At 42.3% G+C, this 288,358-nt stretch overlaps 3 protein-coding genes across 4 annotated transcripts in view; 1 reads left to right on the top strand and 2 right to left on the bottom strand.

Moving 5' to 3' along the window:
• Nucleotides 1-10,479, bottom strand: part of ttll4 (tubulin tyrosine ligase-like family, member 4) — a 41,334-nt gene extending 30,855 nt beyond the window's left edge. For both annotated transcript variants that reach the window (XM_061793264.1, XM_061793266.1), the window contains exons 1-3: nucleotides 10,321-10,479; nucleotides 2,517-3,410; nucleotides 11-431 (exon numbers count right to left, since the gene is read on the bottom strand). In XM_061793264.1, coding sequence (XP_061649248.1) covers nucleotides 11-431; nucleotides 2,517-2,858 — 763 coding nt within the window. In that variant the 5' untranslated portion in view covers nucleotides 2,859-3,410; nucleotides 10,321-10,479. The remainder of the gene's footprint in view (nucleotides 1-10; nucleotides 432-2,516; nucleotides 3,411-10,320) is intronic.
• Nucleotides 10,480-12,270: 1,791 nt separating this feature from the next.
• si:ch211-67e16.11 (uncharacterized) lies at nucleotides 12,271-26,152 on the top strand. The gene is made up of 8 exons (XM_061793183.1): nucleotides 12,271-13,180; nucleotides 17,259-17,537; nucleotides 19,763-19,993; nucleotides 20,078-20,248; nucleotides 20,389-20,520; nucleotides 20,606-20,772; nucleotides 20,875-21,147; nucleotides 21,802-26,152. The coding sequence occupies exons 1-8, from the start codon at nucleotides 12,940-12,942 to the stop codon at nucleotides 21,976-21,978; spliced, it is 1,671 nt and encodes a 556-aa protein (XP_061649167.1). The 5' UTR covers nucleotides 12,271-12,939; the 3' UTR covers nucleotides 21,979-26,152.
• Nucleotides 26,153-53,721: 27,569 nt separating this feature from the next.
• Nucleotides 53,722-272,178, bottom strand: LOC133486406 (kalirin-like). The gene is given in 69 exon segments (XM_061791478.1): nucleotides 53,722-61,868; nucleotides 61,974-62,112; nucleotides 70,155-70,303; nucleotides 73,482-73,533; nucleotides 75,626-75,704; nucleotides 76,897-76,995; nucleotides 76,998-77,057; nucleotides 77,119-77,250; nucleotides 79,262-79,383; nucleotides 79,459-79,621; nucleotides 80,768-80,795; nucleotides 80,983-81,045; nucleotides 85,166-85,331; nucleotides 90,924-91,210; nucleotides 92,064-92,272; nucleotides 92,365-92,536; nucleotides 92,766-92,951; nucleotides 93,281-93,358; nucleotides 93,449-93,499; nucleotides 93,572-93,664; nucleotides 95,094-95,180; nucleotides 95,264-95,333; nucleotides 95,410-95,513; nucleotides 95,903-95,969; nucleotides 96,031-96,149; nucleotides 98,469-98,564; nucleotides 99,798-99,944; nucleotides 100,061-100,134; nucleotides 103,001-103,207; nucleotides 116,808-116,975; nucleotides 117,058-117,136; nucleotides 138,859-138,961; nucleotides 140,568-140,716; nucleotides 140,786-140,887; nucleotides 143,224-143,414; nucleotides 147,846-147,957; nucleotides 148,048-148,140; nucleotides 151,511-151,600; nucleotides 151,687-151,756; nucleotides 153,730-153,839; nucleotides 154,459-154,525; nucleotides 155,486-155,607; nucleotides 155,701-155,883; nucleotides 157,411-157,533; nucleotides 157,759-157,874; nucleotides 160,354-160,468; nucleotides 163,153-163,302; nucleotides 163,367-163,516; nucleotides 164,714-164,782; nucleotides 165,133-165,252; nucleotides 168,456-168,622; nucleotides 170,804-171,065; nucleotides 172,358-172,532; nucleotides 173,594-173,763; nucleotides 174,984-175,175; nucleotides 184,417-184,539; nucleotides 193,270-193,401; nucleotides 196,792-196,890; nucleotides 199,534-199,665; nucleotides 201,105-201,296; nucleotides 201,384-201,506; nucleotides 207,179-207,301; nucleotides 211,045-211,176; nucleotides 211,343-211,426; nucleotides 213,776-213,949; nucleotides 214,034-214,226; nucleotides 215,436-215,550; nucleotides 223,126-223,200; nucleotides 271,873-272,178. Coding segments are annotated over 69 exon segments (9,087 nt in total). The 5' UTR covers nucleotides 271,940-272,178; the 3' UTR covers nucleotides 53,722-61,292.
• Nucleotides 272,179-288,358: the final 16,180 nt, after the last annotated feature.

The following is a 288,358-nucleotide window of genomic DNA, read 5'->3' as shown; positions in this document are numbered from 1 at the left end:
TTGTGATTACCTGGGAGGTTCTTCGTCACCCCAAGCTTCTCCTTTTGTGTGGCAATGACATTGAGGCCATTTGGCATGTGACCATTGAGCTTCCCACATACAGTTCCATTTCTGTCCAGCACACTTTGTGGGAATTTGTTTGCATCCAAGGCTGTCGCCGTTTGAAGCTTACCACTAACTAGCAGTGGACAAACACCTATGACTTGAAGAGGATTGTTAACTGCAGCTGATTTAACATGACCATGTTGTGTCTGGCAGAACTTTGCTGCTGCGTTCCGCTGGTTGGAATTAGGCACCGGAAGGCTCTTGCTCATTTCCACTTTGGCGTCAAGGCTGGGGGCATCCTTTCTCATCTTTGCCCCTTGGAGTTCAAAAGGAGCAAGGCATACGGGAGGCACTGAAGGTGTTAAGGAAAGTTTTGTAGTTTCAAGCTAAGGAGACAAAATGACCAAAATGAGCTGTTGAACCAGAAGTATCTCTTCCATCCATCCATTTTCTAGTCATTACTAGGGCCACACAATGTTTCAGTACTTTTTGCACAACTTGCTGTTCTCTAGCAAGGAGCTGAACCACAAAACTCACAACAGGTGTTTGAGCCATGAATCAACCAAAACATTTCCAAAGAAATTCACGTCTATACCGTTGCTGTGACACTTCCAGTCTCTCTGTATGACACTCCACGCTCAGTGGCAACTTCCATCTGAGAACATCCTGTTTAAAGTCCCACAATGGTACTGTTGATGAACTGTTTGGTGACGTCTTGGTTTCATGATGTCAAAATGTGAACAGCATTAGAAACAGGACTGTTCTATATGTGTTATAAATAGGAAATGTATTGGTTGATTCATGGATCAAACAACTGTGAGTCTGAGTTTGTTGTCACATTTCTGTCGGGCCAATTATATACTACTCGTGCACTCACTGTAGTAGTCTCGACACGCTGCATTATTTGCATATCTGTTGTTGACCAATACTGGCCACTCATGCCAGAGTAGCATCTGGCCCATTTGCACACCGACTGAGGAGTATCTGCAACATTTGCACAATCAACATTGTCCCAAATTATCGCACTACTCGTCACTTTAAACTGCATACTCTCCTTGAAGTCTCGGCGCCCTTTGCACAATGGTCATTGCACTGGACTATTGCAGGATTAGTCATTCGAACTGCTCTAAGTGGTAGAGTCTGGGCTCTGCATCTTTTTGCACAATTGTCAAAAAAAATAAAAATACATTTGTACCGGCATTACCAGATAACTAGCAACCCTTTATTGCTCAGTGACTGTTTTTCTCAATGTCTTTATGTCTCAAAAGTGTTCTCTGTCAATTGACTGTCTGTTGTCGTACTAGAGCAGCTCCAACTACCGGAGACAAATTCCTTGTGTGTTTTTTGGACATACTTGGCAAATAAAGATGATTCTGATTCTGATGAATTTGATGTTCAGCATCTTGTAAGAAAACAGTTGAGTTGTGCAAAAAGTACTAAAACATTGAACTTACTATAAGCTCACATGTAAAGGTTACAGAACATTTTCGGTTCATCCTGACATTTTACCCAAATGCTGAAAGTTTTTTTACCCCCCCGTGGGGTCATTTATACAAGTTCTATCACATATGCATGCAATGTAAATTATTATTTTAATGTGTAAACAAAAAATAATAATAATCTTTTTAGACCCACATTTCCAAATTGTTTATTTCTGTAAATTCCAACTTGGATATGATTATAGACACACTGGACACATCTAATGAGATTCAATTAGCATGTATTGTATAAATTCTGCCTTTACAACGATAATGCTCACTTTTGATTTGACTGTCATAGAGGAATTCATTTACAATGTTTGTGATTGTTGTTTTCCAATTTCAAAGTTATTTCATTTCACAACATAGGAGGGTCAATATATTAGAAACATGTCAAACAGTAAAGTTTTACACAACTACAAACTACAACCACAATAATAAGCATGTTGTTACAGTAATGCTCCACACATTCACAGGTCACTATTTACAAATTTGCATTTTTTTCCCCTCTCTGGATATTTGCTGAAAAACCCGCCTGTTTTTTGTGCTCTTTCCAATGCCACGAGACTTCGCCAAAGCAGTCTAAATAGGAATCGATGTCAAGAAAATATACTTAGGTGATACATCTCGATTGAGAGACAGGGTTTTTTTGTATCTCAGGGAGGAGCTACCTTTAGCATGGGTTGTGAGTGGAAGTTACGGAGAGTCTTCGTTGCATGTAGATGTGCATTTCCAGTGCAATTCTTTAAACTCAAATTATATGTCAGCCATTTACTCACAAGGGTAACACAATTTGGGGAGGCATCAATTACTCACTTTTTTATTGCTATTCGCAGCAGGTCCTATGCCCAACGAAAAGCGGGGAATTACTGTAAATGAATAACTCTCTGACTGTCAATTAAAATTGAACATTATTATCTCTGTCAAGGCAGAATTCTATTGTATAAATTGTGCACGTGTACCAAATGAGTTGCTGCTAAATGTATTGTGTACCTCGGACTTATTCATTTGGATAGAGGGAGGTCTTTGGACTGGTTCCAAGTTGTCACCGCTCAGGCCGTTCAGGATTTCCCTTTTGAGGGCGGAAGCAGAATGGTCGCCTGTGTCCATGGCGCTGCTGCCAATGGGCTTCGCCCCCGCTGACTTGATTGCACTTGGAATGCCATTAAACTTTGGTGGCTGTCTTGGCATGGCTGCGGATTGGCTCTTGGTTAAGTCCGCTTGCTCCTGAGCAGATGAGGAGGCCGGAAGTTTGGTGCGTTCTTGGTTAGAAAAAGGCACTTGAACAGTCGCAACAGTCTTTGGGTCGATGTTGACCGACACAGCGAGAGGCATGGCCGCGTCGCAGCAAGCCTGTGGGCTCCCTCGGTCCCAGGGTGGGGATTTGTTGGGTCTAACACTCCAAAACAAGACAAATTATTTTCCTTTGAAAAGACACGAGGTTTTGGAGACGTCAGCTTGAATTGGACGAGCCTGGGAATTTCCCAAACAGTTTTGGACAGGAAGTTCTTGCTAACTGCTCTTGCCGCTGAGCAACAGCAATCATCACTGCGAGCCAAGCTCAAATATCAGCAAGGAGAACGATGGCAAGCCACTCTTGGAGGAGACGAGGCATCGAATGCTTTCTGGACAGGCTCACAAAAGGTAGGCATGTATATTTCCTGTATTGTTTTTGTTTTCCTGAAGCGGTTCAGAGTCAGATACAAGACCAAGTCCAGCCTGGGAACATGAGTTTAACAAGCCAGATGATCTTTAATCCTTTGCGCTCATAATTCAAGTCTAGGCTTAACATGAGTTTAAAGTTGCACAAAATCTTGTAAGACGGGCTCCGAATGTGTCCTCATGTAATTGTTGTTCCTGGATCACTTCTCAGGTCAGTACAGGACACTGTAACAATAAAACACTGGGGATTATGATCAGTCAAAAATCAAAATATATATATATATATATATATATATACACATATACATAAAATATATGTTTAGCGAGTAGCATAAGTTAGCTAACTGTGTGCCTTTGTTAAGACGGGTAAATGATAATGATGGCGAAACGATCTGGCGGTGATACATCCACTCACCAAGCCAATGCTAAAGACAAATGCAGTTCTTTTCAAATGGAAGAGCTATGTTTGAACAGAAGAACAAGGTGAAATTGGGAGATATTTTTATTATTATTATTATTATTTTTTTTTTTTTTTTAAGCAAGAAGGCTGGGCTGCTCTGTAAAACATGCTGCAAAGCCAAAATACAAAGCAAGTTTTCGAAGGAAAAGGTGTGGACTGAATGGAAGTTGGACTATCTCTAGCGTTATATTCCCCATAAAACTAACTTGAAGGCTGTTGGAATCATATGAACACGCAAGATGGAAATGGGGATCTGTACATTATTGAAAGAGAGCGCTGAAGATCAAGAGAAAAGGAACGAGCTTGCACACAAAAAGAAATCCGACCTTGACCAACTTAAAGCTCTTATCGACAATATTCTACTCGCCATCAAAATGAATGCATTAATGCAAGCAAGCAAGAAGCCGATGGGGCCATCAACCTAGACAAACTCTATTACCACTGGAGAAATGAGAAATAATGACCGGAAAAATAAGGTGAAACTCAAGTCCTCAATTAGATTTGTGCTTATTATAGTCTCATTGATTAATCATTTTTATTTATGCATTAAAGAAAATCCCTGAAATCATTTCTTTATCTTTGGAAAATAAACACCTCTCATTTGTTCAAAACACTTTTTTAATAGCTGTTCATTCTCGTACAGGAACTGATCAGATCAATACAAAAGTGTGGATGCCTTTAATACTTACAGAACAGGACCGTCAACCCAATATACAAGATGCTACACAGCTCACAAAAAACACAATTTGTCATTTTCATTTTAAGTGGCCCAAATCATTTATATTAGAAGTAAACTAATGGAAATTACTTCTGTATTGAGATTATTTTAAATAAACCATGTAAATTGTTAAGATCTAAGGTTTTGTTCAGGCGTGATATGGGTGTGGCCGTAGTGTGGATGCCTGATGTTGGTCCCAGTGGCCAAGGAATGCACAGGGAGTTTGTGTGTATGCTCAGGCACATGAAAAATTCAAGGGAACAGTGCTGACGACCACTTACCACTTAAATGACATTGATGCACTTATGAGGACTAAAAGATGCCAAGTTTCAGGAGCAACGTAAACCTATTTCATTTAAAATGCAGTGCTCCCTTTGCACTACAATTCTGTGAAAATCAATAACTCCCATAGAAACATTTTAAGAAATTGAATATTGTAAGGGCGGCACGGTGGACGACTGGTTAGAGCGTCAACCTCACAGTTCTGAGGACCCGGGTTCAATCCCCGGCCCCACCTGTGTGGAGTTTGCATGTTCTCCCCGTGCCTGCGTGGGTTTTTGTTAAATATATTGTAGAAGTTATCATTTATTTGCTTAGCTTGCATTAGTATTATGGACGATTTTAGATGTCTCGCCTTCAAAAAGATGACTCAGCATCATCCGATGGAAGGGCGCCTGGACCAAGGACGTGATCGGATGTGGTCGGGGACGTGACAGGTGTTGGTCCAATGTTTTGTGTTGTGTCTTATTGCTTAGAACATTATGTCTGGGAAAACCCCTCCTATTTTCAAATATCCTTAGTGTGTTGTGTCTTGTAGCTTAGTACGTTATGTCTTTTAAACTTAGAAACCTCCCTATTTTCAAATAAATGCAGGAGCGACGGGAGAGATTGTTTAGAGCGTGTTGAGAGGCTGTGATCTGAACAATCTCCCATACGCACTCCTCATGAGAAAAAGAAACCAGCGTCTTCATTCCTTTTGTGTCTATTTTTTATAATGTTGGGTAAGATAAATCCAACAGTTTTCTCCGGGCACATCCCAAAAACATGCATTAATTGAAGACTCTAAATTTCCCGTAGGTCTGATTGTGCGTGCGAATGGTTGTTTGTTTGTTTGTATGTATGTGCCCTGCGATTGGCTGGCAACCAGTTCACGGTGTACCCCGCCTCCTGCCCGATTATAGTTGGGATAGGCTCCAGCACGCCTGCGACCCTAGTGAGGAGAAGCGGCTCAGAAAATGGATGGATGATGAATATTGTAAAATGTCAGTCAACAGTTTTAGTCAAAAAAGAGATTGTTTTGGTGGAACCCTTTTGAGTTTTTTCATACACTGACACAACATGTAACAGTATTTTTATGTATACATTGATTTACAAGGTAGGCGGATAACTGAACACTTTCTGAATAGTTACACTTTGGTTTGTATGGTGCGATGAGTCCGTTGAGGTTATCAAGATTTCCAGATGGAGGCATACATTTCCGTAAATTTTAAATGATTGGTGTTGTTTTATAAAAAATACCAAGATGGCGCCTACCTGTGTGGTCGCCTCGGTTACAAGCTCTCTAGTATTGTTTTTGTGTTTTTCGTTCGTCTTTGGAGACATTACACGACTCACTTGCACAAGGGGAGACTTGCTAACCATTAAGGAGGCTACTCTTTCACCAACTTTCGCAAATCCGCTCAGTTTTTTCCCCGAGTTACTCAACGGAGCGCCATCCACGGTCTTCGGCGCATGGAGGCGGAGCCAGCGCCACAGAGGGAAGCGAGCCGGCATCCAGGTGAAACTCCGCAAGAGAGGATACAGATTGGCGTTCCCGTCGATCCACCTCGCGAATGTACGCTCCCAACAAAATGGACGAGCTTTATCTTCTGATAAAGACCAGTAAAGACACCATGTGCTTTACGGAGACTTGGCTTTGTGACGCTGTACCCGATGTCATGCTTCCCGGCTTACATCTTGACCGGGCAGACCGCGACATGGAATCATCGGGGAAAACAAAAGGCGGCGGAATATGCTTCTATATCAACGAAAAATGGTGTACGGACATCACGGAGGTCAGCACACACTGCAGCCCGCATTTGGAGTTGCTGTTTTTTAACTGTAAGCCATTCTACTCGCCGCATGAGTTCGCATCATTCATTCTCGCTGGCGCCTATATTCCGCCTCAAGCTAACACGAACGCCGCACTGCTAATGCTCGCCGAAAAAGTCAACGAAATTGGAAACAAAAAACACCCGTACTCGCCCCTCATTATTCTCGGGGACTTTAACAAGATAAACTCAACCACGAACTCCCTAAATACAAGCAGCACATCGACTTTCCTACCAGGGAAAATAACATTTTGGACCACTGCTATACTATGCTAAAAAACACATACCGTGCCAAACCTCGTGCAGCACTAAGCTTGTCTGATCACTCCTTAATTCACTGAATACCGACATACAGGAAAGAAATGCGTGACGCCTACAGTGAAAACAGTGAAAAAGTGGACCATTGAGGCAAAGATGGAACTTCACAGCTGTTTAGACTGCACAGACTGGAGTGTCTTTGAAAATTCAGCTGGCAGCCTGGATGAATATACGGACACTGTCACATCCTATATCAGTTTCTGAAGAGGTGTGTGTACCAACAAAGTCATTTCGCACATTCAACAACAACAAGCCGTGGTTCACTGCCAAACTTAAGCAGTTTCGCCAAGCCAAGGAAGACGCATATCAAAGCGGGGACAGGGCACTGTATAATCGAGCTAGAAACCAGCTGACTAAAGAAATTAACATTGTAAAGAGGAACTATGCAGCAAAGTTGGAAAAATAGTTTAGCGCTAACGACTCTAAATCAGTCTGGCATGCATTCCAATCGCTGACAAATTACAAGCGACAATCCCCCCAAGTTGAGAACAATAGCACACTTGCCAACGACTTGAATACCTTCTACTGCAGATTTGAAAAGGACACTTTCACACCCCACACCCACCCAGCCGCACCACCGACCACTATCACACCACCGACTTCTACGTTAACCATCCGCGAACAGGATGTGAGACGCATCTTCAAACAACAAAAGATTAACAAAGCGGCAGGCCCAGACCATGTGTCCCCATCCTGCCTCAAAGTCTGCGCGGACCAGCTCGCTCCAGTCTTCACTCAGATGTTCAATAGATCTCTGGAACTGTGCGAAGTACCATCCTGTTTCAAACGCTCCACCATCATTCCAGTCCCCAAGAAACCTGCAATCTCGGGTCGAAATGACTACAGGCCTGTCGCCTTGACATCTGTGGTCATAAAGTCCTGTGAACGTCTCATGCTGGACCACCTCAAGAGCGTCTCAGGCCCTCTGCTGGACCCCCTGCAGTTTGCCTACCGAGCGAACAGGTCTGCGGATGATGCCATCAACATGGGACTGCACTTCATCCTAGAACACCTCGACAGTGCAGGGACCTACGCGAGGATCCTGTTCCTGGACTTCAGCTCAGCGTTCAACACCATCATCCCTGAACTCCTTTCCTCCAAGCTTCTCCAGCTCAGCGTCTCACCTGCCATCTGCCAGTAGATTTACAGCTTCCTGACGGGCAGGAGACAGCAGGTGTGGCTGGGGGAGGCCATCTGCCAGTAGATTTACAGCTTCCTGACGGGCAGGACACAGCAGGTAAGTCTGGGGGAGGCAACCTCATTCACACGCAGCATCAGCACTGGGGCGCCCCAAGGTTGTGTCCTCTCTCCCCTGCTCTTCTCTCTCTACACGAACGACTGCACCTCAACACACCCGGCTGTTAAACTCCTTTAGTTTGCAGATGACACCACTGTCTTCGGCCTCATCAAGGACAGTGACGAGTCTGCATATCGACAGGAAGTGGAGCGGCTGGAGTTGTGGTGCGGCCGACACAACCTGGAGCTGAACACGCTCAAGACTGTAGAGATGATCGTGGACTTCAGGAGGCATCCTTCGCCACAGCTGCCCCTCACGCTGTCCAGCTGCCTTGTGTCAACCGTCGAGACCTTCAAGTTCCTGGGAATTACAGTCTCTCAGGACTTGAAGTGGGCGATCAACATCAACTCCGTCCTCAAAAAGGCCCAGCAGAGGATGTACTTCCTGTGGCTTCTGAGAAAGCACAGCCTGCCACAGGAGCTGCTGAGGCAGTTCTACACAGCGATCATCGAATCAGTCCTGTGTTCTTCTTTACCAGTTTGGTTTGGTGCTGCTACAAAAAAGGACAAACTCCGACTGCAACGGACAATCAAAACTGCTTAAAGGATTGTCGGTACCCCCCTACCCACCCTTGAGGACTTGCACGCCGCCAGAACTAAGACAAGAGCGTGCAAAATCCTCTCGGACCCTCCACATCCCGGTCACCGGCTCTTCCGGCTCCTTCCCTCAGGTAGACGCTACCGATCAATGCAAACTAGAACTAGCAGACATTCCAACAGCTTCTTCCCTCTTGCAATCACCTTCTTAAACACCTAACCTCCAATTCCATTGCAACATTTTGGCAATTTTTTTTCTTGAGTTTGTTGTCACATTTCTGTCGGGCCAATTATATATTACTCGTGCACTCACTGTAGTAGTCTCACCACGCTGCACTATTTGCATATCTGTTGTTGACCAATACTGGCCACTCATGCCAGAGTAGCATCTGCTCCGTTTGCACACTGACTGAGGAGTATCTGCAACATTTGCACAATCAACATTGTCCCAGACTATCGTACTACTCGACGTCTCGGCGCCCTTTGCACAATGGTCTTTGCACCGGACTATTGTAATATTAGTCATTCGAACTGCTCTAAGTGCTAGAGGGCTCTGCATCTTTTTGCACAATTGTCAAAAATTTTTTTTACCGGTATTACCAGATAACTAGCAACCCTTTATTGCTCAGTGACTGTTTTTCTCAATGTCTTTATGTCTCAAACGTGTTCTCTGTCAATTGATTGTCTGTTGTCATACTAGCAGCTCCAATTAACAGAGACAAATTCCTTGTGTGTTTTTGGACATACCTGGCAAATAAAGATGCTTCTGATTCTGATAAACAGTACATACAGTAGGCAGAACCACTTTGGTCTGTAAATTCCAAATGTGAAAATGAAAAAAACATTCATTTTACTGTTGAAATTGCAATTGTTTTGGGTCAGAAATTGCAGATTGTGCATAAGATTTCCAAGAACATTTGCAACAAGATAGTCAATAAATTAACATTTTCTGAATATACTTGAATAATATTTGAACCAACACAATTGGACATTTTTGAAAATGTATAGCTTATTAAGCCACGAATATACTGGTCCGGCAGACTTGAGATCAAACTGGAGTGAATGTGGCCTACAAACTAAAAGGTGTTTGACACCCGTGAACATCAACATCACATTACAATACTGTTTGTTGTACACTGTATGTCTTTATTTTTTTTATTTTTTTTTTTTGGGGGGGGGGGAGATTTCTTTTTTTTGCCTTATTTTATACAAGTCGGCATTGCACAAGAAAATCACCCATGTTGTATCGGGTCATCATTTGCGATTACTCAAACGCACTAAATTACTAAGAGTGGGTTCTATCAAAATAAACAAGTGGGATGCGATAATAGCAATAAACACCGGATTAACTCATCCGAAATATGAAAGTGATGTCAAGATTGTAGATGGAGACCAACAAGTTCAAATGACAAGTTTGAACATGAGTGACGAGGTGTTAGCCCTCTGTTCAAGTCTCTTGATTTGTGGAATATACATATTTATTTATGCCACACAAATAGGCTTGGGGAGAGAAAAAAAAATTAAAGTATCGCTTTATCGGACACCTGTGACTCAAGATTTTGGGGGAGCGGAATCAGCCGCTAGCGTTATGCTAGCTTTCAATCGTGTGTTGATCACCGCTACGCCATGGCAACAAGGGCCACGGCGCTCCCAAAAAAATTCAACGATAAAACACTTGCTTTTGGTATAAGTTGGGTAAAATAATATCAAACTTACCTGCTCGTACTGAAAGAGGCCAGCACGTTGTTTGGCAGTTCCTCTCAGAGACTGGCTCCACTCTCACATGGCACAGACAAGAGTCTGGCTGCAGTGGCTGGAGGCTGACCAGACCGGGAGGGTAGTGACGCATCACGGCCATAGATCGTCTATTCAGTTACGGATTTGCTCCCGACTTCCGGCTCACGAGTTGCTTGGCGCGCCCTCAGCCGGTCTCTAACGTCAACGCACGTCACAACCTCATCAAAACGACTGGATAGTCATCTATTTTACATGTATATATTTTTTAGCTTTTAGGAAAAACAGTGCAACACCAAATTTGGGTGGACCAAAATATATATTTTTTCCAATTACATGAATATAATTTGTGATAGCTGTAGATTAAAAATAAATAAATAAACATTCCCAACAAGTAGGACAATAATTTGGAAGCAGGTGTCTTTCTTGAAAGTACTAAAAATCAATATCATTATTATAATACCGTTGACAAACGTGTTGTTTTTATGACGTAAAAGTTTATTTGTTATTTTATTGTACAGCAAAGATATTTGCCGGGCAAATACGGTAGGAGAACCAAGTTTTTCATTTTCTTTTTTTCATTTTTTATTCGCTGAAACCTCGCCGATTCGCTGTTTTAGTGCTCTTTCTGAAATTGCCCTAAGATGCCACAAGATGTGTAGTTAAAATGTTTTATTGCCAATTTAATAAGTATGTTAAATTGCGGGGAGGAGCTAAGTGTTGCAGTACAGTAATGTTCACAATTGAGGGTGCTGTTACTCCAAGATATTTGTTTGTGACGCCATCAAAGACGAAAGCAAAAAAGCAACATTCCAACTTGAACGTTGACTCGAATGATGAGAAGTGAGTGGGCGTGCGTTGCGGCCAATGGCAACTTTTGAGCATTTCAGTAAAAGCTCACATTCACGTTCAGTACTAAGTTTAACCTCGGAGGCGCAATAAGTTACTGTATGGGCATGTGTATAATATACACCCTATATTTATATATAAAACGTGTCCAGTGGCCCCTTTGTGTATACTAAAAATATTTTTCTTACATTTTAATTTTTTCTTTTTACCAATTATTATTCTCTTTTTTCTTGTCCTCTTTACATGGCCTAAAAAAGTATTAGTAATGAAAACACTTTAAAAAAAAAAATAATAATAATAATAATTATTATTATTATTATTATTCCTTGAGTGCCACTTTCCTTCATTACAGTACCACAATTTACATCCAGCTATCTCCAATCTTTAAGTCCATATTTCTCCATGAACTGTGGGGTCCTGATTCCAGCAGTAGTATACAAACTTCAAAGCAGTGTATAACACAATTCAGTTTACATTTTCCACACCATTTTCACTAACTTAACCTCATTAGGCTTAGCTGGAGCCTATCCCATCTGATTTTGGGGCGAGAGGTGGGGTACACACTGGACTGGTCGCCAGCCAATCACAGGGTAGACAAACAACCATTAACAATTGGCTCTTTAATCAACCAACCTATTTTTGAAACGTGTGAGGAAGCGGAGGAAGAGAACATGCAAACTCCGCACAAGAAAGGCCGCAGCCCACTTTTGAACCCTGAACCTCAGAATTGTGAGGCAGGCATGCTATCCATGGTCTCTATTCTATTCTATTCTATTCTATTCTATTCTATTCCATTCTATTCTATTCTATTCTATTCTATTCTCAACAGTGTTGAGTCTTTTTACTTCCCTTCTTCCCACAACTTCTCTGTCCTCTGCTCCATCCTTCATCCCATCTGGTCTACCTCCCACTTGCCTTTCTTCCCTCTTTTCCCTCTCACCTTTCGCCATCAGCCTTCCCTTCCTTCCCCCTCTTTCTGTTATCTCCTCCCCTCTTTCTCTTTCCCAGCATGCCCAACCTTGCAAGAGAGAGAGCGAGAAATAAAGAGGCGGTTGAAGAGCCGCTACAGTCCAGTCACTGAGAGCCAAGAGTGAGCAGGACGAGAAAGAGGAGAAGATGAAAAATTGAATTGTCTTCCTCCTGGATGATCTTTTAACTTATGAGCCTGACAGGAATATCACTGAAAAGGGAACATCTTTTCATTTAAGGCAAAAAAAAAGCACTTTTTGTCCTGTGCTGGGATGACTATTGAACACAATTTTGTCTTCAACATCCAGGAGAAAAGAAGAATAAAGACAAAGATATAAAGGAAGCTAAAGGAAGAAAAACATTTTTGTTTGTGGTTTCTCAAAGAAGAAAAAGACACTAAAAACTATCCAAATATCTTGTATGAAATATATCTGAATCAATTTTTACACCTATAGATGGGAAAAAGGAAAGTTGAAGACAAAAAGGAGATTTCAAAGGCTCAAAAGGGATGCAGGAATCCCACTTTGGAAAACAGCAAAAGTAAGGAACTTGTATTCGGAGAAAAATTAGTCACACTGAGGATCTAGTAACCAAGGTGAAATCCCAAGGAACCAGTTTTAAAATGGATGAGTAAAAACACAAAATGATTATTTAAAGGGAAAAGGAGAGGGAATAACAAAGTTAAAGTGAGAAAGGGGTGACAAAAGAGGAGAGCAACAATAGAAAGTGATCTGAAAAAAGACAACATAAGAAATCAAGAACCAGAAGAAGCTGACTGGGAAAATGAAACATCCTCTTCTCATCTTCATCCTCCACTTGGCAGCAGTGGCGTTGATGGCAAAAGGCGTGCCCCAGCTGCAGCTGGAGCGCTGGGTGCGCTCGGGCCTGCAGTCCCTGCAGTGGGACCAGCTGGACCGCTGCCTCCGCTCCGCCTCTCACGCCGAGACCGAGTGCCGGCGTCTCGCACACCTGCCTCCCTCCACTGTGGCGGTCTATGCCTCTGAACTGCACACTGCCACTGCAGGTGAGAGATCAAAGGTCACACCTTTGATATACAGTGGGTACGAAAGGTATTCAGACCCCGTTACATTTTTCACTCTTTGTTATATTGCAGCCATTTGCTAAAATCATTTAAGTTCATTTTTTCCCTCATTAATGTACACACAGCACCCCATATTGACAGAAAAAAACTGAATTGTTGAAATGTTTGCAGATTTATTAAAAAAAGACTGACATATCACACAGCCATAAGTATTCAGACCCTTTGCTGTGACACTCATATATTTAACTCGGGTGCTGTCCATTTCTTCTGATCATCCTTGAGATGGTTCCACACCTTCATTGGAGTCCAGCTGTGTTTGATTATACTGATTGGACTTAGCCACACACCTGTCTCTATAAGACCTTACAGCTCACAGTGCATGTCAGAGCAAATGAGAATCATGAGGTCAAAGGAACTGCCTGAAGAGCTCAGAGACAGAATTGTGGCAATGCACAGATCTGGCCAAGGTTACAAAAAAAAAAATCTGCTGCACTTAAGGTTCCTACGAGCACAGTGGACTGCATAATCCTGAAATGGAAGATGTTTGGGACGACCAGAACCCTTCCAAGGGCTGGCCAAACTGAGCAATCGGGGGAGAAGAGCCTTGGTGAGAGAGGTAAAGAAGAATCCAAAGACCACTGGCTGAGCTCCAGAGATGCAGTCGGGAGATGGGAGAAAGTTCTAGAAAGTTAACCATCACTGCAGCCCTCCACCAGTCGGGGCTTTATGGCAGAGTGGCCCGATGGAAGCCTCTCCTCAGTCCAAGACAGATGAAAGCCCGCATGGAATTTGCTGAAAAAACAAACACCTGAAGGACTCCAAGATGGTGAGAAATTAGATTCTCTGGTCTGATGAGACCAAGATGGAACCTTTTGGCTTTAATTCTAAGCGGTATGTGTGGAGAAAGCCAGCCACTGTTCATCACCTGTCCAATACAGTCCCAACAATGAAGCATGGTGGTGGCAGCAGCATGCTGTGGGGGTGTTTTTTAGCTGCAGGGACAGGACGACTGGTTGCAATCGAAGGAAAGATGAATGCGGCCAAGTACAGGGATATCCTGGATGAAAACCTTCTCCACAGTGGTCAGGACTTCAGACTGGGCTGAAGGTTCACCTTCCAACAAGACTATGACCCGAAGCACAAAGCAAAATAACAAAGAAGTGGCTTCAGAACAACTCCATGACTTTTCTTGAAAGGCCCAGCCAGAGCCCTGACTTAAACCCAAATGAGCATCTCTGGAGAGACCTGAAAATGGCTTTCCACCAACGTTCACCATCCAACGTGATAGAACTAGAGAGGATCTGCAAGGAGGAATGGCAGACGATCCCCACATCCAGGTGTGAAAAACTTCCCGTTGCATCATTCCCAAAAAGACTCATGGCTGTATTAGCTCAAAAGGGTGCTTCTACTAAATACTCAGCATCCATCCAGCCATCCATTATCTGAGCTGCTTATCCCCACAAGGCTCGCGGGAGTGCTGGAGCCCATCCCAGCTATCATCGGGCAGGAGGCGGGGTACACCCTGAACTGGCTGCCAGCCAATCCCAGGGCACATATAAACAAACAACCATTAGCACTCATAGTCACACCTACAGGCAATTTAGTCTTCAATCAACCTACCACGCATGTTTATGGGATGTGGGAGGAAACCGGAGTGCCTGGAGAAAACCCAAGTAGTCACGGGGAGAACATGCAAACTCCACACAGGCGGGGCCAGAACCCCGATCCTCAGAACTTTGAGGCAGACACTCTAACCAGTCGAACACCGTTCCGCCAATACTGAGCAAAAGGTCTGAATACTTATGGGTGTGGAATATTTCTTTTTTTTTTTTAATAAATCTGAACAAATTTCAACAATTCAGTTTTTTTCTGTCTATATGGGGTGATGTGTGTACATTAATGACGGGAAAAAAAATAACTTAAATTATTTTAGCAAATGGCTGCAATATAACAAAGAGTGAACATTATAAGGGGGTCTGAATACTTTTCTTCATAGAAACAATTACAACCTTTTGATGGATAACAAAAGTGAATAATTCAAATACTCACATCAGTAAAATAAATTGACTTTCAAAAGGAAATTCAGTGGTCCATGTATTTACCATAATTGATCAAATTATATGAAAATGACACATACATAATTGATAACTTCATGAGAAAAACTAATCAGGTATTTGACAGGGGTTGCCAGCATACAGCCTGCGAGCCATGTATGGCATGCCATCCAGTCCTAAAAACAAATAAAACCTCAGAGAAACTCTTATAAAAAGCTCCCGAACATCCATCCATCCATCATCCGTACCGCTTAGCCTCACTAGGTGCCTGCATGGGTTTTCTCCGGGTACTCCGGTTTCCTCCCACATCCCAAAAACATGCGTGGTAGCTTAATTGAAGACTCTAAATTGCCCGTAGGTGTGAATGTGAGTGTGAATGGTTGTTTGTCTATATGTGCCCTGCGATTGGCTGGCAACCAGTTCAGGGTGTACCCCGCCTCTCTTCCAGAGTCAGCTGGGATAGGCTCCAGAACGCCTGCGACCTTAGTGAGGGTAAGCGGAAACAATTAACCAATGAATTCTCACAATATGTGATAATACAATTTTTTTGGATTGTAGCACCACATTTTTTTCATAAATTTAGTATAACAACTATCAGGGTTAGGGATTCAAGTTGGCAAGCTGAGGTTTCACTCATCGGTTAGGGTTTCAAACAAGGATTTGCATTTCAAATCAGTGTTTGAAGATGGGGTCAGTGTTTCAAATTACGCCCTCAAGCCGGGGGTAGGTTTATAAACTAGGTTTAGGGTTTCAAATTAGTGTCTCAAACCAGGGTTAGGGTGTGAAGGTAGAGTTACAAAGTAGAGTTTTTAAGGTGGGTTTGGTTTTCAACAAAGGATTAGGATTTCAATTTAGGGTTTTAAAACAGAGTTAGGTTTTATATCCAGGGTTTCAAGACAAGGATTGGGGTTCCAGATTAAGGTTAGGGTGTTAAACTAAAATTAGGCTTTCAAAGTAGGGTTTCAAGCTGGTGTAAAAAATTCAAATGGGGGTTTAAAGCCTGGGTTGGGGTTCCCAAATACAGCTTTTAAAACAGGGTTAGGGTTTCAATGTTAGGGATACAAATCAGGGTTTCAGGACTGGAGTTAGTGTCTGGGTTAGTGTTTTTTTTAGGGTAACACCAGAGTTAGGGTTTCAGATTTAGGTTAGTTTTAAACTACGATTAGGGTTTCAAAGTAGGGTTTCAAAACAAGGTGAATGTTTCAAATTAGGGTTTCAAGACCAGGATAGGGTTTCCAAGTAGGGTTTCAATGTTAGGGATCCAAATTATGGTTTTAAGACAGGGGTTACGCTTTGAGTTTGTATTTTGGTTAGGGTTTGAAAGTAGGGTTTCAAGATAGGGTAAACAGGTTTCAAATTAGAGTTTCAAGTTAGGGAATCAAATTAGGGTTTCATGACAGTGTTTTTGTTTCAAAATAAGGTTTAAAATGCTTTAGTGGTTGATTCGGGCTTAGGCTAACGTTAGGGTTAGGGTTTTCTTCCACACCATTTATTTATTCATGTACTAGAATCTTAAAGTGAATGTTAAATAAATAAACTGTTAATACACTGTTTTTGGTTGGAATAACAGTTTTAAAGTAAATCCTTTCAGATTTTTTTCTTCCGAGAGGCCTGAAATTAGGTCATTCGAATTGCTCAACCTTATCTACGTCACTAGTAAAGATCTCCACCTACCTCTCTGCTCCCGAATCAAAGAAAAGGGGGCATACATAGCCAAATATGGACAAAGCGGTGACAAAACTGGGTCAAACAGAAGTAGTTGTCAGAGGGGCATTTTCTGGACACCCACTTGTATGACAAAAATGTTTTTGGAATTTTGAACGGATTTTTGTGCATGGGACACACTCAGGTCATGTTCAAATTTCGCATTAAAACACCTCTGGTATGTATACAGTATTTCAAACAACTGGCAGATCCCAGTAGGCTCCAGCTCCCTGTGACTCTGTACAAGAGAAGCTGCATAGAAAATGGATGGATGAACATGATTGATTTACTTTGTGATCCAGGTGCCTCTGACAAAGTTGTGGCCATCCTCCCGGACTCTTACTCCTCCAATGGGATGATCAGCTCCAAATTCCGGGGTGCTTTCAGCATCAACCCAATGGTGAACGGGAGGGAGAGCCGCCACAGGTACCAACCGCCTTTACCTGCCTCCATGACCCACGACGCGGTGCTGGTGCTGGACCCGAGTCCAGGCGAGAACTTTGGACACCCGGTTGGCCTTTTCTACGTGGACCTCAATGTGACAAAGAAGAGATGCTCCCACCTGGATGGCATTTACCTGGGTGAGTCTAGTTGATTGCGTTTCAGCTCCATCTAGTTTGGATTAAACACAAATTAGAATGGCACTCAGTAAAGTGCAGATCTCCACCAAAGCCAGATCTTTCAGAGATACCGAATGGCTGCATATATATAGCTCCAAAAGTAAAAATCTCGGCTCCTCATCTTTTTCTTTGGTCCGAGTCACACCCTTCCACAAAAGTGGTTTTCTTGTTCTTTTGCTTTTTGTGCTACAGTAGAAGGGTACAAATAAAAAAATTTACTTAGTGCAACATAAGAAAGGCTCTGCCTCTGGGTGTACAGTAAAATGTGAGTGATGCAATTCATTGAATATGACGAAGCTTTTTTTAATCGCAGCGATTTTGATGAAATTCCACTGGTGTGACTGTGAGTGCAAATGGTTGTTTGTTTATATGTGCCCTGCGATTGCCTGGCGACCAGTTCATGGTGTACCCCGCAGATAGCTGGGATAGGCTCCAGCACGCCCGTGACCCTAGTGAGGATAAGCGGTACAGAAAATGAATGGATGGATGGATATTTAGTTTATTTTTATACTTGTATAACAGTTTGACATGGCAAAATGTTACTTATTGTCTGCACTGTCGGGGTTAGGGTTAAGATGAGGGTTAGGTTTTATGATGTGACAGCATAACCCTGAAACTTGACCATACTTCCGATTTGAAATGAGATTTGGAAGTCAACCAGCATCATGGAATAGTTAGAATGTGTTCACCATCATAATTAATCACACACACTTAAAATCTTTGAAATAATAATATTTACTGTTAAAATGGTACAATTTCTTAATAATGTTAGCCTCCTGTACGGTCTTGTAAATGGCAAGTTGTTGCAATAGTTAGAGTAGTAGTGGTATTCCAAAGGTGGCCGAGCCTGCGAGTGTTTTATTTAGTGCGTTCGAGAAAGAAATTCTGTCTTTAACTGAAGCAGAAGAGACAGTGAAAGTTGGGGATGCTTAAAGCACCCTTTTTTAGCTCATTGCTTTCTGCAAGACATTTTCTTCACTGGGGCGGTTATATACATTCAGTACATATTTATACACTCAACTACTGCAACGTTGTGTACAACTGTATCTAATCAGATGCACAACAAGAGCTTTATCACAAATGCCGTCTTAAAAAGGTATTAATTTAATGTGATTTTAGTTGTGGTTGTAGTTTGCAGCATTGTACAATGCTGTGGCCCCACTTATAGTACAGCTAAATAAGGTAACCACTTGTATTATTAATAAATATTATTATCAGCAGCGTTATCATTGTCAAAGTTGTTTTTTTCATATGAATCTTATATTGAGTCTCAAATTTTGCAGCGTCGTTGTCCATTTGAGGCATGCAAGTCAAAAGTTGCTAATGAGTTGACAGCATGCAAACTTGTGCTTTTTGGTGGTTTGAATAAATGCACATCACAACAGATATGAGGCCATCAGGGTGAGCGAACAAAGTGCTTCACAGGATAAAATAGTCAGTCTTTCCTGAATAGGAAAATTCAGTCCAAAAAGTCTTTGAGGGAAAGAAATCCAAAAAGGAGGAAACAAACATGCCAAGCATCACTTCCATCATAATGCAACAAAAACTCCGATAGACAGACGCAAAGCGCCAATACTGAAAGGACAGACAGGAAAAGACTCCACAGCCACCCACTACTTCAACCTTCCCATACCCACCCTGCAGCAATATACGTAGATCAAGGATTGGCCTCCACAGCCACCTTAGGATCCACAAATGGGACAATCCTACTGCGAAAGGAACCTCTTACTCAAACCTGAGAGACTGTAATGAAGAGTAGTTCACATAGCTGTTCACAATCACTCTGCCTGGCAATCTGGTCTACCTTTCCCCTTTTCAAGTCATCTGGGATAAGCTCCAGCTCCTCCTGTGACCCGAAGGATAAGCAGCATAGGAAATGGGTGAGTGGATGGAGGGTTGGATAGATGGAAGGATGGATGGATGGACCGATAGTACTATTTTTGTCACAAACAAGAAATGTAGGGTTTTGTGTAAAGCAATTTCTGATAACACTTCCTGAATGCAAATTGGCCTGAATGAACAAGAAATGCTCTGTCACCCTTGACTTCAGCCATAACCTGCATGACCTTGACTTGAAAGTCACAGGTCCTTAGAAATGGTTCTTACAAAGCAACTATGCTCATCATCCAATTACAAAAGTTTCAAGAACTTTTTGAAAAATCTGTGCTCTGTGTCTGCACCTTCAGGAGAGGAGTGCTTGACTCAGGCCTTGAAAGGTCGCTGTCAGAACCAGCTGAAGCGTCAGCAGGCCGGGCCTGAGAGGCTTATGGGTCATGGGCACAGCTGGCTGCTGGGCGGAGCTCCACGCGGGGGTACTATTAGCAGTCCGGTCAGTGGACGACTCTGTGAGGTCCACTTTCTCCCATTGGTAGTCGGAGTTGGAGATGGCAACCGGACCCAGAGGCTCAGATGTGTAGGTGAGTTTCAACGCGCTAGAGCCTGAGGTCAGGAATATGTTCATGTGTCATTTTGAAGACATCTCATATCCTTGTTTTCAACAGATCATGCAGAATTTTCCAGGTGCCCTCAATCGGTACCAATGGGGTCCCCCAGTTTGCCCATCTCCAGCTGTGAGCTGAACAAAAACACCAGACGTTGTCACCAGCAGCCATTGGCCACTCACCTCTCCTGCCGCCTTTACCAGACATGCGACCATGCTGTGCTTATCTCTGGTATGGGTTAACAATGTGCAAACAAATCTGTGGACCGTTGCCAAGTTAACCACATGGTTTTCGCCTCAGTGCCTAACAGAAAGTTGTTGAAAGCACAATTCTTTGATAGATCAGGTGACAGTTTTGTTTGTTTGTGTCAGGGGGCTGGCGGGAACAGATGACATTCCAGCGACATTTGCAGAATCTTCAGAGGTTTTACAGAATGCTCCGGATCAACGGTTTCCACAAAGACCATATCAAGACCTTCTTTGCCAGCAGTGGTCACATTCCAGGTAAGACTTCAAAGAGACATTAATATTATTTCATTCTAAATGTGACAGTGTAGGTAACTTCTTTGTCCATGTTCTTCCGCTGCAGAAGACCTGGAGGGTGCCCACCCAGCCACGGAGAAGGCGGTGATCCGTAACCATGTGTCATATGTCTGTAGGAAACAGCACTGCGCCGACTCACTGGTGCTTTACCTGAACTCGCCCACGCGCAACGACGGCACCATGCTACTGTGGGACGCCAACCTCAATGGCATTGTAAGATAGAGGGAGACACAAAACCAGATACAGTTGTTGATCAGATTGCGGCAGAACACTGTGCAACTAAAGTAAAGACTTTAACCTGTTTCTCCTTTCAAGGGTGATCTGAAGGAGCGCTACTCAGTCAGCGAGCTGTTGACCGATCTGGCCGGCTGCAGGGCAACTCGTGTTTTGTTGTTCGTGGATCAGAGCTACAGCGGCGTTCTGTTCAAAAGGCTGCGAGGCTCCCAGAAACATCTCAATGTAGTTCTGATCCAGAGCCAGAAAATGCAGACGCAAAACTACCAGAGCCAGAGGGTGAGTCCAGGCTGGGAGGACGGCAGCTGGGCTCACATCGGACCGTCAACCTGCTTGCTGGACCACCTGGAGAAGGTATTTTATTGAGACAAGCTATACACCTCTCAACAGATTCAAAGTTAGTCAAAGAAAGCTTACGTGGAACACTTTTTCCTTTTTTTTCATCAGACGTTTTCTGAATGATCAGAAAAAGAAAAGTAATGATGCGGCAGTAACATCATTGGATTAGAACATTGGTTCTCAACTGTTGTCACCCTGGGACATGCATTTTTCTATTGTTGCCAAGTCGCGAACCACTATTACAGATTGTAGGAAAAATTAAGGACATACATTGTTCAAAAATAGCCTTTGAAAACATATGAATATCATATTTTCAACATCAACATCAATATTGTGGCCTCTTTTTTAGGAAGGCTGCAGACTAAAGCAACTAACAGTTTTTACAGTCTAAATTATGTCTCTCTACTACCTGTCTGAGACTCACCCACAATTGCTTCTTGACTCACCAGCTGAGAATAACTTGTTTACTATTACTACTACTACTTTAAGTTTTTTTTTTTTTTTTTTTTTTAAACATGCTTTGATATGTCAACAAATATTACAGTCCTCAATTCGTTATATATTTGGTGTTATGGCTCTCAACATTCGTACACTATTTTCAAGGAAACCTTAATCAATTTCAAGCCCACCGAAATTGTCCTTATAACAATACTAACAACCTGATTGCAGAGTGCGGGTGCTTCCCACCTGCTGGACCAGTGGGCCGGCCTCTTAAACATCACCATGGCAGGAGCTCCATGCAACGCCACACCACCACTGACAGACAGCGAGATGCGGCGATGGTACCAGGGATGCCAGAACCTGCCGACCGCACTCTGGCACAGGAAGTACCGAAGAATCAACTAAAAAAGGGACAGATTCCCTAAGAGACTGACCGGAAACAGAAAGAAATAGTGGGCAAGACCTCACGTGCACAGAAATGACATGTTAGCGTTTATCACAGGCATGTGTAGTTGGACAGTAGATGCAATGCGTGTGGGTTTAGTGTGTGTTAGTTTGTGTGTGTGTGTTTGTATGTGTTTTCTGCCCTAACGCTGAACTCAGACTGTAACCATGGCGATGACAGCTCATCCCAAGGGGGTGTCCTGAACCTGAACGCCATTTGTGTTGATATGTATGTGTGTGGAGGTTCAGCAAAAGGACAGCCACTTGGGTCAGTATGTGCGTGTGTGTGTGTGTGTGTGTGTGTGTGTGTGTGTGTGTGCGCGTGCATGTCTTTAACATTTCACAACCGATCACTTGTCTCCTTTTTTTGTCCACAGAATTTTTTTTCTTTGCTTCCTCTTTTTGTCCATCATTCACCACTCACTCACACCTACTCACCTTTTTTTCTCTCTCTAATATGACCTCATATACTTACCCTTTTGTCCAGCGCTCCCTTTATTCTATTGCTCTTCCGGCTGTACTTTGACTCTGTTCTCAACTTGATTGGCTGCACACTATTGTTATCATTTTGCAAAGAAGTTGAGATTTTAACCCACAACATTTTTACATTCACTATTTGAACCGTATTTCCACAAATAGTGGCTGGAGATTTTGAGGCAGATGTTGGGTGTCCTTTATTTGTAAATAAATAAATAAAAAGGTGGTTTGGGAAATACAGGGAGTGCTGTTCATACGACACCGAACTAACTCGAGTCAGATCACACAAAGTCTCTACAACTAACCTAGTGTATATGCGCATGAATAGTTACAGAAAATATTTGTATGGAAAGCGCATGCCAAAAATAAAAAAAATTATCAAATGAAAAACAGTTAGAAAACCAGAACAATCCCATACCTTTACTCCTATGGTTGGATTGTGCACTAGTTCATATTGAACAAAATGACCAGTATTTAACAATTAATGTTAGGAGGAATAACAAGCAGCACGGTGGTAAAGTGGTGAGCAAGTCTGCCTCAGAGTCGAGGGTTCAACTATTGGCCTGTGGGTTTTTTCCAGTTATTCCGGCTTCCTCCCACATTCCAGAAACATGCATGTTAGGTTAATTGAAGACTCTAGATCATATATGTCAAACTCAGGCCCAGGGGTCAAATTTGGCCCATGATGTAATTATATTGGGCCCGCAAGACCATATCAAATGTGTATTAGAGCTGGCCTGCCACTATATAGCACAGCGCCACTAATATTACAAATTCCAGAATGCTTTGCTAGTGTGTTGGCCCATCAGTCTAGCACCTTCCCTTTCTGTTGCAGTCGTTAGCAACTATGCTACCAGTCTCCTGGAGCAAATTTACACTTCCCCTACCCAAAAATGGCCAAACGAAAGATGGAAAACGGTTAACTTCCAAGTGGGAGGCTGATTATCTGTTCACTAAAGTAAAAGACAGACCTGTTTGTCATGTGTGGAGCAACATGGCTGTAACAAAGAATATAACATAATTGAATTGTTGTTGTTTTTTTAATGCCCTTTATCAACTCCTAAGCAGGGACTGTTAATAGTTTGAAGTTTGGATTTTTATTGAACGACATTCATATTTTTTTTGGGTTGTTTTGTTGTTGACCTTTTTTCATTTTGGCCCACCGTGAATTTGAGTTTGACACCCCTGCGTCTAGATCATCCGTAAGTGTGAATGTGACTGTCGATGCTTGTTTGTCTGCGTGTCTTGTTTGTTTGTGTATCCCGGCTCCAGCTCACCTGTGACCCAAATGAGGAAAAGCACTCGAAAATAGATGGGTTGTATGAAAAGGGATGACTATTATTACGGAGCAACCACAGGTTGGAGTCTACTAGGAATGCAAATAAGACAATAACATAAGATCATCTTTAATATTGTGCAGGGAACTTATTTACAACATGAGTTGGTTTTCACTCTTTCACTTACATCATTCATTTGATGGAAGTGAAATAGATCTAGTAGATTCTGCTGCTTTGGTTAGCAGCAGAGTTAAAATGGGCTTCGATATGGAAGTTAACTCTTCAATGAGCAGAGATAATTATGAGGTGTGTCAGAAAGGTTTCAAGACTGGTGTCACAAAAGATATACAGTACAGGTATTTCAAACCCAAGCTACAAACTATGAGTTTTCCCCTTCAATGTAATTGCCCTGGAGTGTGTAATTGTGTGCTCAGCTCTCTGCAGCCATAGAACTTTTTTCCACATGGATATCCTCTGTCAGGTTGTCAAGCAATCAGCGGTGTGAGTTATGACGAGAACAATGAGACCGGACTTGCTATGGATCTTCGAGTACGACACAGAGACCAAATGGTATAGCCTTTAGTGGAAGAGTCTGACGTCGCAAACGCAGAAGAAAGCTAGACAGTCAAAGCTCAAAGTCACGTTGATCACATTTTTGATGTGAAGGACATGGTCTACTGAGAGTTCTCGGCACGGGGCCAGGCTATCAACCGGTACGTCTACGAAAATATCCTGCGGCGTTTGCTTCGTTGAGTGTGCGAGAGAGGCGAGAGTTGTGGCAGGACAACTTAGGGGTGCTTCATGATGATGCCTACTCACAATGCCCTGGGCATCCGACAGTTCCTTGCCGAGAAGAATGTCACCGTGCTGCAGTTACTTCTCACCCTAACCTGACCTGACTTTGTGCGTTTTTTGTTTTTTTTTACTCTTTACTTTAAGAGGGTTTTTAAGGGGACCTGTTTTGAAGACGGAGATGACATGAAGAAGAATCCCAGAAGAATCCTTGCTGGAGTGCATGAAGGCTTGGCAAAGAAGGCTGCGAAAGTGCATGGGACTCAAGGGGAATTACATTGAACGGGAAAACTCATAATTTGGGTTTGAAATACTGGATATTTTTTGTCCTGGAACCTTTCTGACACACCTTGTTAGTCAGCTACCATACATTTGTATTCTGAAATGGAAAAAGAAGCCAAATAAATAGGGAGGCTTTTATATGTTTTATTTTGAGGGACAACCACTACTTGAGGAATTAGGGTGCAGGTAGACTGAGTCTTTACGCTGCAATTAGCCGGTGCACCCCACCTCTTATCCAAAAGCAGCTGGGATTGGCTCCAGTTTTCTCTATTGAGTACAAGTGGTATAGAAAATGGACTGATTGATGGATTTGTCCTCAGAAAAAAATGTTTTACTTGGCTTTCAATGACTTCCCTAAAAGCAGAAAAACAACGGTGAGAAGACAAAACAAGATCTAGTTGTTCTTATTTGACATACCAAAATGATGCCAGATTTGAAAACGCAGAGGTGTCTTCATGTGCCGAATAGAGGAAGAAGAGTGAGGGGGACGCTGAGGACATGGAAGCAGAAGCTGAGATTGGCCCGCTACGATCATGATTAAGATATGAAGCACTGAGACTGCCCTCACTGCTACACCGGCTGCCCATGGCTTTTTAATAAGGGCACTGCTCCTGTGTGTGTATGCGTGTGCGTGAATGCTGAATCACTTGAACTAGTGCAGACACTCTGGTAGGAACTCATCACTGACAACATGTCGTGTACCTTTTAATCGCTGTTGTGCTGTACATGACCTCCTGCTATGTTTGTTTTTTTTACCCCAACTAACCAGAGACACTACATGGACAAAAGCAATGGGACACATTCCACATTACAAGAAGTGAAAAGTGAAGAAAATGGGAATTGGGCAAACTTTTCCTTGTATAACTGTACTTTTTGCGTGTTTATTTGATTATTATTTTTTTGGTTGTTCATCCCAATCATGATTGACGGCCTTGTTCTTCCAGACCCAACTAACAGGGAACAGAGATGGGCCTTCCCCAAACAAACTTCTTACTGGTTATTTAACTGGTTAAGTTGTGTCTGGTTAAGTTTGAATCCTTTTGTCCACATAGTGCATCACATAGTTGATGCTTGTTCACATAATCTACAGTAAAAGATGGAAGCTAAGGAAACATTACCAAATGTGTTGTTTGACAGTTTGGACCAACCACCCATCTTGTGTCCAAAAAGTAGCTGTGTGTGTATATTCACAAGATGTGTACAGATTATAAAATGACAATTAAGCAGAAATGTTTCTAGTGGCATAGAGTATTTCACAGAATGTAGTCAATAAAGAGCTTACAGAAATCTATACTGTATGTCTGTGCTCCACTTGTGCAGTGTTTATTCTTTTCATCAGTCCTTATAACTGTAAATTAATGGAATGACCCCATTTGGACGCTCATAATTGCTTGCTTCCGTTTGGTCCCTCTCGTTTGAGTGCTCCTATTTGGGCGCTCTTGATTGGGAACCCCCGTTCGGGCAGTCGTGTTTCGGCGCTCCTGATTGGGTGCTCCCGACCGCATGCTTGGCAGCGTGGCAGTGTATAGCCAGCAGTTCATGGGATGCTAACAAAAAAGAAAGCATGAATATAATCTTTGATCACATTGGAAGGGTGTCTGAAAGTGGTACGCTAAAGATCAGTTGTCAAAACCTCAAACTGCAAACTAATTGTGCACCAGAACTGCCAGAAACTATTATATATTACTAACAGCCTCTAGCTTGGATACCTTATTAGAAATGGATTGTTGGTGCATTGTCATGTATCAGTTTAACACTACAGGAAAAATGAGTCATTATGTGGTTTGTTGTGTTTTTCTAGCGGGGTCCTTTGAGATACTGTTCTCACAGCAACCAGCCATCTGTCTCTGTCCAAGTCACCCTCAGGCCGCTCATATAGTTTTACTCCAAACACTGACCTTTGACACCGGCACTCATGAACCATCCAGGATGTTTTTACCAAAACAAGACCAGTAACACAACCAGCTCAGCGAAAAACGAGCAGCTTGACTCTTTGAAACAATGGTACCAAACGCAGCGGGTCAAGTAAATGCACAATTTAGAGAGCAAAAAAGGATACAGGATTTCTGATGAGATTTGTATTGGAATTACCAACATCGGTTTTAAACTGTTCCAAATGTGTAGGTAAGGTACGATTACACTCAAATAGTTCACATCCGTCAATGACACGAGGTGCGTCAACCACTTAAGACAAATAAACACCTTCATATGGACGCCTCATTTTACCCATCAGACGGATAAATAAAAACAGGTAGCTAAGTGTTTATTATCTCAATTCATAGATGCAATTGTTCACACATGAACATTAACTGCTGAGCCCATTTGAAGGTGTTTGCTAACCAAAACAGCAGCACCCAGCGTGCTTCTAATCTGCTTGCATTTCCACATCATAGTCCTTTTTTATTTTTGCTTTACTTTCACTTGACATGAATTTATATTATTCTTAATACTAACTGTATATGTGTGGACAAATAAAGGCCTGCCCCCTAATGACGCCTTTCACTATCTACAGCTGTGTCCCCAGTAGATAAGTGCATTTTGGATCTTGCTATTTTTTTGTATTTCAGTGTTCATTTTTTTTTTGTTTTGTACTGTGTTACATCGAACAAGAAATGACGGCTGAAGGGAAACAAGCTGGCAAAGGCCCTCGGCTTTATGCTTTAAAAAAAAAACACACAAAATAAACGCACAATCTAAAATGCTCATGCAGACTTGAAGCGACTTTACTATGAATTAATAAAAACACAAGTCTGCCACTGTCTGGCCTGCCAGACGAAACGAAGGAGAGTGAGAAGTTTTGAAATGGATGATGCAAAGAACCAGAGAATGGGGGAGGCAAGCAGAAAGTACTTATCTACCTATTAAAAAAAAAAAAAAGTTCACAGCATTTGTTTTTCTACATTTGGTGATTAAAAAATAAAAACAATTTTTTGACTAGTTTTCTCAGTGTTGCCGGTGATCTTTAGCAATGATTAAAAGAGTTAAGGGTTGGGCGCTCTTTGAAAAGGCCACTAAACTCAGCTCAGGGATGGGATGAACATTTCCTTCCCGTCTATCATTCGCTGGTGTGTGGGAGTGGCAGCTGGTGTATTCGGACACCAGATGTGAAATGGGCTCGTCTTATGTTTACCGCACAGGCCAATCAAAAAGATAAATGTTTTTTCACATGCACGCACATACTTGTCAAAAGGGACTGAGTAATGCACAGAGGACCAGTGATGTTTTGCAGGAATATTAAGTAAGGCATTACTGGGAACATCTAATTAACATGGATGCTTATCAGTACCAATATTAGAACATATGAGCATATATATTCAGGTCTGCAGTGACAAATAAGTCATGTATTCATGACCAACTGATATTGTGCAGCATTCTTAAAGCAATACTGGTGACATTCAATTAACCTGGATACTAGTTATCAGTACAGTACCAATATGAGAACATCGAGATAAAGACATTTAGGACTGATGGGTCTGCTCTTCATGACCCACTGATGTTTTCACGATACTTTGCAGTAATACACTGTATATTTACTGTAGTTTTATCTGTAAAAAGCCTGATCACTTTATCGAACTTGGTTGTGAAGGTCCTAATTATTGACATCAACTTTACAGTCACCATTTGGTCCAAAAAAATAATAATAATAATAATTTAAAAAAGGACTTTTGTGTGTGACCCCTGTGTGTGAGAAAGGAAGTCTTCCTACTCATCTCTTATATCAAAGGACTGTACGCCTCAGCAGTTAAAGTGGCCCTTCAACTGTGTGCGCGTGTGCATGTGTGTGTGGGGGGCCTCTGGGGCTGAAAAAGACACCAGTAGTTTTAAGGGTACACATACAAACACGTACAGAGACATTGATTTGCAGATCAATCAGCAAGAATATTCACAGGCCTAATCAGCAAGCACAAGTCGTCAAGCATGTCACACAAACACGCAATGTTGACAAATAAACACATTTTACACAATATCGCTTCACATGACAGCCCAGATACTGTAAGTGAATGTTTTTTAAAAAGTTCAAATTTTAAAGATAAAACTGTTCAAAAGAGTCTGAACCTTTCAAAATCTCAGACAAAGTAATAGATTGCACCACAAGGTGGCACGTCAAAGTCATATTGGGCAAAAATATGTCATGTTTGACCAGTTGGCAGAATGGCACATGACATAAGAGAGCCAATCACAAGTGTTGGCATTAGAAGGAGGAAGTGATATGAATAAAAAAATCTGAGCTTTTGTGGCTATTTTCAAATCCATCCATTCTCAATACCGCTTATCCTGTTCAGGGTCACGGGGTGAAGGAGCCTATCCCAGCTGACTGCGGGCAAAAGGCAGACCACACCCTGAACTGCTCGCCAGTCAGTCGCAGGGCACATTTAGACATGGACAACCATTCACACTGTCACTGAGTGGGAACTGAACCCACACCGCCTGCACTGAAGTCAAGGAAATGTACCACTACACCATCAGGACCTTTAAAACAAACCAATACAAATAAGAATTAAAGCTGTGAACAGGCCCTCGCGCCCTCGGAGAAAAGACACGATACAGGTATAGAGTTTAAAGGAGCGTCAGGATGAGTCCATTACAAGTGGACCTTCTCACCGCAAGCTTATTTTTTTGGCTATAAATCGACTTTGTTTCGACTTTCTTTAGGGTGAGGCTATGTGCCAGCTCTGGCAGGGTCAGCAACGACTGAGGTCCACGGGATTCTGCAACAACATGCTAATCTCAACAATGGTAACCTGGGCTAAGTTACAGTATTAATAATATTCAAAGATGTAATTTCTGGTTTCAATGCTGATTGTGCTGTTTGGGTGCTATTTTCTGGGCTTGTCACTTCACTTGTTTGCCAACATTGTGATCAAAAAGGCCCAGCTGAAAATTAGCGAGCTGGCTAACACTTCAAGCGTGTCTTGGCCACAAGAAAGAAAAATGTTTTCGGCTTTGACAGGTCATTAAAATAACAAACACATGTTGGACTAGTAATAACAAATGTGTATGAGATGTCTGGAGGCCGTTTTGCTCTGTTAGCATAGCAAAAGCTTATGGAGGCTAATGATAGAGGTGTGAGAACATTATGTTCACGTGCACAATCTAATGAGGTCCAATACAAAAATACATTGAAAAAAGGCACGGGTTTGCTTGACACTAAATTGACAATATGTTTACAATTGTGGTTGTAATATGCCGTGGTGTACAAATGCACTGCATTCTACCAAGAGCTGTTTCTACGAACTTGTGTATAAATGATTAAACTCAATACTCATCTGAATTAAAGCCACCGTGAGCAATTTAAATCCTCTTGATGCAACCCAGCCAAGAATCAGATGCTCTATTAACTTTTGCATAACTTTTAGGTTGTTTCTCCTCAAGATTGTAATGAAGTTCTGTGCCATTGTGACATGTACCATAAAATAGACCATTGAAAAGTGTTCTCACATGTACGAATGCAAAGGTGGAGTTTCTAAAAGGATTTTCTAAAAGGCTGAATGTCACTTTAAGATGCCATCTGTCGCCGCTCTGCTTGCATGACAGTGAGGCTATCTTTGGATGGCCAAACTCAATATTTCATAGAAAACCTGGGTCACAGGTAAAAATATGTCTCAACCCACAGAGACTGCAGACTGCTGCGGCTCTGTGCTGCATCTTTTCAGGTTATGTTGATGGGTATCTTTTACTATACTAAACTACATTAATATATACATATGAAATCCAAGGGTATATAAAAACATGAAAATACATTTTCAGGCTGTTAAATGTGTGCCAAAGCAAAAACTGTACCTTTAATTTGGCAATAACAATAACGGGAATCATTAATGTTTACTTATAGGGAAGTGGATGTACTGTAGCTAGATAGGGAATCTCTGATAGGCAGTTTGAGCTAACTTTAGGTCAATTGGCCAACCAACTTTGACATTCCGTTCAAGTACTACTTAATTTTCATTTGAACTTGATTAAAATGTGGTAAACGGATGTAATTTCCGCCTTCATTCCTCAAACGTAATACATAACAGCAGCTGAAATAAGTATTTAGCAATTCACCATTTTTTTCACTAAATATATTTCCAAAGGTGATATTGAAATGAATTTTTCACCAGCTGTTGGGAACAACCCAAGTAACCCATACATATAAAAAAAAAGTAGAACAAATAAGCTCAGAAATTAAGTTGTGTGTAATAATGTGAAATGACACAGGGAAAAAGTATTGAACACATGGAAAAAAGGCAAGGTGCAAAAAGGCATGGAAATCCAAGACACAACCGAAAATCTAACAATAACCATACAGCAATCCAGCCCCTTGTCAGTGCAAATGAATATCAGCTGGTTCAGTCCTAATTGATGGCCTACAAATAGGTCTCATTGCCAAGGTGTGAGTCAAGACACATCTCAAGACCATTGCAAACAAATTGTTGCAAAACATAACAATGGCACTGGTTACAGGCGCATATCTAAGCTTCTGAATGTTCCAGTGAGCACGGTTGGGGCCATAATATGTGGAAAGCCAATCATACCACCATAAATTTCCCTCGATCAGGTGTTCTGTGCAAGATTTCTGACAGAGGAGTGGAAAGAATAATCAGAAGAGCTGTACAAGAGCCAAGGACCACCTGTGGAGAGCTTAAAAAAGACCTGGAATTAGCAGGTACTGTTGTCAAAAGGAACACAGTGAGTAATGCACTCCGCCAAAATGGCCTGTATGAAAGCTCACCACGTAAGACCCCATTGCTGAAAAAAAAGCATGTCAAAGCTTGTTTAAAGTTTGCTGAACAACATTTGGGAGAATATAGTCTGGTCGGATTAGAGCAAAATTGAACTGTTTGGATGCCATAATGCACACCACGTTTGGAGTAGAAATGGCACTGCACATCACCCTAAAAAAACACCATACCAACAGCGAAGTTCGGAGGTGGGAGCTTGATGGTGTGGGGCTGCTTTTCAGCAAATGGTACTGGTAAACTTCACATTATTAAAGGAAGCATGAATGGGCAAATGTACCAAGACATTCTTGACAAAAATCTGCTGCCATTTATGAGGATGATGAAAATTAAACGAGGGTGGACATTTCAGCCGCATAATGATCCAAACATACTGCCAAGGAAGCTCTTTATTGGCTTCAGAGAAAAAAAAATAAAGCTGCTAGAATGGCCCAGCCAATCACCTGACTTGAATCCAATCGAAAATCTATGGAAAGAACTGAAACTCAAGGTCCATAAAAGAAGCCCATGGAACCTGAATGCATGCGACTATTTTCTCCATACCGGAGACGTCTTTGAACCAGTCATTGCAAACAAAGGCTTTTGTACAAAGTATTAAATAAATACCAGTTGGCATGTTCAACACTTTTTCTCTGTGTCATTTCACATTATTACACAGCTTAATATCTGAGTTTATTTGTTCTCCTTTCTTTGTATGTATGGATTACTTGGGTTGTTCTCAACATCTGGTGAAATTTCACCAGATTTCATACAGATCAATTTCAATCAATAGTGCCTTTGGAAATACTATATATAATGAGAAAAATGGTGACGTTTTTAATACTTATTTCACCCGCTGTATGTAATATATGTTAGTTAATCAGATTTTAATCATTGGCAACCGATGTTCAAATTAAGTAAAGTCAAAGTACTTTTTTTATTATTTATTATTATTTATTATATTATTTATTAATATACTTGCAAAGGAATGCTATGAGTGAACCGAGAGTCAATACTTCTGAAGACCCTTTTTTTGTTTTAAAAGCTTGTTTATTTTTTAAATATATATTCAGAGGTGGGTAGAGTAGCCCAATATTGTACTCAAGTAAAAGTAATGTTACTTTAGAATAATATGACTCAAGTAAAAGTAAAAACTAGTCATCCAAATATTTACTTGAGTAAAAGTAAGAAAACACTCAATGAAAAAACTACTCAAGTAAAGAGTAACTTGTGAGTAACTTCTGATTTTTTTTAAAATCTGAACATGAACATCAAATAAAATAAAATAAAAAATAATATGTTGGAGTTGGCGGCACAGTAGCCGACTGGTTAGAGCTTCACAGTTCTGAGGACCCGGGTTCAATCCCCGGCCCCGCCTGTGTGGAGTTTGCATGTTCTCCCCATGCCTGCGTGGGTATTTTCCGGGCACTCCGGTTTCCTCCCACATCCCAAAAACATGCATTAATTGGAGACTCTAAATTGCCCGTACGTGTGACTGTGAGTGCGAATGGTTGTTTGTTTGTATGTGCCCTGTGATTGGCTGGCAACCAGTTCAGGGTGTACCCCGCCTCCTGCCCGATGACAGCTGGGATAGGCTCCAGCACGCCCGTGACCCTAGTGAGGAGAAGCGGCTCAGAAAATGGATGGATGGATGGATGTTGGAGTTGACACACACCTGCCACCATTTAATTTTCCGACAGAAACATTATTTGCTTTATTCACTTAAATGACTTCATGACAGAGGGTCACTGATGGTGTAGTGGTACACTCCCCTGACTTTGGTGCAGACAATGTGGGTTCAGTTCCCACTTGGTGACAATGTAAATGTAAATGTGAATGGTTGTCTTTATCTATATGTGCCTGACGACCAGTTCAGGGTGTAGTCAGCCTTTTGTCTGATGATGGCTGGGATAGGCTTTGCACAGGTTCACAGTCTGGATGACCTCCATCCCAGTTTTTCTCATGAATTTTATGGGAGACGGAACAAAGCAGTCACATGAGTTCCTTTCATTCCGCATGTTAGAAGGACTAGGAAAATAGATTATTTTCCAAACTTATGAAGTGTGTGTCAGCACGGTTTTGAGGGTTTTCTTGTTCATGCTGTTATTCTTATCATATCTACCGAATTTTGTGTTGATTGGTGAAAATGGTTGTGTAAGGGGCACAAGCTATTCAGGATATGTACATTTCAGCAGGGATAATACTACAAGCAGATAATCATAATTTCAAGAGGACCTTTTTCTAGAGCCTTAATAAAACTAATTCTCCTACATTGCACTTATTTTTGAAAAAATAATTAAAAAGAAAATAATATAGTAAAAATACAGTTACAAAGACAATCTCATTACGGTATCAATTAATATTATTGGTCTTTCCATCGATTTGCCTGCCACTATTTCATGATTTCGAATAGCACACTTGCAAGGTTTGACGACACAAGATCACACCCTTCTCTTTTGTCCAGGTCTTTTTTATTAGGTTTAGGGCTGAATTTTAGCAACAGACAGCTGGCAGAAACAGACAAAGCATTCCCTCAATCCAATATCAGATATGGCTAGAGCCTTGATCCAAACACAAGAGTCCATCTGGTGCTGCCACTGAAGGATTAGCCAGCAAATAGGCCTCATGAAACATATGATGTTATGATGACACCACTTATCTCCAAAGTAGAGGCTTTCATTGAAAACCAAACAATTAACTAAAAACACCAGATAGAATCAACCATCAATGTGAAATATTTTCTGTGACAATGCATTAAATAAAAACAATAAATTACCTAATTGGATGGTTTGATTCAGAAATTGCTGTTGATGATGATGACGTTTCACCTTTATTACAAAAGTCCTCTTCAGTTATAAATCTCAAGTGTTGACTTCCGATGTGTCTGGTGAGTGTGTCCCCTGGGGGGGGGCGATCACTTGGGAGTTGAATTTGTCTGGAAAGAATTGTTTTTATTGGTTCTTAAGTGATGGTTTCAGCGATACCCTCCAATGAGGGTACAGCCATATTATGCAGGATGGTGGGATTTTTAGGGGCACTGGGAGCCAAGTGGGAGAGTCACATCTTTGTTATTTATTCAATACTTTCATTTCCTTTTCAGTAAACTTTCTTTTTTTTGATAAACAGGTGCAGATTGACATTGAGTAATCCCCGAAAATGCTAGTTTTAGTTCTCTCAATCTATAAATCTGATAACGCTATTGAGTTATTGTTGTATCGCTCAGTTATAATCTTTTGGTCTTTAATTAGAATAGCAACTACCATTGTAACAGGCTGCTTCATGTGATCAGGTCGTAATGTATTTGTCTTTGATATAGTGAAGTACCACGTGGTTCATTGTCCTTTTATTTTTATTTTTTTACAGCCTGTTCCAAGTAGCTGTCTAATAAAAAAAATATTACTTTGGCCCCATTCTGTGCCATGTTGGGGCCAAGGCACTATGTTGAAGTGAAGGGAGACGCTTCATTTATGTCAGGCCATAACCTTGTCAAAAAAAATAATGAAATAAATAAAATAAAAAGTGCTTTGTTTACAGTACTATACTGTAAGTGTGACAGTAGCTACCATTTGAGCCACGAGATCTGCATATCATGCATCTGCACAATGTAATTTCTCTGCTTTTTTTGCCCAAAATAATCTAAAAAGACAACCCTTGGTGTTTTCCAGTGTTTATTAAATCCATCCATTTTCTATACAGTGGTTTTCTATGGTCGCCAGCCAATTGCAGGGTATATATAGACAGACAATTCACACTCACATGCACACAATTGAGAGTCTTCAATTAACCTTGCATGTTTTTGGAATGTGGGAAACTTGGAAACTTCACGCGGGAGGGCCTGAGTCGGGATTTGAACCCAGAATCTTTCGACTGTGAGGCAGGCTGCTAAATAATAAATATTCATAAATTTGACTTTGTCCTTTTGTTATTCTTGTGTTTGCATCTTGGCAAATACGGGCAGTGGAAGAAACTTTAGGAAGCGGTTATCTGATCATCTTCAAACTGTCAGGGGTTATTGTTCAATATCAGAGCAAGAACAATACTCATTTGATAGCCTGTGGATTCAAATGCTTGCGCAAACTAGGATATAGTGTCAACTTCGGCGCATGGTGGATTTACGGAATACATCCTTCTGCTGAGCAATGGGACATCTGTTTCCGTTTTTGTCGAACTGTCATCTTGTCATCTAATCTCTGCATATATCTCTTTTGTGTGCTGTAATCCATCTTTCTGACAACACAATTGCAGTCTTGCTTTTATCCCGCCGGCTTTGTATCAATATTACTGTCATCATGTCGTACCAGGCCACAATTACTACAGTGTCAAACATATTCTCTCAACGCAGACTGTCACCATCATAAAACCTTTATTACCAGTCTTTTAAATAACATTTGACATTATTAACGGTCATATACTGTATAAAAAAATGAAGCAAAACTTCAATAAAGTAAAACTAGTCACCATTTGTAGAGAGAACAGAAAGGTTTGCCAAGCGAAGTCACCACTGTCACCTAGCGGCGTTTGTGTGTGTCAGTTGTTGTGTGTCTGTTGTACTATTAAAGTACAGGGGACCCTCTGTCAGCGAACTTCAATCCATGATGCTGTTCAAAAACCAAACTGTTCAGCAACTGAAGCAATGCCTCTCATTGAAATGAATACAAATTGAATTAATCCGTTATAGCTCCAGAACAAAGTTGTTTTTACCTTTTTTTTTAAATCTCTGAGTAATAGGCTCCAGCGCCCCGCGACCCTAACCAGGATAAGCGGTGTTGAAAATGAATGGTTGGATTATCTCGGAGTAGTTAAAAAGTTTTTAATCTGATTTGCACCCTATTTCCAGTATTTTGGGTGTGATAATTTTTGGCTTGTTGTTTTTGTGTGCACCTGTGACCAAGTAACCTGGCACAATAGCTCAGTAAGCTCTCTCCTGTGTTTGTTTTCCCCCGCTCTTTTAACTTTTGTATTAGTTTTGTGTCACGCTAAACCATTTGCAACATTACAGCTTTTTAGCTGTCATATTTTTGGAGTGGGAAATACCTGCATTATTGGACTTGTTTTTTCATTGGTGAGCCATCCATATGGAAAATATTGTTACCACTGTATAGTATATGTTGTTAGATTAAGGATGAGTGTTGATGTTACCTGAATTTCTTTTTCCCTTTTGTTTGCAATGTTTCACCAACAACTGTGAAGAGCCGCACCCCTAACATGGAGCCGGCCTGCACCCCGAAGGAAATATGGAGAGGGTAGAGAGCTGGCACCAAAGTGAAGGAAAGTGAAGCAAAAGAGAGGATGAAATGGGATAGGAGATTTGAACTGTTCCTTCTATTGATCATTTTAGCGAATGTGAGGTTACTCGCTAATTAACTAATGGCTGTTAGAAAACTACAATCGTTTGTTTACATTTAACCAGGGGCGGTCCAAGGTTGAATGCCACCCTGTGCAAAACCCCACTTTTGATACATATTTTACAGAGATGTAAGGTCAAAACACAATAAGAAACCATTTTTCATAGCATTTTTTTTGTTTTGTTTTTGGGCATGTTGCCGCCCCACCAGCCATGCCGCCTTTGTCCTGCAGCACATATTACATATGCCAGAAACTGTCCCCGCATTCAACCTTCAGTTGCTAGCACTGCAGCTACCATTAGTGATGTCATGCACGCTGTGATTGCGATATGACAACTTCACCATCTTTGCGCCCTCAAACTAATCAGTAGTCAGTAGTCAGTAGAGACTTCAATCATGTTCCTGTCTATCATATACTAATAACTTCTCTTCGTTCCTCCTCTGTGGCGTCCACAACTGCATATACCTAAAGAACACTAACAGGCCACTAGCAGAACAGCAGGCGGCCAACATAATATGTAAAGCACTTTGTTACTGTTAAGGATGCAACACTGCACGAAAACTGTTGAACAATAGGGTATATGCAACAAACTTCCGCATTCAGCAAAACAGAAGAAAGTACTTCTTTCTGATTCAGGTAAATGCGAAGCCCTATTGCAGGAGACCAGGACAAAGCACCTGTCGGAGCTTTAAACATCTACACTGGCTTTTGTTTAACACGTCTTCAAGAGCCACCAAAGATGATGATATTCAATGTTTAGGCTTCATTCATGTTTAATGCAGCCCTATGGGGGGCACAAGCCAATGCAAACTATAGGCCAGTCTCAAGCCCGGATAAATGCAGAGGGTTGCGTCAGGAAGCAAATCCGACTTAAAACTTTGCCAAACAGATGAGCGCTCATCTAAAGAATTCCATATCGGATCGGTTGTGGTCCAGGTTAACAATGTCCACCATCGGCGGCGTTAACCTACAGGGCGCCGGTAACCTACAGGGTGCCGGTTTAAATTCAGCTACTGTGGGTTGAAGACGAAGGAGCAGTGGAAGGCGGGTCCTTAGGCAGAAGAGAAGAGGAAAGCACAGAGCCTAGAATTTAATGTGGCGACTTTGAATGTTGGGACAATGACAGGAAAAGCTCAGGAGTTGGTTGACATGATGATTAGGAGAAAGTTTGATATATTGTGTGTCCAGGAGAGCAGGTGGAAAGGCAGTAAGGCTAGAAGTTTAGGGGCAGGGTTTAAATTATTTTACCATGGTGTCAATGGTAATGGAGTAGGGGTTATTTTAAAGGAAGTGTGAGCTAAGAATGTGGATTACATCTTGTGCAGACGATGTATTCTGAAGGAGGTTACTGACTGTGAGGTTGTGGTAGGGGACAGTGTGGCTAGACAGCATAGGATGGTGATGTGTAAGATGCCTCTAGTGGTGGGGAGGATGATTAAGAAGACAAAGGCAGGTGAAAGAACCATGTGGTGGAAGCTGAGAAAGGAAGATTGTTGTGCGGCTTTTTGAGAAGAGGTGAAACAAGATCTCGGTGGAAAGGAGGAGCTTCCAGAAGACTAGACCACTACAGCCAAGGTGCTCAAAGAGACAGACAGGAGAATACTTGGTGTATCTTTTGGTCGGAAAGGGAAGAAGGAGACATGGTTGGTGGAACCTCACAGTACAGGAAATCATAAAAGGAAAAAGGTTAGCTAAAAAGAAGTGGGACACTGAGAGGACCGAGGAGAGGAGAAAGGAACAGACGGAGGTGCAACGTAGGGAGAAGGTAGAGGTGGCAAAGGTCAAACAAGAGGCATATGATGACATGTATGCCAGGTATCAATTAAATTTGTTTATTAAAAACTGCATTTTCCACATTTATTTTTTTATTAAAAGGGAAGGTATTTTTTGTCTTCCAAGAAAGTAAAGTACAATAAAACCTTACTGAGAGAGGAAACATTCCTGTACCCCAGTTTATATACTTTTGGTCTTGAATGAATCACTTAAAACACAAAACAAAAATAATGATAAACTGTTATTTCTAAATAAGCACTTTCAAAATCCTCTGCCCTCTTAAGCCTATGTCATTTTCCCAAAGTGACAGAAAAACATGATACAACCTGAAATACCAGTGATGAGGAACATTTTAAGCACAGAGAATATGTTCAAAAATTATATATTTTGCACATTATGTTGGAAAATTACTTGGTCAAACATTGTTTTATAATACATAGTCATTCACAAGAGCCAAAAAGATGCAAAAATGCAACGCAGCACATACTGTATGTGGTAAAGATACAGCTGGCTGTGATTATGCACATGGCCAGCAGGTGGTTCATCAAGAAATTAACCATTACTCGAACCAATGGCTGAAGTGTTACGATGCTTCATGAAGCTTCATCTTGTGCCCCAGAACAAGGGTGAAGTGTAGAGCTGTGGGAACAACAGAGGATTAAAGTTGATGAGCCACACAATTAAGTTATGGGAAAGAGTATTGGAGGCTAGACTCAAGACAGAAGTGAGTATTTGCGAGCCACAGTATGGTTTCATGCCTAGAAAGAGTACCACAGATGCATTATTTGCCTTCAGGATGGAAAAGTTGATGGAAAAGTAGAGAGAAGGTCAGAAGGAGATACATTGTTTTTCTTTTTAGATCTAGAGAAAGCCTATGACAGAGTACCCAGAGAGGAACTGTGGTACTGCATGCAGAAGTCTGAAGTTGCAGAGAAATATGTTAGAAAAAGCAAAAGCATTTAAAAAAATTTTGATACAGTGCGTGTGTTGGGGACATGCGCGTGCACACACACACACACAAAACACACACACACACACACACACACACACACACACACACGGTATACAGTATACCCGTGATTAATGTGATTAATTAGAAGTTAATTTTCTATGCAAGCTAGTTTGAAATTCAGTTCACCATTCCAAAAATGAACTGGTTCATACTGTAGTTATTTTCTGTTTTTTCTCAATATGTTGCTGATGGGCTATTCCCCTTAAAAACTGGTATTTTATTTTCCAATTGTTGCCACCCATTCAGTCCACACGTAGCCAGTTGCATCCATCCATCTCCTCACTAGGGTCGCGGGCGTGCTGGAGCCTATCCCAGCTGTCATCGGGCAGGGGGCGGGGTACACCCTGAACTGGTTGCCAGCCAATCGCAGGACACATAGAAACAAACAACCATTCACACTCACAGTCATGCCTACGGGCAATTTAGAGTCTCCAATTAATGCATGTTTTTGGGATGTGGGAGGAAACCGGAGTGCCCGGAGAAAACCCACACAGGCACGGGGAGAACATGCAAACTCCACACAGGCGGGGACGGGGATTGAACCCCGCACCTCAGAACTGTGAGGCTCACGCTCTAACCAGTCGTCCACCGTGCCGCCTAGCCAGTTGCAGCTTTTCTCAAATCTCAAAACATGAGGAAAAAAAATTGTTGCCTTAATGGTCTTTTTTTAAAATGAGGAATTAAAACAAAAACAGGACTTTTGTCCCTAATGTGCAAATAAAAACACGCAGCACAGTATGGCAGGAACGATGGTGGAAGGACATTGATAACTTTGCATTCCTCGCAGCTCTGGCTGACTATCCATTCATTCATCCATTTTCCATTCCTCTTCTCCTCACTAGGGTCGCTGGCGTGTTAGAGCCTATCCCAGCTGACTCTGGGCGAGAGGCGGGGTACACGCTGAATTGATTGCCAGCCAATCACAGGACACATATAAACAAACAACTATTCACACTCACATTCACACCTACGGGCCATTTAGAGTCGCCAATTAACCTACCAATCATGTTTTTGGGATGTGGGAGGAAACAGGAGTAGAAAACCACACAGGCGAGGCCGGATTTGAACCTGGGTCCTCAGAACTGTGAGGCAGATGTGCTAACCAGTCGGTCACCGTGCCGCCCTGGCTGATTATACAAACAAAATATTATAAGATATAAAATTATTGTATCTGTTATATTACAAAACTAAATGAATTCCATATCATGACAGTGTGACCATACAGAGTTTTAACTAAAGCATTATGATACTTTTATTTTTTTTTCCCCTAGTAATACATTTTTACAATTATGGACTGTATTATTCAAGTGGTGTTGAAAATGGATGGATGGATGGATGAAGTCGTTCAGGTACAACACTGCCAGCGATTCTTAACTGGTGTCACCCTGGGACCCGCATTTTCCTATTGTTGCAAAGTCGCAACCCACTTTTATAGAAGTTAAGAACAATGAAGCATTTTTTTGTTAAAAAAAAAATAGCCTCAGAAAACATGTACGGTATGTTATATTTTTAAAATGCCATTTAATTTGACATACCGCCAAAAGCCTATTTCTATCAATCAATCAATCAAACTTTATTTATATAGGACTTTTCATACATGCAATGCAACCCAAAGTGCTTTACATGAATTAAAATACATTAAAAGCAACCTCCAGAAACACTTGTCCACAGGGACACAGACACGCACACACATACAGGTGAAAATAACTTGTAATGACCTGAAACATACATGCTCACAGACATACTAGTAAAAACACAATACCTACTTTAAATGACCTAATAAACCTGAGACTGGGCACGAAGCATCCAGGTGAGGAAGCACCATCTCAAAGGCTATTACGAGCCATGTTCCCCATTAGCCAGAGGCTGAGTTTTCCTCTATTTGTCCATCCAACCATCCATCCTTCTCCGGGGGAACCACGACAGAGTCTCTCCAGGGTGTCCTGCGTTGTCCCCGGGGTCTCCTCCTGGTGGGACATGCCCGGAACACCTCACCAGGGTGGCATCCATGAGGCATCCCAATCAAATGCCCGAGCCACCTCATCTGGCTCATACATTGCGGAAGAGCAGCGGTTCTACTCTGAGCCCTTCCCGGACGACCAAGCTTCTCACCCGTTCTCCAAGGCTGAGCCGGGAAACCCTGCAAAGGAAACTCATTTCTTGTTCTTTCGGTCACGACCCACAGCTCGTGACCATAGGTGAGGGTGGGAACATAGATCGACCAGTAAATAGAGAGCTTCGCCTTTCGGCTTAGCTCCTTCTTCACCACAACGGACTGATATAAAGTCCGCAACACTGCAGACGCTGCACCGATCCGCCTGTTGATCTCCCGTTTCATTCGTCCCTCACTCGTGAACAAGACCCCAAGACACTTGAACTCCTCCTCTGGGGGCAGGATCTCATCCCTGACCTGGAGATTTCCCAAGGGACAAAGTCGAATGCCTTCTCCAAGTCCACAAAACACATGTAGACTGGTTGGGCGAACTCCCATGCATCCTCGAGGACCCTGCTGAGGGTGTAGCGCTGGTCCACTGTTCCACGGCCAGGACGAAAACCACACTGCTCCTCCTGAATCTGAGATTCAACTTCCCGATGAACCATCCCCTCCAGCACCCCTGAATAGACCTTACCAGGGAGGCTGAGGAGTGTGATCCCCCTGTGGTTGGAACACACCCTCCGGTCCCCCTTCTTGAAAAGGGGGACCACCACCCCGGTCTGCCAATCCAGAGGCATTATCCCCTATGTCCACTCGATGTTGCAGAGGCGTGTCAACTGAACTGAGGAGGTCTTCGAAGTATTCTCCCCAATGACTCACAACATCTCAAGTCGAGGTCAGCACCTATCCCCACTATACACAGTGTTGATGGTGCACTGCTAACCCCCTCCCGAGACGGCGGATGGTGGACCAGAATTTCTTCGAAGCTGTCCGGAAGTCGTTTACCATGGCAACCACCAAAGTTGCATTCCACTTGACCAGCCAGCACCCATCAGCTGCCTCAGGAGTCCCACAGGCCAAAAATGCCCGATAGGGCTCCTTCTTCAGCTTGACGGCATCCCTCACCGCCGGTGTCCAACAATGGGTTTGGGGACACCAACCACCTTACGGCCACAGCTCCGGTCGGCCGCCTGAACAATGGAGGCATAGAAGATGGCCCACCCAGTCTCAATGTTCCCCCTCCCCCAGGATGTGAGTATAGTTCTGCCGGAGGTGAGAGTTGAAACTCCTTCTGACAGTGGACTCTGCCAGACGTTCCCAGCAGACCCTCACAATACGTTTGGGCCTGCCAGGTTGGGCCGGCATCTTCTCCCACCATCTGAGCCAACACACCGCCGGGTGGTGATCAGTTGACAGCTATGCCCCTCTCATCACCCGAGGGTCCAAGACATGCGGTCAGTGACACCACCACAAAGTCAATCATCAAACTGCGGCCGAGTGTTTCCTGGTGCCAAGTGCACATATGGGTAGCCTTATGCTTGGACATGGTGTTCATTATAGGCAATCTGTGATGAGCACAGAAGTCCAATAACAGAACTCCACTCTGGTTCTGATCACGCCACTGTCATTGCCCATGTGAGCATTGAACTGGTGTTTTTTGCATAGGCATAAACAACAGTCCCAAAGGAGGCGGGTGTACCCCAATGTACAAGCATCGAGTTGGGGGGCAATAAGTATACCCACACCTGCTCGGTGCCTCTCACTGTGGGCAACTCCAAAGTGGAAGAGAGTCCAACCCCTCTCGAGAGGACTGGTATGAGAGCCCAATCTGTGTGTGGAGGTGAGACCTACTATATCTAGTCGGAACTTCTCGACCTCACGCATCAGCTTGGGATCTTTCCCTGCCAGAGAGGTGATGTTCCACATCCATAGAGCCAGCTTCTGTCGCCGGGGATTGGACCACCAAGGTCCCTGCCTTCGGCCACCACCCAGCTCACACTGCACTCGATCCCTATGGCCCCTCCCACAGGCGGTGAGCCCATGGGAAGGGGGACGCTCGTTACCCTTTCGGCTTTGCCCGGCCGGGCCCAATGGGCCACCAGGCACTTGTATTCGAGCCCTATCTCCAGGCCTGGCTCCAGAGGAGGGCCCTGGTGACCTGTGTCCGGGCAAGGGAACCTAGATCCGTTTATTTTATTCATCATAGGGAGTCTTTTAGCCATGCTTTGTCTGGTCCCACACCTAGGACCTGTTTGGCATGGGTGACCCTGCCAGGGGCATATAGCCCCAGAGAACTTAGCAGCAAGGATCACTGGGACACACAAACCCCTCCACCACGATAAGGTGACGGCTCAAGGAGGGGCCTGTATTTGTTTACATAGTAAAATAGTGACTAGGGCACAATAGAGTAACATTTCCTGTCACTTATCGATGTTCTATGTTCCTCTATACTGGTAATGCAAAAAACATCACAATACGAATACGGCCAATGTATTCTTTTTTTACTGGCTGACCCACCCAAAATGGGTCCACGGCGCACTTTTGGGTCCCAACCCACCAGTTGAGAATCACTGGTATATACTGCATTTGCATGAATGTTGCATGGCTCATTCCATTCTGTACTACATAATGCATGTTGCCTGGGTCACATGTCCGACACTGATTCTTCCACCCCCTACTTACTTTTGACATTTGTGCATCGTTGCACTTTAAATTTTCTCCTTGCGTGTCACACACACACAAACACACACACACACATGCGCGCACGCATGAGTCTTTGGCTTGCTGGCAGTTTTCTTGACTTGTTGCTTCCATGGAGTGATTGTGAATGTTGTCCATCATTCACTACGATGTGCAATGATGTACGACCCAGAGTTACAATCCTCAATTTATTGCTTTCATTGTGAGTTCGACCCTATACTTCGCTGTCATTGACATGTTTGGATTCTTAAAACCGCAATGGTTTCAGGAAAGAAAAGATCAGGAGAGAAAGCTGGAGAGAAACATTTTACTTCATGTTCATCAATTACACAAGCGATTGAAACTCCATCAACAAAGACCAAAGGTGAGACGATAGGCAGAGCCTCAAATGTCTTAATGGTTCTGCCTCACCTCTGTGAGCTGCTCCATCAATAAATGCCAGCCTTAAGTCTCAGCCAAAGCTCAGAGCTGTTTCTATTGCTGGTCCAAGATCCCTCACTGTCCATTTTTAAAACCTGCCTTAAAACCAATTTTTATTCCTTGGTTATCAACTTAGCACAAATCAGACTAATTTCCCTTTTTTCATTGAGCTTTACTGATGTTTTGATGACAGAAATTTCCTGTTTGGGTTTCATAATGACAGTTTTCTTTTAATCAAGAAAAACATAGGCTTGCTTTTTGCTGCTAATCACTTGCATTTGTGTCAATTTGATCCATGCTGTTTTTGTTTGTTTGTTGTTGTCAAGTTTGACCGCATTGAGTCCACAACATCTGCTTCTGATTCCTCCATCCATTTTCCATAGTGCTTATCCTCACTAGGGTCACTAGGGCGTGCTGGAGTTTAAGGAAAAAGGCGGGGTACACCCTGAACTGGTCGCCAGCCAATCGCAGGGCACATATAAACAAACAACCATTCACACTCACATTGACACCTACAGGCAATTGAGAGTCTTAACCTACCCTGCATGTTTTTGGGATGTGGGGGGAAACCGGAGTGCCTGGAGAAAACCCACGCAGGCACGGGGAGAACATGCAAACTCCACACAGGCGATGCCGGGATTTGAACCGCTTTCCTCAGAACTGTGAGGCAGACGTGCTAACCAGTCGTACACCGTGCCGCCTGATTGGCGTTTCCATTGCACTAATTAGTTCAGGGTAGCTTAAGCAAATGAGGCTTATGTGTGCATTACCGACACCTACGGGATCTAAAAAAATGCTGGTCTTTCAACCTTTCAATGTCTTATTTAATATCTTGATCTAAATTTCAAATATTTTTGATACCTTCAAAACCAAACCCTTTATCCAAGTGAGGCAATTAGAACTGATTCACATTTGCAATGCCAACCTGACTGCAGACAGTCTTTGAGGTAAATCTACAGGTATATTTAAATAAATTAGAATATCCATCCATGATCCGAGCCACTTATCCTCATGGAGCCTATCCCAGCTATCATCGGGCAGGAGGCAGGGTACGCCCTCAACTGGTTGCCAGCCAATCACAGGGCACATATAAACAAACAACCATCCGCACTCACATTCACACCTACGGGCAATTTAGATTAGAATATATTCATTCTATTTTATTGAGATGACATACCGAAATAGACAACAGAAGGTTGCAGATGACTACCGATGTGATTTATCAGCTGGAAAACGCAATAGGGACATGAGCCTGACTCATTACCCAGTTCCACTACAAATTTGAGAACAATAAATAACATCGTCATCGCGGGCTACTACATTTATTTATATATTTATTTATTCACAAAGACAAAGTCAGCGGCACGGTGGACGGCTGGTTAGCACGTCTGCAAGTGCTGGGTCATATAGATATAATAAATTCAAATTTGGGAGGGTTGTTAAGAACACTCTTCTCGCTGGTGTGTCAAATGCACAAGACATTTATTCTTACTTTAGAGGTAATTCTAACTTGAGGCATTTGTTTTTTTCAGAATTTTTTTTGCTGAACTCCAAATTGTTCGACTTTCAGATCATTTGACTTGACGAGAGGTCCCACTGTATTGCAGTGAATGCGGCACAGCACGACAGCACTACACACGGACACGCACGCTGACCTGATATATTGCCACTTCCCAAGCCTGCTGCGTCTTTAAGGTGCTTTCGGCGCTTTTGTCGACATTCATGTGGCTGTTTACCATATCAAGGGCCAGTGAATGTGTCAGCCTTTGGGGAGGCTTTTTCCCATCGACACACACGCACACGCACGCACGCACGCACACAGTTTTAGCATGCCATGTGCACAGTCTCACCAAAAAAATACTTCAAGCCATGGCCAACATCAATATATATATACATCTATCTATCTATCTATCTATCTATCTATCTATCTATCTATCTATCTATCTATCTATCTATCTATCTATCTATCTATCTATCTATCTATCTATCTATCTATCTATCTATCTATCTATCTATATATCTATTGTAGAAGGATGGTATCTCTCTGCCAGTCCTTCGCGTGTTCGTTGAATTTCGGAGGATGAGAATGTTGGGGTCCGAATCAGAGACTGGAAATGAACTTCTTTAAGATCTTTTATTGCAGAATATTCTGGGTACAAATGTTCTACAGGCAAAGGCTGCAGCTGAACAAAATGTGCTCAAATGTGCGCTTTCTCAGCGTTCAGTGCGAGATTATATACAGTGTTCAGGGCGGTGTTTAAAGCTTGAGCAGGGTGGATCCAAGGTCACAGCATTATCTCTTCTTGGGACAAAACATCCTGTTTTGCGGCTGACATGTAGTTTTCACACTTACGTGATTATCAGAACATTTTAATACTGAGGTTAGGTTACACAACATAACAGTGCACAAATAAGTCTATGTATGATCATGACATCAGTATATCACGTGCGAGGGCCTTCACTATCTATCTATCTATGTATCTATCTATCTATCTATCTATCTATCTATCTATCTATCTATCTATCTATCTATCTATCTATCTATCTATCTATCTATCTATCTATCTATCTATCTATCTATCTATCTATCTATCTTTCTATGGAACTACTGTAGCTGGAGAGAGAGACAAGTTGAGGGTGAGCTTCAGGAAAAAAAAAGTACGAAGTGCCTCGATGAAGGAATTTTGTATATTGCTTTGAAGAAAGAAGTAGGACAACAAACATGTTAAGACATAAAATGAACTGACATACTCACCTAAACATCTGTTAAATTTTTGCAGGAGGTCGTAAATACTTTTGATGAGTGAAAACCTGTAGGTTTTTAAAGCTGAAGTTTCTCTGTGTTCGATGCCCTCCCTGTACAGCATCTGTTCCTTGTTGTTACTCCTTGTCACTCCATTTCAAATATGCTTTTGTTTTACAGCTAATTTGGAAATGTTTGCTAATACTGGGCCCTTCGCTGGACTGTCTCTTTTGAAAACCAGGACCAGTCAGTGTGTCAAGTCAATGCAACATGTTGTGATTTGATGTTAGTATCGCATGAAGGCTATTAGCACAAGAGACAGAGAGCATGTTGACTATTTTATGTTTTCAATCAGAAGCAAGGGTGACATGGTGACCAACTGGTTAGCACGTCTGCCTCACAGTTCTGAGGACCGGGGTTCAAATCTCGTCCCCGCCTGTGTGGAGTTTGCATGTTCTCCCAGTGCTTGCGTGGGTTTTCTCCAGGGACTCCGATTTCCTCCCACATCCCAAAAACATGTTTGGTATGTTGATTGATGACTCTAAATTGCTGTTAGGTGTGAATGTGTGCGCAAATGGTTGTTTGTTTCTATGTGCCCTGCGATTGGCTGGAGAGCAGTTCGGGGTGTACCCCGCCTCTCGCCCGAAGATAGCTGGGATAAGCTCCAGCACACCCGTGACCCTGGTGAGGATAAAGCGGTACAGAAAGTGGATGGAAGGATGGAAACACAAACCACATAGTTTGCCACTGTTATGCCATCTGACCTTTCCACTGCGCTGCCCTGCGCTGCTTGGCTTTGGTCGAACTAGCAGCACTCAAGGCATGAAGCCCCGGCGGAGGAGGCTTCGGCCCGGCCTCCCACCTCCACCTTTTAAAAAACATATTTTGCAATAAGAACAACTCGTCGTGGATTGTGTTCCACGGAGATTCCGTTGTACTTGTACCACTCCTGTAATTGGACTAGAAGAACTCCTAATATGATGCAGTACAGTGAAACCTGCTGTTTGTGGGAGATAGGGACCTGTCGCCAACAGCGAAAATCCGCAAGACATGGCTTTGGCCTGAGGACAAACACAGGAAATAGTTGAATTTTTTAGCAAATAGGGTCCCCCAAAAATCTGCCAATAGGCAAATGCCGAACCACAAATGTGCAGGGGTTGCTGTTGTACATGAACTACCACCACATTAATGAAAAAGCCACGTGCGACATCGCTTAATCTCGTCAATGTCGGATCGGAGAGTCCATCGAAGACACACTGAGTTGTCGCTCTCACTTCCCTGTGACCTTTCACTTCTTGGATTCATGAGTCTGTGTTGTCATCCCTCCTCGCCTTTATTGCCGTCTGCTCTTTCCGCACGCAGCTTGTCTTTACACACACGCACACGCACACGCACACCCCCCCCCACACACACACCAGTCATACTGTGAATAAATCATAGTAAAAGGTTCCTGAATAATGCATTGAGTCCAGATGCGAGATGTGTGTATGAGCGCATGCCTTTGAGATGTAAGATCTCAATAAAAAGAAAACAAGGCATTTATAACACACACACACACCTGTTCCAGGATGACAAACAAGGAAGGTCTGGGAAAGATCCGTTTCAATGAATATTCCACCTGTTTTTCCTTTTGAGTCGAGTAACAGTGAGTGATAAAAGTCTGTTTTCTCAGTGCTGTTTTCAATTCTGATGTATTACACATGACGTTTGTGTATGTTTCCGGTGTTAATAATCTAAAACCCCGTAAAAAGTGTCGATGAAGCGGCAGCAAACATGGACTGAGGCTTTTTCTGCATCACAGCACATCATAGCAATACCATGCGACTATATCCCCCTTGTGGCTGTAAAAAGTATAGGCAATAATGTCATTGCAATCTGATCGGATACCGAGTATGAACTTTGAGGCTATGACTTTTCTCTTATGCCTGGATGAGACTACAAGATTTTAGTTATTGGCCTGATTTAATCTGACGAAAAAGTTCAATACAGTGTTCCCCGGCTTTTAAAAAAACAAAACAACAACAAACAACATCCTGGTAGAACATTTAAAGCATTCTTGGAAACCTAGCCGATGAAACATCACGGCATCAGAAGGCAGTGACGCACAGTCGCACACAAATTCTCATTCATTACTGTCAAAGAGACGCGATGGGAATCGGGATGAAATGAATAAATGAACAGATGAAGGGAGGAAGAGGAGGAAATAGAATAACAAAATAGTGGAAAAAAGTTGAAGACTTGAATTTGCGTATCTCTTTTACGTTTTTCTGAAGGGGGTATTTTCAACTCATTGGCACTTTGGGCTATGAAAGAGGGGGTCAGGCTCTTAGGGACAAAACATCCGTTGTAGCGGTGTGTTCCCGCCAGCAAAAGGCATCCAATGCCGCCCTAAGCATGAGTGGCAGGAGCGGCGACCTTCCAAAAAAAGCTTCGACTTCTAGTCCTCGCGACACAAAGCGGACTGCCGCCTCCTCCTCCTCGTCACACTGGCTTACGCTTTCATGTCTCTCCAAAAGCTAAACGCACGCTTTTCCGAAAAGACAAACTGAACACTGACTTTGTTGAAAGTGGAGGCCTGTGCCAACCTGTTTGCTATAGAACAACGGAAAACCACAACAATGATGACAAGCTTTCCAACTGAAATTCTTACTTCAAACGCCAATTTTTACTGTGAAAGGAAAGTTCTTGTTCAGGTTCAGCGTGAGGTTTATGTGCCTACCCACTCGAGAGTTTGAAATCAAACAACAACATAAATATTTGACCTGCCTATTTTGGAAAATGTGTGAGTCTGAGCGAGGCTCTTACATAACATAATACCTGCCCCTCCACTGAGTTTCTCCACCCATGACTTGTTTAGCTAGGCTGGGGCAAAGATCCAGAGCCACTTTCAAGAAACAGCCGCCGAACTGCATTGAAACACTCACAGGGACTATCATGCAGAAGCACCTACCTCTACCAGTGTAGTGGCTTGCAAAGGTGTGTCGCTGCCCTTGGAACACAACGCTGGGGATGCCCTCGCCGAAAGCAAATCGTCAAAGTTTTCGTGCTCACAGGCGGAGGGGCACTCTGTTGCCAGACATTTTTCCTGATGGATATAAAATCATCACCGGTGTGTGGGTGTGTGTGTGTGGGGGGGGGGGGGGCAGGGAGGGTACTTGTGATCGCAATAAATTCGTCAATGCAGTGTGCGAGTTGGGCTTGGCAATGCTGACAAATGTTTCCTGATAAAAAATATCTTTGTCGACAGGGGAGGGGTTATTTAACTTACCGTGGTGATGGTGGTGGTGGTGTTTTAACGCTCCCCCAAAACCCATTTAGATGCCCCCCTTTGAGTTGGATGCCCGGGGCCACTTCCCACCCTTGCACACCATTGCCACAGGTGCAACACCCCTGCTAAAAAGTCAAGTTTTGAGGGAGTGTAGTCAGAAGACCATAACTATAGTTAAGCTAATTTGATATAAAAGCATGGATGAGCTTATCCCAGCCTGCTTGCCACATCAAACCTTCACTCTGGATATGTTCTTCAGATTGATTGATTTAATTTAACTGCGGCACGGTGGACGACTGGTGAGAGCGTCTGCCTCACAGTTCTGAGGACCGGGGTTCAATCTGTGTGAAGTTTGCATGTTTTGCCCGTGCCTGCGTGGGTTTTCTCCGGGCACTCACTTTGGTTCATCCAGTTATTTATGTTTTAGACCGTGACACACCACCTCAATTGAACTGTGGTCATCTGGAGACACTGCTCTTTATAACTGTGTGTCGTCTGCATATGTGATAGTCAATATTATGGTTCTGAAGAATTTGACCAAAGGGTAGCATATACAGGGTTAACAGAAGGGGTCCAAGAACTTACACTTGAGGGACCCCATGTGTCATTGGCATTTGATTACATTGAAAACTGGGTAGATGGGTAGATGGGTCAATAGTTTTCTAACATGGAACCATCCAGCGTTCTCTTTTTTAGAAGTGCCTTTATGGCAGCTGCTTTAAGAGGTTTAGGAAACTCGCCTGACTGAAATGAGCAATTGATTAATTGCTGCAAATCAGCTAGCACAGATTTCACAATAGCTTTGAAAAAGGCAGCTGGTATTTAGTCAAGACAGCGTGTTGATGGTTTCAGCTGCTGAACTATTTTCGCTAAGTTTTTTTTTTTTTTGGTAGTCATAAAGTTCCAAAAAATAAAGAGTTAAAACATAGAATTAAGGGTTTCTGAGGCTGTTTAAACAATATATGTACAATTACGAGAAAAATAATCATTAAATTGGGAGGGAAGAAATGTTTTTTTTTAATGTTTCGAGAAAAGAGTTATTGTTATACAAAAACCTACTATTTTTTGTCAAATATTGAATCCGACACTAAAGTATGATTCTCTTTTGCAAAATTTTTTTTTATAGTACAAGAATAAAAGGGGATTATTTATCCATCCATCCATCCATTTTCTACAGTGCTTATTCTCACTAGGGTCGCAGGTATGCTGGAGCCTCTCCCAGCTAACTGCGGGCAGGAGGGGGGGGTGTACACCTTGAACTGGTTGCCAGTCAATCTCAGGGCACATATAAATAAACAACCATTCACACTCACATTCACACCTACAGGCAATTTAGTCTTCAATCAACCTACCGCGCATGTTTTTGGGATGCGGAAGGAAACCGGAGTACCTGGAGAAAACCCACGCAAGCGCGGGGGGAACATGCAAACTGGAGAGGCCGGATTTGAACCCGGGTCCTCAGAACTGCGAGGCGGATGTGATAAGCCATTTTTCCACCGTGCCGCCAGGGGGATTATTTAATTTACAGTAAATCTTATGAAAATTGTGCTCTTTTTGTGGAAAAGCAGTATTAAGAGAAAGTAGTAGTCTTTCAAGAATAAAGTCATAATTCTGATGAGTAAATATCTAAATTCCCACACCACAAATCTTAGTACAACAGTCTGAGTCCAGCAGCCATAATCTTCATTGCGACATGCCATTTAAATTACAGACTTGAAATTTTACAAAGGCCCTAAAATGACTTTTTAAATCATTATTAAAATGACAATTTTAGTTGAGCTGTATTTTTTGCCCATAAACATTAAATGATCCTAAAAGTATCCCGCAATTCAAGTGTAACTGGGTTGGGAGTAAAATAACATTACAAAAATAATGTTTACCCCAGAATGGAATTTGTTTCACTGTAAATGTTGTAAAGATGTAATTAAAACAAACATTCTAATGACTAAATTGACACAACAATATAACGGAACGTGTACTTATTTGTACATGGATGCACATAAAAGACCAGAATGAAACAGGACAGCTTTTGTTCTATTCCAGTTCTGTACTGTACATAAGTGTGTGCTGCCATCTAGAGATCAACCAGTACAAAAACAGATGGAGCCCAGGGACTCACTGACAAACCACAACATTAGGTACATTGGGGCAGTGTGCCGTGAGCCATCATTGGTGTGCTGCGGGACATTTTCGTTGTTCATCTAGCTATGCTAGCCACATATCTAAATGCTGTTTTATTAGCTGTCCGAGGCTATAATAATCCTGTGTAGGCTCTACCTGTTGCCATAGAACATAATAAGTCATGGTTTTTTTGCAAGTACCGAAATGTTACTGCTCGCCTCTTAACTGGAGCACGTAGGAGGGAGTACATAACTCCTGTCCTGGCCTCCCTCCCCTGGCTGCCTGTACACTTTAGAGTCCATGTTAAGATTTTGCTATTTGTCCTCAAATCTTTAAATGGTCTCACCCCGCCTTGCCTCACTGAGCTGCTCCAACCCTTTGCCTCTTCCAGGTCCCTCAGGTCAGCTGACCAGCTGCTCCTGGGGGTACCAAAGCTACCATTGATGGTCCTAAACTGTGGAACAACCTCCCAGTGCACATCAGAGAAGCCCCTTCACTGCATATTTTTAAAAATATGCCTCAAACCCTATTTATATTTCTTAGCTTTTAACACAGCTTGAGACTCTGCCCTTGTTTTGGTGTCTTATACATTTATTTTTTTTTTTAACTTTGTTATTCAGTTGTGGTTGTTCTTAGAGCACTATATAAATAAAATTGGGTTGAATTGAGAATCATCTTTGTTGTCTTTCACACTGAGGAAGTCAGCTTGTGAGTAAATTGACATGAGATCATCACTAGTTCAGTATTTTTGTTCTGTGGTGTGCGGTGAAATTGTATGTACAATGTGTGCCATGGCTCAATAAAGGTTGGAAAACACTGCATTAGCGGTATGTGTAGTATAAATAAAAATCACAGGCACAGATTCAAATATAAATAAAAAGATTTTTATTAGTAAAGAGTACCAAACCAGCTGGTTTGACGATTGGTTAAAGATGCACAGACATGGGTCGCTTCATTCGGCAACATGACGAACAGCGTTGATGACTATATGCATGAACATCATCAGAATTTACAGTTCAGATGAGCAGGTTTTTGATGAGAAGAGAAGTTGAGTTTTAGACTTTGTGGCAGTTCAACAACTCTTTAGAACTTTGATGCAAAACACAATTGTTTTAAGGCCAACAAAGGCGCCCCCTGCTATGAAGTAAATGCTTACGATTGTGTATAAAATACTTATATATCTGTATAACCTGTTCTGTTCCTAAGGAGGGCACAAGCCAGTGCAAACTGTAGGCTGGTCCCAAGCCTGGTTACATGCAGAGGGTTGCGTCAGGAAGGGTATCTTCTAACTAAACAAACAAATATGAGCGTTAATCAAAGAATTCCATTCCGGATCGGTAGTGGACCAGGTCAACAACATCTGCCACCAGCGCCGTTAACCTACAGGGCGCCGGTGGAAACTCAGCTACTGTGGATCGAAGAAGAAGGAGAGGTGGAAAGCGGGTTCTTAGGCAGAAAGAGAAGAGGAAAGCACAGAGCCTAGAAGTGAATGTGGGGACTTTGAATGTTGAGAGGAAAATCTCGGGAGCTGGTTAGCATGATTAAGAGGTTGACATACTGTATTGTGAGTCCAGGAGAGCAGGTGGAAATGCAGTAAGGCTAGAAGCTTAGTTCAATTTATTTTACTGTGGTGGGATGGGAAGAGAAATGGAATAGGGGTTATTTTAAAGGAAGAACTAGCTAAGAATGTCATGGAAGTGAAATAAGTGTCAGATCAAGTGATGAGGCTGAAACTGGAAATTGACAGTGTTTTGTAATGTATAATGTGATTAGTGGCTATGCTTCACAGGTAGGATGTGACCTAGAGGTGAAAGAGAAATTCTGGAAGGAGATGGACAAAGTAGTTCTGAGCATCCCAGATAGAGAGAGAGTTGTGATTGGTGCAGATTGTAATGGACATGTTGGTGAAGGAAACAGGGGTGATGAAGAAGTGATGGGTAAGTTTGGCATCCAGGAAAGGAACTTGGAGGGACAGATGGTGGTAGACTTTGCAACAAGGATGGAAATGGGTTAGTGAGTATATTGGTAGAAGTGTGATGAGGATGGACCTGCCAGCCAAGAGAGCTAGAGGAAGACCAAAGAGAAGGTTGATAGATGTAGTGAGGGAAGACATGAGGGCAGTTGGTGTTAGAGAGGAGGATGCAAGAGATAGGCTTACATGGAGTCGGATGACGCGCTGTGGCGACCCCTAAAGGGACAACCCGAAAGGAAAAGAAGATCTGTTTTACCTGCTCTCCAATGTTGCTGACTTGGCGCTAAAAGCTGATAACCCTGGATGGATCGCAAGTCAATCACAGGACCATTCCGAATGGTGCATTGTCACATAACAGAGCCTCGGCCATCTGTGAGAACCACTAAATTACCAACGGAATTACATTCAGACGGTAAATACATACAAGCCTCTGGACGCTGGTAGATAAAAAGCACAAAGTTACAGTGTGGGAAGTAATTTTCCATCATTGAGATGTTCTACATTCAGATTTTTCAAACATCGTCTGTGATTTGACATGCAGTGCCCCTGATTCTACATTTCGGTAAACTACATACTGTAAAACACCACACATTTTAGTCGTTGTAAACATTGAACATAAAAACTAACGTATCCATAGTGGCATACTAGTGTTCACATTAGGTCAAGGACTCATTTTCCTGTCTGGATCAGGGAATCTCTCAACCTCCGTCTGGCGATGGGTCCACTTAATCCCAAAGTTCAAAGTGAAGCTCAGTTCTGTCCGTCTCTGTGAACCAGCTTTTGCTTATTTCGAACCAGTCATGTTATAGGATCCAAGATTGGACGGGTCAAAATCATGATTGAAAACCTGACACCAACCCCAACACCAATGTAAATAAACATACAGAAAACCGTAGACACCAGCAACATTCAGTGCTCATAGAGTGCATTCAGTCGATCATAATCATAGAAACCAAAAGCTTAAATATGGCCATAACAGATGTGTTGAAAAACAAATGGTGGAATTACTGATCAAATGCATCCAAACTTTGGACATACATGGAGGAAAAATTGTAAGCGCCTCAAAATCCCATCAGAGCCAAAACCATAACAAGCTAAGCATTATATTCTCTTTACGATTTGATTTCACAAATGAATGAGCCTTATTATAACATTCTTTATGCATGGTTAGACAAATATATGAATTTTCTCATGCATTGAGATTTTCATCCACAAGTGGATGAAACCCCAACAATGTCAAATTACTCTGCCACGTGGGAAAGGTGGTCAACTTATTTGACTTTTGCCCCCCCCCCCAAAAAAATGTCATTTATTGTTTGTAATTATAGAAGGAAGGAGAGAAACACTTGGCCGAAGCTGCGATCTTAAGTAAAATGTGAGCAATGCGGCCTGTATTATGCACACATAAAAATCAAAAGAATAAATCTATGAAAATGGTAACAGCTTTGACATGGAGAAAACACTCAGGATGATTTCACACCTGTATTTCATGTTCAATGTTGATGGGTTTATAAACAATGTCTCTGTGTCAATGTCTAAATCTATAAGCTGAGGGATGCACCACGGTGGCCCAGAAGTGCAGAACACAACAGCAAATAACTAAACACAATGACAAATAACGAAACACAACAGGAAATACTGTAATTAATCACAGCAACAAATAACTAAACACAATAGCAAAATCAAAAAACACAACAGGAAATGGGGGGAAAAAAAAGAAAAGAAATTACAATCTACTGGAAAAGGTACAGTAGGTACTGGTGGGGGAGATAAGACTCATCGCTGATTGGATGAGAGGGACGACTTCATTGGACGACACCGTCTGTGCAGCCCAACCTCTTTTAAATGAATTGTCAACTGTGCGAATACTGATTTGAATGTCATGATTAGCCCTGAGCATATCTCTCCATTACCACCTCATACAGTATGTATGTGTAACGGGAGTAAGCTAAGCTGTGCGGATGTACTTTCAACAAACCCCACTCCCCAATCCTTAAAAGAAGGTGTTGGCCATTGAATTAGTCGCCGGGGCACACGTCTCTCAATACCTGACACCGTAGCAATGTGTGGTCGACCACGCAGGAAGTGTTACTGTAGTTTTGTAACCCAGAACACAACGCAGAGGCACAAAATAAGACGGGTTAGATACTGTATATCCAGACTAAAAATATTCTTTGATAACAGCAGCTACGCTTATTTCAAAAACCACGGCATATGCTGAATAACTTCCTGGTCAAAGCGTCCAATCAAGTTCTCCATCTCGTCCAGTCAGCGATGAGTCTTATCCCCCCCAAGTGCCTACTGCTTTCGGTAGCTTAATTTCATTTTGATTTTTCATTTACTGTTGTGTTTTTTTCATTTACTGTTCTGATTTTTCATTTGCTGTTGTGATTTTTCATTTCATTTCATTTAGCTATTAGCTGTTGTGATTAGTTATCTGCTGTTGTGTTTTTTTTTCATTTGCTGTTGTGATTAGTTATTTGCTGTTGTATTTTTTTAAATTTGCTGTGTTTAGTAGTGTTGCACCTGAACGAGTTCAATGAACGAAAGTTCACAAACTGGTTCATATTTTGGGCGAACGTGAACTGAACTTTCTGCCTGATGACCGTTATTGAGAACGCCCTCATTGTGGCGTCTGTGAAAGGTTTTGGAACTAAAGTTAATTTTAATTAAAGAGTGTCAGGTTTTGTTAGGGACTTCCAGGAGAGAAGCCGGCTGAACACACAATATAAAAGCCTTCATATGGCGGGGTAAAAACGCCCTATTGGCAAGCCATTCAGTGTGGCTGCGGCTGGCTTTCATGTTTACATCGCAACTGCGTGAGTGCGCAAGGTGCGTTCGGGGACACTGCATAAATAGGAGCAAATGTGTTTTTTGGTACAAAATTGTAAAAATTTATTACTAGGAAAATTATTACCGGTATTTGTATCAGAATGCTTAGTTAAACACTGTATGATCATTAGGGCTGGGCATCGTTTGAATTTGAGCAATTATGGTCCCGATTCCTCATTTCGATTCCGGTTCCAAACGATTCTCGATTCCGGTTCTTTTAGGTCAGGGGTGCTCAATGTGTTGATCGCAATCGACCAGTCGACGGCGAAGGTAGTATTGGTAGATCGCATGACATCACGTGACATTAAAAAAAAAAAAACACGTCAGCCTAGCATCCATCCCGTCGCTTGATTAATATACATATATAATCGATGACATCTGAATTTTTCTGACACTTAGGTCACGCACATGCGCAAACAACGTTGCTAAAAGGTAACTAACTGGAGATGCGAAAACAACGGCGCTACGTGTGTCAAAACTAAAAAGTTAGTCAGTGAGTTACCTCTAATTTATATCTCTCCGTGTTTTCTCTTAAACTTAAGAAAGGGTATAAAAATGAGTGGGGCAGCTGGACCAAGTAAGAAGGCAAAAACTTACCACTTTCATACGGAATGGTAGGGGGAGTATTTTTTCACAATGACATTTTTCGAAATGCCTATGCCTCACCTGGTAGTCTGCCATCGCATTACCAAAGAAGGGAAATGTGGAGCGGCAATTTAGGACTGTTCATGGAAAATACGACACTGACTTCCCGCCAAAAAGCGAGCTGAGAAAGAGAAAGGTGAAGGAACTAAAATCCCAGTTGCCCGGACAGCTGTTATTTTTCACACAACATACTTCAAAAGCGAAAGCCGCCACCGGAGCATCGCTCCGAGTGAGTCACGTCGTCGTTAAGAACAAGAAGTCCTTCCAAGAAAGAGAGATGGTAAAAGAGGCTATCGTTGAAGCAGCTGACGCATTGTTCCGGGACTTTAAAAATAAGGCAGAAATATTATCTTTGATCAAAGCTCTCCAGCTGTCAAGAAGTACAGCTACACGGCGCTGGGAAGCCATGGCTGAGGATTTAACCCAGCAAATGTGGAAGGACATCGGAGATGGCTGAGTGCGACCACTTTGAGTTGTTGCTACACACTCACGTGATATGGCTTAGTCGAGGGAAATTCCTGCAAAGATTTTGAGAGCTCTGTCCGGAGATTAAGGAGTTTTTCCGTGTAGCTGGACATGCAGAATACAAGCAACTAAATGACCGTCAGTGGCGGGTAGACTTGGCATTTGTAACCGATCTGACAAACATGTTGAATGACCTTAATCTAGAGCTGCAAGGAAAAGACAAAACAGTAATCAATATGATCAGCTCAGTTAATGCTTTCAAACTAAAGATGCAACATCTCCCCTCAAAGCTGCAGCATCATGATTTGGCAAATTTCCAGAACCTGGCGTCAGAGCTGGAGATGCAACTTGACCTGTGTGCAACTTGACAGTGCACGCTACACAGAGCTGATTGACAATTGTCTGTCAGAGTTTGACAAACGCTTTCAAGACTTTTCTTTGCTCGAACCAGTCGCTACATTCTCGTGCCACCCTTTTTGGGAAGATGCTGCGGTTGATTCCCTCGCATCAAAAATTGCAACACTGTTTCACCTGAACTCTTCTGGAGTGGAAGATGAGATTTTGACACTACAAGCCGACATTGAGCTGTAGTCCAGAGCTCATGGACAGTTTTGGAACTTACTCACAAAGCTAAAGTACCCCAACATCAGGAAATGTGCTACCTTTTTGACCACATTATTCGGCTCCACTTATTTATGTGAGTCAGCCTTTTTATGCAGTATCGCACACCACTAATTCGTGATCGTTTTCGCCACTTTCTTCTTCGGGGTCGGCAGACTGTAGGCATCGAAACTGGGAACCAACATTTTTTAATTTGAACGATCGGAATGTTAGTCCAAGTTCCAATCGGTTCTCGATTCTCGATGCCCAACCCCAAGAATCACACTGACATAACATTAATTGATTTTTTTTTGAATTATAAGAATTGATAAGATAAAATATTTTGTTAATATAGTCGGCCAGAGGTACGAGAAATGCAGTTATCGTTGCCCTTTGACCATCATTCCTGTCACACAATGTTGCTTTGTCTTTCTTTATGCATTAAGGACAAAAGTCCTGTTTTTGTTTTATTTCATTAAAAAAAAAAAAAAAGACTACTCAAGCAATATGTTTTTCCTCATATTTTTGAGATAGTAGGGTGAAAGCTGCAGCTGGCAACTGGTGTGGACTAAATGGGTGGCAACAATGAGAAAATAAAATTCCAGTACATTGAGGGAAATAGCCCGTCAGCAACATCCATCCATCCATCCATCCATTTTCTGTACCGCTTATCCTCATGAGCAACATATTGGGGGGGGGGGGAAGAACTATGAACTAGTTCATTTTGGAATGGTGAATTGAACTTTGAAATCATTCCTATAGAAAAGAAACTTTCCCAACACAGTTTATTTATTTGTTGTTGTGTTTTTTGATCAGGTGTTGTTTAATTATTTGTCATTGTGATTAGTTATTTGTTGAGGTGTTTTTTTATTTGATGTTTTGTTTAGTTTTTGTGTTTTTTGAATTACTGTGTTTAGTTATTTGTCGTTGATTAGTTATTTGGTGGTGTGTTTTTTTTAACTTGCCATTGTTTTTAGTTATATGCTGTTGTGTGTTGAACTTTAAGGCCAGCTCAATGCACCATATTTCTTCTTTAAGCTTAAGTCCCTGGTTAGCAGCCAAAGCTAATGTTAGCATTGCTAAAGCTAGCAAAATAATTAACACGATTAGCACTGTACTTCATTTATGAAGCCTCAGATTCCACTATGGGGAAACAGTGTTTCTTCACTGGCTCTCACTTGAATGGCTGAAGATTGTTCACCTCAGATAGTGACAATTGCACTGGTCAGGGGACTACCGAAGTTGCTGATCCAAGTTCCAGCCGCGTGTACCTAAGCACCACAGGTTGTCCAGAGGTGAAAATAACTTCAAGGACACAAAGATCTCCTCCTCCCTCTCGTCCTCGAGTGTGGATTATTTCTCTGTCCAGGAGACGATAAAAGCAGTCTCAATTCTGATCCACGTATGGTCCGAGTGTCCCTGACCAACAAAATGTTGTCCTTGGGCAAAACAACTGTAGTCAGGTTTAAAGACCTGGGACGAAGATCATCTCCTTTTGTCCTAGAATGGCAACACACACCAGATGGCCACGATTTCTCTGGAAAAAAAAAAATACTGGAGCAACCTTGGTGCTGATCTTTTTTTCTGAGTGTTGGTAAGCAACAGAACGTTGTCCTTAGGTGAAATCATTCAGCAGGTTCAAGGACCAGAGGCAAACACAACTTTTGTCCAAAAGCATTCACAGTGTCTTTGAAAACAAAGGCAAACATCTTTGGGGACCAGGCAGCTCTCGTACCAGCTTCAAGGTTAAAACAATGTATCAACATAACAGAAGAAAGGAAAGGCGACATTTTCATTGAGTACTGAGGTGTCGGAAAGGCCAGTAATAGCCAACACATCCATGATTTAGGCACCCCATATATTAATAAAGAAATTCGATAGTTCGATCCAGAAAATATGTTTCCGATCTTGTGGCAGGTTCAAACACTCGTCTTCGTCACAGCGAGTTTCCCCATACTGTTGCTAACCAGTCCCTTGATGTTAGTGATGGGACGCACATCATGAAGTTGTCTTCTTCGATCAATAAACGTGGCCAATCGCGTTGTGTCCAGAGGTGTCTTGGAGTACTCCCCGCCGTGAATGCCTCCACGGCCCACCCACGGGTGCTGCAAACAGGAGGTAGCGGTTGGCCTCTTCCTCGGATCCTGTTGGAGCGCAGAGGACGCGAAATCCCTTGCCGCTTGGCTCACATCCCTGAAGTAATCGTCCGGGAAGCAAAAGTCAAGACGGCAGATGTTGACGCAAGTTTCCTCAGGAGACTCGTCGAGAAAGGGTGACACACCGCTGAGCATGACGTAAGCCATGATACCGACACTCCAAACGTCGGTGGCGACAGAGACCGGGGTGCCGCAGATGAGCTCGGGTGCAGCGAACTCTGGGTTTCCCAGCAACAAATGGACGTACTGACGGTGTGCCGACAGCTGGACAGCATCTCCAAGATCAATGAGCTTGATGCACGGTATGGGAGAGTGAAGATCCACCATGATGTTCTCAGGCTTGGAGAGAGAAAAAAAATCCTGAGGATCAGGCATATGTTCGAGCACGTACAATCTGACATGATCTTCCTGAAACACATTGGGTCAAATACAATGTGTTCTCACCTTCAGGTCCAGGTGCGCAACTCGGCAGGTGTGAAGGTGCTGCAGGGCTTCCAGTATTTCTCGGATAAAGAAGGCCACCTTCTCCTCCATCAACTCATCGTGGGCGACCAGGTAGTCAAGGAGACGACCATCCTCCAGCCTGACAACCACACGCAAATATTCATGTGAAACATGATTCAGTTTATCTATCCATCCGTTTTCTATTGCGGTTTTCCTTTAAAGGATCACAGGTGAGCTTGAGCCTATCCCAGATTACTTTGGGTGAGAGGTGGTGTGCACCCGAGACTGGTCACTTTTATTCGCAGTTAATTTAACCTATTCTTCTACAGTATTTGGAACAATCTATTATAAGCTACATGTGTAGTAGTTTCCTGGGGATGTAATGATATCTACTGTATATCTCACGGTTCGGTTTAATCACGATATTAATCTCACGGTATGATAATTATTGCGATATCGTGGGAAAGCTTGTGGTATGGCAGGAAGACTCACGGTACAGGTGGGGTGGAGAGACCCACGCAGCAAAACCGAAATACCTTTCTTTTTCTTGCTGGCCAAGTCCTTCTCGATAGGCTTTACTAGTTTCTATGCGTTTTCCCACGTTTTTGTGAAAAAGACATCATCAAATCATCTATTATCGTGCAATTTAATCACAGTCCATTCAATGCTTATAGCAGTACACCTCCAAATCACTATTATTGCTACAGCAATAATCATGCTACGCTCATAATAAAAAAACTGTCCATCCATCCATCCAATTTCCTCTGCTTATCCGAGGTCGGGTTGCAGAGGTAGCAGCTGAAGTAGGGAAGCCCAGACTTCCCTCACACCAGCCACTTCATTCAGCTCTTTTGGGGGGGATCCCGAGGCGTTCCCAAGCCAGCCGAGAGACATAGTCTCTCCAGCGTGTCCTGGGTCATTCCCGGGGCCTCCTCCCGGTGGGACGTGCCCGGAACAGCTCACCAGGGAGGCGTCCGGGAGGTATCCTAACCAGATGCCCGAGCCACCCATCTGGCTCCTCTTGATGCGGAGGAGCAGCGGCTCGACTCTGAGCCCCTCCCGGATGACCGAGGGAGAGTCCGGACACCATGCGGAGGAAACACATTTTGGCTGCTTGTATCCTTTGTGGCGGCACGGCGGCCGACTGGTTAGAGCGTCTGCCTCACAGTTCTGAGGAGTTTCTCAGAACTGGAAAATGGAAATCAATCCAACTTACTGCCGGCAATGCGGACCAAACTCTGACATTGGTCGTACAGGGATCGAACAGCCTGTATCAGGGAGTCTCCCCCTACAGGACTCCCTGAGGGACACGGTCGACACCTTCTCCCAGTCCCCAAAACACATGTAGACTGGTTGGGCGAACTCCCATGTACCCTCTGAGACTGTAGAGCTGGTCCACTGGTCCACTGTTCCACGGCCAGGACGAAAACCACACTCCTCCTTTTGAGATTCAACTTCCTGATGGACCCTCCTCTCCAGAACCCCTGAACAGACCTTACCAGGGAGGCTGACTAGTGTGATCCCCCTGTAGTTGGAACACACCCTCCGTTCCCCTTTCTTAAAAAGGGGGACCACCACTCGTCTACCAATCCAGAGGCACTTTCCCCGATGTCTATGCAAGCTTGTAGAGGCGGGTCAACCAGGCCAGCCGCACAACATCCAATAAATGATAAATAAAATCTAAAATAAGGTCCGCCCTCGAGCTGCTGGACTGTGAGACCACCTGTCAATCAAATGACGCTAAAAATGAGTTCGCTGAAGTCAACTGCTGCCTGAATATTGACGTATGCCGCTATGGTAATGTGTGTGTGAGTGTTATGTGGGGAACGCAAACACAACTCCGAGCGCTGATGTTTTAACGATGTCGCTAGGATCAAGTGAGCTGTTAGTTCTTTAGCTTGCTAGCTCGTTAGCTTGCAGGCTAGCGAATGTAATAACGATTTAACTGTCGCTAAAGTTCCCCAGTTGTGTGCATCAACGGAGCAAACACCATTCTGCAAGTGGTTTGCTACGTCGTGAGTGGCGCGCCCTAGTCTGCTTTTGATAGGCTAGCACCAAGACAGGAGTTGTACTTTTGATTCGTTGTGTGTTGAAGCTCTTCTCCAATACACACACACACACACACAAATGGGCACACACACACACACACACACACACACACACATACACACACACACACACGTAGGGTGGGTTTTAAGCGTTGCGTCTACGTACGTAGATTGAAATCACATCATGCATCTCTGCCAATTTTTGTGCATCTCAGAAGCAGGAAACGCATCAAACGAGATTCCTGATATTTTTTAATGTACACGTGCCCAAGTATACCCAAAACATTGTTATTAGGCTTTACACGATCAGGATTTTTGGGGCCGATCAGTGAGTTTAAAAAAACGATCACCAATCCAATCACAAGATGGAGCAATGTGTCTCTTTAAATGACTTTTTAAATTACTGTATATACTTGTGTACTGTAGTACTGAGTATCTTCTCTAGTTCAGTGATTCCCAACCAGTGTGCCGTGGCACATTAGTGTGCCATGAGAAATCTTCAGGTGTGTCGTGGGAAATTATTAAATTTTACTTAACTGCTCAAAAAAGTATTCATTTACAATAAATAATGTATCTTTGTTTTCCTCTATTTATGCCAGTGAGGCATAGTGACAGACAGAACAAATAAATACTCTTCTATTAGATGGCAGGAAGTATATACAGCAATTACTGTGTATCCACTCTTTGTTACATTTTTGTTTGTTGGTGTGCCGTGAGATTTTCCAATTGTAAAATATGTGCTTTCGCTCCATAAAGGTTGGAAATCACTGCTCTAGCGAGGTCATGTATTCCAATCAGTCAGGTCAAACCAACATGACAACATGACAGAAATAATGGGAGCTAACTTATTGTTGTTGAATTATTTTATTGTAATTAAATTACTTCAGGCGGCACGGTGGCCGACTGGTTAGAGCGTCAGCCTCACAGTTCTGAGGACCCGCGTTCTATCCCCGGCCCCGCCTGTGTGGAGTTTGCATGTTCTCCCCGTGCCTGCGTGGGTTTTCTCCGGGCACTCCGGTTTCCTCCCACATCCCAAAAACATGCATTAATTGGAGACTCTAAATTGCCCGTAGGCGTGACTGTGAGTGCGAATGGTTGTTTGTTTCGATGTGCCCTGCGATTGGCTGGCAACCAGTTCAGGGTGTACCCCGCCTCCTGCCCGATGACAGCTGGGATAGGCTCCAGCACGCCCGCGACCCTAGTGAGGAGAAGCGGTTCAGAAAATGGATGGATATATGGATAAATTACTTCACACATACCAAAACTTCAGCGCATGATTTAACAGAATTCCAGCATGTTTACGCACAACCGTTAGCACTAGCTTGCTAGGCTACATAACGTTTTGTTGCCTGCTTGCGAACGGTATCGGATTAAAAGTACGTGAACATACCTCAAACAAGCCTTAAGTGAATGTAATTTCCCGACCACGGGTGACCACGAACACACATTTTTCCCCATTTTGTTTTTATAATCCACGCGTCGCGATGTCGTCGCCATGATAACGAGTGCATCCGGTCGCGTTTGAGTTGACAAGATAAAGCCCAGTGATCGTAAAACACGGGATGCGGTGGTATCGGAATCTTCTTCTTCTTTCGGCTTGTCCCTTTGGGGCTCGCCACAGCGCGTCATCCTTTTCCATGTAAGCCGATCTCCTGCATCCTCCTCTCGAACACCAACTACCCTCATGTCTTCCCTCACGACATACATCAACCTTCTCTTTGGTCTTCCTCTAGCTCTCTTGCCTGGCAGCTCCATCCTCATCATCCTTCTACCAATATATTCACTATTTCTCCTCTGGACGTGTCCAAACCATCGAAGTCCACTCTCTCTAACTTTGTCTCCAAAACGTCGAACCTCGGCTGTCCCTCTGATGAGCTCATTTCTAATTTTATCCAACCTGGTCACTCCGAGAGCGAACCTCAACATCTTCATTTCCGCCACCTCCAGCTATGCTACCTGTTGTCTCTTCAGTGCGACTGTCTCTAATCCGTTCGTCATGGCTGGCCTCACCACTGTTTTATAAACTTTGCCCTTCATCCTAGCAGAGACTCTCTGTCACATAACACACCTGACACCTTCCTCCACCCGTTCCAACCATGACCCGTTGCTTAACTTCCTGACCACACTCACCATTGATCTGGACGGTTGACCCCAAGTATCTAAAGTCCTCCACCCTTGCTATCTCTTCTCCCTGAAGCCTCACTCTTCCCTCACCACCCCTCTCATTCATGCACATATATTCTGTTTTACTTTGGCTAATCTTCATTCCTCTGCTTTCCAGTGCATGCCTCCATCTTTCTAACTGTTCCTCTACCTGCTCCCTGCTTTCACTGCAGATCACAATGTCATCTGCAAACATCATGGTCCAAGGGGATTCCAGTCTAACCTCATCTGTCAGCCTATGCATCACCACTGCAAACACGAAGGGGCTCAGGGCACACCTCACCGCTGTTCTGCTGCCCTCGTACATGTCCTGTATTATTCTAACATACTTCTCTGCCACTCCAGACTTCCGCATGCAGTACCACAGTTCCTCTCTGGGTACTCTGTCATAGGCTTTCTCTACAAATACACAATGTAGCTCCTTCTGACCTTCTCTGTACTTTTCCATCAACATCCTCAAGGCAAATAATGCATCTGTGGTACTCTTTCTCGGCATGAAACCATACTTTTGCTCGCAAATACTCACTTCTGTCCTGAGTCTCACCTCCACTACTCTTTCCCATAACTTCATTGTGTGCCACATCAACTTTATTCCTCTATAGTTCCCACAGCTTTGCACATCACCCTTGTTCTTAAAAATGGGCACCAGCACATTTCCTCCATTCCTCAGGCATCTTCTCGCACGCTAGAATTCTGTTGAACAAGCTGGTCAAAAAATCCACAGCCCCTTCTCCTAGATGCTTCCATACCTCCACAGGAATGTCATCAGGACCAAATGCCTTTCCATTTTTCATCCTCTTTAATGCCTTTCCACTTCCCCCTTACTAATCATTGCCACTTCCTGGTCCACCACACTTGCCTCTTCTACTCTCCCTTCTCTCTCATTTTCCTCATTCATCAACTCCTCGAAATATTCTTTCCATCTAGCTAGCACATTGCTGGCAACAGTCAACATATTTCCATCTCTGTTCTTAATCACCCTAACCTGCTGCACATCCTTCCCATCTCTATCACTCTGTCTGGCCAGCCTGTATAGATCCTTTTCTCCTTCTTTAGTGTTCAACCTGCCATACATGTCATCATATGCCTCTTGTTTGGCCTTTGCCACCTCTACCTTTGCCCTGTGTCGCATCTCAATGTATTCCTTTCACCTCTCCTCAGTCCTCTCAGTGTCCCTCTTCTTCTTAGCCAACCTTTTTCCTTGTATGATTTCCTGTACTGTGAGTTTCCACCACCAAGTTTTCTTCTCTCCTTTCCTGCCAGAAGATACACAAAGTACTCTCCTGCCTGCCTCGCTGATCACCTTGGCTGCAGTGGTCCAGTCTTCTGGAAGCTCCTCCCGTCCACCGAGAGCCTGTCTCACCTCTTCCCGAAAAGCTGCAAAACACTCGTCCTGTCTCAGCTTCCACCACATGGTTCTCTTCTCTGCCTTTGTCTTCCTAATCTTCCTCCCCACCACCAGAGTCATCTTACACACCACCATCCTATGCTGTCTAGCCACACTCTCCCCTGGCCCTACCTTACAGTCGGTAACCTCCTTCAGATTACATCGTCTGCACAAGATGTAATCCACCTGCGTGCTTCTACCTCCGCTCTTGTTGGTCACCCTATGTTCGTGCCTCTTCTGGAAAAAAGTGTTCACTACAGCCATTTGCATCCTTGTTGCAAAGTCTACCACCATCTGTCTATCCAAGTTCCTTTCCTGGGTCCCGTTCTTACCCATCACTTCTTCATCACCCCTATTACCTTCACCAACATGTCCATTACAATCTGCACCAATCACGACTCTCTCTCTGTCTGGGATGCTCAGAACTACTTCGTCTAGCTCCTTCCAGAATTTCTCTTCACCTCTAGGTCACATCCTACCTGTGGGGCATAGCCACTAATCACATTATACACAACACCCTCAATTTCAAGTTTCAGCCTCATAACTCGATCTGATACTCTTTTCACCTTCAAGACATTCTTAGCCAACTCTTCTTTTAAAATAACCCCGACTCCATTTCTCTTCCCATCCACACCATGGTAAAATAATTTAAACCCTGCCCCTAAACTTCTAGCCTTACCGCCTTTCCACCTGGTCTCCTGGACACACAATATATCAACCTTTTTCCGAATCATCATGTCAACCAACTCCTGAGATTTTCCTGTCATAGTCCCAACATTCAAAGTCCCCACATTCAGTTCTAGACTCTGTGCTTTCCTCTTCTCTTTCTTCCGAAGAACCCGCTTTCCACATCTTCTTCTTTGACTTCAACTTCGACCCACAGTAGCTGAATTTCCACCGGCGCCCTGCAAGTTGACGGCGCCGGTGGCGGACGTTGTTCACCCGGGTCACGACCGATCCGGTATGGAATTCTTTGGATGGACGCTCATATTTGTTTGGCAAAGTTTTAAGCCAGATGCCCTTCCTGACGCAACCCTCTGCATTTATCCGGGCTTGGGAACGGCCTACAGTTTGCACTGGCTTGTGCCCCCCATAGGGCTGCATTGCGGTGGTATCGGAATACAAGATTTTATTGCAGTAGTCTGACATAGTGCAATCGTGAAAGACTAAATTTGTCTTGTCCCACACCGCCAACATGTTTTTTAAAAAATAACTTTATTGGTTGTCAAATATTTACAGTCCTACATCAAAAGACACGCGACAAGGCTAAAAATAAACGAGCCTTTGGATTCAAATATATTGTATACGATGGCGACGCGGAGTAAATGTCTTTTGCGAAGCCAATCAAGGACGTCATTGATCGGATCGGCGAATTATGACATCAAAGTCAATCAGCCGATCAGCATAAAATGCTAATTATTGGCCGATACCGATCAGATCGGTGTAAAGTCTAATTGTTATTATTATCCATCCATCCATCCATTTTCTGAGACGCTTATTCTCACAAGGGTCGCGGGTGTCCTGGAGCCTATCCCAGCTATTATATTAGCAATTTAGAGTCTTCAATCAAACTACAATGCATGTTTTTGGGATGTGGGAGGAAACCGGAGTGCCAGGAGAAAACCCACGCAGGCATGAGGAAAACATGCAAACTCCACACAGGCAGGGCCGGGATTTTAACCCCTGTCTTCAGAACTGTGAGGCAGATGTGCTAACCAGTTGTCACCGTGCCACCTATTAATATTCATTCATCTTCCGTTCCGCTTATCCTCACTAGAGTCGCGGGCGTGCTCAAGCCTATCCCAGCTACCTCAGGGCGAGAGGCAGGGTACACCCTGAACTGGTCCCCAGCCAATCGCTGGGAACATATAAACAAACAACCATTCGCACTCACATTCACACCTGCGGGCAATTTAGAGTCTCCAATCAAATCATGTTTCTGGGATGTGGGAGGAAACCAGAGTTCCCGGAGAAAACCTATGCACGGACAAGGAGAACATGCAAACTCCACACAGGCGGGACCGGGATTTGAACCCAGTAACTCAGAACTGTGAGGCAGATGTGCTAACCAGTCGAACACCGTGCTGCCGCCTATTATTATTATCCATCCATCCATTTTCTGTACCGCTTTATCCTCACATGGGTCGCGGGCATGCTGGAGCCTATCCCAGCTATCTTCAGGGGGGAAGCCGGGTACACCCTGAACCGGTCGCCAGCCAATCGCAGGGCACATAGAAACAAATAACCATTTGCACTCACATTCACACCTACGGGCAATTTAGAGTCTCCAATCAAATCGTGTTTTTGGGATGTGGGAGGAAACTGGAGTACCCGGAGAAACCCCACCCAGGCACGGAGAGAACATGCAAACTCATCACAGGCCGGGCCAGAATTTAAACACTGGTCCCCAGAACTGTGAGGCAGATGTGCTAACCAATCGCCCACTGTGCCGGCCTATTATTATTATTATTAATAAGAATTATTCCATACAGAGACAAGACCACGACGATATGGAGGCACTTTTAATACCGCAACATGGTGAATATGAATATGAATGACATCCGTTGTATAGTGGTCACTTACAGCTCCAGGATCAGCATCAGTGATGTGGGGGACTCATAGGTGTCCAACAGTGACACCAGCTGGTGGTTATGCACATGTTGGAGGATGTCGGCCTCATGAGCCACCCGCTCCTTCTTTTGCATTTTCTTGCTCACAAACTTCACCGCCACCTGACCAGTGACACAGGCAGCGACACAACATGACATTAATCTAGATCTTAAAATTAATGTTATTGTCATTGTAAAAAAAAAAAAAAAAAATAAAAAAGTCTTTCACCACATTTTCCAGCTCCTTCCCTCAGGTAGGCGCTATTGAACAATGCACATAAAAACCAGCAGACATTCCATTCCAATAGCTTCCTCCCTCTTTCCAGTAACTTCTTGAACAGTTGACTTATAATTCCATAGTGACATGTTGCCAATTTTTGCTAATTTTTCCCATCTCTGTTGTGACATTTTTACTGTACCCATGTTGTAGCTTCGTCACTCTGTATTATTTGCATAACTGTTGTTGATCACTACTGGCCACTTACATGCTTGAGGACATTCTGCACCATTTGGACAATAATGTATGTTGTATCATAATTATTGCATTACAAATTACTTGACAACTCCCTGCATCATTTGCACAATTGTCATTGTATCAGTATTACCACATTACTCGTACCCTTACATTGCCCAGTGACTCTCTGTACTTGTCTCTATGTCCTAAATGTATATATTGCCATAGTGGCTTTTGTACTGTAGTACTAGAGTGGCTCCAACTGCCACTGAAAAAAATCAATCAAATCAAACATTTTGGATTCATCACTCCTGGAGGATAATCATTTAAATGTTTAATTTTGGAGAGAAAAGGAAAATCACGGATGTTCCACAAAACAATTTATACTCAAAATACCACCCTTCTGGCTTAAAGAAACAAATAAACAAAAAAGTCGGTCACATCTTTTTTTGAGAGCAAATAAAGGGAAAAAAAACATGGACTCGCCCCATTCTGAGGAATTAGCTTGTAATTTTCACTTCCAAAACAAACTTTTACAGTACATCAGATTGAATCTCCCAATTAGTCAGCAGTTAAACAAGGGTGCCCACAGCTTGGAGAGCTGTTCCACCAAGTGGATTGAAATAAATCATGGCGCCAACATGAGAAATGTCAGCTGAAACAAAGGACAGAATTATAAAACCTCTTCAAGAAGGTAAAAGAGCACGGATTGTTGCAAAAGATGTTGGTTGCTCCCAATCAGCACTGTCTAAAAGCTCGATCAAGTACAAACAAAACGGTAATGTTGTAAAAGGGAAGCGTCCTGGTAGACCAAGGAAGACCTCAAACCATCAAGATAGAAAACATAGAAAATGCACATCAAAACAAAAGAGGTACAAATGGGCGGAAACTGGAGTCAACGTTTGTGACCGAACTGTCTGAAACCACCTAAAGGAAATGGGATTTGCACACAGAAAAGCCAAACGAAAGCCATCCTAACACCCAAACAGAAACAGCTACGGAAAAGCAATCATGGACTATCGATGACTGGAGGAAAGTTATATTCAGTGATGAATAGCGAATCCGCATTGGTCAACGTGATGATACTGGAAGTTTTGTTTGGTGCAGTTCCACTGCGATTTATGAAGATGTCTGCCTGAAGAAAACATGCCAAATTCCACAGTCACTGATGATAAGGCATGTCAGGTAAAGGCACAGGGGAGATGCCAGGCATTACATCTTCAATAAACTAAACTTTACATAGAGATTTTGGACACTTTTGTGATTCAATCTATGAAGGGATGTTTGGCAATGAGATAATTTTTCAAGATGATAATAGAGCAAACTCGTAAAAACCTTCCTGCAAAAAAGAAAATGTCAGTGTCATCATAGCCTGCAAATAGTCCAGATCTCAATTCAATCGAAAATCTGTGGTGGAAATTCAAGAAAATGGTCAAGGACATGGCTCCAACCTGCAAAGATGAGCTGGTAACAGCAATCAGAGGAAGTTGGAGCCAGATTGTTGAAAATACTGTTTGTCGCTGGTTAAGTCCATACCTCAGAGACTGCAAGCTGTTATAAAAGCAAGAGGTGGTGCAACAAAGTACTAGTGGTGTAGTGTTGCAGTCTTTTTTTGTTTGTTTGTTTGTTTGTTTGTTTTTCGTGATTCCTTTTTTTTTCTCTACTTGGTAAAAAAAAATAAAAAATTTGACAGACTACAATTTGTTTCTTGCTTTTTTTATTGTTTAAAGCCAGAAGGGTGGTATTTTGAATAGAAATTATTTTGTGCAACAGCCGTGATTTGCCCTTTTTTGTCAAAAATTTAAATGATCATCCTCCGTCCTAATTTTTGCCAGGGGTAAACCCTAAATAACTAAAATGACAAAACCAAAATACAACTACAATAACTGTAGTAACCAAAATAAAGCACAAAAATGTTTTTTAAATGCAGCAAAAACCTAGACAAAATTAACTTTTGAGATTCCATTCCATTGTCACTGGTGGAGGCAGTATTTCGTCACCAAACTCCTGAATTACAGTTGTCAATTAATGTAGCGGCATGACGCATGACATTGCCAAACACAAATACCTGGCACTCACACATCGACAACTTAGCCGAACTATATTATCAGAAGGTAAACCAAGTGAGGATAAGCTGCATACGAGATGGTTGGAAGGTAATGCTGGCAACACTTTTATCTTACGCTAATCTGTGGTAACACTGCAGCTCTGTTTACCTTTTGGCTATGACATGATTGTGCTTTGCCTGCAGAATCAAAGTGGTTCTTTGTCCACCCTCGCTGCTAAGTGATTGGCTGTGAAACTCAGTGTGGGGATGGTTATCATGTTGATTAGCCTCGCTGTTTCGTAACAGTGGTGCGGAAGTGCCGAACGGCTTGTTAACAAACACATTTTCAAAAATTGTTAGATAATTAAAGATTTACTCTCTTGCTTAATTTCACACTTGATGGGAGAGGCAGGCACTGGAGAGATTGTTTGTGTACAAACAATTTTTTTAAAAGTACATTTTTCATGATATATTACCTTTAAATGCAACATGGTTACCTTGAGTAACACATTTTAAAAATGTCATGAAATAAAAATGTAAAACGTAATAAATGGACAGCATTTACACTCGTAGGCCACAACATTTGGTATAGCTAATATTTTGGCTACCTTAAGTTCCATGAGTAGGTCAAAATATTAGAAACAGCTCTTGGCATAATGCCAAGTTGCTTTACACCAACCATAGTAATATACATTGTTATTGTTAAATGAATACCTATGTCAGTGTTTGTAAAAAATAAGTTAAAAAAAGTGATCCATGTATACCTAAAGTTGTGACCTGCGAATGACTTGAAGTCTCACCTCTTTCTTTGTGGATTTGTTGAGACATTTTCGCACCACTGAGAAACGTCCCCTGGTGAAAACAGCAAAAGGAATATATTTCACATAAACTATCTCCAACCCCAATTCCAATGAAGTTGGGACATTGTGTTAAACATAAATAAAAACAGAATACAATGGTTTGCAAATCATGTTCGGCCTATATTTAACTGAATACACTACAATGACAAGATATGTAATGTTCAAACTGATCAACTTTATTGTTTTTAGCAAATAATCATTAACTTAGAATTTTATGGCTGCAACACATTCCAAAAAAGCTGGGACAGGGTGATGTTTACCAATGTGTTACATCACCTTTTCTTTTAACAACATTCAATAAACATTTGGGAACTGAGGAAGCTTTGTAGGTGGAATTCTTTCTCCCATTCTTGCTTGATGTTCAGCTTCAGCTGTTCAACAGACCGGGGTCTCCGTTGTCGTATTTTACGCTTCATAATGCGCCACACATTTTCAATGGGAGACAGGTCTGGACTGCAGGCAGGCCAGTCTGGTACCCGCACTCTTTTACTACGAAGCCACGCTGTTGTAACACGTGCAGAATGTGGTTTGGCATTGTCTTGCTGAAATAAGCAGGGGCGTCCATGAAAAAGACATTGCTTGGATGGCAGCATATGTTTCTCTAAAACCTCTATGTACCTTTCAGCATTAATGGGGCCTTCACAGATGTGTAAGTTACCCATGCCATTGGCACTAACACAGCCCCATACCATCACAGATGCTGGCTTTAGAACTTTGCGTCCATAACAGTCCGGATGGTTCTTTTTCTCTTTGGCCCGGAGGACACGACGTCCACAATTTCCAAAAACAATTTGAAATGTGGACTCGTCGGACCACAGAACACTTTTCCACTTTGCATCAGTCCGTCTTAGATGAGCTCGGGCCCAGAGAAGCCGGCGGTGTTTCTAGGTGTTGTCGATAAATGGCTTTTGCTTTGCATAGTAGAGTTTCAATTTGCACTTATGGATGTAGCACTGAACTGCATTTACTGACACTGGTTTTCTGAAGTGTTCCTGAGCCCATGTGGTGATATCCTATACATATTGATGTCGGTTTTTGATGCAGTGCTGCCCGCCTGAGGGATTCGAAGGTCACGGGCATTCAATGTTTGGTTTTCGGCCTTGCTGCTTACATGTAGTGATTTCTCCATATTCTCTGAACCTTTTGATGATATTGTGGACCGCAGATGATGAAATCCCTAAATTCCTTGCAATTGTAGGTTGAGGAACATTATTCTTAAACTGACTATTATTATATTATATACTATTAATAACTAACATTATTCTTAAACTGACTATTTTCTCACGCACTTGTTCACAAAGAGGTGAACCTCGCCACATCTTTGCTTGTGAATGACTGAGCAATTCAGGGAAGCTCCTTTTATACCCAATCATGGCACGTACCTGTTCCCAATTAGCCTGTTCACCTGTGGGATGTTCCAAACAGGTGTTTGATGAGCATTGCTCAACTTTCTCAGTTTTTTTTGCCATCTGTCCCAGCTTTTTTGGGACGTGTTGCAGCCATAAAATCCTTAGTTAATGATTATTTGCTAAAAATAATTAAGTTTATCAGTTTGAACATGAAATATCTTGTCTTCGTAGTAAAAGAGTTCGGGTACTAGACTGGCCTGCCTGCAGTCCAGACCTGTCTCCCATTGAAAATGTGTGGCGCATTATGAAGCGTAAAATACGACAACGGAGACCCCGGTCTGTTGAACAGCTGAAGCTGAACATCAAGCAAGAATGGGAGAAATAATTCCACCTACAAAGCTTCAACAATTAGTGTCCTCAGTTCCCAAACGGTTATTGAATGTTGTTAAAAGAAAAGGTGATGTAACACAATGGTAAACATGACCCTGTCCCAGCTTTTTTGGAACGTGTTGCAGCCATAAAATTCTAGGTTAATGATTATTTGCTAAAAACAATCAAGTTTATCAGTTTGAACATTAAATATCTTGTATTCAATTAAATATAGGTTGAACATGATTTGCAAATCATTGTATTGTTTTTATTTATGTTTAACACAATGTCCAACTTCATTGGAATCGGGTTGTACTTTTCAACTCAAATGTTAACAATGATGTTTATATTGTGTCCATATTTTACCTTCCAATCTCACAAATCTCAGAGAATGTCGACTCAAAGTTTTCTTTCCACTGGATTCCTGTTCCGTCATAAGCAGAGTCTAAACAAGGAAGTGTCTGGATTAAAGGAATAATCGTCTTATAACCATCATTTATCATCAATAAACAGTCAAACTCCATGGAGCAGCCTTCAAACTTCCTTTCAACTTTACTCAACATTCATTGTGTGCAACTCTCTGCCACAGCAAATGCTCTTACTTTTCCTTCTTTCAATATGTACTGTATTTTGTATCGAGTAACCACTTATTCTTTTCAGGGTCACGGTTGAGCTGACTAGCCTCTCTCAGCTGACTTTTTGTGAAAGGCGAGGTACACCCTGGACTGATCGCTGGTCAATTATAGGATATTTGCTGTCATGAGCTGTGGCCTGCACTTCTTTTGTTGGAGCTTGGGTGGCGCTTTGCGCCCCTCTCGCACTCTCTCTCTCTCTCTCTCTCCGTCCCTCTCTCTCTTCCCAGTAATCAGCACTGCCGGTCATAAAAGCCTGCCAGATCAAGACTTCACTGCCAGAGTATTAATGTTCTCCTGTGGTACAACGGGAGCTACAACACGTAAGCTACACCAGTCCTTGCTATCCTTCTGACCTCCTTGTTTTTCCTTATCCTCTGTGCTCCTTCCGTGTTCCCCGCCGAGTGACTTCTTCCATCACGCCACGGCCTGCCACACATTCCCTGCCTCGACAACCCACCAGTAGGTCTCAAGGATCATCTCCATACCCTCTTTCAATAAACCGTTCATCACAAACCTCTCAGCCTCAGCCTGCTTCTGGGTCCAGTCAAAATTGAATCGTGACATTTGTGAGTGAATGTGGAAGTAAACGTCTCCAAAACCTTCACGTCCGCTGTGGGCGTGGCGGGTACTGAATATGTTAATTTCTTCATTGGGCAAGAGGGCAATTACCCAAGAGCCGGATTAACTCTGTTTAGCAAGAAATAGCAAACGCAGCCAGGAAGAGGAATCCGAGTAATTCCTTCAAATAACAAGTGTTATAGTAAACTGTAAATCATGAATGTGTTTTTTTGGTTTGTTTGTTAAATTTAGCTTTGGTTGGAGAAGTTTGAATTAAAAACAGAGTAGTAGACAGTATCCTTCCTTATCCAGGTTCATTTTTACATACAGACCACCAATAATTTCGATCCAAGATTAATAACATGACAAGCATTCTTATTACAGTCAAATATTTGTTTTTTGTTTGCTTGTGTGTGTGTATGCATGTGTGTGTTATGTTCTTACTACTGCTGGACAGTGAAACCATATTGGAGGGCTCAGATGGCGGACCGAGCCCCCAGCGGTTGGAAGCTCTCACTCTGAACTGGTAGTGACCGCCAGGATGAGGGTGTCGATCTGAACACACTCCTCCATGCTGCTGGACACTTGCTGCCATAGCAGCGAGTCTGGACAAAAGAGGAGAGGTCAGCCTCAGTCATTCGACGTCAAAAACCAAAAAGGTCGTACCTTCCTGGCGATACTCCACCGTGTAGCTGCTGACTGCGCAGTGAACAGAAGAAGCCGGAGGCGGCCAGTGGAGCATCACGGCTGTACTGCTGGCCTCCTGAGCCACGGGTCTCCCAGGGGCTGCTGGGATACCTAGACGGCAACAAAAATATACATGACCGACACAGGCGGTGGTTGCATGACAAGTTGCCAACCAATGAACCAGACCTGTTCAATCAAAATAAATCTTAAATACAACATGTCTGACAAAATGGAGTCAGCCAAAAGATCTCAAAAAGCTGCAACAGAATGCCACGCGACAAAGAAATTTAAGAACAGATAAGAAATAAAGTAATTGACATCGATCAGTCTGTAAAGGGTTACAAAGCCATTTCTAAAGCTTTAGGACTCCGGCGAACCATTATGAAAGACACTATCCACAAAGGAAGAAAACGTGCGACCGTGGTGAACCTTCCCAGGAGTAGCCAGCCTACAAAAAATTACACAAAGAGTTCAACCGAGACTCATCCAGTTCACAAAGGAACCTAGGGAAACCTTTAAAGAACTGCAGGCCTGCCTTGCCTCAGTTAAGGTCAGTGGTCATGACGCACCAATAAGGAAGAGACTGGGCAAAAATGGCTTCCATGGCAGAGTTCCAAGGTAAAAACCACTGCTGACCAAAAAGAACAAAGGCGTGTCTTACGTTTGAAAAAAATAAATTAAATACAATTCTAAATGATTCCCAAAACTGAATATTCTATGGACTGACGAGATAAAAGTTTTACTTTTTGGAAGGTGTGTCTCATTACATCTGGTGTAAATGTAATACTGCATTTCAGAAAGAGAACATCATACAAACAGTCAAACATGGTGGTGGTTGTGTGATGGTCTAGTTATTAGATTTAGGGGGCCATTACTTTTTCCACACAGGGCCAGGTAGCTTAGAAAAGTTATTTTCTTGAATAAATGAAAGCACCATATAAAAACTGCATTTTATGTATACTTGGGTTATCTTTGTGTGATATTTTCATTTGTTTGCTGGTTTTATACATTAAAGTGGGCAAATACTTTTTCACGACACGATATTTCCATGGCTCAAACGTCTAGTTACATGTAGGCATAAGAAAGATGCGTCCAGCTTATAGACAATTGACAGTATGACAGTTGAGCTGTCGTGATTGCCCCTGACACCCCCACAGTGTTCGAGAATGGACATAATGGCTTGATTTTCCACACTTGTGAAGCCTCATTTCATATACTTGCTGATTTTTTTTTTTTAATATCGGAAATTTGGCCAGGTTGTTAATCACAATCTTCTCTGTTGTATGTCGAGCTGTAATCCACAACTATTTTGTGTTTAAAAAAATAAATAAATCGTTTTCACCCAAGCCACGACAAGAGCCACTAGAAGAGTCACTCAGTGACGGTGTGAATGTGAGTGCGAATGGTCGTCCGTGTCTATATGTGCCCTGCGACTGACTGGCGACCAGTTCAGGGTGTAGTCCGCCTTTCGCCCGAAGTCAGCTGGGATAGGCTCCAGCGTCCCGTGACCCTAACCAGGATAAGCGGTGTTGAAAATGGATGGATGGATGGATTATCCTGTACATTCCCGCGCTGGATCAATCTGTGGCGCTCTAAAATGATGTAGTGGTAATTTCCTATTTTACCTACGAACGGACTGGCCCATATATGGACAGCGTGCAGGTTGACTGAGCTACAGAGAAAGGAGAAAGCATGCCAGGTTGGAAGGTGCAGGAGGAGGCCGGACAAGCATTTAGCCTACGTCATAATGAAGCGACAAAGGATTTGTTGTAATGCTGAATTCCAGCGTTAGGGGGCGCCAGAAATCGCTTCTGATTATAGCTTCTGATTCTGAAGACCTTTGGCAAATTAGATTGATATGGCAGCTCATAGAAGCTGTGCAATCTGATTGGACAAAAAAAAAAAAAATAATCGAAAATCCACAACAGCAAAGAGAAAAACTACAGAATGAAGAGAATTGAGTGTTGGTAATAAATAAATAAAAGTTCATAGACCAAAAATTAGAGTTTAGCTGTAAATGTAGGTCAGTGCTACTGACCTTGTTAAGGCTAGCAGAAAAGGCCTTGCCGGCCTTGACTCTTCACAACTGGTGTCCTCATAGCCTTGACCCAAGTTACATTACCTTGCACTTTGATGGAGGCGGATGAGGAGGCCGAGCCGTGGTCGTTGATGGCGACACAAGTGTAGATGCCAGTGTCCTGCGGCATCAGGTTACATATCTTCAACAAGATGTCGCCAGTGTCCCTGAAGATGAAGAACGGATTAGAAAAGAGCACATGCGACAGGAAGAAGCTACAAAGACGAGAGTGTCACCGGCACCTGATGTCTATGGTGAAACGGCTGTTGCTGGTCACCAGGTTCTGGTCGGGGCCCTTCAGTGTGACGGCGGGTTTGGGTCGTCCACACACTTTGCAGCAGAGGACCACCGTCTCCCCGAACGCACACGCCACGTCCGAGAGCGGCACCAGGAACTCTGGAGCCACTGGGCACAGGAGCCAAATGGAATCAAAGACAGAGAACATGTGGCGTGTCCAGATAACAAGGCATTGTGCCAATGCTGAGAAACAAACCTTTACTGCAAACTACAGCCCCTGGGGCCATTTGTGGCGCCACTGTTAATTTTTAGCTGCCCGCGGTATATGAGAAAAAGAACATTTGATACAGCCCGCAATGCTATTAAAAAAAAAAAAAAGAGGGTTCAGCGTAAATAATTGGGTGTTGAAAGAGTGTGGTGGTTGCCATAACAACTCCCCTGACAACAACAACTACTACAGTACTATAAAATTGTTTTTTTTATGGCTATTTCCTAGATATGAAAAAACTAAAATTATTTACCTACTACAACAAAGGCAGTAAGAACATTTCTCTTCATAACGGTGACTAAAGATGATTCCATTTCTGAATGGTTTGGTCCACTTTCTGTATATCACAGTCATGATCCTCAAGTAAACACTCCTTTACAAATTATCACATTACTACAGATTGCTCTTATTTTAGTTGTGAATGTTGAGATCTGATCAGTGCAGGGGTGGCTCTATTCTAATGGTAAACAGGGCCACGGGCCACCCCAAAATCCTGAAACATCCTTAACTATTTGTCTTACCAACTTCAACAGAAAGCTTATTAAGTATTTCTGTGCACTGGTAGAATGACTAGAAGCAAAACTGTGCACTAGTTGAAAGCTGCATGCCATACTCCCAGTGACAGAAAATTCTACAAGATCCAAACGGGTTTGGGTTGGCATTAACCCCCTCGGCCAAATGTATTTTGATCAGGGAGAAAAATTACCGTCAGCCCCCCCGGCTCCATCCAGGAATGGATTTCAGGAAAGATTTCCAGCAGCATCACCATTTGTGGAAGATCCTTGCACTCACTCACACTCAGCACCTAATATAATGTCTGGAGTGTCATCCCCAGCCATGAGGTGGCATATGTTTATAGTCATGGTATCTGGGCTTGCTATGATAGCATGTGATGTATTGACCAATACTGTCTTTTTTTCTAAATCGCATTTTGGTTCAGTGAGATTACAATCTCTCAGAAATTTCAGTGTGAATTTGTGTTTCTAACTAAGTATTTTCAGTATTATTTTATTGTATCATATATTTTTCGGGAGTCATTTTCTTACCTTCCTGGATGAAGTTTGGGTTGAGAAGCTGGAAAACAGACATTAAAACAAGCATTTATTTCATTTGAGCAATTTCCCCCGTATTTCATTCAAAATTTCTATTATAGCTTTCAGCTAAAACACAGATTTTCTGAAGAACAAACACTGGGAGATGCTACAGTATATGTTTTGTAATGTATCGTGACAATGTGCATCTTTATTTTTTTTCGAAGTACCTCCATGCCAGTCTTTGGGTCGAGGTCGTCGTCACAGTCGGATTCATCCGAGGTGTGAACCTCCTGGTAAGGGAAGAAGGCGAAGGAGTGGAAAAGAGAATTATGCAATACTGGAAATGAGTGGTTGGAAGAAGGGACAGGCCAACAGGGGAAAAAAGTTAAAGGAACAGTGCAGGGGGTAGAGAGGACATGTGCAACAAGAACAAGTAGGAATACTACAGAGAAAAATAATACAGGAGGAAACAAAGAAGTGAAGATTGGTAGGATTTGCTTTGGATTTAGTGTCCATCAGCACTGGAGAATCTGTTTGTTTGACCCAGAAAAGCCGCTGATACTTACCTTTTTAATGCCTTTTAAAGGTTGTGCTAAAACCATGACCATTGTGTTCAGTGTCAGGGAGTAACTGATTACATGTAATTAGATGACAAAATGTATGTTATCGTAATCCATTACATTACTGGAAGAAAATGTGTAATTAAATTACAGTAGTTGCTTCTGGAAATTTATAAATTTTTAGTATTTATTCAGATTTAACAAAGTTTTTTTTTTTTTTTTTTTTTCTTCATAACAACATCCACCTTCTGAAACTGATGCTTGTGATTGGCTCTCTCTGGTCATGTGCCATTTTGCTTTCGTCTCAAACATGACTTATTTTATCTAAATATGACTTTTGAAGCACCACCTTATGGTGCAACCAGTATTGGGAAGATTACTTTGGAAATACAATTGGCCACAGTTACAAGTTACCCTGTTGAAAATGTAATAGTAGCGTAACTACTTCAATTATCTTTGAACATTTCCAAAGTAATCTTCTCAACACTGATTGTTTTCACGTGATATTTAAATGCTTGCAAATGAGTACTTGTTAGGCTACAGGGTGATGTTTTACATTTTAAAAAAGCACAATTGTACTCACTATTGTTAGCTCAAAAATAGTTGGACCAAAACCAAACCTTAATGAATCAGCCAATCATAAAAATCCTAGTAACCATGCACGATGAAATATCAAACGAGACAGAAATAGAACTTTATTGGGGGGAAAAGAGAACAAAAAAAAAAAGTGTATTCAAGGCTTTTTAAAAAAAAATAATAATAAAATGAATTCAAGGATTTTTCGAGGGGATCAAATTGGTAAGATTAAAAAGAAACCATTTTTGTGGTTCTCATCAGTCACACATCTTGGTCTTCATATGGTTAATTTTAACAATTAACACAACAAAGCGGTGCTTGTTTTACCCTCTTAATCAGTGAACAACTAGCTAAGCTTTTAAGAATAATTGCTAGACCGGTTAAACCAGGAAACCTTAGTTTACAGGTCAGCTTGCTTGATTAATGCGGGCTCACTAGCAGCCAGCTAGCATCAAGGGGAAAATAGCGGGTGGGGGGAAATAGACTAGTTAAAATAAGTTGAAATAATGACATTCAAACTGTCTTTGTTTTCTCGATCAAATGTTATAGTCAACAGTCAAACCGTTTTCCTTGACTTTCTCAACCATTTAACAACGAACAATGAATGAAGTTTAGCCTAGGAAATTCAAGCTAGTTTGGTTAATCTGGGCTGGCTAGCGGCTAACTAGCTATCCAATTATAGACATATGAGGACTCACTGAGCAGGTTTGCCCACTACTGCGATATGTCAGCACGTCCGCCATATTGTATGTGGCTGATCTGCCCTGGAAACAAATATGCAAGTAAATTAACTGAACATCATCAAGTCCTTTCTATTAAGTGAACCAAGACGCTCATTCACTCGAAGCCAATCGGCATAAAAAAAGAATATTTTATTCTGATGAGTATAAATGTTTACTCTTTATATGTTTAGGATATACGTAAGCACCAAACCAATGTAACTATTTTTATTTCATGAGTGTTTACATGCAGCTATCAATGCATGTAACACTGTTACGGTGATTATAAATATTAAAGTAATATTAAACATTTAATCTGTGTCTGATAATAACCATATCCTGAAATGTAGCTGTGATTTCGGTTTTGTGAATAAAGACTGACCGATTTTAATTCACTTTTTTTTTTTTTTTTATTATAATTTTTTTAATTCAGGGCTTTATGTCAATTCAACTATGAATAAAAGGAACAAATGGAGATGGATTAGTAGAAAAACCTTACTGTGATTATTTCAGGGCAATCGAGTTAAAATGAAAAGACTTCGTAGTTGTTTGGAGGCTGGTTTCACCTTGGTAATTCACAATATTGTGCACATACAGGACTTCATATTATTAGCCACAAAGTCAGCAAATACGATTCACAAAATAAAGTAATAATGGCCATCCATCCATCCATTTTCTGAGCCGCTTATCCTCACAAGGGTCGCAGGCGTGCTGGAGCCTATCTCAGCTATCTTCGGGCAGGAGGCGGGGTACACCCTGAACTGGTTGCCAACCAATCGCAGGGCTCACATAAACAAACAACCATTTGCACTCACATTCACTCCTAAGGGCAATTTAGAGTCTTCAATTAACCTACCACGCATGTTTTTGGGATGTGGGAGGTGCCCAGAGAAAACCCACGCAGGCACGGGGAGAACATGCAAACTCCACACAGGCGGGGCCGGGATTTGAATCCTGGTCCTCAGAACTGTGAGGCAAATGCTCTAACCAGTCATCCACTGTGCCGCTAATAATGGCCAAATACAGTATAATCAAAAATCATTGTTCAATCTTTTTTTTTTTTCTCTTTTTTTTTTATTATTATTACTATTATTTTAAATAATCCTAATCCCATGAGATCTGTTTTTGGCTGTGAAACGCTTGGTACCTCTCCAAGCAGCAAATGAATGAAGCATCTTCACCAGTCTCTCCACTTTACCACATCCAATGTGGAGTTGACGTCGATGTATGATGATGAATTAAAAGCAAAATTTAGCGTAGATGGGTGAGCTTGCTTGGTTGTTTTGGGATCACAAGTAGCTGACTAGCTAGCCAACAAGCACATAGAGCATTTTGTCGAGCGACTCCAAACAGGTGCTATAGCAACATAAATCAAGAAAATGCAAAATAATCCACATTGCTAATTTGCAATTCCAGAAAGCCATGTCAAATCCGATAACTTTATTTTTCAAAAAATAAAAAAATAATAATTACAGATTCAGTGGTCCTCAACTGTTGACCATCTTTGTCTTCATATGATGTCATAATAATAATAAATATAATAAATAAAACAATAAAACGGAATGAATGAGCAGCAACATTAAATTCAGCATAGACAAGCCAGCTAGCTATGTTTCTCTTGGCTCGCTGACTAGTTTTTCGACTAAGCAACACATTTGGCGAATCCCACCAGGTATAAGGATTAACAAAGCCGACAAAACGACACCTAACGACACTGTTAATTTTCAATTCACAAAAGCAAAGTCGTCACAAGAGCTATATTAATGTTAACTAGCTGGTTGAGAACCATTGTAATGGGGTTGTGCACAAAAGTCACACCATGTCATTGTGGGGACACACCACACAAACATGCACACACACACACACACACACACACACACGTTAGCAAAAAACTACATTATTCACAAAAAGAGATAATCGGCTTTTGGGTGAAATTTCAGGATGAACCTAAAATGCACTATATCCTCTTTTTTTGGGTGAACTTAATTTGCCCAATGTTTCAGTACTTTTTGCAAAATTTCCTGTTCTCTGACAAGGAGCTGAATTGCTATTTAAACAGTCATCTTCAGTGTGCTGTTCATTTTGACAACATGAGACCAAGACAACACCTTACAATGGACCATATGCGCGGCAACACATTAAGCATTTTCGGTGGAAAAGTATAAGACAGTGGCCACTGAGCTGAGAGTGTCACAGGGTGTTATTAGCAAGTTGCAACACAGATACAAGGAGATTACTGTGTAAGAGCAACATAAAGGCATCAAAGTGGATGTCCTTGGAAATGTAATAGTCAATTAATGGATCAAACATCTGTTGCAAATGTTGCCATTCAGCTCCTTGTTAGAGAACCGCAAGTTCTGCAAAATGTATTGAACATTGAAGAGTTGGACAATCTTTAAGTTTAGCGGTCAAATTAAATTGACCTCTATTGGTTATAGTGCATTTTAGTTTCATCTTGAAATTTCACCGGTATGCGCCATACCCCTAACTTTTTGTGAACAGTGTAAGCGTGGCGAGGGGCAGGCAGGAGACAGGCGCGCATCGCCATTACTCACTTTGCCCTTCGCCCTGGCAACAGGGGAGGCGAGCAGCGGGGGAGGGGGCGTGGTTTCTTTTGTCTTACGCAGCAGGCCATTCTCCTGACCTCTGACCCCCAATGCCGAGACCTCCTTGGCTTCGGCGCGCTTCCTGGCGCGCAGCGTGTTCCACGATAGAGACTTCCTGTACGGTACAGGAACAAGACATGTCAACGGAGGATCACAGGGCAGTCTGGACGTGACTAGCTGGTTCTGGCTGCGCAGGCAACATCATCTTTTAAACACAAAAACACATTGTAGCCTACTCTAAACTTATACGTAACATTGTTTATTAATAAGTGTTTGGGCCATAAGCGAGTGGAGATGATGTACGATATGTACTAATTACTGTATAGGGGATAGACTGTAACCACAGCCGTGTTGTTTTGTCACATTTAATAATTGCTATCATTTGTCATACTGTAGCAGCTTGCTAGCAGAGCATCTATCTATCTATCTATCTATCTATCTATCTATCTATCTATCTATCTATCTATCTATCTATCTATCTATCTATCTATCTATCTACATATCAGTGTGTGTAGGCCTGTCAGGATAATTACTATATCGACTTATCGTTCGATAAATTAAATGAGACACACTAGTTTTTCCAGACTCGATAAATTGTCGTTGTTGTGGTGGGCCGGCACTCGGCTCACGGCGAATTGGACAGCTGGTTAATTAGCCGCTAGTGGACTCGTGGAATGTCAGCGGACCGGTCACCGCAGCGCGCTCCACCGCAACGACGTCGTTTAAAACGTCAGCGCCTGGCTCTACGTTATTGCGTGTGTCAGTCCCCAATTAACACAAACACGGGAAAGTTATCTGTTTATTAAACATAACCTCAGCGGCAGCCAGTAGTTGACAACAGCGTACGTTAACGTATATTTGATTGACAGGTGAAGGGCTTGTCTCCAGCACCTTCAGCGGACCAACCACATAGTCTTGCAGCTCGAGAGCGGGCCTTATTTTTCATGATTTCAGATGGATAAAAAATATATATATTATCGTTTATCGTGATAGTTTTTGGGAAAATATATCGTCTTAAAAAAATTTATCGTGACAGGCCTATATACAATGGAGGAAATAATTTTTGGATCCCTCACTGATTTTTTTTAAGTTTACCCGCAGACAAAGACAATGACCGGTCTATAATCCTATCATAATTATAATAATAATAAATGTTATTTTTTTATTTTATTTTAACTTGGAGAGATAGAATATCAAAAAGAAAGTCTAGAAAGTCACATAAAAGATTCAAAGTATTTTGCAATTCATTGAAGGAAATAACTATTTGACCTCCTATCAAAACATTACTCGGTACTTGGTGGAGAACTTTTTTTGTTGGCCAGACATTTCTTGTAGTTGATCATCAGGTTTGCACATATCTCGGGAGGAATTTTGGGCCATTCCTCTTTGCAGAGCCTCTCCAAATCCTCGAACCGGCAACTCGAACCTTTAGCTCCCTCCACAGATTTTCTATGGGATTTAAGTCTGGAGACTGGCTAGGCCACTCCATGAACCTTAATGTGCTTCTTCTTTAGTCACTTTTACGGTACAAAGCTCCATCCATATTTCCCTCGATGCGCTGAAGTTGGCAGAGAAACACCCCCAAAGCTTAATGCTTCCATCTCCATGCTTGACGGTGGGGATGGTGTTCTTGGGGTCATAGTCTGAATTCCTCTTCCTCCAAACACGGCGAGTCAAATTGATCCCAAACAGCTCGATTTTTGTCTCATCTGACCACATCACCTTCTCCTAATCATACAGGTGTTCATTGGCAAACTTTGGACGGGCCTGTACATGTGCCTTCTTGAGCAGGGGGCACTGCAGGATTTTAATCCATTACAGTGTAGTGTGTTACCAATGTTTTTCTTGGGACTGTGGTCCCAGCTGCCTTGAGATCATTAACAAGCTACTCTCGTGTAGTTCTGGGCTGATGCCTGACCTATTCTCATGATCACTGATACCCCACGAGGTGAAATCTTGCGAGGAGCCCCTGACCGAGGGAGATTGACGGTCATTTTGTTTCTTGCCTTTTATAACAATTGCCCCAACAGTGGTCTCCTTCTCACCCACCTCTTGCCAATGGTCTTGTAGCCTATTCCTGCCTTGTGCATGTCTACATTCTTGCCCTTGATGTCCTTAGAAAGTTCTTTGGCCTTGCCCATGATGGAGAGGCTGGTGTCTGATTGAATGATTGATTCTGTGGATAGGTGTCTTTATACAGGTAACAAGTTGAGATAGGTGTCTTTCATACAGCTAACGAGTTTAGATTAGGAGTACTTTCATAAAGTTGGAGGACGAGTCTGTGGGAGCCAGAATTCTTTATTGTTGGTAGGGGATCAAATATTTTTTTTCACTCAATGAAATGCAAATCTATCTTTTTTTAAATGTGATTTTCTTGTAGATATTTTGTCTCACTGTTAACATAAACTTACTATTGAAATTATAGACCTCTCGTCTTTGTCAGTGGGTGAACTTAAAAAATTCAGTGAGGCATCATATAATTATTTCTTCCAATGTATATACAGTATGTATACAGAGGAACCTTGATATAATGGACCCCGATATAACTCATATCAGATAAAACAGTCCGTCAGGACCGAACAATGTGTCCATAAACAGTTTCTATTTCTCACTTAATCTGCCGTTGACAAAGTCTGTTAGTTCCAGAATCAGCCGCTGTTGTTTACTGGCAGAGAATGACATATTTCCGGGTCACAGATATACAATTTGACTACATCCATCCGTGCCTACGTGGTGCCCATGTTGAATGTGGTGCATTGACGTGGCGGCCATGGTGATGACGGTTATATCTATTGTCTGTTGTGCATAGTGGCATGGCGGTGATGTTACCTCTGAGGAATACAAAACAAGTCTCTGGAGTCTGGAACATGGTATTTTATCCACTCTATGGCAACGGATTTGGAACTAGGATACAGTAATTCCTCTCGGCTCATGAAAGCGACTCGCGTATGATGAGTTTTGTACGTCAACAATGTCACCATGACCAAGCACACCAGCGTGGTACAATTTCAAGATATTTTATATGTCTTTACAATAATTCTGTCGTGTACGGGGCATTTTAGGCCACTAAAAAAAAACCTACAGAACAATAATTTTGTAATCTACAGTAATATGAGTGCATATGGCCACAAAACAAACAAACAAAAAAAAAAAAAACAACAACAACAAAAAAAGTGCTTCAATGGAACCGGCTGGAACGGATGACCCCCTGCCCCTATTAATCCGTTATATCGAGGTTCCACTGTATATGTAGCTGCTAGCTAAATATTTTGCAAATGCAATGCTATCGTCATTGTCCAACAAGAAGCATGTACAGTGAAACCTGGATTTAACGGACTTTGGATTTAACAGATGTTTAACAAAATGCACCAGTGAGGTAAGTTTGGATAAACTTTAAAACATTTGAAACCTTTTTTGTATTTATTTACAATAATTTTGTACTTAATTGGGTATTTTTGGGCCACAAAAAGGACAAAACAATAATTTTGCACTGTATTGCTGTTTTTAGGTAACAAAAAAGTGCTTCAATTTAACATACAATCAGATGACCCCCCCATTAGTCCGTTAAATCGAGGTTCCACTGTATCTCCAAATGTTTTTACCTGAAACACACAGTTTGATGGACAGATCATTATGTTTAAATGAAACAATTCCTCATTTAATTACTTTTTTGTTTGTTTCTAAGCCCAGTTTTTGCAGTGCAGTATATTGTAAACTGTAAATGTCAGCAGGCTGCGCGAGCTAGCCGCAATAGCCATTTACTGTGACTTGACCAAAATATGAATCAATAAATATATAAAAATAAAATAAAAACAATAGCAACAAATATTAATTATAAAAAGAAAAAACATTTGTGTAAAGTCATTAACAAAATAGATTAAACTAAACAAATACAAAACAATAGTAATACATAAATAATACAATTACATAAAAATAAAGTTGGAACAAATAAATTACAATTTAATAATTGACAACGTCAATTGAAAATAAAAATGTAAATAGGACTTAAATTAAAGGCACCTGTTTGACAACTGAGAGTACATTAGGGAAAAGATGTGGTGCAAATATGCTTCTGTGTGTAATAAAACGATTTGTTCATATTATCAACTTTGATGACATCGTTGTTAATCCCACAGCTTTATTTCCAGCAGTAGTTCTATCCTTCATGTGACTTCAGTGTGGTCTAAATGTGTGTGATCATCGAAGATTCCTGATGCTGTAGCCAGACTGTACTGGTGCACGAGAAAAGGGGGAGGGACAGTTGTTGGTTGCTCTTTATCAGTGTCAATGATACACTGATAAAATATAATTATTGGGGAGGAAGAGAGGCAAGATGTTAAAAGCGACATTTACCTTTTCACTCAAGATGGCACCAAAGTATCACACGTATTTTTTGCTATGAATGACACTTGGCTTATCCAGAATTTATATCATTATCGCTGTCGAGAAAAAAAAAAAGCTCATCATTTTTTGTTAATCATAAAGCAACAGTGTATTTTATATTCCGCCGTGCGGTAAACATTTTCAATTTATTTCGTGGTACAATATTTCCATTAATTAAAAACCTTTATGAGCTGTTTATAGTCTGTTTCTAAATAAAATAAAATTAAATAATGGTCCACAGCTCCTCCTTCTATGTACTTCTATGTATACTGACACAATAAACAATCTGTGGAGTTGCAAACCGTTGATGTTAGTAAAAACTTAAAATACTTGAAAATAAATAAAGGGTGACAATAAGGGTATAAAGGTCTTCTATAGATTTGTAGAGATACCATTTTTTGAAGTCAACACACCTGCATGACTTGCATTGAAATAAAAAAAAAGTATCAGACTTGTCATGTTTGCTGCATGTTAGCTGTTGTAGTTTATTTACAAATTGTTAAAAACTACAAACTGTCCATCGTCTCCATCTTTGTGACGCACAGAAAACAAACTTCTCCCACCACGTTTGCTCATTTCGCTACCACATGCTCACCATCCATCCAAAATAATTTTACAAATTTAAAATACATTTAAAATTATTATTCTTAAAGAATAGCAACAGTACACTGCTGACCGTGGCCATTTTGATGAAAAACATATTGCACAGCTTGTCTTCATATTTTTCTTAAATAGTGCAAAAAGGATTTTCTGTCTTTGTTTTAATATAAACAGGAATGCTCTAGAGCCTCAGTCGAGACATATTGGTACAGTGAACTACCGAGAAAATAAACAACAAAAATCAACATGGAGGAGGAAAAGGATCCAACTTTGTCCATCAAATAAAAATAATAATTAATAATCATAACAAGGCAAGAAGAGGGATGAACAGAAAAAGCTTAAAGATTGCCACAGACAACGACAGAAATCTCCACTGCGGAGAACCCAGTTCTTTTTTTTTTTTCTTGGAAAAAAAAAACAGGAGAAAAAAAAGCTACAACAATAACAACAGAAAAAAAAGGAGGAAAAGCAGGGTGTTAGGAACTGAAATAAGTCCGGTTTTTAAGCTCCACATTCCAGATCAGCTACAAGATTCTATCCAGTCTAGCTCTAGAGTTTGTTGGCAGCCAGTGACTCAAAAGGCGTCACTGAGGGCAACATGACGCCAGTGTGGAGATTTGTTAAACGGAGGCCATCCGATCCCATCCAAATGCTGCGGGTAAACAAGTGCTGTGGTGGTGGTTGGGGGGGGGGGGGGGGGGGGGGGCAGGAGGGAGGGACTTACTTGATGTTGTTGGTGTCGGCCACTGCCGCAGAGAAGGACGTGGCCGAGGAGGAGTCTTTTAAGGGCTTGTGGGCCGGGCCCAGGACGTGCCCCGGCACCCAGCCCTCAGCGGCGGGCGACTGGCTGTCTGCTGGTTGGTAAACGAGGTACATGTTCTGCTGATTGGTCGCCAGGATCTGCACAGTCTCGCCCTGACTGACGCATATCTCATTCTCCTTGAGCGCCGAGTAGTCCTGAGTGACGCGCATGGTGGACAAAGCGCCGTTGCAGCAGCCGCCGCTGCTCTCCTGAGGAAGACGGGGATGGCGACAAGGATGGGAAGCACGTGGAGAAAAAGAGGAGGAAGAGGAGGACAAGGTTATAGGGTGCATCTACGAGGGCTGAACGACGGTGCGACCGGCTGGGATGCCGTCCTGAGGGGGGTTAGGGTGGAGGTCGGGATCAAGGAAAAGGAGGAGGAGGAGAAAGAGCAGCAAAAATTGTCAACCATCATTTACACTCCTGGTCTTTGTGCCCAATACTGTATAATACTATTTACATGTATTTTCAAGTAATCCATATCCAATGTCAGTGTGTTTTACATTTGCTGAACACCGAAAGCTGTGAGACGGGATAAGGACGGAGCCCTGCCACGAATAGCGAAAATCCACAAATACTAGAAGTGACGCTACCCTAAAAAGTTGCATAATTGCCGATAAATTCCAAAGCTTTGCGGCCAAGTACTCTTTCTGTTTTAATAAAACTCCTCCACATAGTTAATTAGCACATAAAAGCCACAAGATGGTGACAAAGCAGTACCATTGCAATAATCAACCTCCTTAATTCACTTCAACATAGTTCCTCTGCACCAAGATAAGTTTTGTTCGTTTTGGCCTGACATTAAATAGATGAGTTACAGCCAATAATGGATGATAGGTTTGAAAAAATATAAATGCCCAACTGCGGATATGCAGGGGTTCGCTGTACTAAAAATAGTATCTGGTTTTCCGAATGGAAATAGCAAGAAGCGGCATAGGCAAAACAGGTACATTGCAGTAGAAAAGTTCATTCTAAATCGTTCAAATGAACTAACTCGTGATGAAAACAATGTCCCTGGAGGAGGTAAAACTATTGTTCGTCGAGAGCGTCAAGCGGACTCACCCTAGAGTCGAAGCACGATGTGCCGCCGTTGGAGGTGGACGTGGTCAACTGACTCCGCCCTCTCTCGCTTTCCTTTTCGCCGAGGCCGACCGCCGACGAGGGCCGGCTGTGAGAGGGTGTGTTTGAGCGATTGCTGGCGGTTGAGCGGTTTCTGGTCAGCGACGAGCTGCCGCCTCGTTTCTGCTGGTACTCGATGGGAGACACGAGTGCTGTGTTGAAGGACACAAAACATTAGCAAGAATTAATGGCCACTAGGTATAAAACTTTAGTGATAATCTGAATGTGAGCTTTCTAGTCTCACCGGACAAGAAGTTGTTTTGAGCATCCAGCAGTGCCTGGATTTGTCCGATCCAGACCTGCTTGATGTCAACATTGGCCGCCTGTAGGGTGAACCGCTCCGACGAGCCGCGACACGACAAGACGAACTTACACAGGTCGTTGTCCACGCTCTCCTCCAGACCCAAGTAAGACACCTGAAGTGAAGAGCATCATTCGAGTTAGAAACCCCCTCGTACATTGAAATTCTGAGAGCTACTGTTGACAAGCCAAAATACGAATATAAAAACTATCACAACCTATTATTTCATCCTCAGGTACCCTGCAAACATGCCCGAGTGCGGTAATATTTTATCATTACATACAATTTTTCCAACAGTACAATACAATTGCTGTGGTTTGTGGCAGGAGCGCTGCGTCGAATACCTTGATGCTCTTTTTGAACTGGTATCCGGGCGTGGACGAGCCTTTCCTGAGCAGCTCACTGAAGATGACGATCTGCTCGAAGAGGAACACCCGCCGTTCTTTTGAGCGCGACAAGACGCCGGCGTCCTGCTCGGTCACAAAGAAAGTCTCCTGCTGCAGCAGCTTGCCCTGACTGGTTAGCTTGCCCTGGGCAGAAACGCCATTGGTCAACACTCCGTCACTACTTCCTGGTGATAACGTGCTCGTTATTGATCAGTAAAGCTGGCACAGAATAATTGTCTGAAGGTTTCAAGCACAGTTTGAAATGTCGTGAACACATACCGAAATGTAAAGTAAATTTCTGTCAAGCTACTTGTCAATAGGGAGTTGCGAGCCTTCAGTGTTACACCACCCCAAAGTTTTTATTTATGATCTCTAATTCGCAGACTTTCCCCTATTGTGAGTGTGTCCAGAACTTATCCCCCCAAATTAACTAGGGTGCACTGTATATCCGGGTTCACGCATAACAAACGTACCTCGTATCCTTGTAGGCGACCTAAGTTCATCATATCGTTACATAGTTTGGGAACCTGAGACATCAGATCCACTGCTTGCTGTGAGAGAAAGACGCAGTGATTGGATGTCAAGGGGGCAGTGTGACAACTGCATTAACACAAAGCTATGTTTTGTTTGTTTGTTTTTACCTCTATTTGTTCACAGTCCATTCCCGCCTTAGAACTGTACTTCAGGAAATCCTACGGAGAATTACAGCATGACATCAAAATACAAAGTCTCCACTGGTAGTAAATACAGAGCCGATCACATACCTTCAGTAGCAGCTGGTATTTGGTGATTCTTTGGATTGGTTTGATAAGGAAGTCGCTAATGGTCAACCGGGACTGAATGTCCTGCTGGACCCCCTGCATGGAGAAACAAAAAGGACATCTAAGTCAACTCTAAACAGTGACGTAATACCTCCAGTTATTAGAGCAAACATAGACGGGAGAATAAAGTAAACATTTTAGGATATGTGTACTTCCTTGATGTTCTTGCACAAGGGCAATGACAGTTCATAGAAAATGAGTTGACCTCAAATATTTCCCCAATTGTAGAAAAGGCTACAGTCATTTTTTCATTAAGGGTAGTATGTTAATCTTCATTTAAGTTCCTTAGACAGTGACTAATTTGCATACATTTGTATCATGTTCTTGTGTGAGAAGTGAGTTCACGTGATTTGCGCATGCGCAGTGCCACTTGTTGTTCAGGGAAGCGGAGTCGGCGACACAGCAGGAAGTCTGAGGGTGGCGTGTGCACAATGTGCATCTAGGACCACTAAATTGTGTCACTCTCATTTATGTGCATGTTTAGGATGAACCATAGTCTGTTTCGCTAAAATGTTTCGTGCTTTATGTGACGTTTTTCCATTGTCCCTTGTGCCGCTGGGCGATGGTAAAGTTAGCGTCAGTTCGCTAAGCAGTGCACCAGAAGCGGTGTGAGTACAGTTTCACAATAAGGGCACTAACCGGAAGTGCTGCTGAAATGTTGCTATTTTCACAGCCAATTGTTCATCCATCCATCCATTTTCTGTACCGCTTATCCTCGCTCGGGTCGCGGGCGTGCTGGAGCCTGTCCCAGCTATCTTTGGGCAAGCGGCGGGGTACACCCTGAACTGGTCGCCAGCCAATCACAGGGCACATATAAACAAACAAGCATTCACACTTACAGGCAATTTAGTCTTCAACCTACCATGCATGTTTTTGGGATGAACGAGGAAACCGAAGCATTGTTTTATATGCCTTGCTAAGTGAAAGTGTCTTATCCTATGTTATGTACACTTGCTTATTGGTGTAATTCAGGTCTTTCTTTAGCAAACCACACACACACAACCCCTCACATAGCCCACAATACTGGACCAATTTTGACAATAGACAATGACAATGACAATTGAAGGAAGACAAGACAAACACTCGCCCCCGTGCAATGTTCTGACCCCTTCTCTGAGTCGGCCTCAAGTGGTGTTTGGCCAACACGGTGATGTGAAGATAGCGCAATTACCTAAATCAGTGATAAAGTAGAATAATTTCCCAACATTAAGGAACGGCACTCAGAATTGTGTCTGTTACTTTGGATGGACGGAGGGTAACGTGTCAAATCTATTCATAATAGTGCGAAAAGTATAGGTCGTGAAAAGTGAAGAACTTTGCAGCTATCACAGCTTTCACTCTTCTGAGAGTTCCTACAAAATTTGTGTGTGTCTGTGGTCATTTGTGTCCAACCGTGAGGTGAGAGGTGTGTCCTAATACTTTTAAACAGCAAATATTGTAAACCAGAGTCTAAAAAGTAACTCACATCAAAATAATTGTCATATTCTGCTACAATGAACTCAGACTTGGGTTTGTTCTGACAGTAGACCACGTACATGTGTAGTCGTCTCTCCTGGAAAACAACAACAGAAACAGAAAACGGTCAGCAGGCGAATGCTCACAGAGGACATTGGCGTTCTCATCTTCGTCACTCACATGTTTGATGAAGAGCTCAGCAAGGTGCTCGTGGTCATCCAGACATTTTTCAAGCTCTCCCACAAAGAAGCTGCCAGCACAGAGCAGCATGGATATCTATTAGCTAAAAGAAAAAATGTTGCATTCCGAGATTCCCAGTGACTCACTCTCTGTGCCAGTCAAAGATTTGATGGATGTTCCCGAAGACGATCTTCTCTTTTCCTTTCATGTCATCCAGAACGCCTTTTTCCTCTATCCTCTTCATGAAACCCTGCAAGGAAGTTGACTTCAGAAATCATGCCATACTTTTTTATTTGTATTTTATTTGTATTTTTTTTAAATCGCCCAACTGTTAACCTTCCAGGATTACATCCATGCATCTTAAGTAGCACTTGTTGATCGACACTTTTTTGTATTTGTTTATATTTGCAATTCTATTTAATATAACGCAACACTACACAGCTAGTTACTCCCGTCAAAATCATAACCTTAAAATAAACACCACCACTTTCACAAAGTTTTTAAGCCACACTTCAGTTTTCTCGATGCCCCCCCCAGTCCCCCACAACAAAGCCTGTTCATAGAGAATACAGGAATCATGTTCACTCATGTAAACGTGATCAAATGATGTTAAAAATGACTGAGGTCTATCTAACTCACCTCAACCACGATGCCCAAGTCTTTGACATAGTCCTTCTCTGTCTGTATCAACTCGTCAAGAACAAACCTGAGCAGAAACACAAAAGGTCACCTTGGAAATAGATCAAGAGCATGTGTGGTGGACTCACATGCGCCCCTTCATGGCTTTGGCTCTCTCTTCCAGCTCGGGGACCTGGGGCAGGACTGGAGTGCTTTGTTCCGGGGGAGAGAGTGAGGAGAAGACCGGGTGGGCTCCTGGTTCTAAGGTCTGTTGAAAAAAGATATTGATTTAGCTTTCAGGAACAGTTCATTAGTCTTTAACTCTGCCAAGGAGCCAATGTATTTGGTCTAGATTAGATTATGTGTAGTGTGAGGAAGAACCCATTCAATTCTTAGGTTCAGGATGGTGACGTTCCAGCAATGTTGATTTTAATCCTCACTGTTTGGACTTGAATGCGGTCTGTGTTCTCTTGTTACTGTTCTCGGTTATGTTAGTTGACTTCCAGTCATAATGATGATGGCAGCACTCAGGTCTACCGGAAAAGCAGTTCCGGATCCTTCTTGGGAAAGGGATGTAACTTAAAAAGTTGTGAATGGATGTGGATGAAATTTGGAGTATAGCTTTGGCAAGGACTAATGTATGAAGCTTTGATAATGATCTGGGGCTGCAATGCACTGTGGAAAACGTACATTTGTAAGAAAAGCTATGAACAAACAAGAAGAGCTGGATACTGTATCCAGATCTGTATTCTAATCAAGGTCATTTTCATTTTCACAACACAAACATCAATAAAAAGATTCGGACAAAATTTTGTTGTGTTGCCCGGATATATATAACCAATAAAAGATTTTACAAACCCCAATTCCAATGAAGTTGTGCCATTGTGCAAAACATAAATAAAAACAATACAATGCATAGATCATTTTACACTTGACACTATGTGAGTCCCAGTATGCCCATGTCTGGAAACAATGAGTCCCAGCAACTAATCATCACGGAGTACAGATACAGTCATCCTCCGCTATATGACGGTTGTTGCTTTGCGGTCCCGCTATACTGCAGATTTTTACTTGTACAATTTGTACAATATTTTTATGTTATCCATTGCTTTTGCTCTCTTTCAATATATTATGTTTCAGCCTGCCATCCCTTTTCAGGGACATCCATGCTTCTTTCAGCAAGACAATGCCAAACCACATTCTGCACGTGTTATAACAGCATGGCTTCGTAGTAAAAGAGTGTGAGTACTAGACTGGCCTGTCTCCCATTGAAAATGTGTGGTGCATTATCCATCCATCCATTTTCAACACCGCTTATCCTGGTTAGGGTCACAGGGTGCTGGAGCCTATCCCAGCTGACTTCAGGCGAAAGGCGGACTACACCCTGAACTGGTCACGAGTCAGCCCCAGGGCACATATAGACACGGACAACCATTTGCACTCACATTGTCACTGAGTGGGAACTGAACCCACGCTCCCCGCAACAAAGTCAGGCGAGTGTACCACTACACCATCAGTGACGTTGTGGTGTATTATGAAGGACAAAATACAACAACAGAGACCCCGGACTGTTGAGCAAAATGTTGTACATCAAGAATGGCAAAGAATTCCAACTACAAAGCTTCAACAATTATTGTCCTTAGTTCCCAAACGCTGTGACAGTGGTAAAAATGCCCTTGTCCTACTTTTTTGGAACGTGTTGCAGGCATCAAATTCAAAATGAGTAAATATTTGCAAAAACAAACCAAAAAAATATCTTGCCTTCGTAGTGTATTCAATTAAATATAGGTTGAAAATGATTTGTAAATCATTGTATTCTGTTTTACTTACATTTTACACAATGTCTCAACTTCATTGGAATTGGGGTTTCCATGGCGAGTTCGATAATTTTTGCAACAAAAACAAAGTTGGGAAGTGAAATTTGATGTGGAACTTTGCTATGACACAAAGACTATTGTATTAACCCTTATCATGACCTGGTCCTGATCCTAAATCTTGATCATTTTTGAAACAAACATAAGTTCCTGCAGATTTTTGATATGTAACATTTTGTATGACCCAAAGATGACTTGATTAAGCTTTAGGAATGATCTTGATCTGTAACACAGATCATTTTTGCAACGCAATCTGAATTGAAGAAGTTGTTTACAGATTCAGAGTGAAACTAAGCTAGCGTTGGTAAGCCACAATACTTCATGATTACGCCTTTGATAATGATCTGGAACCAGATACATAATCTAAATCTGGATTAACAACAAAAAAAGGTGCACGGTTTCTATGTGCCATGGACAAATCAACTATCATTAGTTAATGAGCTGAATCCGGATGCAGCATTGTAGAATAGTTGGTCTAAATATGTGAAATATCACTACATATTTATTGGAGGAGGTCTGTGGTCCATCAAATTGTTTTTCACGTTTTGAGTGGTAGAACAAGGGAGGTTCTACCGGCCACCATCACAACATGACATTGCATACTAAACAGCAAGGTAAAAAAAAAATAAAAAAAAATCACAACCAGCCGGATGAAAGACAGACAGACAGACAGATAGATAGATAGACAGACATGCATGCATACACACACTCACCATCTTGGTTTTAACCAGTTTTTCTATGGCGCTAACCAGCTCGGCGGCGCAGGGCACCTCAGAGGACAACTGCAGAGACGTTAGCAAGGACGACGACTGAGAGAGGAAGCCGCCAAGGGGGAAACAATAACAAAAGCGCGTTAGGAAGGACGGCGGGAGACAGTCAAGGTAGAAATAAGTTTGAAAAGGAAAAGTGGATTGGTAAGGTGAAACCTGACTGGAGAGTACTCAGAAAAAAAAGAAAAACATTGCCGCCAGAATAATTCTGCACTAAGGTCATTGTGTGAATGCTGAGAAATGACCACTGGTAATATGCTATTTTTCAACCAAAATTAAAAAAAATTAAAAAAATAAGCAAAGTGCTAAATCTAAATAGCATGTAATACCATCACAATTTCAATGAGAGTGCTGCTTATTTGGGGCGGTTGTGTTCTTATTTTTCTCAACCAGCACTCTTATTGGTTCTGAAAATATCAAATTCTTTTGCCAGGAGATAAGAGGTGGAATTGTGGCCCGAAAAGCCTGAAGATCATGGCACTCTCCAAGCTTTCAATTAGATTAGTCTGGGGGATACATTCCAGACCCTCCTGCAATACGTGAAAATCTGCAATATAGATAGACCATATAAATTTTTTTGTTACATAGTTTTACTCCTCCCTCACACTTCAAACTTATTAAAACACACATAAAGTTAATAAAACACCTTTCAATGTATTCATTAGCGTCTGTGCTCGCAGTTTTTCCGATAAGAGGCAAAGTGTGCTTGCTTCGAGCTGTTTAGTTGTCAATCTCAGTTGAAGTTTACCATAAAACTGACACATACAGTAAAACTATGTAACTGTACATTCAAAATGTAACTGTACATTCAAACACCAAAATGTTCAACCATTTAATAATTCTAAATTTTTCAAACAACTGCACTTAACACACACACAGCAACATAAAAATAGACCATACAACAACTCTCACAAGCGTATATTCTATCCGCTCTGCGGGAGCAATGACTATTTCTCGAGCTTGGGGAACTTTTCTGCCTTTTTTCTTGCTTCTTAATTATGCTGCCTGTCTTCCAGTAGACTTCAGTGCTGCCACAGAGTTGCACAACGTGCTACGACAATGACGTTGTGCAACTCTAAATAAAACGTGCCTGTATACTGTAGAAACAAAAACAAATAAATAAAAAAAATCACGCCAAAATATGTAATAAACAGGGACTTGAACCATCAACCACGATAATGAGATATATTTTATCTCAGCTACATCTCAGCATTCACATGTTGTTTCGAAAGGGAAGTTCAGATTATAGTTATGATTTTTTTTATGAGTCACCTTGTCATCCTGGGCCGATGGGTCCTTGATGATCTCCATGGGCGGAGGCAGGGGTGTGTGCGCCTCCTCATCCTGCTCCTCCTCGCCGCCGCTCTGCATGCCGGACGGCGTCTTGGAGAGGAGGTTACTATCCTTGCCAAGGATGTGCTGAAGTGCAATAATAGGAGGCATTTATTAAATATTCTTCCATTAAATAACGATGAAATGCACAAGAGCGCTACGAACGAAGGGGTCACCAGTCAAGTTAATTCTCGATTGCGTACCTCATCGATGATGTCATCCTGCGGGTTAAGGTCAAGCTGTCCCTTCCGGCTGTCATCTCTTCCTCCCACAGGACCTGTCAATCAATCATTATATACATTAACTCATGACTCAGCATTAATTGAATTTAAGTGATTTTTTGAAATTAAGATAGCCCATTTGTGTGTTAAGCTGAAGTATACATGGTCAGGAGATAACACTGGCACCTCTGTGTGCATCTTGTATTGTCTTTATTAGCAAAGAGTAAAAGTTAATGACCGTCCAAATCATCTGAGCTGGGCCAAAGCAGTCATGTAGTGCGGCAAACACTTTGTGATAGTCAGCTGACATGAATGGACCTCCACATGTGACAGCAGCATGAGACAACAGTTTGATGTCCTAATTGCTTTTCGAGTACAGTCGTGTGTCCCTAAAGAGTTGAGGGCGAGCTTGTTGGAATAGGGAGGGCAAAGTCGACCCAGCCATATTCCATCTGCTTCACACTTCTCAGGTTGGGGGTTTAAATCCAGGCTCCGCCTTCCTACATAGAGTTACCATTTTCTTTCCGTACTTGTGTGGGTTTTCTAAGGACGTCAATTGCGATTTTTAACGGGGATGGGCGGGGGAGGTTGTCATGTAGCTGGGGTGTGAAAATCTGGCTTGTGGAAGAACTGCACTGACAAGCTGCCGCCTGCAGAGGGCAGCGATGCTTTACAATTAACAGCTCAGGCAACAGCATTAGGAGGAGAAGGGGAGATTAGAGATAAAGACAGAAAAAGAACATTGAGAAATCGGACTACAAGCAGTTTACACTCGAAGGATGTTCAAGGGCTCCTTTACTAAAGCCCACCATCAAGAAGGCGAGACCAGGAAGGAGGTGGAAGATCTGCACATGAAAAGGCCAGCGAAATGAGACGAAATTGTAGTGCAAATCCTGTCGTAAATATTTAATATATAAAAACATCCATCCATTTTCTTGACCGCTTATCCTCACTAGGGTCGCGGCCTGCTGGAGCCTATCCCAGCTATCTTCATAATACATTATTTTGATATTAAAAAGCCGTCTCGCAGTGTTGTTTTATGTTCAGAAGTTGTCCTGAAAAAAAAAAAAATATTGGTATCAAAGTCATTATGATTCTTGATTTAACTCTTCACAAAGCCTTTTCTCAGTTTTTTCATCAGGGTGAAACTAGCCTATATTTGGCTGCTGAATACTAAAGAATGGGAAAAGCTCGAAACAAACTTTTTTTCCCTATGAAGGAAGAGAGTCTAATTTTTTTATTTTGGTGGTTTTGGTGTTTACATAGGCATAGTACACAATATTTTGTGGGGCTTGAAAAAGCTGTGAATTTGCTCTGGAAACGGCTGGCAGTGAATGAGTAAAACTGCAATTTTTCAATAAAGGTAACTTTTGCTAATTTTGTCCACTAGAGGGCGCACTGATGACCAATTAAATGAGCACCTTTGCACTGTGAAGCACACACAGTTCTGTAAAGATTAATACCTGCTATAGAATTATTTTGAGACTCAATGTGGCAGAATATCAGTCAACATCAGTTCAAAAGAGTTTTTTTTTTTTTTGGTTTTTTTTGATGCACTGCCCCAACAGGGTGACAACTGCACCCTAATTTTCTTTTCACACTTCGGTTTGTATGGTGTGAAGAGTCAGTTGAGAGGTTGTCAAGATTTCTCGACGGATGTTGAAATTTATGTAAATTTCAAATGATTTCTGTGCTCTGTAAATTGGACGTGTAAATAAAAAAAATATTGTTGACATTGCATTCATTTTTGTTAAGAAATTTCAGATTGCTCATCTGAGTTGAAACAAGATTTACAACAGGACAAGCAATAAATGTGACTATATTTCAAATGTACTTGCAATTACTTGCACCCGAAAACGGGAAACGTTTGGAATAGTTATTTATAGCTTATTAGACCACGGATATACTGGACCGGCCCATTTGAGATCAAATTGGGGTGAATGTGGCCTGTGAACTATAATGAGTTTGACACACCTGTGTCTAAATTGTCCTTATGTACAACCCCAATTCCAATGAAGTTGCGACGTTGTTTTAAACATAAAAAATTGTACGTTGAGGAACATTGTCCTTAAACTGTTCGACTATTTTCTCACGCACTTGTTCACAAAGAGGTGAACCTCGCCCCATCTTTGCTTGTGAATGACTGCGCAATTCAGAGAAGCTCCTTTTATACGTAATCACGGCACCCACCTGTTCCCAATTAGCCTGTTCACCTGTGGGATGTTCCAAACAGGTGTTTGATGAGCATTCCTCAACTTTCTCCGTCTTTTTTGCCACCTGTCCCAGCTTTTTTGGAACGTATTGCAGCCATAAAATTCTTAAGTTAATGATTATTTGCTAAAAACAATAAAGTTGATCAGTTTGAACATTAAATATCTTGTCTTTGTTGTGTATTTAATTAACTATAGGTTGAACATGATTTGCAAATCATCGTATTCTGTTTTTATTTATGTTTAACACAACTTCCCAACTTCATTGGAATTGGGGTTGTAGGAATGGTTCGCTGTCTATATGTGCCATGCGATTGGCTGCCAACCAGTCCGGGGTGTACCCCACATTTCCAGTAAAGTCAGCTAGGATAAGCTCTAACTCAGCCGCGACCCTAATGAAGATCTGCAGCATAGAAAATAGATGGATGAATGGATCTTCTGTATAATCAGCACTGACCTTGGCTTTTTTTCCCCATGTTTCTGTTCTGTATAAAATGGCACTCACGCAATCGGAGGAGGTGTCGACCCAAGCCCGATCCATCTTACTTTTTCATGGTCCATGTACCTCTGAGTTTTCACCAAAGTTTTCATACATTTGAGTGTGTTATTTGGGTACACGTGCGTATGCTGTACATCATCATTGGTCATACATATTCTGATTCACGGCTACCTCTGTGACGTATAATAGGTATCGGAATCGTGCCATTCTTACCCGTCTTCTTCTGTTTGTTATTGGGGAGTTTCTTAACCGAGCTGCCGTGACTGAGGCGTCGCACGGGATTGGTCAGCCATTTCCGGAGCGTGTTTCCAGAGCGTTTGGGTCCTGGCGAGTTGGACTGCAGTGAGCTGAGGGACGGCTGCGGCTGGAGGTTCGCCACCGACTCTGTTTTCCCATCGGAGCCGCTGACAGGATAGTTTTCTGAGGGAGAAACACAAACAAACCAGTGAACATTTAAAGGTGCATTTCCACCTAAAGTTCCAAGGAAATTTTAGTTCCTGGTACTTGTAGTAGAGCTTGAACTAAAATGTTCCAAATAAATATGGTTCCAGTGGTTGCTGAACCCAAAGTACTACCCTTGTAGCCCTACTAGCGCTGCTGTTACTCAATGGATTAAAAGTCCACAAATTTGGAGAGACACTTTTCATTGGTTGGCAATCTTGTGTACATTTACTTGTTATCAAAGCAGGAGTGTTTTATTGTTTTTTACCACTGTATAAGCAGTGATGAGCTTCTTTCAAAACTTTACTTTTAGAGGACATTTTAAGCTACATTTTCAATTTAAGTTCCAGAAACCTTTTGTTATACAGCAGTAGGTTACTTGTTGTTTTTTTTTTGGCCTTGCTCAATGTGGCCACATGATTTGCACATTCATTCAAGCGTCAACACAAAAAGGCAAGATGACATCCAAAGTTAATCAATATTGAGTAATCTCACTTTTTAAGACCAGTTGTCAATCATCTGAGTGTACCGGATGTGCAGAACAACGCAGAAGAAAAAAATGCTTTTTGCCCTGGAGTCAATGTGTGCGTGTGTGTGTAGTCATGTGTCAGGGGTGCGGTGGATCAGCTGCGCTCACACGCAGCTGGGAGCGAAGGGCTGTGGCCATGCGTACAGTGCAAGTGTGTCTCGGACAGAAAATGAAAGTTCAAAGGTCAGTGGGATCTCCTGAGGTGTTCTTCGCAGAACAATAATCTATTCCCCCACCCCAGAAGCTTCATGTTTTTCACTGGTTCGTACAGTATGTCCTCCCTCCTCTTTTTCAGTTTGCTCTCTGCTTTGCGAAACGCACAAAAAAAACAAAAAAAACAATGTCATTGTTGGAAGTTCTGAGGAACCCCGGTCCTCAGAACTGTGAGGCAGATGCTCTAACCAGTCGTCCACCGTGCTGCCTGGAAGTTCACCAATTATCGGAATGTGTACCATTTCAAGCTATTCATTGGGGTTGAACTACTTGACTAACAATTTAAAAACAAACTGGATGTGTTCTAAAACGTTTGACCGGTCAAAAGGCACAGTCTCCAAACTTTAACTTTAAACTGGAGAAAAGCGTGAAAGCAACACAGCCTACAAGTGCCACACAGTTATGGGAACTTCTACAATAGAGTTGGGAAGAACTTTCAGAAGAATATTTCATTTCCATTTTAGCAATAATGCCATGAGTCAAAATAATGAGTCAAAAGTTTAGAATACACTTTTGTTTGCAGATTGATTCCATGATTTCTTCTGCAACTTGTATAGTTATTTGTACTGTGCTTTCATTTCAGAGTCAAATGGGTAAAACTTCTGACGGGTAGTGTGTGTGTGTATTAAAAATGATGAGACAACAACTGTGCAAATGAAGGAGCGAACGGGAAAGAACCTCTCTTTTCCAATTCACATTCAGCCAAGGGAAGAAAATCCGCCACGCTGACATTTTGTATGTGTGTGTGTGTGTGTGTGTGTGTATGTCACCTTGGAGTCGGTTGTGACCGCCCAAAATATGTTTTGGTTTCCCAAAAAACAATGCGCATCATTTTCCAGTTAAGCCTGAGTGAAACTGTGATTATATGACACCAGGACAAAGTGAGAGACTGCAACAACAAGTGTTGTGTGGTGGAGAAACTCCTTTTTAAGCTGTTGCAAACAGTCATATATGTACATACAGACATACTTACTGTACATAGATAACTTACCTACCTACCTACACACATAGGCAGATAAACGTGCAGCTACAGTATATGCTAATTGCGGTACGTTACAATCAGCTTCATTCAAATTAATTTGTGTATGTAATTGCTAATTCATTACTGGTATTTTCTGTTATTGAATTAAGCAACCAGACCCTTTCCAATGTCGCAGGAAGTTCCATTTTAATATAATAATTTATGTCCTACATAATAATAAGAAGAAGAAGAATAATTACTTGTCCTTAGACTGGCTCTACGCTTCACTAGTTACTTACTGAAGTGCTGTTGTGCAAATGCAGTGTCGTGTGACTTGTGCGTATTCAGCAAAAGCCATGTTAGCTCTTCAATGTCCTTGACAGCATGCTTGACAACACAAAACACACACAGAACACACACACACACACACACACACACACAGCTGAGCTGACTAATAACATTCCACTCCCTAAGAATGAAAGCACAAAACTCCTCCAAGGCCCAAAAACAAAACTAAGTGGTATACCTTCTGAAATGCATGCAAATAGTGGTTTGGGACAATTACGCACTTAACTGCAGGTGGGAGGTGGGCAGAAAGCCTTTTCTTTGTAGAAGCACCATTTTGGCAGAACATTGAACATTAGTAGCATAATTTTACCATCTATGGAGAAATGTGTGGAAACATCAAGAACTGAGTAGGACCTGGTGGAACGAATAAGTTGCGTATCTCCCAGAAACATAAACACGGATGTCGTGTTGTGCTCAAGACCACATTATACAAAACCAAAACTTACCCAAGACCAGAACTCACAGAGACCAAGACTTGTAGGAATCAAGACCAATACAGATACAAGCCGAGAACATGACAAGACCAAGACCAAAAAAAAAATAATAATAATAATTTAAAAACCCTGACAAGGTTGAACAGTTAAAGAGCATTCACATTAATGAAACTGAAAAATAGAATACCACTGCTGGTCTTGACGGGAAAATCGCAAGTCCTGCCGGTCCAAGACCAAACATTTGGGCTTTGAGTCCAAAAAAAACACCAAGACTCTCAAAATTTGGTCTCGAGAGTGGTCTCCAGACTAAGACCGGTCTGGAGTGTTAAAACACTACTTGGACGCACAAGTATCCATATTTTAATTCATTTCAGAGACTATTTTGTGGCTTTTAGGTGCTAGTGATTTGGTTAGCAAGTAGCAGTTAACGTTTTGTCGTGTGAATGATAGCATCTATGAACTTTTTCTTTTTTTTTCATCTGAAGGGATAATTGAGGGCAGTTTGTTCAACTTAAGTTGCTAAGTTGGGGAATGGGAACTTTTAGAGGAGAAGAATGGCCACTCTTTTTAGAAAATATGGCGATACAAATTTTATACACACACACACACACACACACACATATATATATATATATATATATATATACATAAATTCACATGTATATATATATATAAAAACCCAATTCCAATGACGTTAAACAAATAAAAACAGAATACAATGATTTGCAAATCATGTTCGACCTATATCTAATTGAATACACTACAAAGACAAGATATTTAATGTTGAAACTATTTTACGCTTCATAATGCGCCACACATTTTCAATGGGAGACAGGTCTGGACTGCAGGCCGGCCAGTCTCGTACCTGCACTCTTTTACTACGAAGCCACGCTGTTGTAACACGTGCAGAATGTGGTTTGGCATTGTCTTGCTGAAATAAGCAGGGGCGTTGCTTGGATGGCAGCATATGTTTTTCCAAAACCTGTATGTACCTTTCAGGATTAATGGTGCCTTCACAGATGTGTAAGCTACCCATGCCATTGGCACTAACACAGCCCCATAACATCACAGATGCTGGCTTTTGAACTTTGCGTCCATAACAGTCTGGATGGTTCTTTTCCTCCTTGACGACGTCCAGAATTTCCCAAAACAATTTGAACTCGTCGGACCACAGAACACTTTTCCACTTAGCATCATTCCATCTTAGAGGAGCTTGAGCCCAGAGAAGCCGGCGGCATTTCAGGGTGTTGCTGATAAATGGCTTTTGCTTTGCATCGTAGAGTTTCAAGTTGCACTTACGGATGTAGTGCCAAACTGTATTTACTGACATTGGTTTTCTGAAGTGTTACTGAGCCCATGTGGTGATATTCTTTACACATTGATGTCGGTTTTTGATGCAGTGCCGCCTGAGGGATTGAAGATCATGGGCATTCAATGTTGGTTTTCGGCCTCGCCGCTTACATGCAGTTATTTCTCCAGAATCTCTGAACCTTTTGATGGACCGTAGATGATGAAATCCTTAAATTCCTTGCAATTGAACATTGAGGAACATTGTCCTTAAACTGTTCGACTATTTTCGTACGCACTTGTTCACAAAGAGTTGAACCTCGCCCCATCTTTGCTTGTGAATGACTGAGCAATTCAGGGAAGCTCCTTTTATACCCAATCATGGCATCCACCTGTTCCCAATTAGCCTGTTCACCTGTGGGATGTTCCAAACATGAGTTTGATGAGCATTTCTCAACTTTTTCAGCCTTTTTTGCCACCTGTCCCAGCTTTTTGGAACGTGTTGCAGCCATAAAATTCAAAGTTAATAATTATTTGCTAAAAACAATAAAGTATATCAGTTTGAACATTAAATATCTTGTCTTTGAAGTGTATTCAATTACATATAGGTTGAACATTACTTGCAAATCATTGATTCTGTTTTTATTTATGTTTAACACAACGTCCCAACTTCATTGGAATTGGGTTTGTGTGTATATATATATATATATATATATATATATATATATATATACATATAGTGTGAAGGGTGAGGAGCGTACCCTGCTGCTAAAAGTCAGGTGAGATCGGACAACGGAGCTACTGTTGCGAGCCAACACAAAAGACAGACCGTGGACTGCCGCATTGGCCGCCACTCACTCTCCTCGAACAGAACAGCCCTCTTTGTCTTGTCAGCCCGCTTTCTATCATCGTCACACTACCCCTCCAGACACAGCCTGTTTCATTCTGTAATTACACCAAAAACACCTCGACAACCCCCCCCCCCACCGCCACCCCCACCACATCTGTGAATAGCGCCGGATATTTAACCATTTGCTTTGCTTTGCAAACACTTAAAAGTTGTGCACTACACTTAATTACTAAATTACTTCAATCCGACAAGGAGATCATGTTTTACATTGGCATGGTTATTATTATTTTCTATTTATTTATTATTTTTTTTAAATCTATCCAGATTTTATACAATAGGATGCCACTGAATTTGGCAGAGAAAGGATCAAGTCACATGCAAGTCTTCAGTAAGGCCTGGTATACACAAACACACACGAGGATTTTTTAAAATCTTAAAAGAAAAAAAAAAAAACACCCTAGTATTTTGGTCATATTGTGTGTAGTGTGCTCTGACAATCTCGACACAGGACCCTAGGCTTGAGTCTCAAACAAGGCCCAAGTCATTTTGTTTTTTTCAAAGTCACATTACTGATGCAGTCTTCAGATCAGTACACACAAAGATAATCGGGGTGTTTTTGTCCCGATTCTGCCCGTTCCCAACCAAGCACGTCAAACGCTAGACAATTTTAAATCTTAGAAGATTATCCTATAGGATTGTCTTTAGCTCTGAGGTGTTCAGAGTGTATTTGTCCCAATTTTAGGCTCTGAAACAACTCGGGGGCTACAATCTTAAATATTGAATGCGTTCAATATTTACGGCCAAAACACTTCATTTGTGTGGGTCATGATGCCAAGAATTGTGATGTGAGACAGAATGGAGCCAATCAAAGAAGCACCCAAGACTGACGAACACGGAAATGACCGTAAATGAAAACCGATGTCGTTTTATATATAAAAGTGGGTTCCCCAGAATATTTTTTTTCCAGTCTTTTTATTGATCAGAATCCTCTTTATTGCCAAGTATGTCAAAAACACACAAGGAATTTGTCACCGGTAGTTGGAGCCCCTCTTGTGTGACAATAGAAAGCCATTTTGACAAAAAAATACTTTTGAGACATAAAAACACACAACGGAAAGTCACTTAGCCTCTCGCAATTTAATGGCAAGAGGGAGGAAGGTGTTGGAATGTCTGCTGGTTTTAGTTTGCAATCCACAGCACTCCCATTCCCTTCAGCATCACTCCGTCAAGATTGACGCATACCCGGAAAGGTCTGCCCGTCTTTGTCTTTGTGAGATAAGGTGTGATTACACGTGATTTCGAGATCGGCGGTAGAAATGTGTGATGTGTGATGTTACGTGTTGAAATTACAGGAGCACACCACATACATTAGGACCAAAACTGTTAAATGAACCAAAACTTGATTAGGAAAGCCACACACCTGTCTATATAAGACCTTACAGCTCACAGTGCACGTCAGCGCAAATGAGAATCATGAGGTCAAAGGAACTGCCTGAAGAGTTCAGAGACAGAATTGTGGCAAGGCACAGATCTGGGCAAGGTTACAAAAGACATTTCTGCTCCACTTAAGGTTCCTAAAACCACAGTGGCCTCCATAATCCTGAAATGGAAGACGATCAGAACACTTCCTAGAGCTGGATTAAATGACTCATAAAAATCATGTAGAAGAAACAAGAAGTCTATTATTATTGCTGACTTGTGCAAAACGAGAATTTCTTGTCATGTGATTCTCTGCTCGTAAACTATTTTTTTTCACTTTGACTGCTCACTTTAGTGAGATCAAATACAGCTATAGTTTATTGTCTGTAAAATCTCAGGTTAAATGTTTTATGGGACTGGGATTGTCCCCATTCGATGCTGATGACCGCCCGCCGCATAGCCACAAACGTGTCCTAGTTTTGACAGTATGCAACCAGTACAACCAGTTTGGCCACATACAGTAGCAATCCTGCAGTCACAATGTAGAGCAACCATGAGCCAAAGTCTGCTGAGGTTGTGCGCTCAAAGCCACAAAGTTAACGTTTAGCTTGCACGCTGACCCGCATGGTAAACAATGTGCATACCTGGGCATGTTTTAGTGGACAGACAAATCTAAGAATCAAAATAAATTTGGTAGAAAGTCCATTCAAAAATGGGCAAAAGACTGTTTTTCTCCTGCTCTGCTACCTCAGTTGGGGACACTTGATTTTTCACATTCAAAGGATTGCGTGAAATGGTGAGATCCATGCAGCATTGACCTCATAACTCAAATGAGCTAAAAAACAACAACAATGCGCGAGACATTAATTTGCGTAATGTATTAATGCAGACACACAGGCTTAATAACAGGTTGCAATTCAGATGAAACCGTTTACACTTTTAACGTTACGGGCTGGCCAATTAATAAGATTTTAATTTATTTCAATTTTGGCTTCTCACAATTCGAAAACGAGCAATGTGCAGCAAGTGCGGCTTATTGTGTACAGGGATAGCATTTCAGAGTTATATTCTATAACTCTGAAATGGGCAATGTCCCAAAATGTTGTCGGCAGCCCTCCGCACTCAGCTGCCAGAGCTGGACACCGGAACATTCCTCTGTAATGAGGAAAACGCTTTGAAGTCCATAAAATACAAAATATTGGAGCGATCATTCTGTTATTTTCAGATGTTGAAGTGGGCATAAGTAGAGATGTCACATAAATTTTGGTGCCCATTGATCGCAGTTTTGTTACAGTAAGCTTCTTCTCTATCGGGAGCACATGGAGAGGAGTCTCCAAAAAGTCTCAGATAAAACAGAACATGTTTAAATTTAAAGTGGGGACTGTGGCGTACAATACTGCAGTGACCACCACACACAAACAAGCTAAGCTGAATTTATAATGTGTCTTTCTTTGGCCATTTCTAACCTTGTTGGATCAAATGTTACATTCTTCTTTCCCTTTTCAGCTAAACCCTATTGGGGTCGCCACAGCGAATCATCCTCTTCCATCTCTTCCTGCCTTCTGTATCTTTTGCTCGAACTCCAGCTATCAAAAAAGTATTCCCTAAAACTCTTTAGTCTCTTTGACTCATAGCTGGTAGCTCAGTTTTCAGTATCCTTAGCGTTTTTCTTGTGTGGTCCAATACAAATTTTCTGATCATAAATGGTTCGGTGTCAAAGGGTTGGTCAGACAAAAGTGGAAAGACAAGAACACACACATTCACAGTCACGAATGCATACATACAGTCTAAAAAGGTGAAACCTGGAATTTTCCTTTTGTGGAGACAAATTAAAGTTGAGACGTCAAAGATCGAAAGACAAGCCAACACAATACTTACCTGCCTCTCCACGCCCGTGTCACACATTCCACAAAGTCGTCTCTGTTACTATTGTAGTTTTGGTTTCGTCTCCTTTACACACGTGCAGACACACAAAGACACATATGCCCAAACAACCAGAGTTTGGCCCACCTGTGCAGCAGCAGCAGCAGCGGTCTAAGATCCATCGACGGCATTGCCAGCCCCGCTTCATTCTCATACACACAACTGAGGCTACATTTACACACCTGTCTATCTCATACACGCAAAACAAACACTATACAAGTTCAGGCAGCCTGAGTGAGAGTGGACTGAGATTGATAAAAGGAGGAGGAGCATGAGGAGGAGGAGGAGGAGGAGGAGAGGGAAGAGGAGGAGTTGTAGTTAAGTCTCCCTGCCTCAATCTGCACACATCTACAGTACAGTAGAGTTTCAGTTTCAGCGACTTTTCATCTGTACTGAAAGAGGCTCAATAGCCCTTCACAATACAATAGACGTCGCACGTTTTAACATTCGGATGCTGTGAGATGACATCAGTCTTGCTGTGACTCACCATGTAAACGTTGAAAAAAAAGTGACTACAGTAAAGTACGTACGTTCCAGATCCCCCCCCACCAATGAACCACCTATAGATACATACAGTGTATACCTTCACATACATTCATCTTTCACGACCTCGCTAAATTGTGGTATTTTAAGCAACGATGTATTATATCTTTTTTTTTTTACCATGCAGGTGAGTCAAAATTTAGAGTTGCACCCCTTCATCGTAGTACCACAACGTGCCTGGCAGCACTGAGCATGTCGATGCACCGTAATTAAGAGCATGAAGTAGAGGCAGAGACGGTCCCCTACTAAGCTGCAGTAGTGGTCAATGGCCCCACAGAGCAGAGAGAATATGTTTGTGAAAATTGATTGTATGCTCTGTTTGCATAGTATGTGTTGCTGCTCCGTGTGTCTGTTAAAGTAGCTAGTATTTGTAGGTTTGTAATTAGTGTAACATCTACGCTAACTTCTGTTAGCCTGTCTACGGCTTTTCTCATTATTTGTTAGTGGATATCGTTAGATGAAATTATGTGACTTGTTTGAACATTTTGGTGTTTAAATGTACACTGTTTAATTATCTTGTTTTATGTGTCAGTTTTACAGCAAACGTCAACTGGGCTTTGCCTCTTATTTGGAGCACTGTAGGAGTAATGAGAGTCTTCTTTTGCTTCCTCAAAGTGATGTTATACAACCCCAGTTCCAATGAAGTTGCGATGTTGTGTTAAACAAATATAAACAGAATACAATGATTTGCAAATCATGTTCAACCTATATTTAATTGAATACACTACAAAGACAATATATTTAATGTTCAAACTGATAAACTTGATTGTTTTTAGTATAAAATCATTAACTTAGAATTTTATGGCTGCAGCACGTTCCAAAAAAGCTGGGACAGGTGGCAAAAAAGACGGAGAAAGTTGAGGAATGCTCATCAAACACCTGTTTGGAACATCCCACAGGTGAACAGGCTAATGGGGAACAGGTGGGTGCAATGATTGGGTATAAAAGGAGCTTCCCTGAATTGATCAGTCATTCACAAGCAAAGATGGGGCGAGGTTCACCTATTTGTGAACAAGTGCGTGAGAAAATAGTCGAACATTTTAAGGATAATGTTCCTCAACGTACAATTGCAAGGAATTTAAGGATTTCATGATCTATCATCACTGTAGTAGTCTCGCCACGCTGCACTATTTGCATATCTGTTGTTGACCAATGCTGGCCACTCATGCCAGAGTATCATCTGGACCACTTACACACTGACTGAGGAGTATCTGCAACATTTGCACAATCAATATTGTCCCAGATTATCGCACTACAAGTCACTTTAAACTGCATACATTCCTTGAAGTCTCGGCGCCCTTTGCACAATGGTCATTGCACCGGACTATTGCGAGATTAGTCATTCAAACTGCTCTAAGTGCTAGAGGACTCTGCAGATTTTTGCACAATTGTAAAAAAACAAAACAAATAAAAAACATTTGTACCGGCATTACTAGATATCTAGCAACCTTTTATTGCTCAGTGACTGTTTTTCTCAATGTCTTTATGTCTCAAAAGTGTTCTCTGTCAATTGACTGTCTGTTGTCGTACTAGAGCAGCTCCAACTACCGGAGACAAATTCCTTGGGTGTTTTTTGGACATACTTGGCAAATAAAGATGATTCTGATTCTGATCTACGGTCCATAATATCATTAAAACATTCAGAGAATCTGGAGAAATTACTGCATGTAAGCGGCAAGGCCGAAAATCAACATTGAAGGCCCGTGACCTTCGATCCCTCAGGCGGCACTGCATCAAAAACCGACATCAATGTGTAAAGGATATCACCACATGGGCTCAGGAACACTTCAGAAAACCAATGCCAGTAAATACATTTCGGCGCTACATCCGTAAGTGCAACTTGAAACTCTACTATGCAAAGCAAAAGCCATTTATCGACAACACCTAGAAACACCGCCGGCTTCTCTGGACCCGAGCTCATCTAAGATGAACTGACGCAAAGTGAAAAAGTGTTCTGTGGTCCGACGAGTCCACATTTCAAATTGTTTTGGGAAATTCTGGACGCCGTGTCCTCCAGGCCAAGGAGGAAAAGAACCATCTGGACTTTTATGGACGCAAAGTTCAAAAGCCAGCATCTGTGATGGTATGGGCATGTGTTAGTGCCAATGGCATGGGTTACTTACACATCTGTGTAGGCACCATTAATGCTGAAAGGTACATACAAGTTTTGGAGAAACATATGCTGCCATCCAAGCAACGCCCCTGCTTATTTCAGCAAAAGAAATAAGCAAACCACATTCTGCACGTGTTACAACAGCGTGGCTTCGTAGTAAAAGAGTGCGGATACTCGACTGGCCTGTCTGCAGTCCAGACCTGTCTCCCATTGAAATGTGTGGCGCATTATGAAGCGTAAAATACGACAACGGAGACCCTGGACTGTTGAACAGCTGAAGCTGTACATCAAGCAAGAATGGGAAAGAATTCCACCTACAAAGCTTCGACAATTAGTGCCCTCAATTCCCAAACGTTTATTGGATGTTGTTAAAAGAATAGTGACATAACACAGTGGTAAACATGACCCTGTCCCAGCTTTTTTGGAACGTGTTGCAGCCATAAAATTCTAAGTTAATGATTGTTTTCTAAAAACAATCAAGTTGATCAGTTTGAACATTAAATATCTTGTCTTTGTAGTGTATTCAATTAAATATAGGTCGAACATGATTTGCAAATCATTGTATTCTGTTTTTAACACAACGTCCCAACTTCATTGGAATTGGGGTTGTACAACAGTCTCCCATGACAGTGAGAGAATGAGAACAGGAGTTAAGAAAAACTAAAAAGTAGACTTTTATAAGTTTAAATGTACTTAATGTGTGTTTTATATATGGTTGTTTGGCTTTTCCAGTTTTGATAACCTTCCAAGATTTGTTTTCATTATTATTTTATTATGTACTTGTTTTTATTTTACTTCCCTCAAATCAGTGAATCCTGCAACTACTTAAAAGGGAAAAGCCCATTCCACTAATTTACATAATACCGCCTCCACATAGGGTTTCTCTGCCCATGACTTGGCAGCTGGGCAAAGATTCCCAGCCACTGCCACAGTCTGGCCGGCTGCCAGACGGCACTCCCTGACACACTACAAAGTCAAAGCCAATAGATAAGCAGCCCTGCATTTAGTTTAGGTGGATGCACAGATTAGCATTAGACAAATGTTAGCTTCTGACATTACGAAACTTAGCACATTATTTGAAGTGTAAATTCAGTGGCTTCATGATAAAGTAGTCACTCCACGAGGGGAAATACAATCTGTATGCCTCAAACTTGCAGTCTTCACACTCATCACACACGCACTAAGTCATGAGACACAGCATGCACAAAACACACACACAGACCTCCTTTGTCATTAGCAGACTCCTCAGGGTTAATTACAGTTTGAACTTGTTCATTTTAAAAGAAAAGCTCATTAATCACTGAGTCAGTACAATTACAGATGTTGCCATAGTGAGGGGAAAGTGTGTATTTGTGCCTGTGACTGAGATGCCCTCATTCTTGTCTCTAAGGCATGATAGAGCGCGAAAAAGACATCTCTCACAGAGTAAAAATGCGACAAAACTAATGTTCATTTATATTTAATTTAGTAAACAAAGCAACAACAGGATTTCCCCACAATTAAATTTGGGATTTTGCTGCGCGGAAATTGTGGAAACCTTTTATATTCAAATCAGCCAATCAATTGTTTCATCCCTTAATCCAAACCCCACATGTATGCTGATATTAAGTTAAAGTTATGCTGCTGTTACATTCATTTAAGTACATCATTTATGAAAAGTACAAAAAAAAAAAAAAAACAGAATACAGAGAATGCATGTAAACACATGCATGCCTTTTGTTATGCTTTGCTTTTATTTGAACACGCATATGTTTCCAATGTCTTTTACAATTATATAAAAGAAATGACCTGTTTAGTCCTGTGCGACTGCTTGTTGCAGACAAGCCGGATACCCGCCACAACAAATACATTTCCGGTCCTGTGGGAAACACTGAACAACATTTTCTCAGTGTGTAAAGGTGGCAACTCTATTTCTTTCGCACGCATGCATGACAGACATAAAAATTTTGTAATGTCCCATGTGCAACAACAGGAGTCAGTATAGGTAAACTTACCTGGAAGTTACCTGTAGTTATGAAAAAAAAGCAAGGCACGCCCGCACTTATATACATGCACACTATAGCTTTATTTTTTTCTTCAGAAGTCATATTTTTCATGAAAAAAGGAGTAGTCGTACAATAAGTCTTTTTTTATATTATATTTTATATTAATAATACAAGAATAAAGTCAAATATTTTTAAAAAGGTGGAATATTACAAGAATAATGTAAGCAAGTTTAAAATCACTAATCTTGTAACTGTAAGGCTATTGTCAGATTTAGACTTCCTGAAATAAATACCACGCTATTCCCATAAAGTTACAATTTTATTTTGAAAAATACAATTTTATTCAGGACAACATACTTTTTTTTGTCATAAGAATTTGTAATTTATACATTTTCTTTTCAGTGTGTCCTTAATACACCTTCATAATGTCATACACTAGAATATACTTATTACACATATTCTATTAATCTATTACTAATTAATTATTATATAACTATATATTGACACATGCTCCGGGTTGTCAAGCACATGCAAACTATGTGTCAACTTGCAGTTGACACAAGCCTGGAGTTTGTTTGCTCGAGGTGTGAAAATATATTCACATGAAATATAATTTGGGAGAATCTTGTTGAACAGTCCAATAACACTTGTCAAGGACACAAGAAGTTTTATTGTTTTTATGTTTTGCCGTGCTTCACTTTGCTTTACACTTGCGTGAAAATGAAGAATGTTACAAAATGAGATGAGCATCTGCGACGTCACACCTTCGCCACACACATTTTGTTCGTTTACATTAATTCCATTATTGATTTCCGATGGGGGGAAAACATTGTTGGAGCCTAGAAGTTAAAATGCTAAAAAATATTCAATTCATATTTACTATCTTTGACTCATCCTGTAAATGCAACATATGAAGTCACACAATTGCAACACCTAAAACAGGCTCAAGTGCTTGCTGTACTTATTATGCCTACCTTTCCCTGAGTTGAAGAAGCAGTCCATCTCCACACTGGAGCGCGAGTGGGACACACACAGTGTAGAACTGGGGACAAGACCCTCCTGAGGCGGGCTGCGTTCGGTGGTCCGGACCAGACACCAGCCAGGCCGCTCGCTGGGCCTCTCCAGCAGCTCCACCGTCTGGCCTGGAACGACAGAGACAGACATAAATAGTCGTCCAGAAGAAAACAGACAATCACAATTTGGCGAGGACGTGGGCACGCTTACCAGTGCTGACGGATATCTCGCTGCTACATCCTGCCGTGAAGTCCTGCAGGACCACCGTCAACTCGCAACCACCAGAGAGCTGCAGACACAAAGAAAACAGAACATTGCAGAAAAAAAAGATGAACTGGTTTTGAGTTGTGTAGCTAATTCACAAAGCGGACAATAACAATCAGCCTGCTATAGAGTGGTGACCAGTACAGTCGGCTTCCCCCCCCCCACAGAGAGCTGAAACATGAAAATGTCATTATTGTAGTGATTTACAGAGCTCAGTGAGGGATTGAATCTATCTCAATGCCCCAGTCACAATCTCACTGTGATTATCTAGCGGCTAATGAATGGTGTCAGATGGGATTGAATATGTCACTGATAATGTCGTAAATCACATAGCCAACTTGGTGAGAGGTTGATTCCCACATTAAACTCCATTCACAAGTGCGATTGGCTGGCATCCAGTACCGTCTATAGTCCACCTAGAAAATGGCATTGGTAGTAGTTGTTAAAATAGCTGACTTAAGAGGTGCAATAATTAATCGATTCATCGACTAAACTATTTTGATTATCGATTAATCATTGAGATCTTAACTTAAAATTGTCCAAATCCTCAGAAATTCAGCATTACAACTGTAAATATTCTCAGATTTCTGTTGTCCTCCATGAAAGCAGGCTGATTCTATTTATGTTTAATCAAAATAAGAAGACACTGGCAAAATGTTAAGTACCAAACCAAAAACTGAATCATAATCAATTTATGTCAGCTTGAAATATCTTTTTTTGAATAAAAGGATGTAAATTTAAAAAACATTCGTTATCCATGTCATTAATCGAAAAAATAATCGACAAATTAATTATTTTTATTTATTTTCAAGCAGTTATGTAACCCCCCCCAAATCAACAACAACAACAAAACAATTACCCTCCAATCCACCTTTCGCCCACAGTCAGTAGAAATAGAAAATCACATCTGCAAGGAAGTGGTCCACATAGCCGACTTGGCATGTGATTGATTGCCCCTCAATGTGCAATCACCCTGTGGTTGACGGGCGACCAGTCCAGGGTACTACTAAGTTTGTTGGTCCGTGAAAGAAAAGAAAAACTCACAATGGTTGAAATAATGTGAAACTGCCCACCAGTGTGGTAGTGTAGGGTACCTAACAATTTTGTCCTCGTGTGAGTGAGTCCTTTTCACCATTGTTGCAATCAACTATATCTGGAATGCCACGTGACCAAAACCGGGAAAGCAGCGGGTTTTGTTGTATGCTGTGCTCACGGGCATGACTACGATTTAATGACATGATTGTATGAAGCCTAACTTTCTAAAATAATTTTTTTCTTTATGGCTGATGTCTAACCGTCGGCTATGCCATCTTTGGTTGGTCTGTGGTGACATCTTGTGTTTAAAAAAAACAAAAACAAAAAAACGTAAATATTTAAAGTTCCTATGGGTGCTATGTGACGGTCCCCTTAGCCATTCATCCGAGCCGGGAGGAAGTGCTTTCACCTGTTTTGCCAAATGCGAAAGTAGGTTGCGCATATACTGAATTGTGACTTGTGTGGCAAGGAATTTAGTCAGGCATCTGAATGGCTGAAATGGTCTTACATTTCAATATTACAGCTCTCCCTGATGTTTTGGCATGCAATTCAGACACACATTTTATGACCCAGGAGCAGGGGAAATATGCTGCTGCTGCTACCGATGTTCATGTGTCTGTCACCTTAACGCCTTAAGTCATGATTAGCATCAATGTTTACACAGGAAATGAGTCCGCCGTGTTCAAGCAACACAGCCAAACAAATGTGCTTCTCGAAAAATAAGAAAACAAGAAGCTCTGCAGCGTCTTTGGAGTGCTTGCAAAGTCACGTGGTGCACGCAGACACTTGCCTAATTGCAAACACAGCTAACAAGATGAAAAGTTAATGATTACTTCTCAGAGAGTGTGTGAAAACACAGTAAGGATTGTAATCATTTGCGTCTCCTTTAAAAATTTTACATTGAGTGTGTATATATGTGCACTTCTTAATGCGTGCATGCAGGCACTCTTTGCCGGGCTTAAGGTCGCATAGCAACAGCCAGCCTAGCTATTCTACAGCTTCAGGTTACTTTATACCTGACAACAACAAGACTAAGTGAGTGTCTTGTACTTATTTTGGCTGGCTGAAGCAACCTCTACATGTTCTTATATGTTAAATCCTAAAACCTATTGTACAAACACTACAAACTAATCTGTGGATTTATACTAACTTTGCATAATGCATATTAAGCCTTAAATATACAATTCGTGAATCTATTTTCCATACAACTTGGCCTCATTAGGGTCAAAAAGTGAAAGCTAATCTCATGTAACTGTGTGAGAGGCAGGGCACACCCTGGACTGGCCGCCAGTCTATCACAGTGTAATATAAACAAAAAAACACTCGCATGGACAATTGAAGAGTCTTCAATGAACCTAAGAAGAGGGTTTTTGAAATGTGGGAGGAAGTTGGAGTAGCCAGAGCAAAACCCACGCAAGCACGGAGAGGGCACACTAATCACTACAATGCTGTGCTGCCCATGATACATATTTATGAAGTAAATTAGGAAGAGGAAACATGTTGGTGAGGCTCTGGAAAAAGGTCTACATGCAGTCATTTATTTTATCGTTTGATTCGGTGTGCGACTGGTTAGAGCGTCTGCCTGACAGTTCTGAGGACCCGGGTTCAATCCCCGGCCCCGCCTGTGTGGAGTTTGCATGTTCTCCCCGTGCCTGCGTGGGTTTTCTCCGGGCACTCCGGTTTCCTCCCACATCCCAAAAACATGCGTGGTAGGTTAATTGACAACTCTAAATTGCCCGTCGGTGTGGATGTGAGTGCGAATGGTTGTTTGCGACCCTAGTGAGGAGAAGCGGCTCAGAAAATGGATGGATGGATTCTGTCCGGTCCTTTTTTACACTGCATGGCAAAGTCAGCCTTTTCTACACTACAAACTGTTTTAAAATATATCCAAAAACGTTAAAAAGCAATTTCCGAGCCTTCGTTAACTGTTTGTGAAATTTTGTGCTCCCACGCTACATTCACTCACATCCTGTGACTCTCCTGGCGGCTAAGGCCCCCCCTTGCCATAAAACCTAGTGTACGCTTCTGCTTGACACAAAGGAAAAAAGGAAAATTGTCAAAAAACAAGTTACTTTTTAAGGTGATGAGTCTTATTTTAAGGTAATCAGGTTAGATTTGACTAGAAATAAGATTTTGAGTTTTTGCAGTGGAGTCGCATTCTGTGAGAAAAGCACTGCAAGGCAATGCAGGAAGGCCGGGACACAGGTGTGAAGTTAAACAAGCGCCATTCATTTGCTGTCTGGATGCGGCGGGGTGAAGAGCTCCTGCTTTGAAGGGAGTCTCAGAGTCTCCAAAAAGTCTCCAATAACATCACAAAAAGTTAATCGTTTTGTAGTCAAGACCAAGAGAGCATCAACTTTCAAGAATTATCGTCTATTTTTTTTTCCAGCTTCAAGTCTGATCAAACACTTTGTGTTTGCTCTCGGTAGGCGTTGGTTGTTGTTAGCTGTCATGTGATTGTGTACAACAGGAAGCACATGTCCGCGCGCCACCAGCGTGTGAGGGTCATATGCTTCGAGGGTGCAGCGTGACAGCAGCACAGTGAATGAAATTGCTCGCTGCACAATCACACCATTGATTTTACTTATTGGAATTGTGGCTTTATGGACAGCAAGCCTTTGAACTAGCACCACACATGCTTGGGTTATTCCTTGATGCAGTAAGTTTGCTGCTAAATTAGTTTTTGTTTATCAGCAAAAGCAACAAGCATATCAATGAATAAATGAGCTCTCGTGACAGATTGGAGGGGAGATTTCCGAAAAGCTTGGGACGGTCTGGGTTAGCTGCGCCAACCATGACGTGTTTTTCCCCACTATGACCTCACAGTGTGGGACAATCCCATGTTGCCCATCGCCACAGCTGCCGCAAGACAGTCACGTGACCAGATGCGGTGGCGCATGGATCTCGTTTGCACTCCTCAAGTATCACATTATTGCTGACACGGCATGTCTTTCACTTTTTTGAGAGTTTTAGTGTGAAGAAAAAAATTTGACAAAGTTAGCGCAGCAACGGTAGCATGTCAATGAGGACAAGAAGGAAGTAACCGTGTGATCTACACTCCTTTTTTACATCAATGTTAATAGGCTATTTTCGTCCATGAAAAAATATATTTGTATTAATATTTTCTTTTAATATACTTTCGCCAGCTCGCAAACTGTATTTCAGGTCACTAAATAGTGACTTTTTCACAAAACCAGGTTCCTATTTAAGACGTTACAGTGCATTGTAGTGCTTTCTTTTTCTGGTTGGTTAAAAAGGCCTAATGGTTTGGGGTCACAATGCCACGTTGGTATGGGATGCATATTGCAACCTAAAATGCTACATTTGGAATGTTTTCCAAACCTTAACTCCAATATTAACCATCAATATTTGTAACCCTAACCACAATGTCTAACGTTATTACGGGTTCACAAACCTCCGCTTGCCCGGGGGGACTAGCACTGGGCAGGAATTGTTCTAACCCTAACCCCTCATAACCTCAGTCAGTGGTGTACAATTTTAAGCCATGTTCCAACAAAGAAACACTGGAGACATTTGCCACTTGTGTCTATCATAACCTTCTAAAAGTGCTCAACGTGAAAGAACTAGAAAAGCAGTAGCAATGATAACTGAAGGAGCCATTGAGAGCAGTTACGACACATGACGTATCAAACCTCAGCCTTTCCAACTCACTAAAATTGCACGGATGGAAAAAAGTATAAAAAAGAAAAAAAAAAAGAAAAAGAAAACCAGTGTGCCCGAAATTGGCTGCATGTCGCAACTCCAACGCGATTGCATCAGAAGAAAACTAAAATGAGGCTTTAGAAACCACAGAGGCAACAATGTCTTGAAAACAGCTCAACAGGAAGTCTGTTTTGTCTGGACTGACAACACATTTTCATCAACATTTATTTTTATACATTTGTATGTGCCACAGCTTAAATTAGGACTGTGCACATGTTTTATGCCACCTTCAGATTGAACAAGTTAGGGATAACGTGTGCGCACACACACACACACACACACACAGGCTGAAATAAGTATTTAACACATCACCAATTTTCTCACTACATATATTTCCAAAGGTGCTATTGACATGAAAATTTTGCCAGATGTTGGGAAAAACCCAAGTAACCCATACATATTAAAAAAAGTAGACCAAATTAGCTCAGTGTGTAAAAATGTGAAATGACACAGGGAAAAAGTATTGAACATACCAACTGGTATTCATTTAATACTTTGTACAAAAGCCTTTGTTTGCAAAGACAGCTTCAAGACGCGTCCTGTATGGAGAAACTAGTCGCATACATTGCTCTGGTGTGATTTTTGGCCCATTCCTCCGCACAAGAAGTCTTAAAATATTGAGGATTCCATAAGCTTTTTTTTATGGATCTTGCGTTTCAGTTCTTTCCATATATTTTCCAATTGGATTAAAGTCAGGTGATTGGCTGGGCCATTCTAGCAGCTTTATTTTTTTTCTTTGAACCCAATTGAGAGTTTCCTTGGCAGTATGTTTTGGATCATTATCCTGATGAAATTTCCACACTCGTTTCATTTTCATCATCCTCATAGATGGCAGCAGATTTTTGTCAAGAATGTCTCGGTACGTTTGACTATTTATCCTTCCTTCAATGATGTGAAGTTTACCAGTACCATTTGTTGAAAAGCGGCCCCACAACATCACGTTCCCACCTCCGAACTTCACTGTTGGTATGGTGTTGTTAGGGTGATGTGCAGTGCCATTTCTCCTCCAAATGTGGTGTGCATTATGGCACCCAAACAGTTCATTTTTGCTCTCATCCGACGAGACTATATTCTCCCAGTATTTAACTGGCTTGTCCAAATGTTGTTCAACAAACTTTAAACGAGCTTTGACGTGCTTTTTTTCCAGCAATGGGGTCTTGAGTGGTGAGGGCGCATACAGGCCATGGCAGCGGAGTGCATTACTCACTGTTTTCCTTGTGACAGCAGTACCTGCTAATTCCAGGTATTTGAAGTTCTCCACAGGTGGTCCTTGGCTCTTGGACAACTCTTCTGATTATTCTTTGCACTCTTCTGTCAGAAATCTTTCAAGGAGCACCTGATTGAGGCAAATTTATGGTGGTATGATTGGCTTTCCACTTACGTATTATGGCCCGTGCTCACTGGAACATTCAGAAGCTTAGATATGCGCCTGTAACCAATGCCATCGTTATGTTTTGCAGCAATTAGTTTTCTGTGATCTTGAGACGGCTCTTTGGTCTTACCCATCATGCAATGTGTCTTGACGCAGACCTTGGCACTGAGACCTTTTGTAGGCCAGGCAGAACAATTTAATGCTCTTCCATTGGATGGCAAAAGGTACAATATACTGTATGTGTATCCTGTTGTCATTCATACAAGAGAACAAGGGATGGCTCCCTGCAAATACATCAGCTTTGTGTTCAACAAAACAAGCCCAGATGTCACACTGAGTTAGTACATTTGTGACTAAATTTAGACAAGATTTCTGTATTGATACGTTATGATATCTTTGTTTGATACACCAGAGACATCACAGACAAGCGCTGTTTGGCGCTGCAGCATGATGATGAATCCCACTCAAGTATAGTACTGTACAGGGCAGGAGGACACGCCGGAAGAGAATGACGCAAAAGATGGGTGATTTCGGAAACAAGGGGGTGAAGGTGGCCCATGAACTAAAATGAGTTTGACATCCCTTGAAAACGTACACCTGCTCAGACCACATCCAATTCCTGGCACAAGGTAGATCTCTGGTCTGATGTGATTTTGGTGAATTTGATCGGGGCACAGGCAGATAGATAGTGAGCTCCATGGGCATATTTGAGTTATCAGCAGTTATCACCAGCTCATTCTGTATTTAATAAGGGTACCCGCTCACCTTATCTGTTGCCATACCATGGCCAGAACAGTGATAATTCTCCACTCACACACTGATCGCTGCAATTACAGACTGTCCTCTTACACATAGAGAATGGTACCACGTCTCCATTGGGACTGTCAGTTGCGCCCCATTTAAAGGCAATGAGAGGAGCCGCTTTGATTGGTGGTGACTGAAGCCGGGTGTAAACACCCACAGTGGCGCAGCCCGCCCACTCTCAGATCCACCGGCCTGCCCTCGTCTACGAAATTACCAACATTGGTCTAACCTGCCTCTGGCGCAGAGTTGCACTGGCGGCCACGCAGGATTTATGCTGTATACATTTTTTTTTTTTATGTAGCTTATTTATTGTTATTTAATACTTTCCAGTGAAGCTAACCCCTTACATGAGCTGATTTTGTGTTGAGAGACTGCTGACGGATGAGTGAGGACTTTAAATGTCCCCTTTCATTAGAATATTTTTTTTCCCCACAGTTTGACATCTATGCAGTTTTTCGATTGAATGCAATTGCCTTTGAACACCAAAACTGTTTGCCAACAACAGGACTTGAAATCGCTAAAGTTGTGACGTTGTTTCGTAGTACCTGCCCACTTCATGGTTGGTACCAACCCGCTCAATTTAGCTTAACAGCAACACAGCATTTCCAACTTTTAAGCATGCAAGTCTCAAAATGAGTGATCCAACTAGAGCAAAGCTTATTCACATCGCATATTAATAACAAATCCGCCCATCTCAAATGCCAGCGGAAAAGATCAACTAGAATAATTTGGGCATTTCCAACATAAATTATCTTGCAAACATGATAAAGGGAATCAAAGATAATAAAAATAAAATAATTGATGGAAGGAAACCTTTAAACATAAGAGGATGTTTAACGTTAACATGAAACACATGGATAGATGGATAAAACAGTAACTTGACTTACGAGTTTAATTTGCTCTGTGAACAAGCCCATAACTCAGTTTACTTATATGTCAAATCAACATTCTGGGTTGAAATGAATAGAAATACCAATAATCCTTTCCAGGTCCGAACCCCTCTCCAAAAAAAAAATTTGTTTCACGTTTATTAAAGAAAAATCGCAAAGATAATGAAATAGAATGCAGAGAAATAAATTGGTTTTATAAAGTGTAATTACTGTGTGTTGAGTCAAACCGAAAGTCACAACTACAACTTTTGTGTTCAATATGTGCCTTTAAGGGGCGTTGTCTAGTAAGTGACATGAATAACGTAGCTGGTTAGTGTGCTTCTGAGCATCTGGACGTGAGTTTTGGCCTACCGTAGTTGCTCGTGTGTGTTCTCATTTTGCATTTGGGTGTTTGACAGTCAAACACCCAAATGTACACACACATACATGTATTGTAGCTGCACTTTTATCTGGATTCCCACCAAAACATTGCAAACTTTCTCTCTTAACTTTATGTATTTGACCATTTACTGTTACCATGTCAAAAAGACTGCTGCGAAAAAGGGCAAACCCCAAGGCAAAACCATCTGGATGCTCAGATTTCACTCAGGACGTCTTGCAGCGGCTGTGGCTAATGGCTCGCTTCCTGTCTCTGCGCCTGTCCTGCCAGGCGCGTACACACACGCCCTGTTTAACCATTAATCTCCCTCTCAATCACACACACAAACACACACGCATGCATGACGCCGTCCCACCAGCCGTGCACTTTTACGACACACTAAGTGAATGTCAACAGGGTGCTATGATCCACGTTAGTCGACGTAAATCAATGATTAAACTTTTTATTTTTTTTCCAATACGACTTAAAACACTTGCCCTGGCAACTTTGTACGCAAAATGCAAACAAGTGTGGAAATTTGAGTGCAAAAAAAGCCTTTTTCCCCCCCACTCATTTTAATGATGCAAATATATGAAAACTCAAAGTTGCACACAGCATATTTACAAATGATGGAAAATGTGTCTTTGATGATTCCACACTAAATGTATATGACTAAAAGATGATCACAGAAACGTTTTAAATGCTCATTTAGTATACCAAATTATATAACTGTTTATTTTTTGTCACAAGCTATTCAAAGTGAGATTTTCCCCCCAAAAAAATCCCAAATTCATTCATCAATAACTATCACTTCCAGCACAGGAAAGTCTAATGCAGTAAAAGTATAAGAGTAACAGTACGGCATTGCCTACCGGTCTAACCAGCGAACATAAGTTGCACCAGCGCATGTACTCACTCTGCTGCTCTCTTTGAACAGTTTAAATCTCATCCACTTTGGCATGTCCTGCGCTCTGTGTCGTTTCTCGCCTATGACCAGCAACCACTTTTGGCTGCACAAACACGCCCTCATGCTCACTCGCTCACTCGCTTGCTTGATGAACAAACAGCTGGAGTGTGTGACGGAAGCAGCATTCTGCTACTGTGTGTGTGAAAGATACAACAGTCATAAGTCCAACAGATGGTTGCTGCGATACACTGAATGCATTTGATTCATGAGAACACGTGCAAGCCATTTCAAGGAAGACCATAACACAAGGTGGACTTCGTGCACTGAGACAAAACCAACTCTACTGGCCATACTCCAACTTCCTACTACTTCCTTACAGTTTGCACGAAGTTTGGATGACTTTATGTTGACTTTATGTTCCGCAATGTGGCCTTTCGACCCTATCAAAGCAAAACCCGTATCAATTTTGACCAGAGATGGCAAAACAGATTACAGGCCAAATCGTTTTATGCGCATGTTGTCCAATAACAATCACATAGGTCAGATTTGGTGGGTTCCCCCCCTCGGTCGTTAAAATTACATTTTTTTTTTTCCAAAAGGCTTTTGTTAGCTTTTGTCAGAAAATAATTACTAAATGTGTGTGTGTGCGTGTGTGCGTGTGCGTGTGCGTGTGTGTGTGTGTGTGTCGGCATGGTGGACGACTGGTTAGAGCGTCTGCCTCACAGTTCTGAGGACCGGGGTTCAATCCCTGGCCCCACCTGTGTGGAGTTTGCATGTTCTCCCCGTGCCTGTGTGGGTTTTCTCCAGGCACTCCGGTTTCCTCGCACATCCCAAAAACATGCGTCGTAGGTTAATTGAAGTCTCTAAATTGCCCGTAGGTGTGAACGTGAGTGTGAATGGTTGTCTGTATGTGCCCTGCGATTGGCTGGCAACCAATTCAGGGTGTACCCCGCCTCTTGCCCAAAGATAGCTGGGATGGGCCCCAACACTCCTGCGACCCTTGTGAGGATAAGCGGCTCAGAAAATGGATGGATGGATGTGTGTGTATTGGGGTATGTGGGGGGAGGGACAAAATATAAATAAAACAGCCTTTTCTTTGTTTTAGCAAGATAATAAAACACAAATCCTGGGTAGGGGCAGCAAAAATAATAATATTAAGGCTAATCTGGGTTGGGGGGGGTTAAAATTAATATAAGGCTTTTCTTTGATTTTGCTGGAAAACAAAATAAATTTAAAACTTTGGAAAACACAACAAGTGATTTGGTATTTAATAGAGTCATGTTATTTGAGATTTATTGCTAACTCTTAACCAGGCGCACCCAGGATTGTATCTGCCACATTGACACGTAATAAATTTTGCGTGTTAAGGGAGGAGTATATGAAAATAAAAATAACTATATCAATTTAGCTTTAGAAATGGCTTTTGTAACCATTTCCAGACCGATAGAAGTCAGTTTATTTCTCGACTGTTCTGGAATTTATTTGAATCGTGTCGTTTTGTTGCAGCTTTTTTAGATCTTTTGTCCAACTTCATTTTGTCGGGACAGATTCTGTTTAAGTGATTTCTTGATTGAACAGGTCTGGAGGTAATCAGGCTTGGGTGTGATCAGTGAAAATTAACCAAAAATTGTGATTAGCCACAATTAATTCATGATTTAACAAAGGGGGTAATTACTTTTTCACACAGGTTCAAGTAACTTTGAATCATTTTTTTTGTCCTTAATAGATGAAACCAGCATTTTAAGTTCACTTGGTTTATATTTGTCTGATATTTCCATTTGTTTGATGATCTTAAATGTTAAAGTGGGGATGCAAAAAATATAGGAATTTGAGAAGGGGGACAATACGTTTTCACAGCACTTTACACTGTAAGTGTCCTGTGACTGACCCGCAACCACTCAAGGGTTCCCCTGCCTCTCACCCATAGCAAGGCTCGAAATAATTTTTTTTCCCTTTGAGAATCAGTTTTGCTAATCATTTGAGGACCAACTTTCTAATTTTGAGGAGCAATTTTTTTTTTAACATTTATCACACAGGGTCCCAAAGCAGGGACCCTGTGTGATAAACAGGGTCCCTGTTTAAACAATAAGAATATGACAATATAATGCGGGGGGGGGGGGGGGGGGGGGGGGAATTGAATGTAGGACTGCAGCTATTGAATATTTTAGTACTGTACTCAAGTATCCCCCTGCGCAGTACCGTGAGAATGCCCGATCTAGTCCAATCTCAGAAGCTAAGCATGGCTGGTCCTGGTTAGTACTTGAATGGGAGACCACTGAGGAATGCCAGGTGCTGGGGTTGCGCAGTGGGTCTATCACCTGCTCCCGTAAAAACATACAGATTACAGAAACAGCAATTGCAACCTATGTGTGCCTCATGGCACTGAGAGCTCTAACTAACTAACTCGAGTATCCTCCAAAACCCTCATTTGTTTGGTTACGTAACCCATTTTACCCATGAGTCCTTTCTGACCACATTTGTTTTCCACCTACATGACTCAAAGTTTACCCACTTACAGATCAGATGGTAGTATGCTGGCCATATGTCACACAGTGACTTTACTGAGCAAAACTTTTAAGCACCCTGTATGCAAGTAACATCAGTGTTGGGAAAAGTCTTTTTCTACGTGAACTAGTTAAAAAAAAAAAAAGTTCAGTTCACTGTTCCAAAAATGAACCACTTATTTTTTTTTTGTCTCTCTCAATATATTGATGACGGGCTATTACCCTCAAAATACTGGCATTTCATTTTCCCATTGTTTTGCCACCCATTCAGTCCACACTAGTAGCCAGCTGCAGCTTTCACCCTACAATCTCAAAAACATGAGGAAAAATCTTGAATGGTCTTTTTTTAACGAGTAATTAAAACAAAAAAGGGGCATTTTTTCTTAATTTGCAAACAAAAACACAGCACAGTATGACAGGAACGATGGTGAAAGAAAATTTATAACTTTGCATTCCTCGCAGCGCTTGCTGACTGTATTAAGAAAATATTTGATCTGATCTATTCTTATATTACAAAACAAAAATTCCATTTTACGACAGTATGATCATACAGTGTTTTAACTAAAGCATTCTAATAATAAAAATAATGACTTTTAAATGTTTTAAATAAATTTTTACAAAACAACACATTCAGTCTCATTTGCGTAGTGTCCCTGAACGCACCTCGTGCACTCACCAGCTGCGATGTAAACATGAATGGCGGAAGCGGCAGCAATGAATCAGTTGCCAAATACAGTGTTTATGATAAACGAAGACGTTGAGTATGACGGCTGAACAGACTATATATGAGCTTTCATGTATCGGGGGAAAAACAGTTTATCTTAAAAACGTAAAATTAGCTGGAAACACTACTTTGAAAGGTGAACCCTGGCTTGAAAACCTCAATTGAGACCCAAACCCTCATTTGAAATTCATACACTGACCTGATACCTTACTTGGACACCCTAACAATGGCTTAAAACTATTAAAACGTTGCTTGAAACATCATCTGTAAAGCTTTTATGATGGCCAGAGTGGAACAGATTGTTTCTATAGACATTATTTGAAATTTAAAATTGCATCTTAATCTGGAACAGATTGTGTTTTACTTTAAAATGTTCCCTGTTATGGAGCAACTCTCCACTCAAACAAAGAAGAAATAGTTTTCCAACAACTACCAGAAACAGTAGCTTCCCACCCTGCACACACACACACAATGGAACATTTGACTATGCCAGCGTGGTGCTGCTATCATTCAGTTTGGAGTCTTGCGGTGTCTTGCGGTGTTACGTGATCTTTAAAAACCCTTCATAAGATCCAGCAACAGTTTTTAGCTTTTCCTCTGACAAAGCCTCCAAGTACACTCCATTTTCAGGGATTATGAAATCAAGTCTGTCTTAAACTATTATTTTTCCCGATTTAATTTTAAGCCTATTTACTGTAATAGACAGCTAAATAGAAAACATTATATATAACTACATTATAAAAAAGGCGTGATGAAATGAGGTGGCCTAGCACTCGAGTTGTGCTGCTTTGCAGATGTCCTGAGATAACCTCGTCTGAAATGTTATTTAAATGAATAGAATTACATTTGGATCTGGATTTCTTTTTTTTCCACTTCTTCAATCCTTTTATGAAGACAACAGAGGAGGTTTTCTAATGACTGTAAAATGAGCCATCACAATTCCAAGAAAGACGCTCTCATTGCCAGAGGGCCACTGAACACACAGAACTCGTGAAGGAATTAACTCGATATGCATGAATGGTAATAGACAAGTTAGGCAATATGTCACTGTCACACATGATGTGCAACGTCAGACAAACTGGTAAAAAGCCTCCAAAAAATTGAACCCAGAAAGTCATAATATATAAATAATAAACATTTGTTTGTTTCTATTTCTTCCCTAATTTTAGGATGGAAGGAGGACTAAAATCCTTTCATTTATTTTCAATTTATAAAAACAATCCATCCGACTATTTTCTATACAGCTTATCTTGTTAAGGCTCTCTGGGAGCTGGAGCTTAACCAAGCTGACTTTGGGCAAAAGCCAGACAACACCCTGGAAAGGTCGTCAGTCAATCACAAGCCACATAAAGAGACAGACAAGCATTTAGAGTCAAATTCACACTGTCAGTGATTGGGAACCTAACCCTCGCTGCCTGCACGGACGCCATGCAAGTTATAAATGCCATGCAAGTAATTAATGATGGATGATGATAGATAAAGATTTTTTTCAAGTTTTCTTTGTTTTTTATTTTGAAACCCATCCATTTTCTGTACTTATCCTAATTAGGGTCATGGGTGAGCTGGAGCCTATCACAGCTGACTTGAGACGAGAGGTGGGGTACATCTTGAACTGCTCGGCAGCCAATCGCCTCACAGTTCAGAGGTCATGAGTTTGAATGCAGGCTCCGGCCTTTCTGTATGGAGTTTGCATGTTCTCCCTGTGCCTGTGTGGGTTTTCTCCAGGTACTCCAAATTCCATAAATTGAAAACTCCAAATTGCCCGTAGGTGTGAATGTGAGTGTGAATGGTTTTGTTTTGTCTACACAGGTATGTGCACTAATTTGACTGGCGACCAATTAGGGCTTTCGCCCGCCTCTCTCACAAAGTTAGCTGGGATAGGCTCCAACTCACCCGCGACCCAAGTGATGGGAAGCGGCACAGAGAACCAGGTGTACAATTAAATGCAGGGTACAAATAAATGTACCAGGGTATATTTATTTTGAGTTTAATCGAAAATAAATAGACAAAAATTTGAAGAAAATCCAACCATTATACAGTATATATTTAAAATAAATTCTGAACATAAATAAAACCTCAGAAGAACTGTTATAAAAAGCGCCATAACATTTAACCCACAAATGCTCACAATGTAAAAGAATGAACATTATTTCTTTCCCCCATAAAGTTCGGAGAACTTTTTTTTACTTAAAAACTGAAATGATCCCTGATGGCAAAATGATTCCTCACCCCTGACTTAATGAAAGACAGGACTAAAATGCATCAGGACACAGGACAAGACATGCGTCACAAAATGTGTGTGCATGAGTGTTTACGGCACTGACATTTAAGGGCCAAGCAGTGTGTGGGCGTGGGGTTGCACAATGAAAAGGCCACACTGTGTAATACTACAGAGGGTGGCCATGGTTGACATCAGTATGTGTGTGTGTGTGCTTGTCTGTGCATGTGTGTGTGTGTGTGCGTGAGTCCGCGCACGCATGTGTCAATTTGCAGAGTTAAGATTAAAACTTCCAGACAAAGATTTTTATGCAAATAATGACGTTTAATATACAACCCCGATTCCAATGAAGTTGGGACATTGTGTTAAACATAAATAAAAACAGAATACATCCATCCATCCATCCATTTTCTGAGCCGCTTCTCCTCACTAGTGTCGCGCGTGTGCTGGAGCCTATCCCAGCTATCTTCGGGCAGGAGGTGGGGTACACCCTGAACTGGTTGCCAGCCAATCGCAGGGCACATAGAAACAAACAACCATTTGCACACACATTCACATCTACGGGCAATTTAGAGTTGTCAATTAACCTATCCTGCATGTTTTTGGGATGTGGGAGGAAACCAGAGTGCCCGGAGAAAACCCACGCAGGCACGGGGAGAACATGCAAACTCCACACAGGCGGGACCACGGATTGAACCCCGGTCCCCAGAACTGTGAGGCAGACGCTCTAACCAGTCGGCACCGTGCCGCCAAAAAGAATACAATGATTTGCAAATCTTGTTCAACCTATATTTAATTGAATACACAACAAAGACAAGATATTTAATGTTCAAACTGATAAACTTTATTGTTTTTAGCAAATAATCATCCATCCATCCATCCATTTTCTGAGCCGCTTCTCCTCACTAGGGTCGCGGGCGTGCTGGAACCTATCCCAGCTGTCATCGGGCAGGAGGCGGGGTACACCCTGAACTGGTTGCCAGCCCATCGCAGGGCACACAAACAAACAACCATTTGCACTCACAGTCACACCTACGGGCAATTTAGAGTCTCCAATTAATGCATGTTTTTGGGATGTGGGAGGAAACCGGAGTGCCCAGAGAAAACCCACGCAGGCACGGGGAGAACATGCAAACGCCACACAGGCGGGGCCGGGGATTGAACCCGGGTCCTCAGAACTGTGAGGCTGACGCTCTAACCAGTCGGCCACCGTGCCGCCAGCAAATAATCATTAACTTTGAATTTTTATGGCTACAACACGTTCCAAAAAAGCTGGGACAGGTGGCAAAAAAGACGGAGAAAGTTGAGGAATGCTCATCCAACACCTGTTTGGAACATCCCACAGGTGAACATGCTAATTGGGAACAGGTGGGTGCCATGACTGGGTATAAAAGGAGCTTCCCTGAATTGCTCAGCCATTCACAAGCAAAGGTGGGGCGAGGTACACCTCTTTGTGAGCAAGTGCGTGAGAAAATAGTCGAACAGTTTAAGGACAATGTTCCTCAACGTACAATTGCAATGAATTGTACGTTGAAACCAATGTCAGTAAATACAGTTCGGCACTACATCCGTAAGTGCAGCTTGAAACTCTATTATGCAAAGCAAAAAACATTTATCAACAACACCCAGAAACGCCGCCAGCTTCTCTGGGCCCGAGCTCATCTAAGATGGACTGATGCAAAGTGGAAAAGTGTTCTGTGGTCCGACGAGTCCATATTTCAAATTGTTTTTGGAAATTGTGGAAAATCGTGTTCTCCGGGTCAGAGAGGAAAGAACCATCCGTCCCTGTTATGGACGCAATGTTCAAAAGCCAGCATCTGTGATGGTATGGGGCTGTGTTAGTGCCAATGTTCATGGGTAACTTACACATCTGTGAAGGCACCATTAATGCTGAAAGGTACATACAGGTTTTGGAGAAACATATGCTGCCATCCAAGCAATGTCTTTTTCATGGACACCTCTGCTTATTTCAGCAAGACAATGCCAAACCACATTCTGCACATGTTACAACAGCGTGGCTTTGTAGTAAAAGAGTGCGGGTACTAGACTACTAGACTGGCCCTCCTGCAGTCCCATTGAAAATGTGTGGCGCATTATGAAGCGTAAAATATGACGGAGACTCTGGACTGTTGAACAGCTGAAGCTGTACATCAAGCAAGAATGGGAAAGAATTCCACCTACAAAGCTTCAACAATTAGTCTCCTCAGTTCCCAAACGTTTATTGAATGTTGTTAAAAGAAAAGGTGATGTAACACAATGGTAAACATGACCCTGTCCCAGCTTTTTTGGAACGTGTTGAAGCCATAATATTCAAAGTTAATGATTATTTGCTAAAAACAATAAAGTTGATCAGTTTGAACATTAAATATCTGTTGTGTAATAAATAGCTTGTCTTTGTAGTGTATTAAATTAAATATAGGTCGAACATGATTTGCACATCATTGTATTGTGTTTTTATTTAACACAACGTCCCAACGTCATTGGAATTGGGGTTGTACCATACAGTATGTATTTGTCAAACAGTAGATGAGAATACAGGGCTGCATGATATTGCAAAAAAAATATTATTTTTTTTAAACCTGTACTATATATTATGATGTGAAATAATCAAGCATCAGTGTTGGTAAAGTTTTTTTTTGTTTTTTTGTTTTTTTTTAAACGCAATGTAGTTCAAAGTTCAGTTCATCGTTCCAAAAATGAACTACAGAGAACCCTTGCTACTTCGCGGTGCGACTATCGCGGAGTCATGACTTCGCAGATTTTTTTACAGTGCAATTTTGCATGCTGTTTTTTACAGTGTACGAACCCACATTGTGTCCTAGTTGACTTCGCATATTTTTTACAGTGCAATTCTGCGTGCAGTTTTTTACAGCATACAAACCCGCATTGTATTCTGCGTCCTGATTGGCTACGAAACTGTAGCTCAATTTGAATCCATGTCCTCCGTGCCATGTTTCCTGTACCGCACAGAATGGGTTCGGCTTGCTAAATTTAAATTAGTGTTCGATTGCTAGCAGTGTGACTAAAGTGCCTCCTGTTTGCAAGTTTTCTCCCAGACATAACCAACAATGTAGACAAAACGTGCTGCACCTGCGGTCGCACCCAAAAGGCAAAGGAAGGTGCTAACTATCGAAGGTGGCAGGTCTGTTTATAAGAATCTTCTCGCCCAGAAGAAAAAATTGCGGCAACAACTACCTATAACTGTTCTTCTATATAATTCACGGAAATCTATTTTGAGTTCAAAACAGCGAATTTCGCTGAAAGGCGACTGATTTGCATTTGCATTGACATTGTAATGTAGAATAATAAATAAAATATCTTTGATAAATAAAAAATATGAAGAAATCAGACTCCGGCTCCGTATGCAAAAATTGCACTTAAGCAAATATTAAACAATTGGCACATACATATAGTCATTAACCCACTAAAGCGGCCCAAAATAATTTCTTAAAGTCTGCCAAATTTGACTGAATTAAAAAAAAAAAAAAATACACCATGTATGTACTCCAAAGTATTTGGGCTTTGTCACTATTTTGAAATCAGATGCCATACATTTTAATATCGCTGTCATTGTTACTGTCTTTATTTTTATTTGTTGTATGAATGATGCCGTGTTATGTACTGTATAATTTGTGCTGCCGCTTGGATTTTGAAAAAGAGATTTTATCTCTCAATTTGCTTTTACCTGGTTAAATAAAGGATAAATAAAATGTCAAATAAGGCCCGCCCTTGAGCTGCTGGACTGTGATGTGAGACATTTACCTGGCAATCCAATGACACTGAAAATGAGTTCGTTCAAGTCAACTAATGCCTGAATATTGATAACGTGTGTCGCTGTGCTTATGGTTTATAAACAGTTAACTTTCCCGTGTGGTGTGTGCGTGTTATGTGGGGAACACACACACAACTCTGAGCGGGGAACACACACACAACTAATTTTAACGATACCCCCGGGGTCGCGTGAGCTTTCAAGGTCTAGCTTGCTCATTAGCTTGCTGGCTAGCAAATGTAATAAACAGTTAATTTTCCCGTAAGTGTCCCAGTTGTATGCATCTACGAAGCAAACGCCGTTCTGCTAGCAGCTTGTTGCATCGCGAGCAGCACGCCGGGTGTTACCACAACAATGAAAATGTATCGAGTTCAGAAAAAACTCCCACGTCAGTTTTATGGAACGATAACTCGCCCTACTCAGCCTTTGATTGGCTAGCACCAAGACAGGATTCATATTCTGTGTGTGGAAGCTCCTCACCAACACACACCCATACAAAAGTAGGGCGGGTTTAAACAATGCGTCTAAAGACGCAGAATGAATATGCTTCATACGTCCCTGCTAATTTTTGTGCGTCTCAGACGTTGGACACATCAAATGAGATCCCTGTATTGTATATGACATGGTGAACTGTCATGTTGCATAGATCTGGGAGGACTACAGTACCTTAAAGGATGCAAAAACAAAAAGTGGAATCAGAGCGAATGAAACACTGCCTCACTCACGTCCACTTTGAAACTGTCTGTTTTTGTTTACTGTTTGCTGCTTGTGTGCAATTAAATCAAAACATGACTGCTTCAAACACCTCATTGCGAATTACTCTAGATATGCTTGCACATACCAAGATTCCCTTACTGAGTGGAACCGAACCAAATAAAAAACTACAACACCAAATTACATCGCAAAACTGTCCATTGAGTTCCATGATTTCAAATTATTACGAGCTACATGCATCGAATTCTAAACTGAGGAATCAGAGTGCATAAATTCCTGCCACATCAAACGCTGTTGAAAAACTGACACTTAATTTTTGCCACATGGTTGCAATTAAAGCGGATCAACAAAAACACACGTGACATGATGACTTGTGCCATGTTGCACAGTTCTAATTTTAGTAAAAGCTGTCACAGTACATTAAAATACGACTCCCAACCAGTGTGCTGTGACTTAAAAAATAAATAAATAAACAGTGCAGAATCAGAATCACACCAAACCCCTTTGAAAATCTATCCATTTTAGGGTTTGCTGAATGTTCACAAGTAAAGCTTGCCAGACAAAAAATGACTGCTGACCTTTCAATGCATCACTGTGAGCAACTCTCAACTTCCGCATGCCTAGATCTGATTCAAAGTTTCACCCATCACTCAACTGCACTGACAAAATGTACGGGGGACTCACAAATGGACAAATGCATTAAATTTGTTACTTTAAACTGCAAAATGAAACAATAAACTAGAAACATGCTTCATGAGCTACTGTACACCCAAATAACCAATTGCTTCATGGCGCTCTTACTTGAACATGAGAGGCTGCTTGATAGGAAGCCTCCTGACAGACGGCGGTACACAACCAACACGTTTTTCATGGCAAGCGGCGTCTTTCTGCGCTCATATAGACATAACTGTTAAACAACAGTTACTACACCATCACTACAGTCATTCCTGCCTCTCAATGAACATAAACACTCCCTGCTGTTGCCCTTCGTAGCTGCCTGGGAGACCCTGTAGTGTGGCCAGGCAGCAATTAGTAGGTACATTTTTTTTTTTTTTTTTTTTACATGCACAGCACCAACTTTGACTTTCACATTGAAGTTCCAAATCATTCACTCATTTAATACAACCTAATTCTATATTGGGATTTTTATATTGTGGACTATATAGTTTATTCACTCGGGTGAGCGACTAATTAGTCATCGCTGTTGCAGAATTACATCCGCTGGTGGACCTTCCGTAATAAATATCAAACAAAAAAAAAACATTATATTGTTTTGAGACTAATGTAATTTACACAATTAATACAAAGCCCATTATGTCCATCTGTGTTGTTGATGTTTTGTTCTACTTACACTACTCACAAAAGCTGATGCGAACTGGGCTTGAGGGTGAAATTTCAGGATGAAGCTATAATGTACTATAATCTTTACATGTGAACTTAATTTGACCCTATCTAAACTTTTTAATGCATGTCTAACAGTTCTGTGTTTCAGTAATTTTAGTAGTAGTAGTAGCTGAACTAGTTAAGAGGACCTGGGTTCAAATCTGGCCTCGCCTGTGTGGCCACATCCCAAAAACATGCATGGTAGGTTAATTGACAACTCTAAATTGCCCGTAGGTGTGAATGTGAGTGCGAATGGTTGTTTGTTTGTGTGTGCCCTGCGATTGGCAGTTCAGGGTGTACCCTGCCTCCCGCCCGCAGTTAGATGGGATAGGCTCCAACATACCCGCGACCCTAGTGGGGATAAGTCGTACAGAAAATGGATAGATAGTAGCTGAACTACAGAATTCACAACAGGATTTGATCCATGAACATTTTCAAGTTCGTCCTCTTCTTTGCCTCACTGACTCTTCCGGTCTCTCTCTATTTCTATTTTAACCTGAATATGACACACGTGACCCTCTAAGCCAGGGGTGTCAAAATAATTTTTCTCACGGGCCACATCGTAGTTATTATGACTGTGAACCCATATAAATGAAATATTACCTCATTTACTGTACATATTGACGAATAACCAGTTTTGAAATCAGAAGTCAATAAAAACATATTTTCCAGCGATTACATTTCCTTTCAAAGGGGGATTGGTTAAAAAATAAATAAATACAAAATTTCAATGGTATTACACCAGAACACAATTAGCAGTTTTGATCTGCTTTCGCGGGCCACATAAAATGCCGTATCTGCCCCTCGGGCCACCAGTTTGACACCCGTGCTCTAAGCTCACTGGCCTCTTCCCTTTTTAGAACCTCCTGTTTGAAGATTCACAATGGTGAGGTATCAATGATCAATTTTTAGGAGTCTTCTTGGTCTTGGGTTGTAGGTACATTTTAGGTTCATGCTGAAATTTCACCGGAAAGCCCAATATCCCTAACTTTTGAATCGCGTGAAATGAGCATCTATAAGATATTTTCATGGCACCACAACTCATGACTTTGTGTCGTGTCAAAAATCAAACAATGCCACGGAAACAGAAAATACATTTTCTGTATCGGTGCAATGGACCATGGGACATATTACTTTTGTAGCGACCATCAATTGTTCACTGCTTTTCTAGATGCATTGTGGGATCCACTGAGGGCACTTTATAATGAATAACCAATACTCACTACACATTCGAACAGCATTTCACCAAAATGGCAAACTGACTATATAGGGCACTGACTGTAGAGTGGATAGGGAGTTATTCCGAACACAGCCTGTGACTCAAATGTGTGAATTTGCTTCCTTACCTTGTCACTGTCCACTGTGTTCTGCGAGGTTCTGGATGCAATGGAGATTGTGTCCGGTTGGCTGCTGCCGTCTCCCTGACTATCACCGTCCTCGCCTCCATCCCTGATCATAAACACACATGCGCAAAGGAAAAGAACAACTTTTGTAACGGTCTTAAACTGCATGTAAGGGAATGCTGAGAGATTCTATCAACCAGCTGTAACATCAAAGCAAGAAATTCACTGAGGATATCCAGTACAGAAAAAGAAAAGTGGATAGTGACGCTGCTTGCTGTGTAGTCCTAAATTTGATTATATACCGTAACTTCTCATTCAATCACTTGGGAAAGGTGTGTCAAAACTTTTGACTGCTAATTTAAATCACTACACAGTGAAACCTAGCTATATCACGGATCGTCTTTTGTGCCCCTGCTGCTGTATATCCCAGAATTTTAAGCTATAGGTTTTTTTTAATCAGTTTTTACAGTGTACAGCCAAGTCAGCCTTCACTATAGTATCATGTGGTCCCGGAACATGCCGGGCAGCACTGAGATCTACTCCAACCTAATTAAGAGCAAGAAAAAGAGGCATAGAAGGTCCCCTACTAAACTGCAGTAACAGTCATTCCCACAGTGCAGAGAGAATACAGTATGCCTGTGAGTAATGTTGTATGATCTGTTTGTATGTGTTTCTGATTTGTGTGTTAAAGTTGCAGTTATTTGAAGGTTGATAAGTCACGTAACATCTATAGTATGGTAATTTCTACTAGCCCTTGTATAACTATATGTTAGCATTAAGCTAGCAGACTTTGGTCAAATGAAACTACATGGTTGAACATTTTGGTGTACAATGTTTAATTCTGTTTGGTTTTTACGTGTCAATCTTTGAGTTAACTTCAAAGGAGTGACAAATTAAACCGTTTAAAGCAAGGATAATTTGACTTTAAGGAGGCTTCTTCTTTTTGTTTCCTCAAAGTGATGTTATACGATAGTTTCCCATTTCTTGACTGCAGGAGAGTGAGAATAGTCTCTAAGGAATACTTTAAAAAGTGTGTTTTATTAAGTTCAAGTGTGTTTAAAATGTGTGGGAGGAGTAAAACTACATTAAAAAAAATTATACATTCTCTCTATATCACAGATTTTTCACCTGTCGCGGGTGGGTCTGCAACGTATCTCTCACGATAAATAGTTATTCAATAAGATGCATTTCTCTTGTAGATTAAATCATTTACCAACATCTGATCGGCGGCACGGTGGCCGACTGGTTAGAGCGTCAGCCTCACAGTTCTGAGGTGCGGGGTTCAAGCCCCGTCCCCGCCTGTGTGGAGTTTGCATGTTCTCCCCGTGCCTGCGTGGGTTTTCTCCGGGTACTCCGGTTTCCTCCCACATCCCAAAAACATGCAAGAATTGGAGACTCTAAATAGCCCGTAGGCATGACTGTGAGTGCGAATGGTTGTTTGTTCCTATGTGCCCTGCGATTGGCTGGCAACCAGTTCAGGGTGTACCCCGCCTCCTGCCCGATGACAGCTGGGATAGGCTCCAGCACGCCCGCGACCCTAGTGAGGAGAAGCGGCTCAGAAAATGGATGGATGGACCAACATCTGATCAGACGTTATCGATATGCTACTTGCAGCCACTATTTGAAGGCCATCAGGGGATTGCTGTGGTATTTTGTGATGAACTGACAAGCATTCAAATTGAATTCAAGGTTATTGTATTTTTTTAAGTCACCTTTTGGCATTATTGCGAGGTTTGGTGAGTGTTGCCGTTTTGGGTAGCTGAACTGGCTCCTTTAGGGCCCCTTTCAGATGAGTCATTCTCTCCTGGATCACCTCCCTGATGTTCTTTATCCACTCCTGTTTGGCTTCTACACTGGAAGCCTGCATGAGAACCATGAAATTTACCCGACATTGTTTACTATACATGTTGTGTGTGCGTTGTCTACTTGCCTTCAGTACGGTTTTATTGTCCGAGGAGGGGGTTCGCCCGGCCCAGAGCGCAAATTTACATGGGTCGCCTTCTATATGCTCCGTCACCCCCAACTCTGATGTCTGCAGTAAAAATGAAGACAGTGATGTTACCACTTAAGCAGTGACAACATATACATTGCAGATCACATATAGACTAACAACCATTTATACTCACATTCACGCCAAAGGAGAATTTAGAGTCTAACCTAACATGCATGTTTTTGGAATGTGGGAGGAAACCGGGGAAAAAAACATGCAAGTACAGGGAGAACATACAAACTCCACAAGAGAGGTTGATTTGCAAGCTCTGGATGTTGTATCAGAGCCCTAACTGCATCTGTGTGTCCCCAATGTCGGGACAGGTGTGTGAAGTTTAACACCTAATACTTTCTGCCCAGAAATATTTTATATGTCACACCACACACTGGCACTGACATCATCTAATTATTTGAGATGTGAAATAGGCCTGTCACGATACATTTTTTAGGATGATATATTTTACTGAAAACTATCACAATAAACAATAATATTGTTGTTGTTTTTTTTATGTCTGTAAAATCATGAAAAATAAGGCCCGCCCTCAACCTGCAAGACTGTGTAAGGCCCGCCCTCGACCTGCACGACTGTGTGGTTTGTCCGCTGATGGCACTGGAGACAAGCCCGTCACCTGTCAATCCAATACTTTCGTTGTAGTCAACTACTGGCTGAATAACGTGTGCCGCTGAAGTTAGGGTTAATAAACTTTCTACTCATCTTCATGTGGTCTGTAATCATCAGTGGTCTGTTGCTATAAATATTGCTGCCACAAAAGGTTGTAGGTAATATAGCTCCCTTCCTTTCGTAAAGGTTGCTCAGGAGTAGGCCTGGGCATTGTTAAGAACCTCATGATTCGATTCGATTTTGATTCTTTAGGTTGTGATTCGATATTGATTCTTTAGGATTGCAATTCGATTCGATATTCATTTAAATACTCCGATATCGATTCAGTAAGAAGTAGAAATAAAAAAATTAAATAAAAAATAAAAACGACAAAAAATCACAACACAAGGATCTGCACTAACTTTTCCATTGGTTGCGGTGGACCGTGCATGGCATTCTGTACTTTTGGATGAAATAAACGTTGATAGTGACTCAAGGTATATCTGCAAAATATTTTATTGTGAATATGAAGTTTGTTTGCAACGAACAGTGGCTGACTAAACAGGTCATATTTATTTTATATAACTAAAAAGACATAATGGAAACATGTTCAAGTAAAACAACAGACATGTTTTTACGTGTATTCTGTTTTTTTACTTTTTGCTGTAAAAATGCTGTACCTAAATGAATGTAACACTAGCATAACTTTAACTTAATATCAGCATACATGGGGGGGCTCGGTTAAGTAAAAAAAAAAAAAAACAAGGTGTGATTTGAATATAAAACACTTTTTAGTTACGAAACGAGCAGAACCTGATTTTAGTTAAAGATGTAGCTGCTTTCAAAACATGCAATACATGAAATTACACCTAAATACAGTACTTTAATTGGACCCTTACACAACTTTAACTGTATAATTGGAGACAAAGTAGATAATGGAGTTAAGTTACGCACATTTTAGGGACTGTATTTACAGTATCGTATCAGAAAGGAAATCGGTGGTATCGCTCATTAGCAGACGCACAGAAGGAGTAAATAGCGCCACAATCTCAGCACAGCAAATGCCGTACAACGCGAATCACAGGCAAAGCGTCAGGAGGTGACTCGATTCTGAGAATTTTCTGAGTCGATATTGAGAATTGCAGAGAGTTGCATGCAATGCATTATCCATCCATCCATCCATTTTCTGAGCCGCTTCTCCTCACTAGGGTCGCGGGCGTGCTGGAACCTATCCCAGCTGTCATCGGGCAGGAGGCGGGGTACACCCTGAACTGGTTGCCAGCCAATCGCAGGGCACATAGGAACAAACAACCATTCGCACTCACAGTCATACCTACGGGTAATTTAGAGTCTCCAATTCATGCATGTTTTTGGGATGTGGGAGGAAACCGGAGTACCCGGAGAAAACCCATGGGACCGCATGGGGGACCGCATGGGAACCGCATGGGATTGAACCCATGCGGGTTCAATCCCTGGCGGGGCCGGGGATTGAACCCGGGTCCTCAGAACTGTGAGGCTGACGCTCTAACCAGTCGGCCACCGTGCCGCTGCAATGCATTGATGAATCAATATTTTTACCTACCCCTACTCGGGAGTAACCTATGCTAATGGAAGCTTACAGGTTGCATTGAGGTACTGTACCTTTGCTAAGCATTTTTTAGAAATCAAACGACCTATCCTTCAAGTACTGCCGGTTCATCTCGTGCAGATAGGATAGGAAAGGAATGTTCCGAAGTGAAAACGACAATCCGAAGAGGGCCAAGGTAGACTAAACTCACTAGTAGTCTGTGTTTGTACTGGTACTTGGTCCTGCCTGCCGAGTCCTTGAATTCCTTGCTAAAGACCAGCGAGAACTCAAACAGGAAGAGGTGTCTGTCACGTCCCTTTCGGATCAGTGAGCGTGGATCCCAAACCTGGAAACTGTCTTGCAGGATCAGCTCGCCTTGCACCTCCAAGTTCTCCTCAAAACCTGAAGGGGAAGAAGATGAAGTTCATATCAACTTGAGCCTTATTAGAGATCAGGGATTACTTGAAAGGAGAGACCCGCCCAAGATTTTTGTTTATGCAGTTGGGCCAAGGTCAAAAGATGAAATACTGTATTTTCTCTAATGGTCTCTCTCCTGCAGAGAAGCTTTTTAGAAATAAGGTGTTTATCAGAGAGAGACTAATCATTTTTAAATAAATAATATTTATAAAAAAATATTCTTGAATGAAAAATAACCTTTATTATGATTTAATATGTACCGGTACTGTAATTTGGGCTCTCGCTATCGAACATTTGTTTTAATCAATTATTCTATAAACTATTCCATTGATTACAGGTAATCAAACATTTGGATATAAAAATATATTCTGCATACATTTTTTTTTGCAGTATATTCTTCCCCGATTAACATTAGTTAACCAATTATTGTTCTTTATTTGGTATTCTTTTAATGATTAAACAAAACCAAATAAACAACAATTACCGTAATTTATTGTGTATAACATAATAATAATATAATTTCTTTCCCCCAAAAAATTGGCAAAAGTCAATAGTGCGCATTATACATGGGTATAGGAGAAAAGACTTTCACATCTTTTAAATGTATGCTGCCATCTAGAGGTTATGAAAAAGGTGTAGAATACACTTTCATTCCAATATGACAGGGGTACATATGACTGCATATATGTACAATTGTGTTCATAAGTTTACATACACTGGCAGAATTTGTGAAATATTGTTGTTTTTTTAAATATAACTGATGACTGAACAAGAACTATCATAAATTTCTTTATGGTTATCTTTTGTTTAATGATAATGCTTTTCTGAAATGGTTGACAGTTCAATTTAAATCCCATTAAAATAAAATTAAATGTGTTTCGCCTGGTGCTTCATGTTTTCTTTAAAGAACTGTACACATCTTACGAATTAATCAAACATATGAGCACAACTGTGTGTTTTCTCATTTACTAAATAAAAGTAAGGCTGTGAATTTCAAAACAAGAGCAAGTACATAAAAAGAAAGTATTCTGTGTTCAGAATAATTATTTGAAAAAACTAACAAAATACAGATAATACTTCATGTTTTGATCATATGGGTAGAAGCAAACTCATTCATTGTAAAAATGCATTATACATAGGGTGAAGGGTTTTCCAGAGTTTTGAGGTCAACTTTGGGGTTGCGTATTATACATGGGTGCGCATTATACACGATAAATTCCGGTAAGCAAAATCACACGAGACATAGTGATGTTGGATTCACCAACCTTTTTTGGTGAATCCTTTTTATTTATTGGATACAGATTTTTTTCCATAAATTGATTATGATTCAGTTACTGGTTTGGTCCGTAAAATATCAGAAAATAGGAAAAGTGTTAATCAGTTTTCCAAAGTAAAAGCAGAGGTTTGCAAATGTCTTATTTTGATTAAACTTTAAAAAAGGAGTCTGCATTCAGGGAGGACTACAGAAATCAAAGAACATGCCTGTACTGTACATGCCACAGGCACTCATACAAGTGCGTGATTGGATCCCAGTGCGACATCGACCATTGAGAGCACGAGTGAATTTATCCCGTGAGCTGATTGGCTGCGCATCATCGCAGCCTCACCCACCGTCTTCCCTTGTGGTGTCTCGCCAGTCTCGTCCACGCTGTTGACTGTCTCGCATACTGTATCTTAGTGTTGTGTTCGTGATTCAATTATTTTGTTTAAGCGATAACTTTTTTTGATTAGTTAAGCCTTTACCGCCTAAGCACTGTGCCCCTGCGAATGTTAATTACTGTATAAGGTTTTATAAGATTTAAGATTTAAATAAATACGTGTACGGTAGTAATCTTTGTCTCAAATATGTAAAGTATAAATACTGTTTACATATTTTAAACATTCTGGTACCCACATACACATATTCCTGGGGGGGGGGGAGGGGGCAAATCGAGGGATCACTGTACAATCTAATCTATATTATAATGATCAGAACTACGGATGTCCCAATCAGAAAAAAAACACGTGATTTTTAACTGATCGAGATGGTACAAACATCTTGCCAAATGAAACAGTTATAGCTTCGTTTTATATTACACAATGTACGTAACTTTTTTAGTATGTGAAAGAGACGCAGACTCCGTTTGTGTGTACAGTATGTGTGTGCGTCACACAGACAGTCTGCCTTGATTCTGTTGGCCCGTTGCACCACGCTCGTTTGGAACAAGGAGACACGACAAGGACTGCCCACCCTGGGAGCAAGCTGAAAGATAGTGTACTTGTAAATAAGTCTGCAAACGAGCGAGTTAACAAATCGAGAGAACGTCAAATAGGTTAGCAATTGTGACGCATTCAAACTATCCATCCATTCATCCATTTTCTTTTACCGCTTATCCTCACTAGGGTCGCGGGCATGCTGGAGCCTATCCCAGCTATCTTCGGGCGGGAGGCGGGGTACACCCTCAACTGGTCGCTAGCCAATCGCAGGGCACATAGAAAGAAACAACCATTCGCGCTCACATTCACACCTACGAGCAATTTAGTCTTCAATTAACCTACCACGCATGTTTTTGGGATGTGGAAGGAAACCGGAGTACCCGGAGAAAACCCACGCAGGCACGGGGAGAACATGCAAACTCCGCACAGGTGGGGCCGGGATTTGAACCCCGGTCACCAGAACTGTGAGGCAGATGTGCTAACCGGTCAGTCACCGTGCCGGCATTCAAACAATTTAACAACACAAAAAACACACAAGCATATTAGAAAAACGCTGCAAAATAATGGAAAAAAAATGCTGCAATCACAGAAAACAACACCAAAAGAAAAACGCTGCAAGATAAAAATGCTGCAATCACAAAAACAACTGCAAAACAAAAATGCTGCAAACACAACAAAACACATACTAATTAATACTGCGAGAGAAATGCTGTAAGTTCACGCCACACAACGGAGGTCCGCCAGGCCACTAGGGTGCGCACCCTCCGGGATGGATCAGTCCTGTAAGACCAGAGGTATCACAGGTATGTATAGGTAGTAGGTCGATACGACACGCCTGTAGATACAACACGCCAACGGTGACGCTAAATTAGGGAGGTCAGCGCATTGTTGACGGCGAGAAAACCAAAAGTCCAATGATACCGGCACATTGTGCTGCAGACAGTCGAACGCCATAAAATTACGACAAGGGAACTGGGAGTCTGTTTCACATATATTTAGATTTTTTTTTTGCGTTCAATCAAAATGTTGCGTTTTGAAAGCATAACGCTTTGGTGTTGACACAACAGTAACCCTCATGAAAATCTGTTGAGAAATGAGCACGTTACGACTAATTTCACCATCCATGCATTGCTTTCTCTGGGAACAACCTCCCCAACATGGCCGCCACATAGCCACATCAGTTAGTTGGGCTACTCCAGGCTGCTTGCGTATCTAGTATCTATGAAAGTAATAGTAAAGGACTGGCCTGTTCCAGAGGTCGCGCCCCATAGTTGCCTGGCAGACTTACGATGTGTAGCGTGAACGTGCAGCATTTCTCTCGCAGTTGTTTTGGGATTTCTATGTGTTGTTGTTTTTTTTTGTTTGTTTGTTTGGAGAATTTTCCCTTTGCAGTTGTTTTTTGTGATTGCAGCCTTTTCATCTTTCAGCATTTTTCTTTTCCTGTTGTTTTCTGTGATTGCTGCATTTTTCTTGTGCTGTTGTTTTATGTGCTTGTGTGTTTTCTGTTTTGTGTCATTGCTGCATTTGCAGCACACAGCCGTTTGCAGCGCATTTACGCCCTAACTATTTAAATGTATTGTTTAATACGTTTACACAGAGAAATCCCCCATACCATGATAATGCTTTTATGGGCCATTTGCGTGCCCAGGGAGAAAAAAATTTACAACTGCAACATACAATTTCATTACTTATTAAAATAAAATATTATTAATTGTCCTACACATTTTTTTAGGGTAATGTGCTTCATGTTAACATTCTATTTGCATAAATGTCATGGCTATATTTCATTTATTTGCTAATATTATTAACTGTTACTTTCCGTTCCATTACTCAAATGAGGAGTTTCAGTACAAAAAAATAAATTACTTAATTTCTTTTATTAATCAACTAATTAAAATCATTTTTTGAGTTGAGCCAATACACATTTTGAGTAGTGCAATAAAGTATGTGTATCATCAAATTTAGAGCAAAAAAAGATGGAACTTTAAAGTCTGGATGTGCACTTTTTTTCTTTATGCAATGCCGAAGTATCAGATCAGGACTCGGTATCGGAATTTCAAACTTCAAATCAAAGACTCGAACTTGAGTGCATTTATTGAGGTGAGGCGTTTATCAATTGTTATGATGCAAACCGATGATGAATTAAGTCATGACATCTTTTCGTGCAGAGGCCACTATTATTGTAAAACTGTATTGTTGATGTGGTTAGGCTAGTAGTACCTTCCAACATGGCGAGGTGCATGGCGTCATTGGCTCTCTTGGGGACACTGAGCATGACCTCCAGACCATCTTTAATCTCACCTTTGCCCTCCTCGCAACATGACAGCAACTCCTGCAGCACACCAATTTACATGCAGTATTAATCATCTCCAAGGTGGAAATATTATTCCGATTATTATTACTATTCTGACACGTGTCCCACCTTGAGCAGTAGCTGGTACTTGGTGATTCTTTGCACTGGTTTGATGAGGTAAGACGAGATGGAGTTAGCCAGGCCACGTCGCTGCTGGATGTCCTGCTCACGCAATTCACACAGAGGATGACAAATTATGACTGTCCTCATCTGGCAAAACATTTGGTACAACAGGTACAATCTAATAATTCAGACTTTACAAACAATAATGCTCACTTTGACACTGTCAGAAAAGTATTCATTTAACAATATGGTCATTATTGCAGTTGTAGTTTGCAGTGCTACACTGCATTATACTGAGATCAGTTTCTAATATTTTCACCCTTTCATGAAGAACCAAAAAAACAGTGGACCCTAGCTATTCGTGGGGGATAGGAGCCGAGTCAGTCCACGATTAGTGAATTTCCGCGTATAATTGCCTAAAAATAATATCATTTTTGATAAGTCATAAAGTTAAACTACCTATATTAATAGTTTAGACCACAACTACAACACCAACTATGACGATTAAATACTTTAATGGCATTTCATACGCTTACAAATATCTTTAAACATTGCTGTACTGTAGTACAGGAAACAGCTTTCTCATGGTGGTGTCTGCTTTGCTTGCTCCGTGTAGTCAAGTCGCAGCCTCCAACTTTCCACTTCCATAATAACAGTGTATGGGTGAATTGCCAGTTTCCAAACCACCTTCCTCTCCGCTCTCCTGGCGCCCTCACCCGTCATTTCTCACAACGGACATGGGCTCGCTTTTGGCAGTCGGTGACCTTTTTCAGGTGGCATCTGGCTCCTGCATCGGGCCGTGTTGGAGGCTGGGGCCCCCATGCTCTCCGGGGGGCGGTGGGGCGCGCTGGGTAAAGGGTGGGAGGGATTGGCAGTGTTTCGGTACCCGTGCCCCTCCCTTTGGGACTGGTCGGGGCGATTCAGTTGGGCTACGGGACCGTCCTTGGTCCTGGGGAGTTGGTGGCATCCCCCTGGCTTGGCCCCCAACTTGCGTGTGGAGGAGGCCGAGCCCACCCTTGTGTGCCGCCTCAGCAACTCCATACACCAGTTGACTAACATGCTTGTGATATGGTGTTCATTCATAGGCTTTAATTGCTTGGGCTGTGGCCACTAATAAAAACAAAGGTTATATATTATATATCACTTTTGTTCTGCTGTCGTTCGCAGCCCTATTCCGCTTGTCCATTCTGTCCCTCCGTCTGTCCCCTAAAATCCTTTTTCTGTCCGGCTGCATTTTCAATAAACATCAGAATAATTAAACAGGAGAGGATTTTTGTTTAAGGCTTGCTTGAGGTATGTTCCCATACTTTTAATATAATACGGATCGCAAGCAGGCAACAAAACGTTATGTAGCCTAGCAAGCTAGTGCTAGCGCTAACAGTTGTGCGTAAACATGCCACCTTTCTGTCGAATCCTGGTCTAAAGCGTCGGTGTGGGTGAAGTAATTGAATTACAGTAAGTTAGCACCCATTATTTCTGTCATGTTGTAATGTTGGTTTGACCTGACCGATTCAAATACATGATCTGACTAGAGCAGTGACTTCTGACCGTTATGGAGCCAAGAAACATATTTTACAATTGAAAAATCTCACAGCACACCAACAAACAAAAATGTCACAAAAAGTGGATACATTAATTACTGTATTTATTTCCTGCCATCTAATAGAAGACCATTTATTATTTGTTCTGTGTCACTATGCCTCACTGGCATAAATAGATGAACATCCATCCATCCATTTTCTGTACCGTTTATCCTCACTAGGGTCGCGGGCGTGCTGGAGCCTATCCCAGCTATCTTCGGGCGGGAGGCGGGGTACACCCTGAACCGGTTGCCAGCCAATCGCAGGGCACATGGAAACAAACAACCATTCGCACTCACATTCACACCTACAGGTAATTTAGAGTCTTCAATCAACCTACCACAAATGTTTTTGGGATGTGGGAGCAAATCAGAGTGCCCCGAGAAAACCCACCCAGGCACGGGGAGAATACGCAAACTCCACACATATATAATTTAATTTAATTTATATAATAATGTTTTTTTGAGCAATTAAGTACACAAGTATATACAGTAAATGAACAGGTTATTTAAATAAACACATTGCTCCATCTTGTGATCGGATCGGTGATCGATTACTGTTTTTTTTTAACTCGCTGATTGGCCCCAAAAATCCTGATCGTGCAAAGCCTATTTGAAACCCAAACCTCAGAACTTTGTGCCCTAAAGTTGAATTAATAAATTTAAAAAATCACATATTATTATTATTATTATCATAAAATGATGGATGGATTATTATTATCAAACTTTTATTTTATTGTCGTTTTGTATCATTTTACAGGAGACTGTGATTATCATGGGTATCAATTGTTTAAAATTACAATAGTACCCTCTGCTGAAAATTCAAGGTACTACAAATGTATCACTGTCCCACGAAACGTTTTTTTTTTTCCATTCTTTCCTGATAATAATTTTCTATTGCGCTTGTCCTTGATAGGGTCACAGGTGACCAGAAGCTTATCCCAGCTGAGTAGGTGAGAGGGAGGGTACACCTTGGACTGATCGCCAGTTACTCTTATACTTTCAGACAAACAACCATTCATGTTCCCATCTAAGGACAATTTAGAGCAGTGGCTCTCCAACGTTTTACACGAAATGCCACCTAAAAAAGTACTCAGTTCCCCAAGTGGCACCATGATGAACACCATTAAAATCCAGCAGAGTTGTAGGCCTAAGCGTTGATCGAAAATGAGACAGATTTATTTTACCCCTAAAAAGTATGTGTAATATTATTCGAAGCCATAATAACATCTTGCAGTTTGAAAACTCCACATAAATATCAATCCATCCATGCATTTTTTGAACCACTTATCCTCAATAGGGTCATAGAAGCTTACGTAAAATATATATATTTTTTAAAAACTGTACTTAAATAATGATTAAATTAAAATGTACATCATACAAACGTTAAGTCATTTGTATATTAATAAATGTTTTAAAACAAAGAGTTCTTAAAGATTAAATGCAAATGCTTGAACTTCAAAGTTAAATACAACTGAACTGTACTTAGGCAGTGATTTTTTTTCGACTACCACTAGAGAGAGCCCACGGACCACTAGTGGTACTTGTACCACACTTTGAGAATCACTGATTTAGAATCTTCAATGGAACTAACATGCATGTTTTGAAATGTGACAGGAAGCCGGAGCACCCCGAGAAAACCCACGGAAGCACGGGCAAACTTCACACAGAGCCTGTGTGAAAGTCGAACTGAGAGTCGAACCTAGAACCTCTCGACTGTGAGGCAGAAGTGCAAACTACAATCTCACAGTGTAGCCCCCTGACATTAATATTCCTTTTTATATATTCAATTGTGTTTCTTCCATCCATTTTCTATCATGCTTGTTCTCCTTAGGGTCACGTGAGCTGACCCCATAGGTTGAAGTGCAATCAATAGAATAAAATACTTACATCAAAAAAGGTGCCGGCGTGCTCTAGGATGAGTTGGCTAGAGTCCGGTTTGTTCTTGCAGTAATCCACATAAATGTGGAATTTATCAGCCTGCATCAGATCAGAGGGAACGTGACAATGCTCATTTGTGGCGTGAGACTAGTTTTAACATTAATCAAATAAAAATAAAGTCGTACCCAGGTGACAAAGCAGTGGCCCACATCCTCTGGAAGCTGCTCATAGTTGACAAGCTCCTTCAGAAAAATACTGCAAGTGCGCACAGAACAAACATAGCACTCATATGTTCTCAATGAACACACTGGGCCCCAATTCAGCACTCTTTTTAGAAGCTTATTCTCCAACAAAAACAAGAATCTCAGACTCAAGCTTGATGTCTTGACAAATCGCCCAAAAGAGAAAAATCGCCAGTGAAGCCCAGAAAAGTTGGGACATAATAGATTTAAAGAAAAGATTTAACAGATGAAAGAGCCGATAGTTCACTTTAAGTTCATGTTGAACAGCTACTGAGTTTCCACATCACACCAGCAAAACCAAATTTGCTTTGTAATGAGATGTCATGTCCCTAATGTGATGTTTTAGATGGATTTCAGCTTAATACCTCATAACCTCATCGAAACAAGCCTTCTTGGTGACATTTACATACAACATCTGGGGACTTGTAGTACTTCCTCAATAAGTGAACCAATCACACTGCAAAAACTCAAAACCTTACCAAGAATATTTGTCTGATTTCTAGCAAAAAGGAATCTGCTTACACTTAAAATAAGACTTATCACCTTAAAAGTAACATGTTTTTAATTTTTTTTTTACCTGTATCATGATATTTTTACTTCAAATAAGTAGAAGTTAATTCTTAGTGGAGTACAGTTTTTTTTTTTACTACAGTGGCAAATGTCTCCACTTATATGAAATGAAATTTTGCTTGAAACAAGTGAAAATTGTCTAAAAATAAGTTACGTTTTAGCTGACGAGTCTTATTTTAAGTGTAATCACATTAGTTTTGACTAGAAATAGGCTAAATAGTCTAGGTAAGATTTGGGGTTTCCGCAGTACAAAGGTTTGTCTAGACAGTTTTCATTCTTATTTGTTTATCTTGCCAAGACACGTGGATAATCGTATGCTTCCCACTGTGAATAGTTTGTGGAAGTTCTTTTTGTCTTGCCAGTGCACAAAGCAAGGAGCAGAAAAGTAAGTTTGGATGACTTTCGAGTGCCTTAATAAGCCAACAAAAACACCCTTTGGGACGAACTAGAAGTCAGTCGTCAGGCAGTCTTCCAACAATGCTATACTTTGACCCCAAAATGATGCATTTAATTAGAAAAGTGAAGTGAATATTTTGCCATTAAATACAAAACAATAAACAGCGTTAGTAAAAGGAAACATGTTGTGTTTTGCCTTAAAATAAAATAAAATAAAAATTTGGCCATTTCTTTAGCAAAAGTGATAGTGATGATAATATTTAGCCTCAAAAGACCTAAACAAAACAAAAACAAAAAAAACATTTTGCTATTAAAATGATACATTTTTGCTCAAACAATTTTCCCATGGAAATGTGATATTTTTCCATTCAAAAACTATATTTAGTCGGAAAAAAGCCGAACAAGATCACTATATTTCGTCTCAAATTTGAATATTTTGCTATTACCAATTATCAGTGACAGGACAAATTGGCAAACATCACCATAGAAACACTCAAAACTGACATGAATGTACTTGGGCAGGGAAGTGGCCGTTTCCCACGGAAATGCCTATTTTGCCATCCAAAATTATTTATCAGAAAAAAACTAATTATCCTATGATTTTTATTGGTTTGTTTCACCCCTAAAACACTTTATTTAAACCATTATATTTAAAGCCTATCCTGTATTCGACAGAAAATATTGATATATGACTTTTGTGCCATTACCAAAATCTTTGACACTCTCAGAAATATTGTGAAGAATCCTTCAAGAAATGTGATTACAGCTCCCAACCTTTATACTTTTTATAGTGTGTCACATACTACACGATCCTGTACAACAGTGATCCAAAATTCACACAATTTTGAGAGGAGTTGCTCATGGAAATGTTTAGGGTCCACTAATGTTCTTACAAGTTTGAATACGCCTTTGTTTTTCCTTCTAGAAACAACAACACGTAATAAAAGGTATTCCATTCTCAAACAGTAATAATACTGGATGTGTAAATGAACAAAAAAATAATTCTTAAAAGTCCCTCACTTGTTGTGGAAGTCGTAGATCTCCTGCATGTTGCCGAAGATGATGTGCTCCTTGTTGGCAATGGCAGGCGGGATCTCGTCCGCGCCCCTCGTCATCTCACACAAGTATGTCTGGGAAAAACAGGTATGAACATCAGCTAACACTTGCTGCTACAAAAACGCTTCCAGCAAAAAACAGAGGACCTCCGCCAAGACTTAATTATTTGTCACTTGATGGCTAAGAGGAGGAAAAAAGATCCTACATAAACATAACAAATTACAATCAGAAATATGCTACATAGGATTCTCTAAATTGCTGGCAAATGTGCAATCTGGATCAGATGTGGGTAATATGCGAGTGACCAATAGCCAAATTACATTAAAACCTGAGAAGATGTGACATAGGAATGTTGTTTTTAAAATGGTAAACAGGAAGCTGACACACATAAATCAGGATTTGTCCTACATGACTGGTGTCTGGCAGAAATCTTATGTCCAAATTTAGTACATTTAATTCTTTTTTCACAAATCTATACTATTTCTCAGTCCCGCGCATGTCTGCATGTGTGTTAACCAATCTAAAGCGTTGAACATGTCTTGCTCCCTTTGACGATGTAACGTTTATGACTCAAAAAACATGCTGTTTTTTTGGTTTCCTGAAAAGTGATGGTTTTGGAGAAAGGAGGATTTCACCCAACATTTGTTAAAATTTGAAGGCCACAGGTGGAAATAGTAGGGCGGGTTTTCTCACCTCCAGACATTCCTGGAGATCTCTGACGTAGGACTTCTCTGTCTGCAGCAGCTCGGCCATGATGAACCTAAAGAAAAGGGAAAAAAGGGAACTTATCCCCGAAAGTGGTACTCCTAAGGTTTGTCACACATTTTCACGATTTTTAAGTTTTACTAACAGTTACATGACTTCGTTTTGCAGTTACAGTAGATGTCAATGATGTCAAAAAGACTTCTGCTGCTAAATGTTCCAGCCTGGAACAGGTTCATTCAAGTACATTGTGAGTTCAGTTAAAACAGGAACCAGTTGTCATGAGCGATGCCCTGCAGTCCTTTCTGTTGGAGCCTGGTGGCGCTTTGCGCTCCACTCTCCCTGCCTCTCTCTCTTCACAGTAATCAGCATCAATCAGCCCTCATCATCACCTGTATAAAAGCCTGCCAGACCCCGGAAACCTGCTCTTGCGGTACCACGGCTCCTTGGTCTCCACGTAAGCCTACTCAATTCCTCGTGTCCTTTCTGACTTCTGTGTCTCTCCTTGTCCTCAGTGTTCCCGGCGTGTTCCTTGCATCCACGCCGCCAAGCCAGCCGCCTGCCCTCGCCACTGCCTGCCACACGTTCCATGCCTCCACAACCCACCAGCATATCTCAAGGACCATCTCCATTCCCCTTTTTCAATAAACTTTTCATCACAAGCTCTCTGCACCAGTTCTCTTTCTAGTCCCCTGATTGGGCTTCCATTAATAGAATGGTAATACCAGACACACCAGAAAATGGACCACTTTATGTTCAATTGCAAGCTCAGTTAAGAGGATCAAGTTCTCTTTACTGAGCCTTCGATTGGGTCTAAGTTAATACAATGACAATACAATGGCGGAGTGAACCTAGAACATTTAGTCAAAACAGGAAGCGGTTCTTATTCTGATCCACTGATTGGTCCCCATTAATACAATGGTAATACAGTATAAGGCAGAGCGAACCTGGACCAATTTGTATTCACATTGCGAGTTCAGTTAAAGCAATGGTTTGTTTGGCTTGTAGTTGTACTAACTCTTTTTTCCTCGCTGACTTCCTCTTCTCCTCGTTGACCTCATCGTTAGGCTCCCGCAGTTTGATCTCGGGGTCGTCCGATAAACTGGCGGGAATAATATCCAACTCTAAGTCCTTGTTGTCCTGAGAATGACGAGGAAAACGTAAGTATCCGTGACTAAAAGTTAATCTATACAAGTACAGTATGATGAGCATAACCTTGGAAATATTTCCCACCTCGGAGGAGACGCCCAGGCTCCTCTCCAGGCTTTCCTGGTACTTGGCCATTCGCAAGGAGAAGTCACGATAGCAGCGGTCTACAGTGCTCACCCAGCGCTTCAGCTCCAAAATATGGACATGGCCTTTCTCCACCAGGTTGTCGGCCAACTGGATGAGGAGCTTCACCTTCTCCTTTGTTTGCTGTTGATATAAACCACGTAATGGTTAGCTCAATATTTTGTTTGATAGGTACTGAGCACTCAAAATGAGCTAAAAATTGTATCTCCTTCCATTTTGACGAATTATGACATTTTTCTACTTTATCATTAGGTAGAGAAACTACACTCTAATGCAAGGACTCCCAAACTGAGTGCCCAATGTTAAAAGCCACAAATGACTTTTAGGCCCACACTGAAGAAGGAAAGAAGTTGGATTAAACTGGAATTGTAGAAGTTGGAAAAGTTGAATTTGACGTGAGAATCATGCTTCCCTCTTCAGTTCCTTTTGTAAAATAGTTTTTTTATTTTTGTAATATTATTCATTATTATTATTATTATTATTATTTTCTCATAAAAATACAACTTTATTCTTGTTCTAAAAACAAATGCCATTTTTCTTGTAAGTGTACAAGACGTTTTGGAAGTAAATTATTATTTTTTTTCAGTGTCGCCCTAAATAGTGTGATGGTGTCACTTACTGCAATTACAGTTTTACACAGTGCGCCCTAGTGTAATTTGTACTCCTCGTTATTATGCTTGCGTGATTAAAACTGATGCCTTTGTTGGCTCTAAATCCAGCTATGTTTTGACTCTGTTTTTTTTTTTTTTGTTTTTTTTTTTGAGGATGTGTATAGAGAAGAGGGCATTCGCCAACTCTGTCACTTTGTAGGGTGAGTGCATTGTTGGATACCTGCCTGAAAAGGTTTTGGAAAGACTATTATAATTGTGCTTTCATCCGCTTGTGTACTCTGCACTGTGTATGAGAAATACCCAAAACATGGCCTTTATATAGATTGAGGTCATCTATCACCGTTACTTTCAAGTTCAACAACATGTTTATTGTTTTGTTAGGGGCACAACTGCACTGCATCACACCGAGCAGTGAGCACTGTTTGTAATATTTGACGCACACTAAATAAGGGTAACCAAAATATGAGAAACAGGCCCCAGTACGACATAGCACAGTTGTACTTCAATGACAAGAATCACATACTGTATGCTGGCAGACAACCACAATGTATGCCATCTGGCGTCCTCTGCTGTTTGACAATTAATATACCTATGTGACAGTGTCAATCGAAAATGGGCATTATCTTTTGACTAGACTTTACACCGATCTGATCGGCGTTATCGGTATCGGCCGATAATTAGCATTATATGCCGATCTTTTCTTTTGAAACTTGCTGATCGGTGATCGGCCCCAAAAATCCTGATCGTGTAGAGCCTACTTTTAACATGGAAATGTTTCTTTTTTATTGGATCTCATTAGATCAGATGTGGCCTTCGATTGGCTGGCAACCAGTTCACGGTGTCCCTGCCTCTCGCCCAAAGATAGCTGGGATAGGCTCCAGCACGCCTGCAACCCTAATGAGGATAAGTGGTATGGAAAATGGATGGATGGATAGAGCAGATGAGCAGGTGTACCTAATGAAGTGGCTAGGTAAGGCAATGGCAACAGACACATACACGCTCACACACACACACACAAACACACACACACACGATGTACCTTGGCAGTGAATCTAAAGTGATGATGGTCATTGAGGAGCTGCTGTGTTTCCTTGCTGCTGTCACCAGATGACACGTGCGTGGCCAGGTAAACCTCTCCCGTCTCCTGGATCCATTCTAGAGCCTGCGAGCACACGCGCGCGCAAACACACACACACACACACACACACACACACAAAGACAGACACAGACACAATATTTATTATATGATAGTTGCTCTGAAAAAACTTTTCCCATCATAAAATACGCCAGATGTCCCTTTAGTGCTGCACTTTAGTTGAAAGTTTGCATGCGGACACATGCGAGCGCTCGCACGCAGACACACACACGCACACAGACACACACACACCTGCTTGGCGCTGCGTTCAAAGACAAGGTACTGCTGACATTGGTCCAGTCTTCTCTTCTTCAGAGTCCAGAAATGCAGGACTCTGTTCTCTCTCTGCAGCAGCTCATTCAGAATAGCTGAACAAAAAACATAGGTCTTTTCTTGATTGATTTTTTGCTTTGGGTTGCGAGACAAAATTGTAGTTTCGGGCCAGCTTCATATACGCCGCCGTATCCTCACTAGTGTAGCGGGTGTGCTGGCGCCTATCCCAGCTGACTCTGGGCATGGAGGCAGGGTACACCCTGAACTGGTCGCCAGCCAATCGCAGGGCACACATTCAACATCTGTGAGGCAGATGTGTTAACCAGTCGTCCACCGTGCCACCAAGATACCATATACCATTTGTATTAATTTCGTTCCCTCACCCTATGACACAATCAATAATTGAATCGATAAAGAATCGGGTCAAAAAGCAGTATCGCTCCTGGGACCAAAATCCCTAAATTATTTTAAATTCCCATCCCTATTCCTGGATGGGCATGGATTGGCAAAGCCTCCTGCACACACATGCTTACAGTGATAATGAGTTATTGTATTACTTATTATTACATTTGCCAATATCATTTCTATTGTTGCTTTTGTGCTTCCTCACTTCTGTATCCGGCCGGTGGTGGTACTTACCGTGTTTGTGTCCGGATTGACATGAGTCGTCTTCTTGGTTTTTGCCATTTGTAAATTCTAGACTTGTTTTGTCAGATTTAGTTTTGATCGTTCCTTTGTTGGTGTCTTCTTTATGGTGGGGCTCCGTCCATCTTTTAGTTTAGTTTCGTACAATTTTACCTATTTATTTGCACCAACCGTTTTGCGTTTTTTAACTTTGTGTTCATTTCTCGCGTTGTCATGCTTGGTTACTAAAATCTGTTATTTTGTTCAGCTTGTTTTGTTCACTTCAGGTCGGGGACTTGGTATGTATGCCCCATTAGATTAATAGAATTTCAATTAATTTCAATTGGGAGAATTGATTGGCGATACTAGAAATTTAAATGACGGACTGAATTAAACGTTTAAGTCAAGGTACCACTCGGGATGGGAATTGATAAGATTTTTCTGATACCGATTCCATTTTTGATACTGCTTAACGATTCGATTCTTTATCAATTCTCATCAATTCTCAACTGCGACTGGCTGGCGACCAGTTCAGGGTGTACCCCGCCTCCTGCCTGATGATAGCTGGGATAGGCTCCAGCACGCCCGCGACCCTAGTGAGGAGAAGCGGCTCAGAAAATGGATGGATCAATTCTCAAATTTGTAGTTTGTGGGAGAAAAAATATCCAGAGAACTTTAAATAGATTTAAAAAAATAATTAAATGAGTAAAATAAAGTTAAAAATACGCCGGCTGGATATTATATACAGGCTTCTCACGATCAGAACGTTTCACACATTATGTTGGTGTCATGGTCTGTGTTTTGGTTTGGGTTGTGTTTAGTTTTGTTCCATGTTTTCCTGTGTTTCATGTTTGTCGTGTGCTCATTTGGTTGTTGTGTCCACCTGTTCTCGTCAAGCTTCTACCTTGTGTCGACCAATCAGCTCTCTCCAGCCACTCGTGTCTTGTCCAGGTGTTCCTCGTTGTCTCGCCAATCTGTTTGTATTTAGTTCCCTAGTTTCTTTAAGTTCTTGTCGGTTCATTGTCATTGTCAGGTGTCTTTGCAGTATGTCATTGTCAGGCGCCAGTGTCACTGTCTGTGTCATGTCATAGTTGCCAGTTGTGTCGTTCAGTTATTTCACCAGTCATTTCTTGTTTCTTGTTTTGGGTTTATTCAAGCGTTTCTTTGTTACTTTGAGTTTAGATTTTGGACTTTGTTAATTTAGCATTTAGACTTTTCCATTATCCTTGTTTTCCTTTGTTTTTGGAATTAAATATAATTGTTCATATACTCCTGCACTACTGCGTTGCCTCCCTGCTTCCCTGCACTTGGGTCCTCCATGTTTCTGCCTTGCCTTCCTCGCCTTCGACCACCCCAAAACGTGACAGTTGGAAGAAAAACAATTAATGTGCCACGGTTGTAAGTTCCTGAACGCACCGTGTATCTCAACCGAAGTTTAGTGTAAAACTAAACGTACAACAAAAGGAATTACGCACGTTGTATATTTTAAATATAAGACACACATCGTTTTGGAGCTCGCCAGCTTAATGCTAACACTCAATGCAAAAGCCTATTGACGGGCTGGGTAAAATTACCATTAGATCACAGGATGGATTTACGGTACCTTCAAATAACGAATATTCACACACAAATCTTGTAACACATACAGACAGGTAATATAACAATACTCTCAGGCATATATTCTTCCTAATCTGTGAAAAAGAGTATTATGGTATTAAAGTTTCTTCTTCTACCCCTTTTTAGCTTACAGAAACGTGTAGTTAAAATTTTAGATGGTCCACATTGGTCATTGTCTACTGCTTGTATCGATAAGGTAACCAAATGGAAATTTGGCAAACGGTTCAGAATCGTTAACTTTAGAACCGGTTGTCGACAGGATCCGGTTTTCAATTCCTATCCCTTGGTACAAGTTTTTCTGGTTGACTAAATAAATATGTGTCGTCATTCTACCTTTGACCTGCTGCTCAGGCCCTCTGGCATGACTCGCAGCTCCTGGGATGCTCACGTTGTTTCTGTGGATGTACTTGAGGAAAACCTCTGCATTCCTCCGGGCCAGTGTGCACGCCTAAGGACCAATAACATGGTAATTAAAAAAACGAACATACCGTAAATTCTCGTGTATAATGTGCATTCTTTTCCCCACAAAATTGTCAACAGTCAATAGTGCGCATTATACATAGGTATAGGGTAAACTGGAAACAACCTTCACATTTTATAAATGTATGCCGCCATCTTATGCACATCATACTTGACATCCTTATATTATCATAGCTAAGATAATTTATCTGTTTGAAAAAGTAAACCTTGTTTAAATATATAGACTGTATATTTGTATTCAGGGTTTATTTCAATTATACCTACCCATGATTAAGTTTTTTGTAACAATATAATAACAATATCATCATTACCTTATTGTGTATCATATCTAATTGTGTAAAATTTTAGCTTATTTAATGTGACACATCATCGTTGTATTGTACCACACAGTAGGTAATTGTATCATACCGACATTATTTCAGAATTTACAAGAGCATATCTTGCTTACATTATTGCATATCTTGTATCATATCTTATTAATTGTATGGTAGTGTATGAATTCATGCTGCATACCACCATATAATATATCTTACATATATTATTGCATTTTTAATCGTAGCTTATATACAGTAACAGTAATTAATTATATGGTCACGACATATTATTATGTAATATTTTATCATATGGTTTGGTATAGTACAGTATGCATAGTATCATAATGTCACTTATCTTTCGCTATTTATTATATTGTTTCGTATCATATATTACCTATTACCTATTATATCATATATTAGGGCCAAGGCTTCATTCTGTCATGTCATTTGATAGCACAATACATACCAATATATGACATCATACGATCTTACCTTATCTTACATACAATATTTCATTTTTAATTTTTGATATCACATAGTGATTGAGATGTATGCAGGCTTGGAAACTGTGATGTAAACCCATTTGAATCCCAAATGTATCCAGATTGGGCAACCCCAATTTGGGACATTGTTTTACACAAATAAAAACAGGATACAATGATTTGCAAAGACAAAGACAAGATATTTAATGTTCAAACTGATAAACTTTATTGTTTTTAGCAAATAATCATTAACTTCAAATTTTATGGCTGTAACACGTTCCCAAAAAGCTGGGACAGGTGGCAAAAAAGACTGAGAAAGTTGAGGAATGCTCATCAAACACCTGTTTGGAACATCCCACAGGTGAACAGGCTAATTGGGAACAGGTGGGTGCCATGGTTGGGTATAAAAGGAGCTTCCCTGAATTGCTCAGTCATTCACAAGCAAAGGTGGGGCAAGGTTCACCTCTTTGTGAACAAGTGCGTGAGGAAAATAGTCGAACAGTCTAAGGACAATGTTCCTCAACATACAATTGCAAGGAATTTAGGGATTTCGTCATCTACGGTCCATAATATCATCAAAAGGTTCAGAGAATCTGGAGAAATCACAGCATGTAAGCGGCAAGGCCAAAAACCAACATTGAATGCCCGTGACCATCGATCCCTCAGGCGGCACTGCATCAAAAACCGACATCAATGTGTAAAGGATATCACCACATGGGCTCAGGAACACTTCAGAAAACCAATGTCAGTAAATACAGTTCGGCGCTACATCCGTAAGTGCAACTTGAAACTCTACTATGCAAAGCAAAAGCCATTTATCAACAACACCCAGAAACGCCGCCAGCATCTCTGGGCCCGAGCTCATCTAAGATGGACTGATGCAAAGTGGAAAAGTGTTCTGTGGGCCGACGAGTCCACATTTCAAATTGTTTTTGGAAATTGTGGACGTCGTGTCCTCCGGGCCAAAGAGGAAAAGAACCATCCGGACTGTTATGGACACAAAGTTCAAAAGCCAGCATCTGTGATGTTATGGGGATGTGTTAGTGCCAGTGGCATGGGTAACTTACACATCGGTGAAGGCACCATTAATGGTGAAAGGTACATACAGGTTTTGGAGAAACATATAGTGCCATCCAAGCAACGTCTTTTTCATGGACACCCCTGCTTATTTCAGCAAGAAAATGCCTTCTGCACGTGTTACAACAGCGTGGCTTCGTAGTAAAAGAGTGCGGGTAATAGACTGGCCTGCCTACAGTCCAGACCTGTCTCCCATTTAAAATGTGTGGTGCATTATGAAGCCTAAAATACGACAACAGAGACCCCGGACTGTTGAAACGCTAAAGCTGTAAATCAAGCAAGAATGGGAAAGAATTCCACCTACAAAGCTTCAACAATTAGTGTCCTCAGTTCCCAAACGTTTAATGAATGTTGTTAAAAGAAAAGGTGATGTAACACAGTGGCACACATGACCCTGTCCCAGCTTTTTTGGAACGCGTTGCAGCCATAAAATTCTAAGTTAATGATTATTTGCTAAAAACAATCAAGTTTATCAGTTGAACATTAAATATCTTGTCTTTGTAGTGTATTCCATTAAATATAGGTTGAACATCATTTGAAAATCATTGTATTCTGTTTTTATTTATGTTTAACACAACGTCCCAACTTCATTGGAATTGGGGTTGTAGTTACCTAAATAAACACATTTAACATGTTCAGACACTAATATCACAAATTTTGTAATTTGTCACATTCGTTTAGGATATTATTACATTATGTTTCCCAGGATGCTAAAGGTGAAAATATCATATAGAGGTCATGTTATCTCGTCTACAGTGAAATCTGAGGAGCGGACTGACCTTGAGGAAGGCTTCTTTCTGTTCCAGGTGTTTGCTGATAAGAGGCATGAGGTGGTCACAGTCGGCCGGCGTTCCCACTTTTTCGTGAGTTCCGCACCAATCCTCGTCCCTTCGGTATTCCTGCTCTAGGCTTTCCAAAACGCTGCAAACCTGGATGTAGTCACAGCACCCAGATTAGCGATGCTCTAAGTGAGTCAGACACCTGTAAGTGTACCTGTTCGGAGGTCTTGTAGAAGGCCACCGAGGCGTTAACGAGCTTCAGGCGGTCCTCCATCTTCAGCATCAGTTGCTGCCAGTGGACTGCCACCTTCTCAGCGCAGCTGCGAATGGCCTCTGGGTCATAGTGGCCGGCCTGAAGCATCATCTGCAAGGGTAGCCCAATAGATACGTTCGCTGAATTTTGTAGAACACACTGAGCTGAACTTGTGAGAAATTTCAAGTCAATCGGCAGGGGAAAAAAGTGCATTATGAACAGCGAGGATGTACGTTATGCTAAATTTGAGCGAATCTGCAATTATTGGTTCAAGAAGCGTATCAGGGTCCGAAAAAGACAGGAAAAGTCAATGGGATGTGGCCTGCGGTCATATTTTGTAATAACAGCACCGCCAATCGATAGACTGCAGAGAAAAGTAATACCACACTACAAACGCACGATGGTAAATTTTTGTATTTCGGCATGTATCGCTTGAAAAGGGGCAGCAATGACAAAAAAGAGGCAGGGAAAGTCAGTTGGATTGATGGGGTGAGGCATGTGGTCTGCTGTCTAACGCGAAGTAAAGCATAGATGCAAGGTTTTTGCGCTTTTGCATTCATTGGTTCAGGAGGAGTAGCAGTGACAGTCACAGGAAAAGTCAAGTCTTAGTTAAGGGGTGAGGGACATGGCCATCTGTCACAATTTTGAGAGTAAAACAAGCGGCACCATGCATCAAATGGCTTAGGAAATGAATTGCATGCTCTGTACAATGGGAATGAACCTTATGCTTATTAATCTAAAAACATATAGTAAAGATGCAAAAACACACATTTGAAGATACATGCTTTTCATTGTACAATGACTATATGCAGCAAAGATGCATTTTCCAATGAAAAGCATGAATCCCATGAATTGTGTATTTATTTTTTTCTCATGTTCTCCAGAGACAAGATGAACATTTCTACCGGTGATGCTTTTAATTTTAAATAGTTGATTAAAAGCTGGTGGCACGGTGGCCGACTGGTTAGAGCGTCAGCCTCACAGTTCTGAGGACCCGGGTTCATCCCCGGCCCCGCCTGTGTGGAGTTTGCATGTTCTCCCCGTGCCTGCGTGGGTTTTCTCCCGGCACTCCGGTTTCCTCCCACATCCCATAAACATGCATAAATTGGAGACTCTAAATTGCCCGTAGGCATGACTGTGAGTGCGAATGGTTGTTTGTTTCTATGTGCCCTGCGATTGGCTGTTCAACCAGTTCAGGGTGTACCCCGCCTCCTGCCCGATGACAGCTGGGATAGGCTCCAGCACGCCCGCGACCCTAGTGAGGAGAAGCGGCTCAGAAAATGGATGGATGGATGATTAAAAGCTTACCTCTGCTTTCTGCTGGACTTGCAGAGCACTCTGATGGGTCTTCTGGAGGGAGTTAGCATGGAAAAGAGACTAAAAGGAGAGGAAAAGAGGGGAAATAATGGGAAATAACTAGTTAATGAATTGACTGAAATGGGACAACATTGTTATTTGATTCAATGTGTACCTCATATTGTGGTTGATATGTATGCCAGTGTGTGTGTGTGTGTGTGTGTCTGGGTGTGTGTGTGCGTGCACACGCGTGTGTTTTAAGTTCAAAAGAGTGTGTGGGTGTATAACAGATTTCACATCTGCTACTGTTGAAAACATGCAGAAACAATTATTGCTCAAAGTACAGTTAGATTGGCAGCAGCCTTCATTTTATGCGTGTGGGTGTTGCGTGTTTATTGTGTGTGAGTGAGTGTGTATGCATGTGCACACACCTCAATTGCCATCTGGAACTGTTCGTGCTCCCTCTGCAGCTGCTCTGCCTCAGACAACGAGCTGGCATTCACCATGCTGGCGTTCAACATGGACTCGCCATTACGGATCCATCCGAGCACCTCCAGGGTACAAAGGAGAGATGATGAGTGATGTCATCAGCAAGACCACTCTGTTCACTATTAAAATGCTAAATGCTCAATCTTAGGCTTAATGGTTCGGCTTGGCAGTGCCACAGTGATCGCTGGCCGTCTTGGGCTCACTTACGCTTAAATCCCGGAAATGTCAAATCAGTGGCCAATGGTCGGCCACTTATGAAAACTAGTTGCCAAACCCCGCACATTGCGCGACAGTTCAGTCAGTTTTGGCCATGTCCCGTGCGGCAGGCAAAAAAGGACATTGGATGAACACAAAGAAATTTTGGGCAGGTTTTCCATCCATTGTATTTATGCAGCTCCAACTCAAAATTAGCAAATTCTGTGTTGTATGATACAATTGAGTTAGTGAGCATTTCTCCTTTGTCAAGATAATCCATCCCACCTCACAGGTGTGGCATATCAAGATGCCTATCAGACAGCAGGATTATTGCACAGGTGTGCCTTTGGGTGGCCACAATAAAAGGCCACTCTGAAATGTGCAGTTTTTCTATGTTGTTGGTGTCTGGGGGGTCAGTATCTGGTGTTTGCCTCACGCAGTGCAACACTTCTCCTTCGCTCCTTGGCTGGCAACCAGTTCAGGGTGTACCCCGCCTCCTGCCCGATGATAGCTGGGATAGGCTCCAGCACGCCCGCGACCCTAGTGAGGAGAAGCGGCTCAGAAAATGGATGGATGGATGGATAATTTGAACCGGCATTACCAGATTACTAGCAACCTTTTATTACTCAGTTTTCTCAATGTCTTTATGTCTCAAAAGTGTTCTCTGTCAATTGTTGTCGTACTAGAGCGGCTCCAACTACCGGAGACAAATTCCTTGTGTGTTTTTTGGACATACTTGGCAAATAAAGATGATTCTGATTCTGATATTTGAGGGAAATGGCCTTTTGTGTATGTAGAAAAAGTTTTAGGTCTTGGAGTCCAGGGGCCTCATGTAGAAAAGGTGCGTACGCGCAAAAACGTGGCGTCCGTTCTTTTTCAGATGGCAAAGTTCAGATGTATCAAGAGTGACATGACCGTGGAAATGTGCAGTGCCTCACGCCAACTGCGTGGCTGGCGTACGTACGTTTCTGCAACTTTTGGTGCTTTGGCGACACTTAGAGGTGATGCTGGAAAACTGTTCTCATAAATCTGCACACCAGAAATACATGAATAATTAGCACTGATGAACAATTCATGCCCAGCAACATTTGATTTCAACAATGCATTTGAGGCAAGGACTGAGAATTCATTTGTTAACCAGTGTATTTAATAAACCACTGATATTTGGGAGGACACCTATTAATTGATCAAGCCGATCATTTATGCCGCCAATTGCCCTCACAATCGCTTTGTGACTCCAGCACATACACTGAAAAAACGTCCTTTGAATTTACTTAATTTGAACATATACATCGGTTGCATGATTAAAATGTTTAAATTGACATATTTTACCCCTCTTCTCCTAAAAAAAAAGGAGAGTGTGCGTATCCTCTCCTGTGTATTAAAATAATAAATTGAGTAATCAAAAAGGAGTCAAAGTTTTTGATATCCTCTTTCTATTTATTACAAATACCACACATACAACATTTATGCATGAACCTTTATCGCATTGGGCTGAGTGTAGGTTAGTGTATGAACACATTTGTTGAGTTCTAAAAAATACATGATATTAACCTTGTGGGGTGATCATAGTCAGCCACGTCCTCCCATCACCCCTGAGAGAGCAGCGTCACCCATGATCGCAGCGATTCTCTCCTCGAACGGGGTGAGGCCCTCCGCGGCGGTTCTTGCGCCTTTTTTTGGCCACACTTTGGCGGTGGGCAGCTGTCCTCCGCTTCACATCCACCTTAATGTCTGACCACTTCTTTTTTAGTTCAGCGTGCGCGCTATTCTGTCTCCACAGCATTGACAGCCGCACACGCGCTGTCACATTCACTCCTCTTTTGCGTGTTGTTAAGCGCCGTAGGACAGCGTGCCAAAGAGGATTTTCTTGCGTGCCTCCACTTCATTGAGTAACTTCACATTCAGAAAAAAAAATTTTCTTCATTACCTTGCTCATTTTCCTTTTTTTCTGATTATGCAGAGATCGGCATCTCAGGTGCAGGGTTCATTTAAATATGATTTGCATATTCAGATATGGGCGTGGACAGGGAGGAGTCGGCTACTCCAACACGTGCGCTCATTTCCACGTTGATTGCAATGTACGAAGGAAATGTGCTTGGATTCATGAGTACGCAGAGTTTCATACATCTGAATATTTTTGTGCGTACGACGTTTTCTTAATTTGAGCGTACGCCATGTTTAGGAGGAAATCCATGCAAGTCTTTGTACATGAGCCCCCTGCTCACGAAAAATGGGAGCGTTTATATTTTTGTTCAGTGTAAAAACACCATGCATGTTTTGGCAATGTGGGAGGAAACTGGAGTACCTGGAGAAACAGTGAGAACATGCAAACTGCACACAGAAGGCCAGAGCCCAGATTTGAACCCACAATCTCTGAACTGTCAGGCAGATGTGCTAACCAGTCATCCACTGTGCCAGAACCACAGCCTGGGCCTCTCTATGAGTGGTCCCAGAGTTTTGGGAGCCCTCATTCAAAATGTATTAAGTTCATGAATGTCAAATTAAAACTATTAGCTATTATTCAGCTATTCAATTTATCAAGAAGTACATGCAAAGAGTAAGTTATTGTTAGATTTGTTTTAGAAAATTCAACAACAACTAAATTGCATTAAAGAAAGGCTTGAGTCATTTTTTTGAGTGCTGGAGAATAAAGCCGAACACATCACTGAGAGAATATGCAAAACCCGCACTGGAAGGGAGCGAAGATTCCAAAACTCAGAAGTGCGATGTGCAAAAATGCTCAATTAAAATTAGGATTGTCGGCTTTGGTTTAAGGTTACTTTATACTCGCACGGCGGTGACCGCGCTGACGTCACTGCGGCTGTCCTGCGCGTAGTTTGCCTTTATACTCGAGCGCAACCCACGCGCGTAGTTTTTGAAAATGTACTGCAGTTCGCCTCCAAGTCAGGGGTGTCGCTACGGCTGGTAATGGCTAGGACACCACAGGGTGGAGTTTCCTCTGCATTTTTTTGGGCCATTTCCGGTAGCGCTTTTTACTTTCCTTTCAGTAACGAGGAACAAGAGCAAGTGCCATTTAATTGTGCTTCCATACAAAAGATCCGTGTACCTGTTTGACCTCGGCCTGCAAGTGACGCAGTTGCAGGCTTTGCTCCAGTCGAGTATGCGTGTGCTGGGCACTGAGCTCCACTTCCTGCTGCTTCTCGTGCAGGAACTCCAGCAGTTCCTGGACCTGAGAGGCCAAGTCCATGTCCTTCTCCCCCGTCAGCTCGATGCCTGGCAGACACAATTGTCAAAATCACTCAAGGTGATTTGTTGTGAGCACCGCTATGACCCTAACGAGGAAAAGCCATATAGAAAATGGATGGATGGATTATTTTGCCATTCCATCCATCCATTTTCTGAACCGCTTATCCTCACTAGGGTCGTGGGTGTGCTGGCACCTAACCCAGCCGAATTCAGTCGAGTGGCGGGGTACACCCTGAACTGGTCGCCAGCCAAATCAAAGGGCACAAATAGACAAACAACCATCCACACTCACATTCATACCTACGGACAATTTAGAGTCTTCAATTAACCTGAGAACATGTTTTTGGAATGTGGGAGAAAACCGGAGTACCCAGAGAATACCCAAGCAGGCACGGAGTGAACATGCAAACTCCACACAGGGAGGTCGAATTTGAACGCAGGACCTAAGAACTGTGAGGCAGATGTGTTACCAGTCGGTCACCGGGACGCCTGATTTTGTTATCATTATCCTTATGTTATTATTTATTTTGCTTTATATTCCATCTTTATCTACAGCACTTTGTTACAGCTGCAGTTGTCTTTTTTTAAGAGCTTTATTATTAAAGTTGAAATCTCAGACGAGAAAACAGACATTGCAAATTCATTCATTGATCATTAAGAATACTGTTCATCATTCATATCAGCAGTTTCATTGCCTCGTCACTATTTCTTTACCAGCAGAAGGTGCAACTCATTCAGTAGTTGGCTGCCAAAACTGACTCTCAGAAATCTAAACAATAAGTAAACATTCATTCATTCGTGCATCTTCCGTACCACATATGTTCACGAGGGTCGCGGGCGTGTTGGAGCCTATCCCAGCTGACTCTGGGCGAGAGGCGGGGTACACCCTGAACTGGTCGCCAGCCAATTGCAGGGGACATATAAACAAACAACCATTCGCACTCACATTCACACCTATGGACAATTTAGAGTCTTCAATTAGCCTACCGTGCATGTTTTTGGGATGTGGGAGGAAACCGGAGTACCCGGAGAAAACCCACGCAGGCACGGGGAGAACATGCAAATTCCACACAGGCGAAGCCGGATTTGAACCCAGGTCCTCAGAACTGTGTGGCAGACGTTCTAGCCAGTCGTCCACCATGCCGCCGCATTAATATTTATTTGCACAATAACACACTTTTATCTACTGCCATCAGAGTACAGATTCAAGTGTCTGTTTGCTGCCTAATTGAGCTGCTGTATGAATTGTTTTGAAATCAACAAAAAAAATAAATGAGAGTGGGGAAAAGACAAAAAGAAATAAAATACTCAATAATTTTCAGTAAGAAAATCAATTAACAAAAATCTGAAAACCTTTGAAAAAGGGAACAGGAAAATTAATAAATGTGTTTATTACTATTGCATAATTACATTTATTAATAAATATAATATTTGTGAAATTTTAGGAAAATTATTCATGAGAATATGACTTTGGAAACAGGAATGAACAATCAAATTGTATGTGCATCATAACCTTACCAAATTGATCATATCATTATAAAACATTATTAATTCATTTTCCATACCGCCTATCCTCACTAGGGTGGCGGGCGAGTTGGAGCCTATCCCGGCTATCTTTGGGCGAGAGGGGGGTACACCCTGAACTGGTCGCCAGCCAATCGCAGAGCACACATAAACAAACAACCATTCGCACCCACATTTACATCTACGGGCAATTTAGAGTCTTCAATTAAGCTACCACGCATGTTTTTGGGATGTGGGAGGAAACCTGTAGAAAACCCCACGCCGGCACGGGGAGAACCAGATGTGAACCCGGGTCCTCGGAAATGTGAGGCAGATGTTCTTTCCAGTCGCCCACCGTGCCGCCCATTGTAAAACAGTGGTACAAAAAAAAATCATTAAAAAAAATGCTACAACTTACCTACCAGGTGATATTAACTAAGCCCACAATTTCCGTGTTATTCAAAGCAAACTAGCTCTTAATCGGATTACAAAGAAGACTATGGGAAAATGTAGAATACTGAAATACTACAAAAAGAAACTGTGAGAAAATGATGGTAAAAGATAGAGAGGGATGGGGGATGTCAAACCTGTAAGAGGTTCTGCCTATTGTGTCCATTTAACTGTCTAAAATCAATTAATAATCAATGATCAAAGCATTTTGTTGCCTTCAAAAAAGAGCCATGCCAAGTGGGTGAAGACTCTTACCTGAGGCCTGCACCTCCATGATGTACTGGTGCAAGTCCTGGCCCTGCTGCATCACTTCATAGGTCATGTTGTTCATGGCCGCCTTTCTCTCAGCGTGCCTCTTCAGCCTCTGTTCAGCCAGGCCAATGTCCTCCGCCCCGCCAGAGGGGGCGCTACTGCTTCCGCCGCTACCACCGCTACTGGCGCTGCTGCTGCTTGAGCGACCCACGTCGTTCAGCTGACGAGACAGGTCCTCGTTCCAGGCGTCTAACTCGGCCGTCACCTGAGCAAACGGATCATTCTAATATTCCATACTTGTTTGTACAATGGAAGCATAATGACAGCAACCAGCAGAGTTAAATGCTTTGTTGCCTATAGAGGCATTTATAGATGAAAAATACAGTAAAATGAACACAAAAATAATAACAGGAGAGAACAGGCAGTGAGAGGAGTATTGTACACTGTTAAGAAAATATTCATACATTCATTTTTACAAAAATGTGATTAAAAGAAATCTTGTTAACTAACAAGGCATTTAATGTTGAAAAAATTGGGGGAAAAGTTAACAGTAACTTGAATAATGTAACATTGCTTAACTTCTTTTTACAATTAAATAACAATTAAAAATGTTGCATTTTTTTTTTTCTGTGAGGCACGTCTTTGCAGTTAGGCAACCGCGGATTTATTATGTTTTGTGGGGGGGTACTGATCCCTGTTTTTCATGTAAAACGCTGATTAGCGGTATGTCCCTGCTTCTTCAAGATTTTTTGTGGGTTTAATTTCTTTTTTTTTCTAATGCAATTATCATTGGCCGTCAATTTTTGTGGATATACTCTATTTGTGGTGGGGTCCCTGTACTCCATGAATAACGGGGATCCACAGTAGTTCGGTCTGAATTGCTGGTTCTTAATTTCAAGGAAAATCTAAAAACGATTCAAATCTGAATTAAAAAGTGGATAAAAAACAGATAATAATCCTAATCCTTGAATGATATCCTGAGGGGAAATGCAGGTGTTACAGCAACACAAAGCAGATTGTTCAAAAATAAAAAATAAAGAAATCCAATAAAAATACTTAGTAAGGATATAAATTACTATAAAATGACTTTTTTAAGCATTAAGAGGAATAAAAAAAATTTTTTAACCGAAGACAAAAACAGAGCAGCAGATAAAATGTTTTGATTCTCTAATTGGTTAAAATTATGTTTTTGGATTGCTTCATATATTCAGTTTACTTCCTGGTTTGATTATTACACCAGCCCATTTAGGCAACAAATTAGTCTGCTCTGAACTGTTGATAGTGATTAATTGTTCATTTAATATTAGTTTGGATAACAGTCAATACATTGAATCACAATTAATTTTTATAATTATTGGATTTTATTAAAATATGTCATGGGATAAATTTTTGTACTATGCTGCCAAAATGAACTACTGCAGATTTGACATACAGTATCCAAGAAAGGTACAAAACTTAGTACCTTAACACATTTACACACATTACACACAACCCTAACCCTAACCTACACAACCTAAAGTTTGTACATGAATTCAAGAGAAAGGATGGGATGGATACCTCTATGGTGTACTGCTCGAAGACACGTAGCTGGAGGAAGATGTCGAGTTTGATTTTTCGTTCGTGGAACAGCTCTTCCATCTGGCCCTGGGCCTCATCCAACTGCTGCAGCACACCCTGGATGTGAGCAATGGAACTGCAATGCGGCGTCTTGTTAGTGGACATGGCTGCATCTCTGCAGGACAGCGAGACGGACGGAGACATCAAACAAAAAATATGGCATTCTGAAGGCTAATACAGTGAACTCCTGGTATATTGCGATTCATCATTCACAGATATCACAGATTTCTGAGCAATCGTTTTCTTTATGAGATTTTACAGTCTACAGGAAAGTCTGACTTTAGAATTGCAGTGTAGTGCCGGGTTGTGCCGCAACACACCGGGTAGCATTGAGGTCTTTGGAAGAGAGGCAGGGTAATTGTAACTGTAAGCTCCAGTAATTGTCGTTCTGACAGAGCAGAGATGCCGGTGAGTATTGTTGGATGCTCTGTTTGTATGTGTTGCAGTTCTGTATGCGCTAAAGTACACTGGAAAAAAACATCCCTTGAATTTACTTAATCGAACATGTACGTTGGTCGGTCGCACATGATTAAAATGTGTTAAAGTAATGTATATTATGTTATTATTATTTTTAGGAAAAGAAGGGAAAAACTATGTCACTTTACTGCATTGTGTGGTGGAAAATGAATTTTTTTCAGTGCAGCAAAGTTTTGAAGGGTTTTATTGTATTGTAACATATATTATTGTAACATCTATGCTAATTTTCATTAGGGTGTTTTTCATTATCTGTTAGCATTAAGCTAGCAGACTTTCATTTGACTTAAATGGTTTGGTTAAACATTTTTGTGTTTCAATACACAATGTTTAAGTCTCTTGTTTTTTGTTAGTTTTACAGTGAACTTCAACTTCAAGAGTGACAAATTAACAGGTTGACGCAAGCACGATTTGCCTCTTATCTGGAGAACTGTGTGAGCGAATCTTGTTTTCGTTTCCTTAATTACTGTATGTTATACGATATTCTATTTCTTGACAGTGAGCGATTGAGAACAGGCACTAAGGAATACTTTAAAAAGTGTGTTTTAATAACTTTAAATGTGTTTCAAGCGTGTGGTATTGGTTGGTTTTTTTTTTTATATGGTTTCTCTATATGGTGGATTTTCCCCTATTGTAGGTGGGTCTGGAACGTACGATAAACGGGTTCACTGTATGCTATGCTGTATGTATCTATTATATTACCTGAGCTGCTGCATAAGTTCCTCGCCCTCCTTGATGACATTGAGCGTGGCCTCCAGCGTGGCTGTCTGCTGCTGCTGGAACTGCTGGATTAGTGTCTGCACAGAATCTACAGAGTCGCAGCTCACATCATCCAACAGCTGCTTCTGGAGCTCCTCCATCCATGACCACAGCTAGACCAGAATACAAGGCAGAGAGGAACATGCAAATGTTGCGTGAATATCTCAGCAGCAAGGAAACCGAGCAAGAGATTTTATTTTCCTCTGGCTGTAAATACCATCATGCAGCACCTGCCAAGGCTTCATCCACCCGACGTCTTTTCTATTGTGTTGTAACGTGTAAGTTCCTGGTAAATACGGTGTACAAACTGTCCATTGTCAGCGCATGTAGATTATTACAAAGCATTCCCTCCTCGTGTGATTTTCATTTTTAATTCTAATACTGCACTGAAAAAAAATATTAATGACATCATCAGTGACTAGTCCATGTCGACTCGACTTGAGTGAGTGTTGACTTAAAAATATGGGAAGTCACAATAGCCACACATTTGGTCTGTAAACATCTCAGCTTCTGGCTAGCAGACGCCATGGCTAGGAATAGGTTAAAAAAAACTACGCGCAGTACAAATTCAACTTCCATCAACATTTAAACGGTACAGGCTCTTCAGATGCAGCTAAAGCAATAAAAAAAAAAGCCATTATTATTATTTTTTTTATTCTTATAGAATAATAATTCACTCTGTTCTAACTATTACTGTTGCACTAGTCTCCATCCTTCATTTCCCAAAAAGAAGACACACTATTGATGTTGGACTCCCTAAAAAGAAAAGCTAATCTTAGCTAAAAGTTAAGATGTTGATATTTAATTTAAATGTCATTAAATCGCTACCTAGTTACACATGAGTGCCTTCTCTGCCGACAAGTTAGGGAAATGCCTTTCAGGGTGGATGGAGGGTTCCTTGTGTCTCAGAGTGTGTGTGTATGCCTGTGTGTGTGTGTGTGTGTGTGTGTGTGTGTGCCTGCGCAACTATCCCCAAGCCGGCGGGAGGAGCAAACTGCTGAGCTGCTGCAGAGTGCAGACTCCACTATTCACTACTACTCGCTTTTAGCGGTGTGCTAATCAGTTTGCTCCAAGCATCAGCATGCGCAAGCACACGATAGCACATATTACCATTAGCATGCCTTAGTATTAGCACACATTAACACGCGTTAGCAGACCAATCTTGAAATTTGGGGAGTTGGAGAAGAACAAAAATCCACCCCAATTGCAAAAGGGTAAACCACTTAATATCCAAGTGGAGCAAAGAGGTCCCCTCTTTGAATGTCATGGCTCCGTACGCAATGAACAACAGCCACAGCAGCCACTGAGTGGGCGCAAATGTATTGTTTCTCACCTCTTTGGTGTGCGTGTGGAAGGACACGGACATGTCAAGCAGCAGCTTCCTGTGCTCAACGCGGCGTACAAAGTCTTGTATTCGAACCTCCAGGTGGCGCGCCGCCTTGTAGATCTCCTCCGGGTCGCACTCGCCCGTCTGGGCCAGCTGCTCGGCCGCCTCCAGCAGCTTGTCTGCATTAGTATATGTGTTCTGGAAGGGAAACATAAAATAATTTCTTTGATTGACGTTTATTTTGATAAAGATGTTGCATTTTAGGGACCTCTCTCCATCCATCCATCCATTTTCTGAGCCGCTTATCCTCACTTGGGTCGCGGGAGTGCTGGAGCCTATCCCAGCTATCTTCGGGCAGGAGGCGGGGTACACCCTGAACTGGTTGCCAGCCAATCGCAGGGCACACATAAACTAACAACCATTCGCACTCACATTCACTCCTACGGGCAATTTAGAGTATTCAAACAACCTACCACGCATGTTTTTGGGATCTGGGAGGAAACCGGAGTACCCGGAGAAAACCCACGCAGGCACGGGGAGAACATGCAAACTCCACACAGGCGGGGCCGGGGATTGAACCCCAGTCCACAGAACTGCAAGGCAGACGCTCTAACCAGTCATCCACCGTGCCACGGGACCTCTCTCTTTAACCTAAAATCAACAACATGCTGCCCATAACAGTCTACCTACAATTTTCTTTAAGTGTTTTTAATTACATTGCATTAGATGTAGTGCAGATAATAAATAATGATCAGTCAGTGCAGTTTCCTCATGCCTTGAAAACCATTTGTGATCAAACCTCTTAAAAAATTAATTTGGATGCCTGCGATTGGCTGGTAACCAGTCCAGGGTGTACCCCGCCTCTCGCCCGCAGTTAGCTGGTATAGGCTCCAGCATACCCGCGACCCTAGTGAGGGTATGTAATTACATTACATTACATACCCATAAGTAATTACAGATCCATATCAAATCTTCCATTTCTGGAAAAGATCACTGAAAAAGTTGTCTTTCAACAGATTCATGCCTTTCTCGTTCAAATCCATCTCATTATTGAATTTCAGTCTGGTTTTCGACCACACATCACTGAGACTGCACTTATAAAATTGTTAAATGGCATCCATTTGAACAATGATGCATCTACAATCAACGTCCTGTTATTACTGGACATTTGATACAGTTGATCACATCATACTGCTTGATAGACTGGAAAAGTGGTTATGACTTACGAGCACTTCATTCAATTGGTTTAAATCTTACTTACAAGATAGGGACTACTTTGTCTCAATTGGTAGTCAGAGCAAACAAAGATCACATGCGGGGTTCCTCAGGGGTCCATTCTTGGGCCTCTTCTATTCAATATCTACATGTTACCCCTTGCACTGATAATAGAACATGAGCATCTCTTATGCATATGGATACACAACTTTATATTTCAATGTCATCACATGACTACAGTCCTTGACTTGCTCTCAGAAGGTGCATCCATCAAATCAAATTGATGTGTCAAAGTTTTCTCCAGCTCAATGCAGACAAGACTGAAGGAATTGTTTTTGACCCGAAAAATGAAAGATTAAAGATTACGCCTCACCTTAATTCCGTGTCACTAAAAGTTACAAATCAAGCCAGAAACCTCGGTGGTCGCCAGCCAATCCCAGGGCACATATAAACAAACAAACAGTCACCCTCACATTCACACCTACGGGTAATTTAGAGTCTTCAATTTAAGGTTCTGTGTAACCGTCTAGATGGCACTGCGTCTTTTAGCAGATTGCTTTTTCAGCATCCCTTCAAATAGGAAGTGAGACCTAGAAAATTTCATCGTCACATAAGGACACATTTTGGCGGAAGTTACAAAGGTAAGACTTTTTTTTTTTGACATATTATCCTTTCAGAGGTGTTATTGAACAGAATTATGAAATTTAAAGCAACAAAAATAAAATAAGTCTTATAATATAATAAAATATTCAAATAATTTAAAAAAAAACGTGCTCTACCAAATGGTTGAAATGTCATTTTATGGTAAAGGTAGCGAATGTGGGGACACTTGTTTTGATTCTATGGATGGGAAGGACGTTGCCTCAATGAGCTCACCCACTAAACCAGTGATTTCTAACCTTTCTGGAGCCAAGGCAAATATTTTAAAACTGTAAAATCTCACGGCACACCAACAAACAAAAATGTCACAAAAAGTGGCTACATCAATTACTGTATGTACTTCCTGCCATCTAATAGAATACCATTTATGTGTTCTGTCTGTCACTATGCCTCACTGGCATAAATCGAGGAACAAAGATAAATTATTTCTTGTAAATAAATACTTTTTTGAGCAACTAAATAAAGTTTTATAATTTCCCACGGCACACCTGAAGAGCGCTCACGGCACACTAATGTGCCCTGGCACACTGGTTGGGAATCAGTGCTCTAAACCACCATTCAAAAAGAGGAGAAAGCTGAAAAACTCCCTCAAAACAGTTTCTTTGGGAGCGCTAGGGGACAAACCTGACCCTAAATCACCCCCAGATCCAAAGAAAGGCACAAGAATACTGTGGCGGTATGAAGACATTGAGGCATTCCAGGTCGAGGGCGTCAGCAAATAGGTCAACAGTTTAAGAACGTTTCTCAATGTACAATTCCAAGGAATTCAGGGATTTCATCATCTATGGACCATGGTCCATCTATGGTCAAAATATTCAAAGCATCTGGATAAATCTCTGCAGGTAAGCGGCAAGGCCAAAAACCAACATTAAAGGCCTTCGATCCCTCAGGCAGCACTGTATTAAAAACCGGCATCATTCTGTAAAGGATATTGCCACGTGGGCTCAGGAACACTCAGTTTACAAGTCAGTTTATAAAGTTCATCGCTACATCTACCAATGCAAGTTAAATCTCTACTAATCTCTAATAGTAGAGCACAGAGTCCAAAGCAAACATGGTGAAGCAGCATTTAGCTATTATGCTGCACACAAATGGAATAAGTTGCCAACAGAAGTGACGTCAGCCCCAAAGTGTGCATGTTTTTAAATCCAGGTTAAAAACCTTTTTTTCCCCCCATGCTTTTTAGAGCATTTCCACTTTTAAATGATATTTCTTGCACTGTACGCTGTTTTAATTGTATTTTTATTTTTTCCTCTTTGTTTTAAATGTTTAGAAGCTGTTTTTTTTATTTGTTTTTAAATGCTTTTAATCATGTAAAGCACATTGTGTTACCTTCTGTATGAAAGGCGCTAAAAACATAAATTTGCTTTGCTTTGCTTTTCTTAACATGCAAAGCAAAAGCCATATGTCAACAACACCCAGAAACGCCGCCGGCTTCTCTGGGCCCAAGCTCATCTGTGATGGTGTGACACAAAGTGGAAAAGTGAGCTGTGGTCTGACGAATCCACATTTCATATTGTTTTTGGAAATCATGGACGATGTGTCCTCCTCAAAGAGGAAAAGGACCATCCAGATTGTTATCAGCACAAAGCCAGCATCTGTGATGGCATGGGTAACTTGCACATCTATGAAGCCACCATTAATGCTGAAAGAAAGGCACATAGAACACATCCAGGCAGTCTTTTTCAGGGACATCCCTGCTTATTTCAGCAAGACAACGACAAAGCCACATTCTGCGCGTGTTACAACAGCGTGGCTTTTTAGTAAAAGAGTGCGAGTACTGGCATGGCCTGCCAGGAGTCCAGACCTGTCTCCCATTGAAAATATTGTGCATTATAAAGTGCAAAATACGACAACGGACCCCTGACTGCTGAGGAATTGAAATTGTACATCAAGCAGGAATGGGAAAGAATTCCACCTACTAAGGTTCACCAATTAGAGTCCTCAGCTCCCAAACTCTTATTGAGTGTTGTGAAAAGGAAATTGTGGTTTGTAAATGTACAGTCAATATTTGCATTATTTATGTATAATGGTGTGCTCACATGTTGTCACTGCCAGGTGTTGACACTGACGTAGATACACTATGTAAGTGCAATTTGTGATCTGCAATGAAAGCAGGGAGCAGGTGGAGGAACAGTTAGAAAGGTGGAGACATGAGCTGGAAAGGAGAGGATTGAAGATTAGCCGAACTAAGACAGAATATATGTGCATGAATGAGAGGGGTGGTGGGAGAAGAGTGAGGCTACAGGGAGAAGAGATAGCAAGGGGGGAGGACTTTAAATACTTGGGGTCAACCGTCCAGAGCAATGATGAGTGTGGTCAGGAAGTAAAGAAACGGGTCCAAGCAGGTTGGAACGGGTGGAGGAAGGTGTCAGGTGTGTTATGTGACAGAAGAGTCTCTGCTAGGATGAAGGGCAAAGTTTATAAAACAGTGGTGAGGCCAGCCATGATGTACGGATTAGAGACAGTGGCACTGGAGAGACAACAGGAAGCAGAGCTGAAGGTGGCGGAGATGAAGATGTTGAGGTTTGCTCTCGGAGTGACCAGGTTGGATAAAATTAGAAATGAGCTCATCAGAGGAACAGCCAAGGTTCGATGTTTTGGAGACAAAGTTAGAGAGAGCAGACTTTCAACGGGTTGGACACGTCCAGAGGAGAAATAGTGAGTATATTGGTAGAAGGATGATGAGATTGGAGCTGCCAGGCAAGAGAGCTCGAGGAAGACCAAAGAGAAGGATGATGGATGTCGTGTGGGAAGACATGAGGGCAGTTGGTGTTCAAGAGGAGGATGCAGGAGGTAGGCTTGCATGGAAAAAGATGACGCGCTGTGCCGACCCCTAAAGGGACAAGCCAAAAGGAAAAGAAGAATAAGTCAGTGTAAACACATTTGGATATGTGTCATCTTGAAATGTACATGGAAACTGACAATCAAGAAAATGGATAAAGGCATTGAATCGTAATTGGGGACTTAGACCTGCAGTGTAAATCCGGCCTGATTGGTGGGCTCCCGCACCCAGTCTATATGCAGTGTATTTCACATAGAGATCTTGGCTTTTTAAACAGATCCCAAGCGGAATACTGCCAGGATATTTCAATGGCATTCAACACAACAGGGTGGAATAAGTGTTTCACACCCCCTTCTCATTGTTTACTGTTGAAACATGAAATAAGAATGTATAATCAATAATGCAAAAAATATTGTTTCATCACATTTGATGTGGTTCAATTGGCTTTACTGCTAAACACTGCTGACAGGGATGTCATGGTAAAAATAATACAAGAAATGTTAAATCTTGAATCTTATTGAAAATATAGAACAAAACCCCAAAAAGGAGAGCATGAAATAATAGCTAAAGATAAGTGATTTAAAAAAAATAAATTAACACTTCCATGATGTGGTTTAATGAGATTTACTGTTAACGCACACACACACACACACACACACACACTCGCACACATTATAAGAACAATGTATATCGGATCTAGCTATATGAAATGTTAGTTCCTTTTTGTGAAGCTCAATATTTCTCCCTCTATGTGCCTAAAAAGGGATTGAACTTTGATTGAAGGTTAAATCTCTTATGATCCAAATAAATCAGATTGTGGTTCTGTTTTGTTATGTATGAATGATCACAGCTGCCATACTTCCTCTTCTTCTTAGACACACATCAGGTCTCGGACTCTTCAGATGGGATGAGACGAGTTATCGTCTGGATATTCCCTCATGTAAGGGAAGGATTAGTCAAAAGATAAAGATTATAATGTACAGGAGATTAATACTTTGTGCTGCATGACTGCTTTAGTACGGGGTTGAGGGATTATTGCAGATTTATAGTCATCCGTGTCAAGTGAATAAAAAAAGCCCCCAAAAAGTGATGGCCAGAGACAGAAAGGTCGTCATGACAACAGATACAAATAAATCTCACATTAAAGGCAGTAAAATGTCATTGATGACTCAAACTGAAAACATTCATGTGTTTTTTCGACATTGGTGTTTAGCATGTTGCTAGATGGATGACTTTTGCAGCAATATGTGACATTCATGCTCATTAGACAACTTGTTTGTTGTTTCATTGTCCCAGTTAATGGTGATGCATAGCATACGGTGATAGTTAATATTAACCCTTACATACTGTTCATTTTCCATGTACACAGTATGTTTTGGGTCACTTTGGACCAGGCCAAGATATTTCCAGAATATATTAATAGTCTGATATTGATAAATGGGTGATTAATCCTTCATCAATGTTTTAGAGAAAAGGGAAAGTGTATTTTAATTATTTTCATTTGGTACTTTTTTTGGGCAGGTACTTGTTTTTGCAGGTTGCAGATTTTGCCAAGACACTATCTGACTTCTATATGACTTTTGTTCCTTATGTTTAGTACCGTAATTTCTCGTGTATAATGAGCATTTTTTCCCCAAGAAATTGTCAAACGTCAATATTGCGCATTATACAGCCGTATAAGGGGAAATGAAATAAAACTTTCACATTTTATAAATGTATGCCGCCATCTAGAGGTTATGAAAAAGCTATACACTTTAATTGCAATATGCCACCGCCACCGAGCGGTTATGAGAAAGGTGTACACTTTCATTCTAATATGCCACCACCGCCTAGAGGTTATGAAAAAGGTGTAGCCTACACTTTCATTCCAATATGACAGGGGTACAGATGACTGTATGCATACAGTTGTGCTCATAAATTTACACACTGACAGAATTTGTGAAATATTGTTTTTTAAAGTACGACTTAACAACAACCATCATTAATGTATTTATGGTTATGTTTTGTTGAATGATAATGCTTTTCTGAAATGCTTGACAGTTTGATTTGAATCCCATCCATCCATCCATCCATTTTCTGTACCGCTTATCCTCACTAGGCACTGCTCATCACCTGTCCAATACAGTCCCAACAGTGAAGCACGGTGGTGGCAGCTTCATGCTGTGGGGGTGTTTTTTAGCTGCAGGGACAGGACGACTGGTTGCAATCAAAGGAAAGATGAATGCAGCCAAGTACAGGGATATAGAATGATTGTTGAAATTTTATTCTTGACAAATCAACTGTTTATGGTTCAATCACATTTTTTGCTGTTTGGGCTTCAAATCGAGACAATCAATTCTCAAAGTCTCGCAGCTGCACCTGTCAAGTTGACACACTGACACAGACATCAAGGCATACATTTGGACTATTTCTTCAGAGTTGGTGAAATATCAAAATGGACATTTTATCTTCAGTTAAAAACAACCATTCCGGGTTGCAGTACTCTCAAACACCAGTGGGTGGCGCCTTGCGTGTATGTTTGAATATTAAGCAAATAGTTCATTGCTGTATTTGCGTTCCGTTGTCGATCTGCCCAGCTTGGTCTTCAAAAGGATCCAACCTTTTGGTCGCTATCTTCAAAAGAAGGAATGGAGTCTTTCTGAAAACGGGAATCCAGATTTGATGGAGAGCTGCTAATTAGGTTAAGGTCCAGTAGGCATCTTCTAGTGGTTGTCTCGCACAGCAGGGCCGCTTGGAAGAAAGCAGTTTATCAAGTTGTGGGGGAGTCACTGTGACACCTCAGGTTGCAGGGAGCATGTCCTCTACAATGGTTTCAGCTGTGGAATAGTTTTTTCTTCAGCTTTTTGGTCAACTGTATCAAATTCTGGCATGGTAATAGAGTAATTTCTAGAAGGTTGTAGATGTTGTATCATTATTTCATTTTGCTGATTTGTGCTGATACTTGAGCTAATGGATTTTATTTTTTCACTAAAATAGCAAACAAATTCATTGCATTTATCTGTTGTGTCAAGTTCGAGCGCCAGTACAGTGTAAACTTGTGTAAAAAATGACATCTTAACTATTTTGATTTTTGTGTATTTTTGCACACCTGAGGAAAAGTCATCAAATTTCAAGGTGAAAGAATATCGATATGATGCAGAATGCGGCTTCTGCTTTCTGCATCCCGCGCCTGCTGGTCTTCATCGCTTTCCGGCGCTGTGACGTCACACAAGCCAAACATCCTGTTCATTCGGCGTTGTGTGCTATTTTTCCATGCTGTTGTTCCCGTCCTATATTTGTTGTATGATTTAACGATGTCACGATGGTTTAGGCAGCGTTGAGGTTTTTTTTTTTGGTTTTTTTTGGCTTTTTCTAGTGAAGAAGGAATACGTGACCAGTGGACAGTGAAAGTCACTCGACAGGGGAAGAAGCGTGGTAAGCTATGGGTGCCTAAGCAAGCATTCCAAACTCTGTGCCGATCACTTCGAACCGGCGTGTTTTGAGAAAGCATTGGATACACAGGTGTAGTTAGGCAAAGGCTGAAACCAGCTGCGGTGCTATTTTTCCGATGGCCATCGGGACCTCCATCGCCACCAAGAGAACGAAATCTCGTAGCCGACACGATGCACCAGCGAAGCGGCGCAGACACAAGGTGTGCATTTCCTTATATATACCTACAACTCAATTATGGTTACTATGCACTGGGCAGTAGGAAAAAAAGACCCACACAGTAATTTTCAGTACTGTCGTCTGTACTTTTGCCTCTATGACAAGCCAACAGACACATGGCAAAGACTTTGTGTGCGCCGTGTTATAATGCAACTCGAGTCGCAATAGTTGTGCTCAAAAATATTGGCACCCCTGGGGTGCCATTATTTCAAAAGCCATGAGTGTATAAGAAGACATGCTTTTGATATACCGTCACATCGAGCCAGTGGCCACTCTCTTTTTCTGTTGTACAGCTGCTATTTGCCTGCTCGTCGTCGTCGCTGACAGGTTCCGACCTCCTGATCGGCTCAAATATGTACGCTTTGACGATGCCAAGTTAAGTTGGGTGCTCCTGTACGTCGAAATCCTTCCCTTCCACATATTCCAACACATTGCTCGCCTTTGCGTATAGAGTGTAGCGCGCTGTGTTTGGGAATTGCAACGTCACTTCTGGTAGCCCTTGTGGTGGATAGAGTAACCGCACCTCGGTGTCTTGAGCTTCGGGTATGTTCGGGGAGGACTCAATATGCGTCATAAAAACCAAATTTTTAGCTAACCTATGGTTGAAAACTTGCTGGAAGTTACGTGCATGTATTACATAACATATATGCAATGCAAATATGAATTTTAACTGACCCCATAACATACTTGTCATCTGACTTTTAAGATTACATCACTGCACATTTTTCATAGGATTAACACACATGATTCTCAATTATACATTATACTAAGAGCTGTCCATTGATATTTGATAAGATGTACCACCCGTTGTTTTTGCCCCCACATACTCCCCATGCCCCTACACCCCCGTTGACAACTGGATTAATAATGTAATGCTGTACCGCCCAATGTTTTTGGAGTATTATTTACCGGCGAAAATGTACTGTCACCCCCCTCCCCTCCCCCGTTTGATGATCGGCCTGAGAGGGGACGTCTTGAGCCGTCGCTTTGGGCGTCATTCAAGTCAGCACCGCGACTGGAAACAGCTCCAAGTGTCATGCAGTACCGTTCAACACAAACCATTTTAAAACTATTTTTTATTTTACTATATTATTATTTTTGTACTTTACTTTTAAGAGAACAATGTCCAACCTGGGCGACGTCTTCAAAGTCGTCATGCCGTTTCTGCAGGGCTCGAGCTCGATGAAGAGACTTTCCCACTCCAGTGTGCTTGCTGAGGAAAGCTTCGCCATGGTTTTCGATCCAGTCCATCACCTGACAGGCAGAGAAGGAACTCAAAATTTTGAGCACATTTAGAAGAACTAAGCGACTCACTTCTACATGACGGGCCACCACACAAGCTCAAGTAGATTGTTACCAAAATGGCATAGTGAGTTAATAGTTAAATTCATGTGTCTTGTGTTTTATTCCTTTCTGAGTTTAGTTTTTTTTTTTTTTGTAGTACAGTGAACCCCTGTTCATTGTCGGGGATAAAATCCAGAATTATCCGCTATAGATGTAAATACATCCATCCATCCGTTTTCTGAGCCGCTTCTCCTCACTAGGGTCGCGGGCGTGCTGGAGCCTATCCCAGCTATCATCGGGCAGGAGCCGGGGTACACACTGAACTGGTTGCCAGCCAATCGCAGGGCACATAGGAACAAACAACCATTCGCACTCACAGTCATGCCTACGGGCAATTTAGAGTCTCCAATGAATGCATGTTTTTGGGATGTGGGAGGAAACCGGAGTGCCCGGAGAAACCCGGGTCCTCAGAAATGTGAGGCTGACGCTCTAACCAGTCGGCTACCGTGCCGCCGATGTAAATACAGAGAAACTGTATTAAAAACTATTTTTTCTTCCAGTTTTACCACTCCTGCATGCTTTACACCGATGTAAAGATATTAAAACACACCTTTATAAACATATATTTGATGACAAAAAAAAAGCACATTTTAAGCATAAAATGTATAGACTGTTCGTATTGTAGTGTTACCTTGTTACATATGTGCCTTTAACAGGCTGTGTGATGTGTGTCATTGGGTAGCCATCTGTTCAAGTTGAAACAGTATAATTAAAGCAGCTATTTGTTAAGCTGTATGAAGACTCACTTTAAAAATTTGCATGGTCTAATATTTTTGTTTTCTCTTTATGGATTTGATGTTTTGTTGTTCCTGTTCCTTCTGGCTCTCCTAACCCTTTCTCTGGTGTGTAGGGTAGGGGAGCCTTTTGCCACAGTTTTACCAATAAAATACTTGAAAATGACTAATTTGCAACATTATGATTTATCCATCCATTATCTGAGCCACTTATCCTTACAAGGGTCGTGGGCGTGCAGGAGCCTATCCCAGCTATCATCGGGCAGGAGGCGGGTACACCCTGAACTGGTTGCCAGCCAATCGCAGGGCACATATAAACAAACAACCATTCACACTCACATTCACACCTACGGGCAATTTAGAGTCTTCAATTAACCTACCATGCATGTTTTTGGGATGTGGGAGGAAACCGGAGTGCCCGGAGAAAACCCACGCAGGTGGGGCCGGGGATTGAACCCCAGTCCTCAGAACTGTGAAGCAGACGCTCTAACCAGATGTCCACCGTGCCGCCACATTATTGTTTACTATTATATTATTTTTATATATTATTATTTATTATTATTTAAATTTTGTTCAAAATGGCTGATGGGGCATAATGCCCCAATAATTCTTCCTAACAACAAGCAACAATGAATTGCTTTGTACAACCAATTTTTTTCAATATTTTAATCAAAAGATTTTAAATGATGATAAATCCATTCATTTTCTATCGTGCTTGTTTTCAGTAGTGCCACAGGTAAGCTGCAGCCTATTGAAGCCAACTTTGGGTGAGAGGCGGGGCACACCATAAACTGGTCACCAATACTGTGTAAACGGCAAGCTCTCGCCCGATGGCACCGTGACCACAAAAAAAACTCCAGACCAAGCGGCATCACTATCGCCGCTCCCCCCACCCACCGAGGTGGATGATCACAGAGCACGTAAGCCTAAGCATCAAAGCGGAGACACAGACGTGGTTTAGAATGCGGACGCTAAGTGAATTACAAGCCCACGGAGCATCAAAACTGAGACAAAGACAACTGTTTTCGCACCAGAACGCTAAATTAATTAACTTCCACCACCAGCCAGCCTGGAGAGCCTGAACAACAAAGAATTCTCCTTCCTGCTGTGCGTCGTGACACCTGCACATCTGGGCTGAGACAATGGACGATACACGAGCGACCCCCACAGGTGGCGGAAGGCCACTGCAAACCCGGATTAACTGAACACAGTCTGCACTGGACTTGAATGTGATCTAATATTTTAAGAACTTTATATGATCGCCACTAGTGACTGTATTTCTGCAAACTTGAATATCTGATGTCAAATCTGTTGTCAACTGAACCGGATGAAATGTTTCACCCCACAACACGAATGCCACATTGTAAATATTAGTGTTGCCAACAATCCCACACACTTGAAACATTCGTTACCGGGATTAAAGAGGATGGGCACGTGACAAGGCAAAGCGGAACAATGGTCTCGTTATCTCAAATCCAAGAATTAATATGTTACTCCACTGGTTTTAAACCACAAATTATACTAAGATGAAATGTGATTCTAGGCCTCGCTCTATGAAGCGGATAAAAGGCCGAAGTTCCTTTGTCTCTCCCTCTCTCACTCTCTCTCGCTCGCTCGCTCACTCTCTCATTGTTCCACCTGCCGAAGGTCTGGCCCAGCCCGGGGAGCCCCCAACCTCTCACCACGAGGTGGCGGAGGCTGGGAGACGCCGAACCTCCCTGCCGCGCTGCCAAGGGAGCACCTGCCAATTCCCCAAAGCTACCCTTTTCGTTGTGGGGCAGTTTACGGACAAGGCTCGGTTGGGAAGTAATTTGCTCTGCGAGTTTTTTCCTGACCGCGTGTCAAGCATTGCCACTGCCAGCACGCCGGCCAACCTGCACTTGAAGTGTCTTTTTCTCTTTCCTTGCTTTTTCCGCAAACCATCACTCGTGAGCGCTCTTGCCAACCCCCGGAACGTCGACCCACCTGCCTGAATTGGTCAACTCACGTAAATCAAACTTGCAGTCTACTAAAAGTACAGATTAGTGCATATTTGGATTTTAAACTAACGTGAACAGGAATTCCAGCTATACGCATTGTCAACCCATGCTCACTACCAACCTCACATCACAAATCAATTTCCTTTGCCAATGTTCGTCTGTCCTTTGTTTGTTTTCTGTGTTGTTGTTTTTTATTATTGCTTCCCTGTAGATTCCCCATGTTAGATCATTAAATTTTCCCTAAAATTCACTACACGCATTGTTGTGTGTTTGGGTTCGAGGAAGAAAAACTCTGGTTGTCTAGAACTCCTATTTAATTCATGTAGCACCCTTCAAATTACGAAACTGAGGATAAAAGATTTGCCGTCACTTTGTCCTGAAGTTTTATACATCTAAAAAGTGACATGGTGCCCCTTTCTAGATAAAATAGCTTGATTTATAACGCTTTACTTTAAAATTGCGCTAAACCGGAAGTAACGCAGGCGTCGCTTCCAACTTATTCTTTTCTCCTAAATTAATTACATTTTATTCAACAAATATACGCTAAAGCTGTATATCATAGTCTACATATCAACAAGCAACCATTCACCCTCACATTCACACCTGGGCAATTGAGAGTCTTCAATAGGGGTAGCATGCATGTTTTTGGAATGCGGGAGGAAGCTGGAGTACCATACCCAGAGAAAAAACAGACACGGGTTTTACTTTTGGCCACGGTAGGGCGAGGGATACTGGTTAAAGTAAGCCATTTTAAACTAAAAAGAAATACTTTTCCAGAGGGAGAAGCAGCAGCCAAAACATCCATCCATCCATTTTCTGAGCCGCTTCTCCTCACTAGGGTCGCGGGCGTGCTGGAGCCTATCCCAGCTGTCATCGGGCAGGAGGCGGGGTACACCCTGAACTGGTTGCCAGCCAATTGCAGGGCACATAGGAACAAACAACCATTCGCACTCACAGTCATGCCTACGGGGAATTTAGAGTCTCCAATTCATGCATGTTTTTGGGATGTGGGAGGAAACCGGAGTACCCGGAGAAAACCCACGCAGGCACGGGGAGAACATGCAAACTCCACACAGGCGGGGCCGGGGATTGAACCCGGGTCCTCAGAACTGTGAGGCTGACGCTCTAACCAGTCGGCCACCGTGCCGCCAGCCAAAACATGCCAGCGTATTTTTTTTCTGGTTCAATAGATAGTTTTCAAATTGCATCTTTCATTCTACGACATGTCTCTTTCGTTGCTGTCAACGCAAATAGCGAATTGTGTTTTGGAGTGTGAGTCCGAGCCCTATTAGAAATAAATATAAAAACAATAAAAGAGAAAGTAAAGCTATAAACTGTTTTCATAAACTGTATAAAGCCAAAAGTCACCCACATACTTTAGTGTTTACTGTATTGTGTGTCCTGAAGTGCCGTGGCCTGGTAAGTGACGTCAGGAGTTGCAGTCAGTCGGGTTGGCTGTTTACCACGTGATTAGGTTAGTTGTAAGCTTATTCTTCAAGCTCGTTGCACGTGTTTTCATTCTGTATTTGTGTTTAACTGTTTGTCCCATTCTGAAAGTGCATCTGCAACTGTGGCTCACCTTTTTTATTCCCTTCACTCGAGCAGCAGCGTATCTGCTTGGTCATAATTCTTTTATTTTTTTTTTTTTTTTTTTTTTTTTTTATTTTGTCGTGTTTGGCTGCTAGGTCAAGCAGAATGGAGATTTGTATCCCTTTCACGCCGGAACAGTTTTACTGTGTCACAGTGGAGTGTTTAAGCCACTGCTGTGGTTTCTTAGTATTATAATGGATATTTATTGAGAATCCGAGTCCATCAGTCGAACAGAACAAGGTTTCTAGAGAGGAGTAAGAAAAGAAGACAACAAAAGAAAAAGCACTAACTGTCTACAAGATGAGAAAAGTAAATCCTAATATATCTAGAACAATGACACATTAGATATGATTGTTGTATGGGGTAGTAGGGCTACACCCTACAAAACAGCGCACATGGGTTGCGCTCGAGTATAAACTGTGTGCGGGATAGCCTCAGTGACGTCAGCGCGGTTGACGTCCGCGAGAGTATACTATAGCCTTCAGTAGAGGTACGACTGCAATTTGGAAAAGACAAAAGTCAAAGTTTACCGAAGTAAAATATTGGAAGCAATGAGCGTAAACGCACATGAATGTCTCAGCAGCTCTTTTTAAAATGATTTGTTTGGGGGAGCACAAGGTCGGTCGAAGGTTGAACGTGCCAAATCAAACTACACACCTTATATGCTCCAGCTACACCTTCACTTGTGCTTTGGCCTTCCTCTCTCGGGGGGAAATATCATCAACTGCTCGGCTCAGATTTATTTGCCGTTGGACGCGTGCTGCGCTTTCCAAGTGCGTTCCTCTACGCCACGCACCGCTCGCTCAACGGGTGTCTCTGAGGCCTCGTAGCAGCCGGTACGTGACGGCTATTTTTGGCAAAACTGTGTTCTCCACTGAATTTACTGCCTCCACCGATGTGATCTCTTCTTCGTTCGGTGTTTTGCTCGTGTCCCTCTCCCGTCTGAATCCACATAAGCAGCCTTCATATGTGGATAGGAATTCTCAATCCCTTCTTACACACATAATGTACAACCCCAATTCCAATGAAGTTGGGACGTTGTGTTAAACATAAATAAAAACAGAATACAATGATTTGCAAATGATGTTCGACGTATATTTAATTGAATACACTACAAAGACAAGATATTTAATGTTCAAACTGATAAACTTTATTGTTTTTAGCAAATAGTCATAAACTTGGAATTTTATGGCTGCAACACGTTCCAAAAAAGCTGGGACAGGGTCATGTTCACCACTTTTCTTTTAACAACATTCAATAAATGTTTGGGAACTGAGGACAGTAATTGTTGAAGCTTTGTAGGTGGAATTCTTTCCCATTCTTGCTTGATGTACAGCTTCAGCTGTTCAACAGTCCGGGGTCCCCGTTGTCGTATTTTACGCTTCATAATGCGCCACACATTTTCAATGGGTGACATGTCTGGACTGCAGGCAAGCCAGTCTAGTACCCCCACTCTTTTACTACAAAGCCACGCTGTTGTAACACGTGCAGAATGTGGTTTTGCATTGTCTTGCTAAAATAAGCAGGGGCGTCCGTGAAAAAGACATTGCTGGGATGGCAGCATAATTTTCTCCAAAACCTGAATGTACCTTTCAGCATTAATGGTGCCTTCACAGATGTGTAAGTTACCCATTCCATTGGCACTAACACAGCCCCATACCATCACAGATGCTGGCTTTTGAACCTTGCGTCCATAACAGTCCGGATGGTTCTTTTCCCCTTTGGCCCGGAGGACCCGACGTCCACAATTTCCAAAAATAATTTGAAATGTGGACTCGTCGGACTACAGAACACCTTTCCACTTTGCATCACTCCATCTTAGATGAGCTTGGGCCCAGAGAAGCCGGCGGCGTTTCTGGGTGTTGTTGATAAAGGGCTTTTGCTTTGCATAGTAGAGTTTCAAGGTGCACTTACGGATGTAGCACTGAACTATTTACTGACATTGCTTTTCTTAAGTGTTACAAAGCTCATGTGGTGATATCCTTTACACATTGATGTCGGTTTTTGATGCAGTGCCGCCTGAGGGATCGAAGGTCACGAGCATTCAATGGTGGTTTTCGGCCTTGCCGCTTACATGTAGTGATTTCTCCAGATTCTCTGAACCTTTTGATAATATTATGGACCGTAGATGATGAAATCCCTAAATTCCTTGCAATTGTATGTTGAGGAACATTGTCCTAAAACTGTTCGACTATTTTCTCACGCCCTTGTTCACAAAGAGGTGAACCTCGCCCCAGCTTTGCTTGTGAATGACTGAGCAATTCAGGGAAGCTCCTTTTATACCCAATCATGGCACCCACCTGTTCCCAATTAGCCTGTTCACCTGTGGGATGTACCAAACAGGTGTTTGAGGAGCATTCCTCAACTTCCTCAGTCTTTTTTGCCACCTGTCCCAGCTTTTTAGAACGTGTTGCAGCCATAAAATTCTAAGTTAATGATTATTTCCTAAAAACAATCAAGTTTATCAGTTTGAACATTAAATATCTTGTCTTTGTAGTGTATTCAATTAAATATAGGTTGAAAATGTTTTCAAGTCATTGTATTCTGTATTTATTTGTGTTTAACACAATGTCCCAACTTTGTTGGAATTGGGGTTGTATATCTCAAGGCTGTTAATGGTGCTGGTGTTGGTTTCTCACTAAGTTACAAGAGTGTGAGCATTGTGTGCTGAAAGCAGTCACATTATCAGTTTATTTACATGTATTACCTCTACCAAAAGGCTTTGTGCATCACTAAGTAGCATTATTGCAAAACTACTGTTGTGTGCCAATTTTGCAACAGCATAGCCCGAGACTGACCTTAATAAACTCGAGAGAACATGTGGTTTAACATCAACAAAAATGCATCTTTGGCACAAATGTCAACTTGTAACTGGGGAAGAATCTCATGACTTTTATGGAACTTGATTGGAAACCGGTCAGAAAAAAAAAAAGCATTTTGGGTTTTCAATCAAGTTTAATAAAAGTTAGATGTAGTGAGCTTTATCCCCAGCAACATGGAACGTGAAGAGAGAATGAACTGTGGAGTTATTTCCCCATTTGCATTTTGACTTGATAAATGAATGGACCTAAAACCTTTTCCTGAGGAACTCCACTCAAAATTGTGTCTGATTGTTTGTTTGGATGTCACTGAAAATGTATGATATACAAATTCCACCAACAAAAAAAGTCTTAAGTAATGAAATATGGAGTTGTTAGCCTGCTTTTCTGCTATAGCAGCTTCCAGTCGTTCTAGATTTTAGAGTGCGTCTGTGAGATTTTTTTGCTGACTTGGGAGGTCACTGGCACTGCTGCAAGACCTATTTTGACTTGCAACAAAGATGAAGAGAGTTTACGTTTTTTAGAAAACAAATGGACCACCAACATTTCCCTGAAGAAATCCACTCAAAACGGTCTGACTCATTGTTACTTTGGATGATTTCAGAGGGGCCTGCCCCAAACTGTTCCCAAAAAGTTGGAAGAAGATCATTGTTCCCAATGTTTTGATGAAGATTATTTTTAAAACAAGCTGTACATTTTTGTTTTACATACACAAAAACTGTGTATTGGATCCATTCAAACTGATTTGTATTCGCCCGTTTTCAGGAAAAAAATGTTTTTACGGTATGATGTCACAGTGTAGGTTGCTTTTGTAAATGAATAATACTTTTTTACTGTACTATTTTATTTAGCTTTTGTCTATTGTTGTGACTTGTGTGGTGCACAGGAGTCCCTCCCCAAGCCTAATTCAGCATTCTTGTTCATTGTACCTTTTCAAGAAATGCCTTTTTTCTGGTATCTGGTTGGCTAGAATAGATTTATAGTTGTTGGCTATAGCATCACCCATTGCTTTGGCATGCACTTAACAGCCTGTTAGTACATTCTGCAGTGGATTGAAATTTTTGGACCTTGGAGAGGGAGGAAATACTTGTGTTTGTGGGGGAAGTGTAGGGAAACCTCTGACTGATTAATCAAATTTATTGAGAAATTAGTCCCAGTACTTTAGTCCATATATGTGTGCATCCTTTGATAGTGGCCTATTCTTTATGGTGGTTTTAAATCTCGATGCTTCATTTATCTGCCGAAGCGTCAACGGCAGTGCCAGCGGAGCTAACATCCACTCGGATCTGATAAGTTTTCCTGGTTTTGGGAAGCTGACGGATAAAGAGAGCTGATGGGAAACACATGTCGCCACAGGATGACACACTCTACTGTGGCTTCAAGAAATATGCTCCCATTTTTGTTTTGTATTATTTACACTTACTAAGTACATACGTGTGTGTCTGTGTGTGTGTGTGTGTGTGTTTGTGTGTGCGTGTAGGTCTGTGTGTGTGTGTGTGTGTGTGCGCGTGTGTATACCTGCTGGACATCCTGCTGGAAGACACACAGCTGCAGTCTTTGGTGCAGTCGGACCTTTCGGTGCTGCCAAATGTTCTCCAGACGGCGCTGATGGTGGAGCACTTCATGGACAACATCAAGTATACAATGAACCTAAACATAAAAAATATAGCATATATTTACTTTTACAGGATGATAAATCAATGAATTAATATATCAATAATTTGGGCTTAAGACAAGTATTTTCTTTTTTAAATTGTATTTTCTTTTCGAACGTAGTTTTTGGGTCATGTTTTCTTTAATTTCCCTGTAAATCATGCATTACCGTATTTTCAAGACCATATGGTGCACTTAAAAGTCTTAAAATCTCTCCAAAATGGACGGGGCGCCTGATAATGCGGCGCGCCTCATGTGTGCACCGAGTTCCCAAATCTGTAAATGTTGTTGTGTGACTTTGATGAGCGCTCCGCTTGACTGACTGGGAGCATTTCCTGTCGACACGCTGCTTCTATAGAGGAAAGGCGGACATGACTGAGGACAGCATGTGGACGTTAAAGGGGGAAGGGTGCGCGTGAAAGAGGACGCGAAAGCCACACCCGCAATAGGTTTGGCAAAGGACCCCCGAAAATGGCACCCATGAAGAAACACGCTTACGAAGCACAGTTTAAACTGCAAGCTATCAGTTACGCGGAGGAACATGGGAATCGAGCAGCCGCGAGAGAATTCAAGATCAACAAATCCATGGTTCGTAAGTGGAGGAAGCAAGAAAATGCCGGCATCATTGCTGAACAGGCCCCCGGCAACGAGACTGAGTCCGACAATGACGAGAGGGAACCTGGCGTGTTTGATGGAGAACTTGCCCAGCTGTTCATTTCCGATACAGAAGATGAGGACTTTGATGGATTTGTGGATGAGGATTGATCAAAAATAACCTGAGTACATTGTTAAATACTTCAATAAAGTACAACCAAACTCACTGTTTACATTGTTAAATACTTCATTAAACTACAACCGAACTCAGTTTTGTTCCCACTGCCTTTTTAAAAACATACGCTAGAATGCATGCTCGCGTATGTTTTAGTGTGCATGCATGCTCACTGTGAATGTGTTTGTTTATATGTGCCCTGCGATTGGCTGGCAACCAGTTCAGGGTGTACCCCGCCTCCTGCCTGATGATACCTGGGATAGGCTCCAGCGCTCCTGTGATCCTTGTGATGATAAGCGACTCAGATAATGGATGGATGGATATATAAATCATTTAAGTTATTTTTTTTCCTCATTAATGTACACACAGAAAGAAAACTTTTTGCTGATTTATTGAAAAGGAAAAAGTGAAATATCACACAGCCATAAGTATGCAGACCCTTTGCTTTGACACTCATATTTAACTGGGGTGCTGTCCACTTCTTCTGATCATCCTTGAGATGGTTCTACACCTTCATTGGAGTCTAGCTGTATTTGATTATACTGATTTGACTTGATTAGGAAAGCCACACACCGGTCTATATAAGACCTTACAGTTCACAGTGCATGTCAGAGCAAATGAGAATCATGAGGTCAAAGGAACTGCCTGAAGAGCTCAGAGACAGAATTGTGGAAAGGCGCAGATCTGGCCAAGGTTACAAAAAAAAAATTTGCTGCACATAAGGTTCCTAAGAGCACAGTGGCATCCATAATCCTGAAATGGAAGACGTTTGGGACGACCAGAACCCTTCCTAGAGCTGGCCATCTGGCCAAACTGAGGAATTGGGGGAGAAGAGCCTTGGTGAGCGAGGTAAAGACGAACCCAAAGATCACTGTGGCTGAGCTCCAGAGATGCAGTTGGGATATGGGAGAAAGTTCTAGAAAGTCAACCATCACTGCAGCCCTCCACCAGTCGGCGCTTTATGGCAGAGCCCACATGGAGTTTGCTAAAAAAAAAAAAAAAAAAAAACACCTGAAGGACTCCAAGATGGTGAGAAATAAGATTCTCTGGTCTGAGGATACCAAGATAGAACTTTCTGTCCTTAATTCTAAACAGCGTGTGTGGAGAAAACCCAGGCACTGCTCATCACCTATCCAATACAGTCCCGACAGTGAAGCATGGTGGTGGCAGCATCATGCTGTGGGGGTGTTTTTCTGCTGCAGGGACTGGACGACTGTTTCCAATCAAAGGAAAGATGAATGCGGTTAAGTACAGGGATATACTGGACGAACACCTTCTCCAGAGTGATCAGAACCTCAGACTGGGCCGAAGGTTCACCTTCAAAAAGACAATGACCCGAAGCACACAGCTAAAATAACGAAGGAGTGGCTTCAGAACAACTCTGTGACTGTTCTTAAATGGCCCAGACAGAGCCCTGACTTAAACCCAATTAAGCATCTCTGGAAAGACCTGAAAATGGCTGCCACCAACGTTCACCATCCAACCTGACAGAACTGGAGAGGAGCTGCAAGGAGGACTGGCAGAGGATCCGCAAATCCAGGTGTGAAAAACCTGTTGCATCATTCCCAAAAAGACTCATGGCTGTATTAGCTCAAAAGGGTGCTTCTACTAAATACTGAGCAAAGGGTCGGAATACTTATGGCTGTGTAATATTTAAGTTTTTCTTTTTTAACAAATCTGTGGCGGCACGGTGGCCGACTGGTTAGAGCGTCAGCCTCACAGTTCTGAGGACCCGGGTTCAATCCCTGGCCCCGCCTGTGTGGAGTTTGCATGTTCTCCCCGTGCCTGCGTGGGTTTTCTCCGGGCACTCCGGTTTCCTCCCACATCCCAAAAACATGCATTAATTGGAGACTCTAAATTGCCCGTAGGCATGACTGTGAGTGCGAATGGTTGTTTGTTTCTATGTGCCCTGCGATTGGCTGGCAACCAGTTCAGGGTGTACCCCGCCCCCTGCCCGATGACAGCTGGGATAGGCTCCAGCACGCCCGCGACCCTAGTGAGGAAAAGTGGCTCAGAAAATGGATGGATGGAACAAATCTGTGTGTGTGTGTGTGTGTATATATATATAAAAGTCACTGATGGTGTAGTGGTACACTCGCCTGACTTTGGTGCAGGCAGCGTGGGTTCCGTTCCCACTCAGTGACGGTGTGAATGTGGGTGCGAATGGTTGTCCATGTCTATATGTGCCCTGCGACTGACTGGCGACCAGTTCAGGGTGTAGTCCGCCTTTCGCCCGAAGTCAGCTGGGATAGGCTCCAGCGCCCCGCGACCCTAACCAGGATAAGCGGTGTTGAAAATGGATGGATGGATGGATCTATATATATATATATATATATATATATATATATATATATATATATATGTAGCATGGCTCAAGGAGTAGAGTGATCATCTCCCAGCCCAGAAGGTTGAGGGTTCGTTCCACGGCCCTTGTGACCATGTCCTTGAGCAAGATACTGAACCCCCAAGTTGCTCCTGATGCTGCTCAGTAGGGGAATGAGGAGACAGTGTTAAAGCGCTTTGAGTACCTTGAAGGTATAAAAGCGCTATACAAATGAAAGCCCAAACCCATATATTGTATGTGGTATGTATAGATGATGTACTGAAAAGTCACCAACCGCTTTGGAGTAGTTGGCGGTGGCCGTCAGAGACTCTGAGTTGCCGGGACTCAGAGGTCTTTGCAGGACATCCAGCAAAGCTTTTCCATCCTGACTCACCTGGACACAAACAAGAAAGAAGGAAAAGTTGGGACAAGATGAGATGGACAGAAAGAATTTCCTCTTGTCAGTTTTTCCCCAACCTTTATTAAGCAAAGCTACATACAGTATTCATCTCAGTAATGGCCCAAAGGTTGACCAACTTTCTGCTAAAGAATCAGTTGTTCAATAGAGGGCACTAGGGCGCCGCATCACTGTTGCTAACTCACATACAGGTAGACATAAGTGAAGAAAATCAAAGGAAAGGATTATAAAAACAAATCAATGGAATGTCTATTTTTAGATGCACACATGCAGTTAAAGATATTGCCAAGGTAGCATGCACGTCGAGGGGATGACTAGAGAATTGTGTGTGTGCCTATGTGTGTGTGCATGCATGTGCAAGTGTGTGTGTGTGTGTGAGACAACAAAGCATTTATGTCTAAAACTCAGGGTTCGCACAGTCATGAAAAACCTGGAAAAGATATGGAAATTGAAAATGCATTTTCCAGGTCCTGGAAAAGTTATGGATTTTTTCTTTTTTTTTTAATATGAAGTTTTAGAAAAGTCATGGAAATATTGCGTCGATAAAATTTAAGATCCGTAAAACAAATAGTTTATAAAATGGTGTAATATGCAATTAAAATTAAAATGATTACAATTCAAATTGACACGGAAGTGCAACATTGCACTTCTAGCTGTGTATGCCGCCATACAGGAAATGCAACAGGTCATGACATTGGTGAGGGAAGTGCCATTTAAAAAAATGAGTGGCTTTCTAAAGAAAGGTACAGAAAGACCCTGACTACGGACGTGCAAAATGCCGACTTTGCTGAAAATCTTTTGATGTAACCAACATGGGAGAAGCGGCACTGGTAAGCCACATGAAGGGGAAGAAGCATATGTTGGCTGCCAAAGACTATAAAAACTCCATCAGGGAGTTTTCAGGTTTCGTGACATGCACAGTTACTGCGCCACAGACTGCCATGGCTGTGGGGTCTGCAAATCCAACAGCGAAGCAGACAAAGTTGGACGTAACAGCGACAACAGAAGTTCTAACAGCCGGTGAAAAAATAAAAAGCAAATTCTCAATATTCTTACAAGTCTTCGGAAGACGTAAGTCGTCTTTTCAAGTTAATGCTTCCTGACAGCCAGATAGCGAGTAGGTTTGCGTATGGTGAGACAAAGTGCAGTTAAGTGTGCACTTGCCCCGTATTTTAAGAAGGTGCTACTTAAAGAAGTCTCGCAAAAAAATGCATATGCTGTGATGTTCGAGGAAAGTCTTGACAAACATTTGCAGTCGAAACAAATGGAAGTACACGTTAGTTTGTGGGATGGACCAGAAGTAAAGATCAAATACTGTACATTGGCTCTGAATTTTTGGCGCACTCCTCGGCACCCGATATTGTTGAAAAACTGAGCAAAACGCTATCTGAGACTGGGCTGCGCAATCTCCTGCAACTGTCCATGGACGGACCACATGTTAACTGGAAAAAAAAAAATTTAACCCAAAAGGAGATGAATAAGCAAGTGGAAAAGGGCTCTTTAATGTCTGTGGATGTGGTTTACACATTGTGCATGACACATTTAGAAATGGAGCAAAAGACTACAGACTGGGAAATCAATCATACCCTCTGGAGCCTGTACCGTCTATTTCATGACTGCCCCAGAGTCAGCTGGATACCATAGAAAACTTTAGGGAGCTATTTATTTGTTTTTCAGATTTCATTTAACTTTGTAAGACATGCTGCTGAGCCTGTGTGTAGGGAGCTCCTACACTTTTTGTTAGAATTTTAAAACAAAGACGCCTATTTTCTAAGATTTAAAAAAAAAAAAAAAAAAAAAAAAAACTAACATGGTGCAAATCTGAAAAGCTGTTTAATAAATCTGGTTAAATGCATTTAAACGAAGTCAAGTGTTGGAGTTTTTATTATTTCATATTTTGATGCCAATATTTTCCTTTTCACTGCAAATTGAATATCGGCTCAAATTATTTGTTATCGGCCTCCTTGATTACTAATAATCTGTATCGGCCCTAAAAAAAACATATTGGTGTATCACTACTTAGAACTTTAAAATAATCATTTTATGCACTATCAAAGCTCTAGTTCAGTCACAATTTTCACCCCAAAATGTATTAACTTCGATTCGATTTTCATTTTGATATCTGACATGGGATGGTTGACGTCAAGTGTTAAAATTACACGTGACTCTTCTAGTCATCAAGGGATCTATGAACTTTTTCACTATTTAAAAGAAAAACTATTGATTTTGAAGGATATCTGACAATAGATGATCAAGTATAATGCATTTATTTTAAGCTCTCTACCAGCAAGAACATTATAACCCCATCATGAAATAGAAACTAAGCTGTGAAAGATACTGTAGCTTAAGTTAAATCAGGGCATAATCATATTATAGTTACAAATTTGAAGTTATCATCAAACAAATATTGTTCTTTGGTGGAGAACGAGCCCAGTTGATTTTGGAGGGCTTAAACTGACTTCACATGGCTATAAATTAAAATGCCTTTCTTAAAATCGGAACGCATATGGACATTTTTTTTAGAATGCCGCACAAATTGTTCCTGTGGTCTGGGGCTTTATTCTGTGATTCTCGTGTGGTTCTGCTTGTGGCTCTCCTGAGGTCCTGGTACTTTTTTACCTCAGTGTAGGCCTGTGTGACCTGCTCGTAGAGGCTCTGGTGACGGTGGATGGCCAGCTCCAGCTCCTGCATCTCGGTTGGGAGCCCCCCTTCACTGCAGACCTTGCACCACGCCTCTACCTCCGACAAGAACTACATAGACAAAGAAATTGGATTGGAAGTTATTAGATAATTGACTAAAACCTCCTCATTAGGTCAATTTTCTCTTTCATTGTCACCCTCTTGTGGCATTTTTGTTCTCGTCTATTAAGTTCCCTTCCAGGCGGCCTGTTAATTAAAGTCAAACACACTCTTTACCCCCTCCCCCCCACTCCACAACTCACAGTTTTTTATCATCACCCCCTTTAAATAAACTTGTAGCTAATATCCAGAGACAAGCAGGATTCAAAGCGAGCTGCCACGTCAACCCTGCTAAAAAGCATCCATCAAGCTTTCAGAAGGGCTACACTTATATAGCGCTATATCGACACCATACTGTGCCCAAAGCACCTCACAAAGCCTGACATTCGCACACTAATGAGTGGCTGCTACCATGCCCACTGGGAGCAAATTAGGGTTCAGTGTCTTGCCTAAGGACAGCGATTCGAACCGGTGACCCTTGAATCACTGGGCCACCCGCTTTATCTAATAAGCCACAGCCACAGCCACCCAACACTGTTAGCGCTCTATTTACTATCAGTCATTCAAAACCAGAAGGGCTACAAACAATGAGAAGCACATGGCTAACATCATTATCTTAGTGTATATGCTACGGATAGTATCTAGGACTCACATTAATAGCATCTTCTTTCAATTTTGGTACACTGTTTACCTTTTGAGCAGACGAAGGTGTTGATTTTTGACTGATTTATCTGACTTTGTGGGCAACCACATTTTATCCAGTGCCTGCATTTATCTGGATTATTTTACAAATATTACAGATACAGTACATTGCTTACATTGGAGTGGGTGCAGGTGTGTTTGGTGATTTTTGAGGGATTTAACTGACAATGCAGATAGCCGAATAGCGTCATCCAAAACCTGCACACAATTTCAAGTTTTGGAAATAGAATAAAAATAACAATTTCCCTATATTTAAAACCTGAAACAATTGTAAAATATATTATTGTAATAAAATTGTGAATGTGAGTGTGAATGGTTGTTTGTTTATATGTGCCCTGTGATTGGCTGGCGACCAGTTCAGAGTGTACCCTGCCTCTCGCCCAAGGATAGCTGGGATAGCCTCCAGCACGCCCGAGACCCTAGTGAGGATAAGCGGTACAGAAAATGGATGGATTATTGTATTAAACACAGCAATGGCAGGAAAGTATCAGACATCTGCTCTGTGGTGCGCAGTGATTGGCCAGTCAGCATTTTGGGGGCACAGCTTAGTATTATGTAAACTGAAATGTTAAGTTTTAGACAAATGTGCCATGATCCAGTTCGCTTTTATTTATTTTCTTTTTTTCATTGATTTCTTTTTTTTTTTTCAAACTAAGAAACAAAACCAGAAAATAGTGTGTGTTTGTTTGTTTGTTTGTTTGTTTGTTTGTTTGTTTAACCAAGTCAGGGACTTTTTTTGTTCTACTCACCTGTTCCGCTTTCTGGTGGAAAACGGCAGACATGGCGAGTATGGTTGAGCGTTCATCGAGAGCAGCGGCGAAGCTTTTCCAGTCCAAGTCCAGCTGACTTGAGATCTGTTTAATCTGTGGGGAGGCGTAGTGTCCCGCCTCTGTCAGGCGACTCGCTACCGACATGATCCTGTTGATATTGACGTAAGCGTTCTAGAGGGGATAAAAATGTAACAATATGTGTCTCTGTTGTGTGGTATCATAGTGTGAGTTGTGGGAGTGTGTCTGTGTGTTATCTACCATAGAGTTCATGGCAAAGTGGTTGTGTTGCGTCTGCAGCTCGGCGGCATGTTGGTATGCTCGGCCGATCTCAGTATGGCTCTGTAGAAACAACTCTTTGTTGTGGCTGATCCAGTCAAACATCTGCACAAAGAACACTTGATTACCACTAACAGCTAGTTTAGCTTCACCTCACTTCTCCACCAGGCCATTTATGTTACCGGTAAGGTTGATTTATCTGTTTTGCATTAAAAAGCTGCTGTAACTAAAAGATTATCCCGAGAGTGTAGACTATGCTAAAGCTTACACGTTTTCTGAGAAATGAACTCGCCAACCACTACCACAATAGGATCTTAATAGCTAAATAGACGTCAAAGTTTGATCTTCAAATTTAACAGTTACTTGCACTTACATGAACTAAAATATTAAAAGGCTACCTAAAACTTTACATATACACCACAGATTCTTAACGTATGGTACGAGTAACACTGGTGGTACGCGGGCTCCCTCGAGTGGTATGTGAAAGAATAACTGAAATAAATTTTCAAACTGTGCAGAACATAAAAGTTCAATATATGTATTCAATAAAGTACATTTGTTAAGTACAGTTTAGCTTTGAGGACTATATATTTATACTTAATATTTTGAAACATTTGTTTTCAAACATTTATTCAGGTAAATCTTTTGTATTTAACTTGTATGTGCAATGCATCCATCCATCCATCCATTTTCTGAGCCGCTTCTCCTCACTAGGGTCGCGGGCGTGCTGGAGCCTATCCCAGCTGTAATCGGGCAGGAGGCGGGGTGCACCCTGAACTGGTTGCCAGCCAATCGCAGGGCACATACAAACAAACAAGCATTTGCACTCACATTCACACCTACGGGCAATTTAGAGTCTCCAATTAATGCATGTTTTTGGGATGTGGGAGGAAACCGGAGTGCCCGGAGAAAACCCACGCAGGCACGGGGAGAACATGCAAACTCCACACAGGCTGGACCAGGGATTGGTCATCTACAAATGGAATTAACATCGAAACACACGACGGCCTTCATTTCAGCAGGAAAATGTGTGAGTGCACATCCACTAATACTGCGGGCATGTGCCGCTTGCTCGAACAGTACCAACACTACCCCCAGCACTCTTTGCCAGCCACAAATTCATCCATCCATCCATTTTCTACCGCTTATCCTAGGTCGGATCGCGGGGGCAGTATCTTTAGCAGGGACGCCCAGACTTAACTCTCCCCAGCCACTTCCTCCAGCTCTTCCGGGGGGATCCCGAGGCGTTCCCTGGCCAGCCGAAGGATGCAGTCTCTCCAGCGTGTCCTGGGTCGTCCCCGGGGTCTCCTCCCGGTGGGACGTGCCCGGAACACCTCACCAGGGAGGCGTCCGGGAGGCATCCGAATCAGATGCCCCAGCCATCTCATCTGGCTCCTCCCGATGTGGAGGAGCAGCGGCTCTACTCTGAGATCCTCCCGGATAACCGAGCTTCTCACCCTATCTCTAAGGGAGAGCCCGGACACCCTGCGGGGGAAACTCATTTCGGCCGCTTGCATCCAGGATCTTGTTCTTTCGGTCACGACCCACAGCTCGTGACCATAAGTGAGAATAGGAACGTAGATTGACCGGTAAATCGAGAGCTTCGCCTTTCGGCTTAGCTCCTTCTTTACCACAACGGATCGATACAAAGGCCGCATCACTGCAGACGCTGCACTGATCCGCCTGTCGATCTCCCATTCCATTCTTCCCTCACTCGTGAACAAGACCCCAAGATACTTGAACTCCCCCACTTGGGGCAGGATCTCATCCACGACCTAGAGAGGGCATGCCACCCTTTTCCGACTAAGGACCATGGATTTGGAGACACAAATTCAAATTCAAATGTCTTTAAATAAACATTAACATGAAAGGTCTTCTTCTGGCAGGGTCACCCATGGCAAACAGGTCCTAGGTGAAGGAACAGACAAAGCACAGCTCAAAGACCCCTTATGATGACGACAAAAAATGGACTCAGGTTTCCCTTGACCGGACACGGGTCACCGGGGCCCCCCCCCCTGGAGACAGGCCTGGAGTTGGGGCTCAAAGGCGAGCACCTGGTGGCCGGGCCTGCACCCATGGGGCCCGGCCGGGCACAGCCCGAAAGGGTAACGTGGGTCCCCCTTCCCATTGGCTCCCCACCTGTGGGAGGGGCCATAGGGGTCGGGTGCAGTGGGAGCTGGGCGGTGGCCGAAGGCGGGGGACCTTGGCGATCCGATCCCACGCACAGCTTGGGCTCTGGTACCAGTCCTCTCGAGAGGGGTTGGACTCTCTTCCACTCTGGAGTTGCCCACGGTGAGAGGCGCCGAGCAGGTGTGGGTATACTTATTGCTTCCCGGCTCGGCGCCTGTACGTTGGGGTTCACCCCGGTGGACGAGAGGGTAGCCTCCATCCGCCTTCGGCTGGGGGGGACTGGTTCTGACTGTTGTTTGTGCCTATGCACCAAACAGCAGTTCAGAGTACCCACCCTTTTTGGAGTCCTTGGAGGGGGTGCTGGAGCGCGCTCCCGCTGGGGACTCCATCGTTCTGCTGGGGGACTTCAATGCTCACGTGGGCAATGACAGTGAGACCTGGAAGGGCGTGATTGGGAGGAACGGCCCCCCCATTAGAACCCGAGCGGTGTTCTGTTATTGGACTTCTGTGCTCATCACGGATTGTCCATAACGAACACATAATCCGTTCAAGCATAAAGGTGTCCACACGTGTACTTGGCACCAGGACACCCTAGGTCGCAGTTCGATGATCGACTTTGTGGTCGTGTCATCGGACTTGCGGCCGCATGTCTTGGACACTCAGGTGAAGAGAGAGGCGGGTGGTGGGAGTTGAAACTCCTTCTGACAGGGGATTCCGCCAGACGTTCCCAGCAGACCCTCACAATACGTCTGGGCCTGCCACGTCAGACCGGCATCTTCCCCCACCATCGGAGCCAACTCACCACCAGGTGGTGACCTGTTGACAGCTCCGCCCCTCTCTTCACCCGAGTGTCCATATAATATATGATAATAAATAATATATTAGTATTATACTGTTTTAATTGTAATTATATTTTATATGAATTAAAAAAAAGATTCGAGCATATGACTAGTTTGATATAAAATACAATTATAAACAATATACATAAGTAGGGGGTCCCCGCTCCACCTTTCCATCAGTTTGGGGGTCCTCGGCGTGTAAATTGTTGAAGTTGATCTTAACCATTTAAAAAAATAAAATAAAATTATATCCGTTATCAGTATCGGTATCGGCCTGGAGAAGCAGCACGTTATCAGTAGCGGTCTACCCAAAAACTGTGCTGATCTCAAATCCAAAGTTATGCAACGCTGCCATCATGGTCATTAGTGGTTTACAAACCTGATTTTTACAAACAAGCTGGCCAAGACCCACTTCCACACCTATCCATTGAAAATCATAATTGACTTGTGTGGTGGCAATAAACCTTGGGATTGTAGTTGACAAATATACAAACGTCCAAGGCAGTGAATAAGTTAAAAAATGGTAAAATGTTACTTAAAACATTTCATGTGTGTTTTATGCTAGTTACATTTTGACCACAGAACATACTTCTATTTCCATGAATGTATTTCCTATGGGATAAATACATGGGGCAAAAAAGTATTGAGTCAGCCACCAATTGTGCAAGTTCTCCCACTTAAAAATATTAGAGAGGCCTGTAATTTTCATCATAGTTATACCTCACCTATGAGAGACAAAATGGGGGGCCGGGGGGGGGGGGGAATCCAGAAAATCACATTGTCTGATTTTTAAGGAATTGATTAGCAAATTATGGTGGAAAAAAAGTGTTTGGTCAATACGTTTATCTCAATACTTTGTTCAATACCCTTTCTCTGCAATGACAGAGGTCAACTGTTCACACACTGTTGCTGGTATTTTGGCCCATTCCTCCATGCAGATCTCCTCTAGAGCAGTGATGTTTTGGGGGATGTCGCTGGGCAACACAGACTTTCAACTCCCCCCAAAGATTTTCTATGGGGTTGGGATCTGGAGACTGGCTCGGCCACTCCAGGACTTTTAAATGCTTTTTACGAAGCCTCTCCTTTGTTGCCCGGGCAGTGTGTTTGTGATCATTGAACCAGCCACGTTTCATCTTCAATGCCTCTGCTGATGGAAGGAGGTTTTCACTCAAAATCTCATAATACATGGCTCCATTCATTGTTTCCTTTACACGGATCAGTCGTCCTGGTCCATTTGCAGAAAAACAGCATGATGTTTCCACCCCCTTGCTTCATCGTGGGTTTGTTGTTCTTTGGAGGCAACTCAGCATTATTTCTCCTCCAAACATGACAAGTTGAGTTTTTACCAAAAAGTTCTATTTGGGTTTCATCTGACCATATGACATTCTCCCAATCCTCTTTTGGATCATCCAAATGGTTGCTCTCTAGCAAACTTCAGACGGGCCTGGACATGTACTGGCTTAAGGAGGGAGGGACACGTCTGGCACTGCAAGATTTGAGTCCCTGGCAGCGTAGTGTGTTACTAATGGTAGCCTTTGTTACTTTGGTCCCAGCTCTCTGCAAGTCATTCACCAGGTCCCCCCGTGTGGTTCTGGGATTTTTGCTCACCGTTCTTGTAATCATTTTGACCCCACGGGTTAGCTCTTGCATGGAACCCCAGATCAACGGATATTATCAGTGGTCTTGTATGTCTTCCATTTTCTAATAATTGCTCCCACAGTTAATTTCTTCACACCAAGCTGCTTACCCATTGCAGATTCAGTCTTCCCAACCTGGTGCAGGTCTACAATTCTGTTTCTGGTGTCTTTTGACAGCTCTTAGGTCTTGGCCATAGTGGTGTTTGGCGTGTGACTGTTTGAGGTTGTGGATAGGCCTCTTAAAGAAGAAGTTACAGTTCTGTGAGATCCAGAAATCTTACTTGTTTGTAGGTGACCAAATACTTATTTTCACGAGAATTTGCTAATAAATTATTTAAAAATCAGACGTGATTTTCTGGATTTGTTTCCCCATTTTGTCTGTCAGAGGTGAGGTATACCTATGATGAAAATTACAGGCCTCTCTCATCTTGAGTACTTGCACATTTGATGGCTGACTAAATACTTTTTTGCCCCACTGTAAATAGGAAGTCGTACGGCGTCCCAGGTGTTGTCATACGCTTAAACCAATTTGAGTTAGGGTTTTTTCCCCAATATAGAAAGATACATCGGATTGAATCCGTAAATGCAACATTATTTCCCTGCAGACTGCAGATTTCATGCACAACTTTAATGAGGCATCTTCACACAAGTGAACAGACGTGTGGTTACTGTGCCAATGACACAGTCATCCTTCAAGCTTTGTCCACCAGAAAATGTGAATCTTTGTCAAGCCTAGGTCCTCACACACCCTCACACTGATGTTGACCAAACTGTTGCATTTAATCTGTACGCTTTGTAAATATTTATTGGAGGAACACACCCCTGTCGCGGGACCCTCGTCTGTCGGCTTGGCGCATATGTCAACACGAGACACCAACACTTCATGTTCTCCAAAACAAATGTGAGGAAGAGGCAAAAAAAATGGCCATGTTTAGTAAGATAGACCTATAAATCTTTTTTATAACTTTGCTTTGGTGTTTAACGTATGCATGACCCTCTGTTGGAATGTTAACGATGAAAGGAATCCTTATAGCGTCACAACTGCAGCTGATCAATGAGCTGTTGAAAATGGTTGATTTTTACACCGACTTTTCTATGAACTGCAATCATGTGCATGTGACTCTTTGCTATTCACTTCTAGTAAGCGTTCATAAAGTGTTTCTTTCTTTACCTTCTCTGCGTCCTGCTCAAAGAGTCGTAGCTGGAAGCACTGGTCTAGCTTCAGCTTCCGGACATGCCACATCTGGTGGAGTTGTTGCCTGGTGGAGTGGAGCTTGTCCAGCAGACTGGCCACCTGACACACAGACACACACACAAACAAACACACACACACACACACACACACACACAAACATACTATATTTACTATACCATACTATAGCAAATCAACATCATAGGTATCTTTTGTCCACCAGGTTATTGTTTAAAGTTTCATCTCTATTCCTCACCATGCGCCATCCCCGTGGAGTCCTTGAGTTAACAAGTTAACATACAGCAAGCGCTTGTTATTAGAGCTAACGAGAAATGCTAACGAACTGTGGCCTTTGGCCAGGTAGCTCTTAATTCAGTATGCGAAAGATGTGTAAATTTTTTCATACAGTAATGATGGACAAAACAAAATGCAACAGAGAGTAAAATCTTTTTGGTTGGTCCCAGCCAGGATTTTCCCACCTTTTTTGCGGATTGTCGTTTAGAATAAACGACACTGACAAATGGGAGGAAGAAGTCGTTGTGCATATACATATATCAAATATATAGCTATAGCAGAGGCAGGATGGCGGCCGTATGTAAGTGAATTACATAATGCGGAGACAATTTTTTTCCTGTCGTGTTTGTACCGCTTCTCTATTCTCATGCGGGATGGCGGCTGCAGGTAAGGGAATCCCATGCCAGGACAGACGAGTGACGTTTAACACCTGCCACTCACTTCTCTCTCCCATTACTGTCACACCTAATGCTAGGACTGATATCCTCTAAGACAATACAATCTTTAAGGGCCACAAAGAACTTTTGCAATGAGTTGAAGGTCTATTTATTAATGTCAGTCGGGCCACATGTGATAATAGTGTAACATCCAAAGTTAAATGTCCTTTTTATTGAAAAATTAAATAAATAAATAAACTAAAACTAAATATGTTTTCTATTTTTACATTAATAAAAAATAAATAATTGAAAAAAACAAAACATGGCCCATGTCATGTCAAACACAGTACATGTATTTCAGAAGGGGATTGAGAGCACTTTTCTTTTCAAATATAAACAGAAAGAACCATAAAAAAAAGGAAATATATATTTCCGCCATATTATTTAGGGTCTTCACACTTGAAGTGTGTCCCAGTGACAATTTTCACTGTCCTATTTACTTTTAGCACCGAACATGAGACACACTGTTTTCATGCAATCTAGGCTCCTACAGCTGGAGAATTGTCAATTTGTGAATGATTCTCCACTTTTGCTAGTTCAGCTAAGTGGGGCTGCGTTCACGTGAGTGTGTCAGCCAGAGGACCACTTGAGGCCAGACTCGAAAGAAGGATGGTAATAAATTCAGAGACATACAGTTCTACTCTTTGTACATGTGTTAGTAGGGATGTCCCTATCCAACATTTTGACTTCCAATCCAATACCGATATTGCAGCCTTGAATTTTGGCCGATACCAATATCGGTCCGATCCAATATCTTCAATAATCATACTTACTTTACTTATTTTGTAGTATGAAATGTTAGAAAAGGCTTGATGAAGTGATACTACTCAAACAGCGAGCAATAATCAGCTACAGTAGTTTTGAGAAAAATAGTGATGGACTGATTATCAGCCAGGCTGATTTTTGGCATTATGGCACACATCGGCATCGGCTTTATTTTAATCCGACAGCCAATAATTTAATACTGGATTATTTCGCCTCTGGCACAGCTACAGCAAGCCTCTCTGTCTGTGACCTCTCTCTCCAGCTTTGTCCCGCCCACAGCACTACCTGATTAGTTACCCCTGCACAACCATTGCATGGGTAACAACCAATCAGCACACAGTGGAAGCCGTGCAATGTATTCTTGATATGTGTAATAGGTAAGCGTACTCATTTTATAATTGTTATTATTTATATTTCTCTGGTTTCACTTACTAATCTGTATTTGGTTTTTTTTCTCTCGGATCGGATTGCGTCTAAAGTCTCCAATTATACCACTCTTATGCAAGCAGTCCATTCCATGCTGCGCTCCAGCACTTTTATCTAGCAGCACCTGGACGGGATGCAGATCCCACGTGATCACAACAACATGTTGCCAAGATGCTAACATAGTTGCGAGGAGTATGAATGAATATTGCTTGCTTAAAGTCATTTATTTTCCCTCCGATTGAAGTTTACTGTAAAACTAAACTCACATAAAAGAATTACACCTATTGAATGTTCAAATACATTACAACCTCCGTTTCTTTCTTTTGTTTTTGTTGTTAACAAAAATTGCTAGCTCAAAGCTAACATACAATGAATGAAAAACACCACTGACGAGCTAACGAAAATTAGCATCGAACTTCTATCCCAAAATAATGCATGTTTGTTCACAAACGCTGTATAACCACATACAAACAGGCAATATAACAATACTCTCTGGCATATATTCTTCAAACTCAGTGAAAATTTTTTTTATAATAAACATTGTGACTTCTTCTACTTTCATTGTAACTGCAAGCGTCTATCTCATTGCGTGTTCCACACTGCCCCTCAGAGGCCAAGACATGCACAGCAGGAACAGCGATTGTCAATAAAACTAAACCCCAGTTGCATCAAGAAGTTCAAAAGTGTATTGCCGCACATGGAGAGAAAGCAAATGATGTTCCCACCAAATACTGAGTCAAAAAAGCAACAACTGAATTGAACCTTAATTGTCATTTTGCACTTTAAAAGTATAATTTGTATTCATTATTTATTGAGATTGTTTTTCATGGTTTTCAAAATTATTTTGTATTTAATCTATTCAAATGTAGAATATGCTTATGTTTAAGTTAAGTAGTGCTTATGTTGCAATTTGAAAATATATATTTTTGTTATTGTTTTTATTGAAGTTATTTTTCAGGATTTCCTAATGTAATTTTTATTTGTGTTATTCAATTGTAGTACATTCTTATTTTTTAAAGTTAATTCAATAATTGGAGCGGATATTCGTTTTGCAGTATAAAGGAAAATGTTGAAATAATAAAAATTCCAAGACTTGACTTCATTTAAATGTCTTTAAGCACATTTATTAAACAGCTTTTCAAATTTGCACCATGTTAGATTATTATTTTTTTTAATCTTAGAAAATAGGCATCTTTGTTTAAAAATTCTAACAAAAAGTGCAGGGAGCTTATAGGCTCAGCGGCATGTCTTACAAAGTTAAATGAAAGAAAAATGAAAATAAATAAATAGCTCTCTAAAGTTTCCAATAGTAAATAAGGTTTTCCAAAATGTCAATATAATTGGAAATGCAAATGTTTTACATAATGCATACATAACATTACATAGTAATAACAATAATAATAAGAGGAAGAAGAAGAATTTGTTTAAAGTTCCAAATGTGTGAAATGTGTGAAATGTCAGTCGAAAAAAAATTAAACGTAAATTACATAAATTGGTAGATGGAACAACAGCCGGGTGATTGAAAAGTAACTCCCTATTGTTAAGTACTTGTAATTTATTTCCAAATTTGTATTTAAAATTCGATGTCGGCGCCAGCATTAGCCACCAGTTTCTCAAACCGCATTAACTGATTTCAGGAACTCTTGTGGGATGGAAGACATAACTTCTCATATTCTTCCAAAGTCGTTCGTTTTGGTAGAATAGAATTGCTCCTCTAACCATGGAACATACACAAAAAAATTGAGAAAAATATTACAACATATGAATAGGGAGTTCATTTTCAATCATCCTGTACATTTCAACAATTACGTTGAAGAATAGACGTGGTGGTTCTGTGTGAAAACTATCGACTCGGGAGTTGAAGTCAACATTCGTAGCAATATCCCCCCCCCTTCTGGGTTTAGAGGTGATGGAACATGTTACCTTGGGCACTAGGCTCTGAAAGTCAGCAGAGCCAGAGATGCAGCTCCTTCCCGAGTAACCGTCACTACATCGGATACACTGCAGCAAGCGCTGGCCTTCCTGGTCCAGCTCTTCCACTGGAGCCTTCAGCACCTTCAGCAGAGTTGGTGGAAAAGACAGAAACTATGGCGATTTTGACATATGGACCAAGCAAAACCAAGGTGAAGTATGTTGAGGAACACTTTAGTTGATCTGCATAACACCTTTTATTGAATATTTTTCTTCACAAAGCAAGTAAAAGCACGTTGGTAGTGATTACCTTCTTCTTCAGCTGTGTATGCTCCTCAATAAGCCGACGAGATCCTTCAACATCCGAAGGAAATTCTTTCTTGGACAAAACCTCCTGTGACATGGACCAAATTATTTAGTGCATTTCACACAGCCATTCATCCACCCATTGCTGTCCATTAAGTAATGCATCTAGCTGAAGTCACTACCAATCTATCCATTCCTTTAGATGGTATATCCATCCATTGGCCAATCAAAGCACACTCACATTAAACAACATTCAATGATTCATCCAACCAACCAACCATGATTTCATCCATCCATCAAGGAATCATCCATTTACCAATCTATCCAAGAAGTCATCAATTCAACAAATAATCTATCAATTTATTCGTCCAGTACTTTACTTCCATCTATACATCTATCCAAGTAGTCCGTTCACTCATCCATTATTTATGACTTGAATTAAACTGAATTAGGTCATTATTTCAACTAGACATCTAACCAACCAACCTTCCATGTACAGGGAGTTATCCTTCAGTTAAGTCAACCATTCGACAAGGCATCTATCCATTCCTTTTTCCTTTATCGATCAAATCTACTGTATACAGCCAGCCAACCATCTCGCCATGATCCATCCCATAGGTCACATGTGTCAAACTCAAGGACCGGGGGCCAAATCTGGCCCGCCAACTCATTTTATGTGGCCCGCAAAAGCAAATCATCTGTGTCAACTATGATTCTTGCTCAAATTCTCATATATAATAAATAGTATTGTTGAGCTATTGCAAGTTACTGTTACCGTTTACAGTAACTAAGTTGAACAAACTATTACCCTGGACTTCTGAATTCAAAACTAGGTATCCATCAATTTGTTGTGTGTATGTAATAGTATTATGAGGTGACTAAACAGTTATATGGTTTCACAGTCAACGGCCCTCTGAGGGAAACGGTGAAACAATGTGGCCTGCGACAAAAATTAGTTTGACACACCTGCCATAGGTCATTTATCAAACCAGCCATCTAGCCATTTATGTATCTAGTACCTCCCTGCATTCTTCCATCCAGACACTCACTCATCTGTCCATTCATACATCGATCCATCCATCTATCCACCTATCAATCCATCTTGCCATCCATCCATTACGTCATTCATTCAACAAGGCATTTAGTGGCACTAAGCAGATATCCGTGTTTTGTTTCTAAATACATTAGATATGTTTGAAGTGGAAGCACGGTGAACGACTGGTTAGAGCGTCTGCCTCACAGTTCTGAGGACTGGGATTCAATCCCCGGCCCGCCTTTGTGAAGTTTGCATGTTCTCCCCGTGCCTGCGTGGGTTTTCTCCGGGCACTCCGGTTTCCTCCCACATCCCAAAAACATGCATCGTAGGTTGATTGAAGACTCTAAATTGCCTCTAGGTGTGAATGTGAGTGTGAATGGTCGTTGGTTTATGTATGCCATGCGATTGGCTGGTGACTAGTTCAGGGTGTACCCTGCCTCTCGCCCGAAGATAGCTGCGATAGGCTCCAGCACGACCGCGACCCTAGTGAGGATAAGCGGAACGGATGATGAATGAATGAATGAATACTTGACGTGCTGAAAACATATGCAAAGACATAACAATATAGTGCTGAATTCTTGAGCTATAGCTTCAGCATCTTCTCACCGTTTGAATTGTCCTGAATTGACCACCCAACTCTGCAGTGCGCATTTGGACAGTTTTGTAAACTTTGACCAGAGACAACATGGCTTCGTGGGTAACTTGATACTAGTGAATGGAGCAGTGCCGACTGTCTAACTACCTGGGCTTCCTCCTACCGTCCTGGAGTCGTCAGGTGCCGTGTTCGGCTGTGACATTATGTCAGCAACGAGCGTAAGTTGACGTGTGCTTAGTTTTATGATTATAGTCCACAATAACCATTAAATTTTAAAGTTGAGCCTCCTAACATAATTTTACATTGTATAAGCTATCACCCCCTCAGTATCTTTGATTCCTTTTGGGGCATCCATTAGACACGCCCACAGCATCTGAGAGCTGAGAGGTGGCCTATATTATTCACATTTTGAAGCCTGATTTTATATACTTAGCAATTTTTTTGTATTCATTCAAATTTGGTTGGCTTGTTAACATGACTCTTCTCTGTGGTGTGTCGAATTGACATAAAATTTTTTGGGCCTGTTTAGTGCCACTTTAACCAACCAGTTGTGTATCCAATGTTATTCTTCTTTAAGTCACTTAATTATCAAGATATCTAACTAGTCATTTGTCATGTTATCTATACGATCATCAATCAAGTCAACTGTCTAACGTTAGTTAATCAAATCATACGTCATCCATCCATTCATTGTCTTACAACCATGTCATATATCCATCCAGCCCCATATACTGTACATCCATTTATCAAGTCATTCATCAGGTCATCCCTCTTTTAATCAGTTCAGCATCCCTCCATCATCCCACCTGCAAGTCCTCCAGTCGGGACAGCAGATGAACCGCATTGGACATGAACTCCTCCAGGGAGACTCTCAGGTCCATCCACTCCTCGTGGTTGTAGTCCAGGGAGCCTTCAAAGTCGTCCGTTAGCTGCGAGGGATCCACCAACTTGGCCAGACCTTCCACTGACACCATGCTGGTCTGGTGGAAAGCAATTTGAATGGCCCTCAGCAGGAGATTCCCTTGAGAGAAGTGTCACTTTTCAGATTTAATGAGACCACTCACTTCAAAGGAGAACTTTGCGCTGCCAAAGTTGGTCTTCTGTTTCTGCCAGAAGTTGTCAGGTTTGATGATGAGTGCCACGCAGATCTCGACTGGGAAAAACTCCTGAAGCGTCTTCAACAGAGGCTTGATCAGCTCCCACTTGGAGCCTCGCATGTCGATGATGACAGTGAAGCCTCGTTTGCACACATCCTCACTGCCGTCAAGACATGTCAAGAGCACTTTTGTTAGGGCATCAGCTGTTACTAAAGAAATGTTGGATTTTTTCATTCAGTCTGCAACCGATGGACAGAAGTATAAACTAGCATATCAATGGCCCAATGCTTTCTCATGTTCACCAGCAAGAATCACAACTAATTTTGAGAAACCCATGTGTTACCAACTGGAATCATCTGCAGACACCCCTCACCCTGCTTACTGTAAATTCATGTAGTCTGCGTCGGGGAAATTCAAGGTTCCCCAAGTCGCCATGGAAACAGCATTTGGATTAGCACAGCGTGGCTCCTACAGCGGAATAACACCAATTACAGACCAATTTGGTCCTGTTTCTCTGTGTTCTCAATTGCCAGGTAGATATGTTGAGAGGACCTTTTGCTTTTTGACATGAACAAAATCAACTTTGTGTGTGTTATCTATTCAGTTCAGGTGGACTACACAATACTGCTATTTGGTGGCCAAAGTTTGATGAATGTTAACCAATATTTCCTCCAAGCAGTCCGGTCCAGTTCAGTACGCAACGGCAGAGTTGTTGAAGCGTAAATCCTGATCTGGCTTGAGTTTCTAGTGTCAGGAGTATGTAGGCGCAATGGTGAAGGACGCGTCAGCAGAGAGATCTGACGTATGACGGAATCCACCGACCCATGACGTAGAAACACACACTGTACACCGAACTACCAATACGCCCAAGGTAAATCAAAACACGGAACATCACCAACGTAAATAAACCATTAAATAGGATACATATGCTACAATAGAAGTGCGTAGACAGTTAAATGTTATGTATATACGGAACATTACCAGTACATAGACCATTAAATATGGTAGAGGTACACAGAATATTAAATATGATTGGAGAAACTGGAGCTAATTGCCAAGATCTTGATGACAACACACATTGGTTTTAGTTGTGTGTTGTTGCCTTAATTCTGTCTTGTAACATTGTTGGACTGTTCAGTCTAGCCAAAGCACTAAATAGGCTTGAAGTGGCACAGTATGTGTGCAAGAGTCTGTTTCAAACACAGGAGTGCTTTCATGCTGATGCTAATCAAACGCAGGGCTCCATCTGCTGCTTTGATTCCACTATCAAGAGCTCCGCCAGTCACTTCACCCTCCTTCATTTGGCACAATTACCACTGGTCAATGGTCCTTATTAAAAAGGGAATAATGTGTCTGTCTGTGTGTCTACCTGGGAACAGTAGACAGGTATGTGACCAGCCTTCTCAGGTCCTCCTGTTTTATTCGGTCATGGTTACTTCGTGCAGGGAAAGTCAAGATGGGTCCTCCTCGTTTGTCCCGTCCACCTGTGCACATACATAAACATTTAGCTTCACGATCCACACAAATATGTATGATATAACTCGGTGGATTTACACAAATCAATGAGAACCAACAGGCCCAGTGGCTCCACTCGTGCTAGACGTGCTGAACAAATTTCATTGTGCTAAATCAAACTAGCTTTTGTGGCTTGAAATTGCAGATGATGTTACAGAGACAATTTTTTTTTCATCAGAATGAACATGACTGCTAAATTTGGTGGTCTTTTGAGAGTGTAAAAGCTCTCAAAAAAGGTGATTGATTTGGCCAAGAATAATAATAATGAAGCAAGAAGAAACAAAACAACTACAAGAGAGCCTTTGCATTGGGTCCTCTAACCAAAAGGAGGCCTAAAGCTCAGTGTGCAATTTGCGTTAGGGTCAGCTGAGTGGCGAGTGCAGCGAGGCGCTTTTCGTATCTGCTTGTTTTGGCACATGCTCATGTGTAACGCCTGCCAGATGAAAGAATTTCACATAAGTCATATGTTCGAGGTGTTAAGCGACCTGGATGATTTTCCCTCGCCGTTTCCTGCCTGCAGAGAGGGAGAACGCTAATGATTTTTTTCTGCATGCCCATTTATCTATAGTAGTTAGCCCACACTGAAAAAGCTCAAGCCTACTTTCCACCAAAAGGTACAGTATGTTCCATGTTGGTGGTGGGTTTGTTTTTGTTTCCCTTGTCAAACATTTTTTAATGGAACATTTTGGTACCATTTACCCATGCCAGCAATCGCAAAATAACTACACGTAAATTATTCAGCAAAAACATCTGCAAATTTCCTCACCTTAAATATATTGTCAGATTTTTTTTTCTTCTAAAGCACAAAAAATATATATATTCATGGCTATGTAAAACAGAATAAAAACGATCACATCCACCTCCCAGCTCTGAGGTTTGGTGTTTGAATTTGGCTACAGTCTCCCTGTGTGGAGTTATCATGTTCTCCCCATGCTTGCATGAGTTTACACCAGGTACTGGCTTCCTCCCGAATTCCAAAAACATGCCTGTTAGGGTCAGGAGACTGTCCTTATGGGTGAATAAATTGAATTGTCTTTGTGTGAATGTGAGAGTCCATCTTTTTGTCTATACTCTGTGCCCTACAATTGGCTGTCGACCAGTTAAGGGTGTAACCCGCCTCTTGCCAAGTCAGCTGGGTGAGGCTCCAGCTCACGCATGATCTGTGTGAGGATAAGCAGTACAGAACATAGATGGATGGACAATCCAAACAATAGCAGTTGGCATTTCTGCCTCACTGTCGAGAGGTTGTGGATTCAAATCTCAGCTCAGGCCCGCCTGTGCGTAGTTTGCATGTTTTTTCTCCTGGTACGCTAACTCCCTAGCAAATTCCTAAAACATGCAAGTCAGTTTCATTGATGCGCTAAAATGTCCTTAGGTGTGAATGTGAGAGTGAATGGTTGTTTGTTTATGTGTGCAGCGTGACTGGCTTGCAAACAGGCAATTTATTCACTGAGGTCAGCGGGTATGCTGGAGCCTATCCCAGCTAACTGCGGGGGAGAGGCAGGGTACACTCTGAACTGGTTGCCAGCCAATTGCAGGGCACATATAAACAATAAGTCGCACTCACATTCACACTTATGGGGAATTTAGAGTCTTCAGTTAACCTATCATGCATGTGTTTGGGATGTGGAAGGAAACTGGAGTACACGGAGAAAACCCACGCAGGCACGGGGAAAACATGCAAACTCCACGCAGGCGAGGCCAGATTTTAAACCGGGTCCTCAGAACTGTGAGGCAGCTGTACGAGGCAAAAATTTCCGAGCTATAGAAAATGGATGAATGGCTTGACAACAGAAATGCCATTATATATACTGTATTTGACCTAAAATGTTGCAGACATTGTATGTTGTTTTGTGCTTTAAAATGTTAAAACTATGTTTAAACATGTTGTTTGTTTATGTTTAAACTATTTATGTTTCCACTTCAGAATGTGTACATCGACAATTATTGATAATCATGTGCTCAAAACATTAGTTCATACAATTATTGTTCATTAAAACAAGGTACTTGACTGGAGAAGTTACGTGACTCTCCGTTTGTTAGCCAAACAAAATGAACAAATTTAACAGAAACAACCATTTTTAATTATCTATTTTTAGCTCAAAGTAAAACTTGTCATCAAAAGCTTGTAAAATACACTATAACGTGAGAGGTAATGAATTTGGGATGGGTATTTGACCAAATGTTTTTTTTATTTTAAAAGTAATGTGCATTCAATTAGTTACTAGTTTATTTGTTTAATTCTTGAAATGTCTGTACTCCTGTTTTGATGCCAGTGCCGCATTGATCAGAACAATACTGCCCGGAGGAGTTGTGCCATAGCGTGAATATAGCTCAACTTCCCATAGCTGACGTCATGTGGCACTTCACAGAGGAAACTAGTATGAGAGTGAACCAACAGCACCTCAGCTAGATGAAGCCAAGTGTTGCACTCTATTTTCACTCGCTTCACGACAGGATTAATCAATGATTAATTGTACCAAACTCTTAATGCTTAATCAACTCTTGCCCGTCTACAACCATAATTTTGATATTTTGTTCCACCGCTAATGGAAGTGTCCCAAACCATACTGTGGCGACAAAGAAGTGCTGACATTTAGCTCCACACACAAAAGAAATATGCAAATGTGTCCTTTTGAGCTCTTGTGCGTTAAGCAGCAGAAAAGCGTGCTTCTGTTGTCGTTCTTCCCTCATTACACATACCATTCCTGATGCTTTGAGCGCAGCACTTTAATTGGCACGTCATCAGAATCTGAATCAGAATCATCTTTATTTGCCAAGTATGTCAAAAACACACAAGGAATCTGTCTCCGGTAGTCCGAGCCGCTCTAGTACGACAACAGACTGTCAATTGACAGAGAATAGTTTTGAGACAAAGACGTAAAAAAAAAAACACAGTCACTGAGCAATAAAAGTTTTTTTTTTATTATTTAATTTTTTTGGGGGGGGGGAGGGCAGTTGTGCAAAAAGATGCAGAGTCCTCTAGCAATTACAGCAGTTTGAAATGGCTAATAGAACAATAGTCCGGTGCAATGACCAATGTGCAAAGGGCGCAGAGACTTCAAGAAATTGATGCAGTTTAAAGTGACAATGAGATAATCTGGGACAATGTCAATTGTGCAAATGGTCCAGATGCTACTCAAGCACATCAGTGGCCAGTATTGATCAACAACAGATATGCAAATAGTGCAGAGTGGCGAGACTACTACACTGAGTGCACGAGTAATGTATAATTGGCCCGACAGAGATTTCATTAGTTGAATGATCGTGACAAGGAGGAGTGAGTTCCGGCTTTATTTTAGGCACACATGTGGGATTTAATCGAAGAATCAAATGACCGATTATTGGGAGCATAGTAGTGTTGCATCAAGTACCGATACCAGTACCCTACGGAGTCAGCCAATGACTTCCGACAAGTTGTGTGCGCGCGGCTGTGTGGGAGCCAGGAGAATGAAAGGGCTTCAAACTGCCAACTAGTGATGTGTCGGTCGCGAACGACATGGCTCATAGAGTGAACGGTTCTTTCAAGTGAACGACAGGAGCCATCTCCTAATTGGGAGCCGCCGAGTTTCCTCCCACGTCCCAAAAACATGGATGGTAGGTTAACTGAAGACTCTTAATTGCTCTGAGGTGTGAATGTGAGTGCAAATGTTTGTTTGTATGTGCCCTGCGATTGGCTGGTGACCAGTTCAGGTTGTACCCCGCCTCTCACCCGAAGTCAGCTGTGTCAACACGCCCGCGACCCGAGTGAGGATGAATGAATTAATGACCGAATGAATTTTACATTTTTGCTGGTAATAAATTAAGCAATGGCAAAATCCGAGGAGGCGTTTGGGAGCCAAAAGAGCCGGTTCTCTAAAAAGAGCCGGAATTCCTATCACTACTGCCAACTAGCTCCTGCGGACAAGTTAGCACAAGTTAGCGTTAGCCACCAGGACGTAACCTCAGCGTCCACAGCTTAATGTCAATGTTATATGCAGTGGGTACAGGCTACACTCAACGAGACCACTCCGGAAATCAGGGAGTTCGAGAAGATTGAAAATCCACCCGTAGGCAAAATTCCCTGCAACTTATCATCATGGAATACAGCTACAGAAATCTGCTGTATTGCAGTTGTTACTCTTTAATCTTTATATACTGTTTGTACATATTTTTGTGTTATCCATTGCGCTTGCTCTCTCTTAATTTCTTCTGTTTAGGCCTGCCACGATAGCAAATTTTTCAGAATACATTTTTCCAAAAACTTTCAAGATAAACGATAGCATCGTTGATGTTTTTGTTTTTTTAATGCCACTGATATAATGATATTAAAGCATAATAAAGAACTGTACACATCTTACAAATTCTTCCCTGGTAATCAAACATGGGAGCAGAATTGTGTAATGTTCTCTCATTTAGCACATAAAAATGGGGCTGCATTTCACAATCATAGCAAGTGAACAAAACGAGAAAGTTATACGTGTAAACAAAGTGCTGAAAGTTTTTAGTTTCCCCTTTTTTGTTTTTCATCTTGACACAACAGTGACGTCTCAAACGATTACATATTTTAATTGAACAAATCTTAACTAAACTGTTTTAGAGGTTATGTTCGTCCAAAACATAATGGTTCATAATGGCGTTTCACATATTATATGCACTTTTAAAAAGAGCTCCCAGTGGGAACTTCCCACTGAGAAGTACAAACAAAAATGACTCCGCCTGTTCCATTTTATGCACCAAATTTTCTCTTCCCTTGTCTGTCATTTTCTGATCTTTCTCCATCTTTAACTAAACTTACTCTCTCTTTCTCTCTCGCTCTCTTTCTCTGTCTCTCTCTCTCTCACTCTCTCCTTGTTTGTCTGGTATGTGTGCAGTGAGTGACTTCAGTAATTACCGCCTGCGATGCAGATTTGATGTCTGAAAGGGTGGCAGAACTCGCATGCGATTGGTCGGTACACTTCATCACCGCCGTAAAGCCTGAACTATGTTGTGCTGCTTAAAATAGAAGCACCCCATATGTCTTGAATCATGACCTTTGTTTTTTGGCTATGGTGTGGGTCCGTTTGGGACTGCTTCTGGGTCCGGACACAGAATACGAGTTAGCGAACTGTTTTAAACTATGTCGCAACAATCGAGCGAGCCGGAGTGAGCTGTTTACCACACAAGCTAGTTAGCTCACAGGCTAACGAACGTGACAAAGGGCTGTAGCTAACGAATATTGTAGTACTCGAATATCCTACTGAAAATTCTATTAAACAATCGATTATTTCGATAAACTATATTTTTGCTTGGTTAAAGATCTATTTTTAATACAAAAGAGAAAATAAGACCTTTCACTTAATAATGTACTAGTTCCCTTTTTTATATCACCAACAGTTTTTATTTCTTGAATTCATATTGGGCGGCACGGTGAACGACTGGTTAGAGCGTCTGCCTCACAGTTCTGAGGACCGGGGTTCAATCCCCGGCCCCACCTGTTTGGAGTTTGCATGTTCTCCGCGTGCCTGCGTGGGTTTTCTCCGGGCACGCCGGTTTCCTCCCACATCCCAAAAACATGTATGGTAGGTTAATTGAAATCTCTAAATTGCTCCTAGGTGTGAATGTGAGTGTGAATGACCAAACCGGGCACTCCGGTTTCCTCCCACATCCCAAAAACATGCATTAATTGGAGACTCTAAATTGCCCGTAGGTGTGAATGTGAGTGCAAATGGTTGTTTGTTTATGTGTGCCCTGCGATTGGCTGGCAACCACTTCAGGGTGTACCCCGCCTCCTGCCCGATGATAGCTGGGATAGGCTCCAGCACTCCCGCGACCCTTGTGAAGATAAGCGGCTCAGAAAATGGATGGATGGATGGATGAATTCATATTGTGCATAAAAGATAAGGCATTATTTTTTTCTTTTTAAAAAGCATTAACAGCCTTTGTGCATCTTCACTTCAACAGCTAGCCTTTTAGCATTATGTGACATAATACATTTGGTTCGTGGGTGTGCATTTATGAGCTTAGACCAGCTAACTAGGAATAAGACAACTATTTTGGAAGTGTTTAATTTGTTCAAAGTAAAATGAAGACCTTGAGAGAGAAAAACATTTACTTCATCTCTCTTCAGCGAAACTCTGTTTGGTTACATGATGATGATCCATTTTACTCTTATTCCTCTCTTGCCACGTTTTCCACCTACTTGACTCAAAGTTTTGCCACGTACAGATCAAATTGGCCACATGTCACACAGTGACTACATTGAGCAAAAAAGCACACTGTATGTCCCGCTATGGTTGCGTTATACTGTCCTTGTCACTTTGGGGGGGAAATAAATAAATAAGCCACACATTCAAAGGTACTCATAATTAAAAGAGACACTCCGCAGACCGTAGTGCTAACGTTATGTTAGCAAAGTGCGCTATGTTAACTGCACCTCTGTCTTTCGGGTCCCGTAATGTGACGTCATACTCGGCGAAGAAAAAAAGGTCTGCGTTACAATGAACGGGTGCTCGCCTTGCATTTCACCATGAAATGCTACCACTTTTTCGTCATTTGTCTTTTTTTTTCTCTCTCGTCTCAATTTTGCAATCGTTCCCCTCCCGCTCCGCAACCGAATAACTTCACTTCAGCGTCTACACATCGTTGACGTCAGCGCGTTGTGTCACATACGCCCTTGAGTGTTTCCGTCTTCGGAGTAAAACTGATTCGCAGTTTTTGCTTTTAATATATTTTTCCAGGCACAAAATGCAAATTCTGACGCCCAAATAACGATGCAAGACTGCTTAATTCCACCCTTACACACATATGTAGGTAAGCAATGTTGTCCGTTTGTGGATGCAGATTCACCACTCTTTATCCGTCCCTGATCATTTTTGTGCGTCGAGGACGCGGGACGCACATCAAACGAGAGCCCTGAAATATTAGAAATAATTAATATAGTCATGGAAAACAAATATTACACCCCTTGTTTCTTCAGCTTCTTGTTCATTTTTAATGCCAGGTGCAACTAAAGGTACATTTTGTTTGGACAAATATAATGATGACAACGAAAATAGCTCATAAAATTTTAATACAAGAGCTGCTAACTAGCTCTAGCCATTTTCCATGGTTTTCTTGACAATAACCAAGATCCATCCATCCATTTTCTGGATTGGTTGCCAGCCAATCGCAGGGCACACACAAACAAACAGCCATTCGCACTCACATTCACACCTGCGGGCAATTTAGATCTGTCAATTAACCAACATGCATGTTTTTGGGATGTGGGAGGAAACCGGAGTTGAATCATGTATGAAACTTATAAATTTATATAGTAATACAATGAAATCAATGCTACTCGCTACTGCGTAGATTGAATTTACTGTTGGGGTTTCCTGGAATGTAACCCCCGTAATAAACAAGGGTTTACTGAATTTCCTTGCATCACTTTGATATGGTGGATGTGCACCTGCTTTGGTCGCTAATTGACATTTTATTTGTTTTGTTTTTTTTAGTTAATCTCATTTCATTGGTGGAAAGTCACGTTGAATTCAGCCTTCATAACAGTAACTAAGGGGCGGGTGATGATTTCCAAAGACACTCACCGGACACAAAGGCCACTTTCTCCTTCAAGACGGGCAGAACATCAGATGCCTTGATGCCTTCAGTCCTCTGAGACCCTGTAGAAAGACCAAAAAAAAAAGAAGAGAAAGAGACAGTCAGTGGAGCTTTACGATTTTATAATTAATCCAATGATCAGATCAACATTCCTTCGAGGGAAAAACATGGAGCCACACGCTGACACAAGCACTTTCTGAAAATGCGGTGGAAAAAGTGTTCCTGTGCTGCTTCTTCTACTTGCCTTTCAAAAACCATTTTTGTGCTTCATAACTGGAACACTTGAAACTTCTGCAGTTGTGGGACAGTTTTGTACACAGAATGTGGTTTGTAATCCACAATCAGTTTGCACTTTCTCAAGATCGTAATTTTCTCTCTTGAGGGGCGGGGTATGTGACTGAATGTCCGCTTCGTGCTGTGCTAACGATGACTGTTTTTAAATCCCTGCGCGGATTAAAAGATGGAGTTCTCACCGCTGCCTTCACACGACTTGACACATTGATACGTTCACAAAATGTTTTCATAGCTTTGTGTTCGCTAACATGACCCAGATACTATCAACCACACAAATAAACACAATGGAAGACTTTTGAAAGTCCTTTGTACGCACGTTAATGATAAGGTGAGCCAATTTTGTTGTTTTGTGATGAAGTGGAACATCTGAAGTTGAATTTTAATTGACATCACATGAGACTCAGAAAACATCAAAGGGATATCTCTGCAAGTAGAACGTGGACGACCCGTCAGGGATAACCTAACCTAACCCTAACCTGCTAGATATTTGGAAGTTCTGGGAAAAGGGGCAAAAGCACTTACTCACAGGACATTTTCTGACCCTTTAATAGTCAAAATAAGCAAAAAAGTCCAGGCAGACATTTTGAGGCTTAGGTGTTAGAGTTTAGCGGCATCACTGAGACGTCAGATGTAGCATTCAATAGGAGAGGGGTTAGCCGTGATTTCAGAGCACAAACAGCAATATATAGACATGAATAAAAAACATAGTGGATACGCCAGTGCGCTGTGGCAGCCAGGCTAAATAACCTGCCTACGTAGCGGCCACATTTTTGGGGGCAATGTTCCCATCAAAGGCAATGCCTGTATATTGATTATTTTCATCCATCCTGCCATCCTATTTTCAATATAATATTATAACTTCCTCATTTCTCAACCGAAATTCATGAGGTTTCCTTTATTTGCCCATGTAAAAGCATGTGCTATTAATACAGAACATTTAAATACAAATTACACTTACCTATGAACCCTTTTTGAGGTTTGTAGAAATAACACAAAGAAAAGGGACAGACTTTGTTCTGAAAATTATATGAAAGTGACACTTGCCAAGGTGAAAGGCAACAGAAAAATTCACCTTCATTTATTTAATTGAATTTTCATTGAATTAAATATTTTGGGGCGGCACGGTGGCCGACTGGTTAGAGCGTCAGCCTCACAGTTCTGAGGTGCGGGGTTCAATCCCCGTCCCCGCCTGTGTGGAGTTTGCATGTTCTCCCCGTGCCTGCGTGGGTTTTCTCCGGGCACTCCGGTTTCCTCCCACATCCCAAAAACATGCATTAATTGGAGACTCTAAATTGCCCGTAGGCATGACTGTGAGTGCGAATGGTTGTTTGTTTCGATGTGCCCTGCAATTGACTGGCAACCAGTTCAGGGTGTACCCCGCCTCCTGCCCGATGACAGCTGGGATAGGCTCCAGCACGTCCGCGACCCTAGTGAGGAGAAGCGGCTCAGAAAATGGATGGATGGATGGATGGATAAATATTTTGGTGTGTAAATTTCATGTTTTGTTGGGTTTGTTATTTAAATACTGATTTTGTGTGCAAATGGTGCATGGTTCATTTTGTGCACAAATAAAATATATACCTGGAAACAAACAAAATAGTCCAGTTGCCTATATTCAACCTTTGTGGATTACCATGACCTGGATGACAGAGAATCTACACAGTCAATAAATATATGCCTGTTTTGAATTTTAAATAAAGCATACTTTTTTTTACAGACAGAGGGACAGAGTTACAAAGGGTTCCGTGAACGCGTATATGAAATTTGCGAGGTTCTGTTCCTCTAACAAGGTTAAGAACCACTGACACAGAGAAAGTTTGGTGAGGTAAGCACACTCACATTGAATGTGTTTCGCAGAAGATATAGTAATTTTATTTTACACTGACTATTAAGAATACTAAAAGGTGAGGTGCATCTGCAACACAAATCACCTTTGTAAGACACCTTTGTCATTTGTATTGACTGTACATTTTCATAGTGGGATTAACTTGTTTTTTAAACTTGTTTCCATTAAATCCAATGGGTTAAATACACATTTTCTTTATTATTTATTTCATCATCCCCTTCTTGAGCCGTCACCTTATCGTGGAGGAGGGTTTTGTGTGTCCCAATGACCCTAGGAGCTACTGTAAGTTGTTGGGAGCTTTATGCCCCTGGCAGGGTCACCCAGGGCAAATAGGTCCTAGGTGAGGGATCAGACGAAGCACGCAAAAAGACCCTCTATAACGCACTACACCCCACCACACACATTCACAGTACAGGGATCATGGTTGCCAGTCTGGGACCTGGTATCCATAATAATAGGGTGGGAGGTGGGTTGTCACCTTTCTCTTGGCTGGACTCCTGAGGCCTGTGCCCTCCCCCTGGTTGTTGGGCCGCAGAGGAGTGCTCTCCTCCCGATTCCAGTTCCATGCGGTTCGTGGTTCTTCATGGCCAGTATCGGTGTCGAACCCGTGGGCTGGGGAGCGGTGTGTGTGGTGGTGGGCCAGTTGACTTGGTACTCTTTGGTTGGTGTTTCGGCTGGGGGTTGGATGTAGCGTTGTTGAGGTTATTTGGTGCTGTTTCATCGCGTCAGGTGGTTTGTTTGTGCGGGTTTTGACTTGGCTTCCTGTTTTGGGCTTGTGGCCTTTTGTTTTGGGGGTGCGTACTGGGGCTCGGTGGCTTTGTGATTTTCATTTTAGTTTATTTATTTATTTTGAACGTATTTATTTATTATAGATTATTTTATTTTATTTTTCTTTGGATGGAGCCGGGTGCTGTGGGCGGTGCCTCCTTTCCTGATTTTCACCGTTGGGGCGCGGGGTTGGAATTTGGGGTGCTGTGGGACATCGTTTGTGTGGGGTTGCTGCGGTGGGGTTTTGGCTCGGTGTTCAGTTTTTCTCTTTCTGTCGTCGGCGCTTGCGTTGGTTTGGGGACTGGAGTGGGTGCTGGGGACCGTCGGTGCGGCCGGCCATTTGCCCTGTAGGATGTCTCGGTGTTGGCATGGACGTGTTCTGTGGTTTCGCTAGCCTGGTTGGCTTCGCTGGGAGCGCGTTGGGTGCTGCACGTTGCGGGGGCCTCCTTTTCCCGGAATGGTTTTGTTCCGAGTGTTGTACTGGGGCGAGTGGTCATTGATTTTGGCAGGGTTGGGGTGCAGTTTTGTTTGTCCCCGCTGCCGTTGGGCGTAGGCACGTCTTCATGCGGGCTCTTCTTCGTTGGTTCTCACGGGTTCTTCGTTGGTTGACCCCATGCTGTCCGGTTGGGGTGAGGACGGTGGCAGCGGTGGGCTCGCTGGGTGGGGGGTGGGGTCGGGCGTGGGGGGCGGTGGTCCGGTACCCTTGCCCCTCCCCCTTGGGACTGGTCGGGGCGCTTCAGTCGGGCTTGGGACCACTCTGGGTCCTGGGTGGTCGGTTGCGAGGGGCACAGCAACTCCGTACACCAATTTACTAACATGCATGTGATATAGTGTTCATTCACTAAAAGTTCGACAGAAACTATAGATTTTAATTACTTCTGCTCGGATCAGATTGGCTGGCAACCAGTTCAGGGTGTACCCCGCCTCCGGCCCGATGATAGCTGGGATAGGCTCCAGCACGCCCGCGACCCTAGTGAGGAGAAGCGGCTCAGAAAATGGATGGATGGACTGTGCTCGGATCATTAATAACAACACAGGTTATACTAACATATCAACTCACAGGTTCTTACTTGAGACACTAAAACAGAATCCCACTGCGCCACTCGCCAGTCACACTGCCTTGCTCATTTTCCCACAGGGTCCTTCTCTGTCCTGGTTATCTGGTTCTCTTGGTTAGTCATTGCAAGTTTTCACCGGGTGTTTCCCCCCAATCTACAAAGAACTGTTGTAATGTTAATTATGTTTAAATATCAAGATTGTCTCACTATTGTTCTGGTGTGGTTTTCACCCCTAGTCTTCCTTGTCCACTCTGTCCCTCTGTCTGTAAAACCCTTTTCTGTCCAGCTGCATTTTCAATAAACATCAGAATAATTAAAAATTAAAAAATAAACATGGGGAGTATTTCAAACTCAACTGTTGCACAGCAAAACTGTTCTAGCACAAAGGCATACAGATCCACCAATATGCAAGGCCATGCAGCTGAACAGGACAGGTTTAAAAAATAAAAAATAAACACTCTATAACGATAAAAATAAATGAACGCTGTTTTCCCTCGCATGGACGCACATCACCGGGGCCCCTCTCCGGAGCCAGGCCTGGTGTCATAATCATGCAACACAACGAATCGATAATGAAATTCGTTGCCAACACTTTTAATGATTGATGATGATGTTTTATCGATTAATCGTTGCAGGCCTAAATATAGCTAAGTATAACTATATACATTCCCATATGTATGTATATTATCCATCCATCCATCAATCCATCCATTGATTTTCTGTACCGCTTATCCTCACTTGGGTCACGGGCGTGCTGGAGCTTATCCCAGCTATCTTCGGGCGAGAGGCGGGGTACACCCTGAACTGGTCGCCAACCAATCACAGGGCACAAAGAAACAAACAACCATACACACTCACATTCACACCTACGGGCAATTTAGAGTCTTCAATTAACCTACCATGCATGTTTTTGGGATGTGGGAGGAAACCGGACCGCCCGGAGAAAACCCACCCAGGCACGGGGAGAACATGCAAACTCCACACAGACGGGGCCGGGATTTGAACCGCGGTCCTCAGAACCGTGAGGCAGATGTGCTAACCAGTCGGCCACCGAGCAGCCTGGTCTCACCATATTTTATTTTTTTCTAGCAGTTTTTGTCTTCCCTTTCTGTCATGCACAATTTTCTTCTAGCATGTGTTTTCCCCATCCATGCGTGTGTACACAGAAGCCACACAGATGTGATTGCAGCAGCATATGGATGTTAAACTAAACAGCTCGTTGCCAATGAACTGACTGGACACACAAAAACATTGTCGCCAGGAAAACAAACAGCCAACACCACCTGCGCACTTCGACTTTTGTCGTATTTTTGTCATCACTCAGATAATAGCAAGTGTATTCTTCAATGGCAAACCAAATGACGTTTCCACTGTTTTCGTATCACGTTTTGACCACATTTCTCATCAGGTTTTAACTGCATTTCCACATCGCAGTAAAGTTTGTAAAAGTAAATCTTATAACTGCGTCCGCTACCTAAACAACATAACATCATAGTGCCACGTTTCCACCAAGTTTTCACCACTTCACAACACAGTTCAGTAGTGTTAATCTTGACTGCAAGAGCTGTGTCTGCTACATAAATAGCATGACATTTGACATGACATTTTACGTGGCCATTTAGGCACGTTTTCGCTACTTTCCACAGTGGTTCCAGTGTTTCAATCACAATGTCACCACATTTTAGCAATGTTTGCCACATTTTCACCAACATTGGACCACATTTTCAACAATTCTTAAAATTTCCAAGATATTTTCACTGTTTTACACCATGTTTCTACCTGTACAGTATGGAATGGTAACTCCTGATGGCGATAATGGTGTCCGTCACAGCATGACATCATAACCATGAAATTTCCATCTCGTTTTCGGCACTTCCACAATACCATGTTTCAAGTTTCCACAACGATTTCACCACATTTCACACCGTTTTCACCAATTTGTCGAATTTAATACACATGGGTTACTTTTTCGGCGACTGGTTGGAGCGTCGGCGACTGGTTGGAACGTCGGCCTCACAGTTCTGAGGACCCGGGGTTCAATCCCCGGCCCCGCCTGTGTGGAGTTTGCATGTTCTCCCCGTGCCTGCGTGGGTTTTCTCCGGGTTTTCTTCCACATCCCAAAAACATGCATTATTTGGAGACTCTAAATTGCCCGTAGGTGTGACTGTGAGTGCGAATGGTTGTTTGTTTGTTTGTGCCCTGCGATTGGCTGGCAACCAGTGCAGGGTGTACCCCGCCTCCTGCCCAATGATAGCTGGGATAGGCTCCAGCACGCCCGCGACCCTTGTGAGGAGAAGCGGCTCAGAAAATGGATGGATGGATGGATGGATGGATGGGTTACTTTTTCGCATTTTGACCTTTATCACCACAATTTCACATTTCCACCAAATCTTCTAGTTCAGTACACTGCTGTGCATTTTGTAATGGTAAATCCTGACGTGTCTGTCACGTGTGGGGAGTAAGCTGGACCCAAGAGCAGGTGGAGGCAGATGTTAAATGAACAGTTTATTGAGGAAAGGTTATGGAGGTGGTCCTGGATGTGTTGGCAGGCGGCGGCGTGGACAGGCGGCAGGCAGTGGACAGAACAGGCGGCTGGCTTGGTGGCAGGAATGAGTTAACAAGGGAAGCGAGGAACAGTATAGCTTACTTGACATAAGGTGGGCCGTGGTATCGCTAGGAGAGGCTGCAATACTTAGGCGAGGATTTCCGGGAACAGGCAGGCTTATTTACACCGATGGTGATGAGGCTGATTGAAGACAGGTGCTGAAAACAGAGAGGGGAGGGGGGAGAGAGAGGACACAAAGCGCCCTCCCGGCTCCAATAATGGAACTGCAGGGCAGTATATGACAGTACCCCCCTCTCAACGGACGCCTCCTGGCGTCCTCCCAGGCTTCCCCGGGTGAGGCGCGTAGAAGTCGTCCAAAAGAGTAGGATCGAGGATGAGCTTCCGGGAAATCCAAGAACGCTCCTCCGGCCCGTACCCTTCCCAGTCGACAAGGTACTGGAAGCCCCGCTCCCTCACGTCGAGGATGCGCAATGTGAGGCCGGATGGTCGTCAATAACCCGCGTGGGTGGAGGGGGTTCGGCCAGAGGGCATAGAGCGCAGGTGGAGACAGGCTTCAGCAAAGAGACATGGAATGTGGGATGAATTTTCAGAGACTGTGGAAGCTTCAATTGGACGGAAGTGGGATTGATGATCTTGGTAATGGGGAAGGGACCAATGAAACGCAGAGTGAGTTTCCGGGACTCTGTCTGAAGCGGGAGGTCGTGAGAAGAAAGCCAGACAGATTGGCCCACCTTGTATTCGGGCATCGGGGAGCGATGAACAAGGCTTGGCCACCAGAAATGCTGCTGGATGAACTGAATGGTGCAGGTGATGCCAGGATGACAGGTGAGTTTGGAGTTGTGAGCCCACGGAAGAACGTCAGAGCATGCGTAATCGGGTACGAACAGACGGTTTGGAGGCCCGGTCTTGGGATCTGGGTGAGTCTTTTGGGCCTCCTGAACCTCCTGTACGATCTGCCAAGTGGCTGCTCCAACAAAGCACGAGGAAGGAAGGATGGGCTGGAGGGGGGTGAGTAAAGTCGAGACAGGGAATCTTGTTTGCTGTTTTTGGAGCCAGAACGGAAGGAGAAACTGAAATTAAACCTGTTCAAGAAGAGAGCCCAGCGAGCTTGTGGAGGGTTAAGGCGTTTAGCGGAACGGAGGTAAGAGAGATTCTTATGGTCTGTCCAAATGATGAATGGTAGTTCAGTCCCCTCCAGCCAGTGCCTCCACTCTTCCAAGGCCCATACAATGGCCAGTAGCTCTCGGTTGCCAACGTCATAGTTCCTCTCGGGGACAGACAACAGGGAAAAAAGGCACAGGGGTGAAGTTTCTGGGTCGTGGTGTCCCGCTGTGAGAGGACAGCCCCTGCCCCCGTGTCCAAGGCGTCAACCTCGACCACGAACTGGAGGGAGGGGTCGGGGTGGCGAAGAATGGGCACACTGGTGAACAGGGTCTTGAGTTGACGAAATGCTTGGGATGCTGCCGGGGTCCACTGAAAGGGGGAGCTGGTGGATGTGAGGCTAGTGAGGGGAATTGCTGTAATTACGGATGAATCAACGGTATAAATTGCCCAATCCAAGGAAACGTAACGCAGTTCTTTGCGGCTGTTGGGAGTGGGCCAGTTAACGACGGCTTGGATCTTGGCAGGGTTGGGTTGTAGTTGTCCATAACGTAGCCCAGGAAGTGTACGGAGGAGAGGTAAAATTCACATTTTCCGGGTTTAACATACAGGTGGTTTTCAAGGAGGCGTTGGAGGACTTGGCGTACATGACGGTGATGTTCTTCAAGGGAGCAGGAGAAAATGAGAATGTCATCCAAATAGACAAAAACAAACCGGGTGTTGAAAGCGGTTTTCCATTCATCCCCTCTCAAATACCGATGAGGTGGTAGGCGTTCCGTAAATCCAAATTGGTGAACATCCGGGCGTCGCACAGGGGTACAAACGAGGGGACGATGAGGGGAAGCGGAGATTTATTTTTGACGGTGATGTCATTGAGACCACGGTAGTCGATACATGGGCGAAGAGTGGTGTCTTTCTTTTCAACAAAAACGAAGCCAGCCCCTACTGGAGAAGAGGAAGGTCGTATGAGTCCGGAAGTCAGAGAGTCACGGATATAGTCCTCCATTGCCTTTTTCTCAGGTCGGGAAAGGTTATAGAGACGGCTGGAGGGAAGAGAGGCCCCCGGCAGCAGATTAATTGCGCAGTCATACGGGCGTTGGGGGGTAGAGAAATGGGCAGGTCTTTGCTGAACACCAGAGAGAGATCATGGTATTCTTCAGGGACTCGGGAGAGGTCAACAGGCGTGGAAGAGGGTGGCAATTTATCAGAGGGCGGTATAGCTGAGCTAGCTGAGAGCAGGCAGTGTGAGTGGTAGTGAGGGCTCCAGCCGGTGATGGCTAAGTGTGTCCAGTCGATGGTGGGGTTGTGTTTTTTGAGCCGGGGAATTCCGAGGACTAATGGGGTATCAGGGGAAGGGATAACAAAAAGTGAGACATTCTCACAGTGATTACCCGAAATGAGCAAGGTGAATGGCACTGTTTGGTGGCTAACGGGGAGATGATTCGGGCATCCAGGGCTGTGAATTTCTTCAGGGACGGAAGTGGTTGGAGAGGGCTTTGGAGCGGGTAAATTATTGCTTCATGAATGAAGTTGTCATCGGCACCGGAATCTATATGGGCAGTAATGGCAGTGTTCTGAGCAGAAACTATAATGCAAGCGGGAACGGTCATGCGAGAGGGAGAGCTTGAGGGAATGGAGGTTTAGCTCACCACGTCGCAGTGAGCCTGGTTTTTTGAGGGGGCATGAGGAAATAAAGTGACCGGATTGACCGCAGTAGATACACAGCCGCTGGATGACTCGACGCTGACGCTCCTGTGGGTCTAGACGCGTTTTACCAGTTGGCTCTCTGGTAGCTACGGGGAGTGACGGAAGTGCAGGAGACGGTGTGGGAGGTGGGTGAGAAGCCGACGGCGTGGTTCTCTGAGTGGAAGGATTCTTACATACGCGGACCCTCCTCTCTCGTGCTCTCTCTCGCAGTCGGTTATCAAGCCGAATGGACAGGGTGATGAGATCCTCAAGAGAGGAGGATTCGTCCCGGACCGCTAGCTCATCCTTGAGTTGTTTGGAGAGGCCATTTGCAAAAATCCCCCCAAGCGCCACGTCGTCCCACCCGCATTCACCTGCCAATAGCCGGAACTCAATGGAATATTCCGCTGTTGTCCTGTCGTCCAATGTGGGTGCCTTGGAGGGTTTGTGCGTTCATCAGAGTCTCCGGAGTTGCTGGGTCCATAGTGGCCTAAGTATTCTGTCACGTGTGGGGAGTAGTTGGACCAAAGAGCAGGAGGAGGCAGATGTTAAATGATGAACAGTTTATGAGCAGGCAGTGGACAGAACAGGCGGCTGGCTTGGTTGCAGGAATGACATGGGTCAGGAACACAGGGGAGCACTGGGAACGAGGAGACACAAGAGTTAACAAGGGAAGCGAGGAACAGTATAGCTTACTTGACATAAGGCGGGCCGTGGTACCGCTAGGAGAGGCAGCAATACTTAGGCGAGGATTTCCGGGAACAGGTAGGCTTATATAAACCGGTGGTGATGAGGCTAATTGAAGACAGGTGCTGAAAATAGGGGGAGGGGGGGGTTAGAGGATACAAAGCGTCCTCCTAGCACCAATAATGGAACTGCAGGGCAGTATATGACAGTGTCTTGTGTATCCAGGTTGGAACACCTATGTAAACATTAGTATGTAAACGTTTGTATGCTATACATGTGATTACCAGATTATGGGGGGGGGGGGCTATTACTCAGTTAGTGGACGAAATATCTATAGGATCATGAATTCTAAAAGGATTCGATAGTGAAAGCCCTATATAAATTATAAATACATATATAAATATAAATAACCCCAAGTATTTATATGAAAGAACTATATTTGATACTTCCATCCATCCATCCATTTTCTGAGCCGCTTCTCCTCACTAGGGTCGCGGGCGTGCTGGAGCCTATCCCAGCTGTCTTCGCGCAGGAGGCAGGGTACACCCTGAACTGGTTGCCAGCCAATCGCAGTATTTGATACTTTATATTCTGTATTTGTAAGGCTTGGGAGTGGCACAACACCTGTTCTCTGTCTCGTTGGCTTAAAACCCGGAAATGTATTTTTGAAAGCTTATGAAAACTTATGAAAGCTTATGTGCATTTTGATCGGCTCTAATCAGCGACGTTGCGGTGCCATGAATTGCCGCAAAACCAGTGGCCAGGGTGATCAGTCACTCATGAAAATATTTATGGAACCCTGTACACTGAGTGACAGTTCAGCTAGGTTCAAACATATTGCTCCGTGTGCGGCAGCCTTAAGGCGAAGAAGTTACGAACAAGTTAGGACATCTTTTTTCTTGACGTGTTTATTACAAGATGACAAGCATTTGTTTTTGTCATCTTCACAACCTGCAAATGAGCTTTCTCTGTTCGCCCATCAATCCATTGCAGTGTGTCGACATCCGTCCTTTTAACTACCCTTACACTCTGCCTAGTATCCTAAAGGGAGGGTCTCAGAAACTGGTACTGAATTGATTGCAGTATATTTTGGAAACCTTCACATACTTTTCATCTTTAAGTACACCCATCCATCCATTTTGCGTACTGCTTATCCTCACTAGGGTCACGGGCGTGCTGGAGCCTATTCCAGCTATCTTTGGGTGACAGGCGGGGTACACCCTGAACTGGTCGCCAGCCAAACCCAGGGCACATATATAAAAACAAACATTCGCACTCACATTCACACCTTCGGGCAATTTTAGAGTCCTCAATTAACCTAACATGCATGTTTTTGGGACGTGGGAGGAAACCGGAGTACCCGGAGAAAACCAATGCAGGCATGGGAAGAACATGTAAACTCCACACAGGCGAGGCGAGATTTGAACCCAGGTCCTCAGAACTGTGAGGTAGATGTGCTAACCAGTCGTCCACCGTGCCGCTTTAAGTGTACCATAAATAACGAGAACCGATTGGAACCGGGACTAACGTTCCGGTTCTCCAGGAATCGTTCAAATTTAAACATTTTGGTTCCCAGCTTTGATACCTACAGTCCACCCACCTGAAGAAGACGCGGCAAAAACAAACAAACGAAGACGTGCTTGTGCCCAACAGCGGCGGCGAACAAAAGTGTGTATTAACTTTCCCTCCATCCATTTTCTGAGCCGCTTCTCCTCACTAGGGTCGCGGGCGTGCTGGAGCCTATCCCAGCTGTCATCAGGCAGGAGGCGGGGTACACCCTGAACTGGTTGCCAGCCAATCGCAGGGCACATACAAACAAACAACATTCGCACTCACATTCACACCTATGGGCAATTTAGAGTCCCCAATTAATGCATGTTTTTGGGATGTGGGAGGAAACCGGAGTGCCCGGAGAAAACCCACACAGGCACGGGGAGAACATGCAAACTCCACACAGGCGGGACCGGGGATTGAACCCCGCTCCTCAGAACTGTGAGGCTGACACTCTAACCAGTCGGTCACCGTGCCGCCAGAAACAAACTTAACTTTGTTAAGACAAATAACCAGCCACCTCAGCGCAACACTTGGAATAAGATCATATTGTGTAAAGGAGGCTTTCACGATGTGTAGCGTCTGACGCACTCCGAATCACAGTGAAGTCAACTCTCAGTCAATTGGGTGAGTGAAAGAATAAAATACGTCTATGCCAACATTGAGACAGCTCACAAGGTAAAGGGCTGGTTGCACTTTTGCACTGATGGGTTTTAGCGTTTATTTTAGTCTTCAAACCAACGTAAGCGCTGATGACAGAAAAAAAAGCTTAACATTGAGCTAAAACTTTACCGTATCAACTTTACATCACAATGAATCGTGTCAAAATTCACATAAATGTTGTCTCACAGTATCACAAACACAAACCTTGTGCCTCATCGGTGAAAATCGGGAAAGGAAGCGGCGTTTTATACCATTTGGTTCCATCCATAAAAAAAAAATAATAATAATAGATCATCGGTGCTGTGTGAAGTTACTTTTCATGTCAAAATGCTGAGGTCCGGCACGTACCCTTCAAAATAAAAGGCTACAAGCTTAAAACAGGAAGCCAAGTTAAAACTTGCACATAAACCATTTGACGTGATGAAACAGTCCCAAATAACTATTTTAACAATGCTATATTTTTGCTGAATTAATGAATATTAAGTCAGTTGGGGGCGGCACAGTGTGAAACTGGTTAGAGCGTCTGCCTCACAGTTCTGAGGACCGGGGTTCAATCCCCGGCCCCTCCTGTGTGGAGTTTGCATGTTCTCCCCGTCCCTGCGTGGGTTTTCTGCGGGCACGCCGGTTTCCTCCCACATCCCAAAAACATGCATGGTAGGTAAATTGAAGTCTCTAAATTGCCCCTAGATGTGAATGTGAATGCGAATGGTTGTTTGTTTATGTGTGCCCTGCGATTGGCTGGCAACCAGTTCAGGATAGCTGGGATAGTCTCCAGCATTCCCTTGTGAGGATAAGCGGCTTGGAAAATGGATGGATGGAAGTCAGTTGGGTTAGTTCCACACACATTGCGTTTTAGTTTATAGGTTTGATATCGACACTAAAGGACCCCGAGTCAATTGTTCATTTTAGTCTATGCTGCTGGCTACTAAGAAAATGGATGTTCATAATTTGGACACCATTTATTTAAACTATGAAAACATTTTTGACCCAGCTCCCTAAAACAATCGGAATCGAGAATCGTTTAGAAATAAGGAACCGGAATCGGAACCGGAATCGGAACCGGAATCGATTCCCAACCCTAACCATAAAAGACAAAAATCTGTATTTTCTGTGGTTCTTTTTAGCCTTCAGACTCACAAATACCACTTAGAAACAAGCAAAAAAGAGAAACTGGAACTCTTTGACTTTCTCCAGTTAGCACAAAAACACTGAGTGAATGAAGTCTAATAAGCGTGAATGAATTACTGGTCCAAATAAACATTCACTCTCACCTCATTTACATGCCAGTAGAGGAGGAAACGAAGGAATACAGATTATGTCTGCTTCAGTCAAGGCACATTAAAATCAGAACTGTGACTGGTAGAGCACCAAGACTAATTATTCTGACTATTTGAGGTCATTAGCTTGTCCTAGTGTACCTAATATTGTGGCCTTGGTGGGGAGTATACAGCATATGCGGGTGTGCGTTGTGTTATGTGTTTGAGGCAGGGGGATTTATGTTATCGCCGACTATTCACACGACAAACTGCAGGGTAAGGTCACGGTCGCTGCTACTACACACACACACATGCATTCGTAAACGCATATACACACACACACACACACACACACACTTGCACTCACTCAATGTTTCCAGACATGACCATGTTAAAGGTTGACATGCAGTCCTGCTAGAGCCATTAACACTGACACCCCCACCTCACACACGCACACACACACACACACACACACACACACACACACACCAAATGATAACCCAGGCTTACTGGTAGGAGGACTCACAATGCGTCTTACCCATAATGCATCAGCATCACCAGCTTTTAAATTGTTCTCACAAAATAACATCAGCACACTGATGACGCTTGGACTCCTAAATTACAGGTGTGTGCATGTGTGTGTCTGGTCATGTCAACATTTTGGCTGGTGCACTTAAGACAAATACCATCACCCCCTGTTAGACTGTATATATATATAGATGTGTGCGTGTGTGTGTGTGTGTGTGTGTGTGTGCCCGCGCGCATGCGTGTGTGCGTGCGTGTGTGCGTGCGTGTGTCTACATGTCTTTAGAGGGCGACAGGTGAGGCAGCACACAGCCTGGAAACAGCTGCCACGACAACCGGCTGCCAGAACTTGTGTTGAAAGGAGGTAGCCTACTGAATCAGAGACTCTTGATGTGCAAGAATGCAAAATTGTGTCACCTATTATGTTCACCATGAAACTATCATTCCATATGTAAAACCTAAAGTGTCACTTGGAGCGCTGTGCTGCTAGTTAACATATACATATTATATACATATAATACATATTTACTGCATATACTGTATATGTACAGGATATATAACTTAGAGTTGAAGTAGCAGACTGTGATGCATGTGACGGCACAGCTGTTCCTAGCCTCCCCTGGGAGGTCCCTTGGAGCACAATAATCTAGTAGCTCAGACGACACACACATAGCAGAACAACTGTAAATTATTGATAACAACACAATTGGAATACTTATCATTACAGACAATATTAACGCACTTTCACTACCATCTTCCTATATATTCATTGGAACCTTTGCAGGGTGTCAAACTATTTTTTGTTGCAGGCCACATCGTAGTTATTCTTTCCCTCTGAGGGCCATTATGACTGTGAACCCATATGATTGTATGATCGTCTCATATTATTACATATACACAACAAATTGATGAATAACTAGTTTTGAAATGAGACGCGAGTAATAAAAATGTTTGTTCAACTATTTTTCAATTTGTTTTAAAAGGGGGGATTGGTAAGAAAAAATGTGTCCAACAGCTCAACGTTATTAAAAGTGAAGACAATTTGCAATTTTGGTGTTCTAGCATGAAACATTCAATCGACGCACACAATTTGCTTTGGCGGGCCACATAAAATAATGTGCCGGGCCGGATCTGGCCCCCAGGTTTGATGCCTGCACTGTACTGTTTAACATAATTCCATTCAATTTGTCTAGAATTGACAACAATTTTTACAAAGTAAAAAATGGAAATAGAAATAATCCAATCAAAAATGAATGCAGAGTGTTCCCCCGCATATTCACTATTTCCGACTCATAGATTTTTTTCAAAAAACGTATACTCCGTTATTCGCTGAAAAACTCACCTATTGTCTGTTTTTGTGCTCAGGTACAGCAATACATTTATTATAATACATCTGGCATATTGGTGCCACGGAACTTTGTTGTAGTGAGTTGAGAAAGTTCATTTAGACAAAAGTTGTCCTTTGCCACCATCTTGTAGGCATCTATCGGCAATTGCAAACTTTTTTTGGTAGGAGGCACTTTCTCGCTTCTTTTGGCAGGGCTCGGGGGTGTGGAACAGACAACACGTCTGACAACACGTCTGAGACAGACAACACGTAATGCCCGGATCAGACTACAAGACAAATTTGCTCTTTCAAGATTGCATGTGACTGCAATAAAATCTTGTATTCCGATACCACCACATCCCGTTTTTTACGATCAGTGGGTTTGATTTTGCCAACTCAAATTTGACCGGATACACTCGTTACCGTAGCGACGACAACGAGAGTGGACCGCGCCGATTTTGTATTATAAGGACAAAATCCGGAATAAGGTGTGTTGGTGGTCACCGGTGCTCAGGACTGGAGAGGATGTTCGTTTAAGACTTGCTTGAGGTATGTTCCGGTACTTTGAATATGAAGCAAGCAGGCAACAAAACGTTATGTAGCCTCTGTAACGTTATGTAGTCGTACCACGAACGGTTGGACGTAAACATGCCGCCGTTCTGTCGAATCATGCTCTAAAGTTTCGGTGTGGGTGAAGTACAACCCCAATTCCAATGAAATTGGGACGTTGTGTTAAACATAAATAAAAACAGAATACAATGATTTGCAAATCATGTTCAACCTATATTTAATTGAATACACCACAAAGGCAAGATATTTATTGTTTAAACTGATAAACTTTATTGTTTTTAGCAAATAATCATTAACTTCAAATTTTATGGCTGCAACACGTTCCAAAAAAAGCTGGGCCAGGTGGCAAAAAAGACTGAGAAAGTTGAGGAATGCTCATCAAACACCTCTTTGGAACATCCCACAGGTGAACAGGCTAATTGGGAACAGGTGGGTGCCATGATTGGGTATAAAAGGAGCTTCCCTGAATTGCTCAGTCATTAACAAGCAAAGATGGAGCAAGGTGCAACTCTTTGTGAACAAGTGCGTGAGAAAATAGTCGAACAGTTTAAGGACAATGTTCCTCAACATACAGTTGCAAGGAATTTAGGGATTTCATCCTCTACGGTCCATAATATCATAGAAAGGTTCAGAGATTCTGGAGAAATCACTGCATGTAAGCAGCAAGGCCAAAAACCAACATTGAATGCCCGTGACCTTCGATACTTCACTGCATCAAAAACCAACATCAATGTGTAAAGGATATCACCACATGGGCTCAGGAACACTTCAGAAAACCAATGTCAGTGAATACAGTTGGGTGCTCCATCCGTAAGTGCAACTTGAAACTCTACTATGCAAAGCAAAAGCCATTTATCAACAACACCCAGAAACTGGACTGATGCAAAGTGGAAAAGTGTTCTGTGGTCCGACAAGTCCACATTTCAAATTGTTTTTGGAAATTGTGGACGTTGTGTCCTCTGGGCCAAAGAGGAAAAGAACCATCCGCAAAGTTCAAAAGCCAGCATCTGTGATGGTATGGGGCTGTTAGTGCCAATGGCATTGGTAACTTACACATCTGTGAAGGCATCATTAATGCTGAAAGGTACATACAGGTTTTGGAGAAACATATGCTGCCAACCAAGCAACGTCTTTTTCATGGACGCCCCTACTTATTTCAGCAAGACAATTCCAAACCACATTCTTGCACGCGTTACAACAGCGTGGCTTCGTAGTAAAAGAGTGCGGTGCGGGTACTAGACTGGCCTGCCTGCAGTCCAGACCTGTCTCCCATTAAGAATGTGTGGCGCATTAAGAAGCGTAAAATACGACAACGGAGACCCCGGACTGTTGAACAGCTGAAGCTGTACATCAAGCAAGAATGGGAAATAATTCCACCTACAAAGCTTCAACAATTAGCGTCCTCAGTTCCCAAACATTTATTGAATGTTGTTAAAAGAAAAGGTGATGTACCACAGTGGGAAACATGACCCTGTCCCAGCTTTTTTGGAACGTGTTGCAGCAATAAAATTCTAAGTTGATGATTATTTGGTAAAAAAACAATAAAGTTTATCAGTTTGAACAATAAATATCTTGTGTTTGTAGTGTCCATCCATCCATTTTGTGAGCCGCTTATCCTCACTAGGGTCGCGGGCGTGCTGGAGCCTATCCCAGCAATCATCGGGCAGGAGGCGGGGTACACCCTGAACTGGTTGCCAGCCAATCGCAGGGCACATACAAACAAACAACCATTCGCACTCACATTCACACCTATGAGCAATTTAGAGTCTCCAATTCATGCATGTTTTTGAGATGTGGGAGGAAACCGGAGTGCCCGGAGAAAACCCACGCTGGCACGGGAAGAACATGCAAACTCCACACAGACGGGGCCGGGGATTGATCTCTGGTCCTCAGAACTGTGAGGCTGACGCTCTAAACAGTCGGCCACCGTGCCGCCGTGTTTGTAGTGTATTCAATTAAATATAGAAGAAGAAGAATAATCATTTTATTGTCATGAACAATATTCTCTGCATTTAACCCATCACAGTGAACACATAGGTTGAACATGATTTGCAAATCATTGTATTCTGTTTTTATTTATGTTTAACACAATGTCCCAACTTCATTGGAATTGGGGTTGTAATTTAATTAAAAATAAAGTAATTTAATTACAGTATGTTAGCATTATTTCTGTCATGTAATGTTGGTTTGACCTGATTGATTAGAATACACGATCTGACTAGAGCAGTGATTTTCACCCTTTATGGAGCCAAGGAACATATTTTACAATTTAAAAATCTCACAGAACACCAACAAAGGAAAATATCACAAAAAGTGGATACATTAATTACTGTATTTACTTCCTGCCATCTAATAGAAGACCATTTATCAATTTTTAAATAGATAAAATAGATGAACAAAGGTATATTATTTATTATAAATATAATTTTTTGAGCAATTAAGAAAACAAGTATATGCAGTAAATGAACAGGTCACTTAAATAGACACATTCCTCCATCTTGTGATCGGATCGGTGATCGGTTATCTTTTTTTCAACTCGCTGATCGGTGATCGGCCCCAAAAACACTGATCGTGTAAAGCCTAGAAAATAGAGCCCTATTTGTGCACCATTCAAACTGCATTTAAGGTAATGAGAGGAACCACTTCATTTGGACAGGATTGAAGTCAGCTGTGAACAGGCAAACACCAGCGCAAACATCCGAGTTTTAAATACGCTTCCTTATGCCGGCCCTCCTTGCAGAGTTGCGCCACGTGCATTGCTGGATTTACGACAATCACAAAAATAGAATCTTCAGTCTAGATGATGAAGGCAGTGCGCAAGTGAATTTTGGAAATTAAACTTCAGAGGTTCCACCTTACGCAGAACTGTGTGTTGTGCCATGTGCTACTGCTAATGCATTGCTGCAAAGTAGGTTTTAATGGTAGTTCCCAGTTGTTAAGTGTTGACAAACGTAAACTTGAGCTACTCTCACCGGCCTGTTCATTAGGTAAACGAACCAAACCTTTTTGTGAGATCCAATGCAATACTTTTGATTGACACTGTCAGAGAGGCATGTCTATGCATGGTTTGGTTTTGACCTTCTCATATCGGTCAATGACTTAAATAAGTGAGTGCATATGCCTCTAAATCAATTCACAGATGACATTAGTTTCCATGTGGTGAAATTCAAAGCAATAGGAGGTATTTAGTGTACATTTTTGCATGATAATGAATCAGAATTCCACCATGGTGATGACAGTGATTTTAATCCCAAGAAACCAAATGGATACCTCCATGCGGAAAAATTCGTATGTTAAATATTATAACATATTACTAACGTGCGCGTACTTCAATGCTCCAAGCTCAGTGTGAATATTTCCTGTCTCACACACACACACACACAAGCACGCACGCATGCACATTAATGGTTTTGGCTCCAGTTTTCCCTGCAGAGCTGCAGAGGAAAACCACATCCATCACTCTTCTACATAACACAAACCACACACTGATCTCACACATACACGCGCATGACACACACCAAGAGAAATAGTCCTTTATAACGCTTAAGTGCTTGCCAGGCATCGCACCCAGGTCACAAACACACTGCAGAAACAATGAAAACCAGTATGGTATCGATCTATGTTATCAGTGATATACAGTATGCTATGGAATCAATCGTATTTTTTAGGGATGGGAAAGTACCGACACCACCAGGTATCGGTATCAGCCCGATATCGGCCTTATTTCAAGGTATTGGGTACTCGTGAAGGCTGTCAATACCAGCCACCGATACTTAAGGCCAAAAAAAAAAATTTTAAAAATGTGACATCGAGTAAATCCTCCTTGCCAGTAGTTGGCGCTACACCGTGGCGGTTTGACTGGTAAGAAAGAAGGAAAGGTCTTTGTTCACAATTACATGTCATTGTGTTATTTGGTGCAAGCTACTGACCACCGTAGCAGGGGCCCATGATGACTTTGGGGTACATGAAGCTAAAAACAAGAGTCAATAGCAACAGCAAAGTAAGCTGTTTGGCAATGTCAGAGAGGATTTGGATTTTTCATGTGTATAAGTATGGTCCTATTTAAAAAGGGAAATAAACAGGTTTTCCAATGGTATGAGATTTATACGTGCCTCAGAAACACTGTTACAAGAAAGAAATAATCTACCAACCACAAATTTCCTTTCTTTTTGTGCTTTGTTTTCAATATTATCTTAAGTGTTTCCTTTTTGCTAAAGTGGAATAGTTTGAGCAGTCTGATTTATTACAGACCCCTTTCACAAAAGTAGAAAACATTTATTTATTTCCATACTTCCATTCAAAAAGTTAAACTTTCATAGATTATCGATTCAGGGCCCACAATTTAAACAATTTCAAGTATTTATTTGATTATCTTTACATAATTTGGGCTTGTTATTATATCTTATTATTTGCCTTGATCCGAAGGCCTTGGAAGAGGCTGCAAGTTGCGTTTACACTCCGCTCCTTTTTCTTCATACTGCACAGATATTCCCGTTTGCGTGAGGCCGTTTGACTCAGTGCCAAAATCATATCGCTAGCGATGATGTAAGGTGGTCAGAGGTTGAGCTGTGTATTTGTATCAAGAGTAGCGTGTGGCTGGGGACACACACATTTACACTTCTTTATCTGTCTCTCAATCTATCTATCCTGTGTCAGGTTGGCACTGCCTTGTGTTTCCATTGCAACAAAGATAATAACAATGGTCTCTTCCTCCTATTAAACCCTCAAGGTTGCCGTTATTCCCCAGTAACACGCTTCCATAAATGCAGAGCTCCGACAACACAACTCTCAGCGGCGCCATAAACCAACAACGACATTGTGTGTGTTTTTGCATCACACATATGTGGCTCCTCTCTTCTTTTCCATTGACAGCGTGTGAGTCATTCTTGAGCCAATCACATTAAAGCTTGAATAGCGGATGGTTGCAGTGTGGTGTTTTGAAGGTGCAGGGTGAAGTCATTTATGCGACGCTTCAACCACACACAGAGATGCCATCTGGATGCTGCTGACTCAGCACAACACACACACACAAATATAACAGAGTACTCCCACAGCGTCAGTATTCAACATTTTATCCTCGGAATGAACGAGATAAATGCAGCTGTATCATGAAATAAATAAGTCACGCAACATGCATTATATCCCCGGCAGTCATTTTTGTCGCATCATCTATGAACACCTGCACAGAATATGAGTATATACTTTTAAACACATACACGAGCAAGCACTGTTGAAACACGTGAGCTTGAGTACGCCGCAAAGTAAGAAGTCAAGAGGATGCCATATAGGTGCCTTCCTAGAGGAAGTGAACATTAAAACATGGAACACGTGTTGCAGCTATCAGATGAAACTCTCACTCTCTCTCTTTCTCTCTCTCTCGCTCTGTTTGTTTCTATGTCTCTCGCCCACTAGATCCACTTTCAGTGTGCAGACAGCAGCTGTCTGTGGAGAGGAAGAAAAAAACAAAGACGCAATGGTTAAACCTAGACTGCGTGCATGTATACGTGTGTACAAAGGACAGTGGCAGTTTGGTGCTTTTGTGGAGGTGACAAACATGAGAAGATAATACATGTTTTTAATGGGCAAAATGAAATGAAAAGTGATGGCTACAACAACAACAACAAATACTCACATGCACAAGAACTGCTTGTCCTCCTGGGTCTTAGCCCAAACTGCGCTCTGAATACCCTTGGTTGCTATATGTGATTCATTGTATGTACAGGTGCAGAACATGACAATACAGATCATGAAATATTATGTAAATTAGGTCCATCATGGGAAAGCGCAGTGACATACAATGTAGTCACATAGTGGTTACCATGTCTGCCTCACAATTCTGGGACTCTGGGTTTTAAATGTCAGCTCTTGATCTTCCTGTGTGGAGTGAGGTTGTTTATAAACCACATAATTATTTTTATTTTTTTTATCTCTCATAGGAGCGCTCGAGTGCATCTTAGGTGTGCGTGAGCGCCCCCAAAAATGGGCTAGAAATGCCCATGATAAATCATATAGAAAATGGATGGATGGACATCTATTAAAATTTTGATTAATATTGTGCCAACGAAATGAGATGTATCGACATTAAATATGAGGAAAACGTGGGGTGCACAGACCATAAAATATGATGTAGATAAAAGGTGTATATAACATTAATGTGATGTTAATATGGTGCATTAGAAGTGTCGAGGGAGTGTAACCGTTGTGGCGTGTGTGTGTGTGTGTGTGTGAGTGCATGTGTGCGTGCATGTGTGTCTGTGTGTACTGCAGCACTGGTGTGTCATTGTGCATTTGAAACCAACCAATTTGCATTCATTTTCAAGGAATTGCTGGTGGAATGAAGGAACGAAATGAATCAGCAGGTCCCAATTCAGCGCTGCTTCTATCTGTCGCCTTCTTTTGTGTGTCTTTGTGTTGTCATGCCATTTTCCTACATTTTTTGTCTTGGCTTCCTTTCTTTCTCATCCTGCATTGGATTTAGAATAAAAGCACAGTCAACCTGAGCCAACACACACATGCAGAGGAACATATGTGTCAGGCAGCAATTGAGCGGACAGAACCCGGCTGGACGTAGCGTATTAATAGAACAGTGAGTGTGAGTGGAAACATTACAATACAGGATATGAGCAGGTTGAGGAGGGTGCAATTATATTGTGATCTTCGAGGTATTCTCGCAATGTCGTCTCACCGTTTGATGCTTTAATGACGCTCATCCAAAATTCATTAAAGAATCAAAAAGTAGTCTTTCTTCCCCTCTACGCTACCACGCTGGAACGATCCTGGAAGCTCATTTCAGCCTTTGCTAGATGGTAACAACAGTTTCCAACCAAACTAATCTTCAAGGAATAGTCACTACTATCTATGAAAATTCCATTCCATAATAATAATTTCAAAAAATCCCAGAAATGCGGTCTATACTTTCTTGAAAAATAATTTCAAAAGTCAAACTTTTCGTCATGACACCTTTATTTACCCAATAGGCAGCTAAGTATCATTTTTAAACTCTTTTAACTATCATCCATCCATCCATTTTCTGAGCCGCTTCTCCTCACTAGGGTCGCGGGCGTGCTGGAGCCTATCCCAGCTATCATCGGTCAGGAGGTAGGGGACACCCTGAACTGGTTGCCAGCCAATCGCAGGGCACATACAAACAAACAACATTCGCACTCACAATCACACCTACGGGCAATTTAGAGTCCCCAATTAATGCGTGTTTTTGGGATGTGGGAGGAAAACGGAGTGCCCGGAGAAAATCCACACAGGTACGGGGAGACCATGCAAACTCCACACAGGCGGGACCGGGGATTGAACCCTGCTCCTCAGAACTGTGAGGCTGACGCGTTAACCAGTCGGCCACCTTGCCGCCGTTTTAACTATCATACAAACGTAAAAATCAGTCAACCGCTTTACTTAATGACACGTGACGAACATGCCACAGATGCACTTTTCTTTTTCGTTTTCATAATCATCCAATCTTCAAGAAAAAGTTAACATCAAACATGCAATAAAACGCCTTATCTCTGAGAGTTCACAACTGGCGTAGATACTCCGATGCTGGAGTCTGACTGCTTTGAATGTGAGTCCACATATCACACCTGACAGCTTATTCATTAAAAAAAGCTATAAAAAGCCAAAGAAAAAGCAAATCACATGAAAAGTTATCCTTTGGGGCTGGCGGAGCTGAGTGGTGTGCTGATACATTAACGGAGGCTCAAACGCTTAACTTTTGTGCTAATTATGTTCATGTAGCTTTACTAATGTGTTTAGTACTATGGTGATTGTCCGGGGTCCACCCTGAAATGGTCGCCACCCAATCGCAGGGCACACATAAAGAAACAATCATTCACACTCGCATTCACACCGACGGACAATTTAGAGTCTTCAATTAGCCTACCATGCACGTTTTTGGGATGTGGGAGGAAACCGGAGTACCCGGAGAAAACCCACGCAGGGACGAGGAGAACATGCAAACTCCACACAGCCGAGGCCAGATTTGAACCTGGGACGTCAGAACTGTGAGGCAGGCGTCCACCGTGCCACTAATGCATTTCAATATACAGTAAATCAATATAAACTCATATCTGGTGTATATTTCAGTTCAGCATTGAAAATGCAGATCAGCATGAAATCTGTCTGTTTTATTATCCATCCGTGCATTTTCCGAGCCGCTTCTCCTCACTAGGGTCGCGGGCGTGCTGGAGCCTATCCCAGCTATCATCGGGCAGGAGGCGGGGTACACCCTGAACTGGTTGCCAGCCAATCGCAGGGCACATACAAACAAACAACCACTTGCACTCACATTCACACCTACGGGCAATTTTAGAGTCCTCAATTAACCTACTATACATGTTTTTGAGATGTGGGAGGAAACCAGAGTAGCCACGCAGGCATGGGGAGAACATGCAAATTCCACACAGGAGAGGCCGGATTTATTTTTTTATTATTTTTTTTTTTGACTAAACCCATCAAGTTGAAATGATAATAATAGTATGACAATGTACTACAGAAATGATAAAACTCCTGTAAGTTTAGCAAGCAAGTTGCGAGTAGCTGGTGACAATTTCAACATGAGTTTGACTCTTTTGCATAGTACTTTTTTCCCTGCGTTTGTTTCTCCCACACTTGACCTCCCCTGATTTGTGGCTGATTGTGTTGCTTTTCTCTCTCAAAAACGGAACAACTCCGGAAAGGTTTGGCAATTTTCGGAGAGAGCAACATGCTGCACAGATTATTTGCATGTGACCAATCAAGACGTAGTCATTTCCATTAGCTGCTCCGCAGCTCTTCTTCCTCATGACTGTATTTGCCAACAATTACACTTCTGACTTCATCGTTCATTAGGTGAGATGGAGGTCAGCAGAACATAACACTCAAGGACAAACCACAAAATGTTTTAGTACTGTATTTTCCACAAGCCAAGCAATCCCTCTCCGGTCAATTTAGAAGAGTCCAGAAAAGATGAAGCTGTAAGGGTCAAATATAGTATAATGAATAATAAGTTTGTGGCATTTGATACAATTCTTGCATGGACACAATACCTACAACATTAAAATGTTGCCTTTTCTCTCAGATTACATTATAATTTTCATCATACGAGGCATTCATATGTTTTTAAACATATACACCAATGTTTAAAAAAAAAAAAAGAAAGATTGAAAAATGTGAGCGCAAGCACCGGTGGTTAGCACTCCTGCCTCACAGTTCTGAGGTTTGGGGTTCGACTTATATTAACCTATATAACGTAACTGAAGAAAAATGTTATCTTTTAAGGGGAAAAAATGCAAACTACAAAATGTACAATTACCTGATTGCATATATATCTTACATGGAAAAGGATGACGCGCTATGGCGACCCCTAACGGGACAAGCCGAAAGGAAAAGAAGAAGACCTGATTGCATATATATAGTGCGATAAAAATAAAGATTTTTCTCTAACATGAAGAATAATAGTGACTAATAATCGTGATTACAATATTGATCAAAATAATTGCGATTACTATTATTGGCCGGGCGGCACGGTAGCCGACTGGTGAGAGCGTCTGCCTCACAGTTCTGAGGACCGGGGTTCAATCCCCGGCCCCGCCTGTGTGGAGTTTGCATTTTCTCCCAGTGCCTGCGTGAGTTTTCTCCGGGCACTCCGGTTTCCTCCCACATCCCAAAAACATGCATGGTCGGTTAATTGAAGACTCTAAATTTCCCGGAGGTGTGAATGTGACTGCGGATGGTTGTTTGTTTGTATGTGCCCTGCGATTGGCTGGCAACCAGTTCAGGGTGTACACCGCCTCCTGCTGGGATAGGCTCCAGTACGCCCGCGGCCCGTGCAAAAACACATGGAAAGCCAAGACAACCCCTAAAATCTATCTATAATCAAACAGCAAGCCAGCCCTTGTCAGTGCTAATGAATATCAGCCTGGTTCAGTCCTAACTGATGGCCTACAAAAGGTCTCATTGCCAAGGTGTGAGTCAAAACGCATCTCATGATGGGTGAGAGCAGAGAGCTGTCTCAAGACCATCACAAACTAACTGTTGCAAAACATAACGATGACAATGGTTACAGGCACATATGTAAGCTTCTGGATGTTCCAGTGAGCACAGTTTTGGCCATAATACGTAAGTGGAAAGCCAATCATACCACCATAAATTTGCCTCGATCAGGTGTTCCGTGCAAGATTTCTGACAGAGGAGTGCAAAGAATAATCAGAAGAGTTGTCCACAAGCCAAGGACCACCTGTGGAGAGCTTCAAAAAGACCTGGAATTAGCAGGTATGGTTGTCACAGAGAAAACAGTGAGTAATGCACTCTGCCACCATGGCCTGTATACACGCTTACCACACAAGACCCCATTGCTGGGAAAAAAGCATGTCAAAGCTCGTTTAAAGTTTGCTGAACAACATTTGGACAAGCCAGTTAGATACTGGGAGAATATAGTGTGGTCGGATGAGAGCAAAATTGAACTGTTTGGGTGCCATAATGCACCCCACATTTGGAGGAGAAATGACACTGCACATAAAAACACCATACCAACAGTGAAGTTCGGAGGTGAGAACATGATGGTGGGTGCTGCTTTTCAGCAAATGGTACTGGTAAACTTCACATTATTGAAGGAAGGATGAATGCGCAAATGTACCAAGACATTCTTGACAAATATCTGCTGCCATCTACGAGGATGATGAAAATGAAACGAGGGTGGACATTTCAGCAGGATAATTATCCCAAAAATACTGCCAAGGAAACTCTCCATTGGGTTCAAAGAAAAAAAAATAAAGCTGCTAGAGTGGCCCAGCCAATCACCTTACTTGAATCCTATCGAAAATTTATGGAAAGAATTGAAACTCAAGGTCCATAAAAGAAGTCCACGGAATCTTAAAAATTTGTAGACTGCTTGTGTGGAGGAATGGGCCAAACTCACACCAGAGCAATGCATGTGACTAGTTTCTCCATACAGGAGGCGTCTTGAAGCTGTTTTTGCAAACAAAGGTTTTTGTCGGCGGCACGGTGGCCGACTGGTTAGAGCGTCAGCCTCACAGTTCTGAGGACCCGGGTTCAATCCCTGGCCCCGCCTGTGTGGAGTTTGCATGTTCTCCCCGTGCCTGCGTGGGTTTTCTCCGGGCACTCCGGTTTCCTCCCACATCCCAAAAACATGCATTAATTGGAGACTCTAAATTGCCCGTAGGCATGAGTGTGAGTGCGAATGGTTGTTTGTTTCTATGTGCCCTGCGATTGGCTGGCAACCAGTTCAGGGTGTACCCCGCCTCCTGCCCGATGACAGCTGGGATAGGCTCCAACACGCCCGCGACCCTAGTGAGGAGAAGCGGCTCAGAAAATGGATGGATGGATGGAGGTTTTTGTCCAAAGTATTAAATAAATACCAGTTGGCGTGTTCAATACTTTTTCGCTGTGTCATTTCACATTATTACACACAACTTAATGAGCTTATTTGTTCTACTTTCTTTGTATGTTTGTATGTATTTATGGATGGATTACTTGGGTTGTTCCCAACATCTGGTGAAATAGCGCCTTTGGAAATATATTTAGTGAGAAAAATGGTGACGTGTTAAATATTTATTTCAGCCGCTGTGTGTGTGTGTATATATATATATATATATATATATATATATATATATATATATATATATATAAAATACTGTATTTTGTAAACACACTGCATCTCGTATATGCTGTATATGCATTTATTATTTATTACTGCCACCCACATGATATGGCTGTCAAGGTTCGGACTGCACCTTTTTAATTGTATATTTTTTTATCTTGTGCTTCATATTAAATACAGGAAATGAATTTACAATCGTCTCGTGGGTTGTAGCTTTTTGCAGTCTTCTACTTGGGTAGCTAATTTTTAAAATTAATTGTGTGAATTTGTGCCATCTTATGCAAGACTGACAACAAATATAGAATCAGTACATCCTTATGTACTAACGCTTCCTAATGAGCAGACGTTAGCAGGTCGTCAATTTTTTAACTTGTAAATGAGCAACTGAGACAAAGAATTACGTTTTATTTGTGGTCACATTTTATACAGACCACGTTCTACTTCCATTGTGTTTCTCCATAACAGACACTTACAACACATACTCACATGCTCATACACACAATAAGTCTTTTCCTTGTTGACGCAGAGTAGTCAATAAAGGCTTTTGCTATCGGCACAGCTCGGGATAACGGGGCAATTAGCATTGGCAACAAGATATGTGAAGGCTCATAAATGGAACCACTCTGAAACTCAAAAGTACCAAAGCCATCAGCAGTCCTAAATGGTAACACTTCAAAACACATGACGGCATATTACTACTCAGATCTACAGTATCTGGCTTTATTTCTCAACTCCAAGGCAACATCACATCAAAATGGAATACATGAGCAGGATTTGATCAACTCTCCATTTGTCCAAAATCGAAAGTGAATGTACATAGAGTACTTGTGCAAAAAGACAAATGAAAACTGTGACGATGAATCAGCCTCGTTCGTATTTATTCTCAGATGTTTATTGACGAGCGGCTTCAGCAGTGCGCACCACCAACTGATACCGACCAAGGTTTAAACATTAGTCAGCAGTAAAGTCAATAACCACCTTATATGACACTTTTCCCCGAGCAGAATGGATCGCCACCCATCTATGCTGGGCATCCTTTTGCACTGAAGAGTCACAACACGACATTTAGTTCCACCAACATTGAAAGAGGGACACAATCCAGTGCTTGGTGAATTGTGCTTCACAATGATAGTAAGACATCAAAGGACGCGACATCGCTAAAAATGCTTGGCCGCCCCAAGTTTCTAGACACTAGTAGATGCCGTGATATAGACCAATCAGAGCCAAGTGGTTTTCCATATTTTAATTGGGGAAAATGAGCGATCTAATCAGAGCAACGCTTATTTACATGTCACTTATTCATGAGAAATCCAGCCGATACAACTGCCAGGCATAAAAAAAAATTTTTTTTAAACATTTAATTGTTTAAAAAACTAAAATAGTTTGAAACAGGACATTCAGGGCATTTCCAATCCAAATTATCTCGCAAGCCAGATGAAAATATAATGTTATGAAAAAAAGGACAAACACTTTGAACAAAAAGTTTGTTTTTCATATAGAATGCTGTAGTTAGTTGTCAGCAATTTGCCATAGAGCCACATTGTAGCGACATTTAACTTGGTCTAGCGATGGCTCTGCTACTAAGATCTCAAAGCAGAAATGATGCCATGGGCGTTGAGAAAATAATCAAACTCGACATGCACAGGACAGGTTTGTAAGCTGGACTGTATATCCCCGATGAGTCCTCTATGTTATTTTAAGGCATTTTTGGCGACTCGTGAAGGAGAAAGGAACTAACATTGAAATAACAGTTGATGGTGAGCATAGGTGGTACTTTATTAATATCCAGCAGTCGAACATGAAAAACAAGCATCCAAAACAAATTACATACAGCCAAATACTAAAAACTAACTTCTATAATAAAAAGAAGCCTTCCTTTGACTCAGGTTACACTTTGAGCACAATACAAAATGGTTACAGAATAAACGATATGAAAACACAAATCCCAACCAAACTCGAGCAAGACTAGAAATGTCCACAGGCCAAAGGCCAACATGTGCCCACAATTACACAGCACAACAATATACCCCCTAACAAGAGTAGTTAAATACTCATGCAAATACCGTTTGTCAGCGCGAGCAACAAAGACAATTCAAAATTCAACTCAGCTGTAGCAGCAATACATACAAATGAGAGGTATGGAGACTGACTGCCCCTCCTTGAGCCGTCACCTTATCGTGGTGAGGGGTTTGTGTGTCCCAATGATCCTAGGCGCAAAGTTGTCTGGGGCTTTATGCCCTTGGTAGGGTCACCCATGGCAAACAGGTCCTAGGTGAGGAACCATACAAAGCATGGCTCCAAAAACCCTGATGTCGTTTTCCGTTGCCCGGACGCGGGTCACTGGGGCCCACCTCTGGAGCCAGACCTGGAGGAGGGGCTCGAAGGCGAGCGCCTTTTGGCCGGGCCTGCACCCATGGGGCCTGGCCGGGCAGAGCCCGAAAGGGTAACGTGGGTCCCCCTTCCCATGGGCTCACCACCTGTGGGAGTTGTCATAGGGGTCAGGTGCAATGTGAGCTGGGCGGTGACCAAAGGCGAAGTCTGGGATTCCCTGCAAAAGCTACTGCCACCACGACCCAACCTTGGATAAGCGGAAGAAAATGGATGAATGAATAGATGGATGGATGGAGACTGACTGCTCACATTTAATAACAGCCAGCCACCACGAGGCAAAAAGACTCTAACTCACTGGAAACCAGCAAGTGTAGCTGGCGCCCGATGGGTGAACAGGATTCCTTGGATCCAACCACCTATCAGGCCATCTTCCTTAGCACCAATTGGTGGATCGAAATTGGATACAAGGGCCACCAATCAGGGAGGAAAAGTCAAAATGTCTAAGCTGAGCATCAGCAGACGCGGATTTACATATGCATGCATTTTAGCAATAAAGTTTGACAGCCAGAGTTGGGAAGTTCTGTAAAACGTAAATAAAAAGAATACAATGATTTGAAAATCCTTTTCAACCTATATTCAATTGAACAGATATTTAATGTTTAAACTGATGAACTTTGGGTTGTTGTTGTTTTTTTTGTTGTTGCAAATATTCACTCATTTTGAATTTGATGCACGTTCCAAAAAAGCTAGGACAGGGGTATTTTTACCACTGTGTTACATCACCTTTCCTTTTAACAACACTCAACAAGCATTTAGGAACTGAGGACACTAACTGTGGAAGCTGCGGAGATGAAATTATTTCCCATTCTTTCTTGATATACAACTTCAGTTACTCAACACTCCGGGGTCTCTGTATTTTGCGCTTCATAATGCGCCATATATTTTCAACAGGAGACGTGTCTGGACCTCTGGCAGGCTAGTCTAGTACTCGCAGTCTTTTACTCGGAAGCCATGGTGTTATAACACATGCAGAATGTGGCTTGGCATTGCACTGAGATAAGCAAGGACATCCATAAAAAAAGACGTTGGTTGGATGGCAGCATATGTTGCTCCAAAACCTGTATGTAACTCATCATCAATGATGCCTTCAGACATACCATCACAAATGCTGGCTTTTGAACTTTCCGCTGATAACAATCCGGATGGTCCTTTTCCTCTTCGGCCCGGAAGACATGACGTCCATGATTTCCAAAAACAATTTGAAATGTGGACTACGCAGACCACAGCACATTTTTCCACTTCCGTTAGTCCATCTCAGATGAGCTCATCGTTTTATTCTGTTTTAATTTCTGTTTTACAGATTTTCATTGGAATTGGTCAACGTCACTGCAACACATTACAACCTGGTGAGGTATCTGGTGAGATAGGACAGAGTTGGAAGGATAAGAACACATTAACTGCAAATGTTCACATCCAGTTTACATTGTTGCCGCATCTTCTGTCAGATACGGATAAACCTCAGTTTGAAATAACAGCTCATGTAAATCTTACACAAAAAAGTTGTTTCAATTGAAACATATCTTCTGGTCCTGAATACATAGCATCATATTTCAAACTGCAGAAGATTTTATAGATATACGAATTAAGTGTCATCAGTTATCAAAGATCGGGATTATTTCAATAAACTCTGCCGTACCAATAATGAGCCCACGACATTTTGCTTCGGTCCTGTTAATCTATTGTAAACGTCTTACGTCATTCTCCATCAATCAGAAAGTAGACTGCCAGGTATTACCAAACACAATTTGCCAATTTTGCTCAAGGAAAATATTTTCTCTTTTTTGTCATTTGAGTCATGATGAAGCCGATATCACATCCTCAGAATCAAAAGAGGTACCATTTATCGTTTCATGACATCATACGTCGTCATCAATGAACCAGGCAGTAGCCTGCTAACTAACAAGGAATTTGGAAGAAGTTCACGCTCTTTACGAAATGCCATTCCTTCACATGTGTGGATTCTCACTAAAATTGTAGAAAACTCCAAGGAAGAATTCTGACCAAACAACATAACACAAAGAAGTTGCACAGAAACATAATCACAATTCACTTGAAACATGATTTTCTTGGTGAAGGTAACACACAAATACTGGACATATTTGACAGAGGACTGTGATTAATATAAGTGTCGGAGATCACTTAAATTGTGTTGGGATCTGACCGACTTCTTGCATTCTTATCTGCCCAGCCAGCCACTGGGGAGCCATCACACACACACTGGTGAGTAATGGTGGTGAGTAATTACGCAGGGTCAAGCATGCTGTTGCTTTTTAAGCAAGGTCTATTTTGTGTTTTCTGTTTGGACGTGTGTGTGTGTGTGTGTGTGAGTGGTTTTGTGTGTATGTTCAAGACATGCTCTCACTGGTCAAGCAAAGATTGCTGGGATGAGCCAGTAAAAGGGAGAATCCTCTCCAATGCAGGATCCTCAAAAAGTTTGCAGTCATGAATAAAGCGGTATTTCAGCCACTGCTAAGCAATGTCACAAGGAGATCTCACAGACAAATTTTCAAAGAGTTTTATTCAGTGATGGATGCTGTCGACATTGGCTTGTCCAGATGGACGGCATTCTGGATGGTTGGTGGATGAACAAAATGCTCCAACAAGGCTGCAAGATCAGCAAGGAGATGGTGGACTGATGTTTTGGGCAGAAATAACAGGTTGTAAGATGGTGCTCGTGATGCACAACGAATCGAATTTTAATCGTGAGCACGATTTTGGCTGTCGTCATGATTAAATTAACCTGATAGTCTACGATTTTCACATTTAAAATGCGCCCTGCATATTAAGTTGAAGCACTTTCTCAACCTAGTCAGCCAACCATCAGGGGACGAATGCATGGTTTTAATTAAGCTGCTTAAATAACAAGCAAGCAGCACCCTGCACAAGTTCTCAAATAATCAAAATTGGATTTTTCATTTGTTGGACTACTACTTTGGAATAGTACAAGGAGTAACAATTCAATTGTGATTGTGATTGTGATAGTTCATATTAAACATTACAGTAACAAGTCGGCAACACGCTGCGAGTGCCAACTTCAAAATAAAAGCCTAACAAGGCATTGATGTCCATGTATTATATGTGAAGCTTTTATTTTGAAGTTGGCCCTTGCACCGAGTTGCCAGCGTGTTACAGTAACGCATAGGCTAGGCTGGCTTGACTTCGTCTTTTCGAGTGGAGGCTGGCCTTACTGCAGTAAAAAACGCCGGGAGTAAAAGAGGAAAATCACAAATGTCAAGTTCTTTGCAGCAAAACAATGGAACCATACCATCCTTGATAATTCACTATATGGACATCCATTTCATCCATCCATTTTCAACACCGCTTATCCTGGTTAGGGTCGCAGGGCACTGGAGCCTATCACAGCTGACTTCGGGTGAAAGGCAGACTACACCCTGAACTGGTCGCCAGTCAGTCGCAGGGCACATATAGACACAGACAACCATTCGTACCCACATTCCCACCATCACTGAGTGGGAACTGAACCCACGCTGCCTGCACCAAAGTCAGGCAAGTGTACCACTACACCATCAGTGACTACTATATGGACATGAATTTTCAAATGAAAAGTTGGTGCTTACAGCCTAATGCCTTATGTATAAACTGGATTTGCTTCCATTGAGTTGCACTTCATGATTGCAGTAATCGTTATCCCATTGATATATTTTAAATTCTTGGGGAAATTTTAATTTTGGCGGTCACTGATGGTGTTGTGGTACATTTGCCTGACTTTGGTGCGGGCAGCGTGGGTTCAGTTCCCACCCAGTGGCAGTGAATGTGAGTGTGAATGGTTGTATATATGTGCCCTGCGATTGGCTGGCGACCAGTTTAGTATGTAGTCTGCTTTTCACCTGGAGTCAACTGGGATAGGCTCCAGCGCCCCGTTAATCTGAACAGGATAAGCGGCGTTGAGGATGGATGGATGGATGGATTTTATTTTTGATTACACTGGTCAACAACAAATTTATTGTCTAAGACTTTTTAGCTGATTAAGGACAATTTTAATGTGCTGAATCACACTGGTTTCAGGTCTGGTCAATCAGGTCAACATTTTGAACTATTGCCCCATGTTCTGTGTACACGTGTGAGTATTTAGAGGTTTAGAGTATTTAGTGAGTATTTTTGTGAGTATTTAGAGGTTCAAATAAACATAGATTTGTGCCCTAAATTTTGAACAAAACACATTTAACAACAAACATTTAATTTACAGGAACTTACTTAGTGTTAAAGACTTGACACAAAAACCTGACCTGAACAAGAGAAACCGATGTCATTTTAAGATTCAGCGATGCAAAATGGTCCTAAATCAGTTGATAAAAACTTAGATGACTTATAAAAAAAAATATTTTGTGACCCTGTGTTGTCTATCATTTAGTCTTACTTAAAGTTTCATTTTGCACTGAAAACTGTTTACATCTTTCTTGAAAACTAGTGCAAAAAAAAACATGTTTTTCCTAACATGAGGAATAATTTTAAAATAAAAAGTTGGTGCTTACAGCCTGATGTTATTGCCTTCTATGCATTAACTGTATTTTCTTCCATTAAATTGTAATTTGCAATTGCATTTTGTAATAGTACATTTATTCAGTTAGCCCTTTATTTGGGTAAAAAAAATTTAAATGATCTATCACTTATTCTTACTTAAAGATTAATTTTGAGCTGAAAACTGTTACATATTGTTTGTTAAAAGGTGGTGCAATAAAAATAAAGATTATTCTCTAATGTGGAAATATCGTGATTAATAATCATGATTACAACATTGATCAAAATAATCATGATAATTTTTAATATTATTACTGCCAAACCAGTTTAGTTTAACAGTAACCTTCAGCTGAGAGTGGCAATAAACAGCCTGAAGCCTCATTTTTTTTAAGAATATTAACTAAACAAACTGCCGCTTGTTGTGACGTGAGTTGGGTCACATGCCGCCATACAGCGCTCACTTCTCAAGTTTGCGCTCGCAAGTCACAGCAAAAAATCGGCCGATCGACAGCTCATCTCTCGTAAAAGTATCACTTGTCACTTGTATCTCAAGGCACCACTGTATTCGTTTCTTCCATCTATGCATTTTCTAAAAAGCTTGTCGTTATTGGTGTCACAGTTAAGATGAAGCCTATCCGAGCTGACTGGACGAGAGGCTGGGTAAACCCTGGAGTGGTCACCAGTAGGTCTGCACAATATATCGTTTGAGCCTTGTCATCGCAATGTACTGTATTTATGTTTCAGGTCTGCTGTTTCAGCACCCTGAGTCCAGCCCTTGTGTGTGTGTGTGTGTTTGTGTCTTCCAATCTATAATAAACATTTGTTCACAAACTACCCTCCCTCTCCTCTCTGCATCTGGGTCCAACTCGCAACCTGAATCCTGACAGCATGCGCAATAGCCACCGCCATCGTAGAGTCCTGTGCAATGTTGGTGTATTGATATACAGTGAGTCAACTGTAATATTAATAAGTGACCAGTAGAGGAACCTGGTTGGACATGCTATTAGGATTACCACCGATGTTACAGTAAATTAATCAAACAACACACACACAGCAGCCCAGGGTGTTATATACTTCTTTTTTTGGATAATAACTATTAATGAGGACACGGAAAACAGTTATACACCAGCATTTTCTGTATCTCTCTTCAGAATGTGACAAACGAATGCATGTCGCAACAGATTATACTTGTTATACTACTACATTATTGAAGGGATAAACTTCACATATAGACGTGTTTTGCTTCAATTAATGCACTTAAATATGGAAATTCCAATGTATATGTTAAAACATAGGTGTAAAATAACAATGATTTAAAACAAATGAATAGTGTTAGGAATGTGCTAATGACAAGAAATTATTTTAACTTCATGTCTGGCTGGACTGTTGCTCAATACAACAGTGCCTTTAAATGAAGCTAAACTTCATACAAATAACTCCGTATACTTTTTTGCTCTATTGAGCATAGTTTATCTAGAGAGGGAAAAATAAATGTGTGCTGGTTTTCTCATGTTACGTGTATATTATCCTGTATTTTTTAACATCACAATTCATATCACAAGGTTAATGAAAATCGCAATGTCTTTTATTTCTCATATCGTGCAGCCAATCACAGGATATAAAAAAAAAACATTTAGGGTCACACTCACATCTATGCACAACTAAAGAATCTTCAATCAACCTAGCCTATTCTTTTGGAATATATGTGTGAGGAAGTCAGAGAAGAAGAAACCCATGCAAGAGCAGTGATTAGAATCACACTCCACACAGGAAGGTAATGTAATTTAATTTTAAATAATGTATTTTTTTTATTTTTTTACGTGAGGGAAGACTTGATTATGTGAGGCTTTTAACTCCTTAGTTGTTCATCTAAATAAAAGTATAAAAGCATCCTGGGACACGTCTCACAAACACACACACACGCACACGCACTTGCTCACAGCAGTTAATAACATCAGGATCTATTAGCTAGCACTGCTAACCAGCGAGTAACACACACAAACACTCTCTCGCACATACACACACACACACACACACACACTAGATTTCTTTGTGATCGATTACATTGAAAACAGATGCTCATTACACTAACGCACACAGTCCACACGCACACACCATATGGCTGCATGTGTGTGTGGAGAGAAGGAAGCTTTTATGGATAGAGAGGACAAAGAAAAGAAGGAGGGGGGAGAGGCGGAGGAAAGGAAGTCCTTTCTTTGTATTTATCTATTTAACACTCTCACTTGTCCCCCGGTGGGTAATAAGTGCTAATCCACATAAGAACTACTTGTGTCTGCTTGACACACACACACACACACACACACGGTACTTCACACCCATCTGCAAGTGGGTGTGTAGACGGGAGACAAAGGGATAGATGGAGGGAGGGATTCCCTGCTCTCTCGTCAGCAACACTGCATTGTTTGTGATGGCAGCATAAAGACACACGCACACATGCACGCCAGCAGGCGCACACACATAAATAAATCACAGTTCAGTAGCACCTCTCTGTGAGTGTCCTCGCCATGACTCAGGAAACAGGGCGGTGGCCAGCTTGTGCGCACTTTGACCCTGAACATGTGACAGGAAGTGATTGGATCACACGGCTTCCACGAGCACTGAAGACACATTCAAAAAAAGCTGCAGCGGCACTGACTGGTTGGCACAGTTCTGAGGACCGGGGTTCAAATCCCAGCGCCGCCTGTGTGGAGTTTGTATGTTCTCCCCGTGCCTGCGTGGGTTTTCTCCGGGCACTCCTGTTTCCTCCCACATCCCAAAAACATGCACGGGAGGTCGATTGATGATTCTAAATTGCCCGTAGGTGTGAATGTGTGCGCGAATGGTTGTTTGTTTATATGTGCCCTGCGATTGACTGGCGACCAGTTCAGGGTGTACCATAGGATAGGTTCCAGTTGGAAGCGGTACGGAAAATGGATGGATGGATGGATGGAAAAGCTGCCATTTTTTCTGTATAAATGGTACTGACAGGGAATAGGGGGCGTGGAGACAGCAAAACATCTCAGTAACATTTGCCTTCACAGGTAGTATCAGCGATGTAACAGAGGCAGGACGACACCTTTTACACTGTCTGGAGAAGCCGACATTTTTCCATTTGCCTTCTGTGTCACCATAGAAGAACGGCACTGACGCGAGTGTGCAGGTTAAAGAGGTGATATTGTGATATTGTACAGCGAATATCAGAGCTGTACAACGGGCAGGAGATGGTGCCGATAGGCTCTTTTACACTGCTTGTATAAGCTGGCATTTATCCACTGCACCTCGAAGTCATCCCAACAATATTCTCCCTTCTGATGTAGTATCGGAGCTTGGAAGGCACCTGTTTACCTTTTTCCAAGGCCGTGGCTCCATATAAATTGCACAGATGAGAAATGGGAGGCAAGCCTCGAGGTGTGACACCGCCTGTACCACTTTTTACTTAGCCTGCCGAATATACAGAACAAAGATGGAGTTGACAAAGTTGTCAATTCTTTGCCTTCAGAGTACCTGAGCTGTAATAGAGGTATTTACAGCACATTTTATACTGTCTACAAAGCCGTTATATTTCTGCCTTTTTTTGTGTGTTGCTGTTCTCTATAAATGGCACTATAATATCATGTGATATTCCTCCTTCAGAGGTAGTATCAAAGTTGTAATCCCAGCCTGCCTGTGTGGAGTTTGGATGTTCCCCCCGTGCCTGCATGGGTTTTCTCCAAGTACTCCGGTTTCCTCCCAAAAACATGTGCGGTAGGTTGATTGAAGACTCTAACTTCTCCGTAGGTGTGAATGTTAGTGCGAATGGTTGTTTGTTTCTATGTGCCCCGCGAATGGCTGGCGACCAGTTCAGGGTGTACCACGCCTCTCGCCCGAAGATAGCTGGGATAGGCTCCAGCACTGTATACTGAGTACGTATCTTCAAAATTATTCTCTAGCATTTTAGACTTAAAAACATCAATGACCTCTAGGGGGCATTCAAGGATTGGCCACTGACAAGTTTAGGTCAAATCAACATTACAACATGACAGAAATAATGGGTGCTAACTTCGTGGAATAAAATTAGTTTATTGCTGTAACAAAACAAGACACGTGAGAAGACACGTGACAAGGCTAAAATGAAACTAGCTTTTGGATTCATACGCGACGGCGACGCAGAGTAAATGTCTTTTGCGGAGCCGATCGATGACGTCATTGATCGAATCGGCAGATCAGCATAAAATGCTAATCAGATCAGTGTACAGTTATGGGCGGCGCGGTGGACGACTGGTTAGCACATCCACCTTACAGTTCTGAGGTGTGGCATTCGCATGTTTTCCCCAGTGCCTGCGTGGGTACTCTGGTTTCCTCCCACATCCCAAAAACATGCACAGCAGGTTTATTGAAGACTCTAAGTTGTCCGTAGGTGTGTGTGCGCATGTTTGTTTGTTTCCATCCATATATATATATATATATGTATATATGAGATGATAATTCATTTTCTGGGTTCACAGTCATAATGGCCCTCTGAGGGAAGTCATAATTACGATGTGGCCTGTGACAAAAATTAGTTTGACACCTCTAGCCTTATGGGCTCAGTTATTACATTTGCAAAGCCTTTTTTTTAACCAGGCCAATAATGTAATAACCAGCCAATGACATAAGTTATTACGTTATGGGCCAAAAGTTATTACGTTATAGGTTCCGGATTTTTATTACGTTATTGGCCAGTTATTACGTTATGGGCCTATTCGATTTTAAAGCGGAAAAATTCTGGGCCGTTATTATGTTCTGGCTTCTACACGTACCTTTGTCAAAATTCTGCTGGTTATACAGTACAATGAACAGTGGTTAACTGTTCCATTTGTATACACTTAAAAACAATTATAATGTTAAAGTCAATCAAGATTTTATGATCATGCAGACATATTTACCCTGGAACAGATTACTTCTACTTTCCATTCATTTCTATGAAGAAAATTCCTTCAACATCATGATCGTATGAATTGATTCATATTAATCAATTGCTGACAAGCTCTCGTTGATGTGTGTGCAAACAAAAGTCTTTGTCACACGCTTGAATACATTTACATGAACTCAGTAATGGATTAAGTGGACCCCACAAATTGGACGCTGCGCCGCCGGTTGAGAGTCTGATTAGTAATATGAACCCTCCGACAGCCCTTCCCCAAATAAATCACCCCATTACACACTCCCTCCCCCATCTGCTTTAAATTGAAGGTGCATCTGGCTGAAAGCTGGGGGAAAGCAATGTGCTTTATGTGTGTTTGAATTCAAAGTCAATGAACGGATTACTGGTTACTCGGCCGTGTAATGTCTCTGCTCACCGCGCACGCACACACACACACACACACACACGCAGAAGCACACACACACACGCACTGAACCACTTTTAGTCCCAGGTCAATGTCATTCTAGAAGTGTCCAGCCAAAACGAACACACAAAAGGTGGCCTGGCTAGACTTGTTGATTGTTACTTTTGACGAATGTTGGAGTGTCACAGTGCTAAATTATGTAACGTGACATACATGAACTGTATATAAATATATGTACTGTTTGTGGCCAAACGTATTTGGACAGGTGGCCATTTAGAATTTAACAGGGGACACTATTTGCACTCTTCTGGAATGACTTGTATAAGGCAATTCTTGCCCATTCATCATAGCATGATGTACTGTATGATGGGCTTGTTCTTCCACACCAAACTCATCTAAACATGCTATTATGAACCTTGCTTTGTGCTCTGTAGAGTAGAAAAGGGACTTCCCTAAACTGTTGGATGCCTACTATTGATCAAAATATTTTGTGAAGATAAAGAATTTGGGATTAAAGGGTATATATATGCAGTTTTCAAACTGCTAGCAATATTTGAATGAAGCTTCATTTCAGTCCACGCATCCACCCACACCCACGCCCATGCCCCTGCCCCCGCGTGTCTCTGCTTGAAGATATGCCCTCATCTTACTAAACCTGGACAACAAAAAACGTGACGGAAGAGACCGGTTCGTCGTACTCGCCTGGCCCCCTCAGAGTGCTCCTCAGTCGGCCACGAGCCTGTCGACTGCCCGCTAGAATTGACCTAGAGGAAGACACCAATGCATCGTGTCCACCTGGCCACCTCAGTGCAACCGTGCCCGGTTGGAAAGTAATAATTAAAATTAAATTAGAGGCATTAGGGCAGCAAGGTGGGCGACTGGTTAGAGCGTCTGCCTCACAGTTCTGAGGTCCGGGTTTCAAACTGTGTGGAGTTTGCATGTTCTCCCGTGCCTGCGTGGGTTTTCTCCGGGAACTCCGGTTTGCTCCCACATTCCAAAAACATACATGGTAGGTTAATTGACAACTCTAAATCCCCCGTAGGTGTGAATGTGAGTGCGAACGGTTGTTTGTTTATATGTGCCCTGCGATTGGCTGGCAACCAGTTCAAGGTGTGCCCCGCCTCCTGCCCGATGATAGCTGGGTTAGGCTCCAGCACTCCCGTGACCCTTGTGGGGATAGGTGGCTCAGAAAATGGATGGATGGATGGATGGATGGATAGAGGCATTAGATGGGGCCAGAGAGGGTTGCTCTTTCAAAAGATCACTTTAATAATACTTTACTGTCCGGTCATACAGACAATTTTAACATGTTGGACAAAAAAATAATAATTTTAAACTGAAAACTCTCTCTTTAAGGGCTCTAGCCCAACTTCTGATTGATTAACTAATAAGGAGGTGTGTACCAATACATTATCCAGACAGTGTAGATTAGGATGGATGTTCGTTTCATGTTAAAGTGTCATTTGCAGCCAGTAATGAACTCACACTTGGTCATTCCACATAAATCAAGGAGTACACTTATGTAATACAAATATGGATATTCTGTTCTAGTTTATTGATTATTTATGATGAAATAGATTACCTAATCGTTAAAATGCCCCATCTGAGGTGAGATTAAGAGTGGTGACATCATCTCAGTTCAGACTACAAGATGACACTCAGCATGATGAAGCAGCCTCAGCCCCCATCGTTGGCCTTGCGCAAAAGGTTGACAGACATTACTAGCCAATTTCGTGGACAACCTGGCGTTTCTGTTCCCCTTGTGACGGCCGGGGCACCGGGCTCTTCCGGGAATATGCAGCTTTTGAATTCCAGTAACCTCATAAAAACTACGACCCGACAAATCATGTAAGACTTCAAGCTGAAGACAAATTCTCTGCAAAGAGTCAAAGATAATCGCAGTCTTCGCCGTTTTGTTACCCGACACATCAACCTTCACTCGTGCAAAAACAAGAAATGAGTCGTTATTTGTAAAGGAAGATTGTATTGATATGCTAACATACTGGTTGTAGCATCCGGCGTCTGCTTAAGAGCATGCATGTAGATATACAAGTGTGTGTCTGTGTGTGTGTGTTTGTGTGTGTGTCACTTCCTGCTACTGATAATTATGCTTCTATTTATAAAACGGCTGATTAACATTGACGTGCAGCATTTTTTTTTTTTTTGCTTGTGTGTATACTTAATATTCGCGTGCACTCGCAATCAACTCCTATTGTGCGCTTTTGTAATTGCAATTCATTCATCAGCAAATGTGAATAATTTGCATACATTTGATATCTTTGAATATGGAAAATAAAAATCCCATAGGAAATAATGGAAATATGTCAAATCAGGGGGCAAACTGTCACCATCATAAAGCCTTTATTAACTGCACCGACAGTGTTTATGTAGCATTTTAATATTTAGCATAACTATGATAGCAATAAGAAACGAGTAACTAATCTTGTTAAAAATGCTCCTTTTTCAGAGTAACTGTCACAAAAAAGCCCCAAAAATAGAAAGCAAAACGGACCCAAAGTTAACCCTTGCTCGGACATGGCATGCATGACGGTGGCTAGATTGCCGAAGTTTTGTGCAAATTCAGAAGGATATTTTGCTGCAAAATTATGGTCATATCTGAAAAATACAACTTCAAGGAGATTTGACTTTAGATGTTGTATTTTGAGCGGCACGGTGAACGACTAGTTAGCACATCTGCCTCACAGTTCTGAGGACCGGGGTTCAAATCCCAGCCTCGCCTGTGTGGAGATTACATGTTCTCCCCGTGCCTGCGTGGGTTTTTCCAGGTACTCCGGTTTTCCTTCTACATCCTGCTTTAATACGTAGCGGCTGGGGGTCGCCCTCTTCAATCATGACAACGGAAGATGTGTTTTGATTGGCCACCTGAATTTCTGCCCTCAGCATGTAGCTCACGTAGCACGCACTCAGTGAGTTTTTTTACCTCGCGAGGGGAAAAATATCAAACATGTCAACTGAAATTTACATGCACAGGCAGGCATGAAGCACAGTATTGATTTCTCTCCCTGACTTCTCTGCTCCCAATAACCATTCAAATCACAGCCTTTGCGGGTAAAAAAAAAAAAAATCATTTTGTTTGCAATTATATGAGCCCGAGTCACAACCCTTACTTTCTATTCATTTTTGTGGCAAATCATTAAGAAACAGTCTGAGTCGTGGAAAACAATCAACCATCTTACAACATAGAACACCTTTCAGCCAATTAAACGCATTATTTATTTATTTTTTTTCTTTCACTCCATATGAGTTTCTCGATCACCTAGCTTTAAGACTATAAATCAAACCCAGGGCCAATTTCATGTTGTTGAAGAAACCGAGTCACTGCAAGAAACCTTTGCCGCCACTAATGCGATCTCGCCAAAGTGTCAAGTGGAGAGACACGGCGGCGCTGAAAAGACATTATTAAATCTGACGGACTCAAGACGCAGAGCGCATCCATTAGGGCGTCAGCGGGCCTGAGATGCATTGCAGACGAACAATAGACAACTAACCTCGCCGGGAACTTGAAGGAAATGGATACACATACGCCTTGTTAATGAGCTGTGTGCAGCCGGTTGCACAAACGAAAAAGTGACAAGGCATTTCACTGTGTTGTGAGCACTCTGGCGCCACCACCACTGTGCTGTTACAAAACTTTTGGGTTGCTTGTTAAGGTTCATCACAGTACATACAAAAATAGTAGGCTTTACACGATCAGGATTTTTGGGGCCGATCACCGATCAGCAAATAAAAAAAACAAAAAACGATAACCAATCACCGATCCGATCACAAGATGTGTCTATTTACATGACTTTTTCATTTATTGTATATACTTGTGCACCGTATCCATCCATCCATCCATTTTCTGTACAGCTTACCCTCACAAGGGTTGCGGACGTGCTGGAGCCGTCCCGGCTCAAATTATTCTCGAGCATTTTAGACAAAAGTTAAAACACCAATGACCTCTAAGGGGGCATTCAATGATTGGCCACTGACAAGTTTAGGTCAAATCAACATTGCAACATGACAGAAATAATGGGTGTTAACGTACTGTAATTAAATTACTTTATTGCAATTTAAGTACTTTTATGAATACTGTTAATGACATGCTTACTCTAACTGTCTCACTGTCCCAGCTATATGGACAGGTGTTGTCCAGAGTTTGAGTCCATTGGACTTTTCTCACACCACCCCCACCCCTCCACGCTGCGTTGCTTGAACGCGGCATGCTCCTCGTGTACATTCTTCAGGTGCTCGATCAAATTTGTTCATCCATCCATCCATTTTCTACCGCTTAACCGAGGTCGGGTCGCGGGGCAGTAGCTTTAGCAGGGACGCCCAGACTTCCCTCTCCCCAGCCACTTCATCCAGCTCTTCCGGGGGGATCCCGACACGTTCCCAGGCCAGCCGAAGGATGTAGTCTCTCCAGCGTGTCCTGGGTCGTCCCCGTGGTCTCCTCCCGGTGCGACGTGCCCGGAACACCTCACCGGGGAGGCGTCTGGGAGGCATCCGAATCAGATGCCCCAGCCACCTCATCTGGCTCCTCTCGATGTGAAGGAGCAGCGGCTCTACTCTGAGATCCTCCCGGATGACCGAGCTTCTCTAAGGGAGAGCCCGGACACCCTGCAGAGGAAACTCATTTCGGCCGCTTGTATCCTGGATCTTGTTCTTTCGGTCATGAGCTGTGGGTCGTAGGTGAGGGTAGCAACGTAGCTCGACCGGTAAATCGAGAGCTTCGCCTTTCGGCTTAGCTACTTCTTTACCACAACGGATCGATACAAAGTCCGCATCTCTGCAGACGCTGCACCATTCTTCCCTCACTTGTGAACAAGACCCCAAGAAACTTGAACTCCTCCACTTGGGGCAGGATCTCATCCCCGACCTGGAGAGGGCACGCCACCCTTTTCCGACTGAGGACCATGGTCTCAGATTTGGAGGTGCTGATTCTCATCCCAGCCGCTTCACACTCGGCTGCGAACTGCTCCAGTGAGAGTTGGAGGTCACGGCTTGATGAAGCCAACAGAACCACATCATCTGCAAAAAGCAGAGATGCAATACTGAGGCCACCAAACCCCCTCTACGCCTCGGCTGCGCCTCGAAATTCTGTCCATAAAAGTTATGAACAGAATCGGTGACAAAGCACAGTCTTGGCGTAGTCCAACCCTCACCGGAAATGAGTCTGACTTACTGCCGGATATGCGGACCAAACACTGACTCCGGTCGTGCAGGGACCGAACAGCCCGTATCAGGGGGTTCGGTACCCCATACTCCTGAATCACATGTAGACTGGTTGGGCGAACTCCCATGCACCCTCAAGGACCCTGCCAAGGGTGTAGAGCTGGTCCACTGTTCCACAGCCAGGACGAAAACCACACTGCTACCCATCAGCTGCCTCAGGAGTCCCACAGGCCAGCCGGTATCGATCAGCTGTCTCAGGAGTCCTACAGGCCAAAAAGGCCATGGTCTCCTTCTTCAGCTTGACGGCATCCCTCACCGTTGGTGTCCACCAACGGGTTCGGGGATTGCCGCCACAGCAGGCACCAACCACCTTATGGCCACAGCTCCGGTCGGCCGCCTCAGCAATGGAGGCGCGGAACATGGTCCACTCGGACTCGATGTCCCCCGCCTCTCTCGGAACATGAGCAAAGTTTTGTCGGAGGTGGGAGTTGAAACTCCTTCTGACAAGGGATTCCGCCAGATGTTCCCAGCAGACCCTCACAATACGTTTGGGCCTGCCACGTCGGACCAGCATCTTCTCCCATCATCGGAGCCAACTCACCACCAGATGGTGATCAGTTGACAGCTCCGCTCCTCTCTTTACCCGAGTGTCCAAGACATGCGGCCGCAAGTCCGATGACACAACCACAAAGTCGATCATCGAACTGCGACCTTGGGTGTCCTGGTGCCAAGTGCACGTGTTGACACCCTTATGCTTGAACATGGTGTTCGTTATGGACAATCCGTGATGAGCACAGAAGTCCAATAACAGAACACCGCTCGGGTTCTGATCGTGGGGGCCGTTCCTCCCAATCACGCCCTTCCAGGTCTCACTGTCATTGCCCACGTGAGCATTGAAGTCCCCCAGCAAAACGATGGAGTCCCCAGTGGGAGTTCTCTCCAGCACCCCCTCCAAGGACTCCAAAAAGGGTGGGTACTCTGAACTGCTGTTTGGTGCATAGGCACAAACAACAGTCAGGACCCGTCCCCCCACCCGAAGGCGGAGGGAGGCTACGCTCTCGTCCACCGGGGTGAACCCCAACGTACAGGCGCCGAGCTGGGGAGCAATAAGTATACCCACACCTGCTTGGCGCCTCTCACCGTAGCAACTCCAGAGTGGAAGAGAGTCCAACCCCTCTCGAGAGGACTGGTACCAGAGCCCTAGCTGTGCGGGGAGGCGAGTCCGACTATATCTAGTCGGAACTTCTCGACCTCACACACCAGCTCGGGCTCCTTCCCTACCAGAGAGGTGAAATTCCACGTCCCTAGAGCCAGCTTCTGTAGCCGGGGATTGGATCACCAAGGTCCCCGCCTTCGGCCACCGCCCAGCTCGCACTGCACCCGACCCCTATGGCCCCTCCCACATTTTTTTTAGCACAGTTACAATTGTTGTTTGGGACTGTTTTATCACGTCAAATGGTTTACATCTGCAACTTTTAACTTGACTTCCTGTTTTACGCATGTATCCTTTTATTTTGAAGGGTACTCACCAGAACTCAGCAGTTTGACACGAAAAGTAACTTCACACGTTTTTTTTTTCTGTCTGGCTCTTACATTGGATTGCAGACTAAAATAAATGCTTAAAACCATAAGTGCATATGTGCAACTAACCGTTTACCTTGTTAGCATAGACGTATTTTATTGTCTCACTCACCCAATTGACTGAGAGTTGACTTCAACTGAAGCTCCGCGCGGTGTAGTCTGAGGCTCGGAGCGCATCAGACGCTACACATTGGGAAAGCCTCCTTTGCACAATATAATCTTATTTCAAGTGTTGCACTGAGGCGACTGGTCATTAATTTTAACAAAGTTAAGAAACACTTTTGTCCTCCGCCGTTGGGCACAAACATGTCTTCGTGCGTGTTGTTCGTTGTTTTTAGCTGCTTCTTTGTTGGTTTTCGGCACTTCTTCGGGGTCGGAGGACTCGGCATCGAAAGTGGGAACCGAAATTTTTAAATTTGAACAATTCCGTTCTCGATTCTCGATGCAAAACCCTACTCAAAACTGACAAAAGTGGCGTTGTATTAGCTTGAAAATGCAAACATTTGAAAACGTTTCTCAAAGTGTACATTCTTAAGAATAAATACTGAAAAAGAGTAAAAGCATGTTTAAGTTTGGCCATGCGCTAATACGTCACACTCCAAAACTACCATTTGTGTTTCAAAGCTTCTCTACCAATATGAAGCTACTAGTGCATTACTAAACAGGCATGAGTATTGAAAGGATGCTATTGGATAAGCATTTATTGTACTTGAGTGTAGTGTTTCTTTACAAAAGTGACATCGCCAACCTCTGGTCTGGCATGCATATTGCAGCATTTTATGTCAGCCTTGGTGTTTTTTAAAACAAACATCCATCCATCCATCCATTTTCTGAGCCCCTTCTCCTCACTGGGGTCGCGGGCGTGCTGGAGCCTATTCCAGCTATCTTCGGGCAGGAGGCGGGGTACACCCTAAAATGGCTACCAGCCAATCGCAGGGCACACATAAACAAACAACCACTCACATTCACACCTATGGGCAATTTTAGAGTCTTCAATCAACCTACCATGCATGTTTTTGGGATGTGGGAGGAAACCGGAGTGCCCGGAGAAAACCCACGCAGGCACGGGGAGAACATGCAAACTCCACACAGGCTGGACCAGGGATTGAACCCCAGTCCTCAGAACTGTGAGGCAGACGCTCTAACCAGTCGACCACCGTGCCTTAAAACAAACAATCGAGCATAATTCACAGTCAGTTTCATTAACAACAGTTTCTGTTAATGTTAATGCTGTTTCGAAACAATTACAGCTCAAATGGGAAAAAAATCCAACACAATTACATCTGCTCTTTGGTCTGCTGATGTACAGTAAATCTTTGACATATCAGGGAATACATCCATGCTTTTAACTTGATCACATTGTGTTGCCGTGGCAACTTGGCCCTGCAGCTTGCAGGTATTTTGATAAAGAGCATCGATTGACATCAACGCATTGCTCATGTTGAAAGAGAGTCTGCTCTCTCAAGCAAGTCAACAAGTCTCCAGTCATGCCTTTACCTTAGTTTTTAGCAATTAGTCAAGAGTGGAGAGTAAAACTCTTCTAATACCAACTATGAATGTTAAACTAGTCCATTTTACAATTTGTGAAATATTGTGAAAATTATTTAATAGATCCTAAAACACTTAAGATTCCAGAATTACATGCCGGAGGTTGCTATTCATTTCTCTCTAATTACTTCATGACGACCAGTTCAAGCCCTGATCACTTCCCTAGAAAACCAATCGATCCCAGAGCCCATCGATTGATTGACACTCCAGTGAACACCCCCCCACAAAAAAAAAAAAATACGTGCACACAGTCACGTGACGTCTCCGCGAACACTGGGGACACCAACACAGACGAAACGCTCTCGCGCGCGCGCGCACGCGCCGTCTGCAGAGGCTTGAACATCATTGAGATAACGTCATTGAGTCGCACATTAGCGAACACATTTCCTGGCGTCTTGCAGCAGCTGATTTCAAGAATGGGAGTCTTCTCGCTTTTTAGATGCACACACACATAAAAAACATATATATATATATATATATATATATATATATATATATATATATATATATATATATATACACACACACACACACACAAACATAGAAAGTGCACACACAGCTAGAAAGAAACTGGGAGGAGATGTTAAAAGCTGCAGAAGGACACCGGGCTGATGTGCAGCAGCAGCAGCAGCAGCCCACAAACGAGCTTCCCTCCTCACATTGAGAACAGGCGTTGAGGTCCCATATCTGGCCCATTTCGGGGTTCATTTCCTTACCCACCCCTTCACCCCACCGCGGTCGTCCTTACCTGTTTTGAAGAACGCATCAGTGTCGGGGTCGCCGGGCGCCTCCTCGGCCGCTTCTGCGGGGTTCATGCCGGATTTCGGTTCGACACAATCCCACCGAGAAATGAGTCCAAACAAAAGACAGGCGCGGGGGAACAAAAAAAAAAAAAAAAAAAAAAAAAAACACTCGGTGTTAGTCCTCACATGACCAGGGTCCACTTTAGGTGGCCTCCATCCCGCTCCCGAGCTCGCTTTCTGTCGCCTTCTGCGTTTGTTTGGAGCCTGAAGGCTGGCGGCGCTCCTTCTCTATTGTTCCCCGTCCAACCTCCCCGCTGCTCCGCCAGGGTCTCTCTGCCTCCCCCTCCCTCCCTTCCAGCCGCCCGCCTCCTCCTTCCCGCCCTCCCTCCCTCAATTCAATCCACTGACCTTTATTAGCATCATACTGTATGTGTTGCTTAGAGTGAGACTATGACCAAATACAAGCATTGAACGCATGTGGATCCATCTTCAATGCTGAGACACAGACATTTATTATTCATGCAGTGTTGGGAAGATAACTCCAGAAATGTAGTTGGTTACAATTACAAGTTACTATTACATACTACAATTATATAGCAGTGTAACTATTTCAATTACTTTCTCAAGTAATATAACTAATTACATGTGATTACATTTTGATTCTTCTTTTTCTTCTTTTCCTTTGGGCTTGTCCTTTTAGGGGTCGCCACAGCGCGTCATCCTTTTCCATGTAAGCCTATCTCCTGCATCCTCCTCTCGAACACCAACTGCCCTCATGTCTTCCCTCAAGACATCCATCAACCTTCTCTTTGGTCTTCCTCTAGCTCTCTTGCCTGGCAGCTCCATCCTCATCATCCTTCTACCAATATACTCACTCTCTCTCCTCTGGATGTGTCCAAACCATCCAAGTCTGCTGTCTCTAACTTTGTCTCCAAAACATTGAACCTTGGCCGTCCCTCGGATGAGCTCATTTCTAATTTTATCCAAACTGGTCACTCCGAGAGCGAACCTCAACAACTTGATTTCCGCCACCTCCAGCTCTGCTTGTCTCTTCAGTGACACTGTCTCTAATCCGTACGTCATGGCTGGCCTCACCACTGTTTTCTAAACTTTATTCCTCTATAGTTCCCACAGCTCTGCACATCACCCTTGTTCTTAAAAATGGGCACCAGCACAGTTTTCCTCCATTCCTCAGGCATCTTCTCACGCACTAGAATTCTATTGAACAAGCTGGTCAAAAACGCCACAGCCACCTCTCCTAGATGCTTCCATACTTCCCTCCACAGGAATGTCATCAGGACCAACTTTCCAATTTTCATCCTCTTTAATGCCTTTCCAACTTCCCCCTTACTAATCATTGCCACTTCCTGGTCCACCACACTTGCCTCTTCTACTCTCCCTTCTCTCTCATCTCTTCATTCATCAACTCCTCAAAGTATTCTTTCCATCTATCTAGTACACTACTGGCACCAGTCAACATCCTTCCCATCTCTATCCCTCTGTCTGCCCAACCTGTATAGATCATTTTCTCCTTCTTTAGTGTCCAACCTGGCATACATGTCATCATATGCACCTGTTTGGCCTTTGGCACCGCTACCTTTGCCCTATGTCGCATCTCAATGTATTCCTTTCGCCTCTCCTCGGTCCTCTTAGTGTCCCACTTCTTCTTAGCTAACCTTTTTCCTTGTATGATTTCCTGTACTGTGAGTTTCCACCACCAAGTCTCCTTCTCTCCTTTCCTGCCAGAAGATACACCAAGTGCTCTCCTGCCTGGCTCTCTGATTACCTTGGGTTTAGAGGTCCAGTCTTCTGGAAGCTCCTCCTGTCCACAGAGAGCCTGTCTCACCTCTTCCCGAAAAGCTGCACAACACTCATCCGGTCTCAGCTTCCACCACATGGTTCTCTGCTCTGCCTTTGTCTTCCTAATCTTCCTCCCCACCACCAGAGTCATCTTACACACCACCATCCTGTGCTGTCTAGCCACACTCTCCCCTACCACTACGTTAGAGTCGGTAACCTCCTTCAGGTTACATCGTCTGCACAAGATGTAATCCACCTGCATGCTTCTCCCTCCGCTCTTGTAGGTCACCCAATGTTCCTGCCTCTTCTGGAAAAAAGTATTTACTACAGCCATTTGCATCCTTTTTGCAAAGTCTAGCACCATCTGTCCCTCCAAGTTCTTTACTTACCCATCACTTCTTCATCACCCCTATTTCCTTCAACAACATGTCCCTTACTATCTGTACCAATCACGACTCTCTCTCTGTCTGGGATGCTCAGAATTACGTCGTCTAGCTCCTTCCAGAATTTCTCTGGCATAGCCACTAATCACATTATACATAACACCCTCAATTTCAAGTTTCAACCTCATCACTCGATCTGATACTCTTTTTACCTCCAAGACATTCTGAGCCAACTCTTCTTTTAAAATAACTCCATTTCTCTTCCCATCTACACCATGGTAAAATAATTTAAACCCTGCCCCTAAACTTCTAGCCTTACTGCCTTTCCACCTGGTCTCCTGGACACAATATATCAACCTTTCTCCTAATCATCATGTCAACCAACTCCCGAGATTTTCCTGTCATAGTCCCAACATTCAAAGTCCCCACATTCAGTTCTAAGCTCTGTGCTTTACTCTTCTCTTTCTGCCGAAGAACCTGCTTTCCACCTATTCTTCTTCGACTTGGACCCACAGTAGCTGAATTTCCACCGGCGCCCTGCAGGTTGACGGCGCTGATGGCGGACGTTGTTAACCCGGGCCACGACCGATCCGGTATGGAATTCTTTGGATGAATGCTCATATTTGTCTGGCAAAGTTTTAAGCCGGATGCCCTTCCTGATGCAAACCTCTGCATTTATCCAGGCTTGGGACCGGCCTACACTTTGCACTGGGTTGTACCCCCCCATAGGGCTGCATGTTTACATTTTGATTACTTTTCTTAATTTTGAATGAATGCATCAACAGCACCCTTGAATGGTTCCTCTAAAAAGTGTATTTTAACAATAGATCATAATTTTGGAATTAACCACATATTTGTTCACACAAATAATATACTGACAACCAAACATGATGAAATGTAAATACTTAATAAAAATGTGTTTGTTGCTATATACATACAGTACATACAGTTGCTATACACATACAGTACATACATACATACATACATACATACATACATACATACATACATACGTGCATATAATACATACATACATATGTAGCGTATACAGGTTAAATAAAAATCTCATTGATTTAGGAGAAAAGAAGGAGCTGGAAGCGACACCTGCGCTACTTCCGGTTTAGCGTAATTTTAAATTACAGTGTTATAAATAAATCTATTTTAGCTATTAAGAGGAGCACCACGTCGCTTTTAATGTGGATAAAATTTAGGAGAAGCGACGAGAACCCATTTTATCAGCCTTGTAATCTGAGGGTTGCTACACTTTAGGAAACTTTGATAAGAGTTCTAGATGTCCAGAGGTTTCTTTCCTCGAACACAAAAACACACAACAATGCAGGTAGTGAATTTTATGGAAAATTTAATGATCTAACATGGGGAATCTAGAGGGAAAGAACACAGAGAAACACAAAACAAACAAAGTACAGATGAACATTGGCAAAGGAAACTGACTTGTGATCTGAGATTGGTAGAATGAGCATGTAGTGAATGCATATAGCTGGGGACTTCTCCATCCATCCATTATCTGAGCCGCTTCTCCTCACTAGGGTTGCGGGCGTGCTGGAGCCTATCCCAGCTATCATCGGGCAGGAGGCGGGGTACACCCTGAACTGGTTGCCAGCCAATCGCAGGGCACATAGAAACAAACAACCTTTCGCACTCACAGTCATGCCTACGGGCAATTTAGAGTCTCCAATTAATGCATGTTTTTGGGATGTGGGAGGAAACCGGAGTGCCCGGAGAAAACCCACGCAGGCACGGGGAGAACATGCAAACTCCACACAGGCGGGGACGGGGATTGAACCCCGCACATCAGAACTGTGAGGCTGACGCTCTAACCAGTCATCCACCGTACCGCCTGGGGACTTCTGTTCTCGTTAATTTAAACCCAAATATGCACTCATCTGTACTTTTAGTAGACCGCAATGTTGGATTTACGTGTCTTGAACACGTTTAAGGCAGGCGGGTCAAGCCTCCGAGTGTTTGGCCGGCCCGGTCCGCACCGGGAACAGGTGGATTTGGTGGAAAGGAAGAAGAAAAAAGGAAAAAAGGAGACCAAGAAAAAGTTCCCAGGCAGGACGGCAGGAGCCCGGGTGTCTCGGCTCGCAAGACGTTCCTAACGGGCGCGTTGTGCCCGCTTCATTCCCTCGGGGTGAGCTGAGGCCCCCAAACAGGGGAGCTTGGAGCGCTTGCAGGATGCTCTTCAGCCGGGGATGGTCCGATGTGTCCTCGTCATGATGAGGTGGGCGTCCTGCCTTGGCCAGTCGTCGGCAAGTTGGTCGGGTGAGACAAAAGCTGCCTCAGAGAGCATAGCTCTGGTCTTTTTATGGCCGAAGCAAGCCAGAAGGGGGTGGTTACCCCTGCCGCCTTCCTTTCCCACCACCTTCGGGACCAAAGGGGGAGCTGGACCGCCTCTGAGTGTTAAATTCCCATTTGGGATTATTTCATGGTTTAAAACCAGTGGAATAAAATATTCATTATTGGATTTAAGATAACGAGACCATTTTCCCGCTTTGCATTGTCCCACGCTCATCCTCTTTAATCCCTGTAACAAATGTTTAAAATGTTATGTGATTGTTGAGACCACTACTATTTTCAATGTGGCATTTGTGTGGTGTGGAGTGAAACATTTCATCTGGTTCAGTTGTCAACAGATTCGACATCAGACATTGTAGTTTGCAGAACTATAGTGACTAGTGGCGTTCATGTAAAGTTCTTAAAATATTAACTCCCAGCCAAGTCTGGTACAGACTGTTTCATGAACCCGTGTCTGTAGTGCCGTTCCGTCGCCTGTGGGTGTCGCTGTTGCCCTGTTCAAACTCCCAGCTTTACTGGCCAAGTGGCGCAGTACCCAGCAGGATGGAGACGCCTTTGTTGGTGAAATCCTCCGGGCTGGCTGGTGGTGGTAGTTAATTAATTTAGTGTTCTAGTACGAACTCTGTATCTTTGGTGTCCGCTTTGAAGCTCCGCGTGCTGGTAATTCACTTAGCCTCGGCATGCCAAAGCAGATGTCTGAGTCTTGCTTCTGATGATTATGGCTGTTGATTCACTTAGCGTCTGTATGTGAAGTTACGTCTCGCCACTCCGTGGTCGTCTATCTTGGTGGGAAGAGCGAGTCTTGCCGGAAACTGGGGTGCTGGGTGTCATCTTTTCATGGCATGTCCGCTACACATACATACCAGCAGAGTGCAGTGCATTTCGGACCTGGGGCTTCAGTGGGGATTTCCAAATCCATATCTTAATCCCACCACTATAACGTCACAAAAATCATGTACAAAAATGCAATATAACTATGTATGGCATTACAGAGGGAGCAAGAGAGAGAGAGAGAGAGAGAGAGAGAGAGAGGCATTAGATTTATATGATTATTACTAAAACAAGAAACATAGTTAAAACTTAAACCTAAAAGTACAAACCTCTACACTACAATATAGCAGCTCTAATACATTGTACTCACCAGAGATGCGTATTATTTATAGATAAAATTCATAATCCTTTATTCCTTCTATCGTTGTGTTTGGTTGTCAGAGTTACATGTAGCTTGCAGTCACAACTAGCAAGTTGTTTCCACTCGAGAAGTGAAGCGAATAAACCATTTTCTGGGTTGAAACAAGACAGCTGCCCCGTCCTTCCAATGTCCACTTTTTCTTGAAATTTTCCATACTGCTTATCCTCACCAGAGTTGCGGGCATGCTGGAGCCCATCCCAGCTGACTCAGGGCGAGAGGTGGGGGACACCCTGGTCTCCAGCCAATCGTTAGAGCGGTTTTGTTAATTTCGTAGACCATCGTACCACGGCGGCTTTGCGGGTAGGCTGTCTGCGCCACTTTGGGTGTATCTACTTTATTCGCTACCAATCTAAGCGGCTCCTCTCATTCCCTTGAAATGTTGCACACTCACAGTCTCGCATGGAGACGTCTCTGTGTGGAAGAGGACTATATGTAATCACAGCGATCCGCTCATGTGTCGAGCACTGTCAGTCCTCTTGGCCGGTGTGGGAACAGATAATGTGACCCATATCAATTACAAAACCATCCATCCATCCATCCATTTTCTTCTGGTTATCCGACGTTGGGTCGCATGGGCAGTAGCTTTAGCAGGTACACCCAGACTTCCCTCTCCCCAGCCACTTCATCCAGCTCTTCCGAGGGGATCCCGAGGTGTTCGTAGGCCAGCTGGGAGACATAGTCTCTCCAGTGTGTCCTGGATCGTCCCCAGGGTCTTCTCCCGGTGGGACGTGCCCGGAATCAGTGGTCACCAGGTGTCCGGGACACTATACACAGTGTTGATGGTGCACTGCTTCACCCTCCTGAAACGGCGGATGGTAGACCAGAATTTCCTCAAAGCCGAACTCCCCCCGAGTTTTTGCTTCAGCGACCAACAAAGCTGCATTCCGCTTGGCCAGCCGGGACCCATCAGCTGCCTCAGGGGTCCCACAGGTCAAAAAAGACCAATAGGACTCCTTCAGTTTGACGGCATCCCTCACCGTTGGCGTCCACCAACGGGTTTGGGGATTGCTGCCACGACAGTCACCGACCACCTTACGGCCACAGCTCCGGTCGGCCACCACAGCAATGGAGGCGCAGAACATGGTCCACTCGGACTCAATGTCCCCGCCTCCAACAAGAGCAAAATTCTGTCGGAAGTGGGAGTTGAAACTCCTTCTGATAGGGGATTCTGCCAGACGTTCCCAGCAGACCCTCACAATACGTTTGGGCCTGCCATGTCAGACAGGCATCTTACCCCACCATCGGAGCCAACTCACCACCAGGTGGTGATCAGTTGACAGCCCCGCCCCTCCCTTCACCCGAGTGTCCAAGACATGCGGGCGCAAGTCCGATGACACGACCACAAAGTCGATCGCCGAACTGCGACCTAGGGTATCCTGGTGCCAAGTACACATGTGGACTCCCGAAGTACCCCCCACAGGAGTCCTAGAGGGACACGGTTGAACGTCTTCTCCAAGTCCACAAAACACATGAAGACTGGTTGGGCGACCTGGTTGAGTGTAGAGCTGGTCCACTGTTACACGGCCGGGACGAAAACCACACTGCTCCTCCTGAATCTGAGATTCGGCTTCCAGACGGACCCTCCTCTCCAGCACCCCTGAATAGACCTTACCAGGGAGGCTGAGGAGTGTGATCCCCCTGTAGTTGGAACACACTCTCCGGTCCCCCTTCTTAAAAAGGGGGACCACCACCCCAGTCTGCCAATCCAGAGGCACTGTCCCCGATGTCCTTGCGATGTTGCAGAGGCGTGTCAACCACGACAGCCCCACAACATCCAGAGCTTTTAGGAACTCGGGGCGAATCTCATCCACCCCCGGGGCCTTGCCACCAAGGAGCTTTTTAACCACCTTGGTGACTTCAACCCCAGAGATAGGAGAGCCCGCGTCAGAGACCCCAGACTGCTTCCTCATGGTAAGGCGTGTCAGTGGAATTGAGGAGGTCTTCGAAGTATTCTCCCCGCCGACTCACAACGTCCTGAGTCGAGGTCAGCAGTGCCACACCGAACTCCTCCCATGCCCGAGTTTTTCCCTCAGTGACCACCAAAGCTGCATTTCGCTTGGCCAGCCGGTATCGATCAGCTGTCTCAGGAGTCCTACAGGCCAAAAAGGCCATGGTCTCCTTTTTCAGCTGGACGGCATCCTTCACCGCTGGTGTCCACCAACGGGTTCAGGGATTGCCGCCACGACAGGCACCGACCACCTTAACCCCACAGTACCGGTCGGCTGCCTCAGCAATGGAGGCGCGGAACATGGTCCACTTGGACTCGATGTCCCCCGCCTCCCCCGGAATGTGAGCAAAGTTTTGTCGGAGGTGGGAGTTGAAACTCCTTCTGACAAGGGATTCTGCCAGACGTTCCCAGCAGACCCTCACAATACATTTGGGCCTGCCAGGTTGGACCGGCATCTATCACAATCTTCTAATTGTGTTGTTAGAATCAAGCATTCATACTAATGTTTCCAAAAAAAAGAAGAAAAAGTTCTGAGTTCCAATTACATGTTAATGCTGAAAGTCCATTCAAACTATCTATACAAGAACAGCTAAACTTTAAATGGGGTTAATCAGAGGCACTTTAAATGGTGGCAGAAGTGTGCTGACTCTCATTTACCTGAGTTTGAATGTGAGTGGTGGTCGACTGGTTATAGCGTCTACCTCACAGTTCTGAGGACCAAGGTTCAATTCCCGGCCCCGCCTGTGTGGAGTTTGCATGTTCTTCCTGTGCCTGCGTGGGTTTTCTCCAGGCACTCCGGTTTCCTCCCACATCCCAAAAACATGCATTAATTGGAGACTCTAAATTGCCCGTAGGCATGACTGTGAGTGCGAATGGTTGTTTGTTTCTATGTGCCCTGCGATTGGCTGACAACCAGTTCAGGGTGTACCCCGCCTCCTGCCCGATGACAGCTGGGATAGGCTCCAGCACGCCCGCGACCCTAGTGAGGAGAAGCGGCTCAGAAAATGGATGGATGGATGGATGAATGTGAGTGCTTAATTATGAACAGTCACATCACTTACAAGAGCGTGTGTGTACTTGTGCAACCATATTATATCAGTTGTTTTATTTTTGCTTCCCCTCTCACAAAGATTTCTTTTTTTTTTTTTCAATTCGAGTAGAAAAGGTTTAGAAATAACTTAGCTGGGTCTCATTTTTTATATCACAAAAACCTGGCATTTGAATAGGGTAGTATACACCTTTTAAGGTATATCCCCTACATTTTTGGAAATATTAACCTAACCTCGTTAAACATATCCAAATCGCATTTTGCAAAGCATACCTTCCAAATAGTAGCCACAAACACAAAAAGGGATATATTTTCATTATTTAATCCAACAAACATGTTTTTTTTCCAACAAAACCTGATGTGTATGTGTGCAAAACTATGTAAACCCTTCTATTAGTAATCTTTTTGCAACCATTACTTCAACCAGACATTAACTGTAAACGTTAACCAGTCTCTCACATCTGTTTATGGGGATTTTTGCCCACTCGTTCTTGCAAAACTCAGCCAGTTGAGAGAGGTTGGCGTGACATCTGGTATGCACCAATTTATTCAGGTCTGGCCACAACATTTCAATTGGATTAAGTTCCAGACTTTGATTGTGCCAACTCACAATACAAATCCTCTTTCTCTGATGCCATTCCTTTTTACTTTTGCTGGGATGCTTTGATTCATTGTCTTGTTGTTTATTCAATTTCCATCCCAGCTTCAACTCCCTGAATGATGGCAGGAGATTTTGGTCAAGAATTACTTAATATACCTGGAAATTCATGGCTCTGAAGATACGATGGAGTCGTCCAGGTCCAGAAGTGGAAATCAGCCCCAGACCTTCACAGTTCCACCACCAATGCTTCATCATTGGAAGATGGTTCTTTACTTCATATGAAGTGTTTGCTTTTCTCCAAACATGGTGGTTTTGATTGTGACCAAATAATTCTATCTGACTCGTTTGTCCAGAGAAAGGACTTTCAAAAGGTCTCTGGCTTGTCCATGTACTCTCTGGCAAAGTTGAAAAGGGCAGATTTCTTCTTCTTTTCAGAGTCAATGGTTTGCTCGAGAAACGCTTCCAGGAATGTCATTGCTTTCAATTTTCATCTAATAGTAGACGCATGCACATTTATCCAAGATGCTACGAGAGAGATCTGCAACTCTCCAGAGGTGATGTCTGTGTCAGCCTTTACCTTTTTTTTCTTCTTCTGGTGTTTCTGGGTGATCGTTTTGATGGGCGTCAAATTTTGGCAGAGTTGCTGTCACGTTGAAGACCATCCATTTGTAAATGATTTATCTTACAGCTGGAATCTTTCGAGAATGGTCTGATAGCCCTCCCCAGATGGATGGGCTGTCAATATCCTCTTCTTCATGTCTTCAGCTATCTCATTTGCTCTTGGTTTTGTGGATTTGTGATTTTAGGCCTCTGCTACCGTTGGTTTGGTTGCATTAATTTCTCGAGTGATGAGTGCAGGCCAAACCCTTTCCCAAGGATGTATTATTTCATTGGTCTGCTTCAATGATTTAATAAGCACCCAAATGTTTAGCCTGTGTCCTTTACCTGGTAATTTTAACCAATGCAGCTGAGGGTTCACATACTTTTGCACACGAACAATGATCAGTTTTTTGTGAAAAAACAAATTACAATAAGAATGACCATGACAGGAGGGTTCACAAACTTTCAAGGAGCACTGTATGTTTCTTTTTTCTATTGCATGTCAAAAACAAGATGTTTCGAATTACGTGTTAATGCTGAAAGTAAATCTTTCACAAATGCAGTATGTAAAAAAAACCAAAAAACTTTAGGCTCCATATGTGTGAGTCAACATTTCAAACTATTACGTCAAACATGTTAGAGATTGCTCGCGGCTGGCGCTTGACATGGGCTCACTGTTGGTGGGCTGTTGCCTTCTCAGGAGGCAGCTAGCTCCTGTGTTGGGTCCCGTTGTTGGTTGTGGCCCTCATGCTTTACGGACGTGGTGGGGGTGGTGTCAGCGGTGGGGTGTGCTGGTTGAGGGTGGCGGGGAATTGGGTGTGGGGGGTTGGTGGTCTGGTCCCCTTGCCCCCTCCCTTGAGGGGCTGGTCGAGGAGCTTCGGTTGGACTGGGGGACCGTCCTGGCACCTTGGAATTGGCGTCTCCCTGGCTGATTCCCCCACGGGATGGGCGCGCTGGCTTGGCCCCTCCTAGTGGGTGGCGGGGGCTGGGCCTGCCCTTTCACAGTGTTCCGGCACAGCAACTCCATACACCAGTTGACTAACACACGTGATATGGTGTTTATTCACTATTACGTTCCATAGACACTTATGCCGGGAAAACTCACAATAACACAGATTGTATTAACATATCAACTCACAGGTTCTAACAGACACTATAAAAGCATCTCCCACGTCCGATCCCCTTTCTGTCCTCTCTCATCTTGTCCTATTGGTTAGCGCTTGCATGTCCTCACTGTGTGTGTGTGTCACCCCCGTCCACATATAAGAACGTGATTTGACTTTGTAATGTTACGTGTTGTCAAATATCAAGACTGTCTAACTCTTTCTGCTGTGGTTCACACCCCTATTCCTGTGTCCGTTCTGTACCTCTGTCTATCCCCTAAAACCCTTTTCAGTCTGGCTGCATTTCCAATAAACATCAGAATAATTAACAAAAATAATAAATGAATGAAACAGAGGGAGTATTTCAAACTCCCGTTCCACAGCAAAACTGTTCCAGCACAAAAGGCACACAGATTCACCATTCTGCATGGCCATGCAGATGATAAGGACAGATTAAAATAATCATTCATATGGTCGTGTCGCCCGCGACCCTAGTGAGGAGAAGCGGCTCAGAAAATGGATGGATGGATGGATGGTCGTGTCTTATTTTAGGAAGCAGGGACAGGCAACAAATGCTATTTGCCAGTGTTCAAGGTAATTGAAATTAATATTTAAAATTGTGTTTTAAATACCAGTAATATCAATATCAATTTGCAGGACACGCTGAATTAAAAAAAATAAAATAAAATGTTACATTTGAATTCATCATGCATTTGTACATTTTATTTCCCGGGGACGAAAATGGCACAGATTTGCTCGAATGGTCCATATATATGCTGATGAATTCAAAAGTTTTGTGGTCGGGAGCCTTAGTAAAGGGACGCTGGCCTGGCTTGCACACCGTATTACCACATTTTTGCAAGTGTCTGGGAATAGGGATAATTTTTGACAATGCTTTTTCTCTATGTGAAACATGGAAAGAAACAAAACATACAGTAAGCTGTTGTTATGTATACCTACCCTAGATTTAAAATGGCTTCAACTAAAACAATGCTTTAAACAAGACTTTCAAATAAGGAGGTCCTTTAAAATCCACGCCCGACCGTAGATCGAAGTATGCCATGCAATTATTAGTTATTAGAATTTATCATCAACATGTCAAACAGTCACTTATTGAAAAATAATAGGGCAGTTTGAACAGAGATCTTATGTATATGATAGCTTACAAAACACAATGTAAACATACTTACCCTTAGCAATTGTAGCAATGAATCAACTTGCAGAAACAGCAGGTCTTGATATACAGTAACATCTGAACTGCATGTGCACCATTATGTGCACCCCAACTTGAAATATGTTAGCCTTAACTGCACCTTCATGAAAAGCAAGGCACCAAACCAAAGAATCAAGAGGGGCCAGCTGTGACCCGTGTCTTGATTCATTTGCTTCACAGACATTTGATGAAAGAGTGAGTACTTAAAAATAACACAACAGACTTACAAAACACTGCATTTCCTGTCCGCCGGTCGCCAGACCGACTACTGGAAGGATCTTTGAGTTTGACGATCATTGACCGTGACAAGCTGTGAAAAAACACTTACAGTACATTGCCACGCTGCGACTTTGTGTGTTTATTTAGCTCCCGTGGCTTTTTGAGCGAGGAACAACATCATTATGTGGTTCCATATCACATAGCACCAAAAAATTCATGTCAAAACAGAGCAAAAGTGTGGCAAATGTCATCGCATGCACGTCCACTCATTAGGGGTCAACAAATCCGGATCGAACGCTGAAAACTACTTTCGCAGTCAAACTATTCAAAACATATAAGGGCCCCAAGACCATTCGACGAAATAAAAACAAAATGCAAAATTCATCCCTCTAGACGTTCCCCTTCAAAAGTTATTTCCATATGCCTGCCAAAACAGCAAAAACTTCAAGTCTAACACTTTCAAACGTTGTACAAGAACTGTTGGAATGCAGACCCCTAAAAATATGTGTGCTAAAGTTCAATTCAAAACTGTGTGAAATTCCATTTAAAGCATTTCCCCAACAATGACGACACGTGGACTGACAAAAATTGTAGAGGGATCCCGCAATGTTGTTTGAGCATTTATACGATCCATTTATATCCAGTTTAAGGTCCATGTTACTAGTGCGCTCTTTGTCCTCACCGGGAAGACAATTCAGCGCAGTAGCAGAACAACTCGGGCACACTATTTAACCTTCATTTATCCAGGTGAGGCGAACGAGAACAGATTCTCACTTGCGACGCCGACCTGGAAACAGACAGCAGAGTAAAACACAGCGAAATAAAAAGCAAATACAGAGCGAACTAGTAGAATGACTGTGCCGTAACGTTTTTCCACAACTGTATTTTCTGCACAGTATAAGAGAACTTTGGCATAGTAGTAGGACAATTGCATGTTACTAGTGTGGCAAAACTGTGCGCGACACTGAAAAAACTTTTACTTGAATTGTTTTATCCAACAATTCAAGTAATCCGTCACAGTTAAGCTTAAGTTTAGCTTGGATTCAATGAAAATGATACATTTAGTGTATCCTGAAAGTTTTTATTTCATGTAAACCATTTTTGAATGCTGGAACAAACAATACCAGTGTTAGCCAAAACATTAGCTCTTGGTAACTTTAGTTTAGTTTAGAAACACACGGCAGAGAGTTTAGTGCTTATACAAATGCACGCACTCATACAAGCTTCACACAGGGGCAAAGGCTTTTCCCGTTGTTATTTAACGCTTCATGGCGTCTTACTGGTTTATCGGAGACAAATATTTACGTATAAGGAGCAGGTCCTCCCGTTCCCAGGAGGCTGTCTACTTGTCTACTTGGCCTGCACTCTCGGGACAAAAGTACTTTGGATTCCAGGATGCGTATTAGGTCCAGTCACAGGCAGATACGTGTTTTAAATGAAATTAACTGTAATGTTACCACATGTAATTTTTTAAACTACGTCGCTCCTTCCGTCCGAGTCTGCCATGTATGCGCAAATTACAATTAAAGGTCACAGGACAAAGATTTCAAAAATGTTCTCGATAACTCTAGAACCCCTTTACAAACCACATCTGCCATTTCAAAGGGATTATATAGCAGATATACAGTAGTTAAATCGATAAATATGATGCAGAATGCTATATTTTATGTTGTATTTTATTCATGACTCTAATGTTTCAATCGATAAGTGAAGATGCTGGAGCAAGTAACTTATGGATTTATGGGATGCACAAACATACCAGTCTGTTCCGACCTCCTGATCGGCTCAAACGTACGGTTTGACGAGTTCAGTTGGGTGCTCCTGTCTGTCGAAATCCTCCTCATATTCCAACACAGCTCGCCATCACGTATAGAGTGTCGCGCGCTGTGTTTGGCAATTGCAACGTCACTTCCGGTAGCCCTTGCGTTGGCTAGAGTAACAACACCCTGGCGTCTCAATTGTCGGAGAGGGCTCAATACGCGTAATAAAACCTTCATTTTTAGCTAAACTATAGTTGACAACTTGCTGGAAGTGGCGTGCATGTATTACGTAACATATAAACAATGCAAATATGTATTTGAATTGACCTCATAACATCTTTGTCCTCAGGCCTTCAATTTAAGAGAATAGTTTGGTCAAAATGAAACATTTCAGTTTGGTGCCCCACTGTAATATTACAGTAAATACAATTAACAATAACTGTAAATGACAAAGTTCACCTGAAATGAGCATATTAATATTTTTCAATCATGTGAAATTTTGTTATACTTTTTTCAGTGTATTTGTCCTACTATTTTAGGTATGTTACTATAAATCCTTTCCATTTTTTTGCCGGATTTTGGGCACACGGATTTAGCTGAGCACCACCAAAATTGCGTTTTCTCATTGTTTCACGCAATGTAATGCTTGTTCTTTTTAGATTACGTTGTTGGGAAATCGCTTTACCCCCCCGTGTTTGAATTTTTCAATTCGGTTGAGATTTTTTGTGGTTCTGACGAAGGTGAAAATGTTCCTTGATTCCTGCATCGAAAATGAAATATTCTTAGGATTAATCCACGATTGAAAACTATATGGTGGTGATTCACTATTATTCGTCTTGTTTTCTGTGAAGTTTGAAATAAATCGGATGAGCGTACAATTTAAGATGGATGGCAACAATATCCACCATAAGGTCCATGTACTAGCTGGACATCAAGTACCAGGGGCCTCATGTACAAAGACTTGCGTGGATTTCCTCCTAAAACATGGCGTACGCTCAAATCCAGAAAACGTCGTACGCACAAAAATATTCAGATGCATGAAACTCTGCGTACTCACGAATCCAAGCACATTTCCTTCGTACATTCCAATCAACGTGGAAATGAGCGCACACCTCCCTGTCTACGCCCACATTTGAATATGCAAATCATATTTAAATGAAGCCTGCACCTGAGATGCCGATCTCTGCATGATCAGGAAAAAAAAAGGACAACGAGCAGTTAATCTACTCCACAATGACACGGAGTCACATGACATGCATTTAAAGAACGATAAGCAAGACAAGCAAGCTTAGTTCTGCCTCCACGAGGAAAACTATAATCCACGTTTTCTTGTAAGGGGCTCAAGTGTGCTTTGCAGTTTGCAGTTGCTGTTTTAAATTCGGGGCTGTGAGACCGGCCACCCCTCGCTCCCAAAGGTCAGGGTGGCGAAAGCTGCAGTCGTCATTGGCTCCGCAGTATCTGTGGCCAATGAGGGCTATCGTCTCAATTGCATGAGAGTGGGAAGTCCTCTCAATAGGGCTGATTTCTGCAAGACAAGAAATCAGTTGCCTAAGATGCACTGCAATCGGGCACGTGCGCACATACCCACGAGGTGGTGCTCAAGCACCAGCCATTTTGCTCTGGCTCAACAAAATGCCCCTTTTGCTGCACCACTTCATCGATATTATAAAAAAATACTCTCTGTCATCAATTTATTTGTGTCGTTGGTAGAATTGTAGCTATGCTTTGTCCTTGCCCCCAGAGCCCCTCCTTCTCCTTACAAAAACCTGCCATTTTAACAGTGTTGTGTTGACCTTTTACATGCACTGTACCCTCTATTCGCTTCCTTTGTTAATAGTTGTATTGTTAAATGTGCTGATTGTGATAACAGAAGTAAATATATAGTACTTAATTGTGGAGTACTATTCATTCATTTTCCGTACGGCTTATCCTCACAAGGGTCACGGGCGTGCTGGAGCCTATCCCAGCTATCTTCGGGCGAGAGGTGGGGTACACCCTGAAATATATATCTCTTTTAATTGTTGGTCAGGATGCAGGTAACAAAGATCTTCTTTTCCTTTCTGGTTGTCCCGTTAGGGGTCGCCACAGCGTGTCATCCTTTTCCATGTAAGCCTATCTCCTGCATTCTCCTGCCATCATGTCTTCCTTCACGACATCCATCAACCTTCTCTTTGGTCTTCCTCTAGCTCTCTTGCCTGGCAGCTCCATCCTCATCACACTTCTCCCAATATACCCATTCTTTCTCCTTGGACGTGTCCAAAAAATCGAAGTCTACTCTCTCTAACTTTGTCTCCAAAACATCGAACCT

Source organism: Phyllopteryx taeniolatus, chromosome 12 (assembly GCF_024500385.1).
Source record: "Phyllopteryx taeniolatus isolate TA_2022b chromosome 12, UOR_Ptae_1.2, whole genome shotgun sequence".
Lineage (NCBI taxonomy): Eukaryota > Metazoa > Chordata > Actinopteri > Syngnathiformes > Syngnathidae > Phyllopteryx > Phyllopteryx taeniolatus.
This window is presented reverse-complemented; position numbering and strand designations above follow the sequence as displayed.

Excerpts from the sequence above, each read along its gene's own strand:
- si:ch211-67e16.11 (XM_061793183.1), top strand. The coding sequence starts at position 12,940 with ATGAAACATCCTCTTCTCATCTTCATCCTCCACTTGGCAGCAGTGGCG. Across the intron at positions 13,181-17,258 it reads ACTGCACACTGCCACTGCAG|GTGCCTCTGACAAAGTTGTG; the intron begins GTGAGAGATCAA and ends TTTGTGATCCAG. Across the intron at positions 20,773-20,874 it reads ACGCCAACCTCAATGGCATT|GGTGATCTGAAGGAGCGCTA; the intron begins GTAAGATAGAGG and ends TCTCCTTTCAAG.